At 40.6% G+C, this 243,793-nt stretch overlaps 4 protein-coding genes across 13 annotated transcripts; 1 reads left to right on the plus strand and 3 right to left on the minus strand.

Annotated features, from left to right (window-relative positions):
- Window positions 1-116,265: 116,265 nt before the first annotated feature.
- Window positions 116,266-124,462, minus strand: LOC135414297 (histamine H3 receptor-like). Its single transcript, XM_064654912.1, has 3 exons — window positions 123,951-124,462; window positions 121,060-121,226; window positions 116,266-119,406 (listed from the first exon to the last, which is right to left on the minus strand). The coding sequence occupies exons 1-3, from the start codon at window positions 124,195-124,197 to the stop codon at window positions 118,621-118,623; spliced, it is 1,200 nt and encodes a 399-aa protein (XP_064510982.1). The 5' UTR covers window positions 124,198-124,462; the 3' UTR covers window positions 116,266-118,620.
- Window positions 124,463-129,926: 5,464 nt separating this feature from the next.
- Window positions 129,927-140,533, minus strand: LOC135414302 (histamine H3 receptor-like). The gene is made up of 3 exons (XM_064654924.1): window positions 138,559-140,533; window positions 135,815-135,981; window positions 129,927-133,434 (listed from the first exon to the last, which is right to left on the minus strand). Exons 1-3 carry the CDS (start codon window positions 138,803-138,805, stop codon window positions 132,640-132,642), a joined length of 1,209 nt encoding a protein of 402 aa, XP_064510994.1. The 5' UTR covers window positions 138,806-140,533; the 3' UTR covers window positions 129,927-132,639.
- Window positions 140,534-141,929: 1,396 nt separating this feature from the next.
- Window positions 141,930-157,906, minus strand: IMPACT (impact RWD domain protein). 2 transcript variants are annotated; one of them, XM_064654934.1, is made up of 11 exons: window positions 157,783-157,906; window positions 156,826-156,954; window positions 156,043-156,095; window positions 155,599-155,661; window positions 152,592-152,677; window positions 151,340-151,468; window positions 150,956-151,050; window positions 147,923-147,996; window positions 146,345-146,435; window positions 143,968-144,102; window positions 141,930-142,136 (listed from the first exon to the last, which is right to left on the minus strand). In XM_064654934.1, the coding sequence occupies exons 1-11, from the start codon at window positions 157,816-157,818 to the stop codon at window positions 142,065-142,067; spliced, it is 963 nt and encodes a 320-aa protein (XP_064511004.1). In that variant the 5' UTR covers window positions 157,819-157,906; the 3' UTR covers window positions 141,930-142,064. The 2 variants fall into 2 exon arrangements, with proteins under 2 accessions (XP_064511004.1, XP_064511013.1); XM_064654943.1 differs by lacking the exons at window positions 146,345-146,435; window positions 147,923-147,996.
- A 6,281-nt stretch (window positions 157,907-164,187) lies between these two features.
- On the plus strand, window positions 164,188-243,499 carry OSBPL1A (oxysterol binding protein like 1A). Of its 9 annotated transcripts, XM_064654958.1 has the most exons (29): window positions 164,188-164,305; window positions 164,779-164,964; window positions 170,182-170,304; window positions 174,845-174,930; window positions 177,142-177,216; window positions 177,978-178,089; window positions 179,199-179,284; window positions 182,873-183,017; window positions 183,735-183,802; window positions 183,883-183,927; window positions 185,424-185,497; window positions 185,579-185,642; window positions 186,586-186,687; window positions 186,953-187,075; window positions 188,878-188,959; window positions 192,289-192,395; window positions 212,007-212,169; window positions 219,129-219,285; window positions 224,301-224,376; window positions 226,029-226,163; window positions 228,679-228,776; window positions 229,494-229,676; window positions 230,183-230,290; window positions 230,382-230,471; window positions 230,723-230,849; window positions 234,112-234,228; window positions 234,987-235,110; window positions 236,616-236,706; window positions 242,328-243,499. In XM_064654958.1, the coding sequence occupies exons 3-29, from the start codon at window positions 170,184-170,186 to the stop codon at window positions 242,428-242,430; spliced, it is 2,862 nt and encodes a 953-aa protein (XP_064511028.1). In that variant the 5' UTR covers window positions 164,188-164,305; window positions 164,779-164,964; window positions 170,182-170,183; the 3' UTR covers window positions 242,431-243,499. The 9 variants fall into 9 exon arrangements, with proteins under 9 accessions (XP_064511028.1, XP_064511053.1, XP_064511034.1 ...); XM_064654983.1 differs by lacking the exons at window positions 164,188-164,305; window positions 164,779-164,964 and adding an exon at window positions 164,761-164,778; XM_064654964.1 differs by lacking the exon at window positions 164,188-164,305 and having other exon boundaries at window positions 164,777-164,964.
- Window positions 243,500-243,793: the final 294 nt, after the last annotated feature.

A 243,793-nucleotide genomic window follows, 5' to 3' on the forward strand; every position in this document is an offset into this window, starting at 1 on the left:
ACCACTTGGGGCCAGGCCCTTCATCATAATAAAAAGGCCAGATTTGAGCTGGAAGCTCTGTCATTAAAACTGCCTGTAGTGTATTAGTAATCTGCTGAACCTCCTAGAGGCCCAGAGAAACCTTCTGCTGTGTTACTTTAACTCTTTGTGATTATCAGAACAGTGAGGATTTAAGAAAGCGTGCATTAAATTCCTGTCACATCCCTTCTCTGGGTTACCCAAAGACCAATAGACCCAACAAAACCTTTCTTGGGAGCACAAAGTAAAAGCAGTTCGCTCTTGTATGAGAAAGCATTGACTGTCAGAAGTATCCACAATGTTGTTCAAGATGACTGATGACTCTCCCTCCATTTTATTTTACAGCTATTTTAATGTATTGAACACCTGGAGATGTTTATGAGACTATCCAAACCATTTTTATGCCTCTGATCCCCACACTGAATCCATTAGCTGCCAAACTCTTCCCAAGAAGCAAGCACCATTTTGTGAAAGAATGTTTAGCACAGGGCATGAGGGGCACTTCTGCTCCAGCCACGGGAAATGTTCTCCAGGAGAGGTTGCAATCCTGAAGGCACCCTGATGATTTCTGTTTGTACAGACCCACTCTGGCAGGTTCCCATGGTGAGTAAATCTGTTGATAGGCACCACATGGTCATCTACTACCAAGGCAGTGATGCGGAAACATATGAAACCGGGGTGCAACATGGTCCTGCACTGCCAGCCCAAGAGCCATTATCACCTGGTACAGATCAGAGTGGTACATTGGTGTTGTGGGATCAGCTGGAGAGATACACTGGAGGAAAAAGAAGGACTAGTTACTTGGGAAAGGCTAAATGCAATAAAGAACCTGGCTCTTCCTGTCCTATTCATTAAATGCAAATTATTGGATCAGAATGGCTGTTCAAATCGGTTCAGCTAAATATTAGGATATGACCCAAATCTTCTATCCAAGTGAACATATGCACACACTTTTCTGAAGCTCAAAAGATTTTGTCAGTCAAGATTTAAGAAAGGGGGGAGATTTGCTTTCCTAGGGTAGGTAGTTGTTTATTTTGTATTCCAATTTTCACATAAGTCTGTGCTTGCTGGAGTCAGCAAAGATCAGAAATAATAACCCAACAGATCTGTGTAGTGTCTTGGATAATCTTAAAATGAAGTTTGGAAAAGCTTCTTAGAAACTTCCAAGAATCTATAGCCAAACTTTCTAATATTTGCCAATCTCTGTTATTGGAATGTTTCTCCCTGACTAAAGCCACGACTTGCACAACTCAGAAAGGTCCACAGGGAGATTTTCATTCCTTTTTCTTTTCCTTTTGCATCTCATGAGATTCTGCATGTAATTTTATTATGAGCCAGAGGCCAAATTAACTGTAAGCTTCAAGAAACAATTAGGGTTGTGGTCACAGCAACTTCCAGAGTGTGTGATGAATTAATAGCATCATGTTATAACTTGACAATGATGCCATGTCACGAGTTTAGCATAGTATATAATTTTTCTTACACTAAAAATGGACCTGAAACAAACCCCAAAACAATTCCTACCTCCAAGATTTGCCTCCTAGTCCATCTCTTTGAAAAGCCAGTTATACTGTAACAGGCTGTGCCAAAATTTAGGATCAGAAGCCAATCTATTTTGAGATTACATCCATCCAGATCCAAAAATTGTCGAAATGTGGCCCCAAATTTGTTTCCAGGAGAGCTCTAGTGAAGCTGCTAGCACTGACCTGCCATTGGTTTCCTGCAGGTAAAGGAAGGGATGTGTGGGCACTGAGTCTCCAGCAGTCAGTGGTGTGCAAACAATTATAGCCCTTGTGGAGTCTGACTGATGCTCCCACCCGCAAGTCTGTAAAAAATGAGTTATAACGCAACTGCTGCATGTTTGCACACTCCTGGTTATAGTCCTTTAAAGGATGGGAGAATATTTCAAGCTCAAGGTCTGGACTGCTCGTGGTTGGAGGCTTGAATAGGTTATCTCATACAACAAACACCGCCACTCATTCTGCCAACGAATCTTATTTAGCTTTACTGACAGAGCAGGCTGCTTTTGCATCCAAGAGCTGTCAGTCCAAGATGAAGAAGGACAGACTTTTTATGTAGTCAAGTCGTTAGGGCATCAAAAAATACAGTATCACCACACATGAAAATACAGCCTTTTTTTTTTTTTTTTTTTTTGGTAGTATATCATCTTTGGCATTAGAACATTTTTTTTTCCTTTCACCTTTATGACTACAACTGAAAACCATTCTAAATGAACATTTCAGGAATTTCTTCTCTATCTCAAGCTTTCAGTTCCCGCAGAAAGTCTTGGAACCAGGTGGTTAAACCAATTCTTCTGCTGAAGATTCAAAGGTTATTACCTGGTTTAGAAACCATGTAGCTTTGTTACCAGTCTTAACTCACTGAGCTTTCACTGGAGATTCAGCCAGACTGGAAAGAGCACCCTGGCTGGAATTATTAAGAGAACAACAAAAATCTTCAGAGACTGGGACACTGGAGCACATTCTTTTCCTGTGCATGTTGTACTTTCTTCTCCTTAAAGATGCAGGAAAAGGAATCATAAGAACTGGGGGTGGTTCTGCATTGCCACATACCTGACCTCCGGGGAAGGCTGGGTCCCGACAAGAACTCTGGTGTCTCTCACAACAATGCCCCACTCGACACCCCAGAGCTTTGTCTCGCTGTCCTCTCTCCTGCTGTCTTGTGGCCCGCCCGGCAGTGCCGGTGTCTCAGCATTAGTCCTCGGGTTGGACTGTGTTTGTTAAGATGTATGTCAAGATGTATGTTAAGATGTATGTCCATTTCCAAACACATGGACAGAAGACATGAATATTATGATGCATTAAGCTCTGAAAAGACAATGGTTAAATAAGAAAGCTGAACGGCAGGGATCAAGGAAAATAACTGGAATTCCATCAAAAGGGAAGATGAATGAACAGAGCTACACTGACATCTGCTGGTCCATATATCAGGGCTGGTATTGTTACTGCCAGCGAGAATTGCCGTGGTCATGAGAAAAAATGACACATTAAACTCAATAAATCCTTCAAAGATATCTCCCATTTACACCACACTTATCCACCACCTACTGCCCTGCTGCACTCTCTGGTCATCTGGGCAGGATCTCATAGGGAAGAAGTTTTTATATTTGTACAAGAGTAGGTTTTATTTCTTTTTTGTTTTTCCTTTTTTTTTTTTTTTCTTGTTTTGTTTTGAGGCAGACAATGTTTCAGGTTACTGGAGCTCTGCGTGGACTGCTGGGCTTGCAGAGATCCTGCACAGATGGCCAGTGCGTGTGCACAGCCTGGTTCCATAAAGTTTGCACACCAAATCCCACACGCATGGGACACCACAGCCTGAGGTACTACACCCCTGCACCACTGTGCATGCACCCAGTAAATCTAGTAATTCATCGAACTTGCTGTGTAAGCACTAATCAATTCTACAGCACATACACAGTTGGGGTGTTGAGTCCTAGATGTTACAAACTCGCTGTGTGGCCCTTAGGCACTTGTTTCTGTCCAGAAAATTTTGCAGAGAAATATGGAAGCAACTGCTTTCAGATTTTCAAATTTTGGCAGATAGGATTTTTTTTTTTTAAATGAAGATACATAATACTTAGCTGATGTAAAGTACAAATTTGCACCTAGGGGAAGAAGACTCATTAGGAAAGGACTCTATTACACTTATTAGAAGATACATGCAAGAACTATGACTTATTGCACAGTCTCCTTTACAAATCTTTTAGAGAGCAGTTGGGTTTTTATAACACTCAACTCTCATCTTTTCTGAGTTGAGAAGAGTAAAATGGATGCAGTCAAACCACATGTCCATTTAGACTCATATATGTTGGGAGAGCTATATATTGGAAGAGGGAGACTCTAAAGACAGTGAAGAATTACTGGTTTTCCTTTAATTTAGTGACTTCTCTATGCTTTGTACATATTGATAAACAATTAAAGCACAATCCTTATAACTCAAGCTAAAACAAAGATTGTGACATTTCAATACATGAAAAAAATCCATTTAGTTCCTTCTCAGAAGAATCCCCCTCAAAAAAACACTCTTTTCCTTTAAATAGTAAGTTAACAATGATATTCTATTTCTCTTACTGAAAAAATAACAATCTTTCGGAAAGCAGCTGATTCACTTGCAAATATGCAACTGTCTTAATCCTGATGACAAGGGGGTGGGGCCGGACCATGTGAAAAGGAGCTCTCCGTTTCCTTTCCAAATCACTGCTTTGGGATTTCGCTGGGTGGATTTTGATTGTTCTGCTTTTATTGCACGCAGAGCATCTTCTTTGCACATCTAAGTGCAGAGGCGAAAAGATCTCGCTGTTGAAAGAGTAGGGCAAAGAAGAGACTTGCATTCATACATGAAAACCCAGACATTTGTTGGAAGTCATTGTTCCTTAACAGTTATCGAGGAGTGAAAGGAAGCAGCTAGATGAAACAATCAAAATATGTTCCAAAGCATGGATAGAAACCAATTAGAACATATTTGGCCAGTTCTGGTTATTATTAACAGCAATTAAGTCCATCTCATAAAACAATCCTAAGAAAACAAGCTTTAGGCTTACCTTTGCTTAGGTAGCTAAGCAAATTCACCCCCACTCTGGCCTCACCCCTCCCATCCCTCCAAGTCAGAAGACCCAGGAATCTTCAGTGACTTAACTTATCAAAGAGAAGGTTAAGAGGTAACTTGATCAACGACTGTTTTTATTTCAAGGAGAAACACAGAAATTGAAATAAATTTTCAGTCCACTAGAAAGAGGTATAATAAGAGCAGGAAAACATTACTAAACCTGTTAAGTACAGAGCCAGTAACAGAGAAAAGGAGGCTGCATGGGATTGTCACCTCTCTGTCTTCAGAAGCTAATGCTGACCCAAATAATCAGAAGCAGGGTGCTTTTTGAACAGTGTTAGGGTTTGAAGGGGTTTGGTTTGAGTTTCTCCTTTTAATGGGATTATCTTCTGTATTGTGCTACTCATACAAATTACAAGTCTGTAAGAAAACATTTTATTCATCTGATATTCTGCATTATTTTGACCAAAAGACACACAAGTGTTAATTTCTACTTTGAGGTAAACAGATATCAACTGATCTGAATACTGTTTTTTCAAAAAAATCATTCTAGATTTGAAAAATATCCATCACTGGAAATTCCACTAAAATAACAATACACCAGTTTAAAGAATAATTACTGCTGCAGTTTAAAAGTTCACCTCATTTCCAGTTTGATTTTGTCTGTTTTCTAGATAGTTTTTACATTCTTGTTATATCTTTATCTGCGAGACTGCAGAGTCATCTCTTATTGTGTTTCTGTTCCTTAAGAAAGTATTAGCAGTCTGTGATAAATTTTCTGCTTCTACTCTTCTCTGATAAGCCAAAAGGCTTGAGCATCTTCAGTCTTTCATTATAAACAGTGTATTCTGTGTTTCCAAAGATTTTTTTTTTCTGAGACCTCTTCACATTTTAAATATTATTCCTGAAGTATTTCACTTTAGCATGTATCTAAAATAGACAGTTGGCAGGGCACAGCTGATGTAGGGAATCTTGATAAGCCACGATAACTTACCCATCACTGGGTAGCCAATTCTGCATGAGCCAGAAGTGAGCTGTGCTTTTAAAATACTGCAGCTTTTGTCATTATTTTGTTATGACAAAAAAAGGTTTATTATTCAGATTTAATGAGTTACAGAGATGTTATCTGACTAGCCTGGACAAATATGGTACAGACTGTCACTTAGTAACCCTCACAAATGAAAATAAATCCTTACATGTCTGAGTGTTTCTGGAGGTATGTCACACCTAACCACACAAATAACAGCTTGCACCAAATTAATAGCAACATATAGGTTTTCAAAAACAAGGCCATGTACCCCACACAAATCTGCCAAAAGATAACTGTGTCTCTACTGGCTCTTGAGATAAGTGCTTAAGCCTCTTCAGGTTTGAGTATCTCAGTGATGCACTGTACTTGGAAGCTTCCCAGAGACTTTAGCTGATGCAGATAAAGGTCTTTTTTTTAATTTAGCAAAGGTAGCCATGTCAAACATACATCATCTTTTCCCTGTTGCACTGATATTCTACATGCTTTTGAGTTCATTTCAAGTAGTTTATCTACTGATGTCTGATCTCATTTGACTAAAATGATCCTAAAAATGTTCTGGTGGAGGAGATAACCTGATAACAGGTTGCTTCCATTTGAAAAACCTGGTAGATGTAGCCCTTGAAGGTCTTTGGATGACGGGTTGAAAAACACTGTCTCCATGTTCTTGTCAACTGTATGCAGTGCCTATACTTAAGATGATATCTCAAAAGTATCAAGAATAGGCAAGCTGAAACTTGATGAAAAGGTATTACAGCTACTGACCTTGATCATTTTATTAGCACAAGAGTGACGACTTTCAAGGCACCTTGCATAGACTGTTGCACAGAAAAGCTCCTTTCTAGATGAAGGTTTGATCAAAAATAACCCTGCACTAAATCTGGGATGTATTCTGCATTCCATTCAATTAAGACAATGATTGTGATTGTCAGTAAAGGGGATTTCCCAGAACATTTGGCATCTACTTTGTAATTAGTCAAAAACTGAAATTATAAATGTAGTTGTGGATTTATGTAGTAGAATAAGTTTTACATTGGCAGCCTTGAGAAATGTGTCTAATTATAGAAAGGAAAAAGAATCTTATGTCCTGTGTTGACTCCACCAATGAAGAAATAATAGGGTTATGATTAGAAACCTCTCCTAGCTCAACTGAACACTTGTCTCCAACTCTGAGCAGCACCACACCCTCAGTTTCTGGGAATAAATCCATTAATGAATGAATGAAAAATTTTAGCTTGTAGCAAAGTTTTGTATTCAGTAAAAAAATGTGGCAGAAGTTGGCCTTTATTATACTCCTGAGCCAGAGTTATAAGAGCAGTGCAATTGGCAGATATGAGGTCTGTAATGTAACAAAAGACAAAATGCAATGCCAAACGCTAGAAAACAATGTGGTCACTGGCAGTAAGGAACAAGAAGAACAGAATTATTTGTGTTCACACTCCTATGGCAAATACAGAGCAGAATCTCTGCCTTCAATGTTCCTATCTCCAGTGCAGCTTCCTCAGTGGGTTTGTATTGACACCAGTGGCACACATCACTCCAGTGAAATCACCCAAATAGTGCTTGCCAAGAGCATGGTGAGACTTCAACTGGGCTTCATCACTCCCTGGACAATTGGCTGTGACACATGGCAGTGTGTGTGTGCTGGGATCTGACCTTATTAGAGAGAATAAATCTTTTACACGTGGGGCACGTCAACCATGTGGTACATATGCAGATCCACTGTGGAGCACAAGTGTTATATGGCAGGCAGATGTTGTTGAAGTTACTTTTGCTTCTTTCAGTGTTGTCAGTTCTATTTAGACATCACAATGCACATTGCGACAATGAGTTGTACAGCCATACAAAAGAGAAAATCCACAATTCTCCAGATACAAATAAGGTGGAAACATCGTGCTGTTCAGGAGAAGCTTTCTGGAAGGTAAGACATGGTTTTAATAAAATCTTAAGGGTGCTGCAGGATGCTGGAGTGCCTCAGTTATGGATATGGGTTATGCCTCTGTATTTACTCAGATAAGAGGATAAGCACATAAAAAGCACTTCAGTCAAATCTAAACCACAAGTATTTCCAGTCTCAAATACACCATGCAGTCATGGGATCCTACTTTAAAAAAAATCTTGCTTTATTTGAGTAGAGTATGTCATCTGAGTGTGTAACCTAGACCTCTATACACCTCACACATTAAGCAAAGTTCCATGCAAGCAGAGAGACATTTAGTGTCTCTCTTCTGAATTTGAACTTGAAACGAGCCAGTCCTAATGCTGACACAGCAGCTGAAGCATGCACACCTAGGAGGTCTGGTTTATGTGTGAAAACACACATCAGCATGTCTGCAGGCTTTACTCCTTTTATCATTCCATTTTTCTCCCAAAGTTAACCTAAACAAAGGTAAAGGTTGAAAAAAGAAGAGAAAACAAAACAAAAACCCCACAAAAGAACAGTCTCTCAAAGAAATATACAGCGGAGAAATAAATAGTGTCCTTAAGTAGCATTCATTTCCAGCCTCTAACAGTTGTCCTTCAACAGGCAACTGGCAAAGCAGCAAAGAGAAGGGACAAAATAAATCTGTCGTCCAGGAAAGTGGCATTCTGGGCCATGTGGGTTCACTCTTCACCCTTTTTCTTTTATTTCCTCTGGGGCAGAAGATAAGGTTAATGATACTCTGGGCTCCTAGTTCATGGGCCAGTGGCTTTTCCTTCTGTCACCTGCTGGGCCTCTGTCATAATGAGAAGTTGCAGTTTTCAAGGGTAACATTTTACATGCCATAGCTGTCTTATTCTAAGAACAGGAAGGTCTGCACAAGAACTTACACTGTACACGCATGGCTAAGTAAGAATTTCAAACAGTAAATGTAATAATTATAATAAAAAAATACCACTTCTAAACTGTTGATTTATTTCTAAAGAAAACCACATTGAAATTTGAAGATGAAAATAAAATACGCTCAAAATTCATAAGCAGTGTAAGGCTAATTCCTTTTTTATGAAAATCATACAGTACAGATTTGCAGAATATTCACTTCTTCCGTTGACACTAGTTGGAATTATTAAGTCAATGTCTAACTTCCAATTAAAGGAAATGCTAGCTCCAGTTAATTAAATGGACAGCCTAGTAAAAAATCATGCTTGAAATACTTTCCATTCATCATTATATATTTTTGAATCTCATAAAAGAGCGTTACAGTCATTTTGAAAAGTGACTAGTCACAAAATTGTCAGTTTCCTTGAAATGGTTTATTAGTTTCCTGAAATTTTCCACTACATGTATCTTTGTTCTTTTCAGAAATAAGAAAACTAACATCTAACAGGTTTTTATATTTTTGGTTGGTTTGGTCTATTTTCCTTTTTCTCTTCCACAGAAAGACAGAAAACAAAGGAAAAAACAGGACAAATGGAAAGAATAGGAAACTAAAAATAAAAATAATAATTAAAAAACACTGAAAAAAAACTAAAAAAAAAAAATGCCAGAGAGAAGAATGTTTTCATTTTGAAAACAAACTCATAAAAGTAAATTCACACAAACAGTTCTCCGAACATTCTCCAAATATGCCAATAATTAAATTTTTTGACATTTTCATGGAAAATATCATTAGTATTAACAACATTTTAGAAATATCACCTATCTTTTCAATCAGTTTTCCAATCTTTTATGTGGATGTTATGAGAGAGATAGTATTTCAATTGCATTTGAAAACAAAAGGGAAGATTGTGAAATTACTTTGCTTTTTGCCTTTTTCTAATTTTTTAAAATATAAATATTGATACATTATTTCCCACACTTGAAAAAATATTTAAAACATGACCAAAAGTCAGTGTGAATCAAACTTTACTCGATGATTAAAAAACTAGTAGAAACAATGAATTAATCACAAGAATTCCTGCATGGTGTTGAATGACATGACATATTAATATTGCAGATTATATCTGAAAAACAAGGTGAAGTCTGGGTGCCTCTTTGAACCTGTCAGAAATGAACCTTTATTCATTGTTAAAGGTTAATTAAAGTAAGTCAACCAGCAGTCCTGAGCTAAGCATACCAGACCAAGAAGCAGAAGATCTGGATTTCAGACCCTTCCTTTCCATGAGTAGCATAATGTATTGTTTTTCCATGATTTATTTGTGTTGTGAGAGCTCCTAATGACCCCCTGGTGACACAGAAAGAGAGAAGGATTTGTCTACGACAGTGACGGCTCTGAAAACCCGGATCTTCTGAGATCTTGTCCAGCATTCAGAGAGATCACACTGTCTGTTTTAATTACTTGTGAAATGTTGATTTCCTGCTTCCACATACAAGATAAAATTAAGACCACAATTAAAGGCATTTAAAGAAGAAGATTAGAGATATGTGTGTCACAGGAATTGCCACACTGGGTATGGATAAGAAAATTCTGCGCTCTCAGTGCAATCAGAACATTCCACTGCTAAGGATCTGCACGGCCAGCATGAAATTGGTTTTCAAAACAACTAGCCTTCTTCTTTCCTTCCTTCCTTCCTTCCTTCCTTCCTTCCTTCCTTCCTTCCTTCCTTCCTTCCTTCCTTCCTTCCTTCCTTCCTTCCTTCCTTCCTTCCTTCCCTTTTTCATTTCTTTTGTCCAAAATTCTGCAGTGAATTGTGTCCTTTGTCTCCTGTTTCTTTGTCTCTAATTTCCCCAATCATTGTTCCTCAGCATCAGCACAGCAATTTAGGTTCAGGCTCTAACTTTAGCTCTCAACACACTCTGTGATTTCAGTTATGCATACGGATGCTCCAAGAGAAGTTCTTGGAGAGAAAGTCAGAGAAGCAAAAGGCTGCACAATGCATTTCCATGCACAGATTCACTGCCCAAAGACATATCTACGCAGCAGTAAGATGGGGATGCCATAATACACTCCTTCAGAGGACAGTCCAGCTCTCTCCCAGTAGTTTTGGCTTTACTTGTAGGGAGGAGTAACCTCAAGAAATTTACTCGTCCTGGCCTGGCTTCCCGGTGCAGAGAAACTCATAACTAATTACTGGGACTTCAGTTCTTAACTTGACCAGCTGTGTCAAAGCAAGGACGCCATGGGCTCCCTAGTGCTCTAAGATCTATAATTCAACTTCCATATAAAAAAAAGTCAATATTGGACAAAAGAATGACATTTAAAAATCATAAAATAAGTAGCTTGGTATTTACCTAAGATGCTCTTTTCTTCCCATAGTTTTATATAACATGTCTGTTTATACTTCTCCCACTTTTTACATGAGTGGAATAATTCTCCTTCAGTTTTAGAAGATGTTTGTGCAAGTGAAGAAGCACAGTCAACAAGGAAAGACAGAAGAGGATGGGCAACCTCTGGACACACTGAATTTGCTATGCTCCGAAAAAAGTTAGGACCCATGTAACTTGTGGTTTTCTCTCTGCTCAAAATAGTGTTTTGAAGAAAAATCATTATTCAAGCAGTGTAAAAAACACTCAGAAGTTAACAGTCCTTGCTTCACTGCACCAACTCACACTGGGCCTATGCAGGTGAGCACAGAGAGAATCACTTTAAATCTTGCAGCAATAACTAAATTCAGATGCAGTCGGAGGCTGCAGAAGGTGTGTGCTGCTCCTCAGAGGCTCTGGCAACAACGCTGTGTGTAGCCCCTGCTCGTGGGAGTAGTTAGGGCTTCAGGATCAGTCTTTATGACTGCTTGCCAGGAAGATCTGAAGTTATTTTTTCCTTTAGTGAGCTTGGTGAGCCAAGAAAAAGCAGGACAGCTTTGCATATGCTGGGTGCTGGCCCTACTGCTTGGTAAATGCCAACAAAAAATTTTGTCCACCTCTAAGTGATAAAGGAAGGCTTAAAGAAAAATAACTGTGTTGATGTATACAGTGGGTGAAAACATTTCTTTACCAAAAATTTAAGAAATAAAGGAGGTGTTCATAAGTAAACAGAGTAATGTCAAGGGCCTAAATTTACCTAAAATGGATGTCAATGGGGGAGGAATTATCTGGTGATACAGTGCACCAGCTAGGTCACTGGAGCAAAGGAAAACAAACAGAAGCAAAATCAGCTTGAAATTAGCAAAAGGCAGAGTTGGGGTTTTTTTTCCTTCTCCTCCTGTCTCTTGTTGCTAATTTTTTTCTGTTTATTTGTTGGCTATATTCTGTTGCTTTTTTCTTTCATTTATTTTCACTATTTTATCTTGAGCTTCAAATAGTTTGTTCTGGCCAACTAATTCTGAAAAGCTGCTACATGTTCACTTTGATCATTATCTGACTCTCTTTCTCCTTCCAATTTTTTCTTTTAGTTGCTGAAATGCCACAACAGAGGATATTGTTTTGCAGTGTAAAAACCATTGTTTTCTACAACTCCTGTTTCAAAGACCACTTGCTAAAAGACACTGAGAACTCAAGCAGAGAAAAAAGAGATAGTATTTAGATGATTTTAAAGATTTGATCTTTCACAGCTACTCAAAACACAAGGTCAGACTATTCAATTAGGCACTAAGCCATTTTTCATGGCTTGCAAATTAATTATTGAGACTGGAACCTGCCACAAACTCCTCATCTCTCCAGGATTTTTGCTCAGGATCCAGAACAAAGCTGAATGATAGGGCCAGGGTCACCAGATTGCTTGGCCCCTGATGAGCCAAAAAAAGAAAAAGGAGTAGAAACTTTCCATGTTTCTGAACCCACCCAAGCACTGAGGAGATAATTTGCACTGAACACATGCAAGATAAAATGGGTTTAAACAGAAAGGGCAGGTTTATATCAGATATTAGGAAGAAATTCTTTACTATGAGGGTGGTGAGACACTGGAACAGGTTGCCCAGAGAAGTTGTGGATGCCCCATCCCTGGAAGTGTTCAAGGCCAGGTTGGATGGCGCTTTGAGCATCCTGGTCTAGTGGGAAGTTCCCTCCCCTTCCAACTCAAGCCATCCTATGACTCCAAAAAAAGTGACTGCAACGCCAGGATCTTCTCTCGCTTCTCCAGCTCCAGGGCCACTGTAAACACCAGTCACTTCTGCTGTGGATTATGAATCTTGAGAGATTAGAAGGAATTTTCTAGGAGATAGGAAGATAAGTTAATTTGGTTTTTTTTGTTTTGTTTGGGGGGGGTTGTTTTGTTTAAGGGGGTGGTGGTGTTGTTGTTTGGGTGCTTTTTTTGGTTAGTTTTTAATAGCTATCCCTTTCCTTCTCTGAAAGATGTGAGGAGTTCTCTGCTGCATGGCAAGCTTCCCACTACCTGATTGGAACTTTTTAAACAGGCATCTTCTAGCATCACATTGCCCAGTCCAACAAATGCTATAACATGCTGACAGACTTGAAATATTCTGATGGTCAGCATTTGCATTTGTACTGCCGGCATATCTCTGATCTGCATTACCATTCTGACCCTTCTTTCCTGTTCTTATGCACTGTGACTGACCTTCACAAAGATACAAATTCCAGTTTACTTCACTTCAAATGCAGGAGTGTGAGTCAGCCCCCTGAGGGAATAGCAAGGAATTCATTATAGCAACACAAGAGAAAGATGTGGAGGAAGTAATGTGCTTTCTTTACACAAAAGGGAAAAGGAACAGACGTGAGAGCATCAAGCAAAGCCCAAGAAATCTTGAGACGTAGTCTGACATAGGGGCACAGAACTCAATTCTTATTGTCTGTAGGTGTATGGCCTTATTAAGGCTTAGAAAGTAAGCCAAGTCTTGTCTGATCCCTGTTGCAGCCTGCCAAGCAAAGCAACTGCTTCCAGAAGTAGAAATCTTCATGATCGATATAAAACCACAAGAGGTACCACACTATTGTGGGTGAGATCTTTCAGAGAAACAAAAAGCCAAGATTCCTGAGTCACAGAAATTAGAAGGGGGTAAGACCTACTTTGCTGTCTTGTCTACCCCACAATTGGTGTTGCCTTAGATATATCCATCATGTGCCACATCAGCATGATTTCTTTTTAAAAGGTCCTAAAGAAAGAGGCTTCCACTTGAGTCCAAGACCCTCCTGAAATCACGTAGCTGTTAAGGAACCCATTATCTTTTCCAAAACAACAAGCTGTTGGCCTCATTTCTCATTCCAACTGAGTAAATTGCATTCTAATTATTCAAATTCTTTCCAAATCTAATTTTCTACTTTCCTATCCTCCCCTTCACTTTCAGTGGTATAATGCCAAACAGTGCAACATTGAGCTAAAAATCTGTCCTGTTCCACCAAAGATGTTGCTGCACTTAGAAGAGTGTATCACATGTGAGTCCCTTACTAATGGAAAAGGCCATAGAAGGGACATGTTTTACTACCATCCACTCAAAATATAGTTGAAAAAAGGCAAAGGAACTCTAAAAACTGACAAGTAACTTGCATATTTTTACACTGGATAAAGTAAAGATGGATCCAAATTACCTTCAGCAGGAATCCAGAAGCCTGTATTAGTGCATAGAGCAACATATCATTTGATATTTGTATTGGTAGAAATGGGAAAATCATGTGGATTTCAAAAAGGGTTTTATTCTCTTATGACTGGAAAGAAAGACCTAATTAGCAGTAATTACTGCCCAGCTAATTTTATTTTCAATTAAATGAATATTAAATTTAAAATATTTTCTGTTCATAACATACTTGCTTTTTTTCTGTATAATTTTTAACATAGTGATTCTGGGATCCAGAATGTTTTGAGAAGTAATAGGAAATAGTTGTAGTCTTGCCCATTTTTACTATTTCCTGTAAATTTTTTTTTTCCATAAGCTACCACCTATCACTCATTTTTATTTTCTTCTCTAAGAAAGCTTGCATCAAACTTAGAAATACCATTAACAAATAATAACCCACTAACAGACGAAGTGCTAAACTATGGCTAAAATTATATAGTGCATATTTTTGTGTTGGAAACATTCAGCAAGATTCACACAGAGGAGCTAAATCCTCAGTACAGTGCTCAGATGGAATTAATGGCAGTTACAAATTCTACTAAAATCTGGAAAAGACCAATATCCATTACTGAACTGGCCCAGAGTTCCTATTTCTCAGAAATTAGGTCCTTTCTTCCAAGCATGGGACTTGGATTAAACCTTCTGCTTAAATTGTTTTAAATACTTTTCACTGTTTGTTTTTAAAACAGATGTTCTTTGATATGCTGGTTTCAGGAGGGTGCGGATTTTCACGTGTTTTGCTGATTGCAGCACTGTTTTCTTGCAGAGTTCCTACTCTCTGTCAACTTATTCACAAGCATTCAAGGAAATGGAAGAAAATATTATTTGGCAGCTACCAAGACTTCACTCATTGACAAAACAGAAACAGGTACCACAGAATATAATTCATAAAATCAAATAAGGTGGATATGGAAAAGATCCCACTTACCTAATCATGAGAGTGCTAATCACTTTCCCAAGCATACACACTGCTCTGTTGTGCCCTGTGTTCCTGAGGAGAATTGCTCTGCCTCTTATGCTAGGGCTACCCAGTTTTTCAGATTTTTCAGCTGCTGGGAATTGAGCGAACCTTCTAATATAAAGATCTGGTGAAATTTGACTCATTGGACTTAACCAAAGCTTGGTAAGGTTTTAATGCAAAAAAATATGATTCCAGTGGCGTCTACAAGCCTGAAGCTCCATCCCTCTTCAGCTTCCCTTTTTCTGGGAGACACGTTTATTCTGCTCCTCTTTGGATTTATGACTTGAGACAAGCCCCAGAATGGCAGCCTCAGAGGCTGAGGTCCCCTTCCCACCTAAGGCATGTGGGCAGGAAGGGAAGCTGCCCCTTGCAGCTGGGGAGCAGCTGGGGCTTCGCTGTGATCTCCACAGCACCCACGACAGCTCAGGACAAGTGTAGCCAAAGAGAGTCATGGCACAGACTTCCATGCTTTACTTTCTCCACAGTGATGATGCTTCCCACACAGGGATGCCCAAACAGCCATATTTTCTGGAAGCCACTTCTGAAAACAAACTGTGGCATTACTGCTAACCTGCAGAGCCCCTGACCTCCCAGCTACAGTGATCAAATGGAAGGTTATTTGTACTCCAGCACCAGTGGTATGGACACAAGACTGCTAGGAAGCAGCTTAGATAATTTCATTTTATATACACTACAGAACAAACAGCACATGCTTGCAGCTTTCAGAAGTCACTAGAGATCTGGGTCAGATTCAAATCAGCAACCTAGAGGTGAAAGTCTCTGTATCCCATTACCAAATCCTGAGACATCCAGTCCCCCATGCACATATTAATAGTTGATCATTATGAATTCCATGTTGGGATAATTAATTACCGCAACTGAACTCTGCCTTAGGAATTATTAGATCATTTGGGGCCTGTAATTTATTTTATTTAGCACTGTATGAAAATTGCTGCTTCTTTTTTTAAAAAAAAAATACTTCTATACTTTAGGCTTTGTGAAGTACATAGTGTTTTCTGCAAAACGCAAACCACAAAACAAATATATCTCTTATTGGGCCTGGAGTAGTCCTACAGGATTTGTTAGCAGGCTCTGATGATAGACGTGAGCAGCCATGCATCCAGCTAATGAGCTGGCCCAAGGGATAAAGAACACACCAAGCCACTAGCAATGGATGTGGAAAAAGAGCCAGGGGAATGGCAGAGCATGTTGCCAAATGATGAGTCTTAAAGGTGGCTTCCCATATGAAATTAAAGGTTTTTGCAAAAGCAAAATCTGTTTTTCTCACTCAAAAAATAAATCAGACAGTAAGACACATTCACTGCTGAAATGAATGTTCTCTCTGACTCCATTATGTTCTTAACAAGATGAGCTTGCTTATAGAGAGCCAAATCCTTCAGACATGATTTAACCTGCACTTTCAGGAGGCTTTGGTAGGTGTTGTGTAATGAGTCCTGAATAAAGACACATTTGAGGACTGCAGAAATTTTGGTCCTTTGTGGGTAGGAGTTATAATTCCAAAGAAGTTGTAAGAAGCCTATTTTACACACAGAAAGGTAAGGAAAGGTATCTCCACTTTTTTTTTTTCTACAGACCCCGCTTGCTATTCTGTTCTTTGCTGCAGGGATTTGTCTTAGTTAGGTCTGAAATTCTCTTCAGTCTGAGGGCCAGATTCTGCCCTTCAATCCATGTGTGGAATTTATTCCTTGAAATATATATTTTATTTTCAGTACTGTAGACTAAAATACTGTCTATTGATTTTTTCGCAGCAGCAGACAGAATACTTTGTGCTGTTTTCACTTGTGTCAACAATTGGTAGGTATCTAACTATACGATGAAAAGTGTCTCAGGAGATGTAAAAATACGATCCAGGTTTGTTAACATTTGTAAGCCTCTATGAAGCTTCAACCTCGACAAGATCTGTCTGCTCTATCCTAAATACTGCAAACTGCAACTAATTTTATTTCCCCAAAAAGCCTCAGGAAAATTAGCTGCATGAAACACAAAACAAGAACACTGACAGTTTTGTGTTCTAATGATTTCTTTCTTCCATCTTCATTCCATCAGGGTAACTGACCCTATAGTCATAGAAAATTCCCATGAATCCTAAAATCCCTGACCTTCATGTTAGACAATACTAGAAAACCTCTGGCTTGTGTCCTGCAAAAGACACTGGAAGAGAATCTTAATTTGATCATAATTTGCCGGTTTTGGGTATTCTTAGCGCTTACCTCTACCTCATCTTGCAGCTCTGTGGGTTATGGACTATGCATGTTCGGCCTGTCAGGAAGGTTTGCAACCCTGAAACAACAGAAAATTATTCACTTCTCAAGTGCATTTCAGAGAGAAACTGGACATGAGTTTTGCACGTATGTGGATCCACATGTGTGGATGCTTGTCCTAGAGTAAGGATATCATTTCTTCTGTAGAGTGTACAGTTTGTGCTTTCTGAGCCGACACATGGGATTCTGGGCTTATTTTTTCCTGAAAGGCACTGCTGGAGATATTCTCCTTGGCTGTTATTTTTACAGCAGGGAGTTTAGTTTCCAGGGAACCTCTGTTTATCAGATTGAGGTGGTGGAATGAAGGTTTTGGCAACCTGTAGTAATAAATGGAAGGACCATCAAGCATAAATGACCTTGGTAAACTGGGGCACTGAGACATTAGCAAGAATAATGTCTAGCAATATATAGCATACACACTTCAATAAGATAATTGCAGTTCAATATAAATTGTTTGATAATACTTTTGAAATACTGTGGGATCTCTTCTGCAAACAATGAACCCATAGTCACCCAAAGCTGCCCAGTAACACTGTCTAGCACTGTACTGCTGATGACAACTGGAGAGAGGTTAAAGTTTTGGTTGCACAGAACACATAGGTTACTCAGCTCTCAATTAGTGGCTTCCTTTAATGTGAGGGAGCTGCCCAGTATGTCCGTGTGATGGGATTTTTACAGCTTGGGTATTAGAGTCAGTTACGTGACCTTGTTATGAACACCTCTGACAGATTTCAAATTGTTGTGCAAGAGAGAAGTTATCATCATTGCTACTGCTGAAAGTGTATTTCATGATCCATTCATACCAGCCACATCCCCCTCAATTACTGGTCCCATCTCCATCACATTTGTGATGTGTCTGTTCTTCCACATTTCCCATTTTAAGTGTGCTGGACTCTTTTGTGAAGCATTAAAACCTCCTATGACCCTCTGGGATGAATTCAGGCTCTTTTTTGCAAATTTTTTCAAAGATTATGATGACCTAACCTGAGAAGTGTCAGAAGTTTTGAGCATTTGTAGCCAAACCTATATATTCTTTCAACCTGCAAAAAGCAATCCTGAATTCCAAAGAGGATAAATCTTAGTGCAGTTGTGTTGCTTTCTTTGGGCAAGCCTCATAGAAAAACTAGCCAACAAGGCCTTCTGGAGTTTCAAAATCCTCATGGCTATTTGTTATAGAACTACAAAGCTCACAAGAGTTTTAGAAACATTAGGAAAATTAACATTATATGCTCAAATCTAACTAAAGGAACACGTGACTGACATTTCAAAGAACGTTTCAGATTCATTCTTACATTATCTCAGAAACATGGTCCCACCCAATAACTAATTTTCTCCATATTCAGTCACCTTTCCCAGTATTTTATTACCAAGCACAATAATCTGGCTGCTTATCACCACTGATCCTGGCTGGTGTGTCTGGACTGTGCAGCCTAATATAGCTTCCCTTAGAAAAGTAGAAACTTTCTGAGTGTGCAGGGGGTGGGGGTGGGGGAGAGAGTGCCATGTATACTGAGCTGGACATTACTCTGAATTCCATCTTCCGTTAGAGTTACATAAATTGATTTTTCAGACAGGGTGACACTCCAAAACAGTGGCTTCACAATAGGGTACATAGGGAAGCTAACATGGGCTTTATGGACCTCCAGGGGAGAGTGCTGAATAATACTCTTCAAGCCGAAATCATCTGTAGGACATAAGCGCTAAATTATGTTTCCATTTCCCATACTGACAGGTCTCTGGAATCTGCAGGAATTCCCTACTCCTCAAAGGATATCAGAGTGCACAGTATGCAGCTTTCAGGGATTGGCATCTCACTTTTCTGATCTCCTGTAATGAAATTTTACCAATAATGCCACAAGAATAAGGAAATGGAGCACTCAGAGACACTAAAACTATCAGTGGTTCCCTGCTCAGTGCCTGCACTGCTCCTTCGCCTGGCCAAAGATAATCACACATACTTTGTTAAATTGAAACAGTTTGCTGATTTATACATCAACTTGTGAGGAGGCATTTCCAATTATTTTGGCATTCATATCTTGCACAAGCTGTTTTCTCAAATCACCCTGGCACTTAATAGCCTGCACCGACTGGTATTTCATATGACCCTGGCACTATTAGTCCAGCCTGGCTAGTGTTTCAATTCACCATGGCACTAATGATCTGGAAGTTGTTCTTGTTTTCCAGATTAATGAGTACCCTAAAAACCACTCAAATTGGAAAAGAAAGAATGTTTTCAAAGGGGAAAAACAAGGCAAGTTGGAGCTGCTCACTACATCTTCATTGTGTTCTTTTCCCATCTCCCTCTTCTTCAGCTACCTATGCAGGAAACTAATAACAGCAGTGCTTCCTCGGTAGGACAGCATATGTCCATGAGCTCAGGGTGCCCACCATAGACACCTGACCCCCAAAAAATCCTCAGAGATCCCCAGGAGGGAAGGATCTCTGTGAGCAGATTGCTGGGAGCAAGGAGAAATGGCTGAAAGGAGAAAGGTCTCATTTGCACTCCCATCTCAGCAGCCAGACCTGCGGTGCCCTGCAAGAGGAGAGACCAGCCTGAAGCTGCTCTTGCAGGAGAGTTCAGCAGGAACCCTGACAGGGCATGGGAGTGGAGCACAAGCCAGGGCAGACCAAGGGCTCAAGCCACTCTCCTAATGCCAGCGGTTGCTCCCTGAGGACCCTGCTCAAGCAAACAGACAGGCTCAAGCAAGAGCCTCTCTACCTGCAGCTCACATAGCTCCATCCTCTCAGCACTATCTCCCTTAGCAAAACGTGAACAACCTGCCTCTGGTCTTCGTCACCCCAGGGTGCTCCCTACAAGCAAGAATAGGTGAGTGCAGCACAGCAGAAGAGGGGAGGGGACAGTGCTACAGGATCCTGCTGGTTTATTACACATTTTCCCTGCATGAGGAGGGATGACTTTTAACTTTATTGCCAAGGGTCCTTAGCAGGTCAGTTTTCACCTGACATACATGCAAACAACTGCCCAGATATGATGGGCATTCCTAAGTTTACTGCAAATTCCACTCTTTTTTTGATTCACTGTGATTTGAGTTGGCCTTTCTTCTTCTTATCTTTATAGAAGCAAACCCTAGCCCACCCTTGCTTTTAAAGACAGAAGGGGAGAAGGGAGAGAGAGAAAGAGAGAATATCACCCAGCCCCTGAAGAAAGGTTTTAGAAGATTTTACATCTCAGCATTTTTTAGCTTCACTATGCATTTTCCATTGTGCCCGATTATTGGTTCAATATGTATACTATGTTATTTAAATGTAAGGGGGAAAATTGACTAGCAGTTATGGGAGAAGGCAGAGCTGTCACAACATATTTCTGCAAAGCCATGATTTGTTTTGTGTTCAGTCACACGTTGTTTGGATTTCAGCTCTTGTTTCAGTCCTGGCCTTAGGGTTTTCTGAGCAGTGCTGAAAGTCAGATACACAGAGTGCTGCACTGAATTTGGTATTCTGTATTTCTCACACAGAAGATGGAAGAATAGAGTTTTGTAGATGGAGAGGGGGACACAGGACAAGGTCATTCTTCATTATTTACAGATAGGTAATCATAAACAAGTTTGTAGCTATACAGAATGCACATGTGTTTGTGTCTTTGTGTGTGTGTGAAGAAATATGTCTGGCATTCAGCAAGCTGACTCTCCTTCTCAGCTCCAGCCCTGAAGCCAGAGGTGCTCAGGGAAACCCCTGTGCCCACAGATCAGGTGCCTGAGAGTGGAAGTGCAGGGAGGACCTAGGTAGGCTGTCTGAGTTTTGGTCTTCCCACCATACAGCAGCTCCATCTGTCCTAGAAACCTCTGGTCCTCACATGCTGCAGCCAGGTGTTAAGGGGCACAGTTCAGAATCTGCTTTACATATATATACCATCACACTGTAAACATAAAGGCACTTAGTTGGTAAGTCTGAACTGGATGAACCATGCTAAGGCCCAGATTTTGCTGGAGATTTTTTATCATTAAGTCTACACAAACATGGACAGGCAGAGGAAAATGAGCCAACCATGCAGTTACTGCTAGACTATGATGTTTACAAAATGCACTCCTATTTGGTCATTGTTTGAGTCATTCTCCGAATTCACGAACAAAACCATTCTTCAGAGCAGTGATGAAACAAAACTGTCAAACCAACTGCAGCTTTCCTAAGGGATCTGCCACAATGTGTCACCTCAACAGATAGACTATTTATTGTGCAGTGTTTCTGTTCATAAAGAAAGGTGCTAGGAAACATGAAGGAAAGAAAAATGTGAAACCGATTTTTGGACAGAGAGCAGAAAATGTGGTGGGAGTACCCCTCGGTACTCCTCTTCAGCTTTCAGGATGGAGATAGAGCATTGTCTTTGGGAAGGTTACAGCAAGGTCTTTACCAAAAGTGCAGTAGTTGGACCAAAATAAAGTATTTTCTGATTTTGGATCTTCCCTCTTTTTCTAAGCACAAACTCAGTGTCTGCCTCCCTCTATATACAGTCATCATCCCCTCTAGTAGCTACTAATAACAGGAGAAAAAAATATTCCAGTATCTTCTGTCTCCTCCCATCCCCACCAAACATACACAAATGTTGAGCAAAAGAGACTTTATTTCTGACATTTTTGAAAAGCCAAAGCAATAATAGATGTAGCTTAAATGTTCTTCTCTGGGTCCTTTTTAGCTGTTGCCATTTAGACTTACTGCCAGCCTGCAAGGACATTGTCTCTAAGTGATTATTTTTTATTGCCAATGTCAATGAAATAGAATAGAGAGGAAAGAAGATGCTGTAGCAGTTACTGAATCTGCAGAGAATAATTTTCGCTGCTGGTGGCTTTTCTTGTCTTTTAATATGACTTTATTCAGGTGGCACCTTCCAGGGAACAAAAGTCTTTTGGAAAGGGAATGATCTGGAAATGTAATCATAATATTATAGCAAGGTGACCTCCAAAGGTCCATGCCAGGGTGTCAGTGTGAGGAAACTTGATCTTCTGGAATAGCAGCAAAGACCTTCCCAGCACTGTAGAGCACCATGCATAGTTTCACCTTGTGATTCCAATATTGCTGCAGTCAATTAAGGCACGGGATACTTCCCAGGGGACTCAGCAGTTGGCACAGGGGGTCTCACCCTTGACCTTAATGGCCGCTGAATCAAATATACAGAACTTTATTAATGTTGGAAAATTATTATTTCAGTCACAGATTTGTAAACTCATGTCAAACTGGGAAAGCTTATTCAAACCTCATCCATCCCAATCTAGACTAAAGGATACTCATAATAATAACAACCTACATTTGACATCATAAAATCACCTTCACAAGGAAAATCTAAGTCACAGAAAATTAAAAGGCTACCATAAACATAAGAATAATTTTCAGATAGTAACTGATATTCAGTTTGGGTTATTTATCAGTTAGTTAGAGGAGTCTACTGGCAAAAAAAACCCCACATATCTTCCTAACTTGTGAGTGGATTTGGCATAAAAATTTTCCAAACCTCAAAGTATTTGTTTGCCGTAGTTACTTGAAGGAAAAAACCTGAACTGTAGAGGAAAAGATTAACCTTATCTATCTTGTTCCTTAGAAATTAGACAGAAAACCTTACAGTCAAAGACTGACTTTTGGGAATCTGTATCTACTTGCTCCTGATGGGTAGAATTAAAAGTTACCAGTTTCATAAGCTTCTAAGTCCAAGCAAAATGGGGAAATCCACTGACATACCACAACCTCTTACAAACCATGGTGCCTGCTGTTCCCCCTGAAATGCAATGGTAGAAACACCAAACTAGAAAGCTATCCCAATCCACCAAAGCACTGGGGGCAGGATGAGCAGAGCACTTTTCATCCTGATGGAAGTTCAACAAAGTCTCGGTAGTGCAAAGACCCTGGCTCACAACTTGGTTCTTAGGGGAAGATTTAATTTCTCAATTGCTGTTCCTTTTATAGTTTATAGTGCTGCACAATGCACTGATGAAGAGGATCTCATTGCATTTCTTCACACAAGAAGGATGCAAAGGCAGGGATCAAAGAAGCCAAACTGGAAAGTTGAATTAATGGTTATCAATTGTATCTCATTTTTCTGTCTTGCAATTCATTCCAGAGTATGATACAAAATTTGCTAAGGCATCCTCCAAAACCAAAATCCCTCATCTGAAATAGTTAGATTAGAGGTCTGCTTTTGCCATTAATTTAGCTTTCACTGCAGGTCTCTTCAGCTTTTAACAATGTTCTATGGACTCTTTTAGGCCATCAAAAAGACACTTACAACAGGCTTCACAGTGAACTGATAGGAGTCCACTGCAATGCAGTCATCTCTGCAGAGCAGTGAAGAGAAGCAACACATGGCATTTTGCTCAGCTGAGTAGCAAAAAGTACTCCTCAAGGGCATCAGGGCAACCTCAGTTCTCAAAGTACTGTAGGACCTCAGTGTGCACAGAGGGGGAAAAAAATGATAGCAAAGCTGTTACTGGTTTAAGACAAAGAAAAAATTCATCCAACCACAGATCCATGCCATCTAAAAATTTTACAGCAAGTGACACAAATAATATATTATCTGTGTAAGAGGGATGAAGATTTAATCTGATCTTGATACAAACTGAGCCCATGTTTCCAGCTAATCAAAATATTTCTCACCTGGTCCTTAGATGTTAATAAAATTTCTGCTGAAAAACACAGTGATTTCTCTGTTTTTCTGATACATTCATCCCAAGGTTCACTTGTCCATCTGTTAAGTACTTACATATGTTTGTTTTAGGGGATCATGTGTATGTGTGTAGGTGATGGGAGAATTTCTACTGGTAGTTTTATTGCTGTTGAAACAGATAAACATATTTTTGTTAAAACCCCAGGCATGATTTATCACAAAGATTGTTTTGTTTACTAATGAGTCCTCATAATAGCAGGGCTTGATGCTTGATTTTTTTTCAGACTTAGCAAGGTCTAATTTAATTGCTGCAAGCATCTAAAACAAAGTTTGTATTAATGGATAAAAATAATAAGATGATGATTTACTACATATTCATGAACTCACAGTTCTGTAAACCAGTTAATAATGCCTTACCGACCCTGATAAAATCGGTCAGAAGAAAAAAAAAGGACAGAAGTTACTCTGGTTTTTGAATATTCTTACAAAGAAATCCAGTTCAAAGGACGATAATCATATACTAAAACACAAGAGTGATTCCAGGCTGACCTTAGTTTTCCCCAACTAAGTCCCATGAAGGCCTTGGGGACACATGCACAAATAGCTGAGCACACTTGTGAGGAGAGGAAGGGAAGGAGATCTGCCTGTTCAAGCGTAAGGAAAGGTCCTTGCTGCCCAGGAGGCAGCAGGAAAGCTCTTCTCAGTCTCGAAGCAAATAGGATAGTTGCCACTAGAGAGATTGAAACAACTGTGGGAAGACAGTGGAAGGATATGTCTGGCACAGACGATCACATTCTGGTTTTGAAGTTATTCTTCTTGCATGGGAAACTTTGTGCAATTAGAAGGGAAAACTCAGACCCTGTTATATTGAGAACCACTTAGTAGCTACACACTTGTGCCAGCAGATGAGAAACTCATTCCTCCCTGTGTCTTGGGAAGAAGAACTGCCCGAGCAAGTCCTCCAACTGCACAGTCTGGCTTGCCACAGACACAGCTCTAGCTCTGCAGGGAGAGGATTTGACAAACTTTCCCGTGGAAAAAAAATGGGGAGCTTCACAGGAAATCAAGAAAATGATCGTGAGCTTGGGAGTTGAATGGATGCAGCAGGAGTGGCCCTCTCCCCCTGACAAGCAGAGGAAAGGAAGGGAAGGCAGGGAAGCTCTGTGATCCTCTCAACAGAGCAGTGAATCTGAACTAACAAGCAAAGACAAAATTCAATCAAAACACGTGCTGGTGCCTGCATCATTATTGTCCTAAGCTACCTCATGCTTTGCCAAAAACCCTTTGCCCTCATCTCCAGGAGCTTTGTTCACACAGATAGCATATAAATAAAATTCCTGGACAGACAAATATCCACATTGTCCTTGGGTGACTTTTAAAATATGCCTTTTGTGCAAAGAAACTAACATTTTCTAAAGCTTTTTGGACCCATTCCTTCTGCAAACATAGAATACCTATGATGCTTTGTAGTACCGTTAGCTTGGTTAATGTTTTTTCATAAGGAATTCTAGCAGGAACCACCATTACAGAAGGAACTTAGTTCTTTGAACTGCTCTAAATAATATAAGTTTCACTTTCATCCCAAGAAATGTTAAGGATGCACAAAAACACACAGGGAATTTTGTGCTAGCACCACTGATTATATTAGTTTCAAAAGAGATATAAAATCTTACCCTGAAGCTCAGAATTATTAGAGTGAACAGCCAGAATCTATTATACTATAGAAATATCACACAGAGAGCATTCATGAAAGAATTCACCAGACAACTTGCTATAGTAGGAAATTGTTCATTTTGTACACATTGTCTCATTACTTACTTTAGTCCTTATTAATGATGAAGTCATAATATGTGGGTAAATTAAAAGTCTTTCTGCTGTAACAGAGAAAAATATTCCAAAATTCATTTGCTGGGTCTTAGTTACACTGCAGTTTTGCAGCAGATTTAAGCTGATTCAGGTGCAGGTTCCTTGTGTAAAGGTTGGCTCCTTCCTTCATACCAGCATTAGCCCCACACAGCCATGACATGAGCCAGACTGAGAAACTGGTCTGGTTGAAAATCAGTTTTCACCCCTGGCCTCCTTTTGCTGGATTTACTTGGAGCCAGTCTGTTCCATCACGCATCTCCTGTCAGCTCAAAGGAGGCCACAGGAACATGCAGCCAGGAAGGAGACTTCTACTGGGACCCCACAGATTGACAGTACCTTGACATCAAGAGATCATGGAACTCAACACAAGCTTTTCAAGCTTGGGGAAATCAACAAAAGAGGTTGCTCATAACCAGAGCAACTTTGAGAGCATCCTGTGCTGTCATCACTCACATCCACTGCTCTCATTACAACGTGTCACCACTCTGAAGAGGTTGGACGAGACCTTTCTAAGGGACCAAAGTGCACTCCAGCAATTCTGAATTCTCACCATTTCCAAGCGCTAAGTGTGCTGTGTGTCCTCTTTAGCACCCTTAAAACCTCTTCGTCCAGCCAGGTCTATTGCTTCCTCGCACAATGCTGTTAATGTTATTTTTTAATAAGTTGCATTAAAAATGTTACAGCTAACATGAAAGGCACTTTACCATCACTCTCTCTGGGCAATCATGCCCCGAGGACTGTGTGTCACTCTTGCTCTGTCTGAGCTCCCCGTCACATTTCAAAGGAACATTTTCATTAGTTCCTGGGTGACTCAGGAATCTAATTCGTGTTTTAAAAGCAACTTGGGAACTAAAATTTCAGCAAAAATCCCAGGAAATTGACTCTCAGTCACTGACACTTTTGCATGCATTCCCATATGGTTTTGTTCTTAATTTGCCTAGAATATAATAGAAGCAAATTAGGCACTAAGGAATTGTGCCTTGATAGAGATGCTTGTATTCTTATGCAGACTATGTAAAAACAAAACAGGCTTCAAGTTTTGTATTCCTCAAGGAAAAATAAATCCATGAGACTTGATCTGAGAAACCCATTGTCTTTCTCCAAGTTCTAGGATCCGAGAGCACTTGCTAGGTACTAGTGCATGCCTTGGCTTCACTTCTGGACAAGATATACACAGGCAGTTTCCATCTTTTCCTTTAAAGGGTAGGGAAAGTCTGACACCCAAACTGAAAGGCAGCCCCAAAACACTCCAGTCTTTCCTCCAGGCAAGGCATGTTACAACTAACATCCCTTCAGAAGCAGAGATACAGCTTTGGCAAATGCAGGACAAAATCTTTTACAATTATTAGGCCAATTGTATCTTTATCCTCTTTACAATTTACCTTAGTTGAATCTAAGGGCAAACCTTCCCATTGTCAGCTATATTTTAAAAATACCTTTTTATGGTTTTCCACTTTGCTCTGTTTTTTGTTAATTCTACCATCTTTGTATATTGTTGTTCAAAAATTTAGTATCTAAAGAAAAACACACAACTCCCCCATCTGAACCTGAAGTGTTTCCTCTCTCTATTTAATGCACAGTGGCTAAAATAAACAAATAATTTTTCTTTTTTTCTTTTTTTTTTTTTTGGCAATTAGTATCAAGTGTTCCGAAGGCTACTGAAGGCAGTGGATTTTTTTTTGCACCAACTTTGACAGGTTCAGATCAGCCTCAGAGCACTTAAATTCATGTCGTATTTTCAATTCTCTCCTGCTCAGGCTGCTTCTCATGTGGAGATGAGCTGAAATAGAAGTAAGCCCATTAACCATTCTTCTTCCAGACCTCCTCAATACAGTCAGAACTTTGTCATGATTTTAAATACCACATTTATGGCCCCGATCTACTTTTTTATTATTACTTAACCTTTTGGATGTGCCTGAGTTCACACAGTCAGGGACCTACTCTTCAAAGATAAACAAATTGTTGGAGAACTAAGCAATACAGGAAATTCACGTGCTTCGCTACTGAATTAAAGGGTGGTAGGCCGAAAAAGTCATTAGCTTTAGTGACCACAGTGGGTTTTATATAGAAGAAAGATTTCATTCCCTAAATTGGCTCACATGTTATAGCTAATGAATGTCTAACAAAGATTCTTCTCTATAAAATGTGATCATTTTACACAGGAGATTTATCAGTCGAGTTCTTGGAGAGATTGAGGCATTGGAGTCTTTTAAAAGTCCATTTTTTAAGTCTCTACTCCACATACTGCTTTTATGACCTAAAAAGCAAAGGGACTCCACATGCTGTAGGGTTCAATTGAAATTATTGTTGGAAGGTAGGAATACAACAGTAGGACTGTATTCATCACAAGAGTTACACTTTTTGTTGCTAAAGCTCAAGAAAAGTCCATAAGGATCAGAGTTGCAAGCCAGCTCTTTCATTTGCTTGTTCTTTGTGCCGCACTTTGTCTCTCCCTCTCTGGCGGTAGAGGGTCACTTGGTGCAGGCAGCGCTCACGCACGCTCGCCCTGCTAAAAGTTTTCTGGCAATTTGTTCAAAGGTTTCCATGTCTTGTTAAAATGCTAACGCACATACAGCCAGGCTGTTGTTCGTAAGCGGGAGCTCAGAGGGCCACGAGGTGCACGCTGGGGCATCCATGGGAAGGGGAAATGCGCATCACCCACTTTTGGAATTTAGGGTGGGTGCAGTTCTGAGCTCCTGTGGTCAGGGCTGTCAGCTCCCTCTGTGTTCAGCAGAGAGAGCTGGGCATCTCCGAAGGGCAAGGCACAGCATCTACATCAAATACTATTCCTTTAGCACAAAGTATAGGAAATCTTTTCCTTAAATGAAGACCAAATAAGCTTTTCAAAATCCCCTTGGCAGGCCACATGACTACAAAGTTTAGCATTATCCAACAATAATAAACACGCGCACAGAGAAGAGAAACCATGTGGCCACAAGCCATATGAAATGCAGCAGTAGGCCATATCAGACCTCCTGCTGTATGCTCTGTACTGAGGCAGGAGAGGTATAAATACCTTAGTCTTCATGCAGCGTATTAAAGCACTCTGGCAAAGGAGTCTTGGGTATTAACAAAAGGGCTGTGCTACCATCGATAATAGCAGCAGAGTGAGAAAAGAGGAAAAGGAGTAGACAAAAGAAATCATACTTCGATGCCAAATATTTGTAGCTGTGCTCACTCAGGACTAGCAGCTCTGTACCTTCAAAGCTACCCTGGGGAAGGCAGCAGTTTGCTGTAGTTATTAGGCAAAAGGCATTGGGCACAGGCTTTCTCTTCCATGGGACACTGAGATTTAAGTCTAAACACATGCGCAGTCTTTAGCAGCAATCCCATCAACCAACACACAAGTCTTAACACAGTCAGTCATCATGCAATTGTGTGGAAGTGAAGGGAGCACTGCTAGGACTGGTCAGGCAAGCTGCATAGAGATCAAATTAACATGGGCCCAGCGCAGCCCCAGTTATGTGAAATCACATGATGATGTGACTGTGGGTGTCTTCCAGTGCTGCTCTATTGTATACAAGCTGTAGCTGAGGGAGCATCAGCTCCCTCAGTACACCTTGACATACAGCTGAGCTCCTCCACGTGTCACTTGCTCCACAAGCCAGGTAAGGTACCGATCACGCGCGGGGTGCCCATCTGCATTCAGCACACACAAGGAGACTGGGAGGGGACACAACCCTACCTACAAACATGAAGCCCTAGGAGTTGGTCAGAGAAGCATATGTAAAGTGGCACGCATGAGCCCTTTTAGATGGGCATAATTCATAACATCTTTAGCTGTGTCACCACTACCAACTGAAGGTGCTTAGGACTGCTCTGTGGCATGGAGGCACACCAGCATAAGCCAACCTGTGTCCATTTCCACCCTCCAGAGCAACACAGCCCTATGCAGACCAATTCTGAGGAACTGCCTTTACACTGTGCTGACTCCTAAACTGTGCCCAGCTACTGTCTGGGCACCTGACGCAGACCAAAACTGTGCCAGAACTTTCTAATTCAGCAGGATCGACAATAAGAGACCTGGGAAGAAAGGTAATGTGGTGTGCAGGCCTCCCCTCCATTCTTGCATTTCCTGAATTTTTTTCCTAAACAATAGTACCTTCAAGACTTTTTGTTTGTTTGTTTTGACAGACACTACAACCAACCACCTGTTCATTAGACAACAACATTTGATTAAAAACAAAAAAGTCAGTATGATAAGCAGTCTTTGCAAAAACAACAGTCCTTTCTGCCTCTTAATCTGCTGTTGTTTGCCTTGTAAGTGTTGTTGGATACCATTAACGAGTCTTTGGATTACAAGAAGAGAGGCTAATAGCAGAAGGCCATTTAGTTTCAGAGACTTCTTCCAGCCTATATCCATTAAACCTCTAAGACAGGAGAGAAAAGGGGTTGTTGCTCTTGAACCCATTCTAAACACTTTTCCTTTTGAAACTTACTTTGTAATCATTATCTTGGCTCTGGCCCTCTCATTTAACCTCATCTGCCTGCCTTCAAATTCATGGAACAGATTTGTACTGACTTGGACTCCATGCAATTGGCCGTTGTAATATTCTTGGATTTTTTTTTTTATAACAACATTTGATACCATTAATCATATTGCCATATGTAATAAATTGGCTGCCTGTGGTACATTGCCTCAAACTGTCACATGGTTCCAATCACAGTGCTGCCAACTGAAAGTGGTTGTTGTTGGAAACTCTGACTCTTCCTCTCCGGCGTGCCGATCGCAAGGTCCGTGGGGCTCTGTCCTGTTTGTACTGTACATTAATGACCTGCCGGCTGCCTCACGGCACAAAGGCCAGGAGTTACAAGTATGCACATGTTTGTAAGTGCTGTTGTACATAAGCAATAATCTGTTTGATATCAAAGTCACATCATTACTAAGTCAGCTTTTTGACAGCATTTGTGAGGTTTGAAGGCTAATTCAGTACATCTCTAATTTGCAGCTTAAATATCTGCCAGAGTGAAAGGTGGAGAAGTGGGGGGGAAGGGGGAGAAGTATTAAATTTAGCTGTGTAAAATAATACAGGGAACAAGAACACTGCTCCTGTGATTCGGCTTTTGTGACTGTCAGGGCTCTTGTCAAGTCACAGCTGGAATGCTGTGGATTTATAAGAACAATAGAGTTATTGGGGGGAGGAGGTGGGGAGAGAAGAATAAAATGCTATTTGTAGCACTTCAGCTAACACTTTGACACAGGTTATTTGGATCTTTCTAAGTAGGCACGGATAGAATGGTTTAAATAGAAAAAAAAAATAAAAAAACCCAAAACACCACAACTCCTGATCCTTTACTGAAGTTTGTCTTGATTTTTTTCCTCAGAGCAGTGAAAAAGGTCTATTGACTTTAGAGTCAGGCTCAGAAAAACAGCAGCAGTTTTGAATATTGTTAAGTGTCTTTCTAAATGGTGTGTGGATGTATGGAAGGGCGCTACTGTAATGAAATAATTAATCATAAAATGGTTGGGGCTGGAGGAGACCTTAAAGATTATTTAGTTCCAACCCCCATGCTCAGGGACACCTTCCACTAGATGAGTTTGCTCAGAGTCCCATTCAGCCTGACCTTGAATGCTTCCAGGGATGAGGCATCCACAACTTCTCTGGGCAACCTGTTTCAGTGCCTCACCACCATCACTGTAAAGAATTTCTTCCTAATACCTAATCTAAACCTATCCTCTTTTAGTTTAAAACCACTCCCCTGTGTACTATCACTTGCCCTTGTAAAAAGTGCCTCTCCATCACTCTTGTAGACCCCCTTTAGGTACTGGAAGGCTGCGCTAAGATTTCCCCACAGCCTTCTCTTTTCCATGATGAACAACCCCAACTCTCTCAGCTTGTCTTCACAGAAGATTTGCTCCAGCCTTCTGATCATCTTCATGGCCTCCTCTGGACTCACTCCAACAGGTCACAATCATTTATATTATTAGAACCCTAACCATGGATCAGGGCCCCCCTGTATTAATTACAGTGGAAAGGCAGAACAAAGACAGCTTCCACATTCAGGAGGTCTTATTCTGGTCTCCAAGCTCACTGACGTTGTTCTCCTCTCTCAAGCCTTCTTATTCCTGCTGGTTCTTAGTTGAAGAAAAGACAGACACCTCTACAGATGTAGGCAAGGGATAAAAGAGCACCATGGGGCCAACTGTTCTCACTGAATCTTGATCAGACCAAGAAAGGAAGCCTTGTAAACCCAAAGGGAAAAAAAGAAAAGAAAAATATTTGGAGAGAGCAAACAGTCCTCTGGCATCCAGATACTTGAATCCTCTTGGCTGGACCAAGGAAGGGTGCCAGCAGTAGTGATGATGCAGTGATGTAAAAGTTAGCATGTACAGTTAGCCAGAGCATATACATAGGATCCCAATCCATTCATATTCCAAGGGCTAGCCAGCTTTGTGCTACTTTGTTTTATCTATAAATCTATCTAGGATGAATAATGAGAAAAGTCAATCTTGCCATTTTATTGCTGTGCCCATGTAATGAGTTCACAAGACATTATAACCTCCAGACGGGAAGAAAATGATGATTTAAAGCTCAGCAATGTGAGAAACACTAGGTTCATGAGAGCTGCTATTCCAGCACTGGATTTTGGTCCTGGAGTCCTTAACTTCACTCATACATACAAACAGGCACATAACTGTGAGGCAAATGCAAAAGGAGCACAGGAATTTAAAAATTCTCAAAGAAAAAAATGTATTATCTCCTCTGATCCATTTTTTGAGATAGTTTTTTTATTTTCCACGTTGTTCCTCAGATTTGCTTGATCTACTTTTCTTAGAAGATAGCTTTCTTTATTGTCTCACAAGCTTTTCTTTCCAAGGAAGTTACTCTCAGAGGATTTTTCCTCAGAGGTCTTGATCCTTCAGACCTTTACACCTGTGTTTAACTCAATACATGATAAAAATCCCAGTTGTAGGATCGTTTGTGAAAAAGAGACAAGCGTGCACAAAAATGCTTACACGATCTCAGATTCACAAGGAAAAACTTCATAGTTGTCAAGTTGAAAATGCACAATACTGAATCACGCTGTCAAAAAGCTGACACCTCTACAATGCTTGGTATCTCTACTACCTACTGGTGACATTTATGGAGGGTTTTGTTTTATTTAAAAAAAAAAAAAGTTTCACAAGCCTGAAAACAAAAGCTCTCGAAAGATTGCACGAAGCATTGCCATGCTGACTTTCGCGAACACGTCACTTTTTGAAATGCATGCAATCGAGAGCATCATTTTAGACATTTCTATAGATGCCTTACAGTATTTCAGCTATAACAATGAGATAATAGTTTTAATTCTCCCTCATACCCTCTAGTAGTTTCACAGAGCAAGTTTGTCAGGCGAATTGACCTATGCATACTTATAATACCGTTTTGGTGTAAAACAGACCAAATAGAAGACACTATTATCTTCAGCTGCGAAAATGCTTCTATTTTTTGGTCTAGACTCATAGGCCTTAAGGGACTTGAGTGCAGAAGCTCCAAATACATCTGGAAACCCCCAACTACCAAAACACACACACACACATCAGGAGAGAATAAACAACTACTATGTCAGGTAATCCAAATGGGTTTTTTGCCAAATGCATTACTACTGCTACACCAGGTAGCCCCAAATATTTGCCAAATGCCTTACTAACTCACTGTAGTTCAACAAAGTTTCAAAAGCAAACAAACAAAAACCCAAACCAACAAACCACCTGGGGGAGGTAGAACAACAACAAAAACCCAAACATACAACTTGAAATTTTATGTGAATGCCTTAGAAAGCTGAGCAGTTGTAACTCAAAGGAAAGTGACTTAATTTGGGGCTCAAAGTAGGAGGGGCGGGGGGGGGGGGAAAGGGTAATTCACATTCACCTTTCCCAGGAACAAATACAATTAATATTTCCCGTTGAGTACTTTGATAGAGGGGTGGGGAAAAAACACTAAACCAAAAACCAAAATTGCTCACCTAAGAAACTCAGATCATGATTTCCAGCTACACACCATCGCAAAAGAAGAACTGAAAAATTTTATAAGGTCCCCAGAACACTTTATTTTTTTTCATTTTTTTAAATTTGTATGACATGTTATCCCACACCCTTTAACTGTGGGGGTTTTTAAAAGCAGGTTGTGCTCTTGCTAACTCACATTACCATACATAACTCTTTCTATATGAATAATCAAATAAATACAGCAGAATAGAATTTTTAGATTTCAATAAAGGCTAAAAAAACAAAAAATACTAAACCTTGTAGGCCTCTACAAAGTAAATTAAAGCACTTAGTGAAAGGAAATACTGGCATATACAAGGGCTTTGAATTTCAAATACCCCTCAAGAAGTTATTAAACAGAGACACTACTGCTGAGAAAGAGACAAAATACAGCCATATTTTCTTAGCATCTCTCTTACAATTGCAAAAGAAATAGTCATTACATTAGCTTAGTCTCAAAGTAATTTTTCCATTTTTAATGCCTTATGATTATTACAGGTTTTTAAAGAAGGAAGCAACTCATATGAACAAGCTATTTGCATTCCAGTTTTGCCTTTCTAGGTGTCTGACAATCTACGAGCAATATACTGGGCTTTACCCTATTTGAACCTTCATGGCTTTGCTGTAGGCTTCAGCCAGTATTGCAATAAACTGTACACATGAAGACAGGCATTTGCATCGCCACAGATTTGACTCTCAAATTTGAAGCAGATGTGCCAAAGCTCAGAGCCGTCTAAAATATTCTTCTACCTGCCGGTCAAAATTCTCCGCAGAATAAATCTTCCGTCTGCTTAAGGGAACCGGTGAATACTCCTCCGCAAAACTCCTGCGACCATCATCACTTTCAGCATCTGCCTGAGAGCTGGCTTTTCCAGTGTCCCCAGTGCTGCCATCATTTACTTCATCCATTGAAAATAATTCCCCTCTTATCAGGGAGGTCAAGCTATCTTCCTCACCTAGGAGATGATGTTGCAACAGACGCCTCCTAGAAGGAGGACAGGCTGCTAAGCAAGTACAGTCTCTGACCCAACATCGAGCAGGTTCTTGGTGCCTCCAGTAGCTGGCAGACCTAGCCAGCATTTCCAGAATATTTCCATTGTCTGGCAGTGCAGGAATCCAAGAAAGCCCCAAAGAACCTCTATCACTGCAACGCACACTGATAGATGGAGCGCGACTGCTAAATCTGTAGACTGCAGAAGAAAGCAACAAAACCAGATCAAGCAGAACAAGTAAATTAAAGGTCAAAATCCAAGAAAGAGCTTTTGTCCTACTGTCTGTAACAGCACCTAATCACCAAATACTTTATAGGTCTCTAATACCATTTCCCCCCAGCCTCACCATAAGCCTTTGAGGATGTAAATTGGTTATCACAGGACTAATGTCATTTGTCCAAGGTCAGAATTAAGAATTAACTGCACTCCATTTTGTTATCCTCTACTGTTGTGAAACCACCACCTCCTGTCTTCCCAGGAAGAGCAGAGAAACCTCATACTCTGGGAAACTAAGCCTGGAACTAAACTCAGGGACCATAATCATAATGCTCTTAGGACTTCAGTGTTCTACCAACTCCATCCAAAGCACTGCAAATCCATCTAGCATGCTTTAACCAGGTCTGAAAAGAAACTAGAGCCATAAAGAAAAAAAAAAATTGAAAGAAGGTAAAAGCTTAACTACAAAACTTTCATGAGCTTCGATTCTTTATTTTGCTCTCTATTCAAGAGCTCAGCTCACTTGATTGACTCCTGACTCTTTTTATCCCCTCCACCCCTCCAATATACCAATTCTTGGTTTCTATTTCTCTGTGGCTTTTCTATCTTCTCAGAATTACTCTTTTTCCCTAGTTCTGACCTTGAAATATTCCTAGACCATCTTCATCGAATGCCCATCTGTGCTCTTTGAAAAGGGTCTGTGTTATACAGTGAAGCCTGCTCCAGGGCTCCCACCACTCTGTACAGCAAGCTAGGAGGGGTGGTTGGAGTCTTCCATGAGTTGGCCAAGAAGGCTGCTACCTTGTGAGAGTAGGTCTATGCTTATAAAAACACCTCTGCACTTTGGAAGGAGGCTTCCTGCACATGTAAACTGGCTATAGGGTCTGGAAACTAGCTGCCTACCTGTTATAACAAAGACATCTGGCAGCATCTGTGCCTTGCAGTTCTGCTGCAGAGAAGCCTTTGGGTTCCTCAGGACAAGAACTATCAAATCAGTAGGAAAACACTGTGCTCCTTCTTCCTTAACTCCAAGTCACACTGGGTAGGTGCAAACCCAGTAGACTCTACAGGCTGTTTATGCTTGATGAGCTGCAGAGCTGATCTGCACAGTGGGAGGTCCCAGAAGCTGGGAAGTAACCCCACTCAACCCATAGGGAATCAGCTTTAACTCCAAGCACTGTACAAAGATGCCTTAAGTTACAAAGAGCGACTTATTTCACAGAAAAAAAGGAATTCTAGAGCAAGTAATTTAAGATTACATTATTTTGTTTACTTTGTAAGTAGATAGGAGGCTTTAGGCATTGGAGAAAAGAACCAGAGCAAGGACACAAGACAATATTTGTGCAAGTCAGAGAAAGGCAGCTGTGGAAATGAAGTAACAGGACAGCCATAGGGATGTCACCTAGAGCTCTTTTACTTTAGAGCCCTTATTTCAAGGCAATTGCATATGTGCACATGGACAAAACAAACAAGGAATTCAGGTTCAATAGCACCCATCTACAACTGAAATCAAGTAACAGCCCCCTCCTCACCCAATACCATTACCCCCATCTCATTGATTCACCTTGAAAGACCCTAGATTTATCTCCTCTTTGCCATTCAGCAGTTTGCCGTCTGCACCTTCTTCTCTGAGATCTAGCTTGGTGTGGTCTAGCACGCTGCTGGGTTTGGCTGTCTGCTGCAACATCCTCTTCCCCAGGGGAACAAATGGCTCTTGGGCTGTTCTGAGGAACCATTTTAACAGGGTCCACCTAAAGCTAAGAGTAAAGGTCAGTGAACAGGGGACCAGTCATGGAGTTACTGGTCTCAAAGGAAAATGGGAAAGAGGTTCCAAGAGCCATAAAAGCTTAGATTTACCTCATACATTACCAAGAAAAAAAGGAAGCCTCAATGCTAAATCAACACCAACATACCTTCCCTGGCATGACAAGAACTTACCTTTCAGTTTAGCACTTCTGTGAAAGGTCCTCCTTTCCTTATCCCTAGGTAGGAACGCAATGGTAACTCCACTGACACAGGGAGGTGGAGAGCACTAGGCTTATAAGTAACAAACCACTGGAGGAGGGGCTAACACAGGATCTTCTCATTTGTAATCAACAAAGCCTTTCCAGGCCCACTGAAATTAGAAGAGAGCCCACAAAAGCCGTTTGGGTCTTAAAGGAGTACAGTGTGACAAAATTTCCTTGGTCCTCAAAGAGGCAAAAGAGAAGGAATGGTGAAGCACTCTGAATCTCTCCCTTGGCTGAGATATGCCCAGCATAGGGACAAGAGAAGGGCAAAATAAATACTTTTTGCTTCTTTGTAATATATAAACATATTTTATCATATTAAGATTTTCTGTTTATCTGCTGCAGTAACTGGAGTAGGTACTTCTTCCTCTCTTCCTAGTAGCACTGCTTCCAAGTTCTTGTGAATATACAGTTTTCCCTCTGGACTACCTGACCCTTGTACAGGCCCCCTTAGTTCCAACTAGCTCATAGATTCTCACTAGCTTAAGTGTTTCTTAAGCTTCTTCTAGCACTTTGTGAATTTCTCTGAGACCTTTTCACAACTCTTTGAGGATCACGACACATAACCAAAAAAACCCTCAGGCCTACAGTGGAGGCAAATGACGTTTTTGCACTGCCTTCCATGTCCTAGGTGCTGTCTAAAGAGAAAAGGGAGCTCTGAAACAAAGGACTAAACCAAAGAAAGAGTCATCTGACTTTTTTAAACAAATGTCACTTGGTGTTTGAAAGCACATGTCTGTGCATGGCAGCCTGTCTGTCTGCAGACCTATAGACTAAGAGATAGCCCAAAGTATATGCGTGTGGGTACATTTTCTAGAAGTATTGAAAGCTCAGTGAACTTCTTGTGGGTGTGAACTGTTTTGATATTTATCACCTTAAAACCAAACAATGCTAAGCCCTGGGTTAGAAATGCAACTGCACTGGTAAATCTTATGTTTTCTCCTTGTCATATTTCAGAAGTAGCTAATTAAATGCAGACTTAGTAAATGACTAGCGCCAGACCACGGAAAGCACACTTAGTTTCTGGGCTCTGCTGTGTACGTGTTCAGCAATAAAATGCTTCTTTCGCTCCTGATCTGTCAAATGCAAGGGCATCATATCATGAGTTAGTGCTGAGGGAGGTGGGGGTGGGTAAGGAATGGTGGCCCAGAAGTTGAGGTGGACGAAGGGTTGATGATCCAGCTCATATGACCTAATAGACTGTGTCACTGCCTTTGGGAAATACAAGCCTCCTGACACATGCCCTTGGCTGGAAGGTCAGAATACAAAAGGCCAAGCTCAGAAAATGAAGCCCTCCAGCCGAAAAAAATAATCCAACCATGGACTGGAGAAAGCTTTATTTCTCCCCCAACTTTTTTTTTTTTTTTCCAAAATTTTCAGACTTAATGTGTTGCTGTAGTGCACTTCGCATCTGATTAAATTAGTCACATTGCATTATGCAATATCAAATGTGACATGTTGCAATGGAATGTGAACAGCATATGAAGGTGTACTGGCATCACAGAGCTGCTACCTGCTTCTGACACATCGGTCTGTTAGCAGCAGGTAAGAGAGGCACACAAGGTCCAAATCCTTCCTTGTTATTAAGTCCTGCTTTTGCAGCTGGGCAGTAGTTTCTTGTATGGTTACTTAAATGTATCAAATTGATGATTAGTTATTCCAAGAAACCCTTAAGTAACCCACACCTGCTTGTGATAATACAGAAGAAAGTATCTAATCAGGAGTCAGCCCATCCCTTACAAGCATGCTAAATATATTAACTAAAAGAAGACTAGCAAGATGCAGAACATATAGATAATTGCAACCTACAGAACAGGCATCATGTTATTATTTGTGTACACATGATGCATTTTTGGGGCTGCAGGAATACCACCATCAGGAAGCTCTAAAAGGTAGCTCACTGACTAAGCATCTTCTGTTAGGCTTATATCAGTGCAGCTCTTATGGGGCTCGGAAAGGACTTAAAACTCCTACACCCATGAAAAGCACAGAGAAAGCTTTAATATGATATTTGGCCTTTCTTATGGAAAATGCCTTCCCCTATGCATCGCAACCAAAGGATTAGAGAAAATCCATGTTAATTTGATCTAGACTAGACAACTACAAATGCACAGTCCAATTTGTATTCACTCTGGACTTGGTATTTCATCTGGGATTCTTGCAGGATAGCTTGAAAGAAACAAGAACAGTCTCAGGAAGAAGGTCTGTTGAAACTACTTGCCAGAGAACCTGTAGCTCATTGCCATTTTTCTTCCATGTTTCCTAGAAGTCAATACCAGCATCCAATATATAGCAAAGAATTAAGCCTTCCTATGAAATGACTAACTAAGCAGTCAGTAAAGCCATTTGGTTGGGTAATCCATACTAAAAGACCAGAAAGGGGAAGTGCAGAGGAGGCAAGAATAGCTGTATTATTGTCTCCACACATAACCTGTACTAGAAGTTTAGAGAAGGCAGCCAAGTTAATTACATTAAACCTTCTGGTACAGTCCTGGCTACACAGTATGTTCTATGTAACTTATTTTTCATATCTATATAATGAAACATAAACTATGGAGGACTCCCTTTGCGTTATTCATCTGAGGATGTAAGTTTTTAAGTTATAAATCACAACCTTTTTCTCTTAAGCAGTACTGTGCTTTTTTTTGACAATCCTGGAGGTCCCTGGCTCAAGTGTTTTGGGGAGCCATAGCATGGCAGAAAGCTCTCCCTACTTGGACAAGGCTCCTGTGACCAAATGAGTTTAACTAGATGGGCACTCCCACAACCAGAGACCATGAGATACTACATGAAGGTGAAGGAGGTTGGCATAGCTGGGAGGCTTTAGTAATTCAGTCTCAGCGAGTCTGGTTGCAATGCACATGATCATTACCTTGCGTTCCCTGAGGAAGTTGTGTCCCTTTCTGTGATTCTTCCACAGCATTCATCTTTCTTGTCCTGGGAAGAGAATAACTAGGTTTTGACAGCTTTCGTGGTGCATCTTTAATGTGGAAGTCCTATTGCCTAGGGTATCTGGGCACTATATTGTCAGATAAATCCACAGTTACAATATAGCTGTGAGAAGAATAGTGTGCAGGCTATAATAATGAAAGTTGTGTTCAGTCTCTTAACCACAATTTACTTTATGCTGTCTGATTTTCAGACACTGTCATAGCTAAAAGTGTTCAATCCAAACATGAATGCAAATTGATGTTCTGAATTTTTAGATGGCATTGTTCAGGATTCTTTTTCTTTCACTTTACAGTGTTAACTGAGGGCAGGTATCCCCAATAAGCATTTAATGAAAAAACTGTTTGACTAATTAAAATTTGAATTTGGCTCAAGACCATGGCTGTATACTCAAGAAGAAGCTAATATATCAGAGTGCCTGAAACCACAGACCTTACTTGGGAAAAACCACAATGTAGGGGTTCACCAAGAAGCTAAAGCTGAGCTCACTAAACTCTTCTAGGACTTGCTCACCTTTTAAAGCTTTATGGGAAAAGCTGTAACTGACATAGAATACGTTTCTCTTTACTTTTCCCATTTCCTGTAGTTGGCTAGTTTTGAATCTGTTCCAATGTGTGGTCCAGAAAGGGAGGACCAGTCCCATTCATAGACTGCCTTGGTTTCCCTTTTCTCTCTTTCTGTGGTTCCTCTTTCTTCTCATTCAAATTCATACATATTTAGCAGATGAAAGGGATAACAAAAAGCAACTGTTTTTTAATTAATGCACATATGTAAAACCAGTGCCTGCATAGCTGACCTTTTCATTTCTCTAGATTTGGCTGGGTATAAAAGAAACTGCCAACACAATTTTCCATTGGCAATAATGTGTTTATGACTGTACTGAACTGTAACACCTTCTATTTTCTGGTGGATGAATACAGTAAGGAGGATGTTGATCGATAATCTAGCTCTGGATCTGAGGTAACCCAGTGCAGTACTTCTTCAGAAGTTTGAATCAGTTCCAGGATAACTAAGTTGTGCTCTCAACACTCCCTGCATTCAGCTGCTTGAGTAGTCCCTGTTCTGAACTTTGAAAATTTGAAAGAAATACATCAAGTACATCAAATATATAAATTTGCACCTGCAGCATGTTTGATGGAGAGCAAAGGGTTGATATTTGAAGGAGGCTGATGAGGATACGTTCCCAAAAGAGAATCCTTGGAGGAGGAAGCTGTGCACAGTACAAAAGGCACCTCAACCTGGAGAGCATATCTCAGGTTGATACTGAGTTAGAAACACTATTGCCTTCCTCCTAGGCCATGGAAGATCTTACTTACCACATGTCATCATCAAAATGGAGTACCTTCCTACTTATCCTCTTATTGGGTGTATCCATGAGTGGAATAAGTCCTATATAACAACCTAGGCAGACCTTTTCTGAGGCTTAGGAGGTAAGATCCACATGGGTGGATGGCCTGGACTTCAGCTGGTCATGACTCCTTATGAATGTGGCATCTGAGCAGCTGCAGTCTGGTTTGGGATTGCTATAATTTATACCACAGATGATGCTGGCTCCAGTCCAGGCCAGGATCAGTGAGGAGCACAGCCTTCATACTCACTGGCCAGCCCAGTAAAGATAGAGAAATTTGACAATGCACCGGCAGTAAAGCCAGGATTTTAACTGCTGTTCAACCATTTGATTTGTCTAGAGACCTGGTATGCATATCTCAGTGCTGGGAAAAGTAGAGGAAATAAAATTTAATACTGAAGTCACTGGACTGGAAAAGCTGCAGTGTTGCGTTCCCTCTTCACCACTTGGTTTAGTCTGATAAGCAAGGAGCATCCGAAGTGCTTCCAGGAACACGTGTGCATATGCAGACAAGATGATCTCAGCATGGCCGTGGCCACAGCCAGAGCCCTGTGTTTCCAGCCACCAACAAACCCAGTGCTGCAGAGGCACACAGTGGTGGGCATGTCGAGGAGCAGGAGCCTCTGCCTTTGCAGGAAGAGTGGGAGATTTAAAAAAAAAAACTATAAATTAGGACTGCTATTGCTGCACTAAAAAGACAGGGAAACTAATGTTTCATTGCTCCTGAGCTGCATGGAGTGCTGGGCTGAATGGGGAGAAGGAGGAATTGTTATTAAGCCTAATTACCATGAGACCACAAATTAAGGAATGCAGATATCTTGGGCTTCCTACAGGCAAGAAATAAGAGGGAGAGTGTGGCTCCTCCAGGAACCATTTGAAGTCCACTGAGATGTGAATGGTTGTCTAGAGCCTGTCTCTCTGCCCTGGCTCCATGGAGCCCTCACGGGCACCACACGGGTGTCTCAGTCTTTGCAGTTTGTATGAATCCAGGTGTTTTGGCTCAGACATGCTAACAAGTTACTGTAGGGCTACAAGGGACTATTAGGAAATAAACTCAGTGAATTTATGCTTCAGAAAGGCATCCAGACATCTCCCTGTGTACTGCTAGGGCTTGTCTCTTGTGGAGCTGCCTGCTGGCTGCCAACCACTGGGAGTCCCTTGAAGGACGAGTAAAGGGTAGTACCTGCTGTTTAGGGGCAAGGAAGCAGAGGCAAGGGGAGGTAAGGATGGTACGAGGCCACAGGGTGGGCCAGAGGAAGGTGTAGAATTAATGACTGGGGTTGACTGTTTATTCCTCACCCTTAACTGGTAGAGGCTGTTCTGAATCTGTCATTCAAAACAGAAGCAAGGCAGGCAGGTACTTTGTGAATGAGGAATTACCTTCAGCTCCCTAGAGATGCCATTTGTGAAACGAGCATTCTTAAGAGGCTACTTTTCCTTGGTAGTAGGAAACCAACGTCTATCCTGAGGAGCATCCAGGTGGGCTCCTGAGCTCCCAAAGCTGAGTGCTCACCCTGGCTGAGCCCACGGGGTACCTCATGCTCCAGCTCCTACAGGAAAGAAATCTGGGAGTGGGTGAACCAAACCCTAGAAGGGAGCCAAACTCTGGCATAACACCTCAGCATCTTGACACAGCCTCTTTCCAAGGAAAATGAAGGAAAGGATATCCATCTCAGAAGGCTTTCTCTTGGTTTTTGATGGAGCCTCTCTATGCCGCCACTGAAGCCCAGCAGCCCCTCACCTGTTATTTTACGCTTCATGCCCCTGAAGCACGTAACAGCTTTGTTAGTAGTCATCCAATTCATCCAATGGACATTTTCCAGTTATTCACAGCTAGGCATCATAGCAGAGTGCAAGCTAATCTGTAAGCTACTGAATTTGCATATAGACTTTATACAGGCTTCAACATAAGTGAAATGCACTTTCTGTGAACTCTGTAGCTCTTATACAATGTTTTCAATTAATATCTGCTCACTAGATTTAATAGATTTCTCCTATAATGTTTACAAGACTGGATGGACTCTTTCTTTTGACTAATTAACACTTCTTTAAATTCCTTTGACTAAAGATTTTTGTTGTCTGGTGAATAATACTTTGATTTATCAGGCTTTAGATCCAACTATTTGGGGGGAGGACTCATATATTCATTAAAAAATAGTCTTTAATATTCTATCCTCTCAGAGTAAGACAATGTAACAAGTCTTCCACTAAGTCATTTGGTATCTTAAAAACTACCATTTTATCTGTGCTTTCTTTTTAATGGTGTCATTTCACTTTATGTGGGGAAACAAGGATAAGTGATTTTATCAAAGAGTTGATGGTTCAGAGGACTAAACCTTCACTCCAAGCCTGATTCTGCCTACAAGAAATACACAGAACCATGAAAACTGGTATTGCCTTTGTCAGGCTCGGCACTGCTTTGTGATGAAAATGATCTTTGCCTGAATGTACAGAAAAAAACAAACAAACAAAAAACCAAAAAAAAACCAGAAACAAACAAAAAAAACCAGGATAAAATCCTGTACCATTTAGCACAGCTTGTGTCATCAGAATTGCTGGAGAACTGGAGACACAATATTCCATACTGAAAAAGTTACTCAGAGCCTTTAGAAAAACAATAGATTAGAAGCTGATGCCTTTAAAACAGAGATCTACATCTCCATAGTTAGAGGAAAACTGTCTAGTTTTCCTCACAAGGAGCCCCCAGTATTAACCACACCTTTGGTTTTTCTTAAAGTGAACTTGTGTGTCCTTCTTGGAATGCCTGCTTCTGGACTCATGTCATCACCCATGGGCATCTGACTCTTTTTTAATTCCTCACTTCAGCACCTCTGTGCTATGATAAAAGATTATCCAAAAGAATAGTCAATCAAAGTAGATAGCATAGAACTTTGTAAGAGGAGACCTTTCCTTTAAGGAGCAATAAAAACTTCATTTAAAAAAACCACACAACTGGTATCTGATTTAGCAGCCTTTGAACTCAGCAGCCTGAGTGTGGAAGTTCAGGGTATACGGCTATTTGTTCAGGTGGACACCACTGACACTTGGGGGTCATATTTTTCAGATTTTCTTTGCTATCATAACACTAAGAGATTTCTTTTTAAAACAAGATAAAATGAAGCTCTCTCTTCTAATCTTTGGAGGGCTTTTGAGTTTAAATCATGCAACATGGTAGTTTCAGAATCTTCAAGAACAGATTTGAGTATCAATATTCACTAGTGAGTATATCCTGACTAGGTAAACTGAAACAGATTCTGAAAAAAATCTGATTTATAATGCTCTAAGTATTACTCACAATGCATTAAGTATTAGCATGCTTACACATAAAGGTAAAAAAGCAACAACAACACACATTAGCTAACATTTTTTCATTGTTTTATTTCTATAGTGAAATTTACCTTCCCACGTGGAAAAATAAAGCAAATAGTAATATAGCTCCCTAAATATAGTTTCCATAATGACCTTATAATAAGCAAAGCTGGTGGCCTCACATGTTATATGGTTCTATTAAAACAAAAGTGCCTGCTTATTAACTTGCCATACCCAGACATTTTTGCTAAAGTTCTCAATACCAGGTGCCTACCCAAGCTGACTGGCTTTAAAAATCTTTCTTGGCCAGATTTTTTCAGCTATTTTTTAATCTACCTTAGAAAACCAATGAGGGAATTGTTCTTCCCAAATTTAAAATTCTTGTAGTCTTACCTTTGAGGTTTTCAAAGGCCTTGTGCATCAAAATATGGGTCTGATATTTGACACAGTGTGACCTTTCCAGTAGGAGGTGATTCACCATGCAAACCCTTCAAAATGTGGAGTGCCAGGCTTCTGAAGAGTTAGATTTTAGCAGTTTCATGTCTCAAGCTCTGGTCCCCATTAGGCAGGGTCCAGACAAAGAACCAGGATTTTCTCAAAGTTTCCAAATTCCTGGCATGGATGGGTTGGGGCTGGGTAGAGACTAAATGCAAGCTCCTGAGAGTTCTTTCCTCCCATGTTCACAGTGGACTCCCAGCAAGGCACCAGCAGCCTAGCTTAGCAACAGTTGTTCTCATGGGACCTCTGTTTTGCTGTCCCTTTGGGAATATCAGAGCGTTCAGAGCTGCTGAGGACCCTAATAATGGCAATCGTTTAAATAGATGCTGAGCTTTGTATAATATATGGGTACATATGCACACACTATACAGAAGGGGCATATGAATTCATATGCACGAATGCACACGGATTGTTCTGAATGTTCAGATTCTTGATACCTCAAATGCAGGACCCGAAATTCTTGAATACTTTGAATCGGCATTTCTGTGTGCCTTTGTTTACCATCCATAAAACACAGACAATAGTCCTTCTGTATTTTATGTCAGTGTTGTGAAAACACTCCTCCTTGCTGTGTGAGGCTCATAGTACTACAGTGAGGTGTACCATAAACACGTTCACAAAGAGATGAGGAATTCTGTCTTCTGAGCAGGATTTGAATGTTGTGAGGTACATAAAATACACACAACCACACACTGAATAGCTGAAAGACTACAGTGGGTAGTTGTTCACTGTTTCAAGGACTGAATACTGTGAAGATCCCATGAAAGAAACAGAATTTGATAAGCTAACAAAGACTCTTACTTTAACATGATATTGATTCAAGGACAGTCTGAATTTTGGATTTGAGATCTTATGAGTGCTTGCTTACGCATCTTCTTTTGTATCTTGTATTTTATAACATTCTTTTAATTTTGTTTGCACGATACAATCTAAAGCATGATGGATCTCTTTGGCAAGCAAGCACTGTACTGTAGAATTAATTTCGTTTGTGTCTGCTGAAAACAAATCATGATGAACATACTTCTTTTAAAGTGTGCCAGTGTAAAATGACATTTAACATAGAAGATATCTTCAATTAAAAAAAAAGTAATGAATCAGAGAAGAAATGAACAAAAGAAACAGTATGCCCAAGGAAGTACTAATTTAGACTAGCAAAGGGCTGAGAAGAGCTATTGAACAATTTCATTATCACATCCTTTTCAAAGAAGGAAGGCTCCTGCTTTCCTATTTCATGATAATTGGATGAAGAAATGTGGGTGGGAGCAAAATTCATTGCAGAATTTGATGAATTATTTACTAATTAAGGAGAGAAACAGGATAGTATGAGCTATATTACTTTGATATGAATGTTCCTTTTATTATATTATTTATACACATGCAATTGTTGCTTTTATTAACTAAGAGGTTAATCACTTGAATGGGATGCTTTGCATTCCTTACAATTACATACACCAGCAAATTGGCTAATTTTATGTGAAAAAAAACAACCTAGCAATTTTTCTAGTACTTATCTGTATGGTGCAGTTTAATAACATTTTTGCACTGTGTAAAATGAATAAACCAGCTGGTCTCATGTTTTGGCAGCAGCACTGCATATTGCAACATGGCACACACAGACTCAGGAGCCCTCATTGGGGTCCAGGCATACTGCAGAGGTGATGACACACAACTCCCCCAGGATAGATGATGAACCTGATGATGTACTGTGCCTCCAGACAGACTGTTCATGGGGCAGGCTTGAGAGTGACTTCAAAGGTGACTGCTTCATATTTTTCTGCAGCTGGGACTGCCATTTTGTTCTAGGGATATTGTTTCTGTAGCAAACTGATCACTGTCTAGACTGGATGAAATTAAAACTGCCCTGCTGTATGCATTACATGCTGGTAGTACAGCAGATGCAGAGAACGCCTCCCTCCCTCAGCCCTCCAGTTTCTGGGGCTGAAGGACTCATCCCTTCTGCTGCTGCAACGCTTCAATGTCTCTGCATGCAGAGACAGCGCTGGTGTCATTAAGTTGCCCATGAGCCTTTCACCCCGTACCATCGGCCAGACTGACACTGCCAAGCACCTTGATGGTAATTCCACTCTGCCACTGCTCCCCAAAAAGCACATCCAGGACTTCGTGGAAGTGCTGCTGTTCAGGTAAGTTCCAAGTAGTGGAACATGTGCCTGAAGCAAAACGATTTTTCATCTGGACATCTCTTCATGTCTAGATCACCTCACCAGACCTCCACAGCCCACACTGTAGCTGTCCATAGCACTTAAATTTTCTTTTTGACATGCATACAGATTGTTAAAAAAAAATCCCAAACATATGGTCTCCAGACAGAAACACCTACCCCTGTTTAAATATATAGAAATATGAAAGAATCTCTGTTTAGATTCCTCATTCACGAGCCCCACCCTTTCTTCCCTCATGCATATAAAAACATTGATACGTTAACTTCATTTGTTAGTCATTAGAAAAGTAAGTACATGGTTTGGGTTGATGATGTAGTACGTTATTTAATGATTTTCACTGATTCAATGAAAAAATATATCTTATTGTTCACTAGAGATGGGGGATGGGAAGTTAATATACCTTTTGCTTTAGATATGAATCATTTTGGGAACATTAATGGATTTTTTTTTTCAATTGTAACCACATGGGGTTTTATTAAATTTTAAAATGAAAAAAAAAATGCATATGGGGCAGCTCAGCCATCTAGCTCACTTTTCACATCTTCATAACACACCACAGTACAGCCAAGCCAAGCATTCATGACTGCAGCCCTGGGAAGGTCTGGGGAAAGTCTGAACCCCACAGTGAAGGAGACCATTCTCCACTGCCAGGAATACACATTTTTTCCATTTATCAAACTCTTTCCTCCTCCAGAGAGTACAGGAGCACTCTGACTAGGGCGCTTATTCTGTGTGAGCATCCTTCTTTTGCTGTACATTACTGGGACACAGCTGAATATGACCCAGAAGTCCTCAATAGTTGAGTCCAGGAGAAAAAACATTCTTAACTTGTCCAAGTCTGAGATGACTGAACTTCCTCTCCACTTGTCAGCTGTATTCTGAAGAAGACATAGGTCAAACATGAGTATCGAACATGCCAAGAACGTGGAAATTAAAGAGTGAGAAAATAATAATGATAGTAGGAGAGAAGCACAGTCTGTGTTCTCCAGTTGTCCAGGGAAGAAAGCATCCTTACAATACGGAGGCATGACTGAACTTTGAATCATTATCAGGTTAGATAAAATTCACTTTCAGAGTCAATTTCACTTGAAAATAGTTGTTCCAAATGGACAAACAGAACACACACTTAAAGATAATAAACAAAAAATTCTCATGGAACAGTAGTGGAAAAGCTGTTCCCTTACATTTAGTAATGTCAAAATGTGGTAAAGAAAAACACAAGCATAACGTTGATTATACCAGCCACATATTTCATGGAGCTGTGGATGTGTAATTAAAAGAAGTTTTCCAAACGAATTTTCTTTTACGTTACTGCAATTATTCATTTCAAGAAGATCAACTGAAAAACTCCATCAAAACTGACATCTTTCTCTTAAACATTTATTCATTAACAAATCTGTCTCCTTTTTTTAATGGAAAATCCATCAATCAAAACTTTTTCATTTGCCCCTTCATTTCCGTTGTTGAAAAAATCAATCCCCCAGTCTGGGCTGGGAACCAGTCCCTAGATGTGGAGGTGCACGAAAGGCTGTGTGGGGTACAGGGACCCTCAGGAATGGGCACCATCAAGCAAGAGAGTCAGGGAGGTCTCATCCCCTCAGGCACTGCTGCTGATGTTGTGCACAAAGCTGGTTTGGGGGCAGCAGCAGGATGACCTTTCCTTCCTGGAGCCTCAGCATGTGGTATCACAGCATAAAGGAGGAAAGTGGGGGGAGGAATATGTTTGTTTCAGGCCTGCCCCTCAGATAGGCACAGATTCTCCCAACAGACCAGTCTAGCCATGTAACTTTGATTTTGAGAGTTTATTTATTTCAAGGCACCCAGTCACTGCCTAAGTCTGTAAAAAAGCTGAGCAGGGCTGCTAACATAGCAAAGGCAGTGAAAAGGAACCCAGTAGTAGTGATCACTCAGCTTGCAAGAATATGCTTTGCACTTAATTTTGCCTCCTCTTGAAAAGAGGTGAGGCAAACACCTCAGTGGGATGGGCACTCTAATATCAGGAAAATCAAGAAGGCACAAATTTCCAAGGAATGGACTCACACACTTTCCAAGGAATGTACTCACACACTTTGTAGGCTCAGGATGCCACCTCACATTTTTTCCTGTCTTTTCTAGCTTTAAGAGTCTTGCAATTGCTTGGGTGCTGTGTAAAAGCTCCACTGGTCAAGTGAACCCATTGTGACGCTTCAATATGGCTGGGCTAGCTGTATCTGCACTTTTAAAATGAAAATTTAATAACAGTCCATATGGTTATAATTAAAGAAAAATCCATTTACATTTTAAAATGCACACATTTTATTGAAAACAGGCTGCATAAACACATCTGGAACACAGCTTTAGATAAAAAGCATATGCAGGGTCTGATTCTGTTATTGCTTATGCTGGAGTAAGTCAAAAATGACTCCATCAAAGTCAGTTCACAGGTGTAAGGCCAATGGGAGATCAGAATCTGACCTAGGACTTATTTCAACAAACAGAATATTGCCAAGTTTCACTTCAATCTTGCAACTTGGAAGAGAGAGGAATCAAAAGTTTATAGCCCATATGAAGGATTATTGTATTACGAATAACTGAAGTTTATAGAAAAATTATTTCCAATTATTAGACCCACAGTTCCACTCTCTACAAAAACAGACAGAAAAGCAGGCACTGACCTCTCAACTTCAGTAGGTTTTTATTGAGAGGTCTGTACTCTAGGCAATGTCCAGATTTCTTCCATGCACTGCTACAAGTAGTCCATCTTTCATTCTACCTTTCAGAGTTTAAAAGAAATGTAACTGCAAATAATTGTATCATATTTAATCAAGTGGACTCTCCAAGTACTTTGCAATCTATGATGTCTATTTTGCCAGACGTTTTTCCATGGGCTTACCTTCTATTTTAGGGATATTCCATGCACAGATAAAGGATATGTAGAGCTAAAACACCTGAAGTTCTCTATAAGATTATGAATGGGTAGAGAGGGCCTGAGTACTTGCAAAATGTGTTGAAATAAAGAGGTAATACAATCTTTCAGCTCTGCTCAGAACAGGACCTCAGCAGTGACACACAAACCAGACAGAGGGGTTCACTAACTTGGAATAGCAGGTATCTTGAGGTTACATGTATTCCCTTTCTAGCAGAATCCAAAGACAGTCAACCAAAACATTATGGCAGGATGTTAAACATGCAATGTATTGGGTTTTGGAACACAAAGCAAATTCAAGATAAATACACTCCTTCCTATTTTTCTCACATATATGTTCCACCACATGCATCCAGCAGGGCAGTAAATTAGAAACACTTCACTGAGGTAATGGTAGATAATTTATTCTATGGGAGAAATTACTTTTTAGCTTCCAGACATGGGAGAAATGACTCTCCCTTTGCAGCCAAGCTTCTCTCTTTTCTAGTGGGATTTGCCTCTTTACTGACCAGCAAAAGCTCAGGATCTGCAAGATACCAGATTTTTAATTTCATAAGTAAGTAGAAATTAAAACCTTGTAATTCTAAGTGGGCTATGTGCTTTCGCGCGTGTGTGTACATTATTGTGCTGAGACAGGGTTGGTCTGTGTCGTGTTGTGACCAACAGGATGAACACGTGTACTTGCACACTTCATTTATTCCACTGCTATAAGTGCTATAATTTCTGGGACAGAATGTGACCACCAGCTAGCAGTCCATCACTATATTATGAACACTGAAGAAAATACTGTATCTTATATTAAAAGCTTAGAGTGAATTTTAGGGTGGAAGGAATTAAGTTACTCAGACTAGAATTTGGTCCTGAGACGAAAGCTACCATTCTCACTTTTGAAGTATGCCATGGGATCCTTAATGACCACAGATGGTTGAGACCTCGGTTTTATGTCTCATCTTAGAGAGACAGAACAGCCTTTATAGATCTAGATGCAACTAACTGCTGGCAAAAGCTGAAACTTGTACATTTAATGAAGCTGAGGATCTAAGAGCAAACAGCAACTATTGAACTTGTTATGGACAAACCCAGAGTCTGATTAAGTCCGTGGAGCATTCACTCAAAAAAAGCAGCCCATTGTGGTTTACATGTCAACTCTCCTTCACTGTTAAAGAAATCAACAAGTTCTCTGCAGTCTGTGGACACAAAAAAGGCATCTGCTCTGCATACCAGGACCAAAGACTACCAAAGTGTATCCTGTAAGCTGTACTGGGAATGAATTCTTGTGGGACTGAGTTTCTCATCTGGATACTCACCTCAGATAAAACATAGCTCTAAACAAGACATTTGGCCTTTGCAATGAAATCACCTTGATATTCTCATTAATACAGAGCAGCCTGCTCTAGGAGCCTTCCAAGATGGGAGGTGTAGCCTAGAAGCTCCAAGTGACAGATGATTTTTAGAGCCACTCTGCCAAAGGAGGAGTGTTTCCCCCGGGATTTGTGAATTACCTTTCAAGTTGCCACAATAAGGTGTGTTATTTTAAAGAGCTTTAGAGGACAGGACTGTATATCAAGTCTGACAAAGCACACAAATAATTCAGGGGAAAAAAATAAGGCTGTATTCTTTAGGCTCATTTCCCCTAAAAAAAAAAAAAAAAAGTGTTAGCCTCAGTCTCTGGGATTTTTAGGGGATATAACTCAGGGGTTAGGTTGGTTTAATTTGGAGGGCTTCTTCTGAACTGGGCCTGGATGTTTTGAGTTCAAACCCCCTAGACTTGTGCAGTTTACAGGCCATTCTACAGCTCTCTGATGTTTTTGTGCTTTGCAGTCATTTTCTGCTGCTCCGCTGCCAAGCTTCGCAATTAACTGGAATGTACAAACATTTCTCCTGGGTTTGACGGGAGCAGAGACCTGTCTGTATGCTGAAGGTCATGTGAGAAGTTTCAGCAGGGTGCACTGTCTGAAGCGACAGCCTCCTGACATCCCCCTTGCAACCCAGTGTGCTCATTCTAGATGTTTTTTGACCATAGTTTGGCTGCTCTCGGTGTTTATTTTGGAGCTGGAAACTATACCCAAGAGGAGAGCGGTGTTTTTACTGCCCAGCAGGAGGCTGAGCCTGCGAATCGGATCTGATCTGACTCACCACTGTAGGAGAGAAAACAAGCACATCCTGAGCCTCAGTCCAAGTGTGGAGTCCTTACCTAAACCCCTAGCCCCAGGGAACTCCAAGAGCTGGAGTTTGGCAGTCCTTGAGTCTCTAAAGAATTATCCATAGACTTCTTCCCATGCAGTCAGACTTTCAGTGAGGAGGCTTCCTATAGCAACGGGGGATGACAAGGATTACTGTGATTTTGCATAATTCTGTGTAGTTTGAAGTAAATTCTTCTTGTAAGCAGAGCATTCCCCTTCTGGTTTATAGTATTTAAAGTACAGTTCTGGTTTATAATCCTTTTTACTTTTTTAACACATGAAAGCATACATTGGAGGATGTTATACCTAAATAAGAGCAAAATAACTTCATTGGAAGACATTGATACTGACTCGCAGCAAAGGAGCTACTCAGGGTTGTGCATCTTGGCTGTCAGGCCCTCACGGGGTGGGGCTAAATTTGAACATCTCAGCCTTAACATTTGTGTGTGGCTGTTCTTTGTGCCAATGGCCTAAAAATAATTACTCTATCTTTGTTTCAATCTACATATGAAATCACTATAAAATATAAGTATACTGTATTGTTAAGTGTATTGTTACTGTTGAGCACAGATAATGTCAACTTTGAAAGCAAAGCCTATTTACTTTCACCATTGCGAAAAATTATATTCAGAGAGAACTAAATTAGGGCTTAACTGAAAGGAACATGAAAGCTATGAAGGGGGCTCCAAGGGAAGTGCTATGCTTTCCCCTCTGTTATGGGCAAAAGTGAATGAACAGAGCAGCAAGATTAGCAGGAAATCATATTTTAAATCTGGAGACACAGGATAAAAACTTGTCCAAAAACAATCTCTAGTCAGCAGGATTAATGAAATGCCAGGTTCCTTAAAAAAAAATTCCTAATAATAAAAAAGAATAATAATCAAGGCTCTGTTTTTATTGCAATATTTAATCTTTTGCTCTTCTAAATATGGAAGCTCAAAAGTTACATGTCAGCAGACAAGTTCTCCCCCTATAGTTAAAAGGGTAAGTTGATTCCAAGATGTGATATGATAGACATGTGTAATACTGTATAATATTGCACAGGGGCTATTTTATCTTTCTAAAAGCCATACTGTACAATACTGAACTAGTTTTGCTAGTCCCTCTGATGGATACAAAGTGCAAAGTGGTATCCATATGGCCCTATGGAAGTATAACATCACATTCTTCTAGCTTATACAAGTTTAATGGCACTGAATTAGCATGGGCTGCCCTTTGGTGCTAATTCTTTCTGCACTCAGGGGGTTAAAGGAGCTTCATAGTATCCAGATGTTCAGTGGCTCCAGCAAATGAAAGATTAGCAATTTTTGCAACTGCTGCTCTTTCTTCTGCTCCCTTTTTAAAGCTGATATTTTCCTTAAGAACTTGCTTAGTATCTGAGTCAGAGGAATCTCTTCCCTGAGGTAAATCAATCAATAGGCTGCACAGGAAAAGGAACAAAATGTAGAGGAGGTAGGCCTGAGTTGTATTAATTTGTTTACAGGAATTGCCTTCCAGGGACCAATATATTTGTCCCAGAGTTTCATTTTCCTCTGTGAAATAGGAATCAAGTGCAGCATTATTTCAGGGTACAAAAATTATAATAATAAAAAGTAGCCCAAATTTCTTCAAAAATCCCCACCTTTTTTAGTGCTGGTGAATAACTGTCCCTTTTAATTTTTTAAATTAGACTATAAATAAGTGATACAGGTATCAGAAATACAGTTATCTTAACTCCCACCTGCCACCAACAAGGATTTCTGGGGAGAAATAGGAAAAGTATCCAAAATTAATTTTGATAAATAAATGTCAGATTCTTATCTACCAAGCCTGTCTTTTGTATACATAGTTTTACTCAGGTTCCTGCTGTTGCAAGAGCTGTTCAAGCATGGAATAAGAAGAGTTCCAATGAGACGAAACCTTCTGCCTCAGCTGGCATTTTAAAATCAGTTTTCTAGCTGCAGCTCAGCTAGAATTTTTCTAACCTTAACAGAATTGCTAGATTTCACATCTTGGTCTAATATGTTCTTTTCCAGTGCTCCAGTTATCGTACAGGAAGCAATGAATTGTCTGAGGCAGAAAGCGATGTCGGATGTGTGTTACTAGCACCGTGACTGTGCTCCGTGAAACTTCCCTAATGAAGACATGCTGCTCTTACTGCTCTTCCTCTGCCTTTTGTGGAGTCCAGATATGTACTGTGCCTGGGAACAAGCTCCTTCTCATGTAGCTCCACCAGCTTCCACACAAAAACTAGGTGGGTATAGTAGCACCTCATATTACTTAAGCTGATTTGGGTGCATGCTGGTAACTACTTATTTGAAGAAGGTACTGGCTTAAGCTTATGACTACTTGAATTAATTGCTTATTTGATATAATAGGCTCTGATATGTTTGTTTGACATTGATTCTCAGGGCCCCGAGGGAACTTGCAGCCTGTCCAGCCCCAGCCTCCCCCAGGGCCCCCCCAGCTCGTGCCCATTGCTCTGAAACAGTGAGGGTCCTAGACATCTTAATCCCCTTGTCTACAAGGGGCAGAGAATGGTTTGGGAGCACTGAGTAGGATAAAAGGGAAGAGACACTTTGAGGAAAAGGGTTCTTCCACAGCAGAGGACTCAATTATGGACTTCCACTGATTCCAGTGTGGCCCATCAGCGATGCACTGTTGCAGCCTGAGGCACGCAGCTAGGCTGTAAATGGCTCAGCACTAGCATAGACTGTAAGAAGATTGGGCCATGTTCACACACATACTTACCCGGTACTCCTCCAGGAGTAGAGATTATTGGTAGGGAGACAACTGTGTGCTGAGGACTCCAGGCTACAGTGAAAAGGAGTTTTAGAACAAGACAAATAGATGAAATATCTGTCTCTTTGCAGAAAATCTCCAAACTTTACCAGACTTCATGAAATATGAGAACTTCTCCTTTTCCTCTACATGTACAGACACAGTAACCCCCCCATTCTTTTTCACAACGGAATAAAGGATCTTGAAATCTGGGCATGAAGGGAAAGAGAGGGAAAGAGAGAAAAGCAGGGGGGGAATCAAAATGAAAAAACAATCATCTTCCATCAATTTCACCAATGTGAGGATCTCAAGGGATGGAAGAGCTGATTCTCTAGAACTTCTCCCCTTTAGGAGGGGAACTCTTGTCCCCTCCTAAATACCTTTGATATATTACTGGCCAGCTATGCTTATATATTTTGAGGAAATCCATTGAATTTTATTGTGATGTGCTCTGTTTAGCAACAATTTTTATCACAGGTCAGATTTAGAATCAAGCATTTTCCAGTTGCATACACTCGATCCTTATAGGCAAACATTTGACTTTAAGTCTGGGTGGGGTACTACATCACCATTTAACAAAGGAAACTCTCAGCATGAGGAGAGCTAAACCTTAGCACGTTACTTTCTTCTGACATGATAGATCCTGAAGGCTGCTTTTGTAAACCTTGGGCTTTGGGAAGGTGTAGAGAGCTCCAGTGGGTGGTTAAGAGACTCCTATCTCCTACCATTCCAGCAGAAGCAGCAGTTTGTGGATGCAGCAGGAAAGAGTTACAGCAAAGAGGGCAAGGAGCAATGGAGAAAGTTAATGATCGGATCAAAGAATCCCACTCTTGAAAACTAATGGCATTACCTCCGTGTTCGCAAGACCTACAAACTCAATCAGAGCATAGCGAGTGGGAGAATACACTACTTGGCACCAAACCTAATTCGGGAATTGTGCAGAACGGTGATGAGAGGCAGGTATTTGGAGGGCACTGAATCAGCAACGATGACAAACTCACCACAGAGACTTTGCTAATCTATCAGACCAAACCTGCTGTTGGCTAAGCAGCTAGATCAAATCCAAAGCCCTGTGGGTTGTCCCCAGTAGGGTGAGAAAATCATGATGATCTACTGTTTTAGATATAGTTCTTTTTATTTTGGAGAAATACACGAAGCCTTGCTTCCCAGAGCATGGGCAGAGAACCAGACAAAAGGAGCCTGTTTCACTTTTTACGGCTCCTGGCTTCTTTTAGTCAGCATTCAGTCCCCAAACTCTCTCTCCAGGTAGCTGTTTTGTTTCAGGGCCACATTAGTAGTGCTCTTGCATCTGTCATGTTTTACCTCACTGACTCTTCCCACAGTTGCTCTGGTCTTCCTGGTGTTTCTCAGAGACTCTGAATCACAGCCCAGTGTATCAGCCTGTGGCTAGCAGGGACATGGATTGGTTTGTAGCTGATGTGGTTTTGTTTTTTACTTATTTTTTGGTTTGGGGAATGGTTCTTCTCTATCAGATCCCTATATGACAGAAGAATACTTGTGGCTTTCTGCAACCATCTGAGAAGAAGGTGGAAGAAGACCAGTCTCATCAACTGAAATTCAGTCCATCTTGTGAGAGTAGTCTAAAACTCTGCACATTCACTATATCATTTGCCTTTGCCAGCTGTCCAATGAAACAAGACCCTCACCCCAGTAGGAAACGTACTTGAACCTCAAGCCAGTTGCAAGGGATGACTTTATATCCACCCCTACCTTGTAGGCTACACATGCAAATCAAGTATTTGTAAGAGCAAATGCTCTCTCTGAAAAACCAAATACAACATGAGCTCTGTCCCATGTAACAAGCCTGTGCAATTCAGGAAATATCTTGGAATAATCAAATTCTATAAGGAAGTTGTGGTCGCTGGAAAACATCACAACTTCACCTCTTCCCCACTCCTTCTTTTCTCTGCACAACGGGGAAACCATTTTCTTTCTCTCACACTCTATGCCTTTTTATATTTCCCTTCTGCCACTCAGCTCAGCCCTAATCCCACAGTACAGTGTGTTCCTTGTGTCTAGTTGGCTTCCTTGAGTCTGGCTGGCCTTGGATCACACTGTCCAAGGCATCAAACAACACTGGTGGAAACCTCAGGGCAGCATCAGCACCTCTGCCACATCACAGGAGTTACCATAATTTAGGCAAAAAAAATGAGAGTACCAGTAAGAAAAGTCACCTTGGCTGTCCAGCTCCTCTCCTTGAACTCCAGTGGCTCCTTGGCTTTTGAAATAATGTAGCACAGAAAGCTGGTCTCCCAGGCACTGAGTTTCTTCTGCTGGGCTCTAGCCAGCTGCTCTCTTTGCCTGCTTTCTCTCTTCATTGACAATTTATTGGCTGCCCTACACTTTTTTTTTCCTCTTAAATTTTCTCTTTTCTGGGCAATCCTTATACTTGACTCACTTGGCAGTATATTTCCTCTGTACTTGAGCAAGAGCATGTCAACTGCAAGGGAGAAAAAGAGCCATCCCTCACTGAACCTGCCAGTTCCGTAGCCGTGCCTGTTAATATCAAAACACAGCGTGCTTGGGAAATGAAACTGCTCTTCCATTTCAGTGCTACCTCCTGCTTGTACCTTTATACTTGGCTTATTTGGATCATCTCAGAAGGCTCTGGAGGATGGTCTCAAACATCCCTGACTCCCACCTCACCGATGTCCTCTTTTCACTCTGGGCTCTGCGCTTAGTTTCCCTATTCCCTCTTCCAGTTGCTATGCCCGGCATCTCCCATGGGTATTCATTTCTATGCTCAGCTTCTGAAAGCATGTTTAAAATCACTTTACATTTAAATTAGCTAAGGGCTTTAATGTTTGGATTATGACTAAAGAGCAAGTGGGTTGTAACTCTTTCCTCTCCTTTGAAATTTAACATCTAGATTAAGGAAGGATAAAATTTTTCCCTCTCCAGCTCTGCTTCATCCTTTCTCCTAGCAGGTCGTCATGTCTAGCACCATGTCTAGGAATAAACAGCCTGACCGTGCTTGGGACTAATCAGGACTGGCCACAGGATGTCACTATTACTCCACAAACATGCAGAGAGTGAGGTGTTTGTTTACAGAAGGGCAGCTTTAGTTGTCGACAACCTATTTTGCCGACATGTTCAGCTCTGGAGTGGTGCTTCCGTAGCACATCCTGGTGCTCCTCAACAGAGCTGCAATCCTTTGAAGAATTTGGCAACGTGCATTAAGATGTAACTTGTGTGTGTGTCAGCATGTGTGCATGAGCGCGTGCACATGCTAGCTTCAGCTTGTCCTAAGTTTGCATAGCCCTTGGATTTCACCTTGGATATGGGATTCAAATGCCCAAAGTCAGCCAAGAATTGCTTGTTTCAAGCCAAAATCACATTAAGCCTTTGAGTATCAAATGGTTCCCTGTAAAACCTTAAATCAGCCCAGGTCCCCTCCAACTCAGAGTAGGCTCATAAAACTTACCGTAAAGTTCAGTTTCAAGTTCATAACAAAACCCAAAGGCAGGTTTCAGGTTTGCATTTGGATTTTGTTCTGAATGTTTGTGTAGCTCTGCTCAATGCAAAGTCACAGGCACTGGATGGGGAAAGGCTTTTTAAATGTTTCCATTCTCCAAAACACAGATAAGCACATGACTGTGAGCTGGTGCAGCTGTGGGGTGAAAACTCAAATGCAGCAGCAGATAGAAATGTCCTTTCAGGAGGAGTAAATCTTCATAAGTGCAAACAGAAACCAGATTAAGTAAAAGGGTCAAAAGAAAACTTCCCCATCTTGGAAAGCTGAGTATCAACATCTCAACATAAGAACTCTTGCTCTCTTCTCTCTCTTACCTCTTCAGTACCTTGTCCTTTCCTCCTTCTTCCTCGAGATGTATGAGCTGCTGAGCCTCAGATCTGTTGTCTTGGGGAATCTCCAGCTCCCTTCCATGCCAGTAAATTTTACTATTGACATCTTGCTCACAAAACATACCAATTCACAAAAATGTGTCCTCTGGTTACATATTATCCTTGATTTGTTGAGTTCTGAGAACTTTTTCCGTGTTTACACCTCACTGTATTGTATTCAAGGGCTTTGTAGTTATTGGTACCATTATTTTTTCTGGAAAGGCTTTATATTATTTGCAATTCAGGAAAAAAACCATAAATATATACAAATACTATTATGTTTTTAATTTGTGCCCTTTTTTGCAGAAATTGGATGATGGACTAAGGCCTTTCTTACAATTTGGGGACCTTCTTGGTAGCACTGGGTACAGTTTTTACTGTTTGGATAATGAGGGAGCTAAAACACCAGAGGCAGTCGTATCCTATTCCTCTACAAAACAGGAATGTTTTTCTTACTATTGGTTCAGGAATGCCTATTCTGCAGTGCCGGTGCCATGAGGGGTAACAGGCAGCAGAGGACACGTGGAGTTCTACAGAACATCAACTTAGACAAACCTATCTTAAAAGGCAGACTTCATGAAATTTAAGCACATTATTTCGGGAACCAAACTTCACTAGTATGACCTTGGTGAGCTAAGATCAGTTGCATAAAGACTATTAGAAAAATCTGGAAGAGGATTTCTTTGGATTCTGAGGAGTAGAAATATAAAAATCTGTAGAAGTTGAGAGTTTCTACCTTATCAGAGGTGGAGAGTTTCCGCAATTCTTATTTTGTATTTGTCTTTTCTGTAGTGTCAATGCCCTGTCATCAACTCCCGTGAGTTTTAACAATAAGCCTCAGACCTCAGCACTTGTTACATCTCACTGTTTAACTTGAAAGATTCTTGATTGGGAATTTGCCTGTTTATCTAATGTTTTCTGTGCTGTTTCCTGCCACCAAGAGATAAAAGGAAACATCATTCAGCTAGAAGACTTCCCTTCCAACTCCAGCTTCCAGTAAGAAACTGATGGACCAGAAAGGAGTCTGCTGACTCTAGGGCAGAACTGCTTTTCCAGTCTGGCAGAATTACAACTGTCCACCTGAATCTGGCTGTGAGCAAGTTTCCTTTTCATCCTCACCTCTCTCTGTTGCTTTGTGTGTCTGCTTAGGCACAGAGATCGAGCTATCAAAGCAGCTACAGCAGGTTGAGAAACCTTGAGCTAGGCTGGTCCAAAGCTACACAGGTAATGAGTTAAAGAAAGCAGCTGTTGATGCATTTAACGAGAAGGATAAGAGCCTTGTATTTTTCACATTATGAAGTCTAGGAAAGAATTTGTAATATAGAACTGGCTGCCTGGGCTAGTTTTGGTCACAATGAAACAGCAGAAGTAGCATATCTTGTCCATAAAGTTGGGTGAAAAAATAGCTGGCAAATACCTGTACTGAACTATGTGCTCCTATGACTGTATTACTAACACTGGAGACAGACTGCTTAAAGCTAGCTGGAACATATCTCATGATCTGTCTTTTCATGTCCTCAGACTATCTCATCTTTTCTCCACAGATGATGCAGCCATTTACTAGAGGTCCGTACAAAGTACAGTTTCCATACTCCCCACCCCATTACCAGTTCAGTGTTGTGAGAAGGAGAGGTTCCAGCTACCACAGCACCCTTCCTGACACTCCCTTCAGCTCATGGCACATCCTCGCAGGAAGGCACATAGCATGTGCTTATCCCACAGCATACACCCCTTATCCTCTATCCACATATGGAAGGTCAAGGCAGGCAGCACGAAAAGATTTGGCACACAGGCCAGCTCATATTTCCATTGTTTAAGAAATTAAGTTGTAAATGTCTACAACTGTGGTTCAGCTAATAAGGCAGATCTATGTCATGTCTCATTGTCATTAGACAATAATGAATGATTCTGAAGCCACTATCACAGGTAGTTACATCATCTGATCAGATCAAAGCATCATCAGTGTAATCCACAAGCCTGGTAAATCAGGCTGCTCTGCTTTAGTATTTATCTCTCATTCTTTCATGCAAGCACGTCTTGTACCAAGAATGTTCATCTAAGGAATGTGGTCCCTAGCTAAACATATTTATCCATATGTTTTGTATTTAATGCCATGTCCTTTGTAGCTGAGCCACAGCTCTCAGAGCAACAAAGATGCATCCAGCAACTCCACTCCCTTTCTGTCTGTCCAGTTGCAGTGATGATTCCAATGCACGATGATTCCATTTAGATTAAACTCATAAGCCATAATTTGCATTACTTACTCTTGTTATTCCTACTCACATCACACAAAGAGCTTAGTGTACACAGAGGTACATCAGAATATCAAGATGTTTCTGGGGCCTTATTCCTCCAGAGACAAGCATAGCAGTTCGGGTTAGAAATCACTGCATTGAAGACAGTTGGGTATAGCAGAGATATAAACAAAATTGAACCTGTACTCCTCCCTTAGCAATTGGTGAGTCTTAACTACTACGTTGGGTATTTTATGTTGCACCTTTAGACATGGGCCATGATATTTGAGTTAAAGATCTTATTTCCTCTCTTATTTCCTCTCCTTTGTCTATATTAGACCTTTCTCTGTGCTTTCCACCTTCAAAATACTGTACAGATACTAATGTATGATTGTATACTTGTATCCCAGAGGTCAGTAAGGAATGAGGACACCTGTCAAATATGGTACTATCTGTCTCATCTCTTTTAGCTTTGGGACAAGAGGAGCTGCTTTAAGGTATCAGAAGAAAGCACAGCAAGGTTTTTTAAAATCAGTGTGAACATATACACAGTTAGAGTCCTTTCAGGTGGCACATCAGCATGTAAGAGTTGAATTGATTTTCTTTGGTTTTGCCATTCAAGTCACAAAGTGTAATGTAATGTTAAATACAAATGTAATAATTTTACGATGTATCCACTAGATGGTAGCCTATCCTTATCCTTGCCATTTACCAATTCCATCAAGACATTTTATACAATGACCAATGGTCGGATCCATCTCAAGACATCTCATTGTGTGTATTTCTATTGTCAAGGAGATACTTGCACAGTGGATCCCAGCATATGAGCAGGGAAATGCAACTCATAAAAATTCCTCCTTGTCAGAAATGCATTTGCCCACTGTCCCAGTTCAGACTGGTGAAGGTTTCAGTGATTCTTAGGAAATATCCAAGCAGTATAACCTATATAATCCTGACATCTGCGGTTACATTTGTGTCATTATTTCAAATTCATAGCAGTCATTCACATTGGTCAACAGTGTTTTTTCTGCTTACACTGGCAGTTAAAATTATATTTTCAAATTTTAAAAAAGCTTATCTAGAGCACGATTAGCCTTTTATTAAAGGTCAGATTCTATACAGAATGTCTAAGAGGTTTTTCTGCATAACATTTTTGAAAGAGGTAATTGATAGTGGATCAATGTGTAAGTCTTCTTCTGAGCCTTCCTGAAAAAGATCAGGATAATCACGGATTTTTGTGCCTCCTAAGCAAAATGCAGTTCTTTGATTAATTTTTTTCCTAATATATATAAGAAAAGAGATAAAGGGAGAGAAATACATTATTAAGAGGTATCATCTGTCTTCACAATGGTATCTGTGTAATGACAAAGATAAATACAATCACCAAGGACTTTAAAGGAGAATTGAAAACAAAAATTACAGTGTTTTGTGCTGTGTGTGGCATAAACTGGTTGAAATAAAAGCATGCCACTCAGCAGCTATTCTGCTGTGCATGCCTCTAATCTCAGTCCTCACAGTGCTGCCAGGTAGGAGGTCGCAGAGAGCAGCAGGTGTTTGACAGACATTGCACTTTAATGGCATTATATCAACATGCCATGAAATGTCACAGTTGCCTTTAATTAGCTGCATAAGCATTTTATGCTCATATCTATCTATATCTATCTATCTATCTATATTTCTTTCCAGAAATTCCACTCTAAGCTGGTTCCACCAGCCCCTGTAAGGGACTCCAGATGTGTGTGAAGATCAGTACTCCCAAAGGCAGTTGACAGGTCTCAGATACAGAGGTTGAAGGCATTCAGGTGAAAACTGGGGCCAGAAGACATCTCGGAGAGCCAGCATGAGCCCTGACTTCTGTCCAATGTAGGGAGGTGACCATCAACCATTACAGTGTGGCACAGATTGCAGGCTATTCTTAGAAAACACACTGACTAGATACACTGACTAGATGCAAGGATATTTCCTGAGCCGTTGTGTCATGAACTTCTTTACTAAAACTTTTTTTAAAAAATAATAAAATTAACAGAAGCCTAATTGGCAGGATTCCTATGTGCAGATCTGGAAGTACATTTACACCCTAAATTGTTTTTACTCAGCAACTGAAAATGCTTCCCTAGTTTCTGCATCTCATTTGTATGATACACGGCAGTTAATAGAACACTTAGGAGAGTTATTAAAAACGCTCATTCCATACCATCTTTGCCATTTTTATATTATACCAAGGGGAGTGAAGCTCACTAATGCAATACTAAAGCCCTTCAGAGTTCTTACTACTGTACTTTCCTTCCCTGCTTCGTGTACCATGAGTTCATATAATGTGCTCTGAATGAAAAGAAATACAATAAGGAAGTCTCCTCTGGTTTAAACTTGTGCTTGGTCATTCAATCAAGACCAGGTAGAAAGGAAGCTGTCCAGAAGCACATGGCATTCTTCACCCTTTCTTCAATCCATGTATCCCAGAGAAGCCACCACCATTGCTGACAAGCTCAGCTTTGGGCAGCAGTGGGTCTATATTGGAGCTGGCTAGAACTGGCTCTGCCCAACATGGGAGGAGCTGCTGGTCTCTTCCCATAGAAACCAGCCCTGCTACCAAACCCTTGCCACATAACATCAATGCATTTACCTTTTCATCACATCAAATAAAACTCCACATCTTTCCACATTTAGGTTTATTATAGTCACTCGCCCTACCAGACTAAAAAAGAGCCCTTGTTGTTCTCCTTATCCTCTGCCTCTGATCCACAGACATTACAGGCCTTATTACTATTCCTGGATAATTCAGTCTGAAGGACTGTCTCCTTCATATCCTACATCCCCTGCCAGACATATCAAAATCCCAGAAGAAAATAAAATCAAGAAATGCAGCCAATTGCAAAATGTGTTCATCAGTTGTTAAATTTTAAGTGCTAATATCTGACACAAGAAAATGGAGGACTGTGTAGTGTGATCTCAGGCATACTGTACTGGCACAGAAAGAATGCAGACAGGCTGATGTTTAAGGAGAAGTCCCCAAGCAGCATGGTTGATCATTTAATGTAAAGATCTGCTCAGAATTTAATTGCCTTTAAACGAAAAATAGGTGAACACTATCCCAATTTTTAAAGAGAGGAAAAGAAAGTAGACATTACATAGTCCCACAATAAGCATCAATCATGCTCGTGCTGCAACTACAGCATTTTGTACACCCAGTTTCGGAAAGGATGCAGCAGAGGCAGGAAACGAGATGAATAGGAGCTGATATGATTTTGGTATGAAAGGAACCAAAGAGAATGGGACAGTTTAGCACAGAGAGGAGATTAATAGGAACAGGCAGACTGCTGTACTTAGTGTGTTATGAAGAAGGAAAATGAGGTACTCATAGTTATCACAGAGTAGATTGAATTATTCTTAAAGGCTAGTAAAAGGAAATACCTTCTACATACCCTGCAATTAGTCTCGTTGCATTGAGATAATATCAGTGTTAATCTCTAGCATGATTCAAAAAAGGATGCTTCAGAAAGTCCAGCTCCTGGTCTGAATCTGAACTTTATAGCTATAATTAACCTGAATCTATTTGTTAAAAGTATTGACCTGTCAAAGAAAGAATGTATGTTGCAGAAACAAGCATTCACAAATGACATCTGAATTTCATGTTTATCTGCCTCTCTGCACTATATACGAATGTCATAGTTCCTATTTAACATGACAACACTCATCAATGAAATCTGAAAAGAGAAAGCTATTTCAAAGGAAACCTTTACTCTTGACAGTGGCAGTGGCTGTAGAAGCAGCTGTAAATGGTTAAGGCTTATTTGCCTAAGGAGGTCCTTTGGAGTAGAAGATGTTCTTTACATTTATATCTTATTTTGTCCAAAATAATGTAGAAGGGTCAGCAAGGCATAAATCCCAGTGCTTATGCCAACCCTGAGAAGTAGCAGGCGGCAGTGGCAGCAGTGCAGTGGGGAAAGCTGCATCCTTGTGCTCATTAGGTGCCACTGGTCACACCATTAAGAACTACCCAGCAGAATCCACATCAACAAAAGTTTCCACCTTGTTAAGACAGGCAGCCAGTCCTCTTTCTGGTGTGACCTTTTATCCCAGTGCTGGTATGCCAGCACAAGAACATCCTCCTACCAGAGTAAATTGCAAAAGATAGAATGCAATCAATAATGGCTTGGATTAGTGATCCTACAGTGGGGTAAAAGCAAATCCTCACTGCAGACAAGTCCCAGCTGAGATCTATGAGGCATTCAAAGTGGGACAAGGTGTTTTGTTGGTAAGGCAAGTCAATCAACATGTAATTGATTTTTATTTGCACTCTGTTAAACTCTTCATGTGCAGCCAGCTGTTAGCTCCATCACTAGCAGGTGAGTTTAATTTAAAAAAAAAATTGCAAAATACTTTCCTGCAACATGAAAACTTGAAAGCAACTAATTTCTAAGCTGATCCTTAGATATAGAAACTTTCATCAGTTTTTTATACAGTATGAAGGGCAAACATTCCAGCATCACTGGCAGTGGGATTTTTAAGGTACCTTTGATCCTTGAGATACTAATGATCATTAAATAATGACATATAAACCCAAACCACATTGTGCTGGATAATCTTTCTGCAACCAGACATTTACACCCGCATAACACAGTGATGTGACTATTGATTACATTACAGGCTAAGCCACGGCTATTTAATTAATTTCTGTGGAGGTCTACTGGGTAATTTGCTGAGGAGTGCTCTACAGGAAGCACTGTGGCAGCTGCTATGTGTTGACTTCAGGGTTGGTAACTTTGATAGCGACCAGCAGCTGTTCTCCAGGAGGCTGGGGTGATGCTAGAAAATACAAGACCTCTTCAGGACTGTGAGTGACATCTCGTGTCTTGGTGCAGTCTGGGTGAGATTTACTCATGGGCCAAATCAAGTTGAAAATCTCCTGTGAAGGTAGCTCTGATTTTAGCACTCATCTTCTGCCTCAAGTAGTTTCTCTTGCCCTCACATTCCCTTCTTATCTGTTTCTCCCTACACTCTTTCCTCGCCTTCTGTTCCTGCCACACTGTGGAAGTGCTATTCCATACAGCTCCTTGTTAATACATTGCCATAGTACAGGTGATGAGGTGATGCCCTACAGTGAAGGCCCCTAGGCATGTGCAAGTGCCTTGACTCTTTTGATTACAGCAAGATTTGTAAACTAAAGCCACTCAAAAATCCATGCAGGGTTTTAGAGCTGCAGATATTTGTGCCGAAATCCCACATTTGGATCACGCAGTCACCACCTCTCAGCTCCTCTCTAAAACCCTTCAGGAGTTTTCTATACAGAATTGTCTACATCTTCAGTTTTAGTTTCATTTAAAACCTTGAAGGGCTGCCCTCAAGCACTTTACTCTTGACAGAGCTGAGCAGGTTGGCATCAATTTCATGCACCCACCTGGCTGTTTCTCATGGAGCAAACATTTCTCTACACCTCTCCTACCTCTCCTTTTTGTGTGACTCAAAAAGTGGTCTGAGTGGCAGTCAGCAAGCTGGATGCTACAAAAAAGGCCAGTCAAAGAGCAATGGGAGTGGTGAGGACACCATTCCCTGAGCTGCTTCTCCAAGGTGCTTTCTGTAACAGGGAGACAGAGGAGTAACCCCTTCCTCTGCCAAAGAAACTTTGGAAGCAGCCTCAAAACAACCAGATGATGCCAGAGGGAAGGAGGACAGGAGCACTCATTACCTCCTGGGAAAGTGATCTCACTTAGTGTGGGGTAACTATGCATGAAACAGGTCTCAGAGAGAGAGGAAAACATAATCTTAAGTATCATTCCGTGGGAGATGGCTCCAAATGCAGGACTTTCTTCCAGCAAAAACCTTGCTAGTTGAGTTTTTGGCAAAGGTGCATCCTGTGCAAAAGGCAACATCCAGAGCAGGATGGAGAGGGAACAGATATGCACACCACCATGCACAGGTGGACTTTTACCACTGGACCAGGTGGTAAAAATCACCATTCAAATCATCTCAGGCAGCCAAGGGAATGGTACACAGATTGTCCCCAGGGATCTGAGCAGTACGGCATCTGTGCTGCACAAGAGGGAGAAGATTCTCACTGGTCTTTAGAGAGGCTCTACTGCTCCATTGTAGGGGAGAGCTGGGGATTTGGACTTGTTAGTAGGTGAATTTTTTTTTTTTTTTCTGTTTTTTTGTGGTACGAAGTAGTGTTCCTACGTCCTGTAGAGGGCTGGACACTGCTCTGGCATCTCTTGAACAGAGAACAGATCTGCTGGGCCACTGCCGACCCCATTCTGCCCCTGGTACTGCTGGGGAAGCATGAAGCACCAAACCCAGGGCTCCAGATGTAACCCAGACTTAAGGATTGGGAGTGCTAAGGAAAAGTTTGTTATTGGAGCATGAGACCTTCTGTGCTCTCTCGGCAGGAGTTCAGTCACTGTGGACTTTCTCTGGGAGATATTTGCATGCTACAAAGAGCTACCATCACAGGTTCTGAAAGCTGGTATTTGGGCTGAAAGTTGTGTAGCTGAGTCCTGAGGAGCTTCCTATGTCCTGGACAAAGTCTATGGTGGAGCAGGGGATTTGTCCTGAACCTCAAGCTGGAATGACTGAACCACTTTTCTTCCTTCTCAACTCACTGGAGACAAGAGAAAAATGAGTTTCAGACTTGTCATTTAGTACTCAGGCAGCCCCTGAGTAGTTGTAGGTTTAATTCAAGTACACCAATAGTCCACAGAATAAATTGCATCAAATATCTAAGGCCACTGAAGGAAAGTCCCTGCCATTTTTCCATGTTTTTATACATGAAAAATATTTCACTGGGAAAAAAATGGTAAAGATTTTCCCCACTCTTTAGGCACAAAAAAATTATTAATTTTCATCTGTCAAGTTTTCATTCTTGTTTTTTAATGTGACCCAGTAAAGGATTATGCAGACTTCATGCCAGGCATGCAATAATTATTCTGTTGATGAAGGACTTACAGTCAGGGCATTTAATCGGGAATTTTTCACATACGCTCATTTTCAAATGCATAAATAAATAATCTCAGAAGCAGCTGAACTCAGTATTAGTAGCTGAATTCCACATGCATATTTCTGAAGTTCACAATCCTGTTGCCTGAGGAGAGAGTAAGAGAATGTGAGACATTATAAAGTGACAGAGAAATACTGAATTGGTTGGAAAAGCTGCCTTTCTTCTTTTGGTGCTAGTGCCTGCTGTGATAGCACCCAATAGATCTTGGCTTTGGTACCAGAATGGCATTGAAATGTAATTGCTATAAAGGTGACCAGCCTGATACATGGACTTATGTTGTGGGGATTTTTGTTCTCAGGACATGAAAGAGAAGAGAAACCCTTAAACTGAACCAAGCTGAAATGAAGAGACCGTGGTCCACAGTCCAGGCCAGCTTGGAAGAAAGGATGAGGTTAAAAGCCATTTTGTGTGAGATTCATTTTGCCCCCTTTTCTATTCACTTATCACCACCTACATAATGACTAGTTAAATCCTCATGGGGATAACCACCACATAGATTTTTTTGCTGGCAGCTGCAGTGAAACTTTATTGATTTGACAGCATTTCAGATAAATCATGTACAGATCTAGAATGCAAGATTTCCCTGATAAAAACCACAGTTTGAAAGAAACTCAGACAACTCCATCAATAGTGACTGATAAAGCTGAATATCCAGAGGGAATGTATAAAGCAGTAAAAAGCTTTTGGGGGGGGGAGTTGGAGGTAGGGGGGTGGGTCAGAAGATTGCAAGATTGCCTGTAAGAAACATGTCATAAATGTAGATTTCAAAATGCCTCTAAATTTGATTGTGCACAGAAGTTGGCTGAAATAGTGAATTGGATCAGTTCTAAAATTTAAAAATTTTATTTCAGCAACAAGTATTTGCTTGTTTGTTAGAAAGGGAGTAGGGCAGTGGGACAAGATTGCACATAGAAATTTGGAAGACAGTCTGAAAATAAGTCCTGGGGGTGTTAGTGTGGATATTTGTAAGTTTTGTATGATACTGTTCCATGCCCAACCAAGAAAGAAGTACAGTGGAATGGAGAGGATAGGACCTACAGGGAAGAGCTTACACTGACCAGCTGGGTTTGAGACTCATTTTTCTTTGTCATTTGGCTTTATGATATCTGTAAATGCATAAAAGAGCTCCACTTTACTGCTATTATAGCAGTATCATAATTTACTATTTGATCTACAATTTCTGCTTCCTGATTGCTCCAAGTAATGCTGAGGTGGAGAAGCAGGCTGAGTCTCTCTCAGAGAGTTCCTGGAGCAGGAGGTGTGTGACTGGAAGCCAAACTCAGCTCCTCAGTCTGCTCTTGAGGCAGGCCTTGTGCATGAAAACAAATAACACTTTTAGGAAGCTGGGAGTGGATCACATCTCTTGGTTCATTAGCTCTAGCCCACAGCTCTCTCAGATGCTACTGTCTGAAAAGCCTGTTCAGCAGCTCATCAAGTACGATCTTCCAGTCTGGTAGCTTTTTTGAGTTTATTTTTAAAGATCCAGGATCTAGTTTTGCTAAACCCCTCTTTTGTGTTCATGTGTTTAACTCCCTCTCAGCTTTCATTTTCTGAGCATAAGCAAGCCAAAATCTTCTAGTCTTTTCTGTTGCAAAGAGCTTCCCCGCTCCTTATGCCATCGTAGCACCTCTTCACAGCATGTTTTCTAGGTTAAGTTCGTCTTCTTGAACTGTGATGACCCAAACCGTATGCAACCTTCCAGTTTAAAGCCATTTCACTATTTATAAGAACTTATAAATAGCAATTTACCCAACTAATTATTTTATAGGAAAGACAAGATACAGTCCTAGCTCCCAGAGGCTCCCGAGTAATTTCTTGCACTAAAAAACACAGCCAAGAATATATGGCAAGACCACTGCTGTGTGAATACTTATTACACCCTCACTTCTGAGCCTTTGAGTTTGCATTTTTGTTAGGCTAATGGCTCACTGAAAAGAGAATATATGGGTTCATTTTGGGAGAATTCATGTATTCAGTGACAGTTCTAAACTCATGGTTACAATCACTTGATCTCTTTTTAGTTTAATGTGCGAACAAAAAAGTTTTCTGTAGTGTTGGATTATCTGCCAGTATATGTATTGGATAGTGTGTTTGTTCAACAGGTGTGTTGACCATGGAAGACTATTAATTATGTCCATATTTTTTAGGATAATGTTAATTAACCTTCATGGAAAATTAAGACCTTTCTGGCTTCAGCAGTCCCACATTGGCACTATCTCAAATGTAGTGATAACTTACAACTGATAAAAAAGAAACACCAGCCATCCAGTGTGTGGTCTCTAAGCAAGGAACCAGAAGACAAACTATTCCTAGCTTGCTTGCTTGCCTAAAATATAAATAATGATTCTTTTATCCTTCAGTTGCTTTTGCTCTTGTATGTGTATTTTCTTCTTGCCTTGTCTCCTTGGATTTTAAGGTGATTAGGGCATAGCGAACAACATTAGCAAGTAATTTGGCACAAAAGGTGTGTAACCATAGAACAAAACTGTCAGAACTGGGGACCCAAGAGCCACACTATTCCTCTCTCATTTTATGTAGCACATTTTGTTCCATACATTTTGCTTTAGTCTGATTCAAAGCGCCAGAAATACTAGGGTCTGGAATAAACCACAATTTCCCCTTTTCAGTCAGTAACAATTACTTTTTTCCTAAAAGTATGCCGATCAGGCATTTTTATAATTTTCTACTAAACATTTTGTTATTTGGGGTTGCAGTTTTTCATGAGTAAATAATTTGGGGCACATTGGGCCCAAATTCGGCACTGCATCTTGCAACTCCAAGAAAGAGACAGTTAATTCAGAAGACAATGACCAAAAAAAAAAAAAAAAAAGAAAAAAGAAAGAAACAAGATCTTCAGCAGTCTCCTTTCCAGCACCAAAGTCATCCAACAACAGCTGTTCGTGTCTACCAAAGCAGGGCTTGATCATTGGGAATCAAAGATCACAGTGATGCAAGTTACATCTCCTTCTTCCTTCTTCAAATACTGTTGAAACTTGCTGTCAATTTGGAGTAAAGTAGCAGAAAGTTGTGCCAAACAGTAGCTCATTCCACAGAATTCACTTAATTTACTTGAAATCTTTCCTTGGATTTGTTCACCTAAGTGGTAACATGTGACTCTATCTTATTAGCCATTTGCTTTTTGCCATTAGGTATGGAACGCTTTTTTTGACAGCCACTGTCGCACGGGGTAACGTTCGTATGTAGTAAATGGAGGCTTAGAAATTGCATATCAACCTCTACCCCAGAGAACCAAAAAATGATGATTCCTGATGCACACAGATGCTTTTTATCTTCAGGGAAATACCAAGCAACTCTCTTTGCACCAGCCTCTGATGCTGTTAATGTTCATAATTACTATATGTTTTCATAATAGCATATTAAGTTTTTTCTTCTTTATTAGCATTTTCATTAGCCTTTGTTTACTTCCTAAAATGAATCCAAGTTCATTTTAGTTTGCTTCCATGCTTTCTTAACTTTTTCTCACACAAGTAATTACCAAGAAGTTGCTTTATTTTAGGCAGGGGCCTTAACAGGCTTAAGCTAAGGCCTCTTTAAGGCTAGGGCCTGTTTAAGCAGGTCCTGCACTTGGCTCACAACAGCCCCATGCAACTGGAGTAATAGTGGCTGGAAAGCTGGCCAGATGAAAAGGGCCTGGTGGTGCTGGTCAATAGCCAGCTAAACATGAGCCACCACTGTGCCCAGGTGGCCAATGAGGCCATGGAATCCTGGCTTGTATCAGAAATAGTGTGGCCAGCAGGACCAGGGAAGTGATCATCCTCCTTTACTCAGCACTGGTGAGGCCATAACTCAAATCCTGTGTTCAGTTTTGTGTCCCTCACTACAAGAAAGACATTGAGGTGCTGGAGTGTGTCCAGAGAAGGGAAATGAAGCTGGTGAAGGGTCTGGAGCACAGCGAGGAGCGGCTGAGGGAACTGGGATTATTTAGCCTGGAGAAAAAGAGACTCAGAGGAGACTCAGGGGAGGCTCTCTACAACTACCTGAAAGGTGGTTGTAGCCAGTGGGGATTGGTCTCTTCTTCCAGGTAACAAGGGACAAGACAAGAAGAAATGACTTCAGGTTGTGCCAGGGGAGGTTTGGATTGGATATTAGGAAAAATTCCTTCTTTGAAAGCTTTGTCAAGCATTGTAACAGGCTGCCCAGGGAAGTGGTTGAGTCATCATCCCTGGAGGTACTTAGAAGACATGTAGATATGGCCCTTGGGTACATGGTTTAGTGGTGGACTTGGCAGTGCTGGGTTAGTCGTTGGACTTAATGATCTTAGATGTCTTTTCCCAACCTAAATTATTCTGTGATTCTAAATGTTGGCTGAATTGTACCACTTCTCTGTGAAGCTAGAGGGGCCAGAGGTTTGGAGGTTGTAAACTAGGTGTATTGCTTGCCAGGGTCAGGCAGCTGGCAACAGGTAGAAGTTCCTGTACAATCAAGGCTGGATGATGGATGTCCAAAGTTTATATCTGCACAAAAGGCTGTTTGTTCTCAGAAGATTTACCTGTTGGCGTCTAGACTTCATTTATAAAAAGAAGATGAAAGAGTGAAAATAATCTCTTCCTTCTGAGGCATCTAGATGGAGGATGAATTTAGGTCATTTTCTTTGCATCATCAAGACGTATCCAGTGGTATATCAGATGTACTATGCACAAACCTTGTGAAAGCCTCAAGAGTAATGCAAACCCAGGAGCTTACATATGAAAGCAGTGAGAACACTCAGAAAGACAATGTTTCAGCCTTATCATTCTTGATAAAGGCCCAGATGGGTAAAAATGTCAGCTTTATGTGTGTTCCAGCCACTCTCAATCAATCTGCTTTCATATGTAGGTTACTGAGTGTGTCTTCCCCAAAGCCTTGAAGGCTTTAAATCTGGTGCCCAGAGTGATGCCATTATTTTCATGATAAAATTGATCCAGGCAGACATCAACTTTCATTTTCATGGTACCAGACTGGTGGGATTGTACTTTTCAGCTCAATGACTCTAGAAATTCACATTGCAGTGGTGATGTATTAAATTGATTCTCCTTTGCTTTATATATTGTTAACACTGCACAGGGGAAGTGATTTTTTTTTTTCCTTTCTGCCCACATGTGGTATGATGTAACAGAATTGCTCAAAACCAAGGGAATTTAATAATCTTTCCACAAGGTCTTACAGTGAATGCAATTAGGGTATTAAAATTCAACCATTGTATTATTAAATGCACTGAAAAGGATTCAATGATGAAATGAAATGAGAAATATAGCACTTTAAGGCCTGATGTGTAGTATGCCTTCCATTTCCTTGTCTTTTCTCACATCTGGTTCTGTCCCTTTTTTACTCTAGGAAGTTCCACCACCACCTCTATAGCTTCTACTGCTATCATATACTGTATTTATATCTCATCTCATAAACGCTTTTTTTTTTCTCCTTCTCATCTTTTCCCACTTCTCTCCAAACACTCCCACCTCTTGTTCATCTCAAGCAGACTTCATCTGCAAGTTGTCGTGTCCTTGGCCTCGTCACCACATGGTGGTACCTTTGCCAAATCATCACACAGTAGCACAGCTCTGAGCATCACAAAAGTGAACTACAGGACAAAATCACTAAATGTCTTTAGTATGCAAGAGAAAATGGAAAGAAATCTGCAAGCAGGTAAGGACCTCTGTTCAAGGGAGCAGACACAAGGTTCAGGTCCAGTGTTCTCCAGTTTGGTGGTGGTTTTCATAGCATGAAGGCTCCTTGTGAGCCAAGCAACATGCTGAAGTGGGTGAGGCAGGAAGCAGCTCTCAAAACTATCACTATTTCATGTCTCAAAACCCCGGGGGATTTTCAGGCCACCAGACAGTTTCGGTTTATATCCATCTCCTTGTTAGACATTGAAATAAGCTTTTCTGTGACATCCTCTGACCTTGAGGAATTTACCCATAGATTTAAACCTTCACTGATCCACAGGGAGTTGATCAATGTGTGCTGTCTGTCACCTGCAATTCCATTCTATGTTCCAGATTCCTTCTCAGAAAATAACTGCAAAATTAAATTCATTTAAAGGTATTTAATTTCTTTTGATTTTAAATTAATTTCTGAATTTAGTAATTAATTTTGTTTTAAAAGTTTAATTTTTCAACTTTTCTTGGGTATTTTATAGACATAAATATATCCTTCCATATTTATGTGCTACTGTCATAGCATCTTCATACATCCATGATACCTAAAATTATTGTCTTTGTTGCAGGGAGAATAGCATTCACCTTAAATCTGTGAGGCATTGAAAACATTTCCAGGGGATGCCTTCTGGTTTCTGTAGAACCCTGCTGCTTCCATCTCTATCAAAGTCTGTGACACTTCTCCTGAGGATTTGTTTCTGCAGTTACACAGGTGCTAATTCTCAGCAACTCTGCATGTCCAACCCACTGTGAAAATTACAGAAACTCAGAGCTGTTCTAATTTATTCTGTGCTTCCCGCTGCCTCCCAGGGAGTAGCTCTCCAGCATTGTCCCATTTCTTCTCCCTGCTACCTTCCCTGATGTCTCTTGGACTTTACAAGGGAAATAGAAGTCAAAATGATGCATATCTACCAAAAGCGGGGAGTCTCTAAGTGAAACAGCTACACCCGACTGTGAAGATCCACTGCCACTAAAGCTTCTTAACTTAAGCAAGTTAGTACAAAGTTTCCCTAAAGTAGCAGATTCTCCGGTCCATTTTTTTAATAGAAATAATTGTTTAAGTAGCTCAGGAAAGTGTGAGTAAATGCTGATGTTCAGTTCTAAAAGGGTAAGATGGAAAAGTCCTTTTCTTATTGATCAGTGCTTTAGCTATTCATGCAGATTTCTTACGCTTGCTTGAAACAGGGAGGAAGATTAGACTGTTATATACATTTCCCACTTCACTCACCTTGTACCGGAGTTTCATAGCTAAACTTCTCCAGTGTAAGTCCATAATTTAAATAACACTGGAACATCAAAACAAATAAAGCTTTCCTTCTCAGGACCACAGGATGCCTTAAAGTCTAGATCCAAACACAAAGCCAAAGTTCTGAGAAGCTTGAATGTGACCACATTATTGATTAAAAGTGGACTTTTTCTCATGTAACTCCCTAAGTCTGGTGCCTACTTTGGTGCTATCTAACACACAGAATTTATTTGACTGGGAAGCCATTGCATCAGGGTTGCAGAGAACGTTATCTATCATGCTTGAAGCAAGTCCATTGATATTTGAGGCTTTTCAGGCCATTCTGAGAAATTAAGGACTCTTTGCTAATTGTAGGAATATTCTGATCAGGCACATGCCAGTCCCAACTCTATGCTGATGCCTTCAACCCCCACACCCTTCCCATTCTCTAGACTATCTTTATTTCATTTCTAAACTTCCTTCTAATCTTCCTTCTCCTAGTCCTATTTTTCATTTTGTTTTCCTTCAAAGTTCTTTCTCCTTTCCTTTTTCTTGTCTTTCTTAACCTATTAAAAAAGAAATTGAACTAACATGACATTTACAGCTGCTGTGATGTATATCTTCATGGTGGTCCACATCCCTTCCCAATACTCTGTCTGGATTGATTTATAGATTTATGCACAGACTGTATTCCACTTTAGCTACTATTCCAGTAGCACGATAAGGCCAGATTTTTAAGTTGCCCTTTATGAATTACACACAATTATTACTTACAATTAGGAATATTAAAATTTCTAGAGCATTCTGTCTCACCAAAATCTTGATCCAAAGATCACTGAGGCTAGAGGAAGGACTCCTGCTGATGTGAATGGTCCTTACATTAGATCTGGGCACTTTGGTTGATATAGTCCAAAATAAGAATGCAACACTTGGAAAGCTAATGCACACTAAATCAAGTCTTTTGAGGATGAGTCATCACTATACTCAGCTCTGCTCAGTGACATTTAATAACAGTGTTACAGATTTCCCAAAGTAGCCTTTTATATCTGCATAAAAATGTAAAGAAGCAAATACTGAACCAGCTTCTTGTATAATGAAGAGGGTAAAATTGTGCAGCTTTTACCACTGTGATTCTTTTATCTCCTTTCAATTTAACATTCAGAGTTGGTGCTTTTGAAATAGAAAGAAGTTTTCTTAAGGGATAACAACACTGCAGGGCTTGGAATTACACAACTGAATAAGAATATTGAGAAGACTGCATACATCTCCCAGACAAACACTTCCAAATAACCATCATCAGTAACTGAACATAGTCCCCCAGCCCATCTTGATGTGAATATGGTTTTCAGAAAGTACTGGCTCATGCAGCACTGTTGCAATAAAAGTATTTATTTATAGACTTTTAATAGTTTCTCTGTCACATTTGCAAATTCTGACTTCGTTCTCGTGCCCCACTAGGGTATTATTTGCTTGTGGAGGAAGTACCAAAATATAAAGGAAAACAACCCATTAAACACAAAAAAAAAGTCTATTGGATTTCATCACTTGGTATGCATTTCTTTGTGGCTTTCCAAAGAATGATGTAAAGCACCAAACTGCAGTTGTCTAATGTATTCTGCACGTTATGGGATTTCAGATGGTCTGGTAGGTGCTAAATTCTCCCAAGACCATGACCTGCTGTTGGAAGAGAAGTACTGCTGAGTTCCCTGAGGTTAGCTCCATGGGGAAATGGAGTTCATTTGGCATTTTGTAGGTTTGTGTTGGCTGTTGAGCCCAGGAGTCTCTCTGCCCAATCAAGCTCTGAGAAAAAAGGCTCCCGAGTCTTTTGTACATGAAAGAGCTCAAAGGTAAGAATTTTTTTAAATGCCAACACAGGAAAAATGCAAGAGGTAGATAGGCACAGTGTGGGGAAAGATGTTTTATAGTGATGGAGTCAGAGCAACTCCACACCTTAGGATAGCAGAAAGACAAAAATCCACAATTAAGCACAGTCATACTAATTAATGTGTGACTGACTAGATCTATACAGACATAATGATCACTGGATCACTGTAAATTTGTTGGTGACTGTAAACAAATATTAGGAGTCTAAAAACTAGGATGGATGAGCTGAAATGCCTGCTTTAAAACTGAAGTATCCCTATATGTACACCTATTATTTAGGAGCATAAAAATGATCCGTGAGACATTGTGATACAAAGGAGACTCAGTCAACAAGTTGATTCAGTTTTTAAAGTATTAGGGAATATAGGATTAAATAATCACCTTAGAAATAACTTGGAACATGGCTTGGAATTCCATGCACATTAGTAGTCCAGATTTTTAGTCTTCCACAACCCACCAAAGAAGGGAGATTGACAAACCTGTGAAGGCATACAAGGATCAGATGCTCCTACATAAACATGCTACATCTCTGCATCAGTTTTAACACAAGGGCTGTTTTTCAGATGTGGGAAACAACTCCTTGGAGTAGCTAGTCTGAGCATTTGCAATAAGAGGTGTAAATTGTAGTTTTACTTGGTTTTAAGTAGGATTTAAATAAAGGTTCAAACTGCAACTCTGACCCTATAATAGTAACTATAATGTGTTCAAATTCAGTGCCTTTTCCTTTCAGAGGAAAAAAATTCTAAAAATCACACTAAGTAACATTTGATTTTTAAAAGCAGAGCTACATAAACATCAGCAAATTAATAAAAGCAAAATAAAAAGAGCTACTAAAATAGATAAAATGCTTTTTTGCTATTGTGGAGGATGTCTATGGACTACACATCAGAAGCTCAGGTTAAAGATATATTACTGCAAAAGATTCAAACATGCCAGTATGGACAACGTTAGAATAAAGGAGACTATTATTCATAAAAAGGCATTTTTCAAAAAAAAAGGGCAATTCATGTGTAGGTGAATAAATAGACAAGAATATGAACTTTTAAATAGAGAATATTCATCTAAATAAAATATACATGCATGCAAGCAAGAAAGACTTAGAAGCATCTGCCTCTATAGAAAGCAGAAAGTTTGTGGGATGAAAAATCATCAAAAAGAAGCACATTAAAAAAATGGTAGCCAACATATTTGTATTATCATGCACATTAGAAGCCAGAAAGTTTTCACACCTCACACATGGGGAATGAGCTTAAAAGATGTATTACAAAAAAAGTGTCACTGAAGATGTTTCAGAGAAAATTAGTAATTCAAATTGTAACAGATTAGGAGGTAGGATTTTTCTTTTAACCCAAAAGCTCTGAAAGAACTCAAATATGAAGTTGATCACAATTATTTTAGTAAAAATGACAGTTTATCTGACAGTCCTACTTCATAACACTGGACTGAAAAATGGCAGCCATGACACCGGTCTTAAGAGAAGCCTTGCAAGGGCAAGTCTGAGAACTACAGACCAGTAAAGCTGACTTTGGCACCAGAAAAATGCTTAAAGATATAATAAAAAGCGATATTGAGAGACATGGGATTAAATCAGTTTTGGAAAAAGTCAACAGCTGTTAGTCCTCTTGAACCTGTTTTGAAGACATCAGTAAGCACATCTGTAAGTGGTGTTCAGTTCACTTAGTAGGGTTTATTGGTGATGTACAGCATGTTGAAACTTCCAGCTCACAAACCCACCAGGCTTTCAGTTGATGGAAGAGGGATGTCTTTTCTGGTCTTATAAGGTATCACATGATGATTTCCCAAGGCTCTCAGTGATATCCCTGTCTCCACCAAGGCAACTGGAGTTAAAGCAGGACAAGGCTGGGAGCTTTTAAGTTTTTTCTGTTCTGCTTATGCATTAGCAGTGGCACACCTTTCCTTCCCTTGTAGTGCTTCTGCATGCATTTTATTTATTATCTTTCTTGTCTTCCTTTTAATGAGTTATTTTTATTTTAATTCTATTTTTCTGTTGCTTATCACCCCAAGTGTCTCTGCAGGAGAGTGGGGCATACTGTGCCCTTTGTAAATTAAGTATTAATTACATAATTAATTATTATTATGTTCAGCTCCCTGGAAGGTTTTATACAAAGACAGTTAAAATGCATATATTCTCTAAGGTATGTCTGCAGAGTGATTATGGACTTCATGTTTATACAAAGCTATTGATTTTTCTCATGTACTCAAGTCTGTAATACCATATTCTGTTCCAAATAGTATGTTCTTCCTCTGCACGATCAAGTTTGGAAAGGAAAAAAAACAAAGCTGCACAATTTGTTTCCTGAAAATAACCTGTTCCCTTGGCAAATTGTACTTAACCTTTGTTTTCATTAGTTGCTCTATATTGCCATTTTGCTTCCACACAACACCATGATGACATTAATAAACCTTGCAGGCAGTGAAAGGATTTGCACTCATTGGTGAACTCTTAAGAAACCTTGCAGGTATTTTAAGCAAGGTCTGCTTTGGCAGTTGTTACCACGTCAACAGCAGCCTGAGGCCATGGGGAGTTTACCTTCTAATTTATTTCAGAGGTGCTTGTGACCCTTTTGGATTTTTGTGCCTCACAATTTTTCTTCGGAAGCTGAAGAGCAGCACCTGCATTTTGGACTGTGAGTACAGCCCACCCTGGGCTCAGGGGCACCCCCCACTCACCCCACTGCTGGGGGTTCACAGCAGTAGGCGGAATGTCCCTGTGAACATTTTCTTCCATTCCATAAAACTGTGATGGCAGAAGATGCTTATGAAAACTCTAAAAGACAGAGATGAAGAGAGGGCTATGGAAATTCAGGGTGAAAGAGGTGTACAGACAGCATGGGCTGGAGACCCTTCTCCATGAGGTTTCTCCAAGAGCAATTCTCCAACATGGCAAGCCACACTCGTGAAGACCAGAGACACAGAAAATGGGACTTCCTGCACCACAGAGCGTTTGGCCACATCTTCCTTCTGTCTGACTCAAGCCAAGTCTGTTCCTTCTTCTCCTGATCCTCACGTGATGGTGGTGAGGGGGAAGATCTTATTTAAAAGGTTCGGTTTGAGAGAGCATTTCACATTCTCAGTAGTACTGAAAGTTTATCTCGTCCTTTCAAACCTCACTGCTACTATCATAACAGATGTTCATCAGCAATAATCAAAACAATACAAAAAACACACAACATCCCCTCCCTGGGGAGAAGAATGTTCTGATTTGTAGATTAGAATTTATTTTTTTTAACCCAAATTGTCATCAATTTCTCTAAAAATGATCTTTTTTGACAACATGCAAGTAGAGAACTGTCTCTTCCTCATGCAAGAGTATGGATGCCATTTGCCTCGCTGACAGTTAACCCTCCATCCTAGAAGGAGAAATCCATCTGCTTTTATGTCTGTCCTTTAAACCACCTCAGCCACATTTGTCAACTGGAGCCTCTGTGTGATTCTTGTAGGCACGTTAGAAGTCATATTAAAACCTTGTTCTGTCCCTCTGTAGTCTGTGGCTATGGACAGGTTACAAAGTGATAGACAAGCACATTGTTGTAAATGTTTGTACTGTCATTTTCTTTTTTATACAGGTTCTTTTTTTTGAAGCTGTTGTACAACCTTTGGTTGTGCAGTAACAACCTTTGATTAAATCAATCATTTTATTGCAAATCATGCAAATGATCTTCTCCAGTTATTTATATATGTTTACATGCAAAGTAATAAATTATCATATTAATAGCTATGGTGTGGTGAGGGTAGTACTCTCTGTCTGAGTTGCCCTAGTGGCCCAGGGGTCAGTACCCACCTCTGATCAGGTTCAGATCTCGGCTTTGTACAGGTATTGATACCAGAGCCATATAAGCCTTAAGACTATTTCTCTCCTGAATATGAGGCTGGAAAAAGTGGTTACCTGTGCCTGTGCCTATGCCTACATTCCCACTGAGACAAGCTAGAAGTGAAGCAGCCGAGGCTGCCCTTTCATCCCGACAGCTAGGCTAAGCACTGCCAGGCATCAGCCAGTGCTGAAATGTGGTATAGTGAGTAAGTAAGAGCAACCCTCCATAAAACAATGAAATAGCACAATCCAGCTGTCACCACGGAGTTTGAAGTCCCATTAGAGAGAAGGAAAAACTCTGTTAGAGAGGAACCAAGTAAGCTATACTTTAGGTACTCTGCAGAAAGTGTCTTCAGCTGACCTACTTGTGCAATGGGAACTGGAGTCATGATCTGGACTCATGCAGGGAGCCAGAGCTAAAGCAAAACTTCTTCCTTCCAAGCAGCTTTGACATGTGAATGTGAGTGCTGCTGGAGCGGGACACCTTCAGTCCCCAGCTAACTCTGTCCAGCAGAGCCAGTGCAGGGAAGGAGGTGGCAGGAGATGTGAACATCAGGGCTTGAGTGTCGAGCCAGCTGCCCTCGCTTGCCTTCAGTCCCTAGACTTAAGGCACTGCCCTACAATACATCCTTCAGCTGCATGTGAAGCACCATGCCAAAATGCGCAGCATTCAACTGTGCTGAACGCAGTTGCTGGAGGTATAAAGTGGTAGGAAAAGAAAGGTGTTGCAGGCATCACAACGAGGGAGCAGGGTGCATAGAGAGGACTGCGGCAGTAAGTGACAGCAGCAATACCTCCACTGCCCTTCTCAGAAACCACCTGAAGCTTCCAAAGCACGGTGCTGCTGGCACAGAGACAGCCCAGACCCCTGCCCCAGATCTGCCCCTCGTATCAGAGGACTGCTGGTGAGCAGTGCCACTGCAGTGCCACCCAGAAGCTTGGCACGTACCGGCTCGTGCAACATCCAGGAGCAGTCGTAGCCAATGGTAAATAGCGGTTGTAAAGCAGGGATGTTCACGGACTCAAACTTTAAGCTCTGTCCCTAAAATGAATTGGAAGCATCTGGCTGTTTTGCTTTTGGTGGGTAATGATGCAGCCCCGTCGCAAGCCCAGATGTGATTCTACATTCCTGCAGCTGTTCTGGTGGGAGTTTCAACACCCGAAACATCTGCTATTGGGAATCAGAGGCACGATACTTACATGATCTTTTAGGGCTGTTATTTTTGTATGTTTGCAATTTTGGTTTTTTCTTTCCTTTGGAAAATACATTTTATTTATGTAACATCATTTTCTGTTTGTCTGGTAGTGACCACTCCCCCAGTGAGAGGGTATTCCCACGTAAAGTTGTTCTACGTGTCTGCAGCATCATGCATGAAACGCAGCAGATTCACAAATGAGGTTTATGGGGGTTGAAGCTGCAGAACATTACGGTCTGTCATGTAAATATATATGTAGGGAGCTGCTAAAATGAAGTAATTACTGTCTGCTACATAAATATGTATTTAGACCATCTTAATAATACAGAAATGCCCATCTATCACGTAATTACATATTGAGCCTGTGGGAGAAAAGGCTGCTTTGACATCCAGTAGTTACTTGCATCCATTAAGAAAAATAAATCATCAAGGAAAAAGAGATGAGAAGCCCATACCATGACTTTACAAGGATAATAAAGGGAAGATGAAAGTGTGCAGGAGAAAGTGAACTCTGGGCTGTGGGGAGGTGGTAAAGCCTTATAATGCCCAGACTGATCTACTAAATTTTGTACGCAAAAAAACCTGGTCTAACTGGGACCACTAAATACCAGGATTAATCCTGAAGTGAAAGCTCATTATCATATTACTCAAACCCATTAGAAACAGATTTTCTAATGGAAATGCTGACTTTGCAATGTAACACAAGGAGTCAATATTATAATTTCTTATTTCCTGTTACCATGGACAGTTAATACACTGGAGAGAAACAGAGGACTTGGAAAATTTATACCATGACGTGCCATTTGTTACCATGCTGTTAATTACAGTTTGGTTCTCACTGCGTGACTCGGTGCAGGCTCGCCAGCCTCTTGCATCTGGAACCCATTCCAAGCCCTCCTACTTCAGGCAGTTATTCCTACACCATTTAGGCATTGCAGAGGACATGCTACCCCACCAAGACTTATGCTTGCTAATCAACACGCAAACACCCACAAAAGCAATAATCATTGTGCCTCTGGTCCTCATGTTATCGTAGAGATGTAAGGTGCAGAGAGGCCACAGTGATGGTTGAAGGGCTGGTGGGAGGGTCCATCTGTGTGGGACTGGCAGGCAGCACAACACCCAGAGGAGAGAGGAGAAAGCCAGAGCAGGTTATAAGAGAAGCTGGGGACACCAAGAACAAGGTGGTACGAGTGGCAAGAGAAGGGGGGCAAATGGCAAGGAATGAGAAGATGGAAAGATTGGTCAGAAAAAGAAGGAAGGCAGTCTGGAAAATTGCTGCCCTCAGAAACATTGCCTTACTCATGCACTGCATGGTGGGGCTGTCTGGAGAAGAGCTGCTTCTGGACAGGGTAAGGGCTCTTGGGACAAACTGGGAAGCCTTGAATTATCCGCCCCAGCATAGGGAAGCAATGAGGTAATGGAGAGGGAGACAGGCAAGTGGAGGGAAAGGCACATCAAAGACATCAAGCAGAAATATTATCTTCTCTTGCAGTATGGGAGGAAGCCCCCATTTCACTTTTCCATGTTTTCTTTGGATTGTTTTCAAGAGAGGCACCCTGGGTTGTGTGCTACATCTCAAGCAAAGAAACTCCAGCAAAGCAAGCCTGGCTCCTCACTTTGGCATCTCAGTCAGCAGTAATTTATATTGCTGTTCCTCCTTAATAAAATCCATCGTGCACTCCAAAAGAGTAACTAGGACACTTAGTTTTTATTCCACATGCATCTCATTTGTCTTCAGCAGGTTCTTCCATAATCTCATCATTATTGCAATCACCCTCTGAGGACAGCTGACTTGCATTAATCAGCTAGGCCTCTCATCCCTCACTAGATTCTTTACAGTTTTACTGTGCCCTTGGGCATCCTAACTTTACTTGAAAAATTAATAAACCTCCCCTCTCTTATCTTACCTTATTAATGTCTGTCTTTGTAACCCATTATCCCTGCATCTCTTCAGTGACCATTTGAGGATGTGGTTACCACCAAAGGATTGTGCCCTGGTGAGGCAGCACACAGGAGCGCCCTATATAATTGAAAAAAAAAAAAAAAAAAAAAAGAAAAAAATGGGGGGAGGCGATGAAAGAAAGAAGGAAAAAGACTGTGAAAACTTTCAAGTCCAACAGAATTGTTTACAAGACAGAATAAAAATACAGGAGTTGCTGAGAACCCAGTATATATTAAGATTCATCAAAGAGTTCATTTTTGCCTTATTTCTCATTTCATGTAAGCAGCCCCTTGCCCTGCAGCCCCTCTCATGCATACCCCAGCTCCCACCCATCCCTTCCTGCTCCCCTTCCCTCTCATGCACACTATTAAACCTGACTCACTCATTTTAGATGTTTTGAAATCGTGGTACATTAATCACTTGTGTTTGCACACATTTTATGTGGGTTGTTGGTCATGGTCTGTAGTTATACTGGCTGTCTCCCTTGCTTACTTAAAAGTACAATCCAATTGAAAATAAAGATTTTGCAGGTTTGCTCATTTCACACAGCGATAGCAGCTGGTAAGTGTCTTTTGCAATTCATCAGAGGCCTCCCAGACCACCTGCTCTTGGCATCCTGCAAACAGCTGGTTCTGTGTAAGTACCATAAGCTATTATCTTACTCAATAAATAATGAAATAAAGAAAGAAAGCAGGACAAAACCATGTCTTTATAAATAACATACATTCATGACTAGCCACCTCTCCTGTTTCAGAGATGAAGAAAATCAAGTTAAGATCCTTTGATGGATTTAGTAGTGCCTTTTGATGGAGGATGGAGACAAATCAACACCAATACATAGGGCTCTGTATTTTCTTTCTTTCTTTTTGAAACCTGTTCTATTTCTGAAAAGGCCACAGGGAGCTCTTATGAAACTACAGCTAATGTCACCAGATGTCCCCCTGTTGAGAGGTGACTCTCGATCTTTGAAAAACTGCCCCACTTTGATTTTTTTTGAAATGAACTTTTGTCCTCTCTTTCTGGTCCCAAGAGTAGATATGAGGTCACTTTCTCTTCCCCAATGTTCTGCTGCCCATGAGGCTGCTGCCAGATGTCCTCCAGGCTGGGGGAAGAGCTGCCAGCTTGTCCATCAGGACAAGGCTGGACCTGAGGTAAGAAGGCCCATGGGCCACTGGAGCTGGAGCACAAAATGCAACCCTGTGACTGGGAAAGAACTCTGGAGGTGAGAAGAAGGAAGTAGATGATGGGGGAAACAGTGCCAAAGTATTCCCTCTGAAGAGGAATAAAGGTTTTAATAGGAAAGTGCTGCATTTTGGGCACAAAGCCTGTATCTCGTAAGGATTTTTATTTTTTAATCTATGAATTCTGCCAGGCGCATCTAACAGATTTCTTGCACTGCAAACAAAGGCAATAAATAAATGCAATCTGTTGCATGAATGATTTATATCAACACAATTTAAATTTAGTGTCTGATTTATCTTATTTTTTCAAATGGCCTCCTGTTTTATGTTTTCCATAAACTGAGGATTCGAGAGATGGCAGTTGGAGACTTGACTGCCTGACAAGTGGAGAAAACCGGGAAGTTCAGTGCCTGCCATGGTTTGCAGACACAGAGCCACTCTTTCTCCCGCAGAGGAAAGCCTTGCTCGGCAGGCTGCCTCATTCCCTTTAATGGCAGTCCTCCTGTAGGAAGGTATTAATCACTGCGAGAAAAGATGTCTGACCCCAGCTACTGCTATTGCAAGTGAGGATTGGGAGAGGAGTGTTTGAAAGCCTGCTTTTAACATCCTGTAAAAAAAAATACTTGTGATGGTTTTCAGAACAATTATTTTCTCCCTCTTTCCTTGCAACCCCCCTACAATATTTGCTACTGAAACTGCAGACCAAGGTGTCATTCTCTCTCCTGAAATTGGATGGAACAGCTGGCTCAAAAGCAGAGTGGAAGGGAAGGATCCCTTGTTTGATCCCATCTGTGCCAGGCAGAATGGTTGCACTGGCACTGAGGTATTTCAGTTTGGTCCTGTCATAGATCAGTGGTGAGTTAATACCTTCCTGACACAGCACACAGCCAGGAGCAGGGTGAGGCAGGTACTCTACCTCAGAGAGATGTCTCTGATGGGCCCCTTAAAATCCTATGGCTGACAGGGCCATGCCATGCGCTTCTAATGAAACATTTAAATGTCCCAGTAAGTGAGGCAAATGCAAGTTTTTCTGTTTCATTTCAACCTTCCTGCCCTTTCTGGTCTCTCCCTCCTCTTGTTCCCAAGAGCAGTCAGCTCCAGAGGCCAACTCACAAGTATACATGAGATGCAAAAAAACCTACCAAGCACTGACATCTTCTTTTGGGAGATGCTGGGGACAAACAGCCACAGAGAGAAGTCTTGCAAAAAACCCTGATGGGAAAAACACCATTGGCTGGTTTCTGCCTTTTTGGACTGATTTCCAAGCCTGCAATGTGGCAGACCATCTTTTTCTACCACTGATTTTCCAGCAGCAGGGCAGATCATGCAGGGAGTATGGTCTTATGGAGGGAACCACTCATGTCAGCCTCTGGATGGAGTCTCTTTTTTATTAAATGGGAGTGAAGGAGCAATGGGCTTTGACAAGTGACAAGCAATTTGGCTGCTTTGATGAATCTTGTGAGTTCTCAGGAGAAAAATAGCAGGAAGGTGGCGGCACCTTTGTGGTGTTCAATGGGATCTGCAGACCATGGAGAAAAAGATCTAAACCAGTCTCAGATACTGAATGTTTTGTGGCTTCTCTCATGTGGCATTTATATACTTTTGCCACTATAGAGATAAATACTGTCCTAATGAAAATTATGTGGTTTCTTGTGCTTGCACTTAACTGGACTCTGAAGCAAAAGCCCAGACTTAAATGTTCCTCCATTCTGCATATCAGATTTTCTTTATGCCCTATATCTTGCATCTTTTTCTCTTTTTGCCACTAAGCATTTTCTGAAACTTGTGGCTGGAAGCTATAGTTTTTATGATATTTTTAGTACACTGCATGGTTGTTTAAAGTGCACCTTATAAAACTTCAGTCCTCAGCCAGCTCCCTATAAAATGGTTCTGGTTTACATCAACTGGCTTCAAACCTTCCTTGCCATTTTTCACCCTCCTCTTTTAATAACAGGGCAATCTACAGCAACAATTTCTCTTGCATGTGGTGATGCAGCCTACTCAGAATTCAAGACAGGAGGCTTTTACTTTACTTTATTATTTCACCAAGACTAAAATCCTCCAGATACTATTTTCATTTTTAAGAGCAGCCTGGGTAAACACTGAAGATGGAATTAAGAATTTTGCTCTTGACAGAAAGAAGCTTGAATAAAATGAACATGAGATATAGCATAACCTAGCCAGGAACCAAAAAAAAAAAAAAAGCTAGCGATTCATTATGAGCACAGGCTCAGTCTATCATAACTTCATAACTCAGGCTCCAAACATCCTGAAACACATGGGCAGCTCAGATCTCATTTTTGGTCTAGCCAAATCTGTGGTTGAACCAGTCTTTCAGTATTAATTTTGAGGAGTTTGGCTTTGCAGTCAGCAGCTTGTGTTTTTCTGTAAAAAAAAAACTATGATAGGTAAAGCTTTGGTTTACATCTGTCCTTCAATGGCAAGGATATTTCTTTGAGAGTTAAGTGAACTACCACAAGATCTGCAAAACCAGGTTAGAAACACCACCTTTTTCCTGATGATATTGACCACTTCTTTTCCATTAGGACAGAACTATACTAAGTGTCCTCTCCTCAACGATACTGATGTCTCTTGTACGATACAATACTTCCATTGGAGACTGCCTAGAGCACCCAGCCAAGAGCAGAGCATCACTGCAGCGAGCACATGGCATATATACTTAATAAGAAACTTAATGCTGTGAAAAAATACCCATCAGTGATTCCCATTCATCACTTTTGCACCAACCTCAGTGGAACTTGTTTTCTGCCTGGATGGGGAACGCATGCTTTCAAAACCTCATTAGGGACGAGACTAGGGATGCCAGAAAGAAAGTATTTTTACTTTCTCTGTTATGGCTATTGTTATTATTTTGTTTCAGTGTTATTTTTGCTGAGGGAAAGGAGTATCAAACTCTCACTTGTGGAAGTTCCTCCCAGCCTCTTCTGAATATCTTATTCCACTCCAGCACTTCAGTGCTTGCTTGCCTTTCTCCAAGCATCATCATGCACAAGGCAACATGTTTTTCAAGCTGCCTGCATCTGCCATTGAAACTCCCGTACTTTAGTTAAAAACTAAAAGTAAATGGAGGATATGGAGTATCAATGGGAGGTAGCACTCAAGCTGATGGTGCAGCAGTGTTAATTACACAATACTTTTATTGAGCAATTCAGTGGTAATTCTTACTGCTATTCCTCCTTAATAAGATCCATTGTGCACCATAAAATAGTAACTAGGACACAGTTTGTATTCCACATGCATCACATATCTCTTTAGCAGGTTCTTCCATATCCATAATCTCATCATTATTACTATTACCCTCAGAAGACAGTTGACTTGCATTAATCAGACAGGCTGCCATTCCCTTGCCAGATTTTCTGCAGTTTTATTGTGCTTTTGGACATTTTAATTAACTTGAAAAATTAATTAAAAATCTTACCTTATTAATATCTCCTACCTTCCCCCTACTTGGTAATCTATTATCACTGTTTATCATCACTGACCATTCAGTTCCAGAATGGTCTTGTAATGGGAGAGCACACCAGAATGCCCAGGTAGTACTAAAATGGTAAGGTGACTCTGAGACACCTTAAAGTGCTCAGTTTGGTCTTTTACTTAAAGTATACATGACTGTCAGAGAAGTAAAACCAAACCACTACAGCTCATTAAATACAATTCCAATTCCTTTCCACTCCCGATCCAGTTTAAATGCTCAGATCTTTCTTCCATGCTTGTAGAGTTGGAGATTGCCAAAGAACTGATTGAATGGAATGAAATGAAATGAAGGCCAACTCATATAGAGATGCCATGACACATCTCTGAAACGTGATCACCAATCATACTAGTTAGAGTTTTACAATCTTCTTTATGAAAAAAAAAAGAAAATTAAACAGGGAGCTATAGAAATTAATAAGGAGTCCATGGAAATTACTCTTAAAACATATGCAATTTAATAGAGAAAAAAACCTTTCTGCTGATATTTTTAAAACAAGCTACAGAACTCTGGAAAGAACAGTTGCCTCAACATGAAATTCTTTAGGGTAGTTTAAAATTCTCAAGAGGCTACAATTTTTTGTACAGAAAATCAGTGCTTGTAAGAAAGGGTATTTTTTGTCTTTTGTGCCATGCTTCTCTCAATTGCCCAGCACTATTCATATGATTAAATCACAAATGCACTATCTGAGCAGTTCCACTGGAGCCAGCTAGACTAATGGCAAAGCAGAACACGCCATGCCACCAGAGCGCAGTCTTGTCTTCAACATCTCTGTTTGAGGTGCCAGCCGGGATCTCACCTCAGTTCTTCAGGTCATACAAAGTGTGACGCCCAGACTGAAAGATTTGGAAATAAACCAGAAGATTTTTTTATTCAGTGCACCATTATTTTGAATTCTCTGCTTTCGGTGAGCATCCAACCATATGTCAGTGGAGTCACTACTTATCACCTGAGCTTTAAAACTTACTCAATGTTGTATCTTGATCTTTTGTTACAAAGGGCTAAGACACACCTGAGCCAGTTCCTCAGGTTTTCGAAGGGGAGTCCTTAAGGTGCTGAAACAATAGGCGACCTTGGAAGGGAAGGTCCTCCCTTTTCCCTGGGAAGGAGAGAGACAGCACCTGTTACTGTGGTCATCCACATAGTGTCTCTATAGGGAAAACAAACAAACGCAGCCTCCTACAGACATCACTTGTGATGCTATACTTGTGTTAGAAAGAAATGGTGCCTGCTGAAGACCTGGTAAGGTTCAAGCTTTACTTTCCTAACAATAAGGAAAGCTTATTCCATCGTAAAGGCATTTGGCTCATGGCTTAGGAGATCTGGATTGAATTCCACTCATGGGCATATTGTGCGTGCAAATAATTTAGACATTGCCTGTCTCTGTTGCTCATTTGTAATCAGAGCCATGTAAGCAGCTATAACTAACACTACTGCTCAAGGGAGAGAACCAACAGCAGGGAAAAAGTGAACTGATTATTGAAAATTAAAACCAAAAAAAGGTAAATGGTTCTGAAAAGATAAAGTACAAATATTCAGGGCAAGCACAGCACACTTGCAACTCCTCTCAAATAGCACAATTCCAAGACCTCTCCATAAACAAGAATGATCCAAGAAAGAGAGATCCAAACTGTCTTAGTCTTTCCAAGAACAAGAATTTGTTTTTTTAATTGCTGTCACAGTTTCACACACAAAGGCATTCACTCACTTTTCACCCAAGTAAATACTTGGTTTAACAGAAGACAAAGGAGTGACCAATATGGTCTAATTCCTAACAAAAAGCATTTTGAGGTAGTTTAAAGCCACACATCCTACCACAGCTAGGAGAAAGGCTTCTGAATTATTTAGTAACCTTAGGCCTTTCAAAAGGAGAAGAAACTCATTGCCCGGTTTCATGGGACTTAGATGAAGTTGTGTAGGTAGGAGTATTAGATATTTATTCACCATGGACTTTGATAAATAATTTACTGGTTCAACTGCGACTAACAAGATCGCTGAATGGTGAGATCTCTGCCGTAAGCAAATAGAAATATTTCCTCTGTCAACTGCCCAGGTGAAGACCCAAATTCACTAAGGGAAACACAGGCTGCATTTTGTAGAAATCAGCCAGGTAGCCAGAAAGCTTCATGGCAGTGGACAAAAGTATTCTGCTTCGTAGTTATCCTAAGGGACTCAGTCTTACTTTGTGTATGATAAAATAGGAGATTTATTAACATAAGCCTGGACTACTGGATCAAGGGGGCCCTCTGCTCAGTACCACAGTGCTCTTCACCCCGAAGTGTCAGAGAGATGAGGAAAGTGAGATAAGTGAAAGTTCTTACAGTGAGCAAGCAAAAAGCGTATGAATCCTTCTGCTCTAAACCCAGTCATAGAATCATAGAATCATAGAATCGATTGGGTTGGAAAAGACCTCCGAGATCATCGAGTCCAACCCTTGGTCCAAATCCAGTCCATTTACTAGATCATGGCACTCAGTGCCACGTCCAATCTGCGTTTAAAAATCTCCGGGGATGGTGAATCCACCACCTCTCTGGGCAGCCCATTCCAGTGCCTGATCACTCTCTCTGTAAAGAATTTTCTCCTGATATCCAACTTAAATTTCCCCTGGCGGAGCTTAAGCCCGTGTCCCCTTGTCCTATTGCTGAGTGCCTGAGAGAAGAGACCAACCCCCACCTGGCTAGAACTTCCCTTCAGGTAGTTATAGACGGTGATGAGGTCACCTCTGAGCCTCCTCTTCTCCAGGCTAAACAACCCCAGCTCCCTCAGCCTCTCCCCATAGGACACTTTCAGCCATGAGTGCAGAAGGGAAGGGAGCTCTCCGCAAACGCCACAGAGGCAGAATTTATGCGCATTCCTAAATAGTGTATCTTTCTCATTCTTTTTAAATAGATGGCCCAGAGGCTTTCTTAAAACCCCCTGTCCCGCTCTTCTTTTGAACTAATCCCATTTATACTCTCTCAGTTGCCTGTGCACATTGTCAAGCAATAGTGACATCAAGTGGCCCAGCTTAGCTGATCACTAGCATTTTTGTTTCCTTGCTCATCCCAAGGGCAGATATCGATCGTCATCAATCCTTTGTGTAAACAGATCTGAAATAAATCCAGTATTAGACATTTATCCTGTGGAAGGTATTGCTCATCAACTTGATTTAAGTTATGTTTATATGTGAGTAAAGTATGATTTACAAGAGGCCTTCCAACTTCTCACTGTATGGTAGTTTAAAAGTTTTCTATCAGAAATATACCTGTATAATCCTGACAGAAAGAAGATTAAGAGCCACCTTCTCTCATCTGATCTATAGCACAGGTAGAGCAATGGAGCAAGAATGAGGATTATTTATTGTTAGTATTTCTTGAGTGTCTAGCATCCACCAGCAGAGATCAGGGCTATGTTGTGCTAGACACTGCAAACACATGAGGAAAAATGTTCCCAGCACCAAGAGACCTTGTAGTCTCCCTCGTGAGAAATGAAAAAGGCAGAAGCAGTCAGAAGGTAGAAAAGCACAAAACTGCGAAGAGACAAAACCAACATAAATATGTAGTCCTGCCCCACCAACTTCCTAAGGAACAAGAAAGTGACTCTTTTATGATGACAAAATCCCTAAAAGTATGAAGGCAGTTGTGGTGGCAAAACAATCACTGTTAGCAGAAGGTATCCGGCAATGGAAACAACTGCCAGATGAGTCAAATAAATCCAAGGTCTAAACATTGCCTTGGGCCACGGCCAAACTTTCTCCTTTTCCCTAGTGATACCCATGATGGCAGGTCCACCTCTGTTTCTCAAAAACAGCTGGAAATGTTTAGCTTTTCCCTCAAACCCACCAGCTCTTTGAAGATTTCAAAAAGATGTGCTAGCTGATGAGTACAAACTTTTTCCAAAGAAATGTTCTTCATATCCATAGTAATATATTCAACTTGCTACTTCTTGTGAGCAGTAAGTCACCTGATATATTTGTATGGCCAGAAACACTATTTCAGTAAACTCCCCCTGAATTCTGGAAGTTTTCTGGGCCAAAGGGTTAAATTCATAAGAGTATCCATTCCTCAGAAGTACTCTGACCAGCATCAGACATTAGGGCACAGAAAAGCCATTGCCTGGCAGGAGGCAACAACTCCATCACACACATTGTCATATAAATCACTGATGTTATGAGCCCTAGCAGATTTAACACACACCTTCAGTCTCTTCGGAGAGAGGGCTTAGCACAGCATATGAGGAGAGTGAGCATGTGCTAGTGTATGACCTGAAGATGTCAATACAGAGAAACAAGAATAGATGCTCTTAAAAGGAGAAGGTTTTCCTCCTCAATCCTTCATCAGTGACTGCGATGTTGTATGTGAAGTATACTTACCCACCCTTTCAGAGGTACCTCTGGGTTTCAGCAGCAGTGGACAAGGCTGCAAAGCAAGTTGGGGGAGGTGATACCATGAGCATGCCAGCTTTAGCCTAGTAGTGGCAAGCTTAAGATCATGGAAAACACTAGAGAACATGTGTAAAAAGGATGCATACGGGTGATAAAGAGAAAGTTACATGATCGGGGTGCTTTTGCCTTCCACATTAAAGACAGCAGTCAAAGCCATATGACTGCACAGTCTCTTTAGTCTGATTGCAGCTGTCCAACCTCCAAACTGGTCACTGGGCACATACCCAAGTCCCTGGTTGCCAGAGTGGCTTGAGGCCTCTCAGTGCACCTTCAGGGATACTGATAGGCATGCTGGTTAACTGGTACCTGGCACTGATTCTTCATCTGGTGCTAAAATCACACCTTCAGTTTGCTGTGGAGGTACATCCATGGGACCATTTGGTTCCTTTGCATCAGAAGCACAACAAAAGGGGGCTGGATTTCCTGCTACAGGAAAGCTTAAGGGGCTGGGTTGACCATGGTCTTGTCCCATGTTTCCTGAAATTTAAATAACCAGATTGCCATTTCCTTCCCCCTATACGGAGAAGTTAGCTGTTTTGCATACCGGTGTCTACTGGTAGAGCCCATGCATTGGTCTCTGAAGTCCCAAGTCCAGCTGAGCAAAGCAGTAGTGTCTCATAACACACAGCAACGAGCTGCACACCCAGAGTGACTTGTATGGCCCATGCCCCAGAGGGGGAAAGAGGCCTTTGGAACTGGGAGGCCCAGATTACAGGCCCCGCCACCTCATGCTGTAAGACATCCCTGGTTATTGCTGAGTGCAGGTGCAAGTGAGAGAACATGTTCCTCATTATTAGTTATTCACCATGTGTGCTTCAACATTCATTAGTCTCCTGTTTAACTAGAGTTATTCTAGTAAGGAGCAGAGACAATACCATATGACTTGTGTGAACACACACACCATGAATAATGAATAGTGAATAGCCAAAGTGAACCTCTCACTGGACATAAAATGCTTTGTCCAAGCTGTTTAACAAATACTTAGGAATAATATTCCCATTGACAGAAATTGGATCTTGTTGAGGAATAAGTGATGCATACATATAAGAAAAGAAACACATACCCCCAACACCCCAATTTACTGCATTTAGTCACAGTGAAAAATCTCAATAGGCTCTACTTTCCTGAAACTATGGGAATCCTCCCTTGGATCCACAAGAGGAGGAAATATAGCTTTATATATCTACACACTATCCTTTTTTTGTTGCTGTTATGGCTTTTTGTAGTATTCTAGACAGTATTAGTACTGAAATAATTTCCTCTGACAGCAGACTGTTAAGTGGAGGCACAGCAGAAAAGTAGGACAACGTTGCAGCCATGCAGGAGCTCATTCACCCTTTCAAATTTCACAGGCGGGGATGTTCCTTCCAGTAGCAACTGCCCAAATAGGATGCAAGGACTATGCAAAATGAATGGAGATGCCCAGGCATCTGGGCTCACTCCATCATTAAGTCTGTTAGGGGATGACATTTACTCCAGCTTTCTCATGTTGGGTTGTCATGTAGTGTTGAATTCAGTACTCGACCCAGAAATGAGAGGTGGCAGGATCAGAATGGTGAGACGATGAACAACAAATGTTACATGAGCTGGAAATTCTCTCTTACAAAGCAAAAAAATACAACTAAAGCTGATTATTATACTGATAACAGGTAGGCTGGGCAGATATGCACAGACTATGCACGAATGTATTGGATAGCAGCTTGAAAACTGCCCCAAACGTTGCCAAGGAGAAACTAATGTGCAAGACTTTCAAAGCAATCAAAATCATAACACAGTCTGAAATAATTGCAACATCTGCATTGTGTACTGCCACAAGGTGCTATGAGCCTTGAATTAAATCACAGAGACACAGGCTGAAAGTGAGGAGCTGTAGCCACAGCTTGTTCCTAGTGTAAAGTTTGCCTCACCTCAACAGAAGTATCCAGGATAGTGTTATAAGCCAAATTTCCACATCCTCTGCAGTCTGGCGTAGCACACAGCATCATCCTTGAAAAATACATAACCCACCAGAAATAGAAATATATGGACCCAGGATGCTAAAAGAATTTGCCCTTTGCAATCAGGATTGACTTTCATTCTTAACACACCTCTTTGGTCCATTTAATTTCATATTGCTCAGTTTTGTTTTTTGCACAGGAGCCATGGGTAGTGCTGCAGATAGAGGGGAAAATCCCAGGGCTGTGTTAAAAAAAAATCCAGATGTAAAGCAAAATGGATTAATACACTTTTCTACAAAGTGGTAAAATGAAAACACATCTGATGGACTTCCACACAGTTTGCCTCAGGCAAAGAGCATTCCATTAAAATAAAAATACATTTGGTTAGAGCAAATTAAATGTTCCCAAGAAGGAATAGTTTGAGGTCAAAGGTGAAGCCACTTTACTTGCACACATGTTTTCAATCTGTTTGACCTCTGTGATCAGCAAAGCTCAGATGTGCAAAGGGGAAGAAGCTTAAAAAGAGATTAGGAAGAATAAAAAAATAAAATACAAAGAAATGCATAAAAGATCTGCATAACATACTTTTAAACTCTCTGTACTAAAAGAGGAATAGTTGTGAGGAGTTTTTCTGTGATCCTACTCAGGGTGATAAAAGACTTGGAAGATCTTGACCATTGCAGAATAATGTTTCTTCTCATCAGCTGGGACAGAAAGAATCACTCTTAAGCTGTTGTGGTAGGAACTTGTGTGGCTGATACTGAGCACTCCTGAAAAGACTCTAGGGAAGCGGATCAAAAAGAAGAAAAAGAGCAAGTGAAAGACTTTCTGTTGAACTAGTGTTCTGTTTCATGCATGCTTCCTGCTGAATGTGCTCTGGCTGCTCTCTTGCATGCAGGTTTTCGTGGCAGGTTAGTGCCCTGTAAACCAGGAGACTGGGCAATCAGGCAGAGGACAGCACCCTGACATTTTGCAGTTTCCAACACAACCTTCACTGTGGCTTAAATCTACAAGGGATGAGCAGTGCATGCCCTGCTTCCTTTATGAGACTAACCTAATGTAAAGTCTTACACTTACACTCTGGAGTGTCTCTGTGGCAGACAGGGGAGACAGGAAAAACAAGGTTGTGTGTTTTGCTTCTCAGCTGCCTCCCTTTCTCTCTTCTCTAACAGGTATCATGAGTCAGGATCTCCTTCAGCACAATGTAAATGTTTTGAACCCAGGCTCAAATATGACTGAAGAAAAGCAAAAAAACTAAACCAGCCTCACCTGAAGGCTCTTCTGGAGCTTGCTCGCTTCAGCTTATATAGCTTATATAAACTACAGACCCTTTTATTGCCAGACATGGGTTTACAATGCCTGCTAACACTGCATGTTCACTGCCCAGCCAACCAGCATTCTGCTGGCTTTCCCCTGCAGCTCGTGCTTGGGAGAGGAGCCTCTCAGTGGTGGCTGTGCCTTGCAGCTGAGCCTTAATCAGGTCAACAAGAATGGATTTTGCTTCACATTCCCAATGGAAGGCTGTCGTATGAGCGTGGAACAGAAGTCCACAGATCTTTTGGACAAACTAGACTTGCCCAGGAGCCACAGTTGGTCAGATTGCTGTTTTGAAGCCACTCAATTGAGCCACTCTATATTTCACAACTCATCTCTTTGCTATGGGTTAGCAAATCCATTGGCCCCTCTCCATCTATGACAGCTGTATTATTGCCTATAACACTGCAGGAAAAAAGAAAGGTGCTTTACATCTTTCTTAGGTTATTACTACAGACTGATCCATGCAGAGTTCTGCAGCTGCAGGTTGCAGCCCTGGTGGCTCACTACCCACCCACATGCTTGTAGGCACCAGCGTGGCCAGTGCATCTGCTCTGCAGAGCCCCAGGCTCAGCTGGAGGCTTGGGGATCATCTGTGCACCTATCTGGGCTCACAAGGTTTGAGTGGCATTTCCACAGGGACTTTCAGCTTTCGTCCTCAGCTGCTGCAAAGCAGCAGATAGCCACAAATGCATTTTTCAAAATGTGTGTGTGTGTGTGCATCACTACTAGTTCCCAATCCAGAAGAGCAGCTCTGCATTTTGCACAAATCCACTGCTCCTGAAATCCCAAAGCCAATGTGTATGAAAGGACTTGAATAAATGTCAACTATAGGATAATCAGCTGAAAATTTGGAAGGCAGTGTTCAGAATGTGCACAACCATCTAACATGCTTCATCTGCAAATCAATCCCAAACTTCCGACCAAAATTCACCCTGCTTTGAGTCAGTCCCAAAGCTCACACCCCAAAGCTTTGGGGCAGTGGGGATCTTGAAATCAGGCTTGAATCGTGTGCAAGATCAATGCTATTTATACCTTACTCGATAGCAATGACACATCCAAAAAGGATTTGCTGCACCTTTTGGAGTAGCCAGGATTTGGGAGGTTAGCCTTTTTATTAACAGGCAAGTCTGTGCCATGTGAGGAAAAGCAGAATTTACACTTGCCATCTGCAAAATGAATTACATGTTCCAGGCATCTGCAGCTTCATAAATTATAACACAGTGTCAACAGTGCACCTGTGAGGAGATTTTAGACAACAGGAGCAAAGAAATTGCCAGTGTGCCAAGGGGATGCACAGGCGGGAACACTGGGAAGGCATTTGGCTGCTATTTGCTTCAGCTTGCCCAAGCTTTTCCCTTCTGCATGCCCAGAAGCCAGCAGACTTGCACCACGGAGAGTCACCAAGAGTGCACACTTTTATCAGCCTTTTAAATGCCGGGCTCCTTTCTGTAATTAGGTATGGGGATGAGGCTTGGCCTTCCTCTGTGGTCCCCCTTGAGCATTGCTGGTGAGGGGCCCTTCTGGGAGAAGGGGGCAGGCAGGGGGGCCAGGGGGCTGAGGTTTTGCATATGAGATTAAGGACTAGAAGTCCCGCTCGTTTCCCTTTTATCTATCTGTGTACTTGTAGCACTGAAGTCTCTGCTTTCCCTGTGTTATATTCAGTCTGCAGAGTGACTCATCTGCAAGCACAAATTACCTTGCTAAAGTATTCTTAGGAGAAATAATTAGCCACAAGCACCTCCTCTCCAGCCTCCTGTATGTGCCTCCGGGGACTGGGGCGCTTGACATAAATCATTTAGTCCCGAGCCCTAGCACACACCTTTCCCAAAGGACTCCGTAATTGGCAAAGTAGTTGCCAACCGGGTTTAAAGTGATTTGAAATTGTTTTCCATACAGCCTTGCTGATAGCAAAAGGTTTCCCCCTCTCCTCAAGCATGAGTTACAGTAACATGATTGGATGTAACCCGTTATTCAGTTCAAGCTGTGATTCTGATACGGTATAGACAATATAAATTCCCCAGAGCTCTGTGAGGCCACCTCAATGGTCCATTTAAGTCCAATTCAATTAGGCTCACTATAGTTCTTAGGATTTCTTAGGTATGTTTGCAGCAGCCTTGGGGTTTGAATGTGAGAACAGTATTCATCTAGGAGTTTTAAATTAGGTCTCAGGTGTCATCATTCCAAATGAATTATTACAGTGGTGTGTTCATGCCATTACAGGTAAGGTTATGTTAGTATCTCCACTCAGCCATATTAATGCACCAAGGGCCGGAGCTTGGTATGTAAGGTCCTTGCCTTACAGTGTCTTCTTTAACCTCTTTTTCAAAATAATCGGGCTGCTGGGCACCAAACTGTATTTAAAATACATGTAGAGAGGTTGTTTACTTTCAGTTTCTGACTGATTGTCAGCAAAGTGGATTAGAAGATGCTGTCATACCTGCGGTATTGCCAGTGCACTTCCCTCCACAGGGAGTCAGGGGAAAGGGCCCCTGCCCGAGCTGGTTTACCCTCACTGCCTATGGGAGATAGGTGGGCAGTGAGGAATAGAGTGATGGGACGGGCAAAGTAACAGGGGAGGACTGCAAACCGCTGCTTTGCTCATGCCTTCCTTGCAGTCCTTGGATTTTGGAGTCCTAGTTTTGCTTTATTTCCCTAGCCACAGCTGATGGGGAGGGAAACATAAAGATGTGCTTTATTTTGCTTCCCCAGCTTTTCTCCATTTGTGTCTGCATCTGATCTCTCTCTGGTATTCAATGCTCCTCCCAGCGCTTTCAGGAATTACTGTGGTGAGGGAAGGGAAGCACTTCAGCAGCCCAAATGGCCCCTCCATATTTCATGTTCCTTATAACATTTGGTTCCTTATAACAAGGCAATGCAAATGCCAGGTATGTAGATGAAGCTTACTTTAAAGAAGGAAAAAGAAGAAGCAGAGAAGATGTTTAATTTTTAGCAGGGAGCTCTGGAAGCCTAACTGGCATTTGGATTGAATCTTGAAACCAGTATCTAAAGGTCAAAGATAGCATGTCTTTATTGGCCTACACATTGAAATTATTTTCATTGTTTTACTCTGGTCCCATCTAGTGGCTCCAACAGAAAGTGAGAGCCCCTTGGTCCATTGCTGTATTAACCAGAAAAGCCACAGTCCCACTAGGGCTAAACAGAGAAGGGGCAGAGGATATATCACAGACCTGAGAAACAAAACAAAGCAATCAGTTGGCCTTTATATAATTTCACACTGGTTGTCAGGTCTCCTGGATTCAAGCCTCCTGAGACCGATATAGTACTTTCTAGAAGAGTATCCCACTCCTCATAGCTATAACCTTTTCCTATTGTTTTTATCCTAGAAATTTAAGATAGTTTATCTCCATTCTGATTTGCTATGTCTTTCCTCTATGCTCCTGGGAGAAGCATGTCAATATTTTGCCTGTGTTATGTAGGGGAATAGTCAGAAGAAAAGGCTCAAAATCTCTTTCCTCTGCTCTCTGTCATATCTTTGCTAGGGCAGACTGTAGCCCTAAGGTCCTTCCAAGATCAAATAAATGCCTCCAGGAAGAAAAGATCAAAGGAGAAAAAAGCTTAAGAAGTCACTAGTCTGGGTATTTCCTTCTATTAGAGTGGGCCATCATGATTCAAGCAGTCTCCTGGGTTATAAAAATTAAGGGGCAAAGCAAGTTTCTCTGGGGATAGAGGCTCCTAGGTGAGAGAGAGCATCAATAGGGCAAATCCACTCAGTCAAGACTCACTGCTCTCTTCTCCCAGACATCTAGAAAAGAATCAAACCTTACCCACAGGCCAAGTAGCAACATTAGTACCAATTACTTCCAAGATTGTGGGCAGTGCAGCACTAGCATGAGCTTTTGGGCACCTCACAGCCAGGATCCCATTCTGAGCACATGAACACAAAGACTGCCTCATTATGCCATAGAAGCTTTTCTGGGGGATTAACACTAACAGGAGGATAGCTGCACTGGGCATAGATGACCACTTAACCAAATATCTTAGGTCACCTGCTAGGTGCTGCATGTTTTCATTCATTTTCTTGTAGCCAGCTTAAATTTTCAATCCTAAATTTTGTTTCACTCTTCCATGGCATCTTCCTCACTTCTTTTAATACTGCTACAAGTACAGTCAAGGTCACTTCAGAGTGTCACTCATGGGACTGTCCTTTGTTTGCAGAAAGTCAAGGGAATTAGATCCAAATGACATAGTCACATACGTACATATCTTATTGGGTAAAGACTTCAGTGAAAGGGAATGTTAAAAATAAGTATCTCCTAAGGAACAATGTTCCTTTGCAACATTTTACCTTGTTTACCAGAACATTTTTTTCTGGGAAAGCCTATGCCTTCCTGAAGTTTTATTTAAGTAATTAATTTGTACAGATGTATTTTCTTACCATTTAACTAAATTCTTTTGCTAGAAACACTTCTGAACTTTTCTACATCAACTGTGCAATGAAGATTTAGTAGAAAAACAACAGATACCCACTTTATACCTTAAGAAAGGTAGGACATTTCACATGAGAAGAAAATCTTGACATCCCAACAGAGCTAATCTAAAGCCAGGCTGGCAACTGGGAGCAAAAAACCTTCCCTAAAACACAAATGCACAACAGCTCTATTTTGGACGCTCAGAACCAATCCTTATCCACAAGGAGCTTCCATTCACACAAGTATTGGAGAAGAGGGAAAGAGAAGAAGATTTACTTTCCCATTGTCTCTCTGCTTGCTCAGCCCTACAGCCTGCTGCGACCTAATCTGTTCCTATGCAAAGCAGAAGTATTTTCAGGTTTGCCTAACATTTTACTGTCTGCAATCATCCTTTCTGGATGATCTGAGTTCACTGGTGTTTGCCAACTGTTATCTGCACTGGGAGCACCTGGGGACACTTCCCAGCTCCCTGACTGGGCAGTCCAGTTGCACCCCAGCTGCGCATCTGGGCAAGACCAGCCACATGCTGCTTTCCACACACCTTGCTTGCTCCAGGAAGTGAGTGGTGACTGGGGATGATGTGCTTTTCCTGGCCCCCTTCCTGGCATCCTGCAGTTCAGCCCCCATGCTCCTCAGGTCCATGAGATGCAGCCTACTCATCCTGGCTGGACTCCCGCTGCCCTCAGACCTTTGCATGCAGAGAAGAGATTAAGTCTTTACTATAAGGGTGGTGAGGCACTGGAACAGGTTGCCCAGAGAACCTGTGGATGCTCCATTCCAGGAAGTGTTCAAGGCTAGATTGGATGGGGCTTGGACCAACCTGGTCTAGTGGAAGGTATCCCTGCCCATTGCAGGAGTGTTGGAAATACACGAACTTTAAGATCTCTTCCAAAAACCATTCCATGATTTTATGAATCCATGAAGTGAGCAGGCATAGGAAATGTCAAAGACACCCTAAAGCTACCGCTGGGGAATCCTCCTAATTTCATCAGTTTCCTTCCACCGTCAGTAAGTAACAGACTATGGCAAACAATGACACTCGGCACCGACACCTGTAGCATCCATATCCCACATCCCCAGCATTCATATGGACCCTTTGAGTGAGACGGGGCTGCTCGGAGCCACTCAAAGCACCAGATCCCGCAGTGAATGTGAAAATCCGTACTCCGCCACCCCATTGCCACCTTCCCTCCTCCTCCCGTGGCTTCCCGGAGGTTTTCGCGGAACAACAGTGACATCCAGTGGCTGCATCCACCCGACCGAACCGTGGGATTCCTGCTGCAGGCATGACTCGGGAGCATTACAGATGCTTTGCCTTCGTTATGGAAAAAACCGATGCGCAGAGAACTGCACAGACTGGTGAGAGCGCAGCCCTGAGGGACATGCGTGGCTCGCCTTCCAGCAGCAACCCTGCTCGCTGCTGAAGGCAGCTGGGGAGTCACAGGTCAGTCAGGAGAAATCAGAAACTTTTGTGAGGGGGAGAGGGTATTTCTGAAGGGGAAGGTCAACTCTATGCCTCTGGCCACTAACCTCCCAAAACCACAAAAGGCATGGGGTGCAGCCCCACATGAATGAAATTGGCTTGGTGTTGTTTTTCCATCTCTTTATTTCAAACCTCACGACTGTGCCTGTAAATTTTCCAGACACAGGTCAAGGGACTGGGAAAAAAAAAAAATAGGCGAATGCTGTGATTCTCCTGATATCTGCCCATCACTGGAACCTTGGCTCCAAAATAGTGAGTACTGGGAAACAGGCAAAATCAAAGGGTCAGTGATGCTGCAACCTCTCTGACTTTTTTTCCCCAACAGTCCAGCTTTAGTGTAAACGATGACAAGAGCTACCCTTACAAAACTGACCTGAGGCTAAGTCTGCACTGGAAACCTCTGTCTGTGGAACCACATTGGTTTAAGCAGTGACATTTTTACTCCTGTTTTTTATTCCTGGTAAATCCCTAGAGCAGGATTAGCTGTACTAGCAAAAAGTTCCTGTGAAGGAGTGATGGCAGGCAAGTTAACAGGCAGTAGTCTCCACTCACTAGCGGTGCCTGGGGCAGCCCTAGCTCATCCTTGGTGGCCTTTCCTCCTGACCCTCCTCCCTCTGAATCTTAGCCCACTGCCCTTGAGCTGTGACTGTGCTGGTGGGCTCTGTGCTCATGCCAGCTCAGCTCTCCTGCTACAAAGCAGTCCTTCATCATCACCCTTGCCTGTAAGATCCCTTGTATAGCAACATCCCACTATTTCTGAGAATATGCATTTACTGGCAACAGTACTGATTACAAGTGCTTCAAGGTAATTTGCCACAACTCCTACACCAATCTTTCCTCTCATAATATCTATAATAGTAAAAAATACTCAGCAGGTGGAAAAATGCCATCATAAAGGAGGGAGAAGGGCTCCATGTCTCTGAGTCATTGCTTGTGCATTAAAGATGAAGGACTGGAGTAAGTACAAGAAGCCACTTCTCAGTGTCATTATTCTGCAATAGTGCAGCTATTATGGCTGCACTGTAGATATCATAGCTGTAACATTTAAATAAGTTACATGGATGCTGAGAGAGGAATCCGTGACACATGGATGTTGAGAAGTGGCTTCTTGGTCCTGAAGAGATAAAAACCCAGATAATTAATTAAGGTAAATAGTAGCCTTATTTCTAGCTTTCTCGGTTGCTCCAGGAACATTTGGAACTGCCAGTGGATTGGAAGAAAAAATCAATAACTAATTGAGAAGCAAACATTTGTTGTTACAGGTCATCCCCTGCAATCTCAAGCCACAGAAGGGGAACCTCTTCTTGTACAATTTCCATGGTTGACGATATTGACAGGACATTAGTATGGCCACCTCCATGTGCCACGTGGTGAGGACAGAAACCCTAGGGGCCTCCTGCTAGAGCACCTCACAGCAACACTTGGGACATCCTCCTTGCCCCAACCATGCTCTAGCCCTCCTCAGAATCACTTTCTTTCTAGAAATTTTGGGAGTCATTTCCTCACTAGCAGTGAACATTTTGGGGATGGCATGGGCACCTGAGCAGAGCTGGACCTATCCTGGATGAGATGGCACCAGTAGGTGACTGTTGGCACAGAACAGCCTGCACAGGCACCAGTTCCAGCGGCACGTCTGTGGGTGCACACAGCACACAAAAAACTCTCCTTTCCCATAATACACCCCACTGATCTCATAAAGATAAAATTCCTTTTTACCTCTGCCATTTTCATAGTTACCACTGCTGTCTGTCCTGGCAGGCAGAGGGATATGCTCTAGGTCCTCATCAGGGAGCTACTCACATTGCAGAGCACCCACAACTGTTCCATGTGTGGAGGCCACAGAGGAGGAGAACAGACTCTGCTTTTCCACCCCTCACTTAGCAGCTGCAGTAAAAGGTGGACTGATAGATCCTGTAAGAAAGACCTTCTCACCCAAGTTGCTTGTTTAACAGTGTTGGCTACTGCTGCTGTCTTCCCCCTCCCCAAGCCTAACAAAAAGCCCATGGGAAACCAGCTGCTGCTAGGTGTGCAGCAGCTCCAGCAAGGGGTCTGGGTCAGAAACAGCAGTGGTAACGTGCCAGGACTCCTGGAGCTGGGGTATGGCTGTCAGCACTAGAGGTAGGTGCCAAAATTACACCATCACCTCATTAACCTGGAGAGGCAGCTTTGTGCAAGGCAGAAGGCAAGGATGACCGAGAAGGGGGAGGCTGGGCTGCTGGTCGAGTGTCAAAGCACAGGCAATAATTGACAGCTCCATGCTGGCAGGCAGCATTGAAGGCAAAATCTGTATACTTGTCCTCCTAACATGAGGAAAGAGCCACGTGGCTCTCTAACAACCTCGTTTCGGCATAGTCTTTCTTTTCATGTGTGTAATACCTACCAGCAGCAGCATCTCCTGTCAGTCGCTGACAAAGGATCCCACCTGACACTGCGCAGATGCTGTCTCACAAACAACAGGCCACCAAGAGAGGTGCTGAGTGTTGGAAGACTTACAGGAATCAAACTCTTCTTTGTAAAGGAGAAAAAATGTGGGTGGCGAGAAAGACAGGGAGGGAAACCTGCTGTAAGGAAGTACAATAAGGGGAATAAAACTTACAGGAAAGAAGACAGTGGCCCAGCCAGGCTGGTGTGGTTATAGCTCTGTGCTGATTTTGGTCCCCTTTCCCAGTTTGGTCCTGCGCTGATGCTGTTTATTATCCCTGGGGATCAGAAGTGGTGCTGTTACGGGAATCTACTGCAAGGCTAGTGAAGTCCATCACTTGTTGGTCTTTGCTGTCACGATCCTACTCGCTCTTGTCCTGGTCTATTTAGACTGTAAGTCCTTCACAAACTCATACCCCACTGAGGTTTGAGTGAGGAACTTGAAATATTTTGCTTGTGTATGCAATAACTTGCCATTCTTAAATAAGTCCATATTCGACTTGGTCTGGCATCAAGATAATATTTCAGCAGTTCTGTCCTCTCCATAAGTCTCTACAGACAGAAAAACTCCGCAAATCTGCTGACTTCTACCCTGTTAAACTATGTCAGTATCTTCAGTCATGGATACTGCCTTCAGAGGCAGGTCTGAATTTCCAGAGATAGTTCCTACAACTCCTTTTGACTTGTAAAACTTTCAAGTAGTTGTCATTTCCTTTCCTCCAGGAAGGGCCAGTAGGTAAGAGGAAAGATCCACACAGTGGTGACCAGATACTTCACTATCCCTCCTTCTTATCAGTCTAAGTTCCAAAGGTACTTTTCCTTGCCTCTAAATATTGGTAAGTATGGATGTCAGGTAGCACTGTGTCTATGGCCACAGACACTACAGACACTACTCTACAGTATGTCTTCATTTTTCACCTTTTTATTTTGCAGAGGCACAACTTCTCTTGCTCACCTGGCAGACTAAGTCATCTGACATTACATTTGCACTTTTCTAGAGGCCAGCAGGCTTCAGCTACTAAGCCATCATCATCCAGCCTCCCCCTATGGGCATAATAAGCTAATTTATACTCACAATCAAGCATCTGTGATACCATTTGTGCTGCAGATACTGTGGATGGAATTGATGATTAGTCAGACCTTGTGTTAACTGAGGAAAAACTGATTTATTTCCCCACTGAGTGGAGCTGTAGCTAAAACCAGTATGGATGAATTCTGTGTTTTCAATGTGCCTTGGCTGCATGTTAATAGTTTGGAGTCTAAGTGACTCATTCATTGGAGAAACTTTGCTCTCTGAATTATTCACTTACTCAACCTACTAAGCCAGATAATAGGAGATGGCAGAACCTTTCCTCATCTTTTAGACGGTATATTAATATCTTTTAAACATTCATACTCTGCCCAAATATATACATTTCAGGACCTATTTTTTCCTGTGTTCTTTTAATTTGGTTGATTTGATACTCTTTTATTCTAACTTCACTTGTATCATGAAGGTTTGGCTGGAAATAGAGCCATGCCTCCACACAAAGAAAGTGGGTTCCCTTTTTTACACAGACATCTGCTGTGTGAAGATGATCAGCATTCATCCCCTATGATGAGGAACACCACAGCTCTCTTTTCTGTCCTATAGTCATTGTCTGTATCTAAAGATACAGTCACTTCAAAATTATTTTAAAACACGAACAACTCTGTATGAGTGAAATCATCATCATTTACATAGATTACAGTAGCTTTTCTCTGAGTTAAAATCCAAGATACACATTACTTCTTGTGTATATTCAAAACAGATTTATGACATCTTTCTATCTGTCTGCCCTTTTACATACACTGACCCCCATTTCAAATTCATCTCCTGCCTTACAGTCCTTTGCTGCACCAGGGCCAAGCTTCCCAACAGCAGACCCCTTCTGCCTGCCCTCCTCTTCCCAAAGGCCCTGCTCCTCTGTCTGCTTTGCTTCCCATTCGAGCCACAAGAAGCAGATGAACCTACTGCTGGCTCCTCTCTCCTTGTCACACCTTCTTCTGTGCTAATCCCTCCTCCTGGACCACACTTTCCCCAACAAAAACTGGTCACTCACTGTGTCCACAAGCTGTTCCCATCTACTCCAGCAAAGATGAATCACTGAAACCTTGAGTCACAGAGATTCAAGCCCAAAGGAGAGTGAGGTTCCAGAAGGCCCTGTATGCTGGCAGGTGTTTTAGCAGTGCTATTGCTCTCATATATGTATCACCACACAATTATTACCGTATATTCTGTTGATGAGGAACAATACTGAATCCAACAACAGACAGACAATATAGGTCTGATCCACTATCCTAGATCCCTTTTCAAGACTCACTTCCTCCAGAATCTCTGAAAGCTGAGATGAAGTCACAGATAGCTGAGGTGCTCTTCATGTACGAATTTCATTTCATTTTATTGTGCGTCAAGGCTGTTAACTCTTTCTTAGGGAAGGACCAGATCATTCTGTGATTATAAAGCACCTAGCACAGCCAAATCTCAGTACAGCTCGTTTATTAGCCTCCAGTTATGCAGGTTATATCAGTATCTGATTGCTCGCCTCTCTCCCTTTGTCCCTCCCTTGGAGCTTCCCATATGAGAAAATTTATCAAGGACCAAGTCACCCTTTGCATTGTCTATTGCGACAGGCTCTTGTCCCAAGTTCCTCTACAAAATAAAACACAATAGCATGTAGAAAGTCTTTACCCACATTGCCATTTTTTTCCATTTAGTCTTACAATAGAAACCTAGCAAGGTCATATGTAATGATAATAATAATGAGATTGGGGTAATTTAGAACATATATGAAGACAGTTTCTGATCACAATAAGGTGAAACACCTCTTTTCTCCTGCTGAGGCCTATTTGCTCTGAGCCATTATTTACCTCTGGCTCTTCACAACCCTGCTGTGCTAATACTGTTTCAACAGAGATTTTTAACATTTAATGAAGGCGCTATGTTAGATTTTAACCAACTGATTGTTATATTCTGCATCGCTGAACTTAATTTTTCCCCCTCACTTTTTTCAGGTGAAACATTATGTTTAATTTCAACCAAGTCAGTCTCTGAATAGACCAAATTTAAATATCCACAAACTTTCTTGCATTTTTCTCCACTTAGACATAATAAAGCAGCACACGAAAGGAATGCTTCTGAAGTTTAGTGCTGAACAACACATTGAGAAATAAATAGCATGGTCAGTAATGGACGAGAGAAAGAAATGACATGGTGAGTGCTATTTTAAGAAGAGTTAACACTTCCAAGGAGAATAGAAAACACACAGGGATTGTGCATGGCCTGTGGATATTAGAATGGGAGATACTCAAATTCCTTCTTGCAGAGCCAATGTAAGCCATAGAAATACCTTTCATGTGTGGTTGTACCGTGTAGGGTCAAGAAACAATGAAAATCCAATGCATAAATATAAGACACTGGCAGAACTGAAAAAAAAAGGGTTTTTTCAGAGATATCCGGAGTCCTATGGGTCCATTCTACTGTTCTATCTAGCTGAGAGCAATATGCCATCCCTTTGCAGCAAAAGAAAAAAAAAAAAAAAGGGACAGTGTTAAATTTCCTGGCATCTATTTTAACACATCTTCCATTCTGGGACCTTAATTATATCCAGGTGGTGTCCAGGTGCAGTTGTCTGGACTATCTCCATTGGGCACATTTGCTTATAGAATAGTCTGATTAGTGGCTTTTTTGTTTTAGAAAAATGTGTTCTCCTGGCCATTCATTATGGGCTTCCACTCTTCCCAAATTTTCCCTGTGTCCCCAAACTGAATAGTAGCTAATCAAAGCCATAAATAAAAGACACCCACTTTGACAACTGAGAACACTTCTAACATAGTTTATACAATACACTCAGCCTCACTGATTTTTCCAAAATCCACAGCAAAGGCAAATTTTAAAGCATGCAATGTTATTTCTGAGGTGAATATAGTTCGAGTTTTTTCTTTTTGTTCTTGCGACCACTGAATTTCACCCTGAGATTTAAAAAATGCCCTGGACTTTATGAAGCAGTTTTATGAGAAGAAAGCCATAATAATACAAAAACAATGACACTAATATACAAGAAGAGCTTAAGGACAAAAAAACCCAACAACCAAACAACATTGTTGGGGCACAAAGGCATTTTCCAATGATCAGCCACTGAGTTCCACCACCATCTTTGGTTATACCCAAAAATCTCACTGAGATTGTTCAAGAGCTAAGTGCTGTCAGAAGTGTCATTATGACAAGCTATGACAGCCTAGATGTAGGTTAGCAAACAAATGGTTTTAGAGGTAATATGGTCTGACAGTATCATTAACTGGAATGACCAGTAAGTATCTTCATTCTCAGACATCTTCATCCAACAGACATGAGGTTCGGTCTGGACTGGATTTGTTTCATATTCAGGGCAGTATACAAGACAGCTGATTATAGAAAATATATTCTGAGAAGTTATTACAAACTGGCTTAGCTTATATGAAATGGAAAAATTTTTATAAGTCATTAATTTGAAAGAACAGAAGTGCAGGTAAGTCAGCCAAACTAAATATTAAATACAAAGAAAATGTTCAGCTTCCCTGAGACAAAGGTGACCAGAGTCCTCAAATAGGAAGGATAAGATAATATCCTGCCTTAAGTTAGAAAAGTTCTGCCTCAAGATTTTTCAAGTCTATTAGTAAATGTCTTTGATAAAGTCATCCGGTTGTGGACAGTGCCATAGGACTGGGGAAAAATAAGGTTATGACCTGTAATTAAGAAGGTGAAAAAATTGACCCATATTTACAAGTCTATTAGAGCCACTTGAATAGTTTGCTTGGCTTTAAAATACCGTTCTATGGGGAGTCTAATTAATGATGCAGAGGTAAAAGCAATATGGGATAAAATGCAACATGGGTTTACTAAAGGTAGACCTTGCCAGACTCACTCAATTTCTTTTTTTGAAAAGGTAACTACGAGGGCAGCAGGGGAGGTATTTCCAGTAAAAATAGGGAAGCATTCATGTCTTTGTATGAGGCCCAGGTGATACCATATGGAAAACTGCACACAATCCTGGTCACCCATGTTTCAGGGAGATACCTTCCAGCTGGAAGAGGCACAGAGAGGTCAGTGGGAAGGTTAGGAAAATGGATGTGAGATTTTCTGGCTGTTCAGCCTAACAAGGGATGGCTGACTGGGGATGTGCCTGTGAGAAGCAGCTTAGGGAAAGGAGAACTAGATAAAATAAAAAACCACTGGCACAGAACCTATACATACAAAGTGGTCGAGAGTAAATTCAGGCCGGAAAGAAAACGAGCTCCAAAAGGTTTTCAGCTCCAGCAAAAGTTTCCAATAAGAGCTGTGAGACAGAAAGCAAATCACAACTCAGATTGAGCAGTGAATATGTGAGAAAGAATGGCCCAACAAAGCAACCAGAGAGTAGGGAACTGCCAGACAATTAAAGGTTGTCTTTATTTCCTCAGTTCCCACTCAATGATTTTGAAAGACAATCACAACAGTTTTACTTAAAACACATGATCTGAACTAACTTTCAAATCAAATTAAATGCTAAGAAATGCAGCACAAAACTAGCATTACTATTAATTTTGCAAAATGCCAATTAAATACAAGGTTACGTGCCAATATAAGCACGTCACTATGATATTTTACAAAATTTGTATTAAAAATGTCTTGTATTTACTGACAATTAATATTATCTTAAAAATAATTTATCATAGAATGATTTGAGTTGGAAGGGATCTTAAAGATCATTTAGTTCCAAGCCCCCTGCCATGGACAGGAACACCTACAACTAGACAAGGTTGCTCAAAGCTCCATCCAGCCTGTCAGCTTTGAAACCTGATGGATTTGACACAAACTCTGCTGCACGAAGAAGGCTAAAATTTTTTTAAAATATCTGAGAGACAGCCTACAAAGCTGCAGCTAAGCTGCATTAAAGGTTTAAAGACAATTTATTATTTTCTACGGATCTAAAATCCTTAAATCATCTTAAACTCTTAGCTCACCTAAGACCTTAAAATAGAAGATCTTAAACTCCGTGTCACTGTATCAAGCATTAATCTGATCAATATTTACTAGACTTATGTAGATGAAAGTATAAACTTTATATTATTAAAAAGTTGTGAGATTTTAAAAATGTCACGACAATGTGGTTCTCAGCTGACTTTGCTGAGGCAGTCTGCATTCATGTGAAGGTTCACTCTTCATAGATTGTTTACTCTCTGTATCGCAAACATCCATTAAGTTTGGGGACCCCTCTTGGTCATTTATGAGGTTGGGGACCACCATAAAAAGGAATAGTTAAATTATACCATACCAGTTTTTCTTGTATGACTAAGGAACGCATCCCACAATATTTGAAGTTAGGATGAATAACTGCACTTGATCATTTTGTTGTCCTTCAGTTGAGTTTTAGTCACTCATTGCACAATAGTCACAAATATCATGAAACGTAAACAAACTTTGAGCTAGTTTTTTGCTTTGTTTTTCAAATCTTATAGAACCATAAAGGGCTGGAAAAGACCTCCAAGGTCACTAAGACCAACCTTCACCAAAAACCACCATGCCCACTAAAACATATTACAAAGTGCCACATCTACTTGCTTCTTGAACACTCTCAGGGATGGTGACTCCACCACTTCCCTGGGGAGCCTGTTACAATGCTTAATCACACTTTCATTGAAGAAATTTTTCCTGATATCCATCCTGAACCTCCCCTAGTACAACTTTAGGTCATTTCCCCTTGTTCTATTTGAAGAAGAGGCAAACACCAACCTCACCACTACCCCTTTCAGGTAGCTGTAAGAGCAAAAAGGTCTCTCAGCCTCCTTTTCTCTTCCCTCATTTCCAGAGAAACTTCACTTTCCCTAGTCAGAGTTAAGTAGCCTTGTACTTCCTCCTATCACATATTTTGTTGCAAATAAAGGGGAGTTTTGCTTCTTCTTTCTGTTCCCTTAGCAAAAATACATAGATACAAAGAGAACTTTGTTTTCCCCAGCACTGAAGAGGTGTTTAGAGCAGTTAAAGATGAGAGAGGGAAAAAAAGGAAAGAAAAGAGGCTTTAAAAGACTACAGCTCCTCTTAACTGGAGCTGCCCTGAATATTACAATGGAAGGGGAATTCATGACTTAGCAGAGAAAAAGGACTGCAGCACCTTAATATACCTCAACAATGCAGGGATGATGGTATGCCTAAGAACCCAGCCGAAGGGTGTGCTCAGACAAAGGTATTCCATGCTGGCCCTTGTCTCTTTGCTTCACCCTTCCAACAAACACCTCAACAGAATTCACTCTTGATCAGTAAGTAAACAGATTATAGTCTGGAAACCTCCTGGAACAGCATTTGTAGCTTAATTTGAGATATTAAGAAGGACTAAATATGTTTTGTCTATAAATTGGAGCATTTAGAGGGAAAAAAAAGGAATCAGAGGATATTGCCCATCTTGGAACACACAAGCCTAAGGAAAATCATAAATTAGGTAAACCTGCCCTCGATACTTCTTGTTACATGCAAAGATAATTTAGAATTGGAGACCCTGCAGGCTGGGCCATACACGTCCCTGTGCTCAGGTTACCAGCTCTGGAAAGGTGCTTCCTTTCATGCCATGTTGCCCACCTCACACCTCTGCCCTCTTCTCTCTTGGGCAGGGCACAAATCTGAAATTCACCTCATAGCTCTGGAGCCCCTTTTCCCTCCTAGAAAAGCTAAATTGGAGGCTAAGCTCCCTGACTGTCAGCAAAGCACAGCTGATGGCAAGAGCCACCAGGCAGCCACTTCTCTTTGCAGGCTGCTGCCCACCTCAGGCTCAGCCAGAAGCCCTTTAAGTGCCACAGTGGCAGCTTCCCTTTCAATTAATAAATCTAAACAAGGAAGAACCACGGAGAGGCAGGAATTATGCAGGGCAAAGGGGACAAGGCAAAGGCTAACAGCCTGAAGCAAGAAATCCAAGATGAAAAGATCCTAAAAGCAAGGTCCGCCAGAAAGCACCCACATGAGCTCTTATCTGGTGATTTTTGCTTTGAAATGATCAGGGGAATGAAGGAGAGGAGGCAATGGCTTCAGGTCCAAGAAATAAACAGACACAGTCCAGGAATATTAATCACTATAGAGAGACTTTGAGTTGCTCCACTGTGGGTGAGGTAGTCCCCTCTCTGCAACCTGGCCATAAAGCTGTGACATTATCAGCAGTGCAAAAGTTCAGCTCACACTTTTCTCTCTCTGGGAAGCTGACATGTCAAAAATGAGGGGAAAAAGCATATTTTTTCAACCCCAGCAATCTAATAAACTACACCCGTGTTACTAACATACTTTTTAAAAGGATCTAGCAGATTAGAAGGGGGGAAAATACCCTATTTAAATTCTCAGAGCTTTTCTAACCCAGAACTGGATATGGCATAGCACTGAATTGCACCTGTTGCTCTGCTCTGATTCTTTTTCTCATGAAAAATACATCCAGAGAACTCTGCTAGATCTTTCTAGCAGTTGATTCAGCTGATTCTCACATCCATTCTAGCACCTAAGAAGCTATGTGAGATGAGACATTGAGATATAGCTCAAGGTCTTCGCCAAAACCAGAGGGGTTTTGTGTCTTCACTGTTTTAGTAGGCAACTAACTACTCCCCTCACATCCCCCATTTGGTTCAGGCTTTTCCTTTTTACTTTTCAAGATCTGTGTGGTCCAAACAGAAGTACAGACATTCAATATGTTACATTCAGACATACCAGCAGTCTGCATATGCGAGCCTATGTGAATAATTGAAGCTAACCCAAAAGTAAGCTGCTGACAAAGGGCAGCAGGAAGGGTAGGAGAGATGGACAACTTCTTTAGCAGCAGCCCACAACTAGAATAGCTTAAATAGCTTGATGAGAACAAAGCACTTTTTTCCAACGAACCAATGCTGAGGACCTGCTCTTAGCTTGCTATTACTCTCTCCCCTTTTCTATGGGTGATATAAGGCTCTGCTTTAAATTCTGAGCACAGGACAATTTCTGTGCAGGACAACTTAGGAAGAAGTTCTGCACTGATTTATGATTATCTGTGTGACTAAAGTCTTTCTTTCTTTGCCAATGTAATAAACCCTTCCCCTAATCTTTTTTGCAGCAGAGTAAATATTAGATGTAATACAGCGGATCTGGTGACGGTTTTAGCAGAAAGGTGCTGGTGTCAGACCGTGCAGGATTGCACATATAAATGGCACCTCTTGAAAAACCCACAAATTTGCAAGGTTTAGAAATACCGTGTAGCACTAGTGACATCTGCAGGAACTTGTTGGTTTGAACAGCGAGAGGAAAAAAAATGCCAAAATGAGGCTTCTCTGAGAAGGTATTGCAAGGAAAACCAGCAGATGCACTTGCAGCACCTGCCTTCTGTAGTGGATTTCTGTGGCTGGGTTTTGGTAGCAGGGAGGACTACAAGGGTGGCTTCTGTTAGAAGCTGCTAGAAGCTTCCCCTGTCCTGTGGAGCCAATGCCAGCTGGCTCCGGGACGGACTTCCTACCGCTGGCCAAGGCCAAGCCAATTAGGAGCAATAGTAACACCTCTGTGATAACATATTTAAGAAAAGATTGTTGCGCAATAGAAATTCCAAACAGGGAAGAGCAGAGTGAGAACATGGGAATAACAATGTAGACACCAAGGTCAATGCAGAAGGAGGGGCAGGAGGTGCTCCAGGCACTGGAGCTGAGGCCCTACAGCCCGTGGTGCAGACCATGGTGGAGCAGCTGTGCCCCTGCAGCCCATGGAGGACCATCGGGGTGCAGAGACCCACCTGCAGCCCATGGAGAAGCCCATGGAGCTGGAGCAGGTGGATGCATGAAGGAGTCTGTGATCCCATGGGAGGCCCAGGATGGAGCAGGGTCTTGCCGGAGACCTGCAGCCCGTGCAGAGGGAAGTCCACGCTGGAGCAGGTTTTTCCTGGGTAGGACTTGTGGCCCCAGTGGGGGACCCACATCGGTACAGCTCATTCATGAAGGACTGCACCCCATGGAGGAGTGACCCACGGGACAGCAGTTTGGGAAGAACTGCTGCCCGAGGGATGAACTCACGCTGGAGAGGTATCAAGGACTGTCTCCCGTGGGAGGGACCCCACAGGATCAAGGGAAGGACTCCTCTCCCTGAGCAGCAGCAGAAAGAACAACTGACCATAACCCCCATTCCCCATCCCCCTGCACTGCTGGGGGGGAGGAGGGAGAACATGGAAGGAAGGAAGGGTGGGGGAAAGTCATTTTTAAGACTATTTTATTTCTCACTCTTTGGTTCTTATCCTGTTAGTAACAAATATAAGTACTATCCCCACTTTGAGTCTTGTTTTGCCCATGAAGGTAATCAGTCACTGACCTCTCCCAGCTCTTATCTCTACTCATGAATTCTTAGCTGTTTTTTCTCTCTCTCCCTTGTCCAGTTACAGAAGGAGAGCGAGAGAGTGGCTTTAGTGGGTACCTGGTATCTGGCCAAGGTCAACCCACTACACCTTCACAAGTCTACCTGGGGATGAACAGCCCCTCTCAACTGTAGTCTCAAGGCATTAAGTCAGACCCCTCCTAAATCACTCTGATTTTGTTGGCAATGCAGGTGGTTGGGGAAAGCTGGCCTGCTGCTTTACAAGGCACCTACACTGCAGTGTGACTGCTCTCATCCCTAGGAGTGAGAAATAAAATGGCCTAGGTAGAGTGACCAAGAAACACCAGTGTGAAGAGAACAAACACAAATATTGTACCTTGTCCTACAGAAAACAGAGGAAAAGAGCAGCTGATTTTTAAAGGTTTCCACAGATCAAGAGAGAGCTTATCAGTGAACAGTCACTGCTGGTTATATTGTCTTGTTGCAACCAATAGGTCTGTCTTCTTTAAAGACAGAGTGATAAGGGAGAATTTTTACCAAAAAAAATCCACATACTTAAGATAAAAATTTGGGGCAGAGTTGTTTAGCAAGGAGAGAAAATGAGAGAACAAGTATGCACACAAGTGAAGATCAGAGCACTGCGCAAACATTTAAAGGCAGGAAAGTTTGATCCAGCTTGAAGTATAGTAGCCAGATCCTGAAAAAATACTAGAGAGGAAAAGTCTTGGGAGGGCAATTCCTAGTGATTACCAGTGATGTAAGAATGAAAACAGTCTGCTTCTGAGGCCAAACTCAGAAGTCCAATCAAAACCTAAAAAAAATGCAAAAGATGGAGCTCAAAGCAGCCTACAGGCACTCAGGTAGCTCAGTCCAGGACCACCGCAGTCTAAACACGTTCCTGGGCCCAAGGCCAGGATGTCAGGGGTGGAGCTCCAGGGGAGGACAGTCATGGCAGTTAAGTCATACTGGGTGCCCACAAGGCACTCACACAAATAGCAGTAAGACTTAACTGTTCTTGACTAAGATTTGGTCAGCAACAGGTCCTTCATCAGAATTTTGGTTAGAGCCCAAAGAATATTTTTTATGAAGGACTAAGCTGTTGTTCAGTAATGAAACTGAAAAAAAAACCTTACAACTTCCCAAGATCTAGACAAATTCCACCTAAAAAGCATGGCACTGTCTTTTATTCAACTCTAGCTTTGGTCCTAGATGCACATCTGAATTTTGTTTATTAAAACGTTTTCTTCACACATTTTCATAGCAATTTTCAGGTATTTCTGGTATTTTGAAACAACACCTTATTTATTTATTTATTTATTTATTTATTTATTTATTTATTTATTTATTTATTTATTTATTTATTTATTTAAATTATAATTAAATTATATTTAAAATTTATTTCCCGGTACAGTTGCAGAGGGTGCCAGAAATGAGCCAGAGATATTCCTGAAATGTCTGCCCATGCCCCTAAAACCAAGTTTGCACCAAGAAGCGCTGTCCTGTTGGAGTATTGATTCTGACAACTTTTAACACATCAAGTCAGCCCAAATGGAGGGAGCGTTAGTTGTTTCACTGCCCTCAGACGACCTAGGCTTTTATCAACTAAACTCAACTTGCTTTTCCTTGCCTTTGCACAGGGCACTGTCACTGACTTCACAAGGCCTCAGGCAGCTTATAAATAAGTCCCTGTTGATAATACCAGCATCCAGCTGGTTTTCTGGCCTGTACCAAGGAGCTGGTACAACCAGAGAGCAGGCTGGTATGAGAAGCAAGCAAAAGACAGAATCAGAGAATCAACTAGGTTAGAAAAGACCTCTGAGATCATTGAGTCCAGACTATAAGACATGAGCGAGGAAGAACAAAAAAAATATAACGTCATAAATATAAGAGTGTGTGTCCTTATCTACACATGGCAATGGCTAAATTTCAAAAGATATCATTTTAAAAACCTAACCAGAACTAGATATTTGAATCCTCAGAATAACATATTTGAATCCCTATTGCTAACACTATCAAAAGCATGTCTCATAAACATTAAGGAGCCATTTGTTCTAAAAGCTGGCACAAAAGGATCTGTTTGCACACATTCATCATTACTGACTTTAAAAGCTGCATTTTAAAAGAATGACAAAAGCTTTGCAGGGTAAAAGGCTGGTACACACTGCACTTAAGGAAAACAGATGGGTGTATTGGCACTTGTGTTTTATATTCTGATCTGCTTTGGATATATATATCTGCTCACTTTTAGCAGTAATTACAAGCCCAGCTCATTGGCCAAGATCCTAAAATGGCCATTGCTGTTTAGGCATTGACTAAAAAGATGACATTTAGTCAAAATAACAAGAAAGAAGACTATTCAAAGAATGCTGGAGAGGAGATAGAAAAACCAATATGCTTTTGTAAACTCAGTTACACCAGAGGCTTCGTAAGTTTGCATTTTAGCCTCTGTTAGGTCAAACAGAAATGTAACAGGAAGGAAAAAATAATCAAAGGAAATTATAATAGGCCAAAGTCTTTAGAAGGATGTAACTTTTCACCTCAACAGCTGAGTGTGACAGTGGAACAAGACCTGGCTGGGCTGAGTAATCACGTGGTCTGTTTGGAGATGATACCAACATCTTCTTATTGGATCTGTCATAATGCTGTTTTTTTAATTAATTAGTGATTACACAGGCAAATAAGGGCTGTGTCCCTGGCTATCATTCTCCTGACACTGAACTCACATTCATGTTTTCACCTGCAGGTGTAAGGATGACTCTTCTTCCTCAGTACTTCACACCCGAATCTTGCACAAGTTTATTCCCAAAAGGCTGACCATCCATCAGTGTTTCCTAGTATTTTAAAAATTTAAAAATAGCAGAATTAAGATTCTTCCCTTTTGGTCTTTTTTTTTTTTTAAATTATATATTTCTTTTATGCATTCTTCGCATTATGTTCTTTTCATCTGTTGTATCCCATCTTCAGCTGAGGCCTAATGAACATTTCTCAGATCACAGTGTTGCCTGTGGGGAAGTTGGGATGCACCACCACACCTTCCCTCAGCCAGCAGCAGTGGATTTTAACCCTCAAGGAGTAAGAACAAATACTATGCTTTCCTATGATCTCTCAAAACTACAGCCATAGAAGGCTTGTTTCTTGAAGAATAGCTGGACATTCACATAAATGCTTTACACACCTAAATTCTCTACTGCTGCATCTGAGCATATGCACAGAGTAATGCTCTTCTACAGGGAACACATACACTCGAGTTTTTGAAAAATGGCCAAAACCCTTTAGTGAAACTAAATAATCCTGTTAGGTGTCTGGCAATAAAACTCATAACTTAACTGGATGTTTGATGTAGGGAAAAATTAGATTCTGAATGCAATACAAATTGTTCAAAAGAAATAGAACAGAGAAGGTAGTAACTTTAGAATACTACAGCAAATACCCAGTTTCATTGTATTTTTAACTAATATCAAACATAAACACAAATATAAGTTGTAGTGCAACTGAAGATAGTACCTTCAGCAACCAGAATTAAGATAACATGGATAGACTACTAGGCAAAGTCAGATAGAGGCAATAGTCTTGAAGTGGCCAATTGAAATAGCTGGGGAAAGTCCATAAACCTTGGGCATGCGTGTTTGTCTGAAGGAGGACATTTCACAGAAGGCTTATTTAGACTTTCCAACTAGACTAGTCTCTTGGAAGAGACTAAATCTAATTTCAAACTGTGGCCATTTACATTCCTCATCCAGCTCTTCTTTTTCTTTTTTCCTTCTAAAAAGATCCTGATCTCAATGTGGCAAACTTTTTGGGACACAATATTTTCAGAAAAGCCATTCTAAATTTAACATGACATAGAGGGTAGAGAAATGGATTCAGAGAGGAATTGATCCATAAAAGCCAAAAAGTTGCTTCATACAGGGCATTATGGACACAAGTTCCCTGGCAGGCCCCACGAATAATCATTAATAAAGAGTATGGGGCCCAGCAAATGGCAAACACACAGACAATTATGGCAAGTGACTTCGCGATTTTCTTGTCCTGCTGCAGTTTTGACCTAGTCTTTGAACAGAGGGAAACAGAAAATTCATTTTCTGGAGTAACAGAATTCCCTCTTGATGGAGATGAGCAGTCGGTTACCAAAGACTCTTTCTTTGGTCTCATGGAAGAAGAAACACTGTCCTCTGCTTCTGAGGAAGGAGAAGATGCCCCTGACCTTGGCAAAGGGCAAAATCTCCAGGACAGGCTGCTGCTCCTTGGAGGCTCACAGTCCTGCACACTGCCTTGCCGCTGGCGCCTCTGGATGCTGTGGAAGATGTGCATATTGAAGTAGATCACCAGGAGCAGTGGCACAAAGAACTCCAGGGTGGATGCACACAGGAGGAAGTACCAGTTGTCAAAGAACTCGGCGTAGCACTGATCTGCCGCTACTGCGCTGTGTCCGGCCACGTGCTCCCAAAAGAGGATTGCTGGGCAATAGAGGAGAAAGGCTAAGACCCATATGGCCACCATCTTGATGGCAGGGTTGGAGGTTATTCCCTGCTGGGCTCTGTAAGATACCTGCAAGGGAAAAAGAAAGAAAAAGGTCAGATTTTTGAGATACATTTTGGAACCAAGGGAAGTAGCAGAAGAAGTCATCAGAGTGCTTGGTAATTTAGAGCTGTGGCTCTGCTGATCAGCTGAAGCTCACCCAAGCATGTTTAATTCATTGATGTTGACATAGCATAGGGTTGTCTCTCTACAGGTTAGTGTAGCTGTACAAGGATCATGGTCCAGGGTATGAAACATGATCATCCATCAGTACCTAGTAATTTGGTATGCCTTGTTTGAGACACCTCGTGGTCTGAAGTTCCAGAGTTATTAGTATCTTATAGTTGTTCAGAGCATAACTCCCATTCACTGGCAATTGCAGTGCTTTTTGCAGTATTTTGCAAACAAATAATGCTATATGCATCACAGAAATCAACAGAAAATGTGGCACATAGATTTAACACCCACCTTTAAGAAAATTGCTTATTGGACACTTCATGAGAATGAAGGAATAGATTCCAGCTCTGCAATGCAGCCCTTAGCTGATGAAACTACAAAATCACCCCTTTTCTTCCTTCTCCGACCACTCCAGGACTAGTACCTATTTTCCACTATATGCTGTAGACAGAGAGGTATATTGCAGTTCACATCCCGTTCCACCCCTTTCCCAGGACGACAGAGTAAACAATTCTGGGAGCTTAGATATCCAATTGAAAACACAAGCTCGAGTTAATGTCATATTCATGCAGCTACTCTGAATTTTGCATTTTGTAAATGCTGAGTCTTTGGTTTTCCAGTGTAACATTTCTTACATACCAGATGTTTTGGTGTTTGATTTCCCAGACTTTTTCCTTAAAATAAAATAATAAAACTTAATATAAAGGCAATTATAATAAGTGGAATTAATTACAATTGACAAAAATAAGACTGAAATGCTATTGTATGATGTTATGTTGACAGTCTCATATATCACAAAAGAGCTGGAACCTTTAGTTCTCCCTGACATTCCCTGCCACTTGAGCTAACAGCATAGCTGGTGAGAAATGCCAGCATCCATTTTTAACATTACCTGAGACATAAAGCACACACAACGTGTGTAGGATGCTATGCAGAAAGCAGAGACAGAGTGCATCTGAAGTTTGGGATTCTGCTCCAAGAGGACTTTATTGCCACATTTCTACAGGCCATCATTGCATTCTACCCCTTGTCCCATTCTCTGCCCAGTCTTCTCCAGGATCATTTGTGGCCACATCTCAGGTCTAGACATCCTCCCTGATGTCCTTTATTTCACTGCCTTAGCTTCACTGCCTTTTCCTCCCATTCCTGATTTTACATCCAAACCCAAATCCAGTTTACTCTGAATTTCCTCTTTCCTTGCCTGTTTTTTACTAGTCTCGTGCCTTACCCTTTTTGCCCCTTAGCCTGCTTTTCCTCAAGCAGTAGCACAACGAGAAGCAGAAATTGTGAGAAAAGTCCTGGTTGACTAGCTCTGTGCTAGAGCATGCTCAATGAGGAATATTCATCCAATCTAGGTGCAAATATCTAATAGTCTCCACATGTCAGTATATTTTTGAGAGCTATTATCTCAATTAAATTTTGGGCTTATACTCACAAACATAGCAAAGGTTGGTGAATATAATCCTCCAACAAAAAAATCAGAGAAGCTGTAAACAGGGTACTTACGGCTCGAGTAACTGACAGGAACCGGTCATAGCTGATAAGAACAATGTTAAATACTGAAGCTGTGCACAGGAGATAATCCATAACTAGCCAGAGCTTGCAGATGCCTCTTCCCAAGTGCCACTTTCCCGTCAGGCTGTACGGGATGTAGAGAGGTATGCAGAACACACCTGTGGAAAGCAACCACAAAGACACCATGCAGTTCATATGGACTGCAAGCGGTACCCCTGGAAGCAGAGAGACACATTATTACGGAATTTGGGTAAAAGAAATTAACAAATCTATTAGGGTGGATATATGATTTATATACAGAAATTCATAAATTCTCATGAAATCTGGTGGTGGCTTTCTATGTATTAGATCTTAGTGTGATTTATGTATGCTGATTGTTGGAAACAAGCTCAAAGCAAATCAGCGAAGAAGGATCTACTGAAGAAGAAAACTGCAGTCTAACCAATTTACACTCTCTAAAGGTACATAATTAGTGCTGCAGCATATATGCACTGTGGCTGCATTCTGACATGTAACCTCATCGCTGTATTTCCTCTAGTCTTTTGTCTTTTAGAGCTTTCCCCCAGGCATATCTACAGCTGTTGCCAATGGCAGTTTTTATTGTAAGGTTGGTTAGCATTTGCAAGCTAAAGACAATATATTGGACAGTCTGTGTGGTGTTTAGAAACGTCTTCTACCAGAGATAGAACAGACACAGCAGAAGAATGAAACTCCCATTTTTAAGGAGTGTTTTAATCTTGTCCTTGTTCTCCACCTGAGAATAACTCCAAAACCAATTTTTTTTCTGTTAAATTTTGGGTTTTTTGTCCAAAAGGCCTTCAACAGAAGTACTTAATTAAGAAATCATGTTTGTCTTTCATTTTTAAGCCAGCAACTTCTTCATTTTACCTCTAATATTCTTTCAAAAGTGTGGTGCAACATCTGATACTACATTCCTGGAAATGCTGATCTACCAGAGACAAATAGAAAGTTATATGCAGCTTCAAGATTCATTTTAAACTCTCCAGCTTATTCTTTTCTTGGTATGCCCATCAAGACCTTAGAAGCTACTGAACTTTACCAGGCTATGTGGCCTACTGACTATAAACCTCTGGGCAATGAGCTGACAGACTGCTATCAACAGGGAAATGTGTACAGCTCTTTCGATAATGATGGCTTGTTTAACACATACCCTAGATACAAGCAGCAACACTTCTGTACAAAATACTCATTTTCCATAGTTGCTGATGACAGCTACTGTTCTCATCAACTTCTATGGGATCGATGTTTGCTTTCATGTCAAAAAGAAATTACTGGTTTTGGCCATAGATATAAATATAGAGGCAAGAACCAGGTTTTAAGCATTTATATTTCAAACTATTCTCACTTTTACTAATTAGTGGATGCAAAAGACATGAGCCACATCCCTGGAAAGATTCCAAACTTTTAATAAATTAAAAAACAAAAACAAAACAATAAACAAACAAACAAAAATTACAAAATGAAACAAACAAAAAAAATTGTAAAATTAAAAAAAAAAAAATAAAAAAACCCCAGCAACTTCAGAAAATAAAGTATTTCCTGACCAATACCAGACACAAAATCTTAGATTTACATTGTCTATATAGGCTAGTGTAATACTGATAACAATCATTTCCTCTTGGCTGATTTAAGACTACATGAGGCACCAGGCACAAAGAAGAACTGATGCAGAAGGAAGATGTTTGCATCTCTTGACTACACTGTGAGATATGAGGAAAACCAGACTTTTGCAGAAGACCTGAGCTATGAAATAGCAGCTCCAGCTGCCTGGGCAGGAAAACAAAGGCTTCAGCAGATGCATCATTTGTTTTCTGCACCGTAGGGCGAGTCCCAGAATAAGGCACCACCGGTTATAAATGGCAGAAATAAAGGAAAACCTTAAAGGCTAGACTAATACACTTCACTAAAGAGCACTGACAAAGGAACAGCATTTAGGGAAGACTGTATTGCCAGATGTGCAGTGGGTTGATGAGGGCTATTTCCTTTTTCGTGATTCAGTGAATACTGGTCTCTGTGACTGTCCTGAAGACAAAGTACCTGTATGCAGAAATACCTCTTTGCTAACCTCAAGTCAAGATGATTGCACATCTTGCTGGCACATCTGCCACAGGACCATGGTTTTGTCAGGCTTTCTCTGCTTTGTGAGCTGTTTCCCTGGCCTGAACCATGGAGGAGTACTGCACAAGACGTTCACACCCCCACCTCCTCACTTGGCACCACCAGTCAGGACTGGATCCACGGCACCTCGAATGACCAATTCTTCTGGAGTTCTGCAATGTCACTATGGGAAGAGGGAACCAATAAGGAATACAGATGGGAGATGCCATCAAGGTATTACTGATATCGAACAACCCACTGGATCAATAGCCTGTGCTAAGTTGAAGCCAGTAAAAAGTCCCGGTGGTAAACTATTTTGTTGTAGTGCAATACATTCAAAAGTCATTAGTACTGTGTAGAGAAGTAATTCATTTGCCTGGATGTATCACACATAGCTGTATAAGAAAACAATTACACTGTCAAAAATAAGGATATTCTGAAGTGTGTGATGAACCCTTACAGGAGGGGCAAGGGCAAATCACAAACTGTAGCAAAAAAACATTTTTCCTTCAGTTAGTATTTACATGTAATACTTGGTTCTTTTTCCTGAAGAAACATTAAAAGCATTTCTATGACAAGGGATGCATTTCTCGTTATAACATATTTTGAGGCATAGTTGCCCGCTAAAACACATTCCTTTCCTTTCCCCTACAAACATTTGGGAAATAATTGTCTCAGAAGAAACCACACAGAAAATAAAACCCAGTGCTTCTCCTAAGATTCCCAGCACACAATTAGCACAGGCCTCCACCACTGTGACTTACCCACTGCAAAGTCAGAAACAGCAAGATTGAGAAAGAAATAGTTACTCCGATGCCTGAGGTTTCTGTCCAGGATGAAAGCAAGGATCACCAGGATGTTTCCAAGGATGGTGACCAGACATAGCAACACCATGAGGAAAGCCAGCAGCACCAACACGCCCAGGGAAAACTCAGAGCTCGGTGACTGGGTGGGCCGAGTCTCATTACACGCTGCAGCCACATACAGAGTTCTGGCAGTGCTGTTGTGCATGTTGTGTATCCCGGTCAGTTCAGCCTGGGAAGAAAGTTGTATCTGGCAGAGTTATCCAAAAGACAAGTCTATTAACAGGCTGGGCTGAATACTGACCCATTCAGAAAAATTCACAATATCAAAATGATGGAACACAAGACTTCAAGACCTGGAGTCTCTAACATTTCTTGATCCAAATGCACCTATTGGTCTGAAAAAAGACACCTCATAAGCAGCAGTAAGTGCACACTTTGAAGTAGATTATCTGTTTCTTTCCTGAATACAGATCCTTATCTACTGAGGTCAAAAAAGCTAGTCTTTTCACAGTCAAGCAGTTTGCATATTAGCATTGTGTAAGCAGTTTTATACATAGAATTCTGCAGAAGCTAAAACCAGATCTCATTTTCACTTCCACTGTGGTCAATGGGATTTAAATTATTACAATTCTATTTCTGTTACAGTAAAATGTAGGCACTTTTACACTTGCTGCTACACCCCTTATTAAATTTTACAGTTAAGAACAGAGAGATGTTAATGCTGCTGGTTACAGAGCAGTTAAAATGCAGTTATACACAACAGAAGCATCACCAATACCCTTTCAGCTCTTCCTAATCAGAAGCAAACCTAGCCCTGGGCAGGGCAAACCAAGTATCTGGACTTTGCAGGTCTTTAGAAATATGGCCCACTTCTAAATCTAATCCTCTACTTCCAAGTAATTCCTGGTAAGCTTCCACTCCAAAGAGCACCAAACCCTTAGCCCTCTGCAGGTGTGAGAAAACATATCCATTCCTCATCACAATTCCACTTATTTTGGAAGGGGTGCACAGCAGTTGTCGGGCCATGGCTGTGACTGCTGCCTGCAGCTCAATGGCTCTGTAGCAGCATGGCACACCCTGCGACCAGTATTTCTAACTGCAGCTGAAATGCTGGGTGCTTGAGGAGGTGTAGGACAAGTAACAAGCAAAGAGAAGGTGGGCAAGATGTGGGGAGGAGAGGTACAGTGCTCCGATCCTGTCTTGCTGAACAAAGGGAATTATAGTATAAAGAGTAATTAAAGCAAAACGTGTAGGGCAACAGGAACACAAGAGACCTCGGGAATGATAAAATGTAGCAAAGAGACACCTGCCTTAGGGGAGGGGTGTGCACAACTGCAGCCTGGGAAATGCACTTGTGGCAGGATGGCCTACCTGGATAAGGCCTAGAATCCGACCGGAGAATGCATACAATGCAAGCTATCATGCAAGTTATCTGTGGTGAGCTACAGCTGGCACCAAGTTGTGTTTTGGTGTTGAATTATGCTGAAACCAGCCTGGTTCACCAAACTTCAAATGCACATTCTGCTTTTTGAAGCAGGATTTGACAGATAAGGTAGTTGCTGGCCTGTAAATCTGTGACTACCAGTCCACCACTTTATAAAAGCCCCGCCCAACTTTCATATAGCAGATTCTTCCACGTACTTCCTTGAAGTGTGGAGCTTCTCCCATGAAGCAGGGACACCCCTTCATGCATACTCCCCAGAGGTTAAGAGAAAGAGAGAGATCTGCCCACTATCTCGTATGGTAAGTTATATCAGTCTCTACTTAATGATTGTTTCTTTTGCTAGCTTTGATACAATTGCTTTAATATAATCGCTTTGATACAGTGCACTATACTACTTTATGCTATATTATACTCTGTGAGTAGGTTCTTAGCCTTTATACCATATAGTAAATAATTCTGATTCAGATCATTCGTCTGTTCACCCGTCTGTTCATTTGTCACAATAAATAATTCATTTTAAACAAATATAGCCGATTTGCCATTATTAAAACCTGCAGGACAAAGTGATTTAATCACATCTCTATAATTCCTTAAATTTAAACCATTAACACAATTCGAGGCTAAGATAGGATTCAGCTGCACCTAAACTCCTCTCTGAGAAGGAGTTTAGAAAGCGAATCCTTTCTGCACCTTGTAACCCAATGGCAGGGCTTCTTTAATAACCTTGTCTAAGCCTTCCACTCCCACCCATGACAGTACCAGAGGAACTAGAGCTTCCTGTGCAGTCACAAAGGCACACTTGACATGGGTTACATTGTACTGGGACCATGTTGCACAGCACTCTGATCAAGGCAGGGAGGTGATGAAGTCTTCTTTAAGCAAATCAAGGAAGCTTCTGGATCACAGGAACCGTTTCTCGTGTAGGACTCTAGAGTTCATGCCATCTGTTGGAAGTGCAACACAGCAGGTACAAGCAGCGAACAAGGTTCCTGGAGGGTGTCAGGGAGAACTTACAGATACAAGCACTGCATGGGCTAACAGGGGTGACACAGAGCTGGATTGGCTGGCAAAGAGAAGCTGGTTCACAATGTGTTATCAGTGCCAGATTTGGCTGTAGTGATGATGAGGTAGTGGAATTCAAGATCCTAAAGGGGGTAAGGAAGGAGAGTAGCAGTACAGACCATGGACTCCAGGTGAGCAGACTTTGTTTTAGGAAACTGGTAGGTGGGATCCCATAAGAGGCAGGTCTGAAAGCAAAGGAGGTCAGGGAAGTTGCAGGCCTCTAAGGACAGCAACCTTCATGCACAAGAAAGGCCCATCCCAATTCTCAAGAAAACAAGCAACCTCCTTTCAGGGAGTTGTAGAGAGTGAGGAGGTCTCCCCTGAGCCTACTCTTCTCCAGACTGAACAATCCCAGTTCCCTCATCCTCTCCTCATAGGACTTGTGCTCAATTCCCTTCACCAGTCTAGTTGCCCTTCTCTGCACCTGCTCCAGCACCTCAATATCCTTTCTGAACTGATGGGCCTGGAACTGGACACAGTACTCCAGGTGTGGCCTCACCAGGGCTGAGTACAGGGGGAGAATCACTTCCCTGGTCCTGTTGGCCACACTGTTCCTGATACAGGCCAGGATGCCATTGGCCTTCTTGGCCACCTGGGCACACTGCTGGCTCATGTTCAGCTTCCTATCAATCCAAACTCCCAGGTCCTTCTCTGTCTGGCTGCTCTCCAGCCACTCTGTGCCCAGCCTGTAGTGCTGCAGGGGGTTTGTTGTGACCAAAGTGCAGGATCCGGCACTTGGCCTTGTTGAATCTCATCCCCTTGGAATCTGCTCAACTCTCCAGCCTGTCCAGGTCCCTCTGCAGAGCCCTCCTGCCTTCCAGCTGATCAGCACTCCCCCCCAGCTTAGTGTCATCTGCAAATTTGCTAAGGATGGACTCAATCCCCTCATCTAAATCATCAATAAAGGTATTAAACAGAACTGGGCCCAACACTGATCCCTGGGGACACCACTAGTGACCGGCTGCCAACTGGATGCAGCCCCGTTCACCACCACTCTCTGGGCCCAGCTCTCCAGCCAGTTCCAAACCCAGCACAGAGTGCCCTTGTCCAAGCCATGGGCTGCCAGCTTTTCCAGGAGTGTGCTATGGGAGATGGTGTCAAAGGCTTTGCTGAAGTCCAGGTAGACACATCCACAGCCTTCCCCTCATCCACCAGGCAGGTCACCTGATCATAAAAGGAGATCAGGTTGGTCAGACAGGACCTGCCCTTCCTAAATCTGTGCTGGCTGGGTCTGATCCCTTGTCCATCCTGTAGGTGCTGTGTGATTGCACTTAGGATGATCTGCTCCATAACCTTGCCAGGCACTGAGGTCAGGCTGACGGGCCTGTAGTTTCCTGGGTCCTCCTTCCAGCCCTTTTTGTGGATGGGCTTGACATTTGCCAACTTCCGATCATCTGTGACCTCCCCAGTGAGCCAGGACTGTTGGTAGATGATGGAGAGGGGCTTGGTGAGCTCTTCTGCCAGCTCCCTCATCACCCTTGGGCAGATCCCATCTGGTCCCATAGACTTGTGGGGATCCAAGTGGCTCAGCAGGTTGCAAACTGTTTCCTCCTGGATTACAGGGGGGCTATTCAGATTCTTATCTCTTTCTACAAGCTCCAGAAGCCAGCTGTCCTCAGGACAACCTGTCTTACTGTTGAAAATGGAGGTAAAGAAGGTGTTAAATACCTCAGCCTTTTCCTCATCTTTGATAACTATATTCCTGCCCATGTCCAATAAAAAATGGAGGTTTTCCTTGCCCCTCCTTTTGCTATTGATGTATCTGTAGAAGGACTTTTTGTTATCCTTCACAGAAGTGGTGAAATTAAGTTCAAGTTGTGCCTTCATCTCTCTAATTTTCTTTCTACATGACCTAACTATATTCCTAAACACTTCCCAAGTAGCTAGCTCTTTTTTCCATAATCGGTAGGCTCTCTTTTTTACCCTAATTTCCTTCAAAATCTCCCTGTTCAGCCAGGCCGGTCGTCTTCCCCACCGGCTTGCCTTTTGGCACACTGAGACAGCCTGTTCCTGTGCTTTCAAGACTTCCTTATTAAAGCATGTGCATCCCTCCTGGACCCCTTTGTTTTCCAGGGCTGTTTCCCAAGATACTCTCTGAACTAGTCTTCTGAATAGGCCGAAATCTGCCCTGTGGAAGTTCAGCATAGAGGTTTTATTGATGGCCCTCCTTGCATCCCTGAGTATTGAAAACTCTATTATAATTTCATGGTCACTGTGCCCCAGATGGCCTCCAACCACCACATCTCCCACCAGCCCCTCTCTGTTTGTGAACAGGAGGTCTAGCGGGGCCCCACCCATGGTAGGCTCATTTACCAGTTGGAGCAGGACATTATCCTCTGTACACTCTAGGAATCTCCTAGACTGCCTCTTCTCCGCTGTCTGGAGTTCCCAGCAGACATCCAGCTGGTTAAAGTCACCCATGAGAACAAGGCTGGCGATTTTGAGACATCCGCCAGCTGCTTGTAGAATAATTCATCACCCTCATCATCCTGGTTGGGTGGTCTGTAACAGACTCCCACCAGGATGTCAGCCTTGTTGGCCTTCCCCCTGATTGTGATCCACAGGCACTCAACCTTATTGTTACTGACTTCAAGTTACACAGAGTCAAGAGACTCTAACGTATAGAGCCACCTCTCCACCTCTCCTACCTTGTCTGTCCCTTCTGAAGAGCTTGTAGCCATCCATGGCAGCGCTCCAGTCATGCAAGTCATCCCACCACATTTCCGTGATGGCAACTATATCATAGCTTTCCTGCTTCACGATTGCTTCCAGCTCCTCTTGTTTGTTACCTATGCTGCGTGCATTGGTGTACATGCACTTCAGCTGGGCTGCTGATTTCACTCTTAACTCGGGATTTCCACCCTCTGGAAATCCAATGGGTGGATTTCCTCTCTGGACCCAATGGGCTACACTCAAGGCTGACAAGAGAACCAGCTACCACCCTTGCAAGGCCACTTTCTATCCCCTTTGAATGGTCATGGAGATGAAGGGAGATTCCCAGCAACTGAAGAAAGACAAATGTTGCAACCATCTTCAAATGCTGCCACAAGGACAAAAGGTCAGATTCTCTTTATTCCCTAGGAAAATAATGGGACGAGTCCTCTTGGAAGGTGTTTCTGAGAACCTGGGAGATAAAAAGATGACTGGAAACAGTCAGCATGGACTTACCAAGTGTAAATCATGCCTGAGCAACTTGGTGGTCTTCTTTGACAAAATTACTAGATTAGTGGACAAGGGGAGAGTAGTCATCTGCTTTTTAAATTAGAGAATAAATCAGATGTTGAAGTTTTAATCATAGTCCTTCATGGGGCTGAGGGAAAAATCTATGTGGTCCTTCCTTTGGAACATAAAGGACATAGACATTAGGAGAATCCTTCAGATTCAATACCTGTTCAAGAAAAAAAACAACCAACTAAAAGATAACACCATTTCTTCCAACGTGTATGTTTTATTTGTTGAACGTTTTTTAAAACCTGAGAGGGTTAACTTAGAAAAACACTGGTGTATTTTGAGTTGAACAAAGTCATATACCGACTGTAACTATGTATTTACAAGGTCTACTGGACATCTGCAAAGACAGAAGAAAATTCAAGGATGTGAAATGGGTGACTGGATAGAGACTTGGCTTAGAAAACCCTTTGGCAAACAAAGCCCATTTGACTCAGGTTATAAGAACAGATGCCGAGTAAGTATCTTATCATAACTCTGGAAAAGGTCCAATAGGGAGAAGACTCACAATGCCACCTTGACTAAGACAGCATTAATGATGTGAGCAAAGCCACCAAGTGCTTGACCTTCCCTGTGAGCACTAAGCAAAATTTTCAACAATTAGAAAAATATAACAAATTTTTCTAGTATACAGGAATGGTGGGACAAAACAGTTTGAACACTGTGTGTAATACAGAAACCAAAGAACATTGATCTCCAGTAGCTTCCCTACTTTATGTTGTTTCAAATTGTTCTCCCTGGCAAACTCCCTGACAAACTAGTTTCCCAGCACTGCACAATGTGGATTCAGTTTACCTAGTCAATAATTTTGTAGGTAATTTTTCCAAAACAAGCAACACATTCTTTAATTACAAAATGCAATCAGAATATTTATATTAAAAGCATAGGGATAGAAAACCAGGCAACTCAAATACTTTCCCATTTTGGGCCTACCTTCAGTTTATCTGTTTAACAGATGTTTAGTGCACCAGCTATTCTATAAATGTTTTAACTCTGTGTGTGTGTTTGGATTTTTTAAGCCTCACAGAAAAGATTCTGTGATTCTGTGAAAAACTGCACAAAATCTATACCAGCACCTTAGCTCGTGACAGTAAAAACAGCTGTGCTGAATCAATGACCTCCTCCTGAAGCTGTATCTCTGTTAGAAATCAGGCTCACAATCCAGAACACTATCCATGTGAAGCAAGAAAGCATAAAGAGGATGAATGTTGAAAGATAATCATCCACCAGTGTGAAAACTATCAAGAGAAGTCTTCAGTTCCAGACCTCTGAATAGAATGACATTTTAGCTCTTCAAAGCCATCAACTTTTGTGCTATGATTAAGCTGCTTATATGCATTTGAATTGTGCTTGCAAAGGAGTACTGTGCTGTTGCAATACTTCTACAGCCATTTTCAAATTAATTTTAAAACTATTTAAATGGATTACTGCTCTTCACTGTTCTGTGCATCAGATTTCTCTTCCCATATTTTATACATTTATATCTATGCATATACACACACAAAGAGGAAGAAAATTACATAAAAGGAGAGAAAAAAATTTAACTAGTGACTCTCACTTACCCATCCATGAAAGCCTTCTAGGTGAGTTGCAACACTCAACACAAGGTAAGAAGGTTTGGCACATGGAATGGGTTGTAATCAAGCTCCATTGCCTTCTCCAACACACCTACCCACTCCCTTCAGCACTGCACATTCAACTGCTTTATTTGTTAACAGCTGCTTAAGACACCTCTGTGTCTTTCAGACCTCTGTAAATCCTATTCTCAAGCATTGAATACAGCCCTCACTCACTGATAAAAAAATCCAGTTTGATAGTTGTTCTGTGGCAGAGAAAATCCATATAATGTCACAGTAATAGGGCACAAAGACTGATCTAGTATAAAAATCACTCTGTCGGATCAAATTTGTTCCAGACATTTTGATGGAATACCTTTGCACTTGCAAAGCTTCACACTGGAGAGGCTATTGTCTATTCTCGCACAGACAGCCAAAATGATAAATCCAGCATGAACTTAGCATTGCTTGCTCTGCTAATTCAACAGGAATGTGATCATGCACCCAAGCCTGGCCTATCTTTCAGGCCATCAAATACTGCACAGATCTGGCACTAAATATCATTTCAGCATGACCAAAGAGAGTGTCAGGACAAAAGACAGTATGGGTGAAAAGACTAACAACCATTTATGTCTGCGACAATTTTGATAACCAATCTCAAAATTCCATTTCCATGCAAAATTTCATTCTCTGAAAATCATTCAGAATAACTAACTTACATGTACTGTGTCCTGCAACACCAGGCATGAACTATATTAAAATAAGAAAAGGACAGATATGGTAGATTAGGCAGTCCACTCTCTTGCATATTGCTCACTGTGGGAATTCTAATAACTACAGGGCACTATCTTGTATTCATAATAGTTTATAAAATGAAATTATACTGCTTCTGTGAGTATTTATATAACCTTTCAAAAATGCAGCAGAACTGTTTCTTCTCTGAGAGCTTTAGGTTCACAAATAGGACATAAATTTTACTTCAACACATACAAAAGCTGGTATTTCCCTCCAGTGAACTTCTACAGAGATATCTGTAAACAGTTCTTTCACAGTGCCAGCACTACACATTAAACCAAGGGGAAAAAAAAGTGGAAAAAAAAAAGTACCTCAAACCCACAAGCCAAGAGGACATCCGGCAAAATTTTTTTGTTCTTTTTGATGCACTAGATGGTGATTCATCTGGTGCCATTCTAGCAAAACCAAAAACAAGATTCTAAAAATTAGCAATATCAGGGCAAATACATAATTCTGCTGCAGTAAACAAATGGATTTTTCTCTGTTTACGCTGAAGATACATATTAAAAAATACCACTAAATAACAGAGGAACCTAATTGTTAACACATTTATTTTAACTCTCTAAAGAGAAGGTGTGTTACCTGATCTCAATGTTGCAAACTTTTTGGGACACAATATTTTTATGAAAGCCATTCGAAACCTCATATGACAGAGAGGGTAAAGAAATGGGTTCAAAGAGGAATTGATCCATAAAAGCCAAAAGGCTGCTTCATACAAGGAGTTATGAATGCACTTTCCTTGGCAGGCCCCACGAACAATCATTAATAAAGAGTATGGGGCCCAGCAAACAGCAAACACACAGACAATTATCGCAAGTGACTTCGCGATTTTTTTGTCCCGCTGCAGTTTTGACCCAGTCCTTGAATGGAAAGAAACAGAAAAGTTCTTTCTGAGAGCTGTAGGACTGGTTTCTGTTCTAGATGGACAGTTAGCCATCACTGCTGGTCTCCAAGACCTCGTTAGTGATGAAACACTGTCCTCTGCTTCCGAGGAAGGAGAAGATGCCCCTGACCTTGGCAAAGGGCAAAATCTCCAGGACAGGCTGCTGCTCCTTGGAGGCTCACAGTCCTGCACACTGCCTTGCCGCTGGCGCCTCTGGATGCTGTGGAAGATGTGCATATTGAAGTAGATCACCAGGAGCAGTGGCACAAAGAACTCCAGGGTAGATGCACACAGGAGGAAGTACCAGTTGTCAAAGAACTCGGCGTAGCACTGATCTGCTGCTACTGCACTGTATCCAGCCATGTGCTCCCAAAAGAGGATTGCTGGGCAATAGAGGAGAAAGGCTAAGACCCATATGGCCACCATCTTGATGGCAGGGTTGGAGGTTATTCCCCGCTGGGCTCTGTAAGATATCTATGAGAGAAAAGGACGTCACATATTCAGACAACATTTTGGAAAAACTGTCTCCAAGAAACCAGAAGCAAGTCAAATATGATATTTGTTCTGTAATTTCCCCAGACACCTAGAACATCTTCACTATGTACAGTCCTGAAAAAACTCTTAGTCTTGTTCTTCATGCACTGTAGCTCTGTGACTTATTTTAACACTTGGGATTGGAGAGGAGCAGAAATTATGATGGCTAAAGTACAATTTGACTTCAAGGTCTGAAAGGACATAGGTTGTTGCCACCGCTTAGTAAAGGAATTAGTAAGGAATTGGTTTATGATTCATTAGCCCAGGCTGAGCAGAGAGTGAAAGCAGCTGTGGGAATTCCTTCCTGCACAGCAAAAGTAGAAGTTTCCTATATTAGATAGGTTGCCATGTGAGACTGCAAACACTAGATAACATCATTTTTAATACTGCTTCCTCCTGCCATAGCAGAAAAATCTATCCCACACATATGCTTTATTTAAATATTCTATTTTAACATTTGCTTTACCTGTTAAAAGCTCATTGCATTACTGAAAATCTTGATGCTTTTATGTTTACCTAGACAGCGTATCAAGAATTAAAATCATGACATTCAAAGTTAGGAAATACAGGAGTTAAAACCACCCTGTAGTAGCCCAGCCAGTATGTGCAATACATACTTCCATGTCTCAGTCCCCTGCATCTTTCAGAGCACAAGAAGATTAGTTAATGAAAAGCTGGACAATTTTATTTCCTCCATTCTGTTCAACATTTGACATCTCAGGCTTTCCTCAGAACTATTATCTTCCTCATCAGCTTCCTATGCCATTCATTAGCGTAGCACTTGCATGCTACACAAATATTAATGTACAGTATCTTCACAGCCTCATATGACACAAGGGGTATTGTCCCTATTTCACCAGCAAGTAATAGAGCAGTAGTGCACTGTTATACACATTATTGTAGATATTTTATTTTACTGTAGCCTGAAGATTCAGACTCCTCTACATCTCAAAGCAGCATATTGGCTCAGTGAGCAGCTCCAGTTCTGCAGTAATGAATTTGCAAGACCACAAGCATCTCAATTTAGAGGCAGAAAATAGGAAGCTCAGAACAACTTCACAAAATGTTAAGTCTAAAATGACTGGCACCTGGCCATGAGCCAGGTTTGCAGCATAATCAGAAGTGGATCCCAAGTCTATGAAGAAGCATAGTATCTTTTCTTTGGATAACAGCCCTATGTTACACACTCCTGGACTCACTCCATTCTAATTACCTAAAGGAGAAAACCAGAACGTGATCATGTAAACAAAGATCATCACTAGCTGCATAAGAACATGGATCTCAGTTGGGTTGCAGAGGCCCTTTTAATTTACATTTTTCACATTTTGAGCTCTGCAACTTCATTAATATCTTAAATATAGGTATTTTCATACTTTGCTGTTCAACTTTAAAACAAAAAAAAAAAGAAAGATGGAGAAGGACTTTGTACAAGGGCAAGTAGTGACAGAACAAGAAGGAACTGAAAGAGGGTAGGTTTATGTTAGATATTAGGAAGAAATTCTTTGCTGTCAGGGTGGTGAGGCACTGGAACAGGTTGCCCAGAGAAATTGTGGATGCCCCATCCCTGGAAGTGTTCAAGGCCAGGCCAGATAGGGCTTTGAGCAACCTGGTCTAGTGGGAGGTGCACCTGCCTGGGGCAGGAGCATTGGAATAGATTATCTTTAAGGTCCCCTCCAATCCAAACCATTCTAAGATTCTATGACCAAACACCAAATAGAGCTTAGAAATGGTGAATGATAATATTTATTACTGAATACCTTGGATATCTTCCGTAGCAGAAGAATGACAACACTTAAGAAACACCTCTTACCTGTCCACATATTGTGATTCATTCTTCTTTCTGCTTCAAGGGCTTAGTTTCCACTCAACTGCTTGTTGGCAGCACATGCCAATCACCGCCTGGGGTAATTCAGATCTTCACCTGATCTTCACTCAGTCCATCCCACATCTCCCTCCATACCTCTTCTTATAAAGCCTAAGCATATCCTTGACTCAATCCAGTTTTCATCACACCTCTTCTAACAGCCAAAGCCCAAGTTTTTCACATGCCTGCTGTCCCTTTCCTACCTTGGCCTTCCCACCTTCTCTGTAGTGTTATTAAATAAATTCTAATGCAGATGGCAGGAGGGTAACATCGAAATTATAGACAAGGCAATGCCCTATCTCTAAGTGCCAATGCAACACTGAAGAATCATCATTTTTCAGAAAAAAATGCTACAATAATGAAGGACTTTTTAGCTTCTAGTGTTAATAGTGAATACTCTGAGTTTTATAGAAATTCCAATATATATAAAGCTATAATTAGAAATGTTATTCTTACAGCTTTTGTAACTGACAGGAAACGGTCGTAGCTGATAAGGACGATGCTAAACACTGAAGCTGCACACACGAGATAGTCCATAACAAGCCAGACCTTGCACAGGCCTTGTCCCAAGTGCCACGTCCCTGTCAGGGCATAAGGGATGTACAAAGGCATACAGAACACACCTATGAAAATAAAACAAGCACACATGTCAGTCAGCACTGTAGGGAGTGCCTGTCAAAGCATAGAAACATTTCTGTGGTATCTGATAAAAGTAAATCAATACTGACTGGAATTGCCACATGGAAGGCTTTGTATTATCATGCAACCAATGAAAACTTTACAACAAACTAGGCACTAGTAACATTCTTACAATTGATACCTCTCTGAAAGGTGTATTGTGTTTATTGTGTATCATTATTACTTCTGTTAATATCACCTGCTAAAGGAAGGAGCAGCTGACTTTTTTACCTGCTGAAGTAAACACTATTCTGTATTAATTGCTGAAATTAAAACAAACAAAACCACCTTTTCCCCCAATATAATTCACTAACTGCTTTCTACAATAAATTATCCAACTGCCATGCTTCTATCCTCTTAGAAGCATGATATGGTGTCCAAAAGTGTTCCAGAAGTAACTTTTTACAGAAATCTGAGTTTCAGACTAATTTTTAAAACTATACAATCAGAAGGCTGACAAAAACTGCACAGTTAATTAAACACACCCAGCATAACATTTCTTTTCATCATAATTCCTGATCATAACCACTTTTCAGTGGTGAGCTGATAGGGCATTATCTATGGGAACACACCAAGACATGGGACCATACATGAGTGACCCACCTGTACCCATGGCTATCTAAATTTAGGGTGTTAAATACAAATGTTGTGAAAGTGACAATATTACCTTATTTTAATGAATTTCGAGGTGATCACCCTACACAGAGACACAATGCAGCCTTGGGAGGCTGAAGAGCTAGTGGTGGAGTTTGCTAGGATGCAGAAATGCAGTGAACAGCATGAACGTTGCAATGAATGGAATCACTGCATCTATAGAGCAACTAATGCTTGCTCTTTCAAGCGAAATGCCATATTATAGATTTTACCATTCATGGGGGGAGAAAAGCTATGATTTCGACTTTAGATTTACTACATAATAGTGTGTACTCCTGTAACAGGTATTGAAGAGTATCTTGAGAGTCTCCATTTCCATAAAAATAACAGAATTCCTGTTATTCTCTCTCTACTAAGAATCAAGAGATTTCTATTCAAATCCAGCTATAGGTCCAGAAGCACAGAGGTAAAGCAAAAGTTGCTGAATGTCAAAATCAGATAGATTAGATATGTTCAAAGAATAAGCAAATGACTGCAAGCTTTCAGCAATTAGGATCATGCAGAAAGTAAGAATAATTAAGGTATATCTCAAATCTAAATTATGTAGCTATGGAAGTACAAACAAGTTTGACTCTAATGTAGGCAAAGCTTTTAACCAAATTTAGAATTAAAAACTAGACATTCTGGTAAACATAATATCAGAAACAAAACTTATGGAAATTAGGTAATGCCAAGTAAGCTCTACTTCCTTCTTTGACAGAGTACATTATTTACTTCATACTTCCCAGCTAGATGCTAGTATTTGTACACTGTGGTGCTACATTGTGAACCAGATGACAGAACACCACTTTATCCACTGAGAGTTTGGGGTTTTTTTCTGCTGACTGTGGTGCTTTTTTCCTGTATAATGCACAGCAGACAACAAGAGCTCTGTGGCACAACAAAGCAGATGTAAGCTGGAAGAAGAAATCAAGCATATGGGGGAAGCATATGAGATCTGGACATCACAAGGACAGGACTATTAGAATCTGCGCCCCTAACAGAACTTCTGATACTAGCAATAAATTTTAAGTAGAGTTTTTTTCTTTTCTTTCAGCATTCTTTTTAAATGTGTGGCTAAAAAATAGTAGAATAAAAACAGTTTAAAAATATTTTTTTGTGATATGACAAGTCAGAATATGGATTTCATGAAATAGCCACAACTGTTCAAAACCATCCTTCTACAAACCCAATAATCTAATAAGACTTTTAGCAATGACACTCAACACTTCACAGAATATTGTAATACATCAATCTTCAACTACATATCACATTTGTGTCTTAATTGTACTTTTTCTCAGTACACGTTCAAAATTAAATGTGTCCCTATTTACAAATATATACATGTAAAATCAAACTTCTTAGTAACTGTTTGTTATTTTTATTCACCTATACAAACACATATTCCTAAGGTATTGCTCTAGATAGAGCATGTATAGCAAAATGTTTAAAAATACTATTCATCACTATTTAATCACAAATGTCAGGTGATTATCTGTATTGAGTGACACCAGACTGCAACAGAAGATATCGACCAGGTATGGAATATCTGCCAGGCAATACATGCTGTAATTGGACTATCTAAACTTCCATCAAAACTCTTCATAAACAACTTCCATTATTTGTTATTCTGTAAAATTCACACAGAGTAGTATATGTTCCTGAAGCAGTAACATTAAACATTACCTGTTTACCTGACAAAGCATCCATTTTTTTCTGAAAAATCATAGGCTAAAATACACCATGCAACTTCCACCAATTCTTTCCCTTCCCCTAAAAACATTTGGGAAATAATTGTCTCAGAAGAAACCACACAGAAAATAAAACCCAGTGCTTCTCCTAAGATTCCCAGCACACAACTAGCACAGGCCTCCACCACTGTGACTTACCCACTGCAAAGTCAGAAACAGCAAGATTGAGAAAGAAATAGTTACTCCGATGCCTGAGGTTTCTGTCCAGGATGAAAGCAAGGATCACCAGGATGTTTCCAAGGATGGTGACCAGACATAGCAACACCATGAGGAAAGCCAGCAGCACCAGCACGCCCAGGGAAAACTCAGAGCTCGGTGACTGGGTGGGCCGAGTCTCATTACACGCTGCAGCCACATGCAGAGTTCTGGCAGTGCTGTTGTGCATGTTGTGTATCCCGGTCAGTTCAGCCTGGGAAGAAAGTTGTATCTGGCAGAGTTATCCAAAAGGTTGGGATTCACAAGGAGTTAAAACAAGATGGGTCAAAAATCCAATAAACATCAAAACCAAAATTGTCTCAGGACAGGAAAAAAGTAAAAGCTTTTGATGCTAGATAAATCTAATTTTCTTAAGATATTTTAAACCATATAATTCTGGAAGAGTAACTGGTTAAGAAAGATGGGTTTCTTTCAAGCTCGTATTTTAAAATGCAAGTTCTTCTTTAAGCAACCTGATTCTTATCTGTGGAGGTCAGGATGGCTGATTTGAGGTTCTCTCTTGCTTTCCTCCCTCCCTTCCTCCCTCCCTCCCAAAAGTGTTTTGCTTGCTAGCATTATGGACAATTTTTTCTGAATTTTTTTCTCAATCCTGTGTACATATCTTAATGAGAATTTAAGCTATTTTCTAATTTCATCCTTGCTTATCTGGTGTCATTGCAATTCAGCAAGTCTGTGGTTCCCTCTCTGTTGTATCTTTTTGTTGACCAAAGACATGCTTGACTTCATTGTTGTTCTTCTTTTTGTGGACTCTAGGGCTGAAAACTGATATGATGTAAATAACCATATATAGAATTACTTACCAGTTAACCAGTAATGGTCCAACCCTCAGAGATCACCTGCAAAACTTCCACTGAATCACTTTCAAAACTCTGAGCATCAACCCCAGTGACACAATATCAGCTGCTGCCGCACCAGAACCGAGGAACTAAAATATCAATGCCCTGAACATGAATGAGAGCTTGGCAATTAACAGGATGAGGCTTTTTTCCCCCACACTGGTGGGAAAAATCGGGTGTCTTCCACAAATGCTTATAGTTTGTATGAGTAATGAAGCTACTTGCAGAGAGCTGTGAGTATTCCACAGTTGTAAAAATTCAATCACTTTTATTACGGGTTCTAAAAACACTTTGGTGTCTAATTTTAGACACTTAAATTTGAAAAATGCTGGCTGTCATGTCTTTGCTTCTGTTGTGGGAACAAATTCATTAGCATTTGCCAAGTGCTTTTACTAAATGTTTGGATGGCTGCAGTACAAAAAATGCAGAACTTTATTATCCATGCAAATATCTTCCCAGCATGCAAGTCCATTATTGCTTTAAGCTTTATTTCATTTTCAGGTAATGCAGAAAACACACTATGGCATGACTGCTAAGTAATATCACTAGCCTTTCTTCTGCTAGCCATACTGAAGCCTCAAGAGTAAACTCAGCAGCTTCACTGTTTTCCATGAGAACCAACTGACCTTGCCAAATGGCTTAAATCTTGAGGTGCCTTCTAAGCGTATGTAGCTACCTAATTCTTTTCCATCTCCATCCCTCAGCATTTCTTCTTGGAGTTAACTTAGATTTAACTTGGTTTCTTGAAATCTTAAATATCCAGTTCTTCCACACCATGCTTGGAAAGCCTGTGTGTAGCAAGTAGTCTACAAATATGCTTAACAGTGGATCCACTAAATGAGCTTTTAGAAGAATTATTGTGTGGCTATAACTATGATTAAATCAGTATAGAACACAGGTCTACATAGAAAAATATCTAAAGTAGCTAATAAACAGCTGATTTTCATTTTTTTATTCAAATAGACGTGTTAGGAAATAAATGCATACCACAGGTGAACACACAAAAAGGATCCACAGTAAAAGTTCTTTTTCTCTTTTCTTCTTTCCCCCACATTAAAAATGCACACTGTGGATCTCCTTTCCTGAGAGGAAAGACATTTTTAGTATCACAAGTACAAATGCTAAGGTTGAACTCAAAAGACCTTTGCTACGCAGACAAGTTAGTGTAACTTCGCAAAACTGTTTTAATAAATCAATGCAGGAATCAGCATGTTTGTTTTGTTTTTTAATCATGTATTTTGGTGGCATTTTTTAAGTTACTGGAATTGCTAATCTCAAATCTGAAAGAGTTACTTTGATTAGATGAAGTCAGCTTTGAGAGAAATGTTTTCTGGGGTACCTGTGCTGGAGAACTATAATGAACAATCCAGTGTAAGAAGCTATCAGCAAGAAGTTATTTACCAAACTGGTGGTCGAGTAAGATAGTCTTACAATGACACCTTTAAACTATGTAAGTGCCACTGGAGAAAAGTCATTAAAATAGTCACGGACCTGACATATGAGCAAAATACATAAGGTGCACCTAACCTAAGGAAGTACCTCTGACTAAGAGGTCAGAAAGTTTAGGAAATAACTTGAGAAAACAAAAACAAAAAGCCCAACAGAACATTAAAATCTACCCTCTCCAAGTGGAAGATATCAAGGGTACATTAAAAAAAAATTTCATCTCATCTAAATAGAAATATGACAATTAACTGACAAAACATCCTGCTTTGCTTTTTTTAAAATGCATTAAAGCCTGAAAGCCATTAATAAAAGACTAGAAAATTCAAGTCTTTGTGATCGTATCAATAACACTTGCTTTTTTTCCCCCACTCTACACCAACACAAGTCTTCAAAATGTTTATATCTTCATTACTAGATGTAACAGTCCTATTTCAAAATCTCCATGTACTTTGTTGAAACCACTGGTTCCTTTAATTATGCAACACTTAATTCTCATCTTTTCAACAGGCTCCCAGAGTCCTGATTGTCTCAGAACAATCCTCAAAGAAATTTTTAGTAATTTCATCACATTTCTTAGTTTATTGCCCATGTTTAGCCTTTCTTATGTCACCAAGCAGGCCCTATTTAGCATCTGACTGAGAACTGCACAGGCAGGACCAGGCTCTCCAAGGCCATACAGCACTAGGCCACATGCATTCCTTTTACAGAAGAAAATCTGAAACTTAGAAAGTAACCTGGTGTACAAACTACTCTAGTCAGCCTTAATACAAAAAACTAGAGAATTCAATTACTAATGCAAGACAAGATATTTGAATTTGAATCCAGGAATGGAGAAGATGAGAAATCCACATTAGTAATTAGTCTGCTGTTGTTTATTGGGAGGGGGTGGGATGGGGTAATGGTTCCAGATGCTGTAATGTCCTCATAAAAAGGAGCTGAAATGTATAAGAAATAGAGCAGTTGTGTCTAAGCTCTACTTCAGAACAGCAGAAAAAAAATCACAGAACAAGATGAAAATATATCTATATCTTTACTGAATTCTCTTCTGAATACAACATATCTGTTGTACCAGATAAGGCAATAAGGTCCAGGTTTTCTTTGTAGAAATATGTGCAAAGTAATATTTTAAAGTTTTTAAAAAATAAATTAGTGTTCTGTTCTCTTCTTGTTGTCCTTCCTTATCTTTTTGCTCTTTCCTGCTTGTCTAGATGATTCTTCCTGAAACGAAAAACAAACATTTCAAAATTTAAACAATATTCTTGTAAACACAACTATTCTCTCAAGGTAATCATTGAGAATTATTTTTATTATGAACAGTGTTCATAGTTCACTGGGATTTATGAAAATTTTGAGTTGTATAATATTTATCCATTCAGTCTTGCTATTTAGAAATTTCTGCCTTCAGCAATGATAAAATTATAGACGTAGCTACGCCAACAGAATATAATATAAAAATAATCTCAGCCACTTCCACTCAGGGAAGAAGTTACCAGTATAGAAATAATTCTATAGCACTATACTGCAGAACTCCTCTTAGTGTGGATGTGGCCTCATCACAAGATACACCAGGACATTAAAACTGCTTTGCTTCCCTAAGTGAAATAAACCTACAGTGGGAAAAACAAAATTTGGCCAATCTTGCTGGATCAACACTGTAATGTACAGTTTACTCTGACTGCCAATTCTGAAAAACAAGACTTTTCTTTGGTAGGCATTCATTGCAAGCACTCCCCAAAATGGTGAAGGAATCTGACACTACATCTGACAAGAACACAAGACATTTTAATCTATTCCTTTCTATTGCTCACACACGGGAAATGGACTCAAACAGGTTGTTTGAACTCTGATATTCTGAAGAGAGTTAGCTAAAAAAATACTTTCTCCAAGAGCCACATCCATGGCACTAGAATAATCATTACCCTAAGTTCCATCTGTTATTTTCTGATGGACACTGGTAACCAAATATGTTTGTTAATACACAGTAAAAAAAACCTAGTCTGTTTTAAGTTGTTAAAAATAGAAAAAGTAGGTATTTTTTTGGTACTAAGCCTTATCAGGAGGGTAAATACTTAAAAATCATTCATTTCCTTTTATTTTACGTGCAATGTTTTAAAAAAAACACTGATAAACTGTCAAGAACATGAATCACCAAGTACATACAAGCAGGTTTAAAATGGAAAAAGCAAATAACTGAAAAGTGGAGGGGGAGAAATGCCAAAGAATGCTCAGCCTTCAGCCATAGCTACCTGAAATACTTTCACATACAGAAAAAAACCTGACAGCTGCATACTTTTTCAATTATCCATTAGTAATTATTTCCTACTATCTGAAACTCTCTGTCGTTAGCAATTACATACTATAATGCACATAGATATATGTAATATGGTCTTCTGAGGATGAAGAAGTGTTGATTCTGAGGATGAAAAAATGTTGAGAAACAAGAATGTGAGATTATTAAATGACCTGAGTCCTTTAACAAGTAAAATGCCATTCAAAGTCATTTGGAACTTTGTCTCCTGAGTTATTTAAGCTCCCTTGGAACATTTTACCATAATCTTTTCTGTACCAGTAATGTTACTTCGCTTGAATTCTTCTAGTCTGGATGTTTTTTTAACGGTGTCTATCATCTATAATTCTGAAAACTTCTTTGAGTCTAACAAAGCTTTCCATTTTGAAAATGCCTACTTGTTACAGAGATTCTCAAGCTCAGTCTGCCTGCAGACTAGAACTGGTGGCACAGGGAAGCATTAGAAGTGGCAGCTTCCAGTTTTCTGAACACAGAAAGAGGCATTTCCCTTTATCATCCTCCCCCAGCTCTCAAATTTCTGTTTTGATCAATGTTCTCAACTGCTTCTACCCTTCTGCTGCACACCTCATGCTTACAAAACAGGTCACTAGCTTCCTTGGAAGTTCTCTGAACTGATCCTGTTAGTGCATCAAAGCAACCCAAGGATGATACAGGTTGTATTACTTTTCTTCTGGCTTCACCTAACAGGGAAAATTCACACAAGTTCACATGCAAACGCCCTTCTAAGGGGCAGAAACTTACCACTGAAGGCACATAGTCATATTCCACAAGTACATTTCTTGCACAATTGTTTATATGTTTGAAACGATCTGGTCCTAAGAGAATACCTCCATACCAGCGGGATACCACAACTAACACATTGTGGACGTTCAAAATCTGTGAATAACAGAAAGAAATAAAAGTTGTTCTTTTAGTTTTACTGTTGGCGCCAATTTTAAACATAAAAAAAGTTTACTATCTTGCATTTTTATGAAGGCCTTACAGTCAGGTCTGTGGCCCACAAAGGTTATCAGAGAGTAACAAAGAATGACAAGCCAGCAGTTGTGCTTAAGCTTCCCTCTCCAAGCTCCTATCCAAAGTTAAATGCAAAAGTAAAATGAGTCCACGTATCTCCCTCAGAAAGGGCACAAAGCTATCTCATGCACTACCATTGCTCATCCATGTGCCAAAAGCTTCAGGTGTTAAAGGGAAAATTACTGAGTTACATTTCTTATTGTTTGATATGACCAATTATTATTTCCAGAGAACCTTTATTATTAAGCAAATTGTCTATCCACATTTTTGGAAGTGTTGATGGATGAGGCTCATAACAGTCAGGGCACAGGCATTATTCATATGGATACCAAAATGTAGCTAGTACTGTTAGTATGTGCATGTTAACAACCATTAATCGTCTTCATTAAGGAGAAAAAAATAGATATTTCACTAATTTGAACAATACTGTTACAAGAGTCTATCATTGTTTGTGAAAACAGAAATATTCTTAGAATTTTAAAATGAAAAGGATAATGAAAAAAAAGAAAAAAGGATTGTGGTATGTGCTGTGACAGATATTTTCTACTCTTCCTTTAGGTATCAGCCATAAAGTCTATTTATAGCAACTGTTCACAGTAAACAGGATGGTACTAATCTAAAATACAGTTTTTTGTAATCAAAAAGAGCTGTCTTAAGTGCTAGGTTTATCTGAAATAGGATTAGATTTCTATTGCAAAAAAAAAGAGCTACAAGTACAGAAACAATAAATGTTTTAAATCACCTAATCTTCATACCCATATCATACGTCATAAGAGCTCATAACAAAAAAACTACGAGATCTATGAATATCTAGAAATCAGCCCATAAACTATTTTAATCTTTTTCTATGGTTGAAAATTGCTCTTTTCTGATCCCTACCCTAGTATTCTTCCAAAACTAAAATATTCCAGTAACTAGGACTACAGATGGAGAGAGATCATCCATATAATTTAGATATATTCACATCTGAAAGGAGATACTTCACGTCACTTTCTAAACTGCATTTTTATGGAATATTAAGTGCTTAGACACTCTAAATCTGACAGCTTTCAAAAGTATGTATAACCAAGCTGAGGACAAGCTGATAAGATCAGAACAAACTGAGGTACAGTAACTGCCAAATTCTTTCTTCACATTATTTTCATAACAATGTTTTCACTCTTAGCACATATACCTGCATATATCGCGCAACCAAAGTTTTCCTTCCCAAGTCTGGTTTGAGTTACTTAGAAGGTTGAAAAAGTTCTAAATTAAAAATGTCAAAATACTTCCATCAATTGTATTTTTTTCAGAAAAAAAAAATTTTGGGGGGGAAAAAAAGTCTCCAGGAATAAGAGCATAACACACTAAGCAACAAAATATTCAAGCAAGAAAAGTATGGGAAAACAAAACTGTTGTGAAGGTGACATCAATCGAAAAATAAAAATCAAAACCAATATTTTATCTGCTCATACTGCTAAGTGTCTTGAGGCACATCATTAAGACGTACCCAGACAACCTCTGTAGTTTATGATATTTTATTTATAGTTCTACTAGGGCTGGCATCATGAACCAAAATTTATCAATCTCAAGTCACATTTAATAGCACCTTTGGTGAGGGAATATTATTTCAAAAAATGAAAACTAAAATATAAACAAGTATGAGAGTTAAGGACACAGAACCAGAAACAGCATAACAAAATGGACTAAATTATCAAAACAACTTAACTGCTTCACTCCCACTACCTTTTGTTCTTGAAGTTCTACTGTGCAAGTTCATATATATGTCTTTCTATTATGCATACTCGAGGAAACAGCATCAGCTTCTTCCAGTCTTCATTTTCTATATACCTTACACCACATGGTAAGCATAGGAATCAAAACTTCATTATCTCTTAAACCCATTCAAACTATTACTACCACCTATGAAACACCACTCGTTCTATAATCTGAGACTTGAAAAAATACTCCAGTCTGTGTTTTTCCCTTCATCTTTAAGAAAACAAACATCTGTTTGACTGCAGCAGAGCAAGAATTAAAATAATTTTCTACAAGCTTATTTACATTGTAGTGATTTTTAAAATCTGTTCAAGATTTCTAGAAGTCAAAGATTAATTTCTAGAACCTGCATGAGATGAAGAAGACGTCCACCTGCTGCTGTCTCTCCATCATCTTCACAATCCTGTAAGAAAGTCTGCTTATCTTCACAGTATATTCTTGGAAAAAAACCCAAACAAAATAGATTAAAAAAAAGTCAATCAACTAACATCTTTACATGATTAATAAAGTCTCAGAGATTTTTCATACATATATGTATCAATTATAATTCTCTACTAACAACATTTACATGAAAACAGGATGAGGCTTAAGGTAAACCACAAATATTTATCTGTACTGTAGAACAAGTTTTGAGAAGCTTTTACACAGACTTTAGCTGCTTCAGGTTAACTCCAGAGTCATTACCAGCATAAAGTCCCTACAAAGGAAAATCCTTCGGTTTTTAGCCTAATAATTACACCTAGCTGAAGCCAACTATATCAGATACAGGTTCAAATTATGGTAAAAACCCATAAGTGGTAAGAACTTGGGCAAAAACATCACGAATAATTAGTTAGGTCTGTCTTTCAGCAGCAACATGAAACTATTCCTGAAATTCATCTTCAGATTCTCCATGTCATCTTCTTTCTCAGGGGGCACTCCAGGAAACTTTTAGATATATTGCTTCATACAAAGGACAGCTGCACAGGTCTAATTTTCCAGAAGTAATGCACAGAGGTCTACTGTTTGTTACCAACTGATTTTATAACTTCTGAACTTACTAATACACAGGTGACACAATGAGAAAGAGGCTTCTGGTACTAGATGACAAATAGGAAGCAGTAAGTATGTGTCTGTTGCTTTTTTGAAGTGTATGTGGATAGTATGAGTGAAAGAAGCCAGATCATCATCTGCAACAACAGAAACCCCCTCTTTACAGAAACCCTTTACTTACTTTTACTTTTTGGTAAAATAAGCTTTCACTTGCTCTCATTTCATGTTTCATTAGGATCACACCAGGATTGGCATGAATGGATCAGCATCTATACTGCTTTTTCAGATGACTGGTTCCTCCAGTAAGGAAAGGGCTCCCTTTTACTGTCACTTACATTCCTCAGAAAACCTGCATCGCTATCTGGACTGAGACCAATTGATTTCACAAAAGCTGTGTTTACAAAATTTGCCAGAGGCAACTGCCAAATTAATTTTTACCTGTTTCTCATATTCCCTGAAGTTTCTTGTATTTCAGCTGAAACTTCATATGCCAAATGTCTGCATCAGGCTTTCTGTTTCGAGTCTTATTTCAACTGAACATTTTCACATATTTCTAAATATAAGGTTGGGGGGAAAAAAAAGTTACTTCACCCGAGTAAAAACACATTTAGTTCAGGATGATGTAGCATTTCCACGCTCACATATACTATACAAAGTATACCAATGCATGTTCAAATCCACTTTTTTTCTTCTATTTCTAATGCTGCTTTACTATCTTATTTCCTACTGTATGTTCTTGAACTCCAAGTAAAGCCTGCAATACCATTCAAGTAAGAAACCTATTCCCTTAAGGATTTAATAGGAACGAATTTCTTTCTCATGCCCTGCACTCATTTGTCAAAGAACGCTTAAAAAAAAAAATAAAAAGAAAAAATCACTATTTGCATCTCACCGGTATGCATATATGTTGTGAGTAGCACTTGCAATCTTCTTGTTCTCATATAATTTTTCAAGAACTCGTTTTACCTTTAAAAAACCGGAAAAACCCTTCCTTTAGTAACAGGGATTTCATATACACATCTCAATATCACTGCGAAGCAAACATCTCCTTCTTAGTACATATACGAAACAATTTTACGTTTTGACATAAAATGAATTATATATTCAGTGTATTAACTCAAGAGGCTGCTTCTCAGTACCCTCATGTTTGTTTCTAATCATTTTTCTGGGATGCTGAAAACAGACGCTCCTTGAATTTGTACATTGTATACATTCATGTTATTGATGAAGATATAGAAGTGTCATACTGATTTACTAAACAGGAAAGATAGTAAATTTCAGAAAATATTTTTAATCAGTATTATGTATAAGTAATTAACCTGATTATTTTTCCAACTATAAGATTAAGCTGGAATAGAACACAACTCGAATATACCACTACACACTGCTTTTACTTATTTCACCAAAAATGTGATGTTTAGAAAACCTTACTATATTTCGCTTTGAGTTTTTCCCCAAACGTGGAGTTTTTTCAGAGTTTCCATTTCACAGAAAGAACAACAAAAAAAGAAAAGGTTCTATTAGGGGTCTGAAAGTGTCAGTATTTCCCAGGAAATATTCCCATCATGTCCATTTTTCTGCTCTTAAGAAGCATTAATCATTATAAGTCCATCTTACGCTTCTAATTAAACAAGCTAGCAATTGTTCAAGCCTTTCCAATGGTCTAGCAAAAAGGAGAGCTTATGATTAAGGCATCATTTTAGTACATAATGCAAAACATTACTGAAGTCGAGGAAGTTTGGGAAAACACGCCTAGCAAGTAAATTGCCTTTCACTGCAAGGAAAAATGTCTCTGAGGTGTAATCAACAGCCATATTTAAGGTCTTAGCTGCACTGTGCTATTTCCAATTTTTCTTGAAGAAATCCAACTGACAAAAATCACCTCAAATAAAAGATACCTCAATGAAAAAGCTGCTATTAATAGTAAAGAACATTTTTTCAGACACCTGTCTTCTCCTTATTTTAAATATTTAAGAAAGACAACTTATATTAATACACTCTCATAAACGTGGACAATTCACGGACATAGGGTACAAATCATATGAAATGATCATCACCTTTGACATCACTTATTTGCCAGCTACCAGGTTCCTAAAAATATATTTTAAAGATTCATTATGTGTCTGTATTAGCAATGAACCTCGAAGACAGACATCTTAAGCCTAAGCAACAATTTATCCTTTTCCCTGATGTAGCTCCTGAGCATTTCTTTTCCTCCTGTTCCCCTTCCTGCTTTAGGGAAATAAGGGATGTGATTCTCTACATCAGAATGTGTCAGTGAGGCACATGCTCATAAAAGACACAAGATGTTTAAACAATAAATCAGTTCTTATGAACTGATTCAATGTTCAATTCTTATGAACATCATTCAGTGAAGGAGTTCACACTGTACTCTGCACACTGTCTCAAAATATTGATGAGTATCACTGCATCACACAGATTATGCAGATAAAGTTGATAAAGAAGCCAGCTTTCACTACAGCTGTAGCAGTTACTCCATTCCTCATAAATTTTGACTTTCTTTCAGAAAAATTAGTCCATACTACAGTAAAGCTTCCCTGCAGTCTGAAGACCAAACACCTCACACAGCAAGACTCTTGTGAAACAAGACGGATTCGACACTTTGGGGAATTGCTCTATCTTTATACTAACTATATACCAGTAAGCCTTGACTGGAAATTCCTGGGTTTATTGAGTATTTGTTGTCTTTAAAAAAAAAAAAAAAAAAAAAGTCATGAAAGAAGAATGTCAATTAAGAACATATTTGTATGCAAAAGGTAACTCACTAATCTGCTTTAAGAGAGTCCTACTCCTTGACACAGATCTATCCTTTCACAAACTGCTGTCCGTGGGTACAGACTTCCTCATGTGTAGGAACAATTTTACTCATAAATCATTATAACAGAGTAAGAGTATTTTAAATTGAAAAAATTACATTAACCCACTTATTCTGATTTCCTCCCTTTCTAAAGCAACTCTTTGAGTTCAAACATATATTACATATAAAATAATCACTTAAAGCAGATACAGCTGTAGCACAAAAATCTAAATGAATGTACAGTGTATGTGAACTTGAAAGGTCGAAGTGCTCCAGGAAAATATAGGAATTTAAAGACCCAATCTTATATCCATACTGGGCAAATTAATGAGAGAATTAAAAACAACAAAAAACCACCACAGACAGATTAAAAAGCTACATCTTTTGTATAGAGAAATATAACTCAATATCCTGTCACCATTCTTGCACAGTCACTGAACATGTAGTAGACTTAGCTTACCTGGAATTTCCAAAAAGCATTTGACAATATGCCCTACCAAAAATCCTTAAAATAAAACCTAAAATTGGATAAAAAGGAAGAGAAAAATCTTCTCAAGGTTTAACTCTCAGTTCATAATAAGAAAAGATGAGTAGCTTCCCCACTGAACAGGGATGATCAAAGGAGGCTGATGACAATAGATGCAAAGTGATGTACAAAGTAACTCAAAACCCCTCTCAAATAGGTCTCGATAAAGATTTACTTATGCATTATCCAAGTGTGTTTTTGAATAGAATTGCTTTCTGAGGGATGGAAAACATTTATAAATTCATGTTAATTAATCTTCCAATTAACACATGATAGACTCAGGAGCTTCCAAATATTTTACGATAAACTTCCCATCACCTAGAAGTCAAATTACAATGTTCTTATTCTCTTACATCTAAGGAACATAATGGTAAAGAATAGCAGGAAGCACTGCAGAGCTGTTATTTAGAGATATTCAGCTGAAAGCAAGAAACTGGTGACTACTCAGACAATGTTAGCACACAAAGATGCAGAGACAGACAGACAGACAGACAAACATACCTGGTAAATTCAAAGTCTTCCAGTAATATTTTGTCAAGCTCAAAATACAGGCAAAAGGAGAAGAACTGATTTCTACTAACTTGTCTGGTTGTCACCACTGGGGCCAGATGTGCCTGGAAAGTACTCCTTCGATCTGTGATTGGGTTTCCGTGATGTATGGGTGGCAGTTCTTCATCTATTGATCACAAACAAGGAAGTGTTTGTTTTCTTTCAGGAGTACAAAACCAATGTATACAGCTATGTAAGTAAAAAATGTCTCGACTTTTAGAAAGGGATTTGTTAAAATGACGTACACGACATGACAAACAGAACAAGTAAAAATACGTTGGGTTATTTAATGACTGTTATCAAACTTTATTACGATTTTATTGTTACTAATTTTTCTCTAAAGCTGAGTAGAATAGCAGAATCTTCAAGCCTCTCCTAGATTATTTCAACAGAAATAACATGAGCATACTTTTTACCTTCCTGACTTTCAGATGTCATGTAATTTAACATTTTAATTGGATCTTCCTGAATGGGCTCATAGTCTAGGAGAAAATCTTCTCCATCAACTTCATCAACTTCTTCACTGGTTTTCTTAATATCCGGTTCTATTACAATATAAGTAGTAGAAATCATTACACATTTTTTTGCAAGAAAAGCAAAACAAAGTTTCAAACTCTTTGAAATCTAGAGTTCTGGCATTCAGATTTAGAGACAAGTTAATACATCACAGTCTGATTCCTACTGAGGGTCTATGATGTGGTGATAATGCAGTTTTTATAACAGGTATTTTCCATAAAAAAGCAGAGGGGTGATAAAGCATGTTCAAAAGGTCTAGAAAATCATTAGATATAATAAGTAGAAGCTATAAAGTTGCAGTCAAAATACCCAAACTTCCAACACCGTCAGTAAAATTTTCACTTCTCAGTATCCACTCCTTCAGTCACCTCAATGAAAACTAACTTCTTAAATGTCCGTGATGCAGCAACAAAATGCTCAGTTTATTGAAAGACTAAAACCAGACCTTACTATGAAGCAACACTGAGAACAGAATTTATTTTCCTCTTCAGTCTTTTATTCCTCACAGGACTAAGCTAACATCCATGACACAGAAAAGTACTTCTCTTACCTTTTGCCACATGTGCATGCACACGTCACTCACACATTTCATAGCACTTTAGCATTTTAATGCACAGAAACCCCTCCACCATTTTTTGAAAGAACTGTGAATTTACACAAACTGGGTAAGAGTAACAACAGAAAAATCACTGCAATTCTAGAGATCGTGTACTTCTCATCCCAATACAGTAAAATACAATTAAGAAGGAATATTTGGTCATCTGTCTGCATATTCCAGTGAAGTTTATCTTCTCTTGAATTCCAATCCTCCAACAGTGCACTCAATATCAGAAATTAATTACTGACATGAATAATTCCTTTGCAAAACAGAGGACAATGCATAATGTACTCTGTGCAGCACTGTCCTTTCATGCAAGTAATTTCATTCCTGAGAGAACTGAGGACTGTGTTCTAGTTCAAAGGCCACATCCTTTTCTCTACTGCTTTTTAAAAAGGGAAGCTATCACTATAAAACAGTAAGCCACGACACTTGAGACTGTTTTCTGATATGCAGATCCAATACAAAATTGGACGTAAACTTTAACTTGGACTGAAATTTACTTTGCAGTGCAACACAAAATAAACTGAAAACCCCGGTGTTTTCTGAAGTACCTGGCTCTGAAGATTGTGCCTTTTCTATCAGAACTTCTCGTATCTTCTCCACCCATAAATACAGTATACTTTCACCAAGGTTCTGTCTGGAAGTAAAAACCCACAGAAAATGAAGAATCATTTTTGCAGATTTCATTTGGAAAGCACGCCAAATAACATACAGATTTCAGACACACAGAAATAGAACATAATAAGCTAGTGAGATAAACAGCTTAGGCAGGCTTGTGGAAAGTTCTGTTTCCGTACTTCACTGGGCAAAACACTGTATCTGCGGTATCTGTGTTGTTACATACTCTTTGTGGCTTGCTTTACTTATTTATTAACATTAAAAGCACAAATGATGGAGGGAAACAGGAAACTGACAGAAACTTTCTGACCACTGCGCAAAGGGAAAACAACTGTGGGAAGAGTAAGTCAGTATTTTCAAAAGAATACTAAGCTACAATGTCCAGACTTAGAGCTTGCCCTGGATCAGTTTTCTCTACAAAAAGCACTGTACTGCCAGTGGTGAGCTCCTTCAGCTGCTCTGCAGTTGAAGCTGCTCTTCATCAGTACGGCTGAGGTTGACCTCAGTGGACTGTGATAGGAGGTCAGTGGCAGCAGACACAATGGAACACTGGATTGATAAACTACATTTTGGGTAACAAGCAGACCTACAGGACAGAGAGGTAAAGATCTAGGTCTAGGAGTCTTCAGTCAGGGGATACAGATGTGTATTAAGGTACTGGGGGAGGATGGAACAAACATGTTCTATATATGCATATTTGGAATTAAATGCTTCCTTTATGTACAGCAAACAACTCAAAATACATTTCAAATGGTGTCCTGCAAAGCTGTCTTCACAATTTTAGTTTAGTACGTTTATGAACGATGCACGTTTGTCTCTGAACCAAAACTAAAGATTTAGGGCCATATGTAACTCAAGGTTTCTCATTAATTTTATTCTTACTGCCACCACCTGGGCACCATGTAAATGACAAAATAACATCTTTAAACTCTCACTCAGCTTAATGTATACAGCACTACTGCTGGAAACAATCAAATTCAAATAAACATACATATTTTAAGAAAAAATAAGGAATTTATAAACTTGTAGCTCTGTCTTCAAAATCTGGACAGACTCCAGAATAATTCAACACCTTGATCTCACACTGCTTATCATAAAGAAGCACTGCCTTAAAACCTGAAGACCTAGATTTTTTTTTTTTTAGTGATGGAATGAGACAGATTAGACAACAAATAAAATTTTTCTGTTTTGTAAAGTAAATAGCAATTTCTCCAGCTACTGCCCAATTTCAGTTTCTGAGGTTGTAAATTACACTTACTCTGAAAAGTTACCTTTCTATGCTGCTATTTTTTTTGTCACTTGTGTCTAAGTCACGAAACAAAGCTTTCTGTTGAATAAAAATCTTACCAGAAGAATATCTGGTTAAACACAGTTATTTGCTATACTTTTTGTCTCCCAAAACAAACTTGTAATCTATAATTACCCACTCTTTACACGCCCTTAAGAAGACACAGCGATCAATAGTATAGTTCATACTGGTTTAGATTGCAGAACTCTACAACTTAGATCACTAGGGACTAAAGACCTGGTAAAACACACAATGCAAATGATGCAGAGTATCTGTTTATCCAACAACCACTCGGACATTGAATAGATAAAAGGCTTTCACAAATACTGTGAATGTCAGGGACTACTCCAGGTTTTTAAACAGTCTAAAATGACATATATGGCCTAAAGTACAAACATTCACTTCCTGCTGAACAAACAAAAGTCAGAGACCAGCAAGGACTCTGAATAGCAGCTGATATAGACAGAAGGGAACCACAAGGGACTGAACTAGCACACTCTAACAGCCTACAAGACTGCAGAGGTGGGGAACAAAAAAAAAGAAAAAAAACTCTTTCACAGCCATGCTCACAGTCCTCACATGCCAACTTGTGCCAGATGCTCAGGACATTTAAAGAACCACCTACAGCAGCTCTACCTGTGGTACAGACTTCATCAAATCCTTTGAATCTGGACAGCATTAAGGACAATCTCTGTCCTTTTTCCTCCACTGAAAAACTGTGGTGAATATGATCCCATAGACTTTTTGCCTAAAATCCTTGTGCATTTTTAACACTTCAAATTCAATTTTACTTGCTTAAATTATCTGTTGCTTAATTAGCTAAGAAACACAGTTAATCAAAGTAACTGAGTAATTAGATAAAAACCCATTAAGCAAGCTAAGTGCTCCCTTCCTTATGGCATTAAAAAAACATTTCTTACGCAAGATGTTCAGATTTCACTATCTGGGGCATGACTGTGCTTCCTTATGATGCATTTTCATTTAATTTATTTTACATTATATTTGGGATCTGAAAGAAATAAATAAACCATAAAAAACCCCAACATTTATTACCCCAATTTCACAGCAATTTAAAAATACATAATTTGAGTATTTCTAAATGCTCTGTTTATTCTCATGCATTCATTGTGCCTTGTTGTAAGCTGCACACTGTGATAATAAACAGTCCATGTGATGATCCAGATTCCAGTTAATAGATTCTGCATGTGTTTGTTTTAAAACCTAATTATCCCTTAGCTTTTAAGAAAAAATGTGCTCTAAGACACAAACGTTTTCACATCCTGTGCTTTAACATTCAAATGCAGAATAGATGCAGAAATCTCATACTTGATAGCAATAAACAATCTCATAGATTCCAAAGGGCATCTATTCTATTGGGTTTCAAAATGAAAGCTTCTATCCTTATAGAAAATCAGGTCTAAACAACATAAAAGAGATTTCTCAGAGTTTAACACAATTTGTTATTGTAAAATGATTACTAAATACACTGCACCTTTAACTGTTAGCTTGATAAAAGAAACTTGCTCTGTCTATTGCAGCAATCACTTCATAACTACTAGTTAATACAGGTACTTCAAAAGCATACACTGAGCAGGGCATGGAACTCAAAATACAATGTATCCTTTTACTATATTCCACAGTCTCGAACTTACAGATATATTTCTTCCAAGCTATTTGCTAGTTCCGTATAATCTTGTCCTCGAAGCCAAGGGGCACTAAAATGAAAAGAAATACAATAAAAATTTCGCCATATGCTGCTTCCAACATTCTAAAATAAAAGTGATAAACACCTTGAAAATATAAAACACCAAGATTTCAGCTGTAAACATTTTGGGAATAGCACAATCACTCAGTTTTCCTTCAAGACATCTAACCTGGGCTGCAAGAATTAGAGTTGAGGGAAGAGAGAAAACTTTCATAGGGAGCTCTGTAATGTTAACTTGGGAGAAAGAAAAGAATATTCTTGCTGGAAACATCCCTCATCCCCTGTATACTTTAATTTGAAGAGTCGTCTTAACTAAACTTCCACTTACATGGTAAACAATCAACAGTGGTAATTCAGACAATACAAATGTTTGCAAGAAAATTTCACCTACTTGAGTTGATAAATGGGTGGCTCTTCAGTCGGATATCCTGGTGGCAAAATCACCTGAAAGAAATACAGGAAAACTATTCATTGGACTGCTTCTCTCAGCTAGCTGAGCTTTACTGAAGGACTCTGATGTCGAGGACTAGAACTACAACTAGTGTTACAAATGAAGCAAACAGCTGGGTGTGTTGATATAGAATTACAAGAACATCTGAATATCTGTATTTAGAATTCCGATAACGGTAACACATACAATTATATTTCATGGCGCCATTTTTAAAGAAGCAAAATAAAGCATGGAAAAAATTTGAAAGGAAGCTGCACACACGGTTACTGGACTTAAATAAGTGGCACCACATTTCCATAAGTAGACACGTCAGTGTTTCTTGCACTAAGAAACTTATTGCTTTCCGTGCTGAAGACATAAAGTAACGAGTTACTCAATTAAGTTGATCCAAATTTTGTTTTGTGAAGCAACTGCAGCAGATTCGCTGAGGTGCGCTACACGAAGTCAATGTTAAACATTTTTCAGAAATTAGTCTTTGGAGAAGCACACTGAAATGTTTTTGCCAGGTGTGGAATTAAGATATGTAACTACTGAATATATCACAAGCACATCGATGTGTTACAGGAAAACAATCACTGAGAAGTCTTATCACAGATTCCAATTTAAGCTTCTTAATCCACCTTAGTAAATAATGAACCGTATTTAGAACGGTTTCATGCAGCACACATTTTCACCTGTCTCAGTCCAACTGCAAATTTTGTGCTAAACTCTTTACCACTATACCTGCAAACAGAGGGTCCATTTTGGTTGATCCAGACAATCACTAATCTTAATGCAGTAGATTTTTTCATCTTCATCAACAACACACCAATCTTCACCATAGATGGATGAAAGGGCTTCAATTTCATCAATCTAGAAGAAAAAAAACCGAAACCATTATGCAAAAACAAATAACTCCCCCACAAAGCCCATAACTTTGTGTTGCACTCACAGTATTTTTTAAATCTTGCTCTTCTACAGCTTACTGACAGATGTGACAAGATTCACTTTACTGGAATGCTGTAAGTATTGGGGATTCAGTCCTGATTCACAGTTGTGCCTGGGGAGGTTTAGGTTGGACATCAGCAAGAATTTCTTCACAAAAAGGGTGATTAGACACTGGAATGGACTGCCCAGGGAGGTGGTGGCATCACCGTCCCTGGCTGGAGGTGTTTAAGAAAAGACTGGACATGGCACTCAGTGCCATGGTCTAGCTGACAAGGTGGTGTTGGGTCACAGGCTGGACGATGATCTCGATGATCTCAGAGGTCTTTTACAACCCAGCTGATTCTGTGATTCTCTAGGTAACTTCTGCTCAGTTCTCCCACGCACACACCAGGCTTTTGCATTTCAATGGATAATCATTTTCAGCAGTGACAAGGTGAGCAAAGTGACACGGAGCAGCGACAACACATTCCCGCAGCTCCCTATCCGTGCAGCTCCCGGCTGGGTCGGAGCCCTGCAGGGGAAAGACGCCCGAGGGCTCGGCACTAAGCTCTTCCTGAGGAAGAGCGAGTACTCGGCAAATTCCCATAAAAAACCCGGAGAGTCTCCTTCCACACAGAAACCAAACACCTGGAACGGGGCCTTGGTGCGAACGCGCCACCGCGGGCGCGGAGCCGCTCACGGGGCCGGGGCTCACCGGAATCCCCCAAACCACCGCTCTCCCAGCAGCCCCCCCTCGCCCCCACCGCGGCTCACCTGCTGCTGGGCCCTTCCCGTGTCACTGGCCGCCATCGGGACCCAAGCGAAGGGAGACGAGTAGGAGGGAAAGGGGGAGGGAGCCGCCCGGCGCCGGGCCGTGTGCGCAGCTGTGACCGTGACGCCGCCCGCCCGCCCTTCCGCCGCAGGACTGAGGGCGCGGGTACGAGTCTGCTGACACGGAGCGACACAGAACCCGCGTTCTGCTTCTCTGGTAGACTCTCGCCTTATTCCTTACGCCCCGTTTTGAAAATAAACTGTGTAAACAGTTTATGTTTCAGTGGCGATTTTACCGATGCAGCCCGTTTTCACCTTGCATTTATGAGACTCGGAATGAGCGATTGACAAAACTACGTGATTTCTCAAAGGATCATAGGTGTTCCAAGCAGTTTTCGTTACAGCTCTGGAAATTAATTTCTTTTATTTAACACTGACAAGTTTAAGACATCTCTTTAGAGAGAGCACCAGTAAAGATACCTTTTGGCTTGTGTGCAAAGCATGCGTGTCACCTTTTTTTGTGTTTTTGTAGTTCATGTTTTCTTCCACTGTGATTTTATGCTGACACAGTCATGAAGAATTCAAGTTAATATTTGTTTTCCCCTTTCTCAAAAGCTTGGAGAATTCCTGGAGAACAAGATGAGAGTTCAGAAGGATTGTGACAATCAGGACAGGCGTTATAAAGACAAAATCAAAACAAACAACCCATCAAAAAAACTCACCCAAAACAAAACAAAAAACCAAACAAAAACACCTAAAAAAACCAACAGAAAAAAAAATCCAAAAAACCGCCCAGAAACAAAACAACAACAACAAAGGCAAAAAAAAACCCAAACAAAAATAAAAACAACCAAAAAACCAACCAACCAACCAACCAAAAAACAACACACCACCGAAACCCAGGATGCAACTGAGTAGGGACAAACCTAACTGTATTATCAACTACATGTATTCTGGATGGAGATGGAGAACAACTGGTTGTACAGCAGTTCTGCAGAAATTATTTCAGAGTTAAAATGAATCTAAGACCTTCTTTTTCTCCAGTGTCAGAGACACAGTTGGTTTAATTCTTTACAGAGAGAGTAATCAGCCATTGGAATGGGCTGCCCAGGGAAGTGGTGGATTCTCCGTCCCTGGAGGTTTTTAAGATGAGGCTGGACGTGGCACTTCCATGGTCTAGCAACTGTGGTGGTAGTGGATCAAGGGTTGGACTTGATGATCTCAGAGGTCCTTTCCAACCCGTCTGATTCTATGAATTATCTTTGAAACAATAATAAAAAGAATATATCCAGTCTCAGAACATGACAAAAATGCACATTTTATCAGGCAAAGTCATGTATCCTACCTTGAATCCAAATTCTTCGTTCTGTCTTCTCAGGGCAAGAAAATACAGTGGGTAATTACTGGTGCTTTTCTGGATCTAGATTTTAATCCTAGAGCACAAAAAGCTTAAACCAGATACAAATAATAATATTTATTCAATCAGGATTGAATCACAAATAAGTGAAAAACACAGAACTTAAAAATACAGAAGAATTAAAGTTTGAGTAAAATATCAATAACCTTGCTATATTTTGTATACAATAGCTCAAGCAACATGATGCATTTGCAACTTCTCTTTTATAATAAAAAAAGAGGAAGATTAAGAACAAATAAGAACAATGTCACGTCATATACTAGTAATTAATGCCCTCAGTTCTGTATTCTTGTTTTGGGCAGGATTTGCTTATACTAAGATTCTGCCAGTACTGTAGCTTTTTCCTATAGTAACTTACCAACAAAACACTACATTTTCTCTAATGCTTCAATTCTACTCTACATTTAATAGAAATCTCATTCTGTAATAGAAATCTCAAATAATGAGCATATATACCTTTAAGCACAGAGTAGTTCAGCTGATTTCAGTTTCACAATGATGCGTTTCTCTAGATCGTGGCCTAAAGTGACATAAATTAGCTGTAAGTTTCCTAACTATAAGCTCTCTGTACACAGCTGATTTATCATTTTGGAACTAAAACCATATGCAACTGATTCAATCACAGGAACAAGAAAGTGCATTAACCAAGCCTAATTCTTGGTCTAAAACTACGTCTGGTAAGACTAAGGAGAAATATATGTATAGGTGACTTAGCACCTTGGTTATAAATGTTTCTTCTTATTTAGATACAATCCATTTTTTGTGCTAGCTATAGCAGTGTATTCAGTTAGTTGCCTTCTGTAGAGCTACAAAAATCCAAAAGCTTTTCTATGAAGTAGTAACTGCTAGCAGGTTTTAGGAGCCTCCTGAGTGAATTCTCACATTTTCTCCTGCCATACCTGCACTCAGACAAAAAGGGGCATATTAAAAGGAACTCTTCTCTGTTTAGGATTTTTTTTCTGCTTGAAAATACCTACAGGAACTGCTTGAGCTTGTTTTAGTGCTGCTTTTAGCAGCAAAAAGCATTTTTCATTTCAGAAGGCAAGCCAGCTCATACCATCTATAAATTAACTACATTATATGGTTATTTCCCAAAAAGTATGAAAGAAACTTCAGCAACAGACTTGCATCTGCAAGAATTTCTTTTGCAGGGAGTTCAGAACAACATGAACATCTGTTTTGATCACTCGCTGGCAGTTGCTCTTGGTAATCCAGGGACGTCCACAAGAATCATGTCTGAGAGTGTCAGCACATTAGTTAACTCTCCTGTGCCTGTCTTTTGCCAGCTTAGTAAATAAAATCAGTATGGAAATGTGACAAGGACGCGTGCTTACTGCACTACTTTCCAGATGGAGTTGAGGAGCAACTTCCTTAAAATTGCACCAGGGCTGCTGCCTGAAAGCTGCTAAGGAAAAAAAATTTTAGCTTCTGTCCAAGGACTGTTGGTCAGCCAATGAATACTCAGTCATTAAACATGTTACTGCATGAAAACAAACATACAACCTGTCATGTATCCTTTAGTACTTCCACTTATCATTTCTCTGTGTGCACTCCCTTGTACAGTTGTGTATCTCAAAGTTGACAAGTATGCTCTAGTCTGAAGAGGAAAGGTATATATGAGCACATATAAAATAAGTGTCAGTGCAACAAGGAGTTGCTGTGTCAGAACTAAAATTGTGAAGTTTCATGTGGGGTAGCAATATAAATGCCCAGAAATTCTTATCCCTTTCCAAGTCTGAAATGTTTTCCAAAAGTTTTTCTTTAATTCAGCCCTGGATAAACCATTAGCAACCTAGGTCAACTGTGCAGAGGTAGAAAGGTGGATATAGAAGCACTGCTTGTCTTCTCTCCACTGCAAATGGCATCTTGCAAAATGAGAAATGACTGGCATCTTGGCTTGTATAGTTTCTAGTAATGACATCAGTCACAATAGTGTGGTTACTTTTTTCAATAAAGAGTGGTATTATTTCAAAATTTCCAGCTGAAATACTTCCTAGTCAAAGGATTTGGTTGCCTGCAGCAATGAATTCAACTAATTGATGAAGCACTCCACCCAGCAAAAGCTCTCTCCCTAAAGCAGTTTCTCTTCAGGAAGCACTATGGCCTTACAGCTTTGACTTCTGTCATCAGGTTGCCCCATCATAGAATTTGAGAGGATGTAAAAACTACTGTGAAAATCACTGACAGAACAGTTCAGTGAGTTCTGTGCAAGGCTGTTTGCCAGCGCATTCAGCCCTAAGATGGGACATGTTTCATGCTTTCTGCAGCGCTAATTTCAGCAGGTTATCTGAAAAAGGAAAGACATGAAGAAAACAGAGAAAAGAGATGCTTAAAACAAAAAACCTTGATATCAGCAACACTTTTTTTCTCATTTCCACGCTTCAAAGTCTAAAACGCACTGGATCATTATTACTCTGGGATGTGCAAGGAGGCAAAACACACTATTTGAAGATGATGGAGGCAGGGGAAGTGTAGTGATCCTGACCAGGAGAGCACTGTACATACAGGAGACAGGGATCCACAGTACAGTTAACTGGAGCAGGCTCAAGTCTGTCCTATGCTGCCTTCAGGCCTGTGTCACTGCACAAAACCCTTAGAAGCCAGATAAACTCTGCCAGCTCCTTGACACAGAGGAGCCTGAAGGCAGCTCCTGTGTAGTGCAGGCAATTACACCATCTGTGTGGCCTTGCCTTTATCTACAAGCATAGCAAGGAGTGAACCTCTCCTGTGAACATCCTTTATGAATAGCTGTTTTCTTGTAAGAAAACTAAAATAGCTTGACCAAAGAAGAACTTCTGTCCACAGATGCAATCTACGTAGCCTGCCATGGGAGAAGTCCATCCAGGGTCAGTCTAATGCTGCAGGAATGCTGCAGTCTAATGCTGCAGATATCATGGCATCTAAAAGGATGCAAGATTTACCTGCTATCTCTGTTGCTCTTTACTATGTCTTTTTAAAACATTAAATTTATTAAGTGATTTGTTTTCAGGTCTTCCTTACTCAGATTCAGAGAAAAAACCTGCACTGACTGACTGAAGGGTAAAACTCTGAACTATAAATTTTGTGCTACATCGCAATGGGTTATAGAGTAGGGGATGACAATACCTCCATTGTATTACAAAATTTATAAGAAATATGAGGTAATAATATACATATTTTTATATTGTATTCATGTATGTAAAATATAATACAAAATAGGAAAAGAGAAGGATGCTTAAGTTTATTGTGACATTGCTTAAAGCAGTTATGGCATTGTGAAAGATGGCTCAAAGTCAGAAGCAAGAGGAAGAAATAAAGGAAAAGGTAAGTGGGGATGACATAGCTGGTGCTCTGAAAGTAAGGACAGCAACTTGAAGACCTGCTCCTAAGAAAAGAAAGTCAATGTGATCCTTCCCTGAAGCCTCTCAGATGTCATATACTTCTTGCTGAAGCATCCCTGGAAGCAAATGTCTTATCTAAGATAAACTAATTTAAAGTACCAAAAAACAGCAGGAGTCCAAACATAGTAAATTTGTGTTATCTCTGCAGATTTGGAACTGTTCCTTTTCTTCTTTTTGGTATGTCATTCTTGAAACATTGAAAATATATATGTAGCTATAGACAGTACAGAAAAGTGAAGCTTGCCTCATCACTTGCCTCAAACTCTGAAGAGTTTCGCAAGAATTGCTCAGTTCAAACTTGCCCACTTTTGGAACAGAAGTTTCATGCTAATCTTTTGTCATAGTTTCTCATGGCACCTGTGGCTCGTGCCCTGCCTTTTCAGTGCTCCTTCTGCATATGACACAGACTTGGTCATGCCACAACAGTGCAAAGATTCCCTGCTCCCTTTATAAATTCCTGCAGGATTTCCAAGGCACTGTGCAAGTTTTCAAAAAGTAAAACTCCTCTTATGTGCTAAAGGCAGAAAAACAAGGTACCAGCTCTTAGATTCAGATGAAAGGTATAGTGGAGAATAAATAAGGGCAGGACAAAACAGAGGAGAGGGAGTAGTGGACCAAAGGGCCTTGAACAAAGGGAGTACTTCACTTTTTGTCCCTGGTAGCATCCAATCTCTCACTCTTCTAGGTTCCTTTTGGCTGCACTGTTCTTAGAAGCAGTGCATATATTCAGTTTCCTTTCACTTGCACCACGGTTGTGTAGCAACTGAAACAAGTTCCAAGAAGACCCTTTTTCCCCTCTGGTGATGCACCATTCTTGTACTGTTACCGTCCTCTTTTGAGGCCTTTTTTTGCACTCTCCCTATCTCTCTGAACACCTGTCAGTGCCTCTTCCCCCCCACCCCGTTCTGCCCCTGCTGAGGGTGCTGGGGTGCTCCCCGGTCAGAGGGGAGCCAAGGCCACACACCTGGCAGCTTGGGCCCCAGCAGCGACAGGCAGTCACAGAATCACGGAACTGTCAGGGTTAGAAGGGATCTCTGGAGATCCAGTCCAACCCCCCTGCCAAGGCAGGTCACCCAGAGCACGTGACAGAAGACCGTGTCCACGTGGGTTTTGAATGTCTCCAGAGAGGGAGACTCCACGACGTCCCTGGGCAGCCTCTTCTAGTGCTCTGCCACTCATTGTGTAAAGTTCTTCCTCATGTTGAGGTGGAACTTCTTGTGTTTTAATATATGGGCGTTGCTCCTCAACCTGTCGCTGGGCACCACTGAAAAGAGTCTGAAACCAGTCCGCAGCGGGCACAGGACAGTACTGCGGGGCAGCCCCTGGGTCGCAGGGAGATCGCTGTCCCTGCCTGGAAAGAGCGGCCGCCGCCGGCTGCGCCCGCCGCGGGCTCGTTTCTCTCACAGGAGGGCGGGCGGGAGCAGCGGCCTCGGCGGGGCCTTCCCTCACCCTGCCCGGCTTTTCGGGAGGGCTGCGGCGACCTCCGAATGCCTGCGACAGGCTCTGCGGGAAGCCCGCCTGTCCGGTGCCGGGGGCGGTGCCGCGGCAGGAGGGCGGAGCCCTGTCCCGCCCCGCCGGGAGCCCGCACCGCCCGCCCTGCGCGGCGCGGGGGGAGCGGCCCGGCTGCCGAGCCGCTGCTGCCGGTCACATGTAACCGGGCTCGGTGCCCGTAACACAGCGCGGGGCAGCGGCGGCGGGAGCTGCGCGGAGCGGGGCGGCGAGGCCGGCGGTGGGTCAGCCCGCCCGCCCGCCCGTCCGCCCGGGGCGGGTTTCCTTCCGCGGCGGGTTTCCTTCCGCGGCGGGGACGCGGGGCCGGCGGGGGATGCGCCGCCCTCCCGCGGCGGCGTTGGCTTTGTTGCTGCTGTGGCGGCGTCTTTGGCTGCCCCGCGTCGCCGTGGCCGCCTCTCCTCCGCAGCCGCCGGGAGCGTGCGGTGGGGTGTCGCTGCTTCCCCCGCTCGGGGTGCGCGGTGCGGGGCGAGGGGGCGGCCCAAGGCAAGGCGCGGCTCGGGGCACGAAGCAGAGGCGGCCTTGGTAGGCAGGGGCCGGGAGTGGTCTCTGGCCCTTGGGAAGCGGTGTGCGCACCCCTTCTGTGCGCGGGTGCCCCTTCCAGCTCCTCCTCCTCCTCCTCCTCGTTCTCCTCCTCCCTGGAACAGCCGTGGCGGTGGCTGGTGCTCCCAGGTCTGAGCGCGCCTTTTCCCATAGGTAAGGAGCGCAGCTGCTGCGACGCGTGAGCCTGTCTCGCCGTAAAAAGTGTTTTAATTACCGCTACCGAAACGAGCTGCACGATTCCAGGTGGACGTAGGGAACTCCGGGCGTTCTGCTGAAGTTCCTGACTCCTTGGGGCTGTGCCTGCCTGCTGAGCCGGGTGAGATCACTCACGAGCTGTGGGTAAGCTTATTCGGAGTTCCTGGGCCGAAAGAAAGTCTTCGATGTGACAGATCTAAAATATATGTAGAAAACAGCCAATAGATGCCCCAAGAATGAGGATTAGTTTAAATAGCTGTTGCCTTGGCAGTGGTATTGAATAGATGCTGTGTTAATTGCTATTAAGCAAACAATAGTTGACTTTAGAGAGGTGGTACTTTCATAGGAAGACTGTCATAGAAGCATATTCAAGTTCTAGAACTCTTTACGTGAAGATTATAACTACTTTCAGATAACATCACGCATGCTTCTAGTACAGCTACTCTTTTTTCTTGGAGCAACTTCTGTCAGTACAGTGTGTTGTGTGGGTTTGTAGACAGGTTCTGTCTGTTTGTGCGGTTTGGTGAATTTTGTCCTCCTCCTTTACAAGCATCACATCATAATTGCTTGCGTGCTGGGACACGTAAGAAATCTTCCTGAGCAAGTATCATCCTTTCCCTACAGGAATCTAATTTTCATTGCTAGAGGGGAATCTCTTGAAATACTTAAGTAATGTGCATTTTACCAGCCTCACTGTTTTTGTCACGAGTAAAAAACTTCCTATGCAACCAGTGGCTACTGCCTCAGAGCCTTTAATGTTAAGTTAGCTGATACCAGTACTGGTCTCCATCCTAGCCGTAGGAGAGTGAAACCCACCCATGTTCTGCTTAGTGAGTATTGTTGCTGTTCTGGGCTGTGTACACGGAAATCAAAGTAAAAGAAAGTGGGTCTTACTAATAGTGCTGCCCCATGGTGAGGGACGGCACTTTAGATCTTTGTAGACCATTTTGAGAAAAGCAGCTTCTTTTGCTTGGACTGTATCCTAGCAGTTGGGTAAAGTTGGTAGTTTGTATGTCGGCAGTTTGGTGGCCTTCTCTGTTGAAGTATTCTGCAAAACTCCCTTAAGCAGGCATGCAGGCAGAATGGTAACCTGGGCACTCTGTGTTGGAAACAACTCCTTTGTGAAGACAGATGCTGAAATAGCGTGAGAAGATCACTCTGGCATAGGTCTCATAGAAGCAGATAAAAGCAGAGCATCTCAATGCTATTTTTTATACCTTCTTAAAGGATAGAGTTCAATTAACAGTCAAGTACTGCTCTGGTAGTCCTAATGAGTTCAATAGAAGTGCCTTGCAGTCACATCTCAGCTGTAGAGGAGATGCTAAATAATGTTCTATGGTGTTTTGTCATAGTATAGCAGTGACTGTGGAGACTACGATGCAAGCCTTTCAATAGCACAAGGCATGAAGATGAGCTGAGAAATAGGTTAAATTGCCTATCATCTGATTAATGGAATAAGGTAATATGGCAACATCACTGACTGAAGAAATGTGTGCTCTCTCATAAGTGGCTAGTAGATTTTATATAGAGGCAGCACAGTTCATATAGATTAACCTGCTAGTAGTATCTTAAGGCTAATAGCTCCAAACTAAACTATTCAGTTTCTCCCTCAGTCCTGATGATCTGGCTCAGTGCCTCAAAACTGGTGGATGGGGATTTTGGAGCTCTGTTGGTGGTGGGTCATGGGACCAAATAAACTCCAGTCTGCAGGGGAATGTAGGTGTACAAAGTACAGTTGTAAGTGCACAGCATTCAAGTGCCTGTGTATTGATTTATTTCCATACTCTAAACTTGTCACTCAAACTTTTGTTGGTCGTTGCTCATCTCCATTATAGAGGAAATACTGTTGCTTAAAACAGTATTTTCAAGATTATGATAAAGTTCTGTTAAGAGCCTTTTTGCTGCCAGCTTAATTTAAGAACTTCATTTATCTCTTTACCACTTTTCTGATGGGTAACTGCATGCAGATTCATTTTCTAGCCCCAATTGTAGAAACATTTTTCATGTGAGTGATCCTTCTAACTATGACTAATAGCCAGACAGTCATTCTTCTGCATCACTGGATGCTTCAGGCTTGCAAAGTGTATTTGAAATTGGAGGCTTGGCCTAAACAGCAAAGTCTTTAGGGAGAAAACAGTGAAGCAGACAGACCTTTCTTAGCCATGTTACTATGCATGTCACTCTCTTGCTAATGTTTGTTGTGAGAGTACAAATAAATCAGTGATTTTAACCTTGTGACTATCTGGCGGGAGAAGAACTGTGCAAGTAATTTTACATAATGATTCAGCTTTCCATGTATCTTAAACTATTTAAGATTCTGCTCGTGTATATAACAGGCCTTGCTGCATACAAGGGTTATGTGTTTGAATCAGTCTTGGTTCCCTTCCCAAGCAGTCTTTTCTTCCATCTCATCAATATCAAATGGAAACAGCAGGTTCTTAATATGTTGAAAGTGCGTTACTGTTTGTACCTGCTGAGTATGTGGGATGTTGACAAATGATACAGGATAATGATAGGAGTGTGTTTCTTTCATCTGAAAGAAATACTGTGTGGGAGGAGGTGAAAATGAAGGATGAGCTTTTTTTTTTTCTCTTCCTTAATGATTGTAGGCCAGCAAGATGAGCTCTATCTTCTTGGCTTTTGTCTGTACAATTCTCAGAGCTGCATTCTGTGTCCCACTGAAACTGTGTCACTCAGCTTCAGAGATAGTATTACAGGCTGGTAATACATTAATATATTTGATTTTGATCTTTCTCTAGACACTGTTAGAACTGATTCACTGAAGAAGATTATAGCTGTCCCGGTAACAATAAACTGTGCAGTGTTGCCTCGCATGAGTGGATAGACTCCTGTTTAAAGGAGAAGGTAGCTTCAGGGCTCAAAGGATTACTGGAAGAATTAGTACTGTTTTGTTTTGTTTTCTAGAACTGAAAAGCATGCCCAAACAAGAGTGCTCTCTAACCACTTCTGGAGAAGGCATTTGTATCCTGTGTCTATTGTAGATTGCAGGTGACTGATCCAGTGTGTTCTGAAATATGCTAGAAAGGGCTTGTTTGGTCTCTCTGTCAAATTCTTGGAATATGGATTCTCTCTCTCCCTTTGCTGATTGAGCGCAAGGTAGGGAAACTTCTCTTTGCTGTATTGTTAGCGCTTTGGCAGTCTGTCCTGTTCTAGGTTTCTGCCTAAGACTTGAGTATTACAGGATCTATCCCTGTTGCAGGCTTTTTATTGCTTGTCCAGTTTTCTCACTGTGTCTCTTCTTGCTGAGTCGCTTCTTACAGTAGTCAAAGAGCTTCCTGCATCTATTTAAGCTGTGAGTGTGTCTGGTGCAATCAAGCTGTCTGTCTAGTACAGCAGAGTGTTAACAGTTTGTGGGACCAGTCAAAACCTCTGCTAGTATAGGAAAGCTAACTATGTGAGGCCAGTAATCATTAACCAACACCAGAAATCTAGATTCTATAGGACTTGGTAAACCTAGCGTGTCAGGGGAACCTGCTAAAATGGAGACACTAAATTTGGACAACAGCCTCTCATTTTTGTATTGTGTTTAACAGCAGTAAATTGTGTATGGCAGCACAGTCTTTTGAAGCTGTTTTTGAAATTGTTTTTTGACAACTCTTAAAAGCAGTGCATTTAAACAGGGCATTGCTGCATCTGGGTCTAGTTGAATCATAGAATCGTAGAATATGCTGAGTTGGAAGGGGGCCCATAAGGATCATCAAGTCTAACTTCTGGCCCTTTGCAGGACACCCCAAGAATCACACCATGTGCCTGAGAGTGTTGTCCAAATGCTTCTTGAACTCAGACAGGCTTGGTGCTGTGACTACTTCCCTGGGGAGCCTGTTCCAGTGCCCAGCCACCTTCTGGGTGAAAAACTTTTTCCTGATATCTAACGTAAACCTTCCCTGACTCAACTTCATGCTGTTTCCTTGAGTCCTTCACGAGAGTGAAGAGATCGGTATCTGCCCTTCCGTTTCCTGTCATAAGGATATGGAGGACCATAAGGAGGTCTCCCCTCAGTCTCCTCTTCTCCAGGCTGAACAAACCAAGTGACCTCCGCAGCTCCTCATAAGGCTCCAGACTGTTCACCATCCTCATGGCCCTCCTTTGGACACTCTCTAATAGCTTTGTATGTTTCTTATATTTTGGTGCCCAAAACTGCACACACTACTCAAGGTGAGCCTGCACCAGTGCAGAGTAGAGTGGGACAATCACCTCCCTCAGCCGGCTGGCGATGCTGTGCCTGATGCACTCCCAGGACACAATTGGCCCTCCTGGCTGCCAGGGCACTGCTGACTCATGTTCAACTTGCAATCGACCAGGACCCCCACATCCCTTTCCACGGCACTTCTCTTCAGCCTGTCATTCCCCAGTCTGTACACACAACCAGGGTTGCCCTGTCCCAAGTGCAGAATCCAGCACTTTCCCTTGTTAAACTTCATGCAGTTGGTAGCTGTTGTAATAGAATGGAAAAAAAAAAAGGCAAACCAACCTCAGTTTGTGATTTCAGTGTGGGAAAAAGATTGGTTAAGACATCACGTAATAACTGTATTCTGCATGAGACATGTTAAGTAGCAGTATCACTTGCCCAAAGGTCTAAGGCTCTCTGTCTAGTAGAGAGCTGTAAAATAGTTACGCTAAAAGGTTTTGGTTTCTCCCTTCTTTGAAAGATGTAAATACTTTTTTTTTTTTTTTGTAGTTCAAGAGCAATGGGAAGATGAAAATTAGTTAGTGATGTTTTACAGTTATGTGTTAACTTCTTTATATTGTACTATTGTGTTTCTTAAAGAAAAGGTCAAATCTGCAAAGTTGTTTGAATACCTGACTCCAAGTCGAGATTGGAGGGGCTCAGGTATCCAAGCTCAAGAGGTGATAGTACCAATCACTGATGGGTATCTGGGACCTCTGTGCAAAGACAGAATCTGTTCCCCAGGGTTGGCAGCCAAAATAAGCGTCAGTTAATTCTGAAGAAATACTTGGGCTAATAGCTGTGCATAATTATTTTTTTTATTTCCTTGTGGCTTCTGAAAACCGTAAGGAGTAAAGGTGGAAGCCTTATGAGGGAAAAGTAAATGCCTTGTTTGTGGCATGCAGTTCCAACTCCCAAGCCACACTTGGAACCTAGAAAACTGAGAAGCAAGAAAACTTGGGTAATTTGTTATTTAACTGCTTTGTATGAGGAATTTTAATGCTTCTTAGTAGCCTGAGTGCTGGACTGCTGAAAACAGCTTGCGCATTAAATGTGTTCCACGGGGAGAATAATTATCTTTTGCATACCAGAGTTAAATAAGGGGAAAAGTGATGTAATTTACAGCAGCATATAAGAGATTGCAAAATCGGTTCTTTCATATCTTTTATTAGAGATGAGTACTGAAGCAGAACAGCAGCTTCTCCACGATGCTAGAAATGGAAATGCTGAAGAAGTTAAGCAGCTGTTGGATACCATGGACAAAGGAGAAATAAGCTTTGATATCAACTGTAAAGGTTAGTAGCCTTCTTCAAATGTTTGTAATCTCACTGTTGAAGCCACACCTAGTGAAACTGGTAGTGATTAAGTATAATCTTGCTTTCTTTGGAGTGCTTAACAGAGTAATAAAAACCCACTTAAATGGCTGCATTTACCCCATGACTCAAGGCCATACTTGCATAGGGGAGAGATAATAGAAGCAGAGTATGGAGAGTAGTAATGTACAGAAAACCTCAGAGTAATTCACAGACATTAGAAGTGTCAACAAGATGAAGAGATGGTACCTCTCTTTGCTTGTGTTGGTGCTTGTGCCAGCTTTGGAGCTTTGTAATACTAAACAAAACAGACCATGGTGCCAGGGGGTGGTTCAGGGAAGTAAATAGCCTTCATTGGAGCTGCAGAGATTAGATCAGGTCATTCATTTCTGCTCTGTAGGAGCATTACATTTCTTGCCACTTGCAGGAACGTTTGGGACAAATATATGCTTTTATTAGCATTATACTAGGTTACTTGGGAAAAGAAACTAAAACTGTTCTCCATCTATCTTTGGCCAACACTAAAGTTTTGCTCGTGTGTAGCTAACTTAGTTATGGCCAAGCAACTTGCTTGCTGAGCATTAAAACTTCAGACTGGGATGGGATTTGCAAGCTTGCTAGCAGTTTCAGGCTGCTTTATTTCTTTGTTAATTTAGTAGCTTTATATTTTTCTTTATTTACACAAGTGTGTTTCTGGTTGCTTCAAAGAAGTGGATGTATATCCCACTCTTTCTGCACAAGCTAGTATTCTTGTTATTCAGCATATAACTGTTAAGCAGCACTAAGAAGACAGTGATACAGAGGGAGAGAGCAACTATGCTTTGTCTTGGCCATGACAGAGGGAACACCTTGCCCTAAAGAGCAGGGATGCCTGTTATCTGACCAAGCTTAATCATCAGTTTACTCATCCTTTTGTTTGACTGCTCAGCTGTGTTTGTGTTTTCCCAACGGTTAGTGTACTCACTTCAGAAAAACAAGTTGTAAATCCAAACTCTTGCTACTTCATCTTTGGGTAGCTAGTTCATAATTTAAAGGGGAACTAAACAGACCTTGATGAAGGTGAAATCCTCCACCCTCACAAATATGTCCTTTGCAAATATTCAAGACACTGTGTGTAGTGCCTAAACAGTTGGAATAAAAGTTCCATAAAATTCATAAAACAGTACCCATAAAAAAGTTCCTGAAGTTTCTTGTGCTTAGAAGAGATTTCAGAGCATCTCTCATGTGTTCTTAAACATAATCTGAAGCTGAGAAATAATAATTAAATGGCATAGTCTGCAGTCCATATTATGTAAAACAAACAGGACTCTGGTCAGAAAGTCTGCAGGATAGAAGAGACTCAGGTAATGAGGGGAAAGATGGTGCTTAGCTGTTATTCTTCTAGTTTAGCAATACATGCCAGCCAGTTAATCTTTGCTTGCTAATGGGAGCTCTAGGAAGCTAGATGGAATATGCTTGTGATAGTTTAGGTTAAAAAAATTAATTCTGAATATGGAATCGGTCCGTAGTGAAATCTCTAGGTTTTGATTCTTCTAAATATTGGAGGACACAGAAGTGTAATTAAAGTGTTCTCTGGGGGAACTGTTCTCTAACTCCAGAGTTAACTCTCTCTGCTCTTCCACAGTCACTTTTCAGAGACTAACTTGTTTCACTCTGCTCCTGTAGAGTACTCCTTTGGAAATAGTCGAAGACAAATTCAGACTAAACAGCCTCTGCAGTATAACTGTCCCTGCCATTTTGCCTCTTCACTAGCATAACCACTATGTCTTGCTACAAGTTCTGATCTGCTGGGTACTACCAGACAGTAATTGCATAACCACTTGATGATTGACTAAAATACATGCTTTAGACTGTAACTGTCTGTTTGCATCCCTCAGTCTTCCTTCTCTTCCTGACAGCCTCTTGTGCTTCTGTCATTACCTTCTTGCATAATCAGATGTCTCTAGAAAGTCAGGGTATGGGGAATGTCTTCAGTGCTGTGGCAGTTCCTTCAGTACTTGAATCTGATGTGGCAGTGACACTTGGCCTGGAATAAAGTGCTTCTGGAGCAGGTGGGAGGCTGTACTGGAGGTAGTGTAAACTTCCTCCAGGATGTGCCTTAGGAGATATAAGTCTGACAAGTCAATGTCCCTGCATGTCAAAGCCTATCTCTGACACCTTGTACTTGTCTTTCCAGGGGGGAGCCTATATCTGAGGCTGTGTGTGCTATAGATTCATAAGTGTAAAGTCTGACAACAGTGGTCCTAAACACTACAATTTCAGCCAAAGTGAAGGAAGAGAAAGTAAATTCAGGCTTCTTCTACTTGCTTTGTTGTGACTGTATTCTACCCAGTCAGTGCTTGCAGATAATCAGTACTTGCTTGAGGAGAATCCAGCCAAATGATCTGAACTGCTTTTGGTTTTCTCAGTTCACCATTTTGGAAAGAAGGTATCTGCATTAAAACAGTACTAAACCCAGGTTTCACCTAAAATGATCGTGTTTTCTAAGGCCATCTATTGTTAGCTCATTCTCCTTAAATACAAGAAAACAGAATATCTAGGAATTTGCAAAGTAAGAAATCTATAAAGGTCAATGGTCAATAGTGTGTTACGGCAAAATACACATTTGAATGACTGCACAGTGGCCTAGCAGGCCACAGCTGGGAAATGACTGTCTAGTTTGTCTCCATTCTCTAAACGAATGGTAACACTTGAGACTTAAAGTTAACTGGCATTAAAGCAAAGAGCTGTGTGGGAGGGGTAGAAAACTTTATATTTTTTTGAGATTATAATATTTCTACTTTCCTATCCTTGCATTCTCCCCTGTGTAATGATTTTCTAGTTTAAAATAACAAAAAAAAGGTGCAAACACTTATGGTCACTTGAAGAGAAGTAACAAACACCTTAAGGGCTTGAGAAATAACTGGCCAGCTAACATCAGAAATGCAAACATTCAGAGTGGATGCAGAACAAGGGCCTGTGGCACTTTATCCAGTAAGAACTACAAATCTGGATGGGTTTCTGTTTTGTTTTGGGTTTTTTTTATGACCAAATTCCTTGGCAGCAGCACAGTCTTGTCAGTGCTGTAATTAATGACTGTCTTGGGCTAATTTTGTGAATACAGTGCAGCTCAGACCTCTTTTGTGTTCTTTGAAAGAACCTTATTCCCTACTAGACTGAGGGATGAATGATGTCTATTTAGTATGTTATCCAGCACAAATAGCCCCAGAGTTAGTGATCCACATAGTGTTTATCTTCTGTGGTACCTTAGCCCATCAGTCACATAGAGTAGGAGCTCTGTTGTAGGCCTGACTGTGATGAGGGAAAGATCTAAATCTGGGGTTGGAAACAAGAGTTGAGAAGAAAGAAAGTCAAATAATGAAAGAAATTACCAATACAGGGCGGAAATGTTAGCTGGAAACAGTTCTAAGAAATGGGAAGGTATTTCAGCTGTGAACCACATTCTAATGTTAATTTTTATTATGAAAGCATAATAAAGAACGATGAACTTTCAAGACCAAGAGTTTGTTTTCCCTCATGCTAGTGGCTTGTTTCCTTAGGGTGAACTTAATGCTGTGCATGTTTCATGCCTCACTACTTGAGGTTACATGACAGGGGAAAATTTTAATGGTGGCAGTAATTTCAAAACAATTTCTGATGCCTCATTTTCATTTTGCTTCCAAGTACAAAATGATTGTTTTTAGGTGACACTCAGAATGCTCTGGGTCTGTTGCTTAGTAAAAAGCACAAATCAGCTTTGCTTAATGCGGTTGAGTGTTGCTGCTGGAAAGTGATGTGGATTGTTAACTTTAGTAATCTCTAATGCTTTAATATCTTGCTTTTAAAGAAGTGATTGTAGAACAGTTATTGAATTTTATTCTTACAGACAGTCCTCCAGGCCATGTTTTAAATGCTCTTTAAAGCATAAATCGTATTTTCCTTCGCATGGTCACTTATGTACCTGCTTCCTGTCTGTGCTTTGTCATTCTGCAATTTAGAACTGTAGGTGATAATGAGTTCTACTGTGCACAAAGATTTCAACTCATGTTACTTAGTAAGGCTGTCCTTATTAAAATTGAATGCAAGCACAAGACAACAAAGAACCCCAACATTAGATCATTCCACCTGTTTTGTTTTTAATCCTTTGTTTAAAAAGTGAGTTGTCCTACCTCTCCTTTGAGTAAAGGAAATAAAATTGGGTAAACCAAAGAGTTTTTTGATAAACAAGAGAAATATGTACCTGCATGTGCCGTTTTCATAGTGAATGAAAGTTACTGAAGCTTCTTGCTAGTGTTAAAGGATGAGGCATTACATGCAAACGAAAGTTTTATTCTCAGTCAGGCTACGTGACTTTTTCGTCTCAGAAAGATTTTATAGATTTGACTCTAGCATTTTCAAACTGCATCCTGATTTTTCAAATAACCTGAGTGGTATTGGTGCTTCCAGCCTTCTTGCTCCTCTGTTACTGTGAAGAATGGTCACCCATGCCAGCCTTGAATTGTATTGTGAGACCAAAACTTAATTTACCTGTTTTGTCTTTTAGGCAGAAGTAAATCTAATATGGGTTGGACACCTCTTCACCTTGCTTGCTACTTTGGACATGCTGTTGTGGTAGAGGATTTGCTGAAGGTATGTTTCTACTTTCCTCTGCATCTAAGGCAGAAAATTCTTTGTTATTCTAGAAGCAGTTAGTGTTTATTCAGGTTTTTGTGATAGAAGAATGGAGGCTTTGCAGGGAGGCAGAGCCACTTGTACAGTTTATCTACATGTAACATTGAGGTAACTGGTCATTAAAACTAAGGAGTGAGATAGTTGTGGTAGGTAGAGGATGGCACAGTTTACAGGAATCCAAAATAGCGACACTGGAAATCTTCGCAGTAGCACAGATTGGTTACTCTGAACAGTGTTTACAATTATCAGTGCTTAGCTAGCTTTCTCTTGGAGTGTGTGTGTAACTGTCTACATATAGAAATTGAAGACAAGTAGTGTATATAGGTATGCACTCATGAAAGCTCAGCTTTTTTCAAGCTTAGTGGATATCTGTATATAGGAAGCCAGCATGTGATACTAGTAATGCAGTTACTTCAAGGTTTGATCTAGGCTAGTGCAGTACATAAAGTACATAAATTTAGGCAATTTCACTTTCTGAGTTGTAGGAAAAGCTAAAATGTCTCAAATGCAAAAACCTGTGTTATCTAATTCTATGTTGTGCATAAAAGTATGCCCAGAATTCTGCACAAAGTGTTTCTTTCAGGAACAGGCTAATATAGTTTGACTCATAATTGCTTTCTGACATCTTTGAAATAATGCACTGTGTGACAAACTTTGAAACAACAAACCTCTGCCATCAAAGCTGACCTGTTTATATGTGCATAACAACTGCAAATGCAGTGAATATGTGGCTTATGACTTACTTTTTTTTTTTTTTGCTCTTGGTAGCTTCGACCAACCCTAATTGTATTAGACCCTATTCATATTGGACAGATTTTTCTGTAGATGGCAGGAGTGTGATAAACAGCCTCGAGTACAAAGGTAGCTAATCTAAACTTGAATTTCATTCAGAATAAGGGCTGCTGGCCATAATCCAGATGCTAAAGGAAGAAACAAATTTGAGATTTCTTTAAGAAATTCTTCTCTAGCCTTCATACTTCCTCAGTAAATAATGCTGTTTTCAATTTAAGAGGGCTATTTAAAGCAAAAGGTAAAGTTTTATTACTTAGTGCATTTTTCAAGCATCCAACTTCAAAAGTTGCAAGAGTACATGTAACTTTGTGCTTTCTTTGTTAGGGCTCAAATAATACTTGAAAGAGTATTATTTAAAGAATAAGGTGAGAAATAAGGGAGGCTGTGCAACTCTGAAAGCTAGGCATGTGCGTGTCTGTGTATTTGTGCCTAGATTTTGTGCTCAAAGAGCAAGGGAAGGAGATACCAGAAACAGAGCTCTAGAATCTAAGTCAGGTTCATCAGTTACCTTTAGGGAGGCAGCAGTGACCTGGCTAAGTCATGTAATCTAAATATATGTTCTGAAGTTAAATATGTCCTGCCCTCTTTCTGACCCTTTGAGAGGTTAGGTAAGGTGGTGTAGAAGGCATACTCAGTGAAAGAAGAATAGTATTTCCTGGTTTCCTGGAACTGTGCCTGTGCAGTGTGGCAAACAGTCCTCCTTTCAGATAAAAGGTGTGGGATAGAGAAAGAGTGTGACAAAAGGAAGGGAGATTCAAGACAAAGACTGAAGAAGAGGAAAGGGAGAAGAAAGGTTAAGTTTCAAATGGTACTATCAATGCTCACATGGAAGTTTGCACTTCAAGTGAAAGAACAGCAATAGTTGTGTAGAGAAGTTGGTATATCAGGAGCTCCAGGAGGCTGGTGGTACTTTGTACATCTGTAACAAATGTATGTATGTTACATAGTACCACTATAGTTCTTTCATTAAGTTGTTTGTTGTGTTTTTTTCCTAACACCTCCCTGCCAAAAACGCTAAACAAATAAATAAACCAAAAACCTACAAAACTTCCAACAGACCAAACCAAAATAAAACCAAGCCAAAAACATCCCCACCCCCTGTGGGGTACTTATTTCCCATATACCATATTCTTAAATGTGTGAGGGATACCTGGAAAAATGCAGGAGGCTTTTCATTTTTGAAGCAATTTGCAGAATGTGGGTTATGAATCTTATATATGTACTTTATCTTTGTTTCCAGGATGTGTTACAATTCTGATCTGATTTGCCATGAGGCCTATATTGGTTCCTGTCCTCCCCTTCCCCCTCAGTCAGAGGGAATAGCTATGTAGTTCTTGTTGGAAGGACATTCAGATGTCTTTTGGTCTTGCTGTTTAGGCTGGTGCAGATGTGAATGTGCTGAATGACATGGGGGACACTCCACTCCATCGGGCAGCTTTCACAGGGCGCAAGGTAAAGTATGTTGGCTTTTTTAAGCCTCAGTTGTAGAATTATTAAGAAAGTGCTAGCAATAAGATCACTTCTAGAAGATGTTTTTACAGTGTGTAAAAATGACTTATTGTCTGTTTTGGTACAGTGTGTTCAGAAGGACTAGGCACATTGCCTAGCTTGTATAACTGTCCAAAAAAAAAAAAACACACAGAGAGAAATCACATTGTTTTAATCTTAGTGGCTTCTAGAGGGAAAAAAACCCCTGTTAGTTAGGACACAGAGGCCCATTTGGGATCTGGAAGTGCTGTTTCTTCACAGATAACTAGAACTAAAGAGCTTTTTATAGGCCTGTGTAGTGTGAGACTAGTTTGATTTGTTCCCCACGTGCCACCATCATTCCAAAACTAGTACTACCGCTATGGATAGCCTCTTAGGCCTTCTGAAGGAGTGACTACTTACTGTGTTATGAAAAGAGCCAATTGCACTATTTTTATCTGTCAAATTTAGCATTTGCACCAGGTACGCCAGCTTTTCAGAGTGAATCTGTTCAGCTGTAACTCCTCTTAGTTCCTTCAGCCTGACTGATGCGGGAGAGAAGATTGCAGTCAGCCTCACTCTTTAATCTCTCTAAAACATCCCTTCCTGTTTTCATAAAAATTCAGCAGTGGTGAGAAACTGTTAGTTACACAGCTCATCTTACAGGATGTCAGTAGCTGGAAAGCCTGATTGTGGCCTTACTGTTACAGAGACAGATAAGGAGTGTTTTTCAAATTGTTTTTCAGGAGGTGGTGATGTTACTCTTGCAGCATAATGCTGATACTTCCATTGTTAATGGGAGTGGAGAGACTGCAAAAGAAGTTACTCATGATAAAGACATAAGGAATATGTTGGAAGGTAACTTTAATAGGTCATGGCCTGTTTTGTTTGGTTTTTTCAACATATGTACACCCTGAAAGCTGATCTTTCTACTTCAAGTTACAGAATCTCAGTTGAATTTTCTCTTTAAATTTTGTCATTAGAAAGAAAAATGTCACAGTTTTTGGTTCTCATCTGCGGTACTGACAGGCGGGGTTTTTTTGTGACTTGGAGAGTTAAATGTCATGAATGCCAATAGCATTATTCAGGTAACTGTTTCAGTCCTGCTGGGTTAGTCCTTGCTACAGCTCTGAATAGTATATGGTAGTCAAAGTATTGGCTCACTGGAAGAGGAAAAGCTCAAGTCAAGAATATTAAGTGACTTTATGTCAACTGAATCATTAAAGGAAAAAAATGCTGAACAGTTTGCAAAGGTGCCTCATTTTTGAATCAAGTTCAGGACTTGCTATTGCAGTCATACATGTTAAGTAAAAAGGGGGAAAAAAAAAGTAAAACCTCTTCCCCTCATTTTCCTGCATTGCCTCACAGGGATCAAAAGTGAGGCAGATGGTGCCTAAGTTCATTGCTTGTAGGTTTGGAGAGTTCTAAGAACTGTGTTGCTTCCTGGTAGTATTATGTGATAATCATAAATACAGCTGAAGCTTTGTGTCCGCTAACGTAGACTGTACATGTGAAGTGATCTCACTTCTAATTCTGCACGCAAATGCACAGATAACAGTCCTTTCAGCTGTTCATCTGCTGAATTTTTAGAGAAGAATAAAATTCTTGTAGTGTGATAGGAAGAGTAGAAGAGAAGCCGAAAAGAGCACAGGGAAGATCTAATAAGGGTGTCACAGAGTCCCCGTTTTCCCTCCCACAGTGAATGGGGTTGGTTATAAGTGTTGAAAAAATTATAATATGTATGTTTATATAAACTCACACATTTTGTCAAATTTTACGTGCTTTGAACATATTTTTGCTCTGACACAGAGTTTTCTGAATAAATATTCTATTTATACCTGTTCCAAATGAATAACACTGGAAGTCTTTTTTTCTCTAGGCCTGTTTTGATATAGTTTTTCAATGCTTTATTTCATGTGTACTTGCTACTTTATTGACTGACCTTAATTTTTTTTTTTTTTAAATAGCAGTGGAAAGGACACAAGAAAGGAAACTGGAAGAACTCCTCTTAGGAGCAGCAAGAGAGGGGGAAGTGGGGAAACTGACTGCCTTGGTAAGAATTCAAGTGCTTGTAATACTTTTGTGTCAAGTGGTTCGAACCATAATGCTAATGTAACAAAATATGACATTGTACCTTGCATTGCAAAGTGCTCTGACTTCAGAATATCAGTGCTGTGCACCAGGTTATGTAAGGTGCTGAACCCTGAAGGGTTTTCCAGCCTCCCTGTTAGAGATTGCAAAACAATGGTTTTCAGCTTCTTCTGTGTTTTTAAATTCTTTTCAGTTAGTTGTAAATAGCAGTGTAATGGTTCTAGGTCTGCTGACATGAGCTTATTATGTTACTGTGGATGCCTTAATGTCATGGGTGCGTAGGTTTCCATCACGGCATGGTCTTAAATCTTGAAAGTAAGTTTTTTGTCATTAGCATCCATTGCAGCTGAAGTCTCTGTAATTTTCAATGGACAGTTGTCTGCACAACACGATTTCATGCTGAGCAGAAATTGAAAACTGTATATGTGTGCCGATGCACACCCATAGAAATTCCAGCTGACCAATACAGTGGCATGGTAAGACTAATGGAGGAGCAGATCACAGAAGAATTGAGACTGGAGGGTTCCTCTGGAGATAAACCAGTCCAGTTCCTGTTTGCAGAGCAGAATGAACTAGAGCAGGTTGCACGGGACTGTATCCATTTGGGTTTTGAAGCCAGTTTTGAAGTTGGGTCCCAGTGCTTGAACTCAAGCTTTTCGGAGCCCTGAAGAGTGTCCCTGGAGGCAAGACATGCAGTATGTAACATTTTCTAGTTAGTTGGCACCTTTAGTAATACCTTTTATTTAAGACATCAAAGCAGTCTAAATACTTCTACTTACTTCTAGTGGAAAATTTACAAATGTGAAATTTGTATATTGAGAAATTTGACGTTCTTTACTTTCCTGCCTAGAAGCCAGAATGAGCACCTATTCAAAATTTGTTATTTCCTTCCTCTAAATTTATTTATTCTTATCTGAAGAACTCGTCTTTCTAACTCCTTCTTACATGGAAACTGTTTCTAAATATTTGGTCATTTTTGTAATTCTTATTTGTACTTTTTTGTATGTCTCTTCGAAATGGAGAGAGAACCAGAGCTGTACACAGTAACTAAGATGTGGAAGAATAGTCCATTAGTACACTGGCACAATTGTATTAATTGTAATTAATAAGCTGACATAATAGATCTGTTCTTGATTCTGGTAATTTTAACACTTGTTGCATGTCTTCTTACCTTAAGCTGATGCGAAAAAACAATCAGAAAAAGGTGACTCCTCATAGAAATCTGTTACCGAAGAACTCTGCTTTCTCTATATGGCATGTAACTGTTCCTGTCAATGTTTTAGTTTCTAAGTAATTTTTTTTAGACATATATGTAGTATCTTTGAGCGCTGTATATGTGACATGTGATACGTTGATCTCTAACTTTTCGAAATATTTACACGTTTTTGACCCCAAGACAGTTTTTAAGTCAAGTCTTAAGAGGTGTTCCTTGGAATCCTTTGGTGTGAGTACTTGGACTTGTGGCCATTGAATTACAATTTTCAAACTCCTGATGACTCTTGAGAAGTCCCAAGAACTTTCTCCATTTCCAGCTCTATGGTGTAAACCTCTTTGACTTTCCTACCCTTAGGTTAATACCTCTGCAGAGAATTTGTGTAGCTCTTCAGAACTGCCCTATATCTTGAGAATTGCTCATACTTCGCCTACTGATTGTTCAGGCCTTTCTGCTCCTACTGTATGGGTTTTTTTTATTAGCAGACTGTTATGCTTATGGAACTTTAGCTACTTACATGTACTTTTATTGTGAGACCTAACACCAGAACATGTTTCTTACTTCACTGCCTTTGGAACAGAGTGCCACTTGTTTGAAAGATACCCTTTTGTTATTAATTCTCTTTTATCTTGAGTATCTTTACAAAAAAAGGCTGTACTGCATGTTGTAACACAGTTGTCTGGAACAGATAATTTAATGGTGCAGTTTCTCTAAACCTTCTAACTGGACTTCAGACCCTTTTTTCTCCTTTACCTGCATAACCTTAACTTTATAACTGCTTTCTATTGAAGTTTCTTGAAGTCAAGTGGAAGTGGTGGCTTTTGTGCTTCTCTTTTGTCAAGATTCTCGCTAGATCACAATCCGTTTTGCTACCAGGAGCTAGATCTTCAGCAACTAACCCAGGCTTTTTAGTCTACCTGAGGCAAAACCAGTGTGTTCTTCCTCTGAGTTTTCAAAAATGTACTGTACATTTCCTGAGGTGACTGGAGAGATTTTTATCTCAATGAGCTGATGCATCAAACTTTCTTCCAAATAATGCTTTGTAATATGGTGTAAGGTGTTGAAAGCACAGCTTAAGAGGTATGGAGGGAAGAAGTCAAGAGACAGAGATAAGGTAGATGTAAAACAGCTGGTTGGAGATAGCTAAAACTTAGGAATCCGCAGGAATGCAAGTATTTGACCACAGTATTAATGAGGCTATACTTTCACAAGCTCCTACTTTTTGACTTCTGTTCTCTTATCAGTTGATCTGTAAATAACATCTGTAGCAGTTTATCCTTTACAGGACTATTTCTGAAGCATGTTTTAGGTGGTTGCTGTTGATGTTAACTTAAATTGTTGCCATGGGAATTCTGTTATTATGGAGTAATTTCTCAAGGGCTAATGAGAATGCTTCAACTGAGTTTCTCTAAAAATGTTGTCATGCACTTATGACTCTGGTCTCCTAAGGCTGCATATCAGTAACTTAGCCTTTCTGTTAAGGCAATCCCATTTGGCTCATGAGCCTAACTGTATGGCTGATATTGCATGAAATGATTTGGGTTGGAAGGGAGTCTAAAGATGATCTAGTCCAACGCCCATGTACACATTCAACAGCCACATAATTTGAGTAGAAGTGTAGTGGTATTTTCTGGTAGTTAGTAGTGTCACACTTAATGACCCTTCTCTTTAATGGGATCAATTTCTCAAAACATTTATCTTGTGTGCAAGTTAAACCCGGGTGATTTTTTTTTTCCTCAGTTATGTAGTTGCTCTAATCTTAATAGACTTCAGAATGCAGCAAAGCTGCAGTCTGTGTGACAGACTGCCTATCCTAGGAGCCTCTAAATGACCTAGGCTGTCTGTGTCACTGACACAGTGAAGGTCTGCCACACTTCAGTAAAAGTTCTTACTCTCTGAAACAGGGTGGCCACACCATTTTTTTCTGGATTTAGCGCTGGCCTGTGCTAATTTCACACTGTGCCTGGGAGCCTTTTATGGAGAACAGTAGATTTTCAACAGTAGAATCGTACAGGGCCATTTTAGCAATATAAATGACTGAACTGCAATGCTGGGCAACTTTCCCTGGCACTGTGCAACTGAGCAGGATAAATGTGTCCATGCTGTGCAGTAGAAGGGGAACAGCAAGCAAAAAAAGTGAAGTTCCCTTGCTTTAGCTAAACATCTTGTGTGATTGTTGTAGTCCTTGCCCTTGTCTAACACTTGCTACGTGCCCTCTTTGTTGCCAGATCTACACTGAAGTATCCTATTTAGGAACCTCTAACTTTCATAAGAGAGAACATGGCATCTGGAAAGGGAGGAAAACTGATAAGTAAGCAGAACTTTGTTTCTTTCCAGTTGAATAAGCCCAAACCACCTGATATCAACTGTACAGATCAGATGGGGAACACACCATTGCATTGTGCAGCGTACCGTGCTCATAAGCACTGTGCATTGAAACTTCTGAAAAATGGAGCAGACCCTAAAATAAGAAACAAAAATGGTGAGTACCAAAGGAAAAGTACATTAAACGTCAAATGGAGACAAATTCACCTGCTTCTATAAGCTATGTTACCATGCAGTGCTCAGGGAAAAATCTTATGATGCTTTACGAGCTTTGTATCATTAATAAAGGAAGCTCAAAACTGACTAAATTGCACAAGACTGAAGAACTGTAGCAAAACAGTTATATATATGTTTTTATTTTCCAAACATAACAATTTCTAGAAACTTTACCTACTGTCTGAACAGTGAAATGTGCCTGGTTTTTGTTTTCTTGATGCTAAACACTGAACACAAATAACAAAAAAATAAGATTGAAGATCTGGCTCCTCAGAAGAAGTCTTCTAATGAAACCAGAGGAAAACTTTATGCAGATGTTATGCAAACTGTGTACTTGTCCTCTGGTTAAAGATGCCTCTGTCTTGGTGTTTGTGAATGTCCTAAACTGTTTTGTATAGCTGGGAAGCTAAAAACAAACTTACACCAGTAAGGGCAAAGGGCTGTCTGTAATTGGTAGAACTCTGATGGACAGTTCAGTGCATTAAAGATCAAAACCTTTATAGTCTTCTGCCCCTGAGGAGTTTATGTTCCCCAATTCCAAGTAAATGTAGATGTTTGTGGGACCAAACTTTAGTGGGTAGACAGTGTCAAGTTATTTTGAAGTACATCTAAGTTTATTTGGATCGAATTCTCATGCTTTGTCTTGGTTGCTAAACAGATCAGACACCCCTTGATCTAGCCCAAGGTGCAGAAATGAAACTGATACTGTCAGGTAAAACTGGAAAGGTAGGAACTTTTGTATGAATTTAAAATGCCTAGGCTGTCTAGTGGAAGCTATTCCTACATGAGATTTAATTTCTGTGCAGGTTATCAACAAACCCCTGAGACGATACGAAGGTCTCCTATGGAAGGTATGTCTTACTTCCTTTTCTAAAATAGCTTATAAGATCTCAAAGTATGTCAGTATGTCCTTTTTCTGTACTTAAATGACAGTTGCTGAATGAGGGAATTTTTCAATAATAAATTTTCTAAATGACTTAATTTAGTCTAGTGTATATACAGAGAGGCTGGCTGAGTGGGGAGTCACTAGTTTCATGGTACCCTGATTTTATTCTCAGTCCCTAAAATCTGTTTTTATTTCTTGGTATATTTTGTGGAAAAGCTTCACTGTGGTAAGGTTTTGTTCCTTATCTGTGTGGTGGGCAAAATGTTTTTTGTTTTTTCTCTCCTTAATAGATTACTTTGATAATCTATGACTAATATAATATCTTTAAGAATCTGTGACTAATATTTTGCCGCAAATTCACCATCTTCTGAAAATTTTAAAACATAATGGGAAGATGTCAGAGAGTTTAATGCTTGTTTTGCTGTGTTGCTCAAGTGAATCTATTTTCCCTTTTTAAAAAAAGAGTCTATATGAATGCTTAATTCTATGTTCCTCAATGAAATCTTTAAAGTTTTCTTCAGTGTAAGTTTTCCTACATATGCAGTCATGATTGTAATATAAGGAACAAGAACTATGTACCAAAGCTTATGAAAGATAAAATGTTGTCACTGGATATCTCAATATCATTTGTTTCTCATTTGATTTTACAAAATAGAATTTTGTGGTGATCAACAACTCCTGTAATATTAAAAAATGCAGCATTTTAGTATTTCAGTTCGTCCTGAATAGCAGGCTCAGCAAAACTTTTGTCTTTAGGTGGTTCCAAAAAGGAGAGTAGCGCTGTAATTGTACAGTATTCTCAGGTTACTGTGATCGCCAAGATATGCAGAACCTAAAACGTTTTCATAATCATTGTCAGTTTTATCTGTTAAGGAAACTTCCCAGTTTGACAGTTTAGGAGGTGCTCTGTCAGCCACACTTCCACCACCAGAGATTTTCATTGATGGGACCGAAGCCCAGTGGGTGGCTCCAGTGAGTCAATGGGTGCCGTGCTTGACTCCCTAAACCTACCACACTCACACAGTCAGACAAGGTTTCCTTACCAGCTCAGCCCTAGGTTTTCCCTAACAGAGTCTCAGACATGTAGATCCTTTAAAATAATTTAGTCATGGTGCAAGAACAAAATAGCAGCTCAAACTGCTGTCTCCGAGGAGGAACCCAGAAAAAAGGAACCCCATGGCTTTTATATCCCTTCAATCTAGTAGGAAAGTCTGGGGTCTTCCTTCTGAGCTGCTGAGTCTTTGGCTCCTGGCACCACAGGTCACTGTGCCCTTTGCTAACCAAAGGCTTATCACCAGTTTATGGCCTCTTGCCTCAAGCTCCCGCCACCCAGAGCCCAACCTGCAGCTCTTACTGCAGCTGCACACCAAGCTGCCTGTTAACAGAATACTAAATGTATTCTGTTAACCTTACCTGACCGTTTTCTTTTTTTTCTTTTTTTTCTTTAAATTCTTTTCTTAGAGCTCACGATTTTTTGGGTGGAAACTCTACTGGATAGTTCTAGAACATGGAGTCCTTTCCTGGTATCGGAGACAGTAAGTCCTGTGTTTAAATTTCTGAAAAGCGATTTAAATAATTCTTGTCCTCACTTTATTAAATCTCTTCTTCTTTCAAAGAGCTGATGCGGTGAATAATGATCATCGTCAGGGATGCAAGCATCTAACACAAGCTGTCTGCACGGTAGGAAGTGAAATGCTTTGTAATACTGAGTTGTGTTTTTATGTGATGGTGTTCCGTACCTGGATAATGAAAACTTCAGCTAGATCGGTAACCTGATCTTTGTTATAAAATAGGGAAAAAGCTTGTGCTGTTGAAAGAAACGCTTGTTCTTGTCGAGCAAAGTATTCTTATATGTAAAGTGGCCATAGAGCTCCTTCATTACTTTTCTAAAGTCCTGAAGATTTAAGCAAACATAAGATATCCTGAAACGTTGGTTCCTCAGTTGTGCAAAGCAACTGTTTGGAGCATGTGATACAGAATAGCAAAGCTCTAGTTCCTCCTTAGCTGTTATTGGCTACTTGTGACTGATTGTGTAACTGAGGCTGATCTCAGCTGAACTGATCAATTCTGAAGGCGACTTTTGGAAAACTTCCCTACATTCCATTATGCTTCCGGGAACCCAATTCACCCATTTTGGAATGGGTGAATAGAGGAAAAACAGGCCAAGTGTTGTTTATAATACACAGGAAGATGAAGTGTTTAAGGAAAATGCATTTAGAATCATTTCAGTATTTTTATAACTAACCTGTCCTAGTTTGGCACCACAAGTTCTGTTAAACTGCACTTATATATACACTCATATGAAAAGTGACTCTTGCTTTTCATTATGTACAAATTCCTCAAAGATCCTGGTGATCTTGCACCATTGCTGAGATTTTATCTGAATCAACTGGCGCAAATAAATGCAAACATATTATTTAGATATAAAGAACCTCTATATTTTTGTTTGTGATGTAATGGCACACTTTGAAAAACTTCTGACCAAGATATTTGTAAACTATAATTATTTGTATCAAGACTGAGGCAAAAACTTCTGAGTTAAGACTAATTTTCTACTTTGCTTACTCTTCAGTTTTTTTCTGACTCATTATACTAATTTTGTGTTTTCTCCACATCGCTTTAGGTAAAATCTACAGACAGTTGCTTCTTTTCTGTCAGATGTTTTGATGACACTGTTCATCGTTTCAAGATTCCTAAAAATAGCCTTCCTTCTCAAACTAGAGAGGTAATAATGACTCTTTATCAAAGGCATTAAAATATAATAACTTCTGTAATTAATAATTTGCATACTGCTTGCTATGGATGCATTATTAGCAGTGTGTTTCATATCTTTAACATCAGGACTTCATAACATAAGTGAAGATATTGAATCTTTTAGCATGATTATAGACTAAACAGCAAAAAATGGACAGACTGTAATTCTCTTCTTTAAAATTAATGCTGCGTTGTTTTCCAGCTCTTGTTTATTAATTCTGATTTTTCCTTTTCAGAGTTGGCTGGAAGCAATAGAAGACCACTCTGCATATAGCACTCATTACTGCACACAAGAACAATTGAGTAGTGATGATGAAGATGATGCAATATCTGTTACAGACCTACAGGATACTCTGAAAGTATGTCCTGAGTACTTATTTGGCTCATGTATCTAGGTAGTCAGTATTTGTTTGTGCTGAAATACTTTAGTGTACTTTTGGCTAAAGGTGATGATTTTTCCCACAGATGCATAAATGCTGCTTGCATTTGCATTGCTTATTGTCATGTTTTCCTGTTCAGACTGTGTGAATAAAATGGCATGTTTATCATAGCTACAGGGCTGTGGTTTTCAGTTTTGGTAGAATTACTGCAAGATAGAAAGCTGCTTTAGACTTTCAGCCAGGAGAGGGAGCCTTGAATACTGTAGTTAGTGACCCCAGGACTGAAGGATAAAAAAGTTCACCTTCAGTGAGCTCTGCCTCTATAAAACAGGCAACAAAATGTCTTAGAAATGGTCCTTTATCTCCTCAGATCATGTTAGATGCATTGTACAGTGACTGTTCATACCTGCAATGGAAATGACTAGTCTTTGGTAATTCTAGCATTCAGCCTGCGATTCCTGCTTTTCGCTATATATACACTTCTGAAACCTCTTATTTTAAGGGAAAGTTCACACTGCAATACAAAAACCTTCACGTGACCAAACTCCAAGTGGCTTGTACCATACCTTTTGGTACAAGAACTCTTAAGTAGCTCATGGCAGAGCAGAGGTGGGAGGATAGCTGGGGCTGGCAGTTCCCAGCAACTGACAGAAGAAGGTGGTATTATGTAACAGATAACTGTGAACTGTGCACTCAAAGCCCAAAACACCAAGCACATCCTGGGCTGCAACAAAAGGAGCGTGGCCAGCAGGTCAAGGAAGATGATTCACCCCCTCTACCCTGCCCTCATGAGGCCCCACCTGGACTGCTGTGACCATGTCTGGGGTCCTCACCACAAGACAAACGTGAACCTATTAGAGCAGGTACAGAAGAGGGCCACAAAGATGATTATAGGGAATGAGCACCTCTCCTATGAAGACAGGCTGAGAGCTGGAGAAGCAAAGGCTCCAGGGAGACCTAATTGTGGCCTTCCAATTCTTTGATGGGGCTTATAAAAAAGAATAAAAGGAAAGTGATGTTTTACATGGGCAGATAGTGATAGGACAAGTGGGAACGCTTTTAAACCAAAGGAGGAGAGATTTTGCGTAGATGTCAGGAAGAAATTCTTCACTGTGAGGGTGGTGAGGCACTGGGACTGGTTGCCCAGAGGAGCTGTGGATGCCCCATCCCTGGAAGTGTTCAAGGCCAGGTTGGATGGGGCTTTGAGCAACCTGGTCTAATGGAAGGTGCCCCTGCCCATGGCAGGGGTGTTGGAGGTAGATGATCTTTAAGGTCCCTTCCAACCTAGATCATTCTATGATTCTATGATAACTGTCTCCAAGTTCAAATGCAGGCTTGAAATATGATCTTAGGGTTGGTTCCTGCCATGTCACTGTACTTGCCATACATCAGTTAACATATGAATTTGCTTATTTTGGCCTTAGGTTTCTCAAAGAACAAGAAAATGCTCTTCCTGGGTTTTTAAACTTTAATAAACAAGATGGGAAAATGGAAAAGTGGTACATAGCTTTGGGGGCTGATTTGCTATGCTAATTTAAATAAAAGCTGGTCAGCGATATAATGCGCATAAATCTTCTCTGTGTCTTTGAAGGTACTTCAAGTAATTTGTTTCAATTTTTTTATATCAGTCTCTGAGCTGGGAATCTTCATTAAGATTTAATGCTCTCCAAATTTAAAAATTTCAAATTAAATTTCTCCAAATTTAAAATAGTTAAGAGAGTAAACTTATGCTTTCCTTAGGACAAGGCACGTCTGAACTAGCTATCTTTGTTGTCTTTCAGAAAGCACAAGCATGCCAACTAAGACTCAGTAAAGAGATTTCAGACTTTCTTGCAATGGTTAAATCCTTGGATGCTACAAAAGGTAAAACTTATTTTTTTAAAATGCAGTTTGTTGCCAGGCAACTGATTTTTTTTTTCTGTTAAACAAAACATGCTTTTATTTCACCAAAATTAAATTTTCAGGAGCTTAAAAATATAGGACTGTTTTCCTCATTGAAAAATATACAAATAAAGTAACATTATCGGAATTGCTAAGAATTAAGATTTCAGATCTGAAGAAACAACTAAGGAGTATGCTGATTGGAAGAAATTTTATTAGTGGCTGTAAAACCAGGGGAACTGCCTTTTGCTATAGTGCTTATTGAGTAGCATTGTAAGAATATAACTCTTTTAAAAGTTCACTTTTAAAGGGTTTTTAAAACAAAGTTTGTAGTTGGTAGCTTATTGCACAGCATAAGTGTCTCCTCACAGGTAGAAAGAGCTAGCTTTCTTACTTTTCTTCTCCCTCAAAATATTTGTCTTGTAGTGAGTAGAAATGCAATGAAAGCTGAGGCACAATAAACAGGATGTGAAGTGAAATCATGAAACTATGCAGGGAAGTGGAGGCATGGTATAATGGGATATATTCCACAGACCTTTGCCATGCGTTTTATGCCAGATTTTAAATTCTTGGGCTTCTCAGGCAAAATTATTCTGAAGTGGATAAGTTCCCTTTGGTAGATGTAGGAGCAGTTTCTCAGACTCCATTCTGCTGACCTGAAGAACAAGTGAGATTCTTTTTTAAAAGAGAAAGCTTTTCTGAAAAAGGAAACATACAACTTGAACAATCAAAACCCATAGTAAAGCAAAACCAGATACTATCTCATTCCTAGAAACTGCTAGTCTTGGCTAATAGCAGTAATAAGTTCCTGTTTTCCTTCCAATGAATGTGACTTGATAGGTCAGTGAACTGTTTCTGGGTTCATGTGTAACCTCTGCAGGTCTCAATAGAGACAACTGCTGCAGTTCTCCCAGTTCTCACATTGTTGTGCTATCTTTAAAGTATTGGAATCCTATGGCTCCAGAAGAATGCAAATTTCTGAGTTAGAAGTCCTTCCATGTAGAGCTCCCCCTAAACACTTTTGAGTAATATAAAAATGGCTGTCTTGGGATGTGATATTTAAAATTCTCTCCATAACTGTTTCAACATGCTGTTCTGAATCCAGTTATCTTTGAGATTTATGCATTTGTATATTACAGATAAAGATGTCTCCCGCTCCTGCACTCACTGTGCTGGTTCTCCTTCTAGAGGTGCTAGCTGTTCTTAATAGCTACTGTAAGACTCAATTTGAGTCAATAGTGAGCTTTGGTATCAAATACCACAATTAGCGTGTGTATATATACTGTATCTTGTCCTGCAGAGGTAATTAAACTGTTGGACTGATTTGAGCTCTGATTGGCCAATGGTGATGTGGGGATGATGGGGGACTTCCTGAGGTGCAGGTTGATGGAGGACCTCTGTCTTTTTTAAGCTGACTTCCAATCCAAAGAGCTCAGCAGCATCTGCGAAGCAGGATGTTAAACGCTGCAGGGCTGCTTCAGTGTGGGCAACAAGGGCAGCGTCATCAGCATAAAGCAGCTCCCAGACAAGATGGTTTAAGGTCTTGGTGTGGGCCTTCAGACGCCTTAGATTGAATAGGCTTCCATCAGTACGGTATCGAATGTAGATACCGGTAGCCTCATCTCCTCAGATGGTAAGATCGACGGAGAGATAGACAACAGGTTAGCTAAGGCATATAGTGCTTTTGGAAAACTCCACAAAAGAGTATGGCGTAATAAACACTTGAAGAAAAGCCCCAAGATCAGTGTTTACAAAGCCATAGTGTTGTCGACTCTCTTATATGGTTCCGAATCATGGGTCATCTACCACCACCACCTGCGTCTCCTAGAACGCTTCCATCAACGCTGCCTCCGCACAATCCTAAACATCCACTGGTCAGACTATGTGACCAACACATCTGTTCTAGAGCAAGCAGCTGTCACAAGTATTGAGGCCATGTTACTGAGAATGCAGCTGCGATGGGCAGGGCGCGTCTCAAGGATGAAGGACCACCGCCTCCCTAAGATCCTACTCTATGGTGAACTTGCCACTGGCTGCCACACGAGAGGAGCCCCGAAGAAAAGATACAAGGACTCCCTGAAACAACATCTCAGCCTTGGCCATATTGATCACCACAACTGGTCTACTCTGGCCTCAAATCGGGAGGCCTGGAGACACACCATCTATAACGCAGCTGTCTCCTTTGAGAACACACACAGGATCACTCTTGAGGAAAAAAGGCAACGCAGAAAGAACCGTATATTGCAGAATACACCATCTAAGGAGTCTTTCTGCTGTGCCTTTTGCAATCGGATATGTCTGTCACGTATTGGCCTCATAAGCCACCAACGTGCCTGTAGCAAATGTGGATAGAGCCTTCCCAAATCTTCGTTCGCGAAGCCTAGCCATGATGGTGATTGTCCTGCAGAAGCAGTATAAGTTGAAAAATAAATTCAGGAACTGTCACTGATGGACCTCTTAACCTTTATTGGTGTGACATCAGCTTGAAGCACCTGTGTTACTAAATGGTGTCAACTGATCCTGATACTTTAATACTCTCTTCCTGAGAGAATGGCTTGCTTGACTTCTGAGGAATTGCTGCACATCACAAAACTTCAAGGAATGACTCAAATATTAAATAATTTCTACCAGTTGATTGGGTTATCAAGATTTCCTGCTGGTTCTAGACTTGTAGCCCCTTAATGTCATAGAAGTCAGGATGTGAGGTGGCAGTGCTCTGCAAGCTGTACTACTTATCCATAAGATGAGTCCATGAAAATAAGATCTTCCCCTTTTATTGTTCACTGTGCTTGTAGTTACAACCCCATTCTTTTTTCAAACCTAAATCTCTAGCTGCCCTGTGGTAAGCTTTTTCTCTTCTATATAATACATGGTAGAAGGCAAAGAAAGCTACATTTCTCACTTTAACTTATATTAAATTAGTGCAGTATCCTTTTTATTTGAATTCTGTCACCTGGCAACTCTGAAGCTTTTTAAATCTAGAAAGTGGTTAAAAGGAGATTGTTGCTAGTCCCTTTTCCAGTGTCTCGCTGCCATGGTTTATTGCCTCTGCTTTCTGAGCCATGCTGAAAGGGAAACTTGATCCATTCATGTGCCACTTATGCCAGTACTAGGAAAAGGATGCAAAAGAAAGAAAGTAGGTTCCCTCAATGCTACTTTTGCTTGACCTTATCTCACACAGATCTTGCAGTGCACCAGTCTTCATGTAAAATGTGAATGTTACATCTGTATTACTTGGAGGAAAAAATAATTGAAAGAATCATGTAGTTTTCAATGTCCCTCTAATGTTACTAATATTTTTATGCTTTCAGGAATATCTTCTCCCCTCCTGCAGAAAGTTGATGTGGTCTCTGAAGTATCCCAGGAAACATGTGAGGCTCTGGCTGACTGCCTCAACCTATTCATGAAGCAAGAAGGGGTATGTATTGTGCTACGTGGGTCTATAAAGGGTCGAATAGCTTAGTGTAGTTGGCTAGTTCTCTGCTTAGCTGTTACAAAAATAAATACACAAAACCATAAAATTTCATATTGTTGATAAGCTGTCCTTTTGCATGCTGAATGTGATGAAAACTCATGCTTCTAGAGAAAGAGCAGATAAATTTCTCTGCAAAAGGATGTCTTAGTATTTGGGTGTTCAGAAGAGACATAATTTTTGGTCACAGACTACTGCTTGTGGTGTTCAAACTGAATTCTTGAATTCAATAAAGCTGTTGCTTTGCTAATTTGAAGGTCAAAATATTGAGAAAATTAATAGTTCTGGTTTGGGGTTTTTTTACTACTAACTGAAGTGTTGAACAATATTGCTTCTGAATTTATTTTTCAGACCATGTGCTTAGTGGGTGTGTGAACGCTATCTGTTGAACTTCTGGCTTTCCCAGTGACAAATATCTTGTATAGTGTTAAACATAATGTAAACACTTCCATTTGGGAATATGTGTTGAAGTCATTAGTTCCTGGAGTAGGAGAGCTGGTATTTTTGTTCTCCTAGTACCAAGGAGTAAACTTGTCTTCGTGTACTGTGGTAACTCTAATCCCTTGGTTAGGCTCTTGTTGTCATCAGTAAGCTGTGTTTCGAAATGAGGTTTGTGTTGGTGCTGTTAGTCTTCCAGTTATTTAACAGTGAGCTGCAAACACTGGCTCCATTGTTTAGGTTTGGTTTAAGATTTTTTTTCATTCCTTTCCAAGCCCTTTTGTCTCCAGTCACGAGTCTTTTAGACTTACTTGAGTCAAGTTCTAGCAGAGTGGAACAAGCATTGCTTTTTTACATTGAGTTTTTTCTTTTAAAAAGTCTGATATTAGAGTTGCCAGCTTCAGTTGCGGATGAGGGGGAAATTGTTACAACAGTGGGTGTACAGTGTTAGTTAGTATTCCTTAATTGTGTTGGCATCTTGCTTCAAGCCAGACTGAAATAGCTTTTCAGAGTGGAGTATGGCAAAGCATATGGTGAAATTGTAATTTCACCTTACTTGAACTTGAAGAGTCTCAGTAGGTGTAATAGGGGCCTTATTTTAATCTGGAAGCACATAAATTTGGGCAGAGAGGAATAGGCTGAGGTGTGAATTTGATTTTCCACCATAGCTAGTTAAATCACTCGGTCATGACAGGGAGATGATGTGATTCTGGAGAGTTTTGTGTCTTGGTATTTTTAAACTTCAAACTACTGCAATTCCAGAATATAGGAGGCTTTTAAAGATGCCATAAGAGCATAAGGGAAATTACAGCTGCAATCTATTTCTAAGACTTGCACCTTTCTGTGAAGTTATGTTCATTGAGCTTTACTGTTCTTAAATCCACAGGATTTGGCTTTGTTGTCTTTTATAAGTCAGGGCCCTTTGCTGTTCAGTGTTGATTTCTGGACCATAGTGCTGTTGCCATTGCAAAAGCAATATATATAACCTTGCAACTGTATTGTGCATGTCCCATGAAATCTGGTTATCTCTAGGATGAACGTTTTCTTAAGCTTGGTACCTTTTTATCTTGCCTCTTTAAGGAGAATTTTTTTCTCCTCCAACTTAAATTGTCAGCATACCAGAACCTACTGATTGACTGAGGAGAGGCTGCTAACTTCAGTAAGGATAACCACAGTGAACGTGCTTTCGGCTCTCCAGAGAAAACTTTATTTAGTCAATTGCAGCATAATCGTGCAGTCTGTAGATGAAACCGCTAATGCAGCGCTAAAGAAAAAGGAAGGTTCAGCCGTCTTCCACTTGCGCTAGAAATGGTGCATGAGCGTGATGCCCGAAGGCTCCATCTGCCCGCTGCTTCTCCTTCCCCCCGGTGCGGGGCTCGGCGTGCGCGGTGGCGGCCGCGGGAGCGGGGCCGGTTCCTGGCCGGGCGGGCGGGGGCCGCTCGTCCCGGAGGGGCTGCGGGAGGAGGGTCCCCCCGGCCCCGCTCTGCCCGCCGCCCGTGCCGGGGAGGGCGTGACCTCCGGGCTCCGCTCGGCGGGAGCGGCTCTGACGCCGCAGAGGGGAGCGGGGGGGTGGGGGAGCTTCCAAAAATAACCCACTGCGGCGGGGCTCCGTGCGGGGCGGCCCCGGCGGGCTCGGGGACCCGCGCACCGTGCGGGGCCGCCCCGGGGAGCCGCGGCGCCCGTGCGCGGTGGGCAGCGCCCTGCCCCGGGGGCGCGGCGGGGGCGGGAGCGCTCGGGCTGTCGGGCCATTTTTAGCCGGGCTGGGAGCCGGGCTGTGGCCGCCCCGCCGTTTCGGGTTGGTTTCCTCCTCCGCCCCTTCCCCACCGCCCGGCGGGACGCGGCGGCCGCGGAGCAGCGCCCCGGCTGCGCAGGGCGGGCGCGACTCCCCCGCCCCGCCCCGCCCCGCCCTGCGCCGCGGCGGCCGCGGAGCCCGCGGCGTGGTGGTCGTGGTGGTGGAGGTGGTGGTGGTGCAAGGTGAAGGGGCCGCCTGCTGCGCTGTGCCGGCCCGGCAGGTGCTGCTGCTGCAGCCCGGGCCGGCTTCCCTCGTAGCGCCTGCCTTCTCGAAGTCCGTCCCGCGGTATGTGGCGTGCATGATGGGCTGGGTGCTGTTGTTTTGATGCTTTGCTCCCGTGTTGACATTGGGGTGAACCCATCAGTGTCAAGCAGTGATAAGCGCAGTACTTTTTGCGAAGCAGTTAAACCGTGTGAGGGGAAAACCGAAGGTAACTTGGTTGCTTTAGTCTGAGTATTTACCGAGGCGCTGGTGCCGGAGCCAGCACAACTTGAAACGTTTTCTGCAGTGACTTTGGGCACAAGGTTAGTAAGTATTGTTTCAAAGCAGGACTTCTCTTGGACTATTTCTAGCAAATATCAGAACCTCCGTTCCTAAAGCAGTTTGGTTCTAATATTTTCCATATTCTAAGTTATTTTTATATAGTTGTAGGAGTTTAACTTAAGGTTTCTTTGCATGCTATTTTCTCTGCTAGATTTTCTGAGTGAGTTTAAAATTCATCTCTAGTACTTGAGCTACACGTACTGAAGGTGTGTGAAATCGATAGGAAAGGTATAATTTTTTCTATTTTTTTACCTTGTTTCTTCACTAACCAGTGCTAGATAAAGTGTGCTGATGAGTATCTTGACTCTTAAGTTTCACTTTTACCAGCAAGGGTTATATTTAACAGTAAATTAAAGAGCTCATATTGCATGAGTTTATAACAAATAGCAGTTGTAAGATGACTTCGTTTGTAGTCTGTGGCTTTGGATCTTCAGCCTTTGCAAATTTGTCATTCTTTCTAGTTTGTTTTAAAAAGGGATTTTTTACAAGCTGATGATAAATGTTATCTGATAAGGGATTCCGAAAAGGTTTCTTCATTTTTTGCATTAAAAGAGTTGTATATTTAGCTATGAAGAATTTGTCACGACAAATTAAGCTTGTTATTTTTACATAAACATTTCAGATCAAAATACGGTGGGTCGTAGTCCTTGAACTTGGTTATCTTTACCGTGGCATAATGCTCTCTCTCTTGTATGTTTAATTGACATACTGTAAATAAAGAAAGTGGACATAGTTCAGCTAGCACGTATTAATGTCTGGAAGTTCAGTGTACTGCCTTAGTTTATTTCATATTTCTTGGAAACGTAATGGAATGTGCGAGGGTTAAATGTGTCTCTGTGTGTTCTTGTGAATGCATGCATGCATGCTCTTTGATAAACAAAGAGTTGTCTTTAATACATATCTGATTTTCATCTGGGAGACACATAGAAGCATGGCTGTTATAACTTAAACCTAGTTACTACCTTACTATATTGTGAATGAAGAAAAAGCCTGTAGGCTATGCCCAGATGACTCCTTAATGAGGCTTTTTATTATCTGTTTCCTTGTGGGAATGCAAGTGAGGGGAGCAATGATGAGACACTGCAGTCATGAGAGAACTGCTGATAAGGGCACCCTAAGCAAATGTGTCTAGAGAAGTCCTGGCATCCATCAGCAGTTCTTTTCTGCCACCTGGCAGTATCATCAGCTACATTAATCTCTATAAAGTCTTGCAAACCTTTGGTGTGTGGGAGGGAGAGATGAAGAGGTGGTGACGGACTCAAAATTGGAGAAGCTAAAAGAGAGGTTAACTATACGATTTCTGAGTTAGATGTGCGGAGGGGATCATCTCTTGGTTAGCTGTTGTACTAGACCTAAAATAATGGAGTCCTTAGTCCCTCAGGTGCTAAAACCAGTGCCTGTGTTTCTCTGCTCTTTCTCCTTGTGTTTAGAAACAGGTGAAAGCTCTATTTTTTATTTATTTTTTTTTATTCCTTTCAGCCAGTGGAGGAATTATGTTGTCCATTCTGTTTTGCAGCTCTTGATGAAAGTAGTGGAAATCAAGGCAAAACCTCAATGTGTCAAGGCCTGTAGGCAATGCCCAGAACCACTGAAATGCTGTTCAGGTTATCAACTTGGGGAAAGGAGGAGAGTAGTTTTCAGACAGTTGATAATTGCAGTGGACACAAGTGGTATTCGGTGTTGAGAGACTCGAGGTGTGTCTGCATCACAAAAACCTTTATTGACTGTATGAGTCTGTAACTGTCTTGATCGTCTTTCTCCCCCTCTCCTCGAAATGAGTAGAAGTGTATTAGAAGTACCTCCTGCAGCTTGAATCTTGGTGGAAAGTAACAAGTTCATTGGAAGGTTCTCTGTCATCAAGAGGTGCCCAGGTGAAGACCGGTATTTTTTCCTTTGACAGAGGAGCATGGGATATAAATGTTGTGGAATGTTGTATGGGCATGGCATGTAAGAGAACAAACCTACCAGCAGGAAAGTCATTCGGAAGGTTGTTTCTCCTGCTAGAATGCTGGTGGTTCTAGTCATGCCTTGATGGTTCCTGTTGTACTAATTTTTGGGTGCTGTAAATGCACGTGTCTTTCATCTGTGCTAAAGCTTTATAGAGAAGATACTAAAGTTGGAAGAACTTGATAGCGAAATGTTTGTGGGTGGCATAGTGTTCTTCCTCTGGAAGCGTTTTTTCCCCACCATTGTACTGCAGCTTTGCAGATGGAAACTAGCTACAGGTCTGTGAAGGCAACGTCCTTACCAATAGTAATAGTATGTAAATGAAGGAGTTTAGTGAGTCCAAACTATCCAAGAGATAGGGGGTTTAAAGAACATAGCTAACTTTTTCTTTTTGTTCTGAAATTTTCCTAGAGCAGCTAAGACTCAATAGGTCACCAGAGAGGGCAGTGAAGCTAAGCAGCAGCCCAGACAGAAGCTTGTTAAAATAATAAATACTGAGTTTCCATTCAGGGAGAAGATAAGTAAATATTACTGTTCTTCTTTTATAAAAGGGCGGTATGTGTGTTGACAGAATGCTTGAGGTTTGAAGCAGTTGATAAGATCCTTGGTCAGGTGCCATATGTCTTCTGTATGGCAGATGGTTTTGGCTCGTAGAAGGGCACCTGCATAGGGTAAAAGATGAATGCTGCTGGTCTTTGTCTTATAGCAGGGTCCCAACTCTGGAGATGTTTTGTTTGTTTTGATTGTTTTGATTCTTGATTGGTTTGATTGTTTTGTCTGCTTGGGTTGATTTTTGTTTGTTTGTTTGGTCTTGTTTGTTTGTTTTCGTCAAGATTGTGCTCTTCAAAGTTAACCTTTTTCTTTGCAGCTGGCTATAGGTTGTATTGGCAAAGGGACATACTGACTTCTAGGGCCAGGGAGACGGTTGCTCACTTGTAGCTCCAAGGGCCTGTGTGGAAGCTGGTCACACAACTTGACTCAAGACATTCTCTGCTCTGGACTGTGTTACTCAACTCAAAGCACACTGATAATCTGTTCTTGCACTTTCCATAGTGGGTTAATGCTTTTTCAGAGCTTGGCCTGTAGATGTGTGTTTTGTTGGCGGCTGTTGTTAAGCAGCCTTGTAAACTAACTTGGAATCCATTCATGGGCCTCTGGGGAAAGGCAGTGTAAAAACATATTAGTTTGAAAGGAGACTCCTCCTTACTGTGCTTCTGCAGCTCCTGGTCCGAGGTTTACTTCTAAGGTCTAGTCTACGACTTCTTTGAGTATTTAATTTTTAATGCAAAAACATGGAGAAAACAGTCTTAGCTGAGGCTTCAGGGGGGAAAAAACAAGCAGCAATCTTTAATGGAATAGTATTTGATAGAGTAAACTTCTCAAATAAGAATTAGGAATTCCTTTTTCTATGAATGTATTTGCAAAATGGTGCTCTTTTCTCTAAGTTGATAGAGAAGAACAGAAAAAGAAATATATATATTATATATAACATGAATATTTTCTTTCAGTGTTTTCACTGCTTAGTGCTATGAGAATATTGTTTGGTTTCCTCTTCTTCATACTTTGAAAACAAACTGGAGTGAGAGGGGTGCATGCTTTTATTCTTCTTATGTCATTGTGATGTGAAAATGGCATGTAAAGCTGGTCAGCTTCTTTTCAGTGTTCTGGCTTAATTTGTATTTGATGTGCTTTGGAAGAACAGATGAATAGCAGACTCCTAGAAGTTGTTAGCTCCCAGCCCGCCAGTGTGTTGTCAGCTAAGGACTGGTAACCTTCCAGGAAAAAAGAGAAGCGGTAAAAAAACAGGATTTAAGGCTGAACCTCTATGCATAGCACCATACTTGTTAACTTTGTTTACTGGGATTTTGCGTGCAAGTGTGTGAGATAATTGGCTGGAGTGACAGTCTGGCTGAGTGGTCTGGTTTTGTGTCTCAGCTGCATAAAACATCAGAACACTGAATTGGGTAACTGCAGTCACACACATTTACTGATTCTCTGGAGATGCATTATCCTTCTTGACCTTTCTTTCCTTAATTTATAAAAATTAATGTATAAAAATATGCCATTTTTTTCTGTGTAAAGCTGATAATTATTATTCTAGGAAACTAGCTTTTAAAAAAATAATTTCTATAAATATGAAAAATAAACTTCATGTAGCCTGTCAATACTGGATATTGCCACGTTCTTTTGAGGGAGATAGAATATTTAATGCTTCATTATGCATGTATCTTTTGTGAAGTTGTTTTAAAGGCAGTGTCCCTGAGTAGCGTAAGTAACTTAAGGTTTTGTGTCACTTAACAGTTGTCAAATCATCTTAAATTTTTCATGTGGTGGGATTTTGGTATGTTTTATTTGGCTTCCTTAAACATCAGTGATATCAGAACTCTTGCCTTACGGGCTAGTGAGCTGTCCATGTGCAATTGTGTAGCCTTTCCTTGAATAAAGGAGTTTGACTGAATCTAAACTTCCTTTTCTGCTTTTCTTTGCTGTGTTTTTAGTTGATTTATTTTAGTCACTTCTGATTCCATGAAATATAGGGGCCTTCCAGCTATGAAGAATAAAATCGGTGATTTCCCATTTAGACAGTACAAGTGCTTGTGGAAGGGTGTGTTGTCTGTTGTGTTTTTTAACTTAAACTTTACCTGGCCACAATCATAGTATTGCAAACTACAATTGCTTTTTGAACTTTTTTTTTATTCTGTGACTCATCAGAGCTGATACCATTTTTATAACAGAGGTAAGCAATTGTGAAATTTGACCTCTTGTCTGTTTTTTAATCTCATTACCGAGTGTGTACTTGTTGGCCTCTTTCTCTCCTCTCTCCACCCCCAAGACAGCCAATGAATTTGAAAGCTTTTTTTGTTTTAATATCAATATTCAGAAGTGTGTTATCTCGGCTTGTTGTGCTGTCCAGTAAAGAAATGCCCTAGTATGATGCTGACTGCTGAGTCACTGAGGTTATCACTAGAATTGGTAAATGGGCTGTGTTTGGAATGTATTCATGTACTGAAAATAAATCACTGGTGTTGCAGTTTTTCTTGGAGGTATATATCAGGCCTGGTCATAAAGGAATGTTAGTAAACTCTTTCTCCGTAGTGCTTATATTGTTCTTAGCATCACTCTCCTTTAAATGCATCAATAATATACTTTAAAGATAAATGTGTTCGGTGTTATATATAAATGGGAAATGCAGGCCTATGCTGTCCTATTATGATAGTTGATAAGCACACAAAAAACAGAGTACACTCCGTTTATAGTGAATTGAATGTTGCTGCAGAGAAGTGGTCAGATAGAGGCCCTCTTACAAATAAAGTGTATCCATCTGTTGTGAATATTCTGAAGAGTCCATTATAATTGATGTCCAGCTTTCTAAGCATAGCCCTCATCTGAATATCTCATCTTTGGGAGTGACACCTGTGATGTGCTTACTTTGCTTGCATAGCTTCATGTTAAGCCATGTGTAAGGTAAATGTGGGCTCAGTGGTTTTAAATAGGAATGTTTCCCCTCCTCTCATGCCTGTTGCTGCTACATTATTAATGTTAAAAGTTGGACATCAATGCAATAACTGTTGGATCCGTAGGTACACTAGGAGATTTTGAGAACGGCTTTAAAGAATACTTATTTGAAGAGGAGGTCTGCATTGTGCATTCTTAATGTATGGGTACTTTTTAGCATAGAAGTAGTTTGTAAACTTTTTCGTCTGCTTCAAAGGGTTTTGTGCTGCCAAAGCTACACTGCTTCCACAACAAAAGCATGTTCAGGTATGTTATTTAACCTTTGAGTAGAAATAGAGCTTCTTGTTAATCTTAAAATCTAATAGTGTTGCTATTGCAGGTCCCTTTTTTTGAGTCAGGAGCTATGGTGGGAGAAAGGGGTAGGGAGATCAAAACTGCTCTTGTCTTGTCTGGAAATATTCAGTGTAATGGGCCAGAGCATCAGCCTCTAGGCCTTGTCCTGGTCTACTGTAGCAGAAGAGCATCTGCAGGAATTTGAAGGGTTTGACCTGATAGACATAAATAAACTAATAGGGCATAGTCATACATGGGGATTTTATCATTGTGGTGGGGAATAATCTTAAATTGTCAAGATAATAGTATAGTTCCTCTAGGTAATGTGGTAATCCATATATGTCAGTAGTTTATACCTTTCTGGAAATGTTTACAAGACTCTTAATTGTGAGTGTATTCTGTGCTATGCATCCAAATTGGATTTTCTGTTGTTCCAGTGAAACCTCTTGCTGCAAGGTCAGACAAATTGAATTGAGTTTAAAATGAGCTGGCTGAGCCTTTCAGACAGCTTGAAACCTTAGACAGTTGCATCTGTGTCTATGGATAGCAGAAATCTAGTTTTGTCTGACCTGTATCTCCTCTAGCTCTGAAGCCGCATTTTGGGCTAAGGCCCAAAGTCTAATCTCACAGAATAACGAAGTGGAAATGGTTGAGGTTGGAAGGGACCTCTGGAGCTCCTCTGGTCCACTCCCCCTGCACAGGCAGGGCCACCTGGAGCTGAGAACATTGCTCAGAACCATGCAATGGCTTTTGAGTGCCTCCAAGGATAATGAGTCTACAACCTCTCTGGGCAACCTGTGCCAGTGCTTGGTCACCCTCACAGTGAAAAAGTGTTCCATGATGTTCAGAGGAAATTTCCTGTCTTGTTAGCTTGAGCCTGTCCTGCCACTGGGCACCACTGAGAAGAGCCTAGCTCAGTTGTCTTTGCACCCTCCCTTCAGGTATTTATATAGATTGATGAGATTTGTTCTGAGCCTTTTCTTCTCTAGCTTGAACAAGCCTCAGACATCCAATAGTACTTAAGGGGCAGGCCAGTACAGTAGTGTTAGACAATTTCAGGGAACCATGTATCAAAGATCAGCTGATAATAAAAGGTCAGTGCTTTTTTTACTATTGTCTTTGCTCCCATATGCAGTTAATTGAAACTAAAAAGTGATGTCTCACTCTAGGCTGTCAGATCCTGTTTCAGCTTGAGGTGGGGAGAACCCTTGGTGTTCCTTAGACTTTCACCAAATCTATGGTCTAGTGCAGCCAATGGGTTTTATTGAAAAAGTTTGTAAAAGAGCTTCTTAGAAGTTTAATCTGGGTCACTTCTTCCTCTGAATGGTAGATACTGCTAGATTGCATATTGGGGAGTAATAAATATAAGACTTATTGGTAAATAACCTTGCTACAGAGTTCTTGCAAAAAATTTAGAAAAACCCCCAAAAACCCCAACAACAGTAAAAAGCCCCCATCAGATAAGGGCAGAAGTGTTTGAGATCATTCATAAGGAGAGAAGATCTGTTCCACTGAATTAGAATATTTGGATTTTCTAGTCATTCTATATTGTATTTCCATACTCCAAATCATATTTATCTGTCTGCCCTAACTGCTGGACAAATGTCCACATGACATACTCTGATTTCAGGAAATGTCTCATCAGCTTATCCAGAGCCTGGCTGATGTCTGCTGGCTGTTGCCTGCTTAGGAGTAAGGACAAAAACTGTCTCAGAGGAATATCGACCCTAAGAAAAGACAGTCTTCTTAATGCTGCAAGTCCTTCTGAAAACTGAAGTAGAAATGAGATTTTTGCATTTGCGTCTGGTTTTGAAGTCTGATTCTTTAATATTGGAGAGCCTGTTCTGGACTACAGCAAGTAAGAATGCTTTCCAAGGTGGATTTCATTTGGAGATCAGAACTCCAGCACTGCATTGTAAAACTCGCTGTCAATTTGTAGCCTATGTAACATTTTTCACTTTTTTGGTTGGCATCCAAAATGAAATAAAAACTATCGGTTGAGACATCTGAGGTTTTCAGAAATGCAGAACAACTGTACAACATGCATGTTTGTTTTGAATTGCTTGTAAAAAAAACAACAATGTCAGTTATTCTTCATGAATATTTAACAAGATTCCCAACATGGAACTTGTAGGACAGACAACCAGCTTCAGAAGTGTTAATTTCTTTAATAGGAAGCTGTTTTCTCTGAGTCAACAACTGAGTCAAGTTGTGTAGCAGCCCTAGTAAGCCAGTAAGAGCCAACAAAAACATGGCAAAAACATGACAGTTGCTTCAAAAGAGAAAACATTACATGCATTCACTGTAATCCAGCTGGGAAGAAGTGTGGGGAAGAGAATACAAAGGGGCTGATCAAAGTTATCAGTGGTGTATATACTGAAAAATGCTTGAGGGAAGTAGTTAGAACAAAACTGCCTTAAGATCTATTTTCAAAACAGTCCTTAAGAACAAAAAGGAAATGTTTCCTGTATGCATTCTTAAGAACCCTTACATCTTAAAGTCTGATCTCTGTTTGTGAGACTAGCAAACTTCAAAGATGTCCAGAGTCTCTCAAAGGGAAAAGACAAAAAAAAAGTCCCTACCTGGTGTGAAAACATGTAGCAATGTGCTGTTCTGGTTCTGTTTGCATCACTATAACTTACAGGCTTCAATGAGACCTTTTGTTTAAGTAAGGTTACTTGTGGCATACACCTCTGAGAACGTGAATGCCTAATCTCACTAGGGCAGCAAAATATCTTTTGGGGTGTGGTTTTTTCCTGGTAATCTTGTAGTTCTGCAACTTGAAACATGCTTCCCAAATGTGTACATCACTGATGTCATTGAGTCCCAGCTTGTTATGTTATTACTACTGGCAAGTGTGAATAGCAGCCATATTTAATTTCAGCTTTACTCAGAAGAAAAACAATACTTCACACAAAATGACAAAATTGGAAGGCTTTTTCTTTGAACTCCTGATAGTTGACTAATCGGTATTGTAATACTGGAACAAAAGTAGGGACAGAGTGTGCTCTGGAAACTGGCAAATTCTGCAGCTCTCAAACCTAAGTATACTTCATGAGATTTATCCGTTTACAGTTAAGTCTAAGTAAAATGTAAAGAACAAATACTTCTGAGAGGAAGACTTGGAATTGCCATTGAGTCTCACTTTAGAAACAAACCAGAAGATGCTCTGTTAACTCTTGATCTGTGCAGAATCACTTTGAAGAAAAGAGCTTCTCTGATAGAAAAGCTTAAGCCCAAGCTTTTAAGCCATCTTTCTAATTTGCACTCAGAAATTAAGTTGTTGAAGTTTCTTGTGCTCTTAGACAGGTTCCTGGCTCAGAACTGTGACATTCTCCATTGGTTAAAATTGTAGTGCTTCATCAACCTAAGAATAAACAGACTTTGACATAGCCAAATGTGGAAACAGGAGAGGGGAAGGAGGGCAGCAAGGTCCGTGTTGAGGAGGAAGTGTTAGTGTCTTAGGAGAGAAAGGTGGGAGGTGAACAATCTTTGTCCCTAGCATGTGGATAGTTCAGAAACTGTTATTCCAGGCAGTCTTAAATGATGAATTTTTATATTAGACATGCATGCTGGAAAAAGGGTGCTGAGTGCTCTCAATATCTCCAGTTTTTCTCTTGAAAAACAGTTCTCTTACTGCCTAGATGTCTGTGTTGACATGATCCTGCCAAAGTATGAATTTCTTCTAGGTGGACTGTAGCTTGGTTCCTGCTTCTAGCAGTGCTTCTGCTGTATTTGTTTTATGATCATAACTGGTCCTTTCCTTCATTAGAAGAATTTGATTATGTTGATATATAAATATATCTACATAAAAATATGTATTTTATTTTACTAATAAATGAAATATGGGGAAATACTTTAACTCTCGGAAGAATGAAATGCAGCCTTTCCAAATCAGCCCTGCTAAACTCCTCCTCTTGAACTTTTGAGGTGAATGTTCGTAGTTACTGACTAACAATGAACCGTTGTGTTCATCTGGGGAATGGCTGAGGCAGAGTCATATGACTTGATTTACGAAGTCTTTACTTTCTCCGATAGACTTGGGGTTGGGATGTAAGAGAATAGATTCCCAGGACTTTAAATTGGTGTGTAGGGGGCTTGCTTTTGTGTATGTGGGTCTTTCAGCCTTTGTACAAAAAGAAACTTTATCGGTGATGTTTTCTGTGTGTGGATCGGAAAGAAAGCCAAATGTTGTGTTAGTCTTCTGAGTGTTCTTATTCTTTTGAATTTGATGATCTCAGTAAGATGTGGTACCGTGATGCTAAAGCTCTAGAGTCAGCTGGGCAGACTTTGGAGATAAAGACTAATGCTGTCTTGTGATACAGTAAATAACCCTTTGCCTAGCGCCACTGAGCTCAGCTTACCTCCTTGATTAACTGATCGCATCTTGTGTTGCATTTCAGTACTTGCATGAGCAGTAGTTCAAGTCAATAACAAGGCCTATCTAACTCTGTTTTTAGGTCTGATAGGTCTCTGAAGGCAGGTAACTGCCAAGCTTATAGCACAGAGAGAGGGGAAAACTAAGCAAGAAACAATGGTTGAAATAAAGCATGACCTATTTTGGATCAGTCCTCTGTACCCCAGGGTGAGCCAAGGCTAAGATGAAGTTTACAAGAGCTAGTTTACTCCAGCAAATGAGGAATTATGATGCAAGACTTTAATATACGTTTAAGATAACAGATGTTTGTCACAAGTTCCTTGTGGTTGGTGGTAATCAGCAGGAGGGCTCCATGTGGAAAGGCCGATGTGTAAACAGATCAGAACTCCAAAAGTTTTGTATAAAATATTTACGTGCTTTAGGGCTTTACGAATCTAGGGATGTGTTCATGGAATTGACTGCATCTGTCTTGGAACACTTTGTTGTTGCTTTAATGTGAGCTGCCACACAGTTTTTTGATGTGCCATAGCAGTATTCATAAATCACTCATTCCTTTATCAAATACCTGAGGCATGCTTGCAAAGAAACATTCTTAAACTAGAACTGTTCCTGCTTTTTGGGGGTGGAGGGGGGGGAGGGTTAAGAGGAAAGCAGGATTATACATATTCATATCATATACTAATATGTGCTTAGTGGGAGTTAAATCCCATGAGGTAAAAATTAATCCTTTTTGAAAATTTATTTTCTTTCTGGAAAACATCCTGTATTGAAGCTCAAGTATTGTTAAAACTGTGAGAACTTTCAGAGTGAGTTCTTTATGAGAGTAACTGTTTTTAGTTTTCACTTCAGTAGCAGCTTAAGCAACAATTCAGTACTACTCTAGGTAGCAGAAAATCTGAAAGCATGTTTCGTAGAAATGTCTGTTAGAATAAGCAAACAGTACGTATGAAACTCTGCATTACACCTGTGATTTGCACTGTTAGCCTCAGGTTTTTTGGTAGGGGTTTTATTTGGTATGAAAGTTACAGAAGTAGGGAGACAGAATTCTCGCTTTGGATCCCCTGTGCTTCCTGTGAGTGGTTTTCTGTAGTGTAATGTGTTACAACACAGTGTTTTGTAGGTTTTGTCTTTCAGGATAGTATGTCCTGTTGGAATAGCTGACCCTGGAAACTATCAGTTTCATATGAATAGATGTAGTGGGAAACAAGTGACAGTTTGATTGGCCTTTACTTCATTACAGAAAGCATCAGGAGATGTCCAGAGAAAAATGTCAGTTCTACTATAGCAGCATTTTTCTAATTCCTTAGTTGCATGTTAATTTCCAGCCAGGTGTTAGACTAGCCCTTAGCCTCCTACTGAAAACTTGCACCTCTTGTCTGTGCTTTGTGGCAAATGTCCCATAAGCAATGGTGTTATTGGGAGAATGGAATTTCTGTGGCAATTGGACAAAGCTATTCATTTTGAAAACCAAAACCTCCCTTCTGAGTCGTCAGAGACATTGGTGAGGCGGTGTCAGAGGCAGCTCTCCTGCACTCAGCTTACTGTAGAGCAGAACTGGTACAGGGTGTTCTGACAGTCTGGCAGAGTCTGGCTTCAGATCCCCTCGTGGTTGCTGTGTGAAAGAGGAGGTTCTTCCTTCCAGCCCAGCTCTGAAGCCTGCATGTTTTTTGGGCAGTTTTCCTAACACTGAAGTTGAGTGCTTGAAAGTAAAATTCAACTAAATCACACTGCAGTGCTGTGAAGTCTGTCTTTTCTCTATCTCAGTACAGAAGAAATAAGAACTAAGGTATGCTGTCTTTTGATTTACTATTTTATGTTAAAGGCGGGTAGCACTACATATTGTTGAAGTGTCTGTATTTGTTCTGTGTCTTGCTTGCTGTATGTTGGTTTTAGTGTTTACTTGCAGCTGCAACAGCATGTCGCTGAGGTGATCTCTTACTCTATTGGCATAAAGTGGTGTGATCCTTTTCTACTCCACAAAAGTGTCTCTGTTGTTGGGCATTAATTTAAATTAAAAACATCCAGCACCAAACAAAGCAAGTATTTTGTGTATTGTACTAAGATGTCTTCAGGAAGGACAGAGAAGCCTTGGTTACAGGATATGCTGATATAGTTCAAGACTTGCAGTTTTAAAAAGAAAAAAGAAGGGGAAAAAAAGAAAGAAAAAGTAGTCTTTAGTCTTTTCTCCCACCTACCTAATGGAAGTTGAGGGTACAGAAAGGAATGGGACTGGTGTCTGTTACACACAGATAAGCTTTTTGACATTCTGGAATGAGCACGTGAGCTTTCTGCCAGTAATACACAGTAAAGGAGTTAACTTTTAAACCATGTACTTGTTCTTAGCTGGATTTCTAATCATGTGGAAAGACAATAAGAGTGTCTGCAATTAGTTTGTTGCTTTCCTTTAACAAAAAACATAGGTCGAACTGCTAAAATAACTCAGTACAACTATTTAAACTCAGAATTTTGTGCTTAGGATCTGAAGGACTCAAATGTTACAGGAAGCTGTTGGAATCAGATTTCCATTCAGTTAAACCAAAAGTGAAACTGGCTACCAGAACTCTGATATCAAGTCTTTACAGCTGGAGAAGTATGTTTTTAAAAAACGAATCGTTGCAGTGACCTAGAAACACTGACACAGAACCACCAAGACTTCAGCATCAGGTTATAGCTGTGCCTATAGCTCTTAAGGATAATGATGGAGTGGTTGTTTACTTCTGAGACAAAGCTAGGTGGTTTCCATCAGCAATAGTAAATCTGAAGTTTGACTATAATATTATTCTCTTTAGAGGTGAAAACAAGACTGATCTTAACTGTCATTGTCTAACAGTGCAAACGCAAGCCCAATTTCATTGGTAACTATTTGCAGATTAGCTCCTGACAAGGGTAAAGTAGGAGGCCTGACCAGTTGAACATTGGGAACTCAGCTGGCCTCATGCTGGGCTCACTAGAGCACTCTGTGCCACTGTCTCTGTGAAGCTCAGTGGAAAGCTTATACTGCTGGTGGTGGTGCTTACATTGTGGGCACCACTGACGGGGATCAAAAAGATAGCAGCCATTCCATAGTTGGAAAATGAGGAGCTAGACCCAGTACAATGTGAATTGCCATCTGTCTGTCAGTTTGGACACCACTACTAAAGGTACCATGCCTGTATTACACGCTGTGCCTTACACAGGCTGCCAATAAAATGACTCTTTCAATAATTCCTCAGTATGCTCAGACTGGATTTCCAGAGCTTTGTATAAACAGATATCTGCATCAACTTTGGCCTGATATTTACTACATTATATAAATATTTGTATCACCACGTTAAATGGGTGGCACTCAGCTAATGTAACTTTACAAAATCAGGTGATATTTCACTGAAAAATGTTGGTTTCTCTGTGTCCAGTTTAATAGACTGAAATGCTTCTCAACTTCATTTTAAAACTAGTCTGGAGGTTCCTTCTGTAGTCTTGCAGTTGTTTTTGTGTTGGGACACTGAAGAAAGACACGATGGGAAAGAACTTGTGCAAAAGGAGTAAAGCTGAAATGTCATCTCCAAAAACGGTAGTGGAGTAGGGAGGAGGGTGGACTAATTCACATCAAAATTTATTGATAGGCCAAGTCTTGTGAATGAGAAATAGAGTATGGCAAAATTATGCATAATGGGAGTCTGCTTCTTACGTTTTGGGAAAACCTGTCACTCAGCTGATCAATTATGTTGTTCAATAAAATATGCTTTAAAAACAGTACTAATCTGTCTGTGGTGTTTCTTGTTAAGCTTTTAAGAGAGTGTGTGGTCCTGGGAAAACAAAACAAAACTAAAAAACCCAACAACATAAAAAACAAACAAACAAAAATCCCCATCTTCCCTTTACAATCATTTTACTGCAAGTAAGTTTTAGGAGGTGTGTCTCATCACCTTGTCTTTTATGATTGATGAAGTGGTGATATCTCTTAAAGCTGCTTTTTGTTAAAAAACCTGCTTATTTCAAACAAGGTTCTTTGTCCTGTATTTTTTAGTAGAGTTCATGAAGGTTGTCTTAGCTCTATTTCTGCAGCATAGCCTTTTTACAAGTGAAATCAGTTTAGTAATGGTAGTAGAAACTTTTTTTATTTATGTTTTCATTCTCACATTGACATTGGAGCTGTTTTGGTGCTTAAGAATGTAGTGTATTTACAGACAGTATTTCCTGAACATGACCTTCAGGGAATGACTAGTGTAGAGGTGCTAGGATGTAAAGGTTGGTAGAGCCACCTCTGGGCTCACTGAATGTGTATGTCCATCCCACAAGCTCAGTACTGTTGCCAAAAGTTTTTATTACACATTTCATCTCAAGCTGCCAAAAATTGAATTAAGGTTTCTTTAAAACCAGGTTATTCAGTTACGAATGAACATCCCAAAGATTACAAGCAATAAACTTAAATGGGTTTTCTTTTTTCTTTAGCTTCTGGTTAGGGTTGTGTTCCTTATGTGACAGATGACAAGGTGGGGTTTTTTTTTGGTTTTGTTACCTACTAGTAGTGTGACTAGTAAGTGTTTGGCAACTAAGAAGCCTAGAAGTACACAGAAAAGGGAACCTCACTGTAAAGCTGGCAATTTATTTTCCAAAAGAGAATTTATTTGTAGTACACCTTCTGCAATTCAGAATAGCTCTACACTGTGATAGGGCAGAGGAACCTTAAAGTCAAGAAAATACTATTTTGGAGGAGGCACAGTGTCTTAAGTGTATCTGTTGTTACTTGTTTAGTCACACAACTGTGCTTTTAAAAGATGCAAAAAAAGTCCATTTGGGTATTTAAATTATTTCAATTTTCCTTCAATTTGCTGTAAGTTTTAGATACATGTTTAAATTGCTCAAATCACTTATCAAACCAAAGCATTAGAACATGATGGCATCTAATTCAATCCTGCAAAACCAATATTATTGCAAATACCATTTTTTAATAGCTGTTTTACTTTGCTCTTTCGTAAGAATTTAAAGTACCATTTTATTTTCAGTCCTCTATCCTCCCTGTCTCAGGAGAGTAAAATACTGATTCTCTAAGTGGGTGGTTCCTTAACTGTTTGATAACATACCAAATGTATTAAGCAGAAACTGCTTAATAACAGATCTTCTGCACTGGCATGTCTGATTTGTATGAAACATTGCGGTAATTGGCTTCATTGGTACTGTCAGAGTGAACTTTAAATGAAAGTGACAGTAACTAGTCCAGACTTTTTTCATTTTGTTCAGGGTAAAGCTATTAAACAGTAAGTGACTTACTGGTTTTTCTGTTTTCAATTAGCAACCCAATTTTATACTCTTTTAATTATCATTTAATTGGATTCCCCCCTTACACTCAGAGCCTGGCAGCCAAACCAGCTGATATAGTATTTGGCGCAACTGAGGGGGTGAAAATTTCTTCTATAAATCTTTCTCTAGAGGATATGTTTCTGCCAGCATAGGAGCTCTTCTCTGGAAATGGCAAATCTCCTTCAGTAACTGTTTTCTGGCCTCCTTTGTGCCCAGCTCTGAATTCGCTATTTGAGTAGTGGTTGTAACTGAGGGGGCTGAAGCCTCCAAAGCAAAGCTTTAATGTAAACTGTAACCAGATAGGACATACGAACAGTTCTTAAATTAGATTCAAAAAGTTAATGTTGGTATATGTGTGAGTTGTCCCTGTAACTGTTCCAAGAGATTAATTGTCATGTCCTTGCATGTTCTTAGTGGGAATTAGTGTTGTAAACTGACCTGTGAAAGTAAGCTGGAGGACAAGGCAGGGGTTGGGGATGCTTTTAAAAATGGACTCGAAGAGAGAAAGGAGAAGACTCGATGGTTTAGGGACTGGAGGAGAGGTAGCACACTGAAGCCTTGGTAGGCTAGGAGAAGTGGTCTTTCCTGAGCCTTCAGCTACAGCCTTCTCCCCTCTGCTGGCAGACAGAGGAGTCAGGAATGCACCAGCAAAAAAAAAAAAAACCTAAAGGGGAAGTAGGAAGGACATGTTACTCTTCCATTACTTGTCCTGAATGCAAAACATGGATAACATCATCCTCTCTGGAGCCAATTGCATGTGTGGGTTTAAAAAAAAGTCCACCATCTGTTGGCTGGGCTTCTCTTTTTGTCAACTTCTGGTTCCTCTGTAAACTGTTTTGGGAATGCGGAGGGAGGGCTGTTTGTATTGACTTTAAGTCAGTATCAGAGGAATTTTTATTTGAACCTCCTTCTGTAATCCTCAGGGTTAAATGTTTTCAGCTCATAGTTCAGTTGCAGTTATTTGTAACTGGCATTCACATTTGCTCCGTAATTCAATTTAGATGATGCTGCTTGGCCTAAATTGGAGCCGACTAGTAGAAGGAGCTTGGTCCGTGTAGAAACCGATCACTAACTCCATAGTTCAGGTCATCTAAGTAGAGCTGTAAACATTTCCCCTCAGTTTTAAGGTATAGTTCCCTAGCTCAAAATCACTTATGGAATTGTGATTGATACTGTCAGATCTCATTTGTCAGATTTCTCAACTACTAAAAATGCTGACTAACAACCTTATTGTCATCACAGAAATACTGTAATATTCTGGTTAATCCATATGTTTCCAGTTCCAGCTGTTTGCTAGTTATTTATTTACTAGAGTCTATTTTCTGAATAGCTTCCAGCTACACGTTCTTCGGAGAGATGAGATTTTATTCATACATGTATCTACTTATAGGTGAGGAATTTGAAACTGGAGCATGAGCAGGAGAAAAACAAGATCTTGTCAGAAGCATTAGAGACACTCGCTACCGAACACCATGAACTAGAGCAGTCGCTGGTGAAGGGATCTCCGCCTCTCAGCATCCTCAGTGAAGAGCAGTTCTATGATGCTGTTTCAGGTGAGTAACAATGTCCAGAATGTGATTGCGTAGCCAGCTTCTGTGTAGTGAATGTGTTGGGGGTGGGGGAGGAGGGTGGGAGCAGTCTCACTTTAAGTGAAATCTCTGCCTTTTTAATGTGGACCTAATTTTAGGAAAATGCTGTATGTGCATTATGAGCAGGGCTCTAAAAATTTACCAGATTTCATCTGTAGAATTGTATTGTTTCACCTTAGCATAAAAAAAGTTGCAAAACCAGAGGACAGTAATGACAGGTCTGATTGCTTGGGTGTCTATGTCCTTTTTTTAAATTGCAAAACTTAAGGCTCCTATTTTGAGAGCCATAACTGTATCTTTTAGCCTTCTGACTTGCTTTGTCTATGGTGGTGTATGCTGTTTCCTTTGTCCATAAAATCCCTGCTTTTGAGGGATAATGAGGCTAAGAAAGGCTTGTTCCAGTTCAATTTTGTATACTCATAAAGTGTTAGAGGTGGAAGAAAAGGATGAATCAAAATGCTGTGTGCGTTTCTGAAATGTCTTTTCATTCCCTATCTGCTCTTCAGTTTAGTATCTTTCATATTTTCATATGCAGAGCATGCAAACAGTGATTTTGGAAGATTCTGAACTTCCTAAGACGATTACAACATGCATTCGTATGGAAAGGCTGTACGTAGTGCAGCTCAGTAGTGGCTCGAACTGGGTGATCCCAGAGCACAGAGCTGTCTGTAACTATGGAGAATTTGGAAGAGCTAATCTAACTGTAGCAGATAATGAGGTTGTGATGGCAAACTTCATAAGCAAGTATGGGGTTACTTTTTCTGTGAGTGAACTGTCTGATGCTTCTGACAGATGAGAAAAGCGGTGTTTCCAGACTCCGTGATAGGTGTGTTCTGCAGTGGGAAACTTAAGCAGGGAAAAAAACAGGCAAAGTGGGGTCTATGCACAGGAACACAAGGAATCAACAGCAGGAGGAGAAGAGACTAAGGAACACTAGAAACAAGTTCTTCAAGCAGAACCAAAAGAACAATTCTGCTGAAAGGCCTCAGGCTCTTTTGATTGTCAACAAGGCTGAGAATAGTTCTCTATCTGATGCTACTGGAATGTAGTCTCTCCAGCCAGGCTTGCTTTGTGTATGTGAGAGAATATTCAGCTTTAAAGAGCTGTTATTCCATACACCTCATAACTCACTCAATCTCTAAATTTTGTTGAATGGAAATGTCCAAAGCCACCTCCATAGTTGTCAGAGGTGGTGGCTTTGTCCTTGGAAACTATGAACAAATCTCATCGAGTGGATTTGTAAAACTGTGAAACTCATTGAGTGCGTGTATATACACACATATATATAAAAAAATCATATATGTCATTTCTCTCTCCTTCAGGCAAAGTTGCTTCACGTAATTCATCTTAATTGCATTTTAAATAATTTTCTGGGACAGAATCACTTTCTTGACTGTCAGTTTCATCAGACTGATGTTAGATTCTCTTCTCTAGGTGTTTTGCATTTAGTGCTTGGCAGAGATTAGGGTCCTGTTTGTCTCTAAAGGCAGAGGTGGCTAGAAAAAGGAAATTGTGGCGTTTTCCTGACTGCTGGATGCATGTTATCACTTTCACCATAAGCACAAAAGCAATTAGTCTTTTGTTGGTGTGGTTTGAGGTGAGTTTTTTTACTAATCACTAGGATCCTGGTAAAGCTTTGTAACCTTCTTACTTTTCTGCCATATCTGTGGAGTCTCAGTTAGAAGACTTCTTGTCTCTCTATGACAAGAATGCAGTGAGAGCAGAGAATCTGGGGATATTTGACCCTGGCTCAGAGTTTTGGAACGTGGGTCTTCTTTCTCAGCCTAATGAGATGGGAGATATGATCCTAAATATTTTCATAATAGAGAGCAGTGGGTAGGCCTAATTGTCAGAAGCTAAACATTTTTGTTTCCGGAAGTTTAAATTGCTATGACTTTGTCTTCAAAGCTTTTGCTTAACCTGATTTGTAAACTGATAGCATTTTATTAAGTTAAATTATATTGACTTGGACAAATAGCCATATTCATGATTTGCCTTTCTAGGCTGTATAGGAGATTGAACAAACACGAATGTATTTTAACAGGGTGATATAACAAGTTTAGAATGTCTGTCAGTGGGAAAATGACACTACTTAGAGTATTTCTTCTATTAGGATACCATCTTTTTCTACTTACAGTTCTCTGAATTTTTAAATCTCCACTGTAGGAGTGAGTTTAGAAGTGAGAGTGTTGCATAACTAGGCTTGCACTTTGAGCTGAGGAGCTGTTAGTTTTGACTTGACAGGTTGAAAGAAGAAGCCACTGCTGCTTTTTGTTTTGTTTTTTAAGAGAATGTTGTCTGCATGTAAGACACTTCTTGTTTACTCTCAAGGAAAGTATTGCTAGTGGGACAATTCAGAGCAACACATGACTTTCAAACAGGTTTTTGAGGAAGAAGTATATTCAAAAGGATGTGTTCATGGCAGCAGCAACTTGTCCACATTTAGTTCACGTTGTAGAGGAATCCAATTGCTCCTGAGTTTAACTGAATCGGAAGATACAGTCCAGTTGCTGTTGGACACTCGATCCATGGTAGCAGAATAGAGCTAATCTTAAGAGACCACCACCAGAAATGTGTCTGTTTCAATTGTTAAGTGCTCAGCACCATCTGTTCTGCTTGCAAATCTGCTCCAGCCAAGCCATGCTACCTGCTAATGTTGGCATAGACTGAATTGGTCACTGTTAAGTCTGTGTTGTGTACTTCTCTCTGTAGAAATTGTGGCCACAGTTACAGAAATATCCTCTTTCTTTTCCAAAACTGGAGTGAGGAAAATGTTTGTAATGTGCCGAGATTACTTCCTGAAGTTGAAGTCTGTTTTCTGAAATCTATTCTCATTTTATTTTTAAGTGATATGCTATTGTCAATGCTTTCTGACTGTTGTGGTAACTCCTAAATCTCTGCAATGGGAAAGCAGTAGACACCGAACATGAAAGGAAGAACCTACAGGAAGTGAGAGCTACTTTTGCTACCAAAGCATGGTTAAGAACAGCAAAGTTAAGGGTGTTATTAATCTGAATTCTGATAGCAATAGGTCAGTTAACAGTGCTTCCTGGTGTGCTGATCCTCTCATCGTGGAAATGGTGGAAACGTGTAATTAAACTTGATATCACACAGTGCTGGAGCTCTCACTTTCAGGATTGAATGCTTAGCATGTGTCAAAGTCGTCTATGTTTAAGGCAGGGGAAGAAGTACTAAAAAAGTAGACAAATTTAGAAGGAACAATGCCATCTCCTAGACAGCTGGAGAAGTTGCTAGCTTTGATTAAGAATACAGACCTGAGGAGCATATGAAATGGAATACAAATGCAGTCTCCATCCACATTGCTGAAAAATGGCTAAGCAGGTCAAGAATTAAAGGGTAAAGGTACTTGGCTTTTGCTTTGCAGATAAGATTCCCTGCTCATATGCAAATTGTGCACCCGGATTGGGAAGAGCTTAGATCTGCCTTGGGTTTTCTATTTAACAGGTTTTATCTGAAAGGTGGGGGTTTTTTCCTGCAAACACAACTTCTGTGTATGTTGAGGGGGTTCTTGATAGGTTTACATGGATGAAGTCTTACAATAAAATCAGTTATTTAGATACAGAAATATTTAGAGTACACTAAAGCTAACCTGTCATAGTACAGCTTCAACTGGTATGTACCACTACTGGATGCTGCGTTTATAAACTATACTCTTAAATGGTACAAGTAGTGGACTACTTCTATTGCTTTTGCTCTCTTCCAGTTATCAGATTGTGAAGGAATAAAAAGGGTACAAATAACATGGAAACCTATTGCCCTTCCTTCCATGTTTAGCGTAGTTTGTCAAGTGGCTTTTTTTGAACGTGTACCAAAAATACTTCACAGCCTCTGTGAGAACACTGCTGCCTATGGACTTCTTGCCTTGAATATAGTTAAAAGAATGAATTCAGGTATCTCAGAGGGATGGGAAACACCCAGTCAGAATTCAAACCCAACTGTGCCAGTAGTGTTTAACCTTTCTCAGGTGTATTTATTAATCAAATACATTGGCCAAACTTTTCTATCTGTATCTGAAGACTTACCAGTTGCCGCAATAGGAGATGAATTCCCTTGAGTTAAGTCTCTGTCATTGCTTTGGCTGTTTCCCCTTGCTCTCCCACCCTTGCAAAATGTAGCTGGTGTTTTACTGTTACTTTTTCAGGTTTCATAAGCTGAAGAGCTTCCTAGTCAGCCTGATCTTGTCTCAAAGATTACTTAAAAATTTTGGCTCGAGGACAGGGATTCTTATTCTTTCTCCCCCCTCCTTAACACCCCCCCCCGCCCCAAGTTCAATAGAAAAAAGAAAACCCTCATTTTCTCCTAGTCATCTGTTTGACAGCTGCTCTGTAGAAACTTGTGAATATAAATCTTTTTTTGCAGTGACGGGGGAGTATGCAAATCTTAATTCAGAAAAGAGTTCGCTGCAAGTGCACAAGGAAAAGCTCCATTTGAGTTGCCTGTTGATCTGTGTTCACAATGCAGTACTAGGCTTGTTCACTCTGACACCTTAACAAGCTCTCAAGGCTTGTTAAGCTCATTGGGTTAAAGGAGGTAGCTGAGGTTTAGGGAATGGAGACTGAGATCTTTGGTGGCAGGAGCTGTTGTAGACATACTTTCTCAATTTCTTTGGAAAATGGGTGAGATGTCTCTAGAGAGCAATTTCTTAAAACAGTGTTGTGTTTCATTCTTCTGCTGTTATTTATTGTATAACATACTCTTGTATTAAGTAAGGCACCTGCCTTGAAGAAGGCTGGATGGTCAATGTCTGCACCTCTGGAGAGGTTTGCAGGTGCAGAGCTCAGTCCATCAGAATTGTCTCTCGGCATTATAAGGCCAGCATTAGGGAAACTGATCATGTTTGGTGTTTAAAAATGCTTGTTATATTTAGAAGCATATCTGAGAGCAATTGGCAGTTCTGGTGAAGCTTACCTGTCCTTTCCTTTCTGCCTCTGGAGTCCTAGGTCTGTTGCAGAAACTCAATTTGAGGGAATTTGTGTGTCATGACTCTTGTCTGAAAGCAAGACAGTCCCTGATGGTACGGGAGACAAAAGGACCCCATATGAGGCAGACTTTGCTTAATGTTACTGGGATTGTTTCATGCTTTTCTTGTCATAAATTCTGTTGGCATGGTTGAGTAGTTCTTTCAAAAGAGAGATGGAATACATACCTTGAAGGGATTTGTAGTCTGATATTGAGGACCAAGTTGTGTTACACTGCTAGTGTGTCTCTTCCTCTGTGATATTTGGATATACAGGAAAATGGTGTTTTCCTAACTGCCTGGACTTATGATCTCTGAAGAAATCTGTATTTTTATGTAAGAGACTTGTCCGCAAGTAAAAATGCTTCTTCTTATCCTACTTGTTATATATAGTACCCACCAAACTAATCCTTTGATATGTTATATCATAATTTGGCACAGAACTAGACTGATAAATTTGGGGAAAATTGTGAGAAGATTCTCTGGAGTGCCAGTCCACTTTTTTTTAACATATCCTCAGCACCAGCTGGCATTCTTTTCATTCCCTAGCAACTGGCTAAATTTCAGTACTGTCTTGATGAGGATAAGGATGGATATTTTAATGAAAGATCTCCTTTATGCTTCTAGATATCTCTCTAGCTAGAATGAAGACATTGTGACACAGCTCATCCATTCATCAGGATTTTGTCCTATTCTTGACCCCTGTGTAATCTGGATGTGTAGTAGAAAGTCCTCTTGTCACTATTCCCTTCAGCAAAGCAACACATAATTTACATGTTCTGGAAAAGCTGGCATAGTTTTTGAAAGAGAAAACAAGAAAGCACCTGGCAGTAGACAGCTGTGATTGAGATATTCTTTGGGATGGACTGCTACTTCAGCAGGTTTTGATTACTAGTTTTGAATTAGAATGAGTGTGTGAGAGAATGACTAATTTGCAATTATTTCTCTGGGGTTTTGCAGCCAAGCGCAGTAGCATATGCTGAAAGCAGTACATATTAGGAATGGTGTCTACTACAGTTTGTGTCCACTTTTTTTCAGGAGCAACGAGGCTTGCATTAAGCTGTTTACCGTGTTTTACCTGATTTCTGCTAAAGGTTTTTTTCAATGGGATAGAAATTGATGTCTTGAGCTGTTCTCTTACTTCCTGGAACTTGCAATTGGATAATGCTTTGACAATCTTGTCAGGTTTGAAAGAAAATATGACACAAAAATACAGCCTTTTGCCAGGAAATTCTTACTTTCTGATTTGGGGCAAGATTGTCTCTTCTCCAGAGCTGGACAAGTGCTACCTGACCAAAACACTGGTTGGAAAGAGGGTGTTGGTGTTGGTACTGGGCTTAGTTTTATATGTGACATGGATTGTACTATTAACCTACCTTCCACAGTACAAAGTTTATCTTGTTTGATTAGTGAGCTTATCGTTTAGACTTTGCTGGGATTGTGTAATCTACTGCAGACAGTTGGTGTAATCTACTACAGGCGATACCTCCTCCTGTTCTTTGGTACCTCTTCAGTAACCTGGGAAGTGAAAGTTGTTAAACAGCACTGAGTGTCTTAAGAACTTAGACCTAACTGAAGGAAGGAGTCATTACTGGAACGTCGAGGTGCCTGTTAGTTAGTTAGGTAAGGTACTGGCATCTGTATGGCATTGGCACTTGTCCTAAGCAAGTTCTAGTAGCTTCAGTTAAATAAAAATGTCAGATTTTGGCTCTGTTTGATAGCGAATTTTTAATATACTGTGTTCTTGCTTATTGTGCAGTTTCTTTACATCTAGATGCTGAGCTGCAGCGATCTGTGGCAGTACTAGTTACTTACCAAATGGATGCTGTCATCAGGACACAGTAGCCTACTTAGGTTTCAGTTTTTTACGCAGAGGGGAGATCTGTTAGTGACTGAAGTCTAGCACTGGCAGTAGATTCATTAACATGCACCTGCTCTTTTGCAGATTCAGAATCTGAAAAATCTTTAAGTGGGTTTGAAACAACAGCAGCCTACTCACTAGAGGACAACATGGATTCAAAAGATACAATAACTTCAAGCATGTCTGAAGAAAAGGTTTGTGGCAGTGGGGAATCGCTGTCTAACGGAATCAAAAAACACAGGTAGGATGTTGTCCGTTCTTGAAGTATTATCATAGGCATTAGTGGTGAGTAAAAGACCACAGGAATCTGAAAAGCTAACAGAAAACTTTTAAAACTTTGTTCAGGATGATTGACAAGTAGTTGGTTGTGCTATGATTTTATAAAGAATGTTTTTCCAAGGCTGTTGTGCTCCTCTGCACCTTGTTTTTTTATGATCCAATCTGACCAAGTAAAAAATAAAATATAACATGCTATTTAAAAATGGACACACTTGTTTTTTATTAGATCTTATTGAAATCTATGTGGATTTTAATTCCTTCATGTATCTTTAATGACCTATACCTCCTATTGCCTCTTTAATTTCCAGTCATTTGATCCTTCTGTTGGTATCAGGAATGAATGAAAAATATTGCTAGCCTGGCATCAGAAACTCAAATGTGAACAAAGGGAGTCTTATTCTAAAAGTCTCATCCATGTTTTATGTGCTTATTTTGTGTTGTCAAATGATCCATTTTTGTTTGTTTCCTTGCCGATAAAGAAGGACAATAGGTCTGGAGTTAATGAGATGTAACAGACACCACTATTCTCCAGTTTCAGGGAAAGGGCAATATAACCTTTGTGCTACAGATCAAGCCAGACTTCAGCATGTTTCAAAAAGAGTACTTTGGAAGTATTTTGGATACGCAGAACGATGATGGGAATACCAGATTTCTTTTAAAACAGGAAACTAATGTTTCATTTTACAGAAACAAGCAAGACAGGCTTTAATTACTTTAACTTAAATAGTTAAATTGCAGTAACTGTTGAAGTGTGTGGTAACCATCAGAGACGTAATGTTTCAAGGTTCAACCTCTGCGTGTGCCATACCAAGACTAAGGCCGACGAGAGCTTGGGTGGAGTAATGGGTGGTTTGGGAAGATAACATAAAGCAGCTGACTAAGCGTGTTGCTTTGCGCTGTTGTGCTGTTAGCAACGTAATATTTATGGCCTTGGCCAAGTGCCTTTCCTAATTAGAGCAGGAAGTTCAGGAGTGGGAGGGGGGCAGTAGGTGAATGCAATCTGAATTGCATTCACTGCCTTGGAAACAATGAGGAGAAAAGAAGCAATTCATAATCAACATGAAAATGATGGTACAGGTTGACTTGCATTGTCATTAGGAGTCTTAACAGGAATTGGTCTTCTGTTTGCCATAAAAAGAAGTTGCTTGGCAAGTTTTCATAATGCTGCACTGTGCTGTCAGAACTGTAAGAGAGCAGGGGACTGGAGCAGTGTTTCAAATCTACTGGTTTTATAAAGGGTAATGAAAAGTAATAAACAAGTACCTCTGTGCAAGTTGTTTCTCTGAGTTGCATGTCTTAGAGAGTATAGAATGTTGCACTAAAATGAGTGAGTAAATGGGCTGGCTAATAACTTACTGCTAAAGAAAAGGGGAAACTTTTGGATCTGCTTTGCATATATATATCAGAATGTATGGTCATATTCTATGGGACTAAATGGCTATAGAATGTATGGCCATATTTTATGGGACTAAATGGCTGTAGAGCACATTCGAGGTTGAGCTGTAATGTCAGGCTTTTTCACCTGGCACCTTGGTGTCACATTGGAATTTGTCCACAAATATATTGATACGAACTGTTTCTCCCCAGAGCTCAGATAATTTAAACTTTACCTCCAAGAGAACCTTCTCAAGGGATGGGAGTTGTGTGATGTTTCTAGCCTCGTTTCTGAGGCTGTTGGTGGTAGCGATGTTTGGCCTGGTACAGCATCTGTTTGATGTCACTTCAGAACTGTGTTATCTACCTAGAGCTGTTGGTTCCAGTCTTTGCCTCTTTTTGTTTGGGGAGTGGTTCTAACCATGTGCATGTGGTCATATATGCTTTGCCTGTGATGCCACCTGTGTCATTTTCAGAGCAGAGACTGTAACTTCTTGATGCTGTGCAAAGTGAGGGATTCAGAATGTTTCGAAAGCACTTAATTCCATCCTGGAACCCTTGGATTTGCTTACAGCTCTTTTTTTTTTAACTTCCATTTGTGTTAACCACATGGAAACAAGTCAGTTAGAGAATAGACCAGATTAGTTTATTTTGCTTAAAATCTCGATACTTTCCTGTAGTTCCTCAGATGAATAGAGAAGCTGCAGTTGCATTTAGATTGCACATGAGAGTACCTAACAATGTTTAGCCATCAGTATAAGTAAGACTATTTCCTATCTTCATCAAATCTCTGCCTCAAATAATATTTTAGTGGTCAAGAATTTTCCATACAGAGGTGGAGGTTGGTTTTTTATTGGGGAGGGGGAATATGTGCTTTGGTTTTGGAAATGTAGGAATGAATCTGTTGGTTCCAAGGAATTAAAAGTGTTGGGAAGCACACATACAGATAGATTAAGCCAGTGCCACATATAATCTGCTGTCTTATTCTGGGGTTTTTTGTTGTTTTTTTTTTAATTAGTTTGCATCCTACTAATTGTTCACAGACTGTTTTGAGAGCAGGCTTAACTTGTGTAAACTTTTTGGGAGAGGATTTGAGAGATAGGAGAATAGTACATTAAATAATCGGGACGCATTCAAATCACATCTTTTTAAGAGGGAATTTTTTAGTCTAAGCCAGGTTTAAAAAAAAACCCAAACCTGAACCCAACAAAATATAACAACAAAAAACCCACCTCTCAAAAAAGTTCAAGCAAACAAACAAACCCACAAAAAATCCCCTGAGAAAAATGTTCTGTAATATGTGCCAACATTTAGCATCTACTTGTCACTGCTGTTTCCCTCTTATTGCTGAGTTTTGTAGTCAGCTTTAGCTTTGATCCTCCCACTAAGGGCCTTTCAGAATGCAAATATATTGGTGTTCAACTTTTTGGGAGCCAGGAGGTTATTTGTTCAGGTTTCCATGAAGAGCAAGCTAAACATGCCTTTTTCACACCTGATGTCTCATTCCCCACAAGATTCCTGTAGTAATTGATCTGCAATGTCTAATGCTTTGGACAAGTGTTTTTGTGTAAGTGAATGGTCCTAAACACATCTCATCTATTCTAATGCACAGAAATTCCAACAGATGTTTTTGTCATTTAAAGCTAAGATTAACTTAATGAGTTGTTCTTAAAATTGACATCTGGAAGGAAATTTTTGCATTCACAAACTTTTCCTTTAATCACAGGGAATGTGTCAAGGTTAGTAGGCCTCAAGTCTTAGCTGCCTGTCATTTTTCCACATGTCCTTACTTGTCCCTGGGATCTTTCTTGGTGGCTTAAAACTGTTTTGTTTCTTTGTTTGTACATGTAGGTGTTAGATGGAGGAAAGAACTGACTCCCGTAGCAGGTTTGACTGATATAGGTGACAAATACAGATGAGTGGCTGAAACTGCATGCCATCCTTCAACTAATTCAACAAAGGGACAGGTTAACTGTAGTGAAAATATAAGTTTTAATATGTAAGGAAAGCAATCCCTGTGTATACTTAAGCAAACTAGAGGTACATGTGTGTGTTTTGCATGCAGAAGGACTTACTTAAACACCAATATCCGCTCTGCTAACTGCCTTCATTAAAAAATACACAGGAAAAACAAGTAAACACTTCTAATGAAGATAAGACTGAATACTTGGTGGACACTGTCCTCTCCTGGACATCTGTATCAAAGCATTCACAGAAGTGTTTTATACTTAATATTATTCCAGATAATCTGTTTAACAAAATATTTTTGTATGAGTGAAAAATCAGAATAAGGAGTGAGTGATGATATATTTTTCAGTTAAAGTAAATCCTCCTACCCGCTCATTCTCTGCATGGAAGCTGAGTAAAACAAGTCAGTGTTGGTCTGTTACCTATGGAGGAGTTCAGACACATGACTAGGTTTTTGACTGGGTGGAGTTGTTGTATTCTAAAGAGCATTTATTTTTTGGTTTTGTTTTTTCTGAAAACAGAAGCATCAGCCCTGGTAAAGGTGTTTCAGTAGCAGATAAGTATGGGAGGTAACATGGCAAGTAGGGTTACTGAAACAATTCAGACTGAATATTTTTTTCTCTTGGCAATGTTTCTGTTTATCAGAAAAGTGGGGTGCAGAAGAAGGGTACAGCCTGTTCACACTCTCTAAAGATATTGCTTTAGCTACTTTGAGGGGAGACAAGACCACCTTGGTTAGGAGGGCAACACAATCATTTAGACAAGAGTTATCTAAACTTTAAAACTTCAATAGTTCATGCAGTTTGAGTCAGCTCTAGGTAACTTTTATCTATTGATAAGAATTGGAAAAACTATGATTTTTTTTTTTTATTATTGGTAATAGCTGTATGATCCAAACACGAATTTTAGTGTTGTTGTGGACAAAGGACTTTAACCAATATTTTTGCCTTTCTATAGGTAAATTGGATTAATAGTTGAGCTGTAAGTAGCAGTAGGAAAACTGAACAAAATCTGTGCCTGATTTCTCATAGAGCTGAGAAATACACACTGTGTTACACAGGCTAAATATTGGTCTTAAAAGTATGCTTAAGACTTGTTTCAGGACATGTCAGCCCACTGTAGTACAGGCTGCTATGTTTTCTCTTCTTTAATGATGCTGGTTTTTCTGTTGTTCCTGAGGGCTGATTTTAGTATAGGCAATAAATGTTCATGGCCCTTTATTGTCAGTATAAAAGTGACTAGCAAAAAAACCCCAAACCCACCCCACTATTTAATCCTCAGTTCAGTTCAGACATAGTGAACTTATTTGTGTGCCTGTTCAGATTTAACTTACATTTTCTCACAAACTCAACTAAGTATCTTAATGATGCCATTGTGAAAACACTGTTCAGATAACTGATGTAGACATTCTCTTCCTCTGCTTTTGCATAAAATTAATGGTTCTGGTTTTGGAGAGTTAATGTTTCTGTGCAGGTAAAACAGTTTAAGTGCTTCAAAGTAGTGCTGTCATTCCCCTTTGGTTTTAATTTAAAAATGGGGAAACTGTTACTTTCAAAAGTGAGTATTTGGGTTTCTTAGTCATGGTTAGTAATGGAAAGTTTTTCTTCTACTTTTTTTCCCTGTTCCTTTCCACAGAACAAGCTTGCCATCTCCAATGTTCTCCAGAAATGACTTCAGTATCTGGAGTATATTAAGAAAATGCATTGGCATGGTAGGTAATCAGAAAGCTATGATAAAAGATGGGGAACGATGGTTTCATTTGAGGCCCAAATGAAAACTTGTTGAGGAGAAGAGGTCGTTTGGGTTTGTGTTTTTTTGGGTTTTGTTGGGGTTTTTGGTTGGTTTTTTTGGGGGGCTGTATTTTTTTCTTTTTTTTATATTTTTTGTTGGTGTTTGTTTTGTTTTGGTTTTGTTTTTTTTTTATTTGCTGCTTATGCTTTATTTGCTTCCACAACTCAAGAAGATAAGACTTGGTCAGAGTAATATTCTTTCAGTAAAAGAATTTTCACTTAAACCCTTTAAGTATTTTGTGGTAGCAATTTTTTTTTTTTACTTTGACTGTGAAAAAAACCAAAACAAACCCAAAAAACCAGCTACTTTTATTTTGCTCTTCTCCTTTCCCCTAAGTATCTGAGTCTTCCATGGTGTTACTCACCAGATCGTGGCCAAATCAGAGTTGGCTGGTTGGCACCTAATCTCTTCCAGCTAAGTGTGAATTGCGGAGTTCTCTCCATTAGATCCTACAGTAGGCTGAAATTACTTGCTGCTTATAAACCTTTGTGAGCCTCTAACAGTAGCTTACAGAAGGGAACATCTGTGTTTAGTCGCTGTTGTTTTCTCCTCCTCCTCTTGGTGTAAGTTAGGAGCAGCACCAAGCAATTGGATGTGGAAATGCTGGGAATGCCTTCAGCAGCAGCTCCAAGTTTCCTGAGTTGTTATGAAGCATCTGAGGTTTCTCACAGTGGCTTTAGTTGGCTTTAGCAGAAAAATGTTATAACCTTAAAATACAAAGAACACATTGAAAGCCTGTCTTTGCATAAGGTGTGTGTGGGCAAGAAATTCCATAAAGGTCTTAATTCTGCTTTGCAGGAATTGCTGCACAGAAGTTGCAGTTGTGGGGGGCAGCAGAACTTGTAGTGTCTTGTCCCAAAGTGTCTGCCAAAGCTGTTGGTGCCAGGTGCTGCTGTTATGGCCAAGGACAGTGCTGTTTGCTGCAAACATGGCAGTGGTCATTCCATATGCTTTTAATTTGCTACTGCAGGCAGCTTTAAGCCATTGCTATGTTACGCACTCAGAGAGTGTGCTTTTTAAAAATGGGGAAGAAAATAAACAACCACCAAACTGTAGGACTTCTTTTCAATTTTTATTCCTGTAACAAAGGTTCCTTTTTTTCTTCAGAATACAGAGTCCCTGTTTTTAACTCCTGAGCCGCCATGTTTCCCTGTGCTTTCTCATCCTCCTACCCCCGCCTGCCCGCCTGCCTCCAAAAAAAGATAATATGTTTAAGTAATTAGATGGACCATACCTATTTTAGGAGTAATAAATAGCTTGGTCTTTAAAGGACTCCTTAATATGTCATTCCATTGTTTCATTTCACATTCTTAATGCATTTGTTGATATTAAGTTTGCTTATTTGATGTTTGGTTTTCTTTTTGTTTTAGAAGTGGCCTTAACACCAGCACAATTCTGCTTATTGAGCTTATAAGGGGTTTGTCCTTTCAGCATTAGCAGAGCCAGGTCAAGCACATTGCATTAGCACTAAGAGCATAGTTTATTTTTGTAATAAGCCAATTACACTTGGGTTACTGCAGGTCAGTGTATCTAATCATTCGACTTTTCACACAAATTTCATTTGTGCATCAGGAGTTGTCGAAGATCACAATGCCAGTTATATTCAACGAGCCACTGAGCTTCCTACAGCGACTTACAGAGTATATGGAGCATACATACCTCATCCACAAAGCCAGCTCCCTTTCCAGCACAACAGAGCGAATGCAGGTATGTTGAGTGTGGTAGTTTATGTGAGCTCTTGGTGAATACCTTAGGATTTCTTTCCTTCATAGTCTCATCAAAGGAGGAACTCCTATAATTTGCTGCATGTCGGGTTCTCTTTTTCATCAACCAGTTTTATTTGTCCTGGTTTCCACTGGGATAGAGAGTTAATTTTCAGAGAGTTATTTTTCTTCCTAGTAGCTGGTGCAGTGCTGTATTTTGGATTTAGAATGAGAATAATGTTGGTAACGCACTGATGTTTTAGTTATGCCTAAGCTGTGTTTACACGAAGTCAAAGACTTTTCTGCTTCTCACCCCACTCCACCAGAGAGGAGGCTGGGGGGCACAAGAAGCTGGGATGGGGACACAGCTGGGACAGCTGACCCCAACTGACCAAAGGGATATTCCATACCATATGGTGTCATGCTCAGTACATAAACTAAGGGAAAAGCTGGCTGGATGCTGCTGTTAGGAGCAGACAGGGCATCAGTCGATGGGTGGTGAGCCACTGCACTGTCCATTTCTTGTTTTGATAATTATGATTCTTTTATTGTCATTATTTTCCCCTGCTTTTCTGTTCTATTAAACTGTCTTTATCTCAACCCACTGATTTCACCTTTTCTTCCCCCCAGTTCTGTCCTCCATCCCATTTGGATTGGGCAGGGGGTGTAAGTGAGCAGATGTGTGGTGTTTAGCTCCCTGCTGGGTTTAACCACAGCAGTCCTTTTTGACACCCCACAAGGAGAAGAGCACAAAGGGTTGACATAACAGATCTGACCAGAGCATATTAAAACAAATTCATTATAAGCATTTATTATACTAGTTTAATAGTCTCAGGTCACAGTGTGGATTTACTTGTTTCTCAGAGTTGCTGCACACGTTCTCAGAGATGCATTATGCAGTATCTTACTTGCCGTATATGTTCCCTGTTGTGTTGTTTATCACCTCTGAGGGCTGGATTAAGGTTATCGTTTTGCTGTACTTTATAACACTGCTGGTGGTGAGTCTGAGCTAGTATTTGTACTCAGCACTGCCATCATCTCCATACTTTGGGAGCCATCTATAGGAAACTATTCATAGCTACACCTTTTTCCTTTCCTCCTCGGAGAGCCAATCTGGGGGGGGAGATAACCTCCATCATCCCCTTCTCCTTCAGGCTAATTACAATAGCTCTTGAGATTTTTTTTATATCATTGGGATGTTCAAACTGGGATTTTCCTTTTGCTATGTTTCCTGAATGTGCTTGAAGTTCTGCTTATAGTAAAACAATCATTTATGCATACCACTGAGAGATCTGCCCCAAGGCTGGGTAGCTATGAGTGGCAGGGTGCGTGAGATAGTATGAGGTAGTGGGCACCTCCAGCATTTTGGAATTTCACCCATAAACAAGTGTAGAATCCTGAAAAACTGGTAAAATGTTTGCAAATAGAGAACAGGAGAAAGAAGTAGATGAGACGGACTACTACGCTGACACGGCAGTCATGAGAACAGGAGGAAGAAGAGAGGTAGCTGCTGACTGGGAAGAAGGAAGATGAATCTATAAATGAGGCAGTAACCACCCAATTCCTATCCCTGAGTGAGCTGTGAGATATGCAGAAAGATTTCAGCTGTCGTCCAGGTGAAAACATTGTCACCAGGCTGCTCTGATGTTGGAATTAGAGGGTAAGGAAGCCAAGCAGCTTGGATCCCTTTCTAAGGAAAGGGGTATTAACAAAGTGATTGGAAAAGGGACACAAGACCTCAGCCTGTGGAGGTGACTTGTGTCAGGTGTGAAGGAAAGGTATCCCTTCAAGGAAGATGTTATTATGTCACCCAGGCAAGTGAAGCATCTTGGAGAAAGGTATCAGTACCTGAGGGAATTAGCCCTGCTGGAGGTGATTTGTAATGACCTGGACAACAAGCAGTTATCCAAAGATCCATGTTAAGTCAGGTGCATGCAATTCACATGGTGGAAGTTTGTACAGAATCAGGACTGTTGTGGTTTAAACCAGCAGGTAGCAAAACCTCAGCCAGCCACTCACCACCCCACACGCCTCCATGGGATGGGGGATAGAACTGGAGGGGGGAAATAATTAATGGAATATACAAAACAAATGATACCCAGTGCAGTTGCTCACTGCCTGCTGACCAATGCCCAGTCAGTTTCCAAGCAGCAGCAACTCTCAGCCAGCTTTCCTCCCTAGGTTAAATACTGAGGTATGGAATATCCCTTTGGTCAATGTGTGTCCCGTCGCAACTTCTTGTTCCTGCCCGCCCCCAGCCTGCTCACTGGTGGAGTGGTATGAGAAGCTGAAAGTCCTTGACTTTGTTGCTAAACATTGCTTAGCAATAACTGAAATAGCAGTGTGTTATCAACATTATTCTCTTTCTAAATCCAAAACACAGCACTGTACCAGCTACTAGGAAGAAAATTAACTCTATCCCAGCAGAAACCAGGACACTTATCTAGGCAAATGTTTTGGTGTTGTGTAATACCCATGACTGCTGTTGATTAACTGTGTACTCTTACTCTTCTGAATAGTGTGTTGCTGCATTTGCTGTCTCTGCTGTTGCCTCACAGTGGGAACGTACAGGGAAGCCATTCAACCCATTGCTTGGAGAGACCTATGAATTGATCAGGTAATGAACAGGAGAGTGGTATTCTGTGTAATAGATGTTTCATTAGATTTGTCAGGTGGCTTGCAGACTGCACTGTTGCTTATAAGCTTCCAGCCATTCTGGCAGCTGCTGCAGGTGCTTCCAATGTGTGTTGGTGTTCACCAATGCACCTTCCAGCAGAGGAAAGCTACTTAACTTTTCAATTCAGAGCAAGCAAATGAAATTTTCCAGGCTTAAAAAAAGTTCTATTTACAAAAATGAATCTTTTTTTTTTTTTTCCCTGAAACCTTCTGAATGAAAAGATGTACGTGGTGCATAAGGGAGGTGTTAGAATTTTAGTATTCATTACCTGAGTGTTCAGAATACATATAGACAATATGGGTCTATTAGTGTGCAGCTGCACCTAGGGCACATTCTTCTTTCGAGTGAGGTTTTGGCCTGTGTTTATGCAAAAACTCAAGAAAGTTTGATAATGACTCAAGGTCATTATCAAAAGTAAATATATTGACTCATCCGATTTGGGAGTTCTTGTTTTCTTTTTTATATTAGGTCCTCAGCTATTTAGAACAAGGATGTATGCATTATTTTGTCTTTTGGTTTAGCCTAGGCTTTTAACTCTTGCACTGAGTACAGCATCTGTGCACGGGTCCAACTATCTGTTTCTCCTCAGGGAAAAGAACTGCAACTTCACCATGCTTGATATGTAGATACAGAGTTTTGGTTGTCTTTATTTTGCAGAGATGATCTTGGATTTAGACTTCTCTCGGAGCAAGTTAGCCATCATCCACCCATCAGTGCTTTCTATGCTGAAGGCTTAAATAATGACTTTGTGTTTCATGGATCAATTTATCCGAAACTCAAATTCTGGGGCAAGAGCGTGGAAGCGGAACCAAAAGGCACGATGACTTTGGAGCTTCTTGAGTAAGTTGATCGGAAGTGATTGCACAGGCACAGCGCCTCATCCCTGATGATTAGTGTGCATTAGAGTCCCACAGCTTAAAAACGGACGTGTCCAATACCCACATCCTAAAGTCTGATGGCTGATCACTGTGCAGGGAAGAGGGGATGAGAACATGAAAGGAACTGCCATCGTTCCCCCATATACATTCAGTGTGCTAATAGTAGCAGCAGCTGGGGCCTGTGCCTGTATGTTCTGCAAGTGCCTGGACATCAGTCCTGCTAAATCTAGCATGCTCAAGTCCTGTTGGCTTTCCTCATATCTTTCAGTGCTAACAGTGACTGCAGTGAAGTGACTGTTGTAAGGAGTTGATAAAATCAGTAGCAATAGGTTGATAAACTTCTTGGGTTTACTGACTTATTGCCATGTCCATTTCAAGACTTGGAACAATTGATGGATTGATGGCTTGTTGCAGGAGTGACATCCAGTACAAAGGTAGAATATTTTAATTTTTATTCCCTTCCCTTAGACACAATGAAGCCTACACATGGACAAATCCTACGTGCTGTGTGCATAACATTATTGTGGGCAAACTTTGGATTGAGCAGTATGGAAACGTGGAAATAACTAACCATAAGTAAGTTAAAAGTGTGAATGCTTTCACTTCCTGCAAGTTTTAAAAGGAAAAGCATTTGGAAGTAATTAGTGCTCTCTTGTTCTGCCTTTAGAACTGGTGAGAAATGTGTACTAAGTTTCAAGCCCTGCGGACTCTTTGGGAAGGAGTTGCACAAAGTTGAAGGGTACATTCAGGACAAAAGGTAACAGCTTAATTCCAAATAGGAAACAAATGCCTGCCCTTGCTTCTGATGGGAGCTATAGAGCTAAATGCCTTTAACATAGTCTGGCAAGGGCATTAACCTGCAATAGCAAGGTTATGAAATGTGCAACACCAATAATGGAGATTTAAGAGTTGCCCTCAAAAGTTGTTCTTTCAAATATTTTTGTCTGAAATTGTGAAATAAATCTCTTTAAGCTTCTTTGTAAACTTAATGTGGGTTTTTTTTGACAGCAAAAAGAAACTTTGTGCATTGTATGGGAAGTGGACTGAGTGTTTGTACAGTGTTGACCCAGCTACATTTGAAGCTTACAAAAAAAATGACAAGAAAAATACAGAAGAGAAGAAAAGCAGTAAACAGGTATTAATCACATAAAGAGGTGGTATCTCAAAAGCATGATGAGACCGCTAAATATTTTAGTAGCATTTAAGAGCATTAAGATTTCTTTTCAGTTATCCTCTCTTTCCTAGTAGGATACAAAACGGATTGGATGAGTACCAACAATAAGGGATAAAATGCTTTCTCTTTCTTGGATTTGTATTCAAACTTACCAAAACTTGGTGTGATGTAAATTCTGTCAAATTCCTTACTTGCCTCTTCCTCCCAAGTTACATGGAGTAGGTAACATATCCATTAGTTGGACCATTTCTGATCATATATGACATTTATATTCTGACAGAAGGACTTGAACTCCCAGAGGCAGAACAGACTAGTTTATCATCCTGATAAAAGATCATATTTTCCAGCTTTTACATGGAATTTTTGTATTGCATTCTATTAAATTTTCACAACTGTAGAAATGCTGACTTTTTTTTCTTCACAATTGATTTTTTTTTTCTTTTGTGAAAAAAACTCATTCACAATTCATCCAAATTTCTGGTACACTTTTTGTTTAGGAGGAGTGGTGATGGTGACAACAGCTTGATGAAGAACAGCCACTCATACAGTAGCTTAAAACAGGGATTGTTCTCCTTTGGTGACTGCAGACAGATTTTTTGTTGTTTTGGGTGTTGGTAGCTTTTATACTTAAGAAAAAAAACTGGAGAACTCTTTCAGATGGACAACGCTGAAAGGAGTTGTTCCTGTGCAGGTTCAGATTGTTGCTGTATCTGAGGTTGCTCCAGTGCTTGTCATCAGGAGAGTGCTAAAGCACTGGGGATTGCTGCTTCTCTGTGAGTCCAAGAGCTCTAGAGAGAAGGAGCGAAGAAAAACACACCCTGTGTTTTTGTTCAGCTTTCACTTCACATTTTCCAACAATGCTGAGGATGATTGTTGCTTTTCACTTCAAAAAGAAGCATCCTGTTGAATAAAGCTCAAGCTGCAGTGTTGCTCTGACTCTAGAAAAACATGCTTTTTCTACTCATTTAACAGAATTATTTCTGTGCAGAAAACTGAAAGCTTGGTAGTGGTAGCTATGAACCAGTAGTCTTTGTTGAATATGTATGTATTCCCACTGCTTCTTGTGCCTGAGGAGCTGATATTTTCTGGGATTTGAGCATTTAGTTAAGCCAAGTCTCATGTATAGTGTCTGTATGTGGTTTGTTCCTTCATGGTATTGAAGGATTTATTCAGGTGCAGAAGTACATGGCTTTTCAAACTTCTCCGAATTAGAATTTTCAGATTTCTGTAGTTGTTTCCCAGCTATTCCTTCGTACTGCATTGCTACTAATGAAGAATTGCTTCTGTCTCCCTTGAGGGAACCTGCTTGGATGTGAGTCCTTTTGTAACTTGCCCCAGATTTTCCCCTGAATCCCTTTGATGTTTATAGGAATAAAACTTCAGGGAAAAATAATTTTGCAGGAAACTAGACAAGCCTTCATGTATGCAAAGGTGATATAACATTAGAAGAGTTTTAGTAGACCTGGGGTTAGGCCAGGATGCTCTGATTTCTGCTCTGAATGAACCAGAGTCTTGTTCTAAACAAGATGAAGGATTTTGTGTAGATTTTTCAGTGCAAATACATAGGAGAGCACAATGTGAGGCAACAGCAGCTGCTTTCACATGTGCCTAGTTGACAGGTACCAGAGGTCTTGCTTTAGCAAGTCAGTTAATATTCTCCTAGCAATATACTGAAAGGTTGAGTAGCACTGAGCATGAAGTATGGATCACTGTGGCAAGAGCATGTGAAAATCCACATTTTACCTAGTTCTCTGTAATTTGATGGCATTTTTAAGATTATGTATATGACAAGGCACAAATTGTGTATTGTAGCCTTCCTATAAAAGTTGGCTTGGAGTTTGGCAGTCTCATATCCAAGTGTCTGTATTTTGATATAAGAATCACTTTCTGATCCGTTCTGTTTCAAATTCCCAATTTCTGCAGGGTCGATCAGTGTCCTTGAAAGGGCAGAATGATAGGTTGCCAGTACAGTTCAGATGTAGTCAACTAAAAGTCCTGTTTGTCCCCCATAGGAGCTGAGGGATTGAACCTGGTATGCATGTTCTGCTTACTTTGCAACCTGTTCATTGTTAAAGGCACAGTGAAGTGCTTCGCAGTGAAACAGAATCCTTACTACTAATTCTAATTTTCTTGAAAGCATAACATGTGAATCCTCTCAGAGGACAACTGAGTCCAGGGTGCTGAGTACTGGATGTTTTCAGTCTATTATCTGATGCAACCATGGGAGAGCAAAGCTTATTAGCAGCAGGATTAAAGCTGTTGGCACGTAGCCAAAGTATTTAAGGCATTAATTGCCTCTAAGTTCAGCTTTAATCTCTGGTGGTCTCTGAAGCGTGCTGCTGTTTTTAGCTGTGTTGGTGACACCAGGTTTTCTTGGGAGAGCCATATTCATTGCCCAGCTTGTCTTTAGTTCGGTGTTGTAACATATGCTTACGTAGCGGAATTAACGTCAGCAGCATCAGAGCCCAGCTGCTTTAAAGCTGTGCTTAAAGAGGGGATGGTTTAGAACTACTTCAGGTCACATCTACTCTGTGACCACCAATAATTCTCTACTGCCCTAGTAACCCTGGGTGAAGTTCTTCCTTTTCTGGGAAAACCATTTCACAGTGCTGTGGCCACAGCTGCCTCAGGCTGTGTGTCAGACTTCACAGGATATCCTTCCCAGAAGAAGTAATTAATCTAGGATATTTATTTCACATTTGCAGTTTGCCATTTCAGTTGTGTACTGGTTAATGGAAAGGAAGGTTCCTCTGGGCAAAGAGCAGTAGGAAAGGCTTTCTGCTGTGCACAAACTGGGCAGCGTCTGCGTTATGTGCTGGTATTTCTTTGATGTGGAAGGATGAGGAATGTGACTTCTATTCTTCACCTTTAATGAAGCAGTGATGCAGTTAAGTATCAGGCATGAAAATGCTTGTATTTGAGGCAACAGGACATCTCTGGGGTGGAAAAATTGACATTTCTTTATGCGTGAACACCCACTTTATAGCTACAAAAATACTGCTGCAAGAAACTGTTGGTAGTCTTCCATTGGGAGGGAGTTGGGAGTATGTGTGCTATGTTAATGCTATTATCCTTCTTGACAAACATCTAGAAAAGTTTCATTGTTGCTGAAATTACTCGCTTTTGGTCAAGGAAATAATTTTCTGTAAGTTCCAGTGTTGGAATGAATTGGTGTAAATAGTTCATGACTCCCAAAGAACTTTTCTTTGTGTGCTGCCTTTAGGTGGGCAATACTGAGGAATCAGATGAGATGCCGTTGCCAGATTCTGAGAGTGTGTATGTTATTCCTGGAAGTGTTTTGCTATGGAAGATAACTCCAAGACCTCCAAATTCAGCACAGGTCAGCTACGCTTCTCATTATTGAATGCGCTATCCTATTATTTTGTATATTTAACACAAAGCAAATCCATTTGTTGTCTTTGTCATTAGCAAACCTGGATTTGCCTGTTTATTGCAACAAACTCCCTGCTACAATTGTAACTTTATAATGTGGGGTTGGAGGGATAACTGCCACAGGCGAGAATATAGAATTAGCAGAATTTCTCTGGAAAATGGGATGCTTTATGTAGCTAGTGGTATGGGGGCATTCCCCACCTGTTGTGTCCACCCTGTTTCCCCCACTGAGGCACTAGCCTTGTGAGAAATCTTTTCTGAAGGGCTTCATTAGAGGACAGACACTTGCAGGGATAGACACTTGCATGGCACAAGTTGGAGAGTCAATAGGTGGAATACAAGGGTACTGTATGTATTTGCCAAGGCAAAGAATTGGAACAGAAAAGATGCCCTCACTGGGTTAATCAAGGGGGAAATCTCTCTACAGCGATAGGGAAAATACCAGTGGGACTGGAAAAAGAAGATAAGAGAGAAATAGTGCACTGAGTAATTGGATGCTGGCCTGCTGAAACAGAAACACCAAGGATCATCTACACTGTGCCTGACAGTGCAGTTTTGCTGGTATCTTGAGCATTCCTATCTTGAGTGATTAAATAATAAAAGAGCCCTTGGATGTTTGTTTTTAGGCAGCAGTTTTCTTATGTATTAAGACTAGCAGCTGGAGACACTGTGAAGTCACCTTTTATCTTTATCTCTGAATTTCAGATGTATAATTTTACCAGCTTTGCTATGGCTTTGAATGAGTTGGACAAAGAAATGGAGAGTGTCATTCCCAAAACCGACTGCCGGCTACGACCAGATATCAGAGCTATGGAAAATGGAGAAATAGGTAACTTCAGTTATTGGCACAGGTGGTTTTATTTTTTGTTAAAACTGAAGGACTGGAAAAAAAGTTGATAGGTGAACAGTTAAAGTAGCTACCCATACATTCCTTCATGCTGCAAGGCAGTAACTCATTAACACAGCCTTCTGCAGGTTGTGGTGTGCTTCTGGTGAAAGGTATGTCATCCACCTGTACTGGGGATAGTTGGGATGGAGCTAATTTTCTTCATAGTGGCCCAAATCTGGTGCTGTGGTTTGGATTGGTAACCAAAGCAGTTGAAAACTTCTGCACGGTGTCATGGAAGTATTTGTGAACTTTTCGGTTTGTCTGTTTCCATCAGCCTGGTGCAGAAGGAGTGGTTTGATGTGCCAGTTCTGAAAAATGCAGTCTAAACTATTAAGGAGAAACTGTAGCACCAAAAAATACACTTGAGGCAAAATCATTCTTCAGTGAGATTTGAACACTACTGCTGTCCTAGAATAATTAGAAATACATAATGAGACTTTCAGTGAGTAGAAATAGAGTGCTTTTTAGAAACCTCATAGAGATTGTTACTGTAGATGCCATAGAAGGAAAAGTGTCTTTTAGTCTTCTGACATGTGACTTGGTGTTAAATACTTCAATACAGTGTTGAACAGCCTTCCCCAGCCCTCTTTTGCTCCTTTTTCTTTGGCATTCCAGTAATTTGTCTGTTTAAACTTGAATTGCAAATAACTGTGCTGTTAGCAACAACTGTATTCCTTAATGATACTAGTGGCATAAGTGTATAGCAGGTGGGTTAGTAGCTGGCAGGGTAACTGGGAATGGCTGATAGAAGTAGTTAAGAGAACCATTCTTGGAAGACTAAGATGTGTATGAAATGCTTTTCAAAGAGTCAGGTGTGGGATTGCCTTTCACCTAATCTGCTGCTTAGTCTGACTCTGCTCCTCAGACCTTCTGACCATTCTTCCTGCCAAATAGAAGCAACTGTTCTGCATGTTTAGGATCATAACCTGTGCTACCTTAGAGCATTAACAAAAAAAATGAAAAGATACTGCAGAGAGACAATTCATTGTGGTTTGGAAATGAATACTCCAAAGCTCCATTGATCAGGAACTAAAGACTAGTAGCAAATTAGCCCAAACATCAAAAAGAAGTAGGTGGCCAGAATTGTAAAATCAATCCTGCATACCTTAATTAGTTTCCATCCTGAAATAAATTCTATGTATGCCACTTCCCTTAGCTCACGTTTACTGTCATGTAAACATTTTTTTGGGGTTCTCAGGCCATGGATAAACATGCATTTAGCAGTCTTAAATACTGGAATGCCATTGGCTCATTCTGTGCCACAGCTGGGCTGGCTTTGCTCTTAGACTAGACCAGTAACCTTCAGTGTTATGTAGAAAGCTTTTTAAATGCACAATTTTTACTACTTCCCTTATTTATTTGCTGGGTCAGATTAAATAATGTCCCTGTCTTCTATATTACTCTTAACGTCTGTTGTTTTATTTGTGTGTTTTTATTCCTTCAAGATCTGGCTAGTGAAGAAAAGAAGAGGCTAGAAGAAAAACAGAGGACCGCCCGCAAAAATCGTTCAAAGTCAGAGGAAGACTGGAAGACGAGGTCAGTGCGTTTGCCTCTGTGTGTGTGTAGTTATGTAAACGTTTTGAGCATTGAGGTTAACTGACAGTCCGCACTGGTGACATGCAGTGTTGTGTCAGCAGGAAGAGCAGACATCCATCAGGTCTGGTAGTGCTGCCGTTGTATTTGCTTACTCAGGCTTGGTCTCAGTTTCTTCCCTCTCACTGCTTGCACACTCATATGCAAACATAAACTGTGTTGTCTTCTCTGAGCACCTCTTGGTTCTGACAGGAAGAAGATGATGTCACTGATAGGTGCTTGTAAAGGACTGTTGTTGCTGATTAATTTATAATTGCCTGAAATTTGCATGCTTGGCCAAAGAGTAGAGGAAATGCTTCCTCTGGTGAACTTGACAGCTTACTGCCCATGACTTCTCAGATCAGTGGCTCTGTGCTGACAGTACTGTATTCTCAAAGTTGGTGAAATGATTTTATCACCCAGCTATCCAAGTCACTACCTTCTTTCGGGGAGGGTTACTAACTACAAAAGTGAGAGGAGCTAAGGGAAAAATTAGCTTACAAGGGATCTGCCAGGATGTTTTAGGGATTTTTTAGTTTGTTTTTTTAACTATGAGAGAGGTCAGTTGGGAGCTCTTACATACAAACTAAAAAGAAACTGTGAAAACATGACCAGATGAATCTAGTTTGACCAGACAAGGTCTACTTAGACATATAGGAATAAACTGACAGTATCTTCAGAGAACAAAAATGGTAAGACTAAACTCTCTATAAGTAAGCAAGTTTCATCTCTTCTCTATTAACTAGCTATTTATACACTGAGACACTGTGATTAAATACCTTTAAAATGTTTGTAACTATAAATCACTTTTTTCTTTTTTTTTTTTTTTTAATGAAGTCACCCATCATGCCAGAGTCCCAGGTTTGGACACGTCTGCCTTTGTCTTTTTCCTCTGCCTGCACTCTTAAAGTGTTTGGGTTTGTTTGCCCTGAGACTGGTGGAAAATAACACCTTTGTAAAGCTTCCAAGTAAACTCGTTAAGTGCTAGACGGCCTTGCACCTCTCTCCCATTTCTGAATTCAGAGCGGTTCTAGCTCTCTTCAAATGTTTTCAAAGCAAGGGATAACTGTGTTGTGTTCTTCCACTTGCCAGAAGTGTAGCTTAAGGTATAGCTCAAACCAGCTGAGGTTGGTATTGGAATTTGGAGAATTTCCATGGGGCAACTAGGAGCTATGGGTTTGGGGTTATATAATCAGTGCAGACACCATTCACAAGGTTCTTCCATAGCTAGTGTGCAGGTACTGTAGACCTGCTCAGCACGTGTCTGGGATATCCTTTAAGAACTCTTTGCTTTCCAGGCTGTTTCTAAAGCCTTGGCAGAAAATTCCTAGTGTTGATCTCTTTAGTAGGAATGCCAGGTGTGACAACCTATAAAGGATGAACATTAAGTGTTAGGGAGAGTTGTGCTATGGGGGAAAAAATGTATGCTGTGAAGGAGAATTCTCCTACCTGTTCCTAGAAGGTCATCTGTAGGTCTTATTCGGTAATGCAGTATAAACTCAGATTTAAAGTACTGCAATTTCCTTGCCACAGAAAAAAAGCAGGCTGCTTACTTTGTCTAGTAGAGTTCTTCCCTCATAAGACAGTTTTCCAAATGTGAGTGATTTTTGTTTTTTTTTTTTTAATTATTCTGAATCCATTTTAGAAGTGGAATCTTGGTGTTTCTCAAAAGGTGATTAATGTTGAACATTTAATATTTTAGACGCTGACCAGTGATCATAAGTCTTGGTTAAAAGAGATTAATTCAGTTCTGAAACAAGCAGTGGTTTGGCAATTTGATGAAAATCTGTCCCCTCTTTCCCCCATCACTTATGTAGTGAGATCATCTTATTGCTTTAGGTCTTATATTTCTCTTCCCATTGCTTTTCCTCTTGCTATTGCAGTAGGTTGTCACTGGAGTTGGGGCATATTGTCCTGACCTGTACAGGTGTTGAAGACACACTAATGAGGTATTGGGTGGTAGAATTCCTTAATCTGAGAGGTGAGGTAACTGTGCTTATGGCCCTCTCTCACGGCAAATGCTCTGGAATGAGCTGTTACTGGTGAACTGGACACCTGAGTGCACCCGCACACCTCTTGTTTGGGAATGGCTAACTGTTCCTGTGTGGAGGATAAGCAGTAGTGAAGTATATGCAGTACTATGAGTGAATAACTTCTGTTGACTTCAGTTCACTTAACCAGGACAGCAGGAGAACCATCAGAGTGTTCAGCTGTTCAGTTTGCCACTGTGAAGGCAGTACAAGGCATTTCTTCCAACACGCATCTCAAATCCTCTGAGCCAAGCAAGGCTTGCCTGTTAGCTGCCCTGTTTTCCAACATAGCACTGCAATACTGGTGCCTCTTATGCTTTTGCTTTTTAAAGAGATCAAGTCATATTTAGTCTGAATGTGCTCTGATTTCTCTTCTGAAAGTTTATGGTACCATAGAAGGGAAGAGCAGAGTTAAACAGGCTGCCTTGCACACAGATGATTTACTTAAGTGAGTGTGTCTGCTGCAGCGAGTCATAGAAAGGAAAAACTGGCTTTTGTGGTCAGTGAGGAGGTGACAGGAAGCTGTGGAGCACATTAACCACAGAAACAGCTTCTAGTAAGTTGGTTTGTTCTCTTAAACGTGGCCTGGCCAAATACAGCAAGAAGGTAAAATGCTTGAGGTCTGATACTGTGGGCTGTTGAGGCAGAAGATTGAGTAACTGGGGCCAAACAGAAAGTGCTGTTCAGTAACAGCTGCAGGATTGCCAGGAACATGTGTGGGAGAGGAGGGAGGAAGGCAAACTTCTCTGCCATGGTGGTTTCACAGGGTTGTACTACTTCCCAGCAGTTTGGCCTTGTAAATGCACCTTATGGTAGAGATGGATGGTCCCCCCCCACCCCCTGAAAGGTTATGTACCCTCACAGGTGTGATCTGTGCCTCTGTGTTACATGGTGCCTCCAGATTAGGCAGGAGGGGAGAGGGAAGGAAAGAAAGAAGGTCCTCAACTTCAGTGTTTCTACTGATAATTAACTTAGTAAAAGCTTGCAAATAACTCCATGCGGATGGAATCAGCTTTCACAGCATTCAAATGAGCCTCCCAGTGCTAACAGTGCAATGTAGCACAGTTAAATTGTAATAATCCAGGACTCCTCCTGCAGCCTGTGGGTGATATTTCACCTGCACTAAGGGTAGCTGACACACTTGTTCTAAGTTAACTGCTGGTCAAACTGAAGGAAAAGAAGCAAATGGAAGCAAAAAAGAAGCAAAAGGCAGTGGAAACAAGGACAGGTAACCTGGGAAGAGTATAGAGATGAAGTTTGGTTCGGTAGGGATGGGGTGAGGAAGGCCAAGGCAAAGTTGAAACTGAACCTGGCAAGGGATGCAAAGAACAGCAGGAAGGGCTTCTACAGGTACCTTAACCAGCAAAAGAAGGTAAAGAAGGTGTATGGGCACGATAAACAATGCTGGAAAACTAGTAACAACAGATGAGGAGCGGACTGAGGTACTCATCAACTTTTTTGCCTCAACCTCTCTTCCCGTACCTCTTGAGTGGACGGACAGCAGGATGGGCACTGGGGGACCAAAGTCCTTCCCACTGTAAGCAGAGATCAGGGTCATGACCACCTGAGGAACTGGAGTGTACATAAGGCTATGGGACCTGATGAGATGTATCCGAGACTCACGAGGGAATTGGCTGAAGTAGTTGCCAAGCCACTCTGTGATATTTGAAAAGCCCTGGCTGTCAGGTAAAGTCCTAAGTGACTGGAAAAAGGGAAACATTGTACCCATCTTTAAAAAGGGTAGAAAGGAGGATCCTTTGAACTACCAACCTGTCAGTCTTACTTCTGCGCCTGGGAAGATCATGGAACAGATCCTTCTAGAAGCTCTGCTAAGGCACGTGGAGAACAGGGAAGTGATTTGGGACAGCCAGCACATCTGGGCAAGTCCTGCCTGACAAACCCTGTGGCCTTCTATGATGGAGTGACTACAGCGGTGCAGAAGGGAGGAGCTACAGATGTCATTTACTGGACTTCTGTAAAGCCTTTGACACGGTCCACTACAACATCCTTCTCTCCAAATTGGAAAGAGATGGATTTGATGAGTGGACTGTTCAGTGGATAAGGAATTGGTTGGATGGTCACATCCAGAAGGCAGTGGTCAACGGCTCAGAGTCCTGATGGACATTAGTGACAAGTGGTGTCCCTCAGGGAAGGGACATGTGTTGAGAACAGTGTTATTTAATATCTTCATTAAGGACACGAACAAAGGGGACGAGTGCACCCTCAGCAAATCTGCAGATGACACCAAGCTGAGTGGTCTTTTGACACACCCAAAGGATGGGATGCCATCCAGAGGGACGTGGACAAGCTCGAGAAGTGGGCCCATGGGAATCTCATGTAGTTTAACAAGACCAAGTGGAAGGTGCTGCACCTGGATTGGGGCAACCACTGGTATCAATATGGGCTGAGGGATGAACAGATGGAGAGCAGCTCTGCTGAGAGGGACTTGGGAGTGCTGGTGGATGAGAGGCTGGACATGAGCCACCAATGTGCACTTGCAACCCAGAAAACCAACCATATCTTGGGCTGCATACCCAGCAGTGTGACCAGCAGGTTGAGGGAGGTGATTTTTTCTCTCTACTCTGCTCTGGTGAGACCCCACCAGGAGTACTGTGTCCAGTTCTGGGGTCCCCAGCAGAGGAATGACATCGACTGCTGGAGGAAGTCCAGAGGGCCACCGAAATGATTAGAGGGCTGGAGCACGTCTCCTATGAGGAAAGGCTGAGAGAATTTAGTTTCTTCAGCCTGGAAAAGAGAAGGCTTCAGGGTGACCTAATTGAGGCCTTCCAGTACCTGAAGGGACCCTACAAGAAAGATAGAGAGAAACTATTTACAAGAGCATGTAGTGACAGGATGAGGGGGAATGGCTACAAACTGAGAGACAGGAGATTTAGATTAGGTTTACAAAGAAATTCTTTACTTTGAGGGTGCTGAGGCACTGGAACAGGTTGCCCAGAGAAGAAGCTGTGGATGCTCCATCCCTGGAAGTGTTCAAGGCCAGGTGGGATGGTACTCTGAGCAATCTGGTTTAATGGAAGGTGTCCCTGCCTGTGGGAGGGGGGTTGAAAGTAGATGATCTTTAAGGTTCCTTCCAACCCAGGAAGGATTCCATGATGAAGTGCATTGCAAAACAAGGCTTTAAAGAACAGGGGGTAATGTGGATCTAAGGAAATAATATTTTTCTATTCTCGGGACTGCAGTGCTTGTGGTGTTTACATGTCTTGCAAAAACTGTTACTACTTATGCATGCCAAAATGGTTGTTCACAACTGCTTTGAAGTAAAGCTGTACCTCTCCTTTTTTATCCAATAATCTTGGCAGCTTCAAATGACAAAATACTGGTATCAGTAGTATCACCTTGGAGACATTCAAGTGGTGTGGCAAATGGGGAGATCTAGTCACTGAAGATGATTTCACTTACAAATTTCAAACCAAGAGAGCTCCTGCAATCACCATAATTATTGCTGAAACTGCTGAAGATGCAGCAAAGCAGTTCTGAACTTCTATAGAAGTGTATGTTAATAGCTTCACTAACCTGCTGTATGTTTCCTTGCAGATGGTTCCACCAAGGCCCCAATCCTCATACTGGTACGCAGGACTGGCTTTATTCTGGCAACTACTGGGACAGAAACTACTTTAACTTGCCTGATATTTATTAAAATGCAGTAAGGAGCCTCAGACTGATACAAATAAGTCTTAATCCATTTTAATGTTTTCCCTTGTTCTACTTATCTCCTGAAAATACTGACATGTTATCAAACAGAATATTAATTGTCTCCGCAATAAATCTGGTGGTACATGATCTGCAGTCCTAGAGGTAGGGGAATAACTTCTCTGGCTGATGGTGGGTCCTGCGTGGACAAAGTAAGTCACCGTGATTTTGAGCTGCCCTGATTACACCTATATTAGGTTGTGGTGTATGAGGAATAGAACACCTTTGGCTGTTCTGTGAATACTTTGTTTTGTAGATAACATTGGCACAAGTAAAACTTGTTTTATTTATTGTGACATGGGAATGTTTAAAAGCACACACAGTAATTGCAATATTCTATTCTTAAATGAAGAAAGGGTGTGTCACTTCTGTAAAGATGTAATTTTTCATAAAGTGACTTTTCTTTTACTAAAGTAATTACCTTAAATCCTGAGCTCTGGTCAAGAGATTCCAGAAGAATTCCCGTCTCTGGAAAATTAGTGCAGTTCTTTAAGCTGGTAACATTACTCAGAGGTATTTATTCGATGTTTTGTGCAGTGTGTTTTGAATTTTGCTCTCCTGTTTTGCTACCAACCTTATGGTTTAAGGAATTAAGAGCCATTGAAATATCTACAGATTTGATTTGAACTGCACACTAGTAACAGGTTTTAAAAGAATCTGTTTCATGCACTAGAAGTTCCGGTGCCCAGCACCACTGCAAAAAAGCAACAACATAATCAGTCCAGGACCTGGTGGAACATGGCAGGGGGACAGGACTGTGTCTGTACTGTGCAAACTCCCTGGGAGGAAGTCTTGTGCATTTCAAAGGTAGTACAGCATCTTAGTGAGGACTCCTGTGCACAGCTGCTTTACCCCTTTTCAGTGGGGTGCATTCAATCTTAGAATGTAAGTTTATATTGAACTGTGTACAGAGCTTCTAGAGGGCAACCTGCTCTTTGTACAATATTTTAACTGCTGTCTGGAGGTTAGTGTTAATTGAGTAATTTAATTGCTACTAAATAAAGGCTTCAAAACTTCTTGCATCTAGTCTAAAGTGTTTGACAGTGCTGACCCCTTCTGAGCAAGCCTGGTCCAAAAGCTGCTGCGATGAAGATGGATGGTGTGCTTCCCTGTGCTCCAGGGACCTCTCTTTTCCTAAGCAGGAACAGTCTCCTCCTGGGGCGCTGGGGATGGTTGGGGAACTGAGATCTGGCAGCTCAAGTCTTCAGGGTGGACTTCTGAAACTGTTAATAAGGCAATGAGATGCTTCTGGTTTTATTCTATGCACCACTCAAATTACCCAGGTCGTGATGCTGAGACATATTAGATAA

Source organism: Pseudopipra pipra, chromosome 1, assembly GCF_036250125.1.
Source record: "Pseudopipra pipra isolate bDixPip1 chromosome 1, bDixPip1.hap1, whole genome shotgun sequence".
NCBI classification, from domain to species: Eukaryota; Metazoa; Chordata; class Aves; order Passeriformes; family Pipridae; genus Pseudopipra; species Pseudopipra pipra.

Bases quoted from the DNA above. Each gene is read 5' to 3' on its own strand.
- LOC135414302 (XM_064654924.1), bottom strand. From the start codon at position 138,805: ATGCACAACAGCACTGCCAGAACTCTGCATGTGGCTGCAGCGTGTAAT. The intron at 135,982-138,558 runs GTAAGTCACAGT...TTATTTTCATAG, and splicing joins TGTTTCTGACTTTGCAGTGG to GTGTGTTCTGTATGCCTTTG. The intron at 133,435-135,814 runs GTAAGAATAACA...TTTCTCTCATAG, and splicing joins TCCTGTCAGTTACAAAAGCT to ATATCTTACAGAGCCCAGCG.
- OSBPL1A (XM_064654958.1), top strand. From the start codon at position 170,184: ATGAGTACTGAAGCAGAACAGCAGCTTCTCCACGATGCTAGAAATGGA. The intron at 187,076-188,877 runs GTATGTCCTGAG...GTTGTCTTTCAG, and splicing joins ACCTACAGGATACTCTGAAA to AAAGCACAAGCATGCCAACT. The intron at 229,677-230,182 runs GTAAGTTGATCG...CCCTTCCCTTAG, and splicing joins ATGACTTTGGAGCTTCTTGA to ACACAATGAAGCCTACACAT.
- LOC135414297 (XM_064654912.1), bottom strand. From the start codon at position 124,197: ATGCACAACAGCACTGCCAGAACTCTGTATGTGGCTGCAGCGTGTAAT. The intron at 121,227-123,950 runs GTAAGTCACAGT...TGCTTTCCACAG, and splicing joins TGTTTCTGACTTTGCAGTGG to GTGTGTTCTGCATACCTCTC. The intron at 119,407-121,059 runs GTAAGTACCCTG...TTTCCCTTGCAG, and splicing joins TCCTGTCAGTTACTCGAGCC to GTATCTTACAGAGCCCAGCA.
- IMPACT (XM_064654934.1), bottom strand. From the start codon at position 157,818: ATGGCGGCCAGTGACACGGGAAGGGCCCAGCAGCAG. The intron at 144,103-146,344 runs GTTCTAGAAATT...TGTTATTCACAG, and splicing joins GTCTTCTTCATCTCATGCAG to ATTTTGAACGTCCACAATGT. The intron at 142,137-143,967 runs GTAAGTTTCTGC...TTTTCGTTTCAG, and splicing joins ATGACTATGTGCCTTCAGTG to GAAGAATCATCTAGACAAGC.